This window comes from Kogia breviceps, chromosome 10 (assembly GCF_026419965.1).
Source record: "Kogia breviceps isolate mKogBre1 chromosome 10, mKogBre1 haplotype 1, whole genome shotgun sequence".
Lineage (NCBI taxonomy): Eukaryota > Metazoa > Chordata > Mammalia > Artiodactyla > Physeteridae > Kogia > Kogia breviceps.
The window spans coordinates 84,893,091-85,163,462 of NC_081319.1; the positions used below are offsets into that span (position 1 = coordinate 84,893,091).

Here is a 270,372-nt window from a genome sequence, read left to right on the forward strand (position 1 = left end):
AGGAAGAAAGGGTTTCTGGGGCAAACTTGCACGGGCACCTCAGGAGACCGTCTGGCCAAGAGGGGAGCCCAGTGTGTCTGGTGCCAGGGAAGCCTGCCCGTGTCTGCTCCTCAGCCCCACTGGGCCTGATCACAGGCCGAGCCTTTGGAAAGGGAGCTGGGGCCTCTGGGTGGGGCAGAGGCTGCTTCTCCCTGCCCCTGAATTCATAGCCAAGAGGGCCCTCAAGGCAGAGATCTGGTTCTGTTTATATTGCAAAAGAGGCACCACTTTGTATGCAGCTCCATGTTTAGATCACTGTACCCATGGCACTGAGAAATATCCTGGTGCAGCAGGAGAGGCGGCAGGAGCTGGGGCCATGTATTTGCCCTGCCTGCAGGCAGGGGTGTGTGTGGAGTGTTGGACAAATTACTCATGGGGCCCTAAGGATACGGTGCATAATGCCCCAGATGCATCCTGGTTGCCATATACACCATTATGTTCTGCAGAGATCCTAGCACAGCTGAAACTTCTGGTTGTCCATCTAGGGACCATGTCAAGCCACCAATGTTTGCTCTCATATACTCCCTGGTACTGGATCTACCCTGGCTTGAGACCCCTGATGACATGTTGGCATGGAGCTCTCAAAGAGAAACCTTCCTCCTGTCCCAGAGCAGTTACCCCAGGGCTCCTCTGGTGCGTCCTCACATTGGGTGGGGGACAGTAGCACTTCCTCCACTCTCATCCCAGGTAACTGCTGTAGAGTCTCCTACCTGATCCAGCCTCGAGAAATCTACCAGGACATGACTGGAAGAACTTGTGAGAGTGGCTTCCTAAGGCATAGCAGAGGGCTACAATGAATGCTTGTCCATAAAGACACAGGCACACGAGTGAAACAGAATAGACAGCCCAAGGCTTCCCATAGAAAGCAATGGTGGATAAACTGTTAGAGAAAATACAAAATCCATATTCAACAAGTGGAGAATATCCCCATGGATATTCCCAGAAATTGAATATAAATGCAAAAGATGAACAGGGCTGATGCTGTGGCCTTTTGGAGTCTGGATACAGTCAAAGGCAGATGCTAATTCAAGTCCTGTTGAATGATGAGAAAGAATTTAATTGCTGGCTTGAGGTGGGGGAACAGAGTCATCCATTCAGGTGAAAAATCCAGGAGCTGTGATTGGCCTCTCCCCACCCTCTTCAAGAAAATAGATTGAAATAAGTTGCTACTGACTTTGGCTGGGACTACGGCCTATGGAGCAAATGGCGCAACACATGACCTTAACCCAGCCTCTTCTGTCATGGGACTGGACCTGAGTCATCCTCAGGGTCAGGCCAGGGCAGGGGCCCTGGCTGCCATATAAGACCTAACTCTGGACAGGGCTCTGTGGAGGGCAACTGCTCAGTCACTGGACGCGGAGGAGTGAGGCACTGGAGAAGAGAGATAGAAAACCTGGAAATGACCTGGAAACTAAAATTCCAAAATACACAAAAACTAACACTGAGGAAGGGAGTCAGCAGCATCAACTCTCCAGAGACAGATTCATGCCAGGTGAAGTGAAAAGAATATGAAAACCAGAAAGAGACTTCAGCATCCTCAAAGAGATGATTGAACATATAATGTTCATTTAAAAAGCAAGCAATTAGGAAATAAAGACCAGCAGAAAGGTACCATCACAAAACAATGGAACAAAAAATATAATTCAATAAATAGTTTGGGATAAATGATTATTTGGAAAAGACATACATATGTAAAACATCTAATACTTTAAAAATTTGTTTTTCTATTATCTGTAAAGGACAGGATGTTCTAGACTGGCTGAACGAAAAAAAAAAAAAAGTGCCGGGAATTCCCTGGCGATCCAGTGGTTAGGACTCTGTGCTTTCATTGCAAAGGTTGCAGTTTCAATTCCTGGTCAGGGAATCCCACAAGCCACGCGGCATGGCCAAAAAAAAAAAAAAAGTGCCAACAAAAGAAAGGAGTAGACTGATAAATTTTTATAGTTAATAGAAAAAAAAATCAAACAAATTGGTTAGGAAAATACTGGCCATTTTGTATTTAAGGGCACAGGCTCTGAATCCAGACTTCCTGGGTAGGACCTTGGATAAGTTCACTGACCTCTCCGTGTTTCTGTTTCCTCTATAAAATGAGACTAATCATTGCACCTGCCTCATGGTGGTGGGTCAGGATTAACTGAGTTACTACGTGTAAAACTCTTAGAACACTAGCTGGCACATAGAAAGCACTCAATAGTTATTTCTATTTTTATATTGTACCATGTAAGAAATTCATACACAATTCACAGCAGAGAAACTATAACTAATTAATAATTATAGTGAAAAGTTCAACTTCACTAATAATGAAAGAAAATTAAAATAAATTAAAATTTTTACATTTCTAGGTGGTAAAGACTGATAAAATGACTATACAGTATTCCTTCTCTAGCCATGGGGGGCCATTTCCTAATAATATTCATGAATGAAAACATTGTGATTAAGGAACTTAGGACTTTCTGAAAAGTTAAGGGTTTGGGAGATCAAAATCATTAGCAAACCTGTGTTTTAGAAAGGTTTTATGTCACCTCACCATTAGGATGGCTACTATCAAAACAGAAAATAAGTGTTGGTGAGATATGAAGCAATTAGAACGCTTGTGCGTTGGTGGGAATGTAAAGTAGTGGAGCAAAAGAGTGTGGTGGTTCCTTAAGAAATTAAAAACAGAATTACCATATGATCCAGCAATTCCACTTTTGGGGATATACCCAAAATAACTGAAAGCAGAATTTCAAAGAGATATTTATACACCCATGTTCATAGCAGCACAATTCACAATAGCTAAAAGGTGAAAGCAACCCAAATGTCCATCAATGAATGAATGAGTAGACAAAACATGGTCTACATATACAATGAAATATTATTCAGCCTTAAAAGAAAAGAAAATTCTAATACATGCTACAACATGGATGAACCTTGAGGATATTATGTTCCGTGAAATAAGCTGCCACAAAAAGACAAATACTGTAAGATTCCACTTCTAAGAAGTAGTCAAGGGACTTCCCTGGTAGCATAATGGTTAAGAATCCGCCTGCCAATGCAGGGGACACGAGTACGAGCCCTGGCCCAGGAAGATCCCACATGCCGTGGAGCAACTAAGCCTGGGCGCCACAACTACTGAGCCTGCGCTCTAGAGCCCGCGAGCCACAACTACTGAGCCCACATGCCACAACTACTGAAGCCACGTGCCTAGAGCCCATGCTCCGCAACAAGAGAAGCCACTGCAATGAGAAGACCGCGCACCACAAGGAAGAGTAGCCCCCACTCGCTGCAACTAGAGAAAGCCGGTGTGCAGCAACAAAGACCCAATGCAGCCAAAAATAAATAAATAACTTTATTTAAAAAAAAGAAGAAGTAGGCAAGTTTGTAGAGACAGAAAGTAGGATGGTGATTGCCAGGGGCTAGGGGAAGTGGGAATGGGGAGTTGTTTCATGGGTACAGAGCTTCAGTCATGCAAGATGAAAAGAGTTCTGGAGATGGGTGGTGGTGATGGTCACACAGCAATGTGAACGTCCTTAACACTACTGAACTTTACACTCAAAAATAGTAAAGGTGGTAAATTTCATGGTACGTGTATTTTACCACAATTTTTAAAAAATCTTAATATTTTGTTTTTTATGTTAAAAATATTCTTGGGACTTCCCTGGTGGCGCAGTGGTTGGGAATCTGCCTGCTAATGCAGGGAACACGGGTTCGAGCCCTGGTCCGGGAGGATCCCACGTGCCACAGAGCAACTGGGCCCATGTGCCACAACTGCTGAGCCTGCTCTCTGGAGCCCGCGAACCACAGCTACTGAAGCCTGTGCGCCTAGAGCCTGTGCTCTGCAACAAGAGAAAGCCCGTGCACAACAATGAAGACCCAATGCAGCCAAAAATAAATAAATAAATAAATTTATTAAAATATTCGTTATTTTTACTAAAATAAACTCATAAAGAGATGATCAGTTTTACAAAACTTAGATTGGTAACTGCTGACTGAACAATGATTGATTGTCCATTAACCCTTTTTTACTGGAGAGCAGCCTCCAAAATCTTCCCTCTCCTGCAGTTGCAATGAGATGTTTACAAATTAGTTCTAGTTTATTACCACTAATGGGCCTATGAAGAAGGATTTTGTTTGCATATAGTTCTCTATCCAGGAGCTCAGCACCTCTCCAATTATCGGTAGTAATACGTAATGTATTGCAATTATGTAATGCAGTTATGAATCAGAGAAAAAGTGTGGTCCAGGCAGAACTTGCTATCATGGTCACGGCAGGAAGAGAAGCTTGTGCACTGCCCTGGAATAGCTCATGGTCCCAGCCCTGGGATTCTGATTCACTGGAGGGGGTGTGGACTAGGCCCAGGTGTGTGGAAAGGGCCTGGCTGGCTCTAATGTGCACCTGTGGAAGGGGTAGGATCAGGAAAGGGAGACTTGGCTTCTACTTGGGCTCCTCCTCCAACTTTCAGTTCAGCCATAGATGAGGGTTTCCATTTCCTGGGTTTTTAAAAAATTAATTAATTAATTAATTTATTTATTTATTTTTGGCTGTGTTGAGTCTTCGTTGCTGTGCGTGGGTTTTCTCTAGTTGCCGCAAGAGGGCTTCTCGTCGAGGTGGCTTCTCTTTGCTGTGGAGCACGGGCTCTAGGCACTCGGGCTTCAGTAGTTGTGGCACGTGGGCTCAGTAGTTGTGGCACACGGGCTTAGTTGCTCTGCGGCATGTGGGATCTTCCCGGACCAGGGAACCCATGTCCCCTGCATCGGCAGGTGGATTGTTAACAACTGCGCCACCAGCAAAGTCCCCATTCCTGGGTTTTAAAGTCCTCCTTTTGTTATAAAGTGGAAGAGTTGGACTGAGGTGGGGTCCCCATTCCATGGGAAGGCAACATGGTATGTGAGGAAAGAACACAGGCCTTAGGTATTCTCTCCAGAGTGATCTTCCACTCCCTTACCCTTACATCAGTCCTTCCTGCCTGGAAATCTGTCTCCTATCTGTCCCCACCTGCCCTTGACAGCTGTCTTCATTCAAACGTTCATCACGCTCACTGAGACAGTTTCAATAGCCTCCCAGCTATTTTTCCAGACACCAATCTTGTAATAGGAAAGAACCTTTGTATTCTCTTACAAGTTAATCACTAAAGGGATGTTGCCTATGTGCTTAAATTATACACAATGGCCCATCTCTGGGAACTCTGCCTCCCAGGTAAGCTAAAATACCTTAAAATACCTTTGTTTAGCTCATAGGAAACATCCTGATCTGATCCACCTGTGAATGGCTGCAGGAAGGAAGAAGTTAACACATCCCCACCCTCCCTACCCCCCACTCTATCCCCAAGTCTGGCTGGAACCAGGACTTAACTCCCTCCCCTTTTAGTATAAAAGAAGCCTGAATTCTAATTCTGGTAATGTGGTTCTTTGGGACACCAGTCCACCATCTTCTCAGTGTGCTGGCTTTCTTCATAAAGTCGCTATTCCTTGCCCCAGCAACTCATCTCTCGATTTATTAGTCTGTTGTGCAGCAGGCAGTAGGAGCTTGGTCTCGGTAACAATCTTTTGTTGTTGTTGTTGTTGAAGTATGGTTGATTTACAATGTTGTGCCGGTCTCTGCTGTACAGTAAAGTGACTCAATTATGCACATAGAGACATTCTTTTTTTATTCTTTTCCATTATGGTTTATCACAGGATATTGAATATAGTTCCCTGTGTTATACAGTAGGACCTTGTTTATACACGGTAACAATCTTGATCCGCCCAACCCACACTGGCACTGCGTCTGGTAGCATCTTTCACTGTGGATGAAATTTCTGGCTTCATCACAAGGGTGTGTTTGCTCTGCCTTATACACCATTTTATCAGGTCATCAATATCTTAGCAATCGCCAGGGAGAAATTTACATTTTTGTGAGATTGTTCCCAATATGTTGCTTTCTCCTCCTTTCTTCAGCAAACTCTCCGTGTTTTCCTTCGTATAAGAAATGAGCCAGGGCTTCCCTGGTGGCGTACTGTTTGAGAGTCTGCCTGTCGATGCAGGGGTCACGGGTTCGTGACCCGGTCTGGGAAGATCCCACATGCCGCGGAGTGGCTGGGCCCGTGAGCCACGGCCGCTGAGCCTGCGCATCCGGAGCCTGTGCTCCGCAACGGGAGAGGCCACAACAGTGAGAGGCCTGCGTACCGCAAAAAAAAAAAAAAAGAAAAAAGAAATGAGCCAATGGGAGTTCCCTGGTGGTCTAGCAGTTAGGATCTGGTGCTTTCACTGCTATGGCCCAGGTTCAATCCCTGGTCAGGGATCTGAGATACCGCAAGCCGTGTGGTGCAGCTAAAATTAAAAAAAAAAAAAGAAAAGAAAGAAAAAGAAAGAAATGAGCCAGGATGTTATCCTGCAGGTTTGCCATTTTAACTTATTCCTCACAATCAGCAGAGGTCTAAAGGAATTCTGCTTTTGCTGGATGTTGTGTCTCTGTCCACACATCTGGGCATTGGGTGTTCTGGGGCCTCAGTCAAAACACCTTCCTGGGTTTTCCACCTTGTCCTTGTGAGGCTAAAAAACAAACTTAGAAAGCTCCTTTAAAGGGAATTCCCTGCAGTCTAGTGATTAGGACTCGGCGCTTTCACTGCTGGGGCCCAGGTTCGATCCCTGGTCGAATTAAGATCCCAAATGCTGCGCAGTGCGGCCAAATAAAAAAAAATTAAAAACAGAAACAAAAAAAATCCCTGAAGGCTGGAACTCTGTAGCATTTACTGTTTATTCCCAACCCCTACATAGTGCCTGGGATACTTATCAAATGAGTCCATCCATCTAAGATAAATATTAGAAAAAGTCCTTTAAAATTCCCCAGGGTCAAAAGTGTACAGAAGCACAAAACAAGCACTGGATGTTCTTACTTTTCTCAGTTCCCTCTTGCCATAACCACTCTCACGTCTCCTCCTCCCACCTCCTCAGCTTCAAAAACCCACAGCAGACTCTTGGGCACCCCTTACCTCGGACTCCATACCCCACAAGCGCCAAACTATATACAGATGCAACTAAAGGGACAGCCTAATAATCAGGGATCAAATCTAGTTGTCATCAGAATCCCACAGGACAGACACCCAGACCTTACTGAGGTTCCATTGCTGGGGGAGAGGAGGATAATGGAGTTTGAAGCGGCAATCAACTCTACCTCACAGAGTATGTCAAGATGGACGGCCAAATGATGAGATGGAGGCTGCTGAGAAAGGACGTTCTGAGTAGACTTAGACGAGGAGGAGGTATTTCTGAGTAATTCTGCATTGAGCTTCGGGCACCTGCATGACTTGTTCTGTTCCCGTGGGTCACATGAGGCTGACATGAGAGACTGGGCTGTTTCACTTGCCCTAGGCCACAAAGCAAGAACTCATACTATTTCCTAACTCCAAGCCTGGGTCCTTTCCACTACCTATACATTTGCAAATCATGCTCAACAGATCCTTGGAGAGCCACAGAGGCACCTGAGGGGCTCTGACCAGTATCTGGGCGGATGCACTATGGGGAGGGCTCATCTCCTTCACCCTCTTCACCCAGAGAAGCTCCACCTTCATGTTTTTGTCATACAGCGAGCTTCTCTATGAGACTTAATTTGATATACAGGTTAACCTGTCATTTTTTAAAAAAACAGTCTGCTCTATAACTATTCTGTACTTTCCTTATTTATTGAGCATTTTAGGATCAGATTATTTCATACATTCACAGGTTCTCCAAGTTGGAAGTTGTGGCCAGTACCCAGGGACTCCAGAAACAGCTCATCCCAGTTTGGTGTTAGCATCAGAAGATGCCACTCTCTAAAATAGAACTAAGATGAGGGAGGCTGAGGTCAGACACCTGCAGAGGCGATTTGGAAATGAGTGTGAACTAGGCTGAGATATTCCTCACCACTCAATGGAGCACAGCATAGGCTGTACCCCACGTGAGCTCGGCTGGATCTCACTCATGGCAGCACACAGGGAGATGTTTTTTTAACAGAAGGTGGTGGTCTGAAGAGAAGAATAGAATGTGTCTGTCTTCAGATTACTTTAATTCAGTAGTCCGACATTGACTGGATGGAGGAAAGAAGGAAGGCGGGGACGGCAGTGGTCACAGATCTCTGGCTTTCAGAATAAGCAGGGGCGAAATCTACTGACCTCCATAGAAGAGAGGATGCTGAAGCCAGACCACAGGGAGCCTTTGGGTGCATTTTAAAGACTCCTCCTCTGAGTGAATTAAATAGGAAAAGGCACTTCCTCTGGGCACAAGCAGATGATAAGCATACACGCTTGGCAACGAAGAGCACATTTTTCATAAACTAGGAAAAAAAGCCCCCTTCCTCTGGGCAAACTGCCCTCGCACTATGCCGTGGTGAGAGGCCGAGGGAGCTGAGCGCAACCTGGAATTCAGCGCTCCTCATCACCTTTGTGAGCTCATAGGCAGGGCCCTAGGTGCCAGCTCTCCCTGCTCCTCCAGTTACCCGTTGGGGTGCATAAGCCTGCATTCTACACATGAAAGCATTTTCAGTTCCAGACATCAGCAGCCTTGGAAGGGAGGAGGAAGGGGTGTGGAGAGGCTGCCACCCTCTTCTTTTTTGTGATGTGTGGACACAGGTTCATGTACACGCACATGCACAATGCACACTTGGGTGCACATATGCAGTCAGGGACCTGTAGGGTAGAGCTTAAGCCACTGAATGTTTCAGTAAGAATAATGGTGCCTAAAAAATAGAATAGTTGACAGATTTGGGGGAGGGGGTTCTTACTACTCACAGTTCCTGGAATTATATGTAATTACGTCTTAGAAACCCAACAAATAATCAGTAAGTATAGAATTAAGGAATCACAGTGTGGTGAAGTTCAAGGAAGCTGATGTTACTCATAAGAGTAAATAAAGTAGAAAGTCCGGGGCCTAGGGTCACAGTGAAGAGCCCCGTGGATGATCTCTGGAGCTCCAGGCATTCAGAGAGGGCAGCTTGCAGAGACCTGATATGCATTCTCCCATTCCTCCTTCTAAAAGAACCCCAGTTTTATTTCGCTTATCCATATTCCTCTGCTTTAAACAAATTTTTTTTCTCAACGGCCCGTCCAGGTAGGAGTGACAGCATGACCCAGTTCTGGCCAAGGGGGTGTCAGCCTAAGGCACTAAATGGACTTGCAGAAGAGTTCTTTTCTGAAGCCAACTCTCTGGGCTTGGGTCCCCTTTTGCCCTTCACTATCCCACTTCTTCCTGCCAGAAACATACACGTGGTAATCCAAGTTCTAGCAGTCACCCTGAGAGCATTGATTCATTTACTCAACAAATACGTGCTATTTTCCATGCTGGGGATTCAGGGTGAAGAAAACAGACAATGATCCCTATGCTCAAGGAGCTTACAGATCATAAACAAATAGATACATAGTATGTCAGAATGTGGTTAAGTGTCAAGGAGGAAAATAAATTAAGCAATGAGGTACTAGATGCAGGACCGAGTCAGCCCCATAGATGATGGCTCAGGAGGCTAGAGGGAGCCAAGTTCCCATTAGGAGCCCTGTTCTCACCTTGAGAGTTATTTTAAATGCAGAAAAATTGAACCCTTAATTTGTTTATGTCACTGTTTTTCAGGTTTCTAATACTATCCTCTGAATGCCATCCCCCAGCCAATAATGACCCTAAAAGAAAGCTGTGTTTGGCCAGGCTCTGAGAGTTTCTCAGATTTCATCCATATGAATAGGTTGTTAGCTGATGACACAAACAGCAAGACAAGTGATAGATTCTTTTTTTTTTTTAAATTGAAGTATACTTGATTTACAATGTTGTGCCAGCTAGATTCTTGATAAAGTAACTTCTCTCATCTTCTACGTACACACACGAAATACTATTGCAAAAATGCGATGACTTTCCACAGACCGTTTCTGAAGACTGAGGATTGGAACAGTTTCAGTAGTGGTCCTGAAGTTATTTAACCTTACAGCAGTGCATTAAATACTAATCTTCATATGAACAAAAGGTGGGAGGAGGGAGAAAGAAGGGGTGAGAGGGAGAGAAAGCGGGAGGGAGACCTGAGCCTTTGTCTCTAGCAAAGGTTGTAAATTCAGCCCCCATAGGGTCAGAGCAGGTAATCTGAATGACATCATAGCACGCTGGGGGTGAGAAAAACAAGGCTCTTGCTGTTTCTTTGTTTTCCAACTTTGGAGTAAACATGTGGGTAGGGACTAAACTTTTTCTGCTAGAGGAAAAACAGCTGCTCAAGCTAAATGATAAATGCCAGTTGACATTTTCCCTCAGTGTTAGGGAAGCCAGGGGACACCGACCGAGTAGACTCTAGTGACCTGAGAGGGGCAGCTACCATCCAGCTCCATTGTTACCAGCAATGACTGTGGACCCCTTGATACCAGATAGTCTGAATTTTTAAAATCTAGAAATCTGGATTTTTATGTGCAATCTCCCATTTTAAAACGTTTGGAATGCATTCAATAGTTTTTATAAACATTCTGTTAGCAAATTACATGTTTCTGCAGATATTCAGACAGCAGTCCATCAGTTTACACCCTCTTGTATGCTGAATGGTTGGGATACGAGGCTGTTGCAAAGAAAAGTAGGGGGAAGGCAAGGAGCTGTCTGAAAGTAGGTAAGGAAGCGAGGGAGATGGAAAAGAAAAGACCAAAGATGGTGGAAACAAGAAACATGGATCATCAACAAAAACTGAGCTACCACGTGCTTCACACCTGCGAGCACCCCTCCACCCACCCCCCACTCCATGAAGCCATTTTCTATCCCACCCCCAAGCAGAGGAGGCCCTCCTGGGTGTCTGCACAACCCGCTCCAGCTTGAATCACTCTCTGGACAGGTCTTTAGTCCACTCTTCCTGAAGCCCGAAAGGTCATAACTTCCTTGAATTGCTGGAAAAACACTGTGCAGAAATCACAGAGTCCAGGAAAGAAAAACAGACAGCAAAATGAAAACAAATGCAGGGAGTTGAAAAGACATTTATTTTGATCCATGTCCAGTTTTGGAAAACCTCGAAAAGAATAAAATGTCCAGGAAAAGACAAGCTGAAGGGAGGCTGGGGGAAGGAGCTAGTCATATCAGATTTGAAACTCTATTTGAAAAAAAAAAATTGTGTTCATTTATCATACAAAAGGATAAATTCCATATAGAATTTTTTTAAGTATGGGGGGGTGGGGCAGAATGAGTGAATTTCTCTATTACTTGGGAGTGGAGAATACTTTCATTACTATGACTAAAAATCCAGCTGCCATTGAGGGAAAAGATTGATACATTTGACCACATAAAAATTTAAAAGCAAAAACTTTTACAAGAAAAAACATCATAAGCAAAGTAAAATGACAAACATATCACATACGAATGGCTAACATCCTTAATATATACAGAGCTTCTAAAAGTAGAGGGAAAAGAACTAACAACTTGAAGGGGAGCAAAATAGGCCACCCCAAAATGTGCCACTTCGGCATATGGACCATTGAGCTGAAGGCAATCAAGATCCAGCAGGCTCAGGAACAGCTTTTTACCCCTCCCTTAACTGCCTAAATAATTTAGGTAGGGGGCCGGGCCCAGAGAGAGAGCTATAACCAGAGATAGCTGTTTCATCTGAAAGACTTACCTGCTTGGCAGGCAAACATCTAATCACTAGACATCTGCTCTTCTCATCCTCCTGTGAATTACACACCTCCCCTTCAAGCCCCAGGCCCCTATCTCGTTCCTTAGCTCCAGATGGTATATAAACCTCAATTGCATGACTGCCTTTGAGTTTCTTATTTTTATGGGGCTCTTATATGTCCAAAAATTTTTTTCCGTTGTTACTCTGTCTTATGTCAATTTAACTATTAGACCAGCCAAAGAACCTAGAAGGGAAATTTTTTTCCACTCCCACAAACTCAACTTAAAAACTGCAAGATGGGCTTCCCTGGTGGCTCAGTGGTTGAGAGTCCACCTGCCGATGCAGGGGACACGGGTTCATGCCCCAGTCCGGGAAGATCCCACATGCCGTGGAGCAACTAAGCCCGTGTGCCACAACTACTGAGCCTGCACTCTAGAGCCCATGAGCCACAACTACTGAAGCCCGCGCACCTAAGAGCCTGTGCTCCGCAACAAGAGAAGCCACCACAGTAAGAAGCCTGTGCACCACAATGAAGAGTAGGCCCCACTCGCCACAACTAGAGAAAAGCCCGCATGCAGCAACAAAGACCCAACGCAGCCAAAAATAAATAATAATTAAAAAAAGAAAAATACAAAAAAAAAAAAACAAATCAAAACTGTACTAAGGTAGTAACTTTTTACCTCTCAGATTGGCAAAAATCCAAAAGCTTGTCAACACACTTTGTTGGCAAAACTGTGGGGAAACAGGCATTCAAGTACACTGTTGGTGGGAATGCAAAACGAGACCACCACTATGGAAGGGAATTTGGTTGGCAATAACTAGCAAAGTTACATATACATTTCCTTTTTGATCCAGCAATGCCACTTCTTGGAAGCTATCCCCAAAAATCACTGACAAAAATATGGAAAAGTGTTTGCATAAGATTATTTATTGCAGCCCTGTTTGTAATGGCAAAAGACTAGAAACAACCCAAATGTCCAACAATAACGGGCTGGTTAAATTAAATATGAAGTACTGTGGAGCATAAAAAAAAATGAATGAAAAAATATCTCTATGTACTGCCATGGAGTGATGACCAGCATACATTTTGAAGTAGAAAAAGCAAAGTGAAACTGTATGTAAATATCTCAACTTTAAAAATACGTTTAAAAATGAAAAATGGGGGGCTTCCCTGGTGGCGCAGTGGTTGAGAATCTGCCTGCCAATGCAGGGTACACGGGTTCGAGCCCTGGTCTGGGAAGATCCCACATGCCGCGGAGCAACTGGGCCCATGAGCCACAACTACTGAGCCTACGCGTCTGGAGCCTGTGCTCCGCAAGAAGAGAGGCCACGACAGTGAGAGGCCCGCGCACCGCGATGAAGAGTGGCCTCTGCTTGCCGCAACTAGAGAAAGCCCTCGCACAGAAACGAAGACCCAACACAGCCATAAATAAATAAATAAATAAATAAAATAAATAAATAATCTTTAAAAAAAAAGAAAAATGGGAGGAACCACATAGTATGCTACTATGTATCTAAGAACAAATAAATACATATATATTTTTTAACAATGGAAGGATAAGCCAAAAAAAATTTTAAATAGCTACTCATGGGAAAAGGAGGAAATAGGGTGGAGGAGATAGGGATAGAAACTAGGTTTCTCTGATACACCTTGTTTTGTAGATCTGAATTTAGAACTATGTAAATATTTTACAGAAGTACAAACAAAATTAACTTGGAAAAGCATTTCCTAAAAATCAAAAGCAAGATAAAACAAAAGAATCTATCTGCACAGTGGTTTAGTGGTATAATCACAGAGAGAACTATTTCAAACAACTTTAAACCACGGTAATTTGACTGTATATCCATAGTGAGATATACGTAATCAATTAATGGTGACAATACTGAGAGATAAAGCAAATGTTGGTGTGTTTGGGGACTGAGATATTTGGTTGGGAGAAAGTACAGATGTAAGATATATGAAGTTACATAAAACAGTGAGAGTCTTTATTTGGAATTGAAAGTATTAGTATAAACAAAGGATGATATCTTTAAATATATGTGTATATATTCCTTTCCATTAGAAGGCTGTAGAAACAAGGACCAACCCAGTAGCAATGAACATCTCTAGCACCCTGACTATAGTCTCTAACTGGCATTCTGATCAACAGAAGCCTTGAAGAAATATTTGGTTCTCAGCCTGGAAAAGGAAATGTACAAGGTGTGCTTGGATATCTTGTCATATCAGAAATTAAGAGACTATCAAAATCTCTTAAGACTACATCAGAAGGAGGTGATGTTGCCAAAGATGGGACAATTTAAGCATTCATAAGAATAATAACTACAATACAGTGAAGTAAAATACATCAAATATGTTTAAACCCGTGACTTTATGATTTTTTTTTTTTTTTTTTTACAGTACGCGGGCCTCTCCCGTTGCGGAGCACAGGCTCCGGACGTGCAGGCTCAGCGGACATGGCTCATGGGCCTAGCCACTCCGTGGCATGTGGGATCTTCCCGGACCGGGGCACGAACCCGCGTCCCCTGCATCGGCAGGTGGACTCTCAACCACTGCGCCACCAGGGAAGCCCTATAATGATTTTTTTTAATTGGTCACTTTTGGAGAGCTCTAGGTAGCAAACTCAATAATTTGAAGACTGCTAATAAAGAGAAATCAACATTTATCCTGCCTTTCCTGTAGGAACCATACCTGACCGTGTGGTTGATGAGGGAATTTCTCTTACAGAAGTAATCCAGTAGTAAATGAGCAGAATGATAGAATTTCAGTATCCCCATTTTGCAACCTCTAATGAAATCATGGATTAGTCAATAATGATTAAGGACTGATAACATCACCAAAAGAGAGACAAGCAGACGTTATGCACATTTTGTTGGAAGTTCACAGCACTCTCTGAGAAGGAGTCCTGCAAATATAAACACTGAACCAGGAAATTACCAATGAAATTACCAATTTACAGGGAATTCGTTGGACAGAGGAGCGTGTTACATAGTATCTCAAGCATATAATCAACCAAAACCAGACTGTGGGAAACTCTACAGGAAACCACGCCCTACACACATGTGCACACACAGTTTCCTCAACAAATACATTTCAAGGGGAAAAAAAAAAGTGGAATGGGAAAGAGAACCTACACGTTAAAAGAAACATAAGAAAAAAATATCGACCAATATAATGTATGGACTTTATTTTAATCCTGATTCAGAAAAAGCAAACTCATAAAAAGGATATGAGACATTTGAGGGAATCTGAAAAAAAAATCTGAGGCTCCCACATTCCAGGCTATTTTCCCACTGGCCTGAGCCTGGGCATTGCTTTTATTATAAGTAAAAACCACTTCAGAGCCCAGAACCACGGGGTTGGGACAACTCCTCCAATCGGCTCTTTATGTGTCAGAAGAAGAGTCTAACGGACAAGGCCACCTCTCCCATTCTCTCCCAGCCCCGCAGACTCCCCTGCTCCCAGGCTCTTGCCCATCCGGAGCACAGCTTTTGGCATCATTCAGGATGTGCCAAATGAACGAGTTCTGCTTGTGTGCAGTGAGTTGATGTCCCTGATCTCTACTGGGCCTGCGATTTGGAAAGGGAGGTGTTTGTGATGCTCCATCAAATACCACCACCAGCCACACCACGGACAGGAATAACTGGAAACTATGCAATATGGGATTCCATTTCGAAAAAGGTAAACCCTGTCCCCAGGGCCTGAATGTTCTTAAGTCAAAAGACCTGGGAATTAGCCACTATCCCTATCTATTACTACACCTACACTTGAGGTCCTTCAGCTCCGAGCTCTTTAACCCTAGAGGTGATGTGGAGAGGACACTCAGTATTTCAGGGGAGAGAAGAACTTTTAAGATAAACAAAAGGACCCCAAGAAGGGCAAGAAATGAACAAGTCAGGAAGTGTTGCTGACACATGAAGCCAACAGAGCTACAATTGCTAAGTAGATAATAATAATTTAATATTTATTGAGTTCTTAATACCTGTCATGTGCTGGGCTAGGTCCTTTTCTCTTTTTTAAAAATTTTTATTGAAGTATAGTTGATTTATAATGTGTTAATTTCTTCTGTACAGCAACGTGATTCAGTGATATATATACAACTGAATATATATATATTCTTTTTCATATTCTTTTCCATTATGGTTTATCACAGGATATTGAATATAGTTCCTTGTGCTATACAGTAGGACCTTGTTGTTTATCCATCCTATATATAATAGTTTGCATCTGCTAATCCCAAACTCCCAATCCTTCCCTCTCCTTCCCCCCAACCCCTGGCAACCACAAGTCTGTTCTCTATATCTGTGAGTCTGTTTCTGTCTCGTAGATATGTTCATTTGTGTCATATTTTAGATTCCAAATGTAAGTGATATCATATGGTATTTGTCTTTCTCTTTCTGACTTACTTTGCTTAGTATGATAATCTCTAGGTTCATCCATGTTGCTGCAAATGGCATTATTTCATTCTGTCTTACAGCTGAGTAATATCCCATTGTGTACATATACCACATCGTCTTTATCCATTCCTCTGTCGATGGACATTTAGGTTGTTTCCGTGTCTTGGCTATTGTAAGTAGTGCCACTATGAACACTAGGGTGCATGTATCTTTTCAAATTATAGTTTTGTCTGGATATATAGCCAGCAGTGGGATTGCTGGATCATATGGCAACTCTGGGCTAGGTCCTTTTCATGCATCATCCCTTTTCATATGCTCAAAAACCTAATAGGTAATGCTCTCAACCTCATGCTCTCAAGGGCGACCTCACTCCCTCTTCTCAGGAACACATACATCTCTTGCCTATTTCGTATTTCAACAACTGGCAGTTATATGGAATAGCTGCGGTTTCATACGTGTAGCAAAGATGCTTGAGGGGCAGTCTCAGTTCAGCTTGGGGGGGTCTGAGGTCACTGGAGGGCAAAAGACCTCCATGACACAATCAACAAAGCTTCTTCCATGCAATGTTTAAACAGAGACCCATCTAAAGAAATTTGTCATCTTGGCAAAAAATGTCCAAAAAATGCCAAGCTCTTCCAGTCAGGGCTTTGTCTTTGACGTGAGCAATGGAAAGCCATTGCTTCCTTCACAGCGAGTCATCTGGCCATCCACTATTTTGGATCCTTTTCCAGGAAATCCAGCTGAACAAAGGCTGTTGGACCTCTCACAGTTTTATCATAAGTAAATGAGACTGAAAGTTGGGTGCATTTACATGCAAGAAGTCACAATGTAATTGGTGATTATAGAGCCATTGCATTTTTTCCCATCATTTCCTAACTAGGGTCATGCCCTGAAGATTCAATAATGACATAATGATAATGACAGAAAAGGGACAGGACTTTACACAAGGGGCAGAGATGCACACTATGTTACATGGGTTTTGTCTGTCCTCAGTGAAGGAGCAACATTTGAATTGTGTTCCTATTAATTTGTCCCCCCCAAACCACCAAAACATAATTAACAATAGGGTTTAACTCTGTAGCTATAATACAACTAATCATATCTAGAATTATTTCAGTGAATCAATGAAGCAATAATGGAGCGCTTGGCTTTATTACTTGTTTGTGTTTCCTCGATATGGATATTCGGCACCAGTAAACATGTGGCATCTGCAAATTTGACATTCCGGCTGCTTCAGTTGTCGGTGAAGACCCCTGATGTGTGGGAACACACAGTTTTGCTGAGGCACGGGCAAGGATGGTACTGCCCAGCTGGGGGTGGGAGATGAGAACTGACCACCCAGCCAAAGCAGCTTTGTGTTTCTCAGCAAGCGGTCGAGTAGGCAGAAACCTACCAGAAAAAAAACTATTCTAAAAATTCGGTTTCTGGGAATTCCCTGGCAGTCCAGTGGTTAGGACTTGGCGCTCTCACTGCCAGGGACCCGGGTTCAATCCCTGGTTGGGGAACTAAGATCCCACATGCTGCAAGGTGTGGCCCAAAACCAAACAAACAAAATAGAAAAACAAAACAAAAAACTTTGTTTCTTTGCATAAATTGCCTCCCCCACCCCCACCCCCGCAAGAAAAATCCAGTCATTAACACTGGTGATGGCCGTAAAGAAAATGTGAAGAGTTGTGAAAAAGTAATGGTTTTTAGGAATTGTAATTTGTGGTAAATTAAAGATGGGTATTTTGATCTTGATGGCAGTTCAGCTTTCTTACTTAATCCACAATAAATACAGCTTTTTGAAAAGAGACTTGAGAAACCATATCAGGAAATGTTTTCAGGCAGCTCAAAAATTTCTCACAGAGTAAGATACAAAGTGAAAGTAAGAACAGTGGTTAACTTGTGGTAAGAGAATATAACAGGAAGCAGCAGCCTCTCCACGTAAATATGATCAAGAAACTGCCAGAAAATCTGGATAAGTACTTATGGATCATCTAATTTGGAGATACACAAAGATCTCTGTAAAGGCCAAAAGGGTCTGCTCTCCTTTCTGTAAGCATGGCCAATGGATGAATACACATCAATCTCCCTTTCATTTCAGTATCCCTCACCCAAAACTTGCTACAAATGTGCCTTGGAGGTTGAAAAATTCTGAACTTCCTGAAACAAGATTGTCTTGTGGGGAGGGAGGTTGGTGAAGCAGCCAGCATGCCTAGCGTAGCAGCCCCTCCCCAGTAGGAAAGGCTTCTGATTTATCTTCCAAGGACTCATCCTCTTTCTACACAGATACTATCTAGCACTGCATACCCATCCTCCCTTCCCTTCCTACTTGATTTATTATTTTACTTTTGTTTAACGATATCCAGATTTATCATGTTTATGTCTCATAACTATCAAAGTCCTTTTGGATATGAGCTTGGTATATATAAATAATAACAGTGACTACCACGTATTATAGTTATTAATTATATTAATAGTTGTCACTATACCATACTATATATAAAATATATACTATACTATAAAATATATAATATACTATATATGATCTATAGTATAATATCTATAATAGTTATGCTATAGTAACAGTTATATAGTATTAATGTTATAATATACTATAACATTCCAATTCATATACATTGTCTTTTATCCTCACAATGCTGGAAGATAGAACTTACATAAAACAAGGCACCAGAGTGGCGGGCAACTAGCTCATGTTGTCAGAGCTAGTAAGTGGTAGATTCAGGGTTCAAACTCAAGTGGCAAGGAATCTATGTCAGGGCTTGTTCTATTACTAAGTTGCCTCTAATGGTGCACATCTCATTAGTATCCCTCTCTGACCTATCATTAATCAGACAGAGCATCAGAAGTTTTATAAAAGCTGTTTACTAAGCTGAGCTAAAGCAGGGTTAACTACACACATACACACACACACACACACACACACACACACACACTCCCTTTGTTCAGTTAGATTCCTTCATCCTCTCAACCAAAGGTATCCATGCCTATTCCATGCCAGACACGGGCACTTGTACACAAGCCAGGCATGGTCCCTGCCCTCATGGAGCTTCCATTTTCAGTCCTACTAATTCCTCAGGTATATCTTAAATGATATCCTCTTCAGTAGGCATCCCTTGTCACCCCAGACTTAATTAGGTACCTCATTATACTTTTCCTGGACTTTTCTTTCGTAACACCTGTCTCCCTTTAATTACTTGTTCACTGTCTTTCATCCTTCTGTCCTGTGACCTCCATGGGGGCGAGATGGCTGTCCCGTTCCTGCTCTACCCAGTAGCACTGGGCACCTATGAGAAACTTAGTAAATATTTGTTGAATGAATGGATTTGAGCAAGCAGTGAGAGCAGGCTCTCTCAGAGGTTAGGGGAGGTGGTGCACCAGCCAGTGGCGGGCTGACCATCAGTTTCCATGGGTGCCAACCTCTCCTTAACAGAAACTAGTAGTCTTCCTCCCAATGCACACCCTTTCTGGTGTCCACCTTGCCAGTGAGGTCTTCCCAGGCCCGCCTTGCCTGGGAGCTATACCAGCATGTGGAAGCTTGTCCTGCAGAAAGGACTAATTAATCCTACCTGTCACATCAGTCTCACAGCTCTTGCCCTGTGCACACCGATCCAATCTGGGTGTCCCTTTGATCACAATCTCTAGTCCTGGGTTGAACCTCAAGAGAGTCAACAACACCTGGAATGAATGACTACACCCTTACTCCACCCCTGGCTATGTGGAGATTAGCTGGAGACTGTGCTTTCTGTGCCCTGTAGGATCAGGTCACACACCTGGCAGTAACGTGATCTCTAAAAGAGATAGACATTCTGGCATCAGGCAGGCATAGGTGAGGGGGGCCTCGGGGTGGAACTTGGAACGCAGAAAGGGAGACTTGAGCAGGCAGGGGTGGGAACTTCCGTGTTTCTCTCAAGACTCAGGGAATGTCTTTGAGAGGGAGGCAGCAAGTCAGGAGCCAGGAAGGAACAATCGCTGCCATTGGCTGTGGGCTGAAGATAAATCAGCTGCATCTGTCTTGTCAACCAGATTGTCAGGTTACCTTCTGCTCGATTCTTTGCTTTCCCTTCTCTTACTTCACTCTAAGCCTTTAGGGGAGTCCTATTTAATTGTTCCAGGTCTCTGCAGTGCTGATGACTTCAGCTGTGGTTGTTCATAAGCATATAAAGGGACAGGGACAGGGGGACCTCTGGGATGTGGCATGGCTGGGAAGTCCCTTCCTCTCCCCGTGGAGATTCTCCCTTCCGCTGCCTCCCCTCAGAGGATGTACCTCATCTTATTACGGGAGGTGGCTGTTTCTTTGCAGCATCTGAACCAGATGAGGAAGTCCCCTGACTCCAGCCCTCACATGGAGAGAGTCCTCAAATAGAAGCCCAAAGCACACAGAGCGGGTACTGGAGATACAGTTCCCTGGTGCTTAGTGATATTCTGCTCATCACAGATCTCTGTAACCCTGGGTAATCTGGGGGGCCTGTCAGAGGAAGGTCACTGCTGGGCAGGCAAAATGATCCCACTGTAGTCTCATGGTCAGGAATATAGTCCATCAATTTCATCCTACCCAAGGCCTCATCTCAAGGCTCAAAGTCATCTTTCCTTCCACAGAAGAGATCTCCCCTCCTCTGTGTTGTGTAGAGCTCCACACTCTCAATCCAGGGCACTTTTCTAATTTCTGGATGAAATGGATCTCCTCTTCCACTGCTCTGAAAGAATCTTAATGACAAGCTACAACCCGTTTCCGCAAATCCATGTGACTATAAACAGTGGTACTTTGTGGTGATCATTTTGTAATGTGTAAAAATATTGAATCCCTATGTTGGTTCACTTGAAATTAATATAATGTTGTAAGTCAATTATACTTCATTTTTTTAAAGTATAATGAATAAAAAATAAATAAATAAAAGTAAAGTTACAGTTTCAGTTAAAAAAAAAAGTAGTACTTTGCCCACATGTGAATAACCAATATTTTACAGCCTCATTTCTCTCTCCCATGTGCCCACACTTCCTCATTTTCCAACCCATCGTCAATCCTTCCTCAGTCTGCCGCTGAAATTTGTGACCACTGAGGGCAGACCCTGTTGTCCTCAGCCCCCAGCCTGGGCCTCAAAGTTAATGCTCTGTTAGGGAAGAGTTAGGTTACAGCGGTGTGCTGGTAAATCCATATGGTGGGCTTGGAGTGGGGGGAAAATCCCTGATTTGTAGGGGTTACCAGTTTCCACAGTGTAAACGCTCCCTCCTACCATGACTAATTTCCAACTACCAACAGTTTCACGACCAGCTTGGAAAATTCCTAAATATTTAACAATTACTCTCACTAGCCAGTCTGAGCTGGCTCCAGCATACCACCAAATCAGGAGGATTCCCAGAGCGTCTCTGGGCCCCTAAGATGTCTTGACAAAGTGAAGTGAAGGGAGAGAGGGGCCCTCATGTGCTATTTCTACCCACTGGCTCCCTTGGCTCAGAGCCCTGGAAAGAGTATGACTTTAGGGAGTCAGGAGACCTCTGGGTTCGAATCCTTGTGTGACTTTGGGCAAATTGCAGCTTCCAACTCTGCAAATCAGGATTGATAAAACCTACCTGTAGGATTGCTTTGAGGGTGAAATGAAATGCCTAAATAAAATGCTTAATATATAGCAAGTCTCGATAAATGTTCTTTCTTTTGCCCCCCAATCTTTGTTTTAATTTTTCCTGTACTACTTCAAATAATTATTTTTCAAAGGGCCCAACAGGTGGAGCTCAAACTCAACCCTGTCAGGGTGGGGGCTGGTAATGCAACCCAACTCTCATCCCAGTTTAGAGCTAAACTTCGGAAACTTTTAAGGGCACAGCTCTTTCTCTCTCTTTAGGGCTCTCCCTTGTCCCCATCCCAAAAGATGTGAGTCCATCTAAATGTTCCATAACTGGTGCTTATGCCGCCTGGCTTAATTCTCCTCTAAGATGGAAAGCTACATCCAGAATCAGAAACCACATTCCACAAAGGCGGCACCATGTCAGGACCAGAACAAGGACACTGGGCTTCCCTAAGGCTGTGCTTCACACAGTCCAGAGCACTCAAAGCTTCCCGTGCACCCAACATGCCTCCCACATCAAAGCAGGTCCCATAATATACAGTTAACCAATCACTCATGAGGATTTATGTCAACGTTGTGCAGCAGGAGGCTGTAGTTAGATATCTAGAAAAACGACTGTAGAAGGAAGTGGAGTCTTTGGTTCTGTGGCTGAGGGAAGGGAGGCAGAGGCAGAAGGGACATGAGGCTTGCTAGATTTGAGAAGTTTGGCTGCTCACAAACAGTGGAATTATTGGAATGCTACGGAGAGAGGCAGCAAAGGAAACTTTGAGAAAATCTGGTTTCTTGTGATAAAGAGCTTTTGGTAACCTGAGAAAGTTTCAGAAACTTAGACACACGAAATAGCTTCATTTGAAATGAATGAAAAACCTTGGGTTTGAACAATGTGTGGCCACTTTCCAGATGACTGACCTATACAAGTTATTTAACCTCTCTGAGATTCAATCACTCATATATTTATTCACTCAGCCTATTATTTATTGAGCATCTTGTATGTATCAGATATGGGGTTAAGTGAATCCTGAGGAGACAATGGTGGCCAAAACCAGGCACTGTCCTTTTTCTCACGGAGCTTGCAATTTATTCATCTGTAAAAAGGCATACTGGGAATTCCCTGGTTGTCCAGTGGTTAGGACTCTGTGCTCTCACTGCCGAGGGCCCAGATTCAATCCCTGGTCAGGGAATTAAGATCCCACAAGCCACGCAGCTCGGCCAAACAAAACAAAACAAAACAAAACACAAAAGGCATACTAATGCTGGGACAACTGGATATCCACATGCAAAAGAATGAAGTTGGATCCTTATCTCACACCATATAAGAAAATTAACTCAGAATGGATGAAAGACCTAAATGTGAAACCAAATCTATTAAGTTCCTGGAAGAAAACAGGCTCAAATCTTTGTGACTGTGGATTAGGTAATGGTTTCTTGGCTATGAAACCAAATGCACAAGTAACAAAAGAAAAAATAGATAAATTGGACTTCATCAAAATTTAAAACTTTTGTGCTTTGAAGGACACCATCAAGAAAGTGAAAAGAGGGACCTCCCTGGTGGTCCAGTGGTTGAGACTCCATGGGGCCCAGGTTCAATCCCTGGTCAGGGACCTAGATCCTGCATGCCACAACGAAAGATCCCACATGCCACAACTAAAGATCCCACATGCTGTAATGAAGATCTCTCACATGGCAGCAAAGATACCGTGTGCTGCAACACAGCCAAATAAATAAATAAAGTAAATATTTATTTATTTATTTATTTATTTTGCGGTATGCGGGCCTCTCACTGTTGTGGCCTCTCCCGTTGCGGAGCACAGGCTCCGGACGCACAGGCTCAGCAGCCATAGCTCACGGGCCCAGCCGCTCCACGGCATGTGGGATCTTCCCAGACTGGGGCGTGAACCCGTGTCCCCTGCATCGGCAGGCAGATTTTCAACCGCTGCACCACCAGGGAAGCCCACAAGTAAATATTTAAAAAAAGAAAGAAAGAAAGTGAAAAGCTGCCAAGATATGGAAGCAACCTAAGTGTCCATCAACAGATGAATGGATAAAGAAGATATGGTATATACATGCAATGGAATATTACTCAGCCATAAAGAGAGTGAAATTTTGCCATTTACAGCAACATGGATGGACTTGGAGGGCATCAGAGAAAGACAAATACTGTACAATATCACATGTGAAATCTAAAAAATACAACAAACTAGTGACTATAACAAAAAAAAAGCAGACTCACAGATATAGAGAACAAACTAGTGGTTACACTTTGGGAGAGGAAGTGGGGAGAGGCAATAGAGGGGTAGGGGATTAAGAGGTACACACTATTATGTATAAAATAAGCTACAAAGATATATTGTACAGCACAGGGCATATAGCCAATATTTTATAATAAATATAAATGGAGTATAACCTTTAAAAAAAGTGAAAAGATGATCCACAGAATGGGATGAAATACTGGTAAGTCATTAACCTGTTAAGGGGCTTGTATCTAGTAGAATATACAAAGAATTCTTACAACTCAGTAATAAAAAGACAAACCAATTTAAAAATAGGCAAAGGATCTGTATTAACATTCTCCAAAGATATACAAATGGCCAATAAGCACATAAAAAGATTCTCAATATCATTAGCCATCAGAGAAATGCATATATAAACCACAATGAAATACCACTTCATACCCACTAAAATGGTTAGAATCAAAAAACAGGGCTTCCCTGGTGGCGCAGTGGTTGAGAATCCGCCTGCCGATGCAGGGCACACGGGTTTGTGCCCCAGTCTAGGAAGATCCCACATGCCACGGAGCGGCTAGGCCCATGAGCCATGGCCGCTGAGCCTGTGCGTCCAGAGCCTGTGCTCCGCAACGGGAGAGGCCACAACAGTGAGAGGCCCACATACTACAAAAAAAAAAGAAAAGAAAAAAAAAACACAGATCGGAGAAATTGGAACCCTCATACACTGCTGGTGGGAATGTCAATGGGGTAGTCACTTTAAAAAACAGCCTTGGCAGTTCCTCAAAAGTTTAAACAGAGTTTCCATATGATGAGAAATTCCAGTCCTAGATACATATCCAAGAGAAATGAAAACATATATCCACACACATCCTTGTTCATAAATATTCTTACCAGCATTATTCATAATAACCAAAACAGAAACAACGCAAATGTCCATCAACTGATGAATGAATAAATAAATTGTTCTACATATATCCACACAATGGAATAGCATTAGGCAATAAAGAAAAACAGACTACTGATACTTGCTACAATGTAGATGAACCTTGAAAACATTATGGTAAGTGAAAGAAGCCAGATACAAAAGGCCACATATTGTATGATTTCACTTACATGAAGTGTCCAGATTAGACCAATCTATAGAGATAAAAAGTTGATTAGTGGTTGTCTAGGACTGAAGAGGGCAGGAATTGAGGGGAAATTGGGAGTGACTATTAGTGGCTTTGGGATTTCTTTTGGCGGTGATGAAAATGTTCTAAAATCCATTGTAGTGTTGGTTACACAACTCCGTGAACATGCTAAAAACCATTCAGTTGTTTACTTTAAAATGGTGAATTGTATGATATATGAATTCTATCTCAATACAGCTATTATTAAAAATAAAGGCATGGGGCTTCCCTGGTGGCGCAGTGGTTGAGAGTCCACCTGCCGATGCAGGGGATGCGGGTTTGTGCCCCGGTCCGGGAAGATCCCACGTGCCGTGGAGCGGCTGGGCCCGTGAGCCATGGCTGCTGATCCTGCACGTCCGGAGCCTGTGCTCCGCAGCGGGAGAGGCCACAACAGTGAGAGGCCCGCGTACCGCAAAAAATAAATAAATTAATTAATTAATTTTAAAAAATAAAAATAAAGGCATAACTTGAACAGATAGGTATACAAACACATTCATAGCAACATTATTCGCAATAGCCAAAAGGTAAAAGCAACCCAAGTGTCCATTGATGGATGAATGGATAAACAAAGTGTGGTATATACATACAATGGAATAGTATTCAGCCTTAAAAAGGAAGAAAATTCTGACACCTGCTTACAACATGAATGAACTTCAAAGACATTATGCTAAGGCCAGTCACAAGATGATAAATACTAAATGATTCTACTTATATGAGGTACCTAGAGTAGTTAAATTCATAGAACCGAAGCAGAATGGTGGTTGCCAGGGGGTGGTGGGAGGGGTGAATGGGAAGATACTGCTTACTGCATACACAGTTTCAGTTGGGGAAGATGTAAAAGCTCTGGAGATGGATGGTGGTGGCGGCTGTACGACAGTATGGATGTACTTGATGCCACTGAACTGGATACTTAAAATGGTAAAATTTCCCCTTATCTAGTTATTTTCATGGGACCACGTGTATGTATGTTCTGTAACTTATTTCCTTGCAAGTGCGAATGGTAAGGGATCTTCCTCTGTCTTTCTCTACATGGGCTGCTCCCGGTGTCTGGTCACAATATGCCACCACAGTGGGGGCAAGTCACCCTCCTTTCAGGCAGGGAGCAAAGCTTCAGTCTAAGGACCACCAAGTGGGTGTCCCCCTGTAGCCACTTAACCTCTCACTCCCAGCTTTCCCTCTGCAGTTTCTTCCAACTGCTCTCTCTCGGCAAAGAAATTGGGATACATTGCCTTCTCAAAAGGATGCCAGTCATCTAAGCACCATGCAGGAACCCTGTAACACTCATATCTCTCCTAAGAGGTGTCCCCACTAGAGTCAGGGAAGATCAACAGCCATGGACACTGATTGTGGCAGAATTCTTCCTCTACCTCCTTCAGCAGCTGGGCAACCTTTACCAAATCCTTTCATTCTTATGTTCTTCAAATGGGGCTTTTATCAAACAAGTACAGGACCAATGTTTGTCCCTGTGATGCACCCTAACTCAAGGTAGCACAGCACCTGCTTATAAAGCTGCAACACCTCCTGCTGGTGGGTCAGGTGGGCCAGAGCTCCATGGTGGCCCACTCACCTCTGGCGGCCACCAGGGCTCCCTAAAATGGTAAATCCTATGTTATGTATATTATAATTACAATTAAAAAAAAATAAAAGCGTAATAGCTCTTACCTCATAGGGTCATTGTGAAGGTTACATGAGATGAATTTTGGCTAATGGAATAGCTAAAGTAAACAACATCTTTTATGAACCAGGCCTGGAGAGTGGGGTGAGGGATGGGTGAGGGACACAAACTTTCTACTTTATTTATCTATTGTTTAGATTTTTAAATTGGTATATTTTTATAATTCAAAAAGTAAAGCAGTAAAGAGCTACGTATTCCTGTGTTACTGATTTATTGAGACTTAGTGTCCACAGAAAAGTGCATGAGGATTGAGAACCACATTCTCTTCTTGGCTTATGTTTGACCTTCTGTGTTTGTGTTTTTATGTGTAACTTTTTCCAGATTTCCTCAGCTTTGCTTACCTTTCTCCCCCACGGCCCCTCAATTTACTTAAGTCTGTTAGTCACAAAATTTTAAACCTCCCAGTCGTAGCCCTGGATCCTCCCCATCTTGCTCCAAGAAAGACCCCAGACCCCACACAGAGGGGCTCCTGCTCATTCCTAGCCAGTGTCCTCTGAACTCCTCTTCCCCATTTTTACCTCCTTCCCTATAGCAAAACCCTCCCTGAGATCTAATTTAAAGTCTCTCACCTTGCAAACTGAAAGGTCTGCCTTTCAAGGAGGCCAGAGATGGCTGGGAGCCTGGCCGGAAGTCAGTTTCCTGGGTGGGAGAACACTGGCGGAAATCCAGACGGCTGACGTCACCTGGTCCAGATGGCGGAAGCCATTGCCCAATCAGAGGAAATTGATGCCAGCAACACACTTCTCTATGACTCTCTTACTCAGTTCAGAAAAGCATTTTCCTCGACAGGAGGCAGTTGGGTAGGAGTGGAGAATGCCCTGGCCTTTGAACCACATGGCATGTTGACCAGGAGGCTGACCGTGAGGCTGTCCGTGGTGCAACTGATAAATGAACGTGAGACCCGACGCTAGACCCGGGGTCAGAAGACACAAGTCTGGGTCTCTGCCACCTAAATCCTAACTTTTAACAAATCACTTTGGTTGGTTTTTCTTAGCTATGAGTAATAATACCTACTCACAGAAGCTACTGTTGCATGCTGGAATGAGGTCATTCATGTGAAAGATTTCATAAACTTGAAGCAGGATGCCAGTACAATATTCTGCCTCTGTGAGAGCCTTCCAGAGGGCAGTGGACCCGGAGGAGGCAAGATGGAGAGTGATTACAGGCTGATCCTGGAGCCAGGCAGTCTGCACTGGAATGTGCAGGGGGGACACATAACTTAACCTCTCTGTGCCCAGTCACCTCATGGTCATAGTGGGGGATGATAAGAATACCATCCTCATCACAGGGTTCTCGGGAGGGTGAAGTAGTTACTCCACTTGGAGCACATAGAACACTGCCCCGCTCGTGGCAGCACTCACTAAGACTTGTCTGGGATGATTATTCCCAAAGCCATCTTGTACACCTGCAGGCCCTGGGCTGGGCATTCAGCCCAATCCCAAGAGATCTGGTGAAAAGAGATTCTGGGAATTCCCTGGTGGTCCAGTGGTTAGGACTCCATGTTTTCACTGCCAAGGGCCCAGTTCGGGGAACTAAGATCCTGCAAGCCACGCGGCACAACCCCCCAAAAATAAATACATAAAAGACAGATTCTGCCCCCACCCACTGTCCACACAGCAGGCAGAGCTATTTAGCTAAAATCTGACCATGTCACTTCTCTGCTTAACCACCCAAATCTGCCCCAGTCTCACTCCCACCCCCAGGTAAAGACATCAAACCCCTGTGACAGGCCATTGAGTCCCTCTCCAGCCTCTCCTGATGCCCACAGCCTCTCATCAAGGCTCCAGCAACACCACACTGCCTGTCGCTTCTCACCTCCACCAGCTGGCTCCTGCTGCCCCTTTGCCCAGCATGCCCTCACCAACCCTGCCTTTGCTAACTCCTAGTTACCCTTCAGGACCCTTAGACTCATGTCTCCCAGAAAGCGCTTTCTGACTCCGCCTGAGCAGAACCTGGTTCCCCCTTTCCTATATCCCTTGTGGGCACCGCCATCATTGCACAGGCCAAACTGTATCCTAACTGTTCAGGTGACTGCTTCACACCAGACTGGGGGATCCTTGAAGGGAAAGGCCAGCACTGGGCCTTGCGCATCTCGGTAAACTCAGCACGGACACAGTGCCAGGCACACAGAAGGTGATCAGTAATGGTTGAGTGGAAAGACTGATGAGTGGATGACCAGGAACTAATAGAGCCCTAGCTTGTTTTGGCCACGCCGCGCGGCTTGTGGGATCTTAGTTCCCTGACGAGGGATTAAACTCGGGCCCTTGGCAGTGAGAGCATGGAGTCCTAAACCCTGGACCTCCAGGGAATTCCCTGTTCAGCTACTTCAACAGATGATGTTGTTTGCCTGGGATTGGGATGAACATCTCAAAACAGATACAGTTTCCATTTGCCTCAGCCATTGTTTTCCTCAGAATCACCTCTGTCTGTGTCTCAGGCATCCTCTGTACCTCTCTCTTTTCCCTGCTCTTCCACTTTTTTCTCTCCTTCCTTAACACTTTGTTTCTCTTCCTTGCTCTGTGTCATATTTCTATACCCTTTGTTGCTTTGTATCCTTTTCCTTTCATCCTTCTTTTGTGCTTGAGTGGTGGTGGTCTGTTCTCTTGCCTCTTATCAAGGGTTTTAGGTGGTTAGAGTACCCCTGGGTTCAGAAAAAAAGAAGGAGATTTTGAAAGGCAGGAAATCAATCCATATTATGTGTCCAGAAGTTCCATACGTTTTAGTACATATAGTCTTAGTAATAAACTTATAGTATGGTATATCATCCAAGCAAGCTAGGTTATGCTTCTGTAACAAACAACCTCAAAATCTCCGGGGCTTTATGCAGCAAAGATTTATTTATTACTCCTGCCACTTATCAATGGTGGGTTGACTGAGGCTCTGCTCTGAGCCATCATTGTCCTAACCTCAGGACCTAGGTTGACAGAGCAGTCACTACCTAGAACGTCGCCATTTGCCATAGTAGGAGAGAGAATGTGAAAAAGCACAGTACACACTGGATTTTAACACTTCCATGTAGAAGAGACATGTTTTAATTGGTCAAATTAAGTCACATAGCCATTCCTGGGTTAATTGGTAGGAGTTAAATGAGGTGGCAAGGTACAATCTTCCTAGGTATCTGGAAGGAAAGAGAGACTCAAATATTGGTGAACAGGCCTGATAACCATGGTAGATATTACTGTTCCCATTTTACAGATGAGGTGGCTGAGGCACAGGAAGCTTATGTAGTTTGTTCAAGGACATGCAGTAAATGTCAGGGGTAGGGGGAGCTGAACCCATGCCTTTTGATTCCTGGTACAGTGCCCTTGCCACTTCACTGGAGTTTTAGGATGCCTAAGCCTTGTCTACCCTTTTCTACCAGATTTGTGGACTCTGCTGTGAAGACTGGTTTGCTGGTATGCCAGAGGCAAGATGGTAAGAAGCCCAGCTTTGCTCACCAACTTCTGCATCACATCTGGTGAGGGGCGTTAGAGTCTCTCCCCAAGGTGGGGTTTGGGAGGCTTCTAATTTCCAAGACAAAACCAGGTAGGTCACAAAACTTGGAGCACAGTCATTAGAAACCTTCTAGACAAAATTAACTGTGGTGATAGAAGTCAGAATACCAGTTAGTTCAGAGGCGGGCAAGAAAGGGGTTTTGCATATTGACTAGATAGATGTTTAAAGGAACCTTCTGGGGTGATACTGTCAATCTGGATGGTGGTTAAATGGGTGAATACAAGTGCAAAAACTTATCAAGTTGTACACTTATGATTTGTACACTTTTGCTATATGTCATTTATATCTCAATAAAAATGAGTAATAAAAGAAATATTCTTCATCGAAATAAAAATATTTACTGTGCCAAAGATCCTATTAAGAGAATGAAAAGACAAGGTACCAAGTGGGAGAAAATATTTGCGAGTTATGTATTCAACAATGGATATGTATCCAGAATATATAAAGAACTCTCAAAACTCAACAGCAAGTAAACAGACAACCCAATTTAAAAAGTAGGCAAAAGACTTGAAGGGACACCTCACCAAAGAGGATAAAAGGAAAGCAAATAAGCATATAAAAAGTTGTTCAACGTTATTGGCCATTAGGGAAATGCAAATTAAAACCAGGATAAGGGACTTCCTTGGTGGCGCAGTGGTTAAGAATCCGCCTGCCAACGCAGGGCACACGGGTTCGAGCCCTGGTCCGGGAAGATCACACATGCCGCGGAGCAACTAAGCCAACGCGCCACAGCTACTGAGACTGCACTCTAGAGCCCACGAGCCACAACTACTGAGCCCAAGTGCCACAACTACTGAAGCCCAAGTGCCTAGAGACCGTGCTCCATAGCAAAGAGAAGCCACCGCAATGAGAAGCCTGCGCACCGCAACAAAGAGTAGCCCCCACTTGCCGCAACTAGAGAAAGTCCAGCGAGCAGCAACGAATACCCAACGCAGCCATAAATAAATATTTTTTTAAAGTAAATGTAATTTTTAAAAAAAGGACGAATTACCACTACAAATCTGTTAAAGTAGCAAAAAGTTTTTTTAAATGTTGACAGTTCTACCAAGTGTTGGCAAAAAGGCAGCAACAGGAACTCTCATTCATTACTGGTGGAATGCAAAATCATCCTCTGGAACATAGTTTGGCAATTTCTTATAAAGTTAATACATTTACTGTACAAGTCAATAATCCCCTAGGTATTTACCTGAGAGAAATAAAAACATGTTCACACAAAAACCTATACACTGTATGCTCATAGCAGCCTGCATTTGTAATTACCAAAAACTAGTTAAAATGGGTAAATGCATTACTTGGCTTATCCGTGCCATGGCACACAATCCAAAAACAAAAAGAAACAAATTATTCATGCAACAGCTTGGATGAATCTCAAAGGCATTATGCTGAGTGAAAAAATCTGGTCTCAAAAAGGTTACATGCTATATGATTCCATTTGTGTGATATTTTAAAAAGACAAGGCTCAAGTGACAGCAAATAGATCAAAATAGCAAGAGGTTTGGTGGGGTTGCAGGAGGGAAGATGTGACTAGAGGAATAGCACAGGGGAGTCTTGGGGACAGTAGACCTGTTCTATATCTTGATTGTAGTTGTGATTAGACTCCAAATCCGGGGGCCAAGGAGCCCCATCTGCTTTGTCCACTACTACACTCTCAGTGCCTGGAACTTAGGTATGAGGTGCGTGCTCATGGACTCAGTGAAGGAGTGTTCTAGCTCCAGCCCTGATTCATCTTGGCACACTTCTCTGGCTAGTCTATATTTAGCTATCTCTCCGGCTGCCTAATGGACACGCCACAGCTGGAAGGCATCACTAGTCCCCCTTCACAACCCAGGCCTGGGTCACAAGATCTCCCTCCTGGAAAGCAGAGTCTCCAGCTGTCCTGTAGTTTGAAATTTGTAGATATTAGCAATCTGATGAGTCATTTTAATTTTTGAAGTACATTTTTATTGTAAAAATAACATTTGTTCAATGTTTAAAAAAAACTGTCTCAGAAAAAAAAAAGTAGACCCCACCCTATTTCCCAGAAGCCATAATTGTTACTAGTTCCTTCTCTGTCTATCTAGAAACATTTATGTGTAAATAAGCATGTATGTCCCTATATATGTAATAGATATGAATTAATTGATCCACAGCTCTTGGGGCACATGTAATGTCCTATTTCTGTATGGACTCACTCGTATCAAATCTGGCTTCCACCCTGCCCATAACTGATGGTATTCTAGTGTCTGACAATTTTCAGAGTCCCTCCCTTGGATCAAACAAGGAAGTCGAGGCTTCTGCAGTCCTGAGGAAACAGATGAGAGTTTGCTCCTCTGATCACCTGGTCAGCATTGCCTTGCTCCTCATCCAGGCCTCGGGGGTCCAACAGAAACAGACCACTGGGCTGGCCTGGGCAATTCCTAATTGCCCAAGCATAGCATCAGCAAAGCTAGGAGAGAGGAAAAAAAACATCAACTTTGGAAATTTGATGTTCAAGAAGAAGAACAAAGAGGAGGAGGAGATGGAGAGAGCAAGAGGGAATCAGAGTAGTCAGGCATCTAGGAAAAATCACAAATCTATACTACATCCTTAAAGCTGTTTTTGGTTTTATGTAGTTCTTTTATTTTTAATTACACTGGGGGGTGGCAACATAACATTTTCTGTTTTTCTCTATAGTCTTGATCTGGCCTTACCTGGGGGCAGTTGTTGAAGTTCTGAAAATACCCAGTACAGAGCACCTGGGCGCAGTTCTCATGGATGCTGGCAGCCAATACCATCCGAGAGGCTGCTCTTGAGAAGGCCCAGCTCTCCACATGTCCTGGAGAAACTGGATCCCCTCTGTTTTCTCTGAGTCCCCAGAGGTACAAGCGCCATCCAAGAGGTAGGTTACTGCCTGCCTCTTCATCCTTCCCTAGCAGACCAGACATCCAGCACCTTCCAAAACCAAGGCCTACGTTGGTGTGGGCTTCCTATAAACCGCCACCCAGTCTGATTCTTACCTTTCTTTCTAAAACACACAAAAAAGCCAAACTGCTCAAGGGTCAGGAAGCCCACAATTTCAAGGACACAAAGTCCTGACTATGCAGAAGAGGAAGAGAAGAATTCCTTTATTCCTTGTTAATTCTCAATAGATTATTGTTACAATAAATTTATAATAAATGGTTCTGCTATATAACATATTGTTTAAATTTTCTTATTTCTTCAAATATGATGCCTGTTGGGAAAGTTATTGTAGGGAGATCAATTAATAATCATTGTTGAAATGTTTCTTGGATGAAGAAACCCATAATGGTCATAGTGTGGGAGATTTAAAGAAAGGAAAAGAGGATTCTTCCGAGAAATTTTAGTCCACTTTAGAAAACAAAATGCATACACTATCTGAGGACAATGCAGGCCAATGGATTTGAGGACGATGCAGGCCAATGGATACTTATGGAGCATCTACTAATACAAGCTAATATTTGCTGATAACCTACTAGGTGTCAGGCACCGTACTAGCCCTCGGGATACCACAACCAACCAGATGGAGATGCTTCCTGCCCTACAGAGCTCAGAAGGACAGACATGAAACATATAGAAACGAGGTGGTAACTCTTAAAAAAGGGAGAGTACAGGCTGCCATAGGAATGCAGAGCCAGAGAACTAAACACAGGATGGGGTATCAGGGAAGACCTCCCTTAGAGACAGACCTTTAAACTGAGACTTGCAAGTGACAAACCAAAATAGAAAGACATCAGGGCTGGGGGAGGGGAAGATGAGTTTATTGCTTAACAGGCAAGGGAGAGCCATGTCCCTCAAGAAATGAGTCCAGTGGGTCTCCCTAAGAAGAAACTGAAAGGCCAAAATACAGATCCAAAAGGAGGAAGCTCACCAATAAAGCAGGAATTGAGTTCTGGTCTCTAGCTCACAAAGGGGGTTGTACACTCTACCATCTTCAGTTCTCAGTTCTCAAAAGAGTAGGTGATTCTCAAAGAGGTCCAAGACAGGTCCTGGATGGCTCGATGGACTCGGGTCAAAAGGGGGCAAAACCATATCTGCTTATTCTAAAGCTAGATAGATTTCTTCTTACAAAGACCCAATAGCAGTGGGGTAGGCAGAGGACGAAAGGAAGGTGATGGAGTGGTTAGATTTGCAAGAGATCTGGACAAGTTTGAGGAACCAAGAGAAATTCAAGTTACAGAAGCATGGGGGCAGAGAGAAGAGAGGGGCTTAGAGGATGCTGGTAAGATGGGCTAATCAAGAAAGACCTCGTAGGCCATATGCCATGGACTGAATTGTGCTCCTCAAAATTCATATGTTGAAGCCCTAAACCCCAATGTGACTATATTTGAAGATAGGGTCTCTAGGAGGTAATTAAGGTTAAATGAGGTCCTGAGGGTGGGGCCCTAGTCTGATGGGATGGGTGTCCTTATAAAAGATACAAGAGAGATCTCTCTGCCCATGTGTGCACAGAGAAGAAAGAGGCCATATGAGCATACAGGGAGATGGTGGCCCCCCACAAGGCAAGAGAATATGCTTCAGAATTAGACCTACCTTGCTGGCACCTTGAGCTTGGGCTTCCAGCCTCCAGGACTATGAGAAATAAATTTTTGTTGTTTAAGCCACCTAGTCTGTGGTATGTTGTTATGTTGCCTGAGCAGATTAATACACCATATTAAGAATTTTGAACTCAACATCAAAAAAAATTTTTTTTTAATGGACAGAGAATGAAGAGACATTTTTCCAAAGAAGATATACAGATGGCCAAGAGGCATGTGAAAGGATGTTCAACATTGCTGATCAGGGAAATGCATATCAAAACCACAATCACCTCATACCTGTCAGAATAACTATTATCAGAAAGACCACAAATAGCAAGTGTTGGCCAAGATGTAAAGAAAAGGGAACCCTAGTACTCTTTTGATGGGAATATAAATTGGTGCAGCCACTATGGAGAACAGTGTGGATTCCTCAGAAAGTTAAAAGTAGAACCATTAAAAAAAAAAAAAAGTAGAACCATTATATGATCCAGCAATCCTACTTCTGGGAATTTATCCAAAGAAAACAAAAACGTTAATTTGAAAAGATATATGCACCCATATATTCATTGCAGAAATTATTGACAATAGCCAAGATATGGAAGTAACCTAAGTGCCCATCAATGGATGAATGGATAAAGAAGATGTGTCATACACACACACACACACACACACACACACACACACACACACACACACACACTCTGGAATATTACTCAGCCATAAAAAAGAATGAAATCTTGCCATTTGCAACAGCATGGATGGACCTAGAGTATGTTATGCTAAGCGAAATAAGTCAGACAGAGAAAAACAAATACTGTATGATTTTACTTATATGTGGAATCTGAAAAACAAAACAAATGAACAAACAGAACTGAACAGAAACAGAGTCATAGATGCAGAGAACAAGCAGGTGCCAGAGGGGAGGTGGGTGGGAGAACAAGAGGAATAGGTGACAGAGACTAAGAGGTATGAAAAGTACAAACTTTCAGTTATAAAATAAATGAGTCACAGGTATAAATGTGCAGCGTGAAGATTATAGTTAATAATTACGTAATATCTTTGTATGGTGACAGATGACAACTAGACTTATCATGGTGATCATTTTGAAATGTGTAGAAATATCAAATCACTATACTTCGCATCAGGAATTAACATAGTGTTATAGGTCAGTTATAGGTCAAAAACAAACAAACAAACTCATAGAAAAAAAAGATCGGATTTGCAGTTACCAGAGGCAGGGAGTGGGAGGGAGGGGCAATCAGATGAAGGCAGTCAAAAGGTATAAACTTCCAGTTATAAGTTCTAGGGATGTAATGTACAGCATGATAAATACAGTTAACACTATGGTCCATTATATATGAAAGTTGTTAGAGAGTAAGTCCTAAGAGTTCTCATCACAAGGAAAAAATTTTTTTCTCCATTTCTTTAACGTATCTATATGAGATGATGGATATTCACTAAACCTATTGTAATCATTTCATGTCATACATACGTCAGATCATTATGTTGTACACCTTAAACTTATACAGTGCTGTATGTCAATTATATTTCAGTAAAATGGAAGAGAAAAACAGAAGACTTTTGAACATACTCCTAAAAGCTTGGTGGCAAGCCTCTGGGGCTTTAAGCCAGGGATAGACATGCTCACACTCAGATCTGGGAAGGCTCACTCTGGCTGCAACTCGGAGAAGGGATCTGAGCAGGGCAAGACTGGAGGCAGTGAGATAAGGTAGGAGGTGGGGTAGGCCCGCAGGCTGGAGGTGATGGAGACTTGGAGTGTGGTGACAGGGAGGTGAGGGAAAGTGGACAGACTGGAGAGATCTTTACAAGGGAAAATCAATGGGACTTGGGGGCTGATGAAGGAAGCGGGTGCTCCAGAGGCCCCCAAGGCACAATGGAAAAGAGCACGGGGCTGGGAATCTCAAGATCGAGGTCTAATTCCCGATCAACCACCAATCAACTACCCAATGGCTTTGGCCAAGTCACTTTACTGCCCTTCACTGCTTTCGTTTCCTCATCTTGTAGGACGAGATAAGGCCTGTTGATCTTATGGTACCACTCAATTCTACTATCCTCTGATTCTACAAAGTAAATGCATTACCAAGGACAAAATAAAACAATGATGTCACCTCCCCCCAAGGTTTAGGGACCCTTCCTCTATGTGTTACTCAATACCGTTGATCATCATATACTTAAAGATGTACTCAAATGTTGCATTTACTGGTCTGTCTCCTTCAGAAGGCTAAGTGCTCCTTGAGGGCAAGAACTGGGTATCCTGTACCTGGAACCAGGTCAGGCATATGGTAATTGATTCACTGTATTTGTGAAACTGACTATTTAAAGTGCTGAGAGGACAGACACACAGTTATTCAAGAAGGCATCTTGGTGCCATGTATTGTGTTTTTTCTGTATCCAGGGCACTGTGGTGGATGCTAGGGTCATCTGAATAAACAAGAAAGCCAGTCATGGACCTTACGTCAAGTCAAGTGGCCAAGACAGACGTTAAACACACGAGGACAAAAATGATGGTTTATTTCTAGTTGTGGCAAGTGCTACAAGGAAAAGTACTGGGTATGGTGAATATGTAATAGGGAGACCTAACTGAGAGAGTGACCTTTATGTTAATAAGGATGAGTTGATTGACTCACAGAACTAGGAAGGGAAGAGAGAAAGAGGGAGACAGAGGGAGAGACTTTTAGGAATAATAAGGAATAATAAAAAGGAATAATAAGCATTCATGAAGGCCTGAAGCAGGAAGGAGTTCTGATGAGAATACTGGAAGGAAATCCGCCGGAATGGTAACATTAGCTACATTAGGATTGTGGAATTTTGGGTACTTTTAATTTTCTTTTGTTTGTATACATTTTGCATTTCACAGATTTTCCACAACAAACACACATTATTTTAATCACTGGAGGGGGAAAAAACATTGTTAGTTTAAACAAAATAATAAAGGATGTGGGGAGAATGGGTGTCATGGAGGAGGGGGCACATTCCAGAGGGACTGGTGACTTAAGCGGTGAGTAATCCCTACGTGGGGGAGAGCAACAGGCATGTTGATGGGGCTAGAACAAAGGAGCAGGGGTGACTCACGAATGATACAGTTGAAGCTGGGCCACCAAGGTCCATGAAGTTTAGGCTGAAGAGTTGGAGGTGATATGAAAAGTCATAGTGAGCTACTTTCAAAGGGCCTGAGCAGGGAAAGTAAGCATTTTAGCAAAGGGGAGAAGGATGGGGAGAAACCAGAGAGAGAAGGACTCTAAGAGGTCCCTTCAGGGCTGGTGGGGGAGAGCGGGGACCTGGTAAGGCCGGTTGTCCTACAACATGGAGGAGTTGGTCCTTTGTTACTTCCCAGGCATCAAGGGGTTAGGCTACCCTATGCTTTCTGCCCCACAGTGGAAGTGGACATTGTGGTTTCTGAAGGTCCTTCCTGATCTGCAATCTCTGAGAAATAAACTGCTAGCCTGGGGACGTTTCTAAAGAGATAAAGTCAAAAATTGGTTTGCGGGGGCAGAGGTGGCAGGGCACAGGCAGGATTTGGAAAATTGGGGCCTGATATAAGTTCTAAGATGTCCTCCCACCCACTAGTGATCTAGATAAGCACCCCTGCCATCCACACTGGATACTTGGCCAGGATTTCCTCCTGAGGCTGTGAAGCATTTTTAGGGCTGGGATGTGAGTTGGGGAGAGGGCGGAAATTGGCTCCCCTCTCCCCTCTGAGCTGAACCTAGAGTAACTACCTCAGCCACTTCCCTTCTAGGCTTTCCCCCCCTCTTCCCACGTGGTTCCCTCAGATCACCATCTGATTGCCCCAACAGAACTCTTCTTGGCATCTCCTCTCACCCCACACTCCTGACATGGGTGCTGCCCACTCAGAGAGATGAGGACCAACTTCCTCTTGGCCTTCTACCCAGCCCGGAAGCTGAGCGCAGCACGAGAGTCTGTGCCCTAGCCCTCTCCTGCTCTCTTGAGAAAAGAGATGCAAAATCATATTAAATCACCATGTTAAATCAGTGTATCAAGTGCAGGATTGGTCAGTCGGCAACTGAGGGATCACTGTCCATCGCCCCGTAATTGGCCCTGGGCTACTGTGAGGATGGAGGAGACAGGGGCACTGAAGGAACAGTCCCGCTGTTTGGAGGCATCAAGTTCTTAATAAAAGTAACTTCAACCCAGAAGACCTGGGTTCGTGTCACAGCTGAGCTCTTGCTAGCTAAGTCATCTGAAGGGTAGCCCACTTACCTCTCTAAGCCCCTTAGTTTCTTCAACTGTGAAATGGTCATGATAGCTAGTTTAGGATCAAACGATGCAGTGTCTGAGAAAAATAGACTTAAAAGGAGTTCTTCCTTCCACAGGAATCTATGGTGAGCCTATCACTGCTCAAAATGTTCAGGATATAAAGATAAAGAAGACAATCATAACAGGCCAGACCCCTGTCCTCAGGAAGTTCCTCCAGTTGCTGTTATTACTGATGACTGTTGAATAAATGGGGCCACTCATAAGAAGCAAATGGAGAGTTCTGACAGAGGATGAAAGGCTATATTTTCCAAAGATGGGTATCCTCCTCCGATACTCTTCTTACCCCGTGACTGACATGCCAGGGTGGGATCTTGTTCCTTCCCCTTGAATCTGGGTGGGGCTGTGACTGCCATGACCAATGGATTAGGGGGAAAGCAATGTCGATCATAAAAAAGTGAGGTCATAAAAAGTATATAGTTCATGCCTGGTTCTCTTTCTCAGTAACCCAGACACCATGCAAGAGAGGCCCAATCTAGACCAAGGGAGAGGAACTGAGGCCCCCAGCCAATAGCCAGCATCCACTGCCAGACGTGTGAATGAAGGATCCTGCAGACGGATGGTTCCAGTCTCCAGCTTTCGAGTCTTCCAGCTTCGACCCCAGACATCATGGAGCAGAGGCAGGCCATTTCCATCCCCACTGCACTCCATCCAAACTCCTGATCCACAGAACCCATAAAGGTAACAAAGAGTGTCATGCCTGCTAAGTCTTGGGGTAATCTTTTAGGCAACATTAGATAACCAGAACATAGAGTGACCTTAGGAGGAGCAAGAATGAGCAGCATAGAAACTGAAGGAGAAAGTACCCTAGACGAGTTGAGTTAGTCAGATGGAATGACATTAAATGTGGAAAGCGTTACTAGCCTCGACCACGTGGTTTCTAACCTTGTCCTGCTGTGAAATTGTTCCCTCAAAGACCACCAACAACCTCCCAACTGACTAAAGTCAAAAACACCTCACCTTTTCCTCCATACTCATTCTCCTTCAACTTCTTTCCTTGACTTCCAGTCTTAATATAAGGTCAACTACCACACGGACATGCTTCTATAACGGTCTCTGCTTTGCTTTACTCATTGGTTCCTCTTCTCCTTCCCACCTTCCCACTAGGCTGTAACCAACTTACTTTCCAAAGGCTTGCTCCCCTCTCTCTATCCATGGCCCTCAAAGAGCTCACTTCTTCTTCTTTTTTTAAAAATATTTATTTATTTGGCTGCGCCTGGTCCTAGTTGCAGCACACAGGATCTTCGTTGCTGCCATGCGGGATCTTCCTTGTGGCATGCAGGCTCTTTAGTTGCGGCATGCGGGCTCTAGCTCCCTGACCAGGGATTGAACCCAGGGCCCCTGCATTGGGAGCACAGAGTCTTAACCACTGGACCACCAGGGAAGTCCTGGGCTCACTCCTTCTTGATGAAACTATCACCTGTGTGCAGAGTCTCCCACTCCAATACCTCCATAACCAGTCCTGTTCATCGACATGAACCCTTATCTTGTATTGCCAGTTTCCCTCTAGTCATGTGCCAATACCTTATTTCTTTGCCACCTCAAGTCCAACACATCCAAAATGGACCCACTGTAATGGATGCTATCTGGGCCTCACCCAGATCCTCTTTACCAGCTGGTCTACTCATCCCCCAGGTACCAGGCATGTTGTCTGATAACCACACACAGCTGTCTCCTTTTCTGGAGAATTGGCCTGGACCGAATGGGAGACAAGCCATCCCCACAGCACACACTTTGGACAGATCTCAGCCATTGACTGCCTGATGCGCGACTGTAAAACACCAGCCCCCTTCCCTCAAGGTGGAGCCGACTCTGGTGTGATTTGCACTGAAAGTCTCCCCGTGGACTCGGATTACAGCTTAGCCCACATCCTTGCTTAGCTTCTTGGCTTTGCCCTCTTGTTCCCCTCGTTCTTCTTCTCCTCCCCGCATCAGTCCCTTGGACAAAAGTTCTGTGCCAGGCTCTGCCTCTAGGTGACCCAACCTAAAACACCTATCAAGGCAGGTTCACTTATTTACTTGTTTCTTGGCCGCCCCAACCTGAAACTCCCTATCGGGCCAGCCACCAATCCTAACATATTTTCTAGCAAATGCCTCTCAGATTTATTTCTTCCTCCTTGTTCCCATTGCCCCCACATAATCACCTCACACCTGGATTGTTAAATCGGTCTCCTCTCCAACCTCCCTGCCCTTTCCTGTTTTTCCTTCCCCCCACCCAACATGACTCGGACGTAAACGCCAGATTAAAATCTCTTTAATGCCTTTGATCATACAGCTCCCCTACCCAAAAGTTTAATGCCTCCTGTTTCTAATGGCACTAGATAAAGACTCTTTTGTCTGCTTTCCTGGACCCTCACTGAGATCTGGCTTTCACCTTGTTTACTTAACCTCATTTTCCAGTATTTCTAATTTTCTATTCCAGCCAGCTCCTTCAAAATTCCACAAAGCACACTTATCCCCACCACACCAGCCCCACTTTCCCCTCTCTCCTACACTTTCCTAAACCCTGCCCAGCTGTCTCCCAGTATCCACCCTTTCCATCTGGGCACAGAGGTGCCTGGAGTAAATAACACATATCCCAGCCTCCCTTGCAGCTGGATATGGTTAAATGACTTCACTTCAGCCTATTTCATATAAGCAGAAATGCTGTGCATTACTTCTGTCAATGGATTAAGAGGAAAGGATGTGTTTCTTTGCCCTTGTTCTACTGGCTGGAATGTGCAGCTTGGACAGCCATCTTAGATCATGAAGTAAAAACTACGTACTGAGGATGTGAGGCAACAAAGTGAGCTTCTAGCCAAGCCTGAACTGCCAGCCTTGATCTAGACTTTCTTTCTATCAGAGAGAATGAATTTATATCTAGTAAACCACTATTCTAATTTTTTGTCTCTCACAGCTGAATCTAATCCTAACTGACACACATACTCAACTTTTCTGTTTTTTAGCCATAATGAGCTTCTGTGGCTCAAAACCAAAGGAAACCAAATGCTAAGGAAGGAAGGTAAACGCTTTAGAAAAATTAAAGGAAGCTGAGGCAAAGTGCACAGGACTTTAGAAAGACATTTCTAAATTATTACTGGCAGGAAAGTGACTATGATTATGTAAGGAGAAACTAGGCAAGCCCAGGCAAAATGCAGGGCTGGATTTTCATGCATGGTACACTGCAGAAATTATGGGCAGAGCAGATCTAATATAACTCTGAGTGTTAATAAGGTGGTTGAGCTGTACTTTGGTTCTGCTCACATCTTGTGAAGGGAGGAAAGAAGTAGATGCAGGGCTGAGCTGAGAAATATTTAACAGCTGCCTGGAGGTTGGGGGGAGTCTAATTAGCTGCATTTCCAGTTTCCGTGGTGTAAATATTCCCAACAAGGTCAACTTCAAGCTACCAATGTTATGTCAGCTGGCTCATAAAATTCCTGAAAATATCACAATCTGCTCTCATGAGCTGGCTCCAGCACAGAAGGGGGCGGTGAGGAGGGCTGAAATAGCAATGCATGTAATGAACCTCACTAGGCGCCAGGCACTGTGAGAGCCATTTTGCATATATTATCTTCCTTAATCCTTCCACGCAACACTGAGACGTAAGGCCAAACTTCCCCAACCATTAATCCTTTGGGGGAAAATTCCAGTACAAGTGGATTTATATTTATATATCTTCTCCACAACCCTGGAAGATGTGTTGGTCATTCCTATTATGGATAATTAGAAAAAGTAGGAAATGGAGGTTAGGAAGGAAAACTAGGGTATAGTGGATAGTATCTGGGTTTTGACAATGCAGCAATGACTCTCTCCTCCTCTTCTGACAATAGTCATTGGATTCTTTGGGGAATTACCTGTGCACAGTCCTATTGAGCTTTCAGTTAAGATGTCCTTTCTTCCCCAGGCCCCTACCTAAACCAGACTAACCAGACTCTCTCTGCTGGAGCTTTGAATGATGAACATGAATGTGAGGGATGGAAGAAAACTAGCTGTCATTCATTCATTTCATCAGGCAGTGAGGGCAAGACTTGATTCCTGCTATGGAGTCCCCGGAGCTGCCCTGGTTCCTGTGTTCCCTGAGCCTAGCTCTCTAGCCTTCCTTTGAGGCTCTGAGCTCTCCAACATCCTCCCAATGCTCAGCTTTTCTAAGTTAGCCATAATGAGTTTCTGTGGCTTGAAACCAAAGAAATCCAAATGCTAAGAAAGGAAGGTAAAAGTTTTAGAAAAATTAAAGGAAGCTGAGGTAAATGCAGAGGGCTTTAGAGAGGCATTTCTAAATCACTACTGGCAGAGAAATGGCTGCAATTATGTAAGGAGAACCTAGGAAAGCCCAGTCAAAATGCAGGGCTGGATTTTCATGCATTTCACTGCAGAAATTATGGGCAGAGCTGACCTTATATAACTCCGGGTGTTAATAAGGTGTTTGAGCTGTACCATCAAATGCTCATCACAGGGTTATTATTTTTTTTAAGCTTTTTTTTTTGTAAATTTATTTATTTATTTATTTATTTAGGCTGAGCTGGGTCTTCGTTCCTGCGTGCGGGCTCTTTGTTGTGACGTGTGGGCTTCTCTAGTTGCAGCTCTTGGGCTCAGTAGTTGCAGCATGAGGGCTTAGTTCCCCAACCAGGGATTGAACCCAGGCCCCCTGCATTGGGAGTGCAGCGTCTTAACCACTGGACCACCAGGGAAGTGCCCTGGGTTAATAATCACAGGGTTATTAAGTAAAGGCAACTCAAACCATTTCACATCTAAAGTATCCAGGTTACCTGTGTTTTTAGAATCTCTATGAAACAGATGGGAGTATTTTTTTTAAAAAAGTATTTTGATCATTTGGGTGGAGGACCAGAGAGGAAACACAGACCACTAAGCACTCTTAGTTAGCATTTTATCTTCTAGAAAGTGAGATGAACTTACAATTATCTCCTTTAAAACTATTAGCAGTAGAGATCCTGGCAGGTTTCTAGTAGGGAAGCCAGGAGTTGTATTCGGGTTTGTGTGACTGCCCAGCATTTCTGCTAGTTCTATGCCTCAACCAAAATTTTCCCCATCACCCCTTCCTGCAGTGATCTCACCCTGCTCTGAATTCCTAAAATGCTCGCTTTCTGTCTCAACATTACATTCATTTGACATTCAACACGGTGATTTGCTGGGTCTTCATATGAGGAAAAGTACTTGCTAAGCTCTAATATACCAAACAAATGTTAGTTATTATGTTATTGTGTATGTGCATATATTAGTGTGTACATGTATAAAATATATACATATAATTGTACATATATGTGTATATGTATGTACAGTTAGTTATATATTATTATTACATATATGTGTATATGTATGTACAGTTAGTTATATATTATTATATGTCTCTTACTTTCCCTTAACTAGGTTAGAAACTTATTGAGGCCCATTTTTCCATCTTTCTACCTTCCACTGCTCATAGTTGGAACACATTTGACAGTCAATCTACTGATGATTTGAGTGCAGGGACTAGCCTCCATCATTTCTATGCCTTTCAGCCACTTATCTCCACTGCCCTCCTGTGTCCTACAGGGCTGCTAGGAGGACTGAATGAGATAATGGGTGCAGAGCACCCTGGATTAGTTGGTTCCGTGTGGCCTATGACAGAAAAAACTCTCTTAGTTCCCCTTTCAACCTCTTGTCTTCCTTTTCACAGAAGTTTGGGTCATGGCTATGATCAGAAACACGTTTCCCTTATTCAGTAATAGATTTCTGAAGAAGTTGTTTCTAGACCTCTGAAAGGGTGGTAGGAGACCTCATCCAACTAGAGCAGACTGATCTTGACTGCTTTAAAAGTATTGAAAGCAAATGAAAGCCATCAGCTCACAATGAATATTTTCACAATGCAGCAGTTTTCCTTCTCTCACCCCACTCATCATTCTAGCCCGGTGCTGTCCAATAGAACTTTCTATGATGATGGAAATGCACTATACCTGCGCTTTCCAATATAGTAACCACCGGCTACATGAGGTTTTTGTACACTGAGTGTTTTTGTACACTGATGCGAATGAGGAACTGAATTTTTTTAAATTATTATTTCTTTTTTTAAATAAATTTATTCATTTGTTTATTTTTAGCTGCGTTGGGTCTTCGGTGCTGTATGCGGGCTTTCTCTAGTTGTGGCAAGCAGGCGCTACTCTTCATTGCTGTGCGCGGGCTTCTGATTGCAGTGGCTTCTCTTGTTGCAGAGCACGGGCTCTAGGGCGCGCGGGCTCAGTAGCTGTGGCTCGCCAGCTCTAGAGTGCAGGCTCAGTAGTTGTGGTGCACGGGCTTAGTTGCTCCGCGGCATGTGGGATCTTCCCGGACCAGGGCTCGAACCCGTGTCCCTTGCATTGGCAGGCGGATTCTTAACCACTGTGCCACCAGGGAAGTCCCGAGGAATTGAATTTTAAATTGTATTTAATTTTAATCAATTAAAATTTAAATAGCCACATGCTACCATATGCGACAGCACAGAGCTAACTTAAGAGAATCTGGGTCTTTTTGTTCATTCATTCATTTATCATTCAATCAAAATCTACTGAGTACCTAATATAAGTTAGGCACAGTACTCAGCCCTGACAGGGGTTTCAATGGTTAGTCTCTCATCTGAAAGAACTCAAAATTTCTTTGAGGAAGGGACTTCCCTGGTGGTCCAGTGGTTAAGTCTCTGTGCTCCAAGTGCAGGGGGCATGGGTTTGATCCCTGGTCAGGGAACTAAGATCCCACATGTGGCGTGGCCAAAAAAAAAAAAAAAAAAAAAAAAATTGTTTGAGGAAACAAATGCTCTTTTTAGATGACCTCAAGACCTTCTCTTGTCTTCTGACTATACCATGTCCTCTTGAAAAAAGTAGCTGGAGATTTCTTAGGCATGGGTCACCCTGCAGATGTCCTTACCTCCCCGACTTCCCCTGCTGGATTAGGATCCTTGCCTGAGCTAGAGGCAGCTCCCAAGGGCTGGCAAGAGTCCAGCGATATGACCAGAGGAGAGAATGCCCAACAGGGCTGCCCAGCAAGGTTATTCTACCCTGGGGCATGTGTGCATAACCCATTCAGAGTTTGAAAGTGAGACACAAGCAGGACACAAATATCAGAGCAGCGTAAAACCCCAAAGACAACGAGCTAGGGCAGTGAGCCAAATCATAATGTTAATAATGAGGATTGTTAAGAGGCAGGGAAGCATAGAGGTTGGTTGATTTGTCTCTGGAGCCAAACTTCCTGGAATTCAATCTCAGCTCTAGCCCTTGCTGTGGTGCAGAGTTGCTGTGCTGTATCCTCACCCGTGAAAGGGATGTTGTAAAGGCCTTCTTCTCAGAGACTTACCACGAAAATTAGATGAATAGAACATGGAGTTGAACCAGAGTAAGCTGGTTCCAGCATCCACTCTCTGACCGATGTGGTACACTGCTGGATTGGGGACGAGGTAGACTAGGGTTCGAATCTAACTCCCACTATGTAATCTTGAGAAGAAAGTGAGCTGCCTCATGGAACTTCTCATCTTCCTCTCTGGTAAAATGAGGATACAGACAATGATGACAGTGGAGGTTTGTGAAGGTTTAATGGATTGATTCCTGGGTAGTGCTCAGGATAGTGCCTACAGGGCACTGTGTGTGCCCAAGCAGCGTGGGCCTGTGTTACTTCACACTCAGGTCAGTGGTCACTAGGGGCTAGGAGCGAAGAGAGGGTATTGATTCCAAAGGGGCATAAGGAACTTTCTGGGGCAATGGAAATATTCTACATCATGATTGCAGTGGCATTTACACAACTATATGAATTTGTCAAAACTTATCAAACTGTACTCCTAAAAAGGATGGATTTTACTGTATATAAGCTATACTTCAATATACCTGGCTTTTTTTGGCTGTGTCGTGAGGCTTGTAGGATCTTAGTTCCCTGACCAGGGATCGAACCTGGGCCCTCGGCAGTGAAAGCGCAGAGTCCTAAACACTGGACTGCCAGGGAATTGCCCAATATACCTGGCTTGAAAAAAAAAAAGTAATATCACCAAGCACGACCAAATTCTATGTGAAAGGGTGGGAGTCAGAGAGAGACAGGATGAGCACGACCCACAGGGATGGGCTGAGAGTATCTGGTTTGTACATTTCTCTCTTTTTTTGTTTTTGTTTCTTTGGCTCCTCCGTGCGGCATGCAGGATCTTCATTTCCCAACCAGGGATCAAACCCGTGCCCACAAAGTCCATTAACCACTGGACTGGCAGAGAAGTCCCTAAATGCTGACAAGTTAATAACTTTAGGGGGCCTTGTCAAAAGGTCCCTGGCATCAAAATGGCTGCATCACAATGCCATGTGCACTTCTAAGCAATCAGAAAGATCAACAGACAAATATCTATAATATACTGTGTTTGGTGCCTCAAGAGATTTACGAACAAAGTAGATGGACTAATTCTACATGGAGGTGTCACAGGCACGGTTTCCCCAGGACGGTGGAGAGAAAAGAGCATGTGAAGAGTCCAGTGGGTAAGAGTTTGGCATGAATGAGAAAAAGTACAAAATCATATATGGTGCCCTAGCTCAGGGAGCAGGGAAAGCAGTCAGGGGAGTTGAGAGAGAAGCCTGTAAAGTTGCCTGGTTCGGGTTGGGAGGCCAGTGTCAGCCCCACTAGACTTTAGAGGCACTGAAGTTACCAACCCAGACACTGACTTGGTCAAGTCCATCTTTTAACAAGAAAGCTCTGGGGAGGGAATTCCCTGGTGGTCCAGTGGTTAGGACTCTGCGCTTTCACTGCAGGGGGCACGGGCTCAGGGGAACAAGATCCGGCATGCCATGCGGCGCGGCCAGAAAAAAGAAAAAAAGAAAAAAGAAAAAAAAAAGAAAGCTCTGGGGAAGGCATAGAAGATAGAAGATGGAATGGAGGGAGAAGAGTTAGGAAGGTTCTCTGTGTCCCATCCTTGTCATTGTTTCCATTGAAATCAAATGTGCCTTTCTGGTAGTGTATTGTTCTGAATACCAAAAGTATTAGGTAAGTAGGTCTCAACTAGGATACATCAACCCTGAAGGTGGCTCAGGTGCCCAGTACTTTGGGACCCTCTGTCTCTTTCCTGAACTGGGGAACCCTAGCTCTCAAGCAACCTCTTCATTTGGGCTCCCAGGGTTACCACCAGTTGGTCTGTGTGGGAGATGCAGCAGTCACAGGAGCAAACCCAAATGGTCATGGTTGGCAGTGGAGAAGATCATCAGAGCCAAGGGACACATGATATTTTCAGCCTCCCCTTGTGAGCAATCCCCTTCAGTGTCGGGTGGTATTTCCAACCTGGGGAAACAACTGACCAATGGTCTGGGAAGAGAGAGTGTCATGAAAGGGCCCGGGCCGCCCGATCCAGGATGACGGTAGCATGGGGCCCAGACACTCTAGGGAATCTGTGAGTGATGGAGAGAGAACGTGAGGGAAAGCAGGGCTACTGGCCAGCCCAGCCCAGCTTCCTCTTTCATGAGCTCATAGTCAAAGCCAGGCCAGACCGGGAGGGTGCCAGCAATTGACTTAGCTTGTTTTTTCCCTAACTTGGTTCTGAGTCACACAGGGCACCTACCCTTCCCAGAAGACCGCCTTAGGTTTCACCCTGGGGCAGCCGATCAAGCTCCAGTCCTAACACGCGATCCCCACTCTCGCTGGAGGCGGGCCAGCCGGGAGCACCCGCCCCTTCCCCCGAGGCCTCTCTGGGTAGAGGCTGGGCCCCTCCCAACCTTCAAAGAAAAGGGCTTATGCAGGCAGCTGCTTTGGAGGTAGGAGGGAGGCACTGGCTAACTTTTTTTTTTTTTTTTTAACATCTTTATTTGAGTATAACTGTTTTACAATAGTGTGTTAGTTTCTCCTTTACAACAAAGTGAATCAGTTATACATATACATATGTTCCCATAACTCTTCCCTCTTTTGTCACCCTCCCTCCCACCCTCCCTATCCCACCCCTCTAGGTGGTCACAAAGCACAGAGGTGAACCCCTGTGCTATGCTGCAGCTTCCCACTAGCTATCTAATTTACATTTGGTAGTGTGTACATGTCCCTGCCACTCTAACTTTTGAACACACAGGGGAGACGCTGCTGAATCAAGGAGCTGCCGCCGGGGAGGGAGGCCCATTCCAGAGCTTTTAATCTAAGTAAACCCTTGACTTTACAGATCAACTCATTCAGTAAATACAGGGTGTCTGAAAAGGCAGAACAAAAGGGGAAATGCTTTATTTGTTGCCCTTCCTGCCCACCCCCCCACATTACGCTTTGAATTAAATCTCAGTCATTTTCTCCAATGTTGACATTGGAGTAATCTACAGAGAGACTCCCACATGAACACCTCTAATATTAATGAATTAAAGAGCCTTATGTTTCTAGCCTTTTCAGGCAGTCTGTACGCTCTAGACACTGAAAATAGAACGATGAACAAGATGGATAAAGTCCTGCTTTCAAGGAGGTATAATCTGGTGAGAAGGAAACTGAGGCCAGAGGGAGGAGCCACAACCATGGGGTCCTAGGAAGCCAGTGTTGGACCAGAACAGGGATGCTGGATTCTTTTCCCAGCTCCCCACTCTCAGCAGCCTCTGGGGAACTTTGGTTGAGTTGGACTGGGCTGGGCTGGGCCAGGCTGGGCTGAATCCAAGGCAGGGGATATCATGTTCTTTTGTGACCTTGCCTTGGGCCTCCAGGCACCCTTGCCATCCTTTTGCGTCAGGGAAAACTTCCAGGGCCTGATCTTGGCCCTCCTAAGGCCCAGATGAAAGTCTTTGGGGGTCATTTATTAACTTGCTGCCTAGAACTCACCACTGCCACCCCCCAATGCCTCTGGCAAGAATTGTTCTGGCTAGAATGTGTGTGTATATGGGGGCCAGGGGAAAGTTGTTTACAGTCATTCTCATTGGCTGAACAAGAACTAGGAATGTAGAAGTCTCTGCTTCTCTGGAGAAAAGAAAAAGCCACAAAACCTACCTGAAATGGAGAGGGAGAGAAGAGAGGACGAAAAGAGAAAGAGAAATTGTATCCCCCCAATGATCTTAGCACTTGGAGGCTATTTTATCATTCTGGTCTCCTACTCCTGGATTAGTTCACTACTGTCCACATCTGCTCCAAAGCAGCCCCTCTTCCCATAATTATAATAATGGCCACTATGGAAAAAACACCCACTTTGTGCCTATTCATATTCTTAATCCTTACAACAACCTTAAGGCCAGTTGGCCCATATTTCAATTAAGGAAACATTTTCAGAGAAGTTAAGTAGCTGGCCCAATACCTCGTGGTTGATAAGTACCAGAGCTGGAATTTAAACCCACTTTCCTCTAATGCCACTAAATGATAATATACTCTTTTTGCTACCCATGTTTCCCTTCTATCTCAAACCCACCTCAAGTCAATAGTTATTGAGCATCTACTAAATGCCAGGTGCAGCTGAGAGTTTTCAATTTTCATTCCCTGACCCCAAGGCCCTGGCTCCATCCCTCTATCCCTGCTTCCCTTTCTCAGAAGCACCCACTTCCAAATATCTGTCTCCCTCTCCTCTGCCCATTCTGCCTCCTTCCCATTACCTCTGTTCCCCATTCTAGCCTGTGGTTAGCAATGCAGCAGTATTCCAGGTGGGGCAGTAGGCATGACTCACTCTTATGTTACTTATAAAGGGTAAGAGCCAGGGCTTTGCCATCCATCAACTGCACAGTTATTCCTGACTCAATGGCAGGTCACCCTGAGCCACAGTTGAGTATCCCCCAGCTTCCTCTTTGAAGAGGAAATGTAGAGGGCTCTGAAGAGGCACAGCTGTATAAACAGACACCTCTGGGGGTGAGGGGTAGCTCCTCAGAGGAGCCAAATTTAAGAATATTTATTAAGGGAACTTTTGTACACTGTTGGTGGGAATGTAAATTGGTGCAGCCACTATGGAAAACAGTATGCAGATTCCTCAAAAAACTGAAACTAGAACTACCATATAATCCAGCAATTCCACCCCTGGGTATATATCTCAAGAAAACAAAAACACTAATTTGAAAAGATACATGCATCTCCATGTTCAGAGCAGCATTATTTACAATAGTCAAGATGTGGAAGCAACCTAAATGTCCATCAATAGATGAAAGGATAAAGATGTGGTGTATATATATATATATATATATATATATATATATATATACACACACACACACACACACACACACACACACACACACACACACACAATGGAATGTTACTCGGCCATAAAAAAGAATGAAATTTTGCAATTTGCAACAACGTGGATGGACCTAGAGAGTATCATGCTTAGTGAAATAAGTCAGACAGAGAAAGGCAAATACTCTGTTATCATTTATATGTGGAATCTAAAAAGTAAAACTAATGTATATAACAAAACAGAAACCAACTCATAGATGTTGAGAACAAACTAGTGGTTACCAATAGGGAGAGGGAAAGGGGGAGGGGCAAGATAGGGGTATGGGATTAAGAGATAAAAACTACTAGGTATAAAAAAGATAAGCGACAAGGGCTTCGCTTCCCTGGTGGCACAGTGGTTGAGAGTCTGCCTGCCGATGCAGGGGACACGGGTTCGTGCCCCAGTCCGGGAAGATCCCACATGCCGCGGAGCGGCTGGGCCCGTGAGCCATGGCCGCTGAGCCTGCGCGTCCGGAGACTGTGCTCCGCAACGGGAGAGGCCACAACAGTGAGAGACCCGCGAACCGCAAAAAAAAAAAAAGATAAGCGACAAGAATGTATTGTATAGCACAGGGAAATACAGCCATTAGTTTGTAATGACTTTTTTTTTTTTTGCGGTACGCGGGCCTCTCACTGTTGTGGCCTCTCCCGTTGCGGAGCACAGTCTCCGGACGCGCAGGCTCAGCGGCCATGGCTCACGGGCCCAGCCGCTCCGCGGCATGTGGGATCTTCCCGGACTGGGGCACGAACCCGTGTCCCCTGCATCGGCAGGCGGACTCTCAACCACTGTGCCACCAGGGAAGCCCTGTAATAACTTTAAATGGGTACAATCTATAAAATATTGAATCACTATGTTGTACACCTGAAACTAATATAATATTGTAAATAAACTATACTTCAGTTAAAAATATATATCTATTAAGCCCCTACTGGGTGAAAGGCCAAGTACTAGAGAAAGCACAGAGATACCATGAGGAAAAAGGGAGGATGTGGTCCTGTATACTCAAGGAGTATTCCAGCGGGGGAGAGATACAACAACAAAAAGTAAACAAATACGTAAAATGATTCCCTACTGTGGTGAGCATTAACAAGAAAACAAACAAGGGGCTAAGAAAGAGGTTAGTGGGAGGTCAAGAATACAGGTCAAAGGAGGGGAATGAAGGAACTTGGTGATCTTGGGCAGATAGGGATGATATGAGGAGAGCTGGAAATGGAAAGGCGCAAAGGCCTTTCCCTAGGATTAGAGCAGTGAGAACCCGTGCAGCTGCTGGTCTCAGCCCCTGGCTCTTTCTGGCCTTAACTCATCCCCGAGCTGTCAGCCCTGCACCCTGTCATTGACTTAATGATTCACTCTCAACCTTTCCCAGCTTCCTGTGTGGCAGGGAGGGGGTGGGGTAGAGCCCTGGCTCTCTGAGAGTCCCAGAATGGGGATGCGATTGGTTGAGAAGGAATAGTGAACCGTCTGGGTTCTCTGGTTCTTCTCTTGGTCCCATTCTGCCTTTGCCACAAAGAAAGGTCTCTCTGTGCCAGGAGGACAGTGAGGATAACTTGGTCCAGCTGGAGGCCCAGATTCCAGATATAGGAGGTAGTGTGAAACAGGATCCTGACATCCCCTTCATTTCCCCTCCCCTGCCTAATGCCCTGGAGAAATTTTCCATCATAAACAAGTCATGCATTCCTAACCTTGGGTGACTCTCCCCTTCTCCCACCAAGCAGTTTTCTTCCATCATCACTATCTCTCCCATCCCCAGTTTATGTCTGTGTGAGCATGTGAGCCTGTCCACACATGTAAATTGTCATGTATTTATGTTGATCGTTGTGTAGTGTGCAGGTTGCCTTGGAATGAGGGTGTAGGTGGGTGGGTAGGCTCACTGTGCTTGGGTGTAAATGTAACGATGATGGCAGATGTGAAAGGCACCACGTGTGGGAAAGCGATGTGTCTTTGTTTGTAGAGGAGGTGTGTTTTATGCCTCATCAGGAAGAAGTGTGTAATGCTGAAAGTTTCTAGTGTGCTTAAACAGGAGTGGTGGGTGTAAAATAAAGCAACATATAAGCCCAGGAAGCAATAATATATACAGCAATAATGTCTCTATTTATAGCCCAATTGTGGGCCATCCCCTTATTTGCAACCCCACACATCCTTGGCTGAGAAATGCCCTTAGGTATTCTTTGTTTGGTGTCTGTGTAAGACTTGTCCCAACTTTTCTTAAGAGGTTATAAATTCATATGTGGATTTGAAGGAGTGTATGCCTGTCTCACAATCTTGGGGTGATCCAGCCAGTGTATGTATACTATATGTGCACTTTTTAGTTCTGCATTTTCATCTTTCATTTATCAAGATTATTGAACAACTAATACATGCAAGGCACCCTGCTAGGCTCTATGGAAGACACAAAGACATGTGTGACACAGCCTTTAATGGAAGAGGTCATACATGTTCTCATCCTGTGCACCAGGCATAATATGATCTGGTACAAAGCTCTGTGGCAGATGCATTTCAAATCCATGGAGACAGCTTTGTTCTCTTCATGCTCCCTGACTCTAATGCTACCAGTCTTACCACTAAATTCTGGTAATCTTATGCTAGGAATGTCTCTTAAAGCCACCCTCCTCGTGTTCCCTGTGTCATAGCCCATTTCAGGCCCTTTCCTCCTACCCAAACCTCTCCAATAGTATCCTGTCTCTGCCTCAGTGTTTCCCCATCCAGAGCATACTCCTTGTCCCACTCAGTTCCCAGCTTTGAACATGCCCTCCTTTGATGTCATTCCATTACCCACAAGCTCCACAGTCTAGAGTCAAACCCAGTCCCCTGACCTGACAGCTAAGCTCTCCTCACTGCCTAATTCCTTTCCAGCCATCATCACTTCCCACTGTTGTCGAACCCAGATTTGCATGCCTGATGCACAGTGAGGCCAAACAAACCGAAACATTGGGTTTGGGGCAGAGAAAGGTTTATTGCAAGTGCCAAGCAAAAAGAACAGGTGGCTCTTGCTCAAAAACCCCAAACTCCCTGATGGTTTTCAGGGAAGAGTTTTTAAAGGCAAAATTTGGATCCTCAAGGGCTATGTCATTCTTTTAAAGGTTGTGCCCTGCCCCCTTCCCTCCTGTTTATGATGAGGATGAGAAGTTGCCAAAAACTGTAAGTGCCAGGGCAGAGCAATTTAAGCAGAGGACCTCAGGTGAGAAAGAACTTGGCAAGTCCTGGGAACTGAAAGGAGGAGGCCCTGGGTGGCTGGAGCACAGCACAAGAGAAGAAGAGGGGTAAAAATGAGTTTGGAGAGGAAGAAATGAGATTTTGAAGATAATGTTATGGAACAAGTTCATGTGCCCAATGCACAGTGAGGCCAAATAAACTGAAATGTCGGAGTTTGGAGCAGAGAAAGGTTTGTTTCAGGGCCAAGCAAGGAGAATGGGTGGCTTGTGCTCAAAAACCCCCAAACTCCCTGACAGTTTTTTGGGGAAAAGATTTTATAGGTAAAATTTGGGGTGTGTTACTTTCTTCTGATTGGTTGGTGGTGAGGTAACAGGGTGGTGCTCCAGGAATCTTGTACTCGGCCTGAAGTTACCATCCTCCAATTGAGTGAGGGCCTTAGTTCCTGTAGAACTCAAAGATATATTGTTATGTATATCCCTTGAGGAGGAACCAGGCCTCTGCTTTATCTGCACCATTCTTTTTTTTTTAAGTTTTTGGCCGTGGACTAGAGATCAAACCCACGCCCCCTGCAGTAGAAGCTCAGTCTTAACCACTGGACCACCAAGGAAGTCCTGCACTATTGTTTCTTGACTACTCCTCCTGTTTCTGCATTCCCTTCCTTCCCTAATCAGCAACTGTTTGAATCTGTCCTTTGGAACCCAGGGAAGGTCTAGGAGGGACACGGAAAGGCTTTGGTACCCAGGAGGGCCCCACAGGGTCCTGCTGGGTTTCACCACTACTCCATTACGGGAAACTTGTCCTGAGATTGTTTTTCTTGTGATTCCCCAAACACATCCTGTACTTTTCTAGCTCAAGGCCTTTGCTGATTCCATTCTCTTTCTCAGTTATCTTCCACATCTGACTCTGTGGTATCCCACCCACCATTTAAAGTCATCTCAAATGCCATTCTTCCCTGATGCCTCATGTGATTGATTAGACAGACAGGAACAGCAGCTCTATTGGGTTCCCCTTATACTTAGTCTTCCATTTTCTTAGAACCTGATGTGTTTGCTTTAGATAAAGCACTTGGCTCGCTCAGCAGCATACATGCTGAAACCTACCTCAGTACTCAACAGTACCTTTTAACAGGGTGTCTGGCCCTGTTGAGTGCTCAAAAGATGTTAAATTCTGGGTCCATGAGCAGCTTTCTCTAAGGCAGTTATGAAAATGTGTCAATTCCCTCTTGTGTTATTATCATTACCACAACATTTGCATAATGTCTCACAGTTTAAATGTTCTTCCCATAAACTTAAATCCAGATGGCTGCTAACTTCTCACCTTTGTATTTTGTGGTCCTCTGCTCCAGCCATGTATGAACATTTCTGCACATTGCTGGGTTCCCTCTGTGCAGTTTCTGCACCTTTGTTCTGTGTGTGTGTGATGTGCATATTGAGGGACAGCAGAATATGCTACCCCAAAATGTGCCACTTTGGCATGCGAATTATTTGGAGCTGAAGGAAATCAAGACCCCGCAGACAACTGCCTAAATAATTTAGGTAGGGGGACTGGCCCAGAGATAGCTTTCATCTGAAAGACTTACCTGCTTAGCAGGGCAAACATCTAATTGGCAAACATCTGCTCTTCTCACCTTCCTGTGAATTACCCACCTCCCCTTCAAGCCCCAGGCCTCTTTCCCATTCCTTAGCTCAAAACAGCATGTAAGCCTCAATTGCCCGACTGACTGCCTTTGAGTCCCCAGTCTTCATGGGCTCCTGTAAGTATGCAATTAAATTTGTTTTCTCCTGTTAATCTGTCCTATGTCTAATTACTAGACCAGCCAAAGAAACTAGAAGGAAAGGAGAAATTTTTCCACCTCTATAATGTGGTGTGTGTGTGTGTGTGTGTGTGTGTGTGTGTGTGTGTGTGCGTGCTTGTATGTGTTTGTGTGTACGTGTGTGTGCGCTAAAGCAGGCAGGGTTGTGTCTGTCTGTGTGTGCTAGGGTTTTCATTTCTCTTAGGCATCTTGTCTATTTCTGTAGTGACTTCCCTCCTAGGCTGTGTGTTTTCTGTGTCCCTACAAACTTGTTAATGTGCACCCGTAACTGTGGTTCCTTGACTTTGCTGGGTCAGTATTGTAGTAGGATGGGCAGACTTCCTTATGTAAGCCTTCCTGCCTCTCCAGAGATGGGGCTTGTGGCTGAAACTTCTCAAACTGTCTGTGAGCCCCTCTCCAGCTGCCACATGTCCCGACATGTGCCCGCAGTCCGGAATTTTACCCGCCTCCACTCACAACTCACACACTCACGACACACACTTAGGTGCCTGCGGTTGCACTGGCCAAGTCTCCACCCCCTTCCTTTGCTTAAACTTCGGAATTTCCAGCCGACTGGCCAACCGCTCCCAGCAGCGGGTGGAGTTGAGAAGGGCCCGCCCAGTTCTCGGGGTACAAAACTAGCTCTGCAGGGACTGCGCGGCCACTTGTCCTTCAGCTCAGCGCACAATGTGTCACTCTCGAAGCTCCCTCCCCACCATGACCGTCCTGCGGGCTCCGGCCCCGGTCCCCTCCACCAGCCCGGGACCCCGACGAGGCTCCGGCCCCAAGATCTTCACCTTCGACCCTCTCCCGGAGACCAAGGTGGCCCCCGCTGCACGCCCCAGCGCCTCCCGCGGGCACCGAAAGCGCAGCCGTAGGGTCCTCTACCCACGAGTGGTGAGCGTCGCCGAAGTGGACAGCCCGGGGGAAGAGCAGGGTGAACCTCCGGACGTCGGGGCCCCGACCTGACCTGTTGCCTTTGTTATCTCCCCACAGGTCCGGCGTCAGCTGCCAGTCGAGGATCCGAACCCTGCCAAAAGGCTGCTCTTTCTCCTGCTCACCATCATCTTCTGCCAGATCCTGATGGCTGAAGAGGGTATGTCGACAGCACTGGTCCCGGAGGACACCCCCAGCGCGCAGACCCCCGCGCCCACCGTTGCGCCCCCGGTCCTCGAGCCCCTTAATCTGACCTCGGAGCCCTCGGACTACGCTTTGGACCTCAGCACTTTTCTCCAGCAACACCCGGCCGCCTTCTAACCGGACTCCCCACACCCACAGAAGAATCTGAAAAACCAAGAAACACTGGGTGTACCTGGTGCGAGAGAGAGCGTATCCCAAACTGGGACTCCCAAGGCAACTCGCACTCAGAACACTACAGCGGAGATGCCAGCCCGAGCCTGGGAGAGACAGGCATCGACACGCCGGGGCTAGGCCCGGTGGCAGGAGACTTACCCGGCTAGGCCGGGTGGCAGGAGAGCACCGTTATTTCTCATTGCTCCTAATAATATTTATATGTATTTATGTATGTCCCCCTAGGTGATGGAGGGGTGTATGTAATATTTATTTTAACTTATGCAGGAGTGCGAGATGTGCTCCTTGCTGCAAATGCAGATCTCTGGGTATTTATTGGGCTCTGGGGGATTGGTCAAGGCCGGCGCCCAGAACTGAGTAAGGCTGGGAAGAGGGATGGAGGAAACCCGGGTCCGAGAAGGCGCCCGGGCTGGGAGTCACGGACGGTGGTGGGTCGTAATAGGTTTAGCGGGTGACATAGTCAGCCCTCCAGCATCTCAACTAACGGGTCTACTGTGTGAGGCTTCGGCGGGCCGTTGAGAATAAGGTCCTTGGCCTTCGATCTCCTCGAAGTTGCCCCCAAGGGGTGGCTGCGGGGTCGGTGGGCTGTCAGGGGGCGACTGTGGGGTCGCCCGGTATGTTCTGTGAACACAAATAAACTTGATTTACCGTCAGCAGTCATGTGAGTGTCTCTTTGCAAGCTATGGTCCCTCATTCCTCATGGCCTTCAAGCGCCTGGGCCGGAGGAGCCGCGGCCAAGTCACCAGCGGGCGCTCCTCCCCGGGCTCCTGAGCCCCTTTTTCCCGAGTCACGGAACCCAGCATCCGATAATCGGATGCTCTCGTATGTTGCCCAGTCTGTGGTTTTCCCAGTTAGTTCTCGCGGGGCAAATCCCAGTCTGCGGTTTTCCCAGTTAGTTCTCGCGGGGCAAATCCGAGGTGAGTCAATCTCCCTTGCCCTGGGGTGCCATACCCACTGAGGTCACGTCCCGTGGGGCGGGGCGTGGAGCGGCCTGGGCGGGGCTCCGGACCCCGGAAGGGCGGCAAATTGGGGGCCGCCCCACCCGACCCCGGGCTGCCTGTGCAGCCCGGGTGAGCCGGGGCCCGGGCGGGCTGCGAAACGGAGCGCGGCCTGCTGGGAAAGGGGCGGGCCGAGGTGGTGGGCGGTTGGTCCGCCGCGGGGGCGGGGTCGCGTCTGCCGCAGCGACAGGGTGCGGCCTGGTGGGGGGCAAGGGCGCCAGCGCGGGCCCAGCTACCAGGCAGGCTGTGCGCGAGCGGCCTCTGCTCGGCGGCTCACAGGTCGCCTGCGCGTCCCCGCCCTGCCCCGGACCCCGGCCAGGCCGCTGCTCGCGCCCTGGAAGGTAGGTGGGGGGGTGGGGTGGGGAGATGGAGTCGGGCTGTGGAGGAGCAGGGACGGTGGCGCAAGGGTCTGGGGGTCTCCAAGGGCCGGGAGAGCTTTATCAGATAAGGAAGAAACCGTCGTCACTGAAGGTGGGGTGCGGCAAGGGGCTGGGAGTCGCTGGGTGACTGCGAAATTTCACAGGGTAAAGCCTTAGCTGATCCGTTGGCGCGGAAGGGACTGGGCCGCGTTGTCTGCAGGCGGGGCGGGACTGACAGGAAAGCGAAAGGGTTCACTCCTGTGCACTCCACAGTGCCCCTTGCTATCAGCAAAGGCTTTCTCTCCCCCTCCTCCAGCTCCAGCCTGAGCCATGTTTTTCACCTGTGGCCCAAACGAGGCCATGGTGGTCTCCGGTAAGTATTGTTCTCTGCTCAGCCAGTGACCCCCAAGTCCCCGCAGAGGTCCGTTCCCCCTCTCCCCACAAGCTCCCCAGTGCCAGACCTTCTGCCCACCCCATCCCCATGGCTGCAAGCCACCCACTTGTGGTGACTCCCTGCCGCTATCCTTCCAAGGCCTACACTGCCTGCCGCTCCTGCCAGCGCCCAGATTTCTTCGTGGGGATTGCTCCCCCCTCCCTTCCCCAGTTCACATTCCAGCTCCACCGTGGCCACCGGCCACCACAGCTCATTGCCTCCTCACCTTGAAGGTTTCTGCCGGAGCCCCCCAGTCATGGTGGCTGGAGGACGTGTCTTTGTCCTGCCCTGCATCCAGCAAATCCAGAGGTAGGTGACAAGAGAACTAGGGAAAGGGAACCCCCGTTTTCTCTCTTTTCTCCTTTTCACACTGTCCACCCCTTCTTTTTCCCCTAGGATCTCTCTCAACACACTGACCCTCAATGTCAAGAGTGAAAAGGTTTACACTCGCCATGGGGTCCCCATCTCAGTCACTGGCATTGCCCAGGTGAGGCTTTCAGAGCCTTTCCTCCAGAGTCCACTCCCCTATCACCTTCTGTGTCCCCAGACATTAAGAATCTTCTGACCATGGCCTTCCCTACCTCTGCCTATGGAGAAATTTCTCTGCTAGTTTCAGCTTCTCCAAGGATCCCCAAGGCACTTGACTCTCCCTCCTTCCTCCCTGTCTTCATGAGACCTTCACCACACCCTCCCTAACCCTATTCTGGCTACAGGTGAAAATTCAGGGCCAGAATATGGAAATGTTGGCAGCTGCTTGCCAGATGTTCCTGGGCAAGACGGAGGCTGAGATTGCCCACATCGCACTGGAGACGCTGGAGGGCCACCAGAGGGCTATCATGGCCCACATGACTGTGGAGGTGGGCCTGAGGGCAGGGAAAGATCTGGAAGGGGTGCCAGAGTGAGAGGGGCCTAAGGACCGAGTTAGTCTGTAGGAGACAGTGGTCAGAAGATCTGAGCGCTTACGTTCCTTCTTCACTCCATCATGTTATCCTAGGAAATCTATAAGGACAGGCAGAAATTCTCAGAGCAAGTTTTCAAAGTGGCCTCCTCAGACCTGGTCAACATGGGCATCAGCGTGGTCAGCTACACGCTGAAGGACATTCACGATGATCAGGTAAACCTAGGCAGTTGCTTCTCCTCGCTTTCCTGCTCCCATCTGTTAAACCTTCCCGAGGACTGTGATATCTGCAACTCTCCCACAGGACTATTTGCACTCCTTGGGGAAGGCTCGAACAGCTCAAGTCCAAAAAGATGCTCGGATTGGGGAAGCAGAGGCCAAGAGAGACGCTGGGATCCGGGTGAGAGATCTGGTGGTTGCTTGGTCACCATGGGCTTATTGTGCACCTGGTGGAAGAGGGGATGGCGTGGGGGCTGGTGGAGCAGGGTTGGCAGAGGATATAAATGAGGCCGGGCCTGGGGTGAAGACAGAGGAGCTTGGTGGAGAGCAGGCTCTCTCCCTGGGGCCTTCCTCTCCCTACTCTGACTCCCTGCCTGATCTCTGCATGGACAGGAGGCCAAAGCCAAGCAGGAAAAGGTGTCTGCTCAGTACCTGAGTGAGATCGAGATGGCCAAGGCGCAGAGGGACTACGAGCTCAAGAAGGCTGCATATGACGTTGAGGTCAACACCCGCCGAGCACAGGCTGACCTGGCCTATCAGCTTCAGGTCAGAGCCCCTATGCTGGCCCGGTGGCCAGGCTGGACTTCACTCCCTCCCCGTTCTTCTCAGGCCACCACTCTCATATTCTAACTCTGATCCTCCATTTCTGACCCAACTCCTCCTTATAAAGAAGATTTAATAGACCTAAACATTTCAGCTGAAAAGCAGAGAAAAGGCCTAGAAAGGATGTGCTCGATAGGGCTGATCACGGGCTTGGGGCAGGTTGTGCCCTGTGCCAGGGCACCTGGATGAGGGGGTGAACCAGAGCTAAGATTAAACCATGCTCCACATTTGGCCTGGGTGAATGGGTCTGCATCCACCCAGAAGAAGGGGTGCCTTTTTCTAATTTGCACAGGGGTACTCCATGGGCCCACAGCAGCCCTGGTGATCACAGAAGTGTGTGAGAAAGGAAAACGTAAACTTGGACTTTGAATCCCACAAATGAGACATGGGGGCCCTTGAAAATGCAGGGAGGTGTAGTCGATCCTCATCATTTGTGGATCCCATGTTTGAGAATTTTCCTCATCACTAAAATTTATTGGTTACCTCAGAATCAGTATTTTTTTGTACTGTTTTGTACCGAGGACCATTTGCAAACATGCGCAGAGTGGAGAAAAATTTGAGTTGCCTGATACGTGCTTCCCAGTTGAGGTTGAACAAGAAGATGTTCTGCCTTCTTGTTTCGGCTCATACTGTAAACAGTGTCATTTTCATAGTATATTCACTGCCACATTTTTTGCACTTTTGTGCTTTTTTTTTTGGTGATTTCACAGTTTAAAATGTCCCCAAATGTAGTGCTGAAGTGCCGTCTAGTGTTCCTAAGTGCAAGAAGGCTGTGATGTGCCTGATGGAGAAGATATGTGTTAGATAAGCTTCTTTTAGGCATGAGTTACAGTGCTGCTGGCCATGAGTTCATTGTTAATGAATCAACAGATATGTTACATATGGTGTCTTTAAGCAGAAACACATAAAACAAGGATATATAGGACTTCCCTGGCGGTCCAGTGGTTAAGACTCCGTGCTTCCAGTGCAGGTGGTGTGGGTTCGATCCCTGGTCGGGGAACTAAGATCCCACATGCTGCACATCTCGGCCAAAAAAAAAGGGGGGGGGTATATATTGATCTGTTTATCTGTTATGACCAGAGGCTCACAGGAACCTAAACCTGTATTTCCCTTAGGAACAAAATAAGTGTTTTGTTAATATAGTGTTCATGGCTACTTTATAAAACAGAACTACCATAAATAACAAGCATCAACTATACTCTGAGACCTTTACCCAAAGGGTAGCAATGTTATGAAATTCATTTTTGCCAAGAGTTGGTACAGGGTGAAATTATGAAATGCAACACATCTTTAGTTATGATGTTAAATCCCTGGATGGCTTGACAGGTACCTGAGTGTGGCATAGTACTTTGCTACTCAAAGTGTGGTCTGCCTCCCAGCAACATCAGTATCCCTGGGGAGCTTGTTAGAAATACAAAATCTGAGGCTCCAGCCCAACTGACCAAGTCAGAATCTGTATTTTAACAAAATCCCTAGGTGATTCATTTATTGATACACATTGGAGTTGAGAAGCATTAACATAGTGGAAACCACCAGCTTGAGTGGGACTTAACCCACCCAAGGATAAGGTCCTTAATCTTCTCAACATGGCTCTCCTTGTCTGCACATCAAAGGGTTGGGCTGGTTTGGGTTCTGTTCAGCTTTTATTAGTTCCTCATTTTGTGCCAGCCAAGCTTTGTGCTAGGTGCTGGGAAATAAGGATTTACTCGACAGGTATCTGTTAAATGCCTGTTATGTGCCAGGCATTGTTTTGGAGGTGAGTATACAAGTATGAATGAGAAAGAATAAAATTCCTGCCCTCATGGAGCATTACATTATAATACACGAAACCACTAATAAGCAAATAACCTTCACTGGCTCTAATTACATGATGTGCTATGAAGGAAATACATGGGTGGTACTTTACTGGGGGGATACTCTATTAGGTCAGGGGTGATCAGAGAAAGCTTCGGTGAGGAAGTGATACATGATATAAACCCTGAAGATGAGAAAGAGCCAACTATGTAAAGAGTTGTGGGCCAAGAACATTCTAGTCCAGTGCTGTTCAAATAGAACTTTCTGAAATGATGGAAATGCTCTATATCTGTGCTGTGATGTTGAGCACTTGTAATGTGGCTTGTGTGACTGAGGAACTGAATTTTTTAATTTTTAATTTTGATTTAAATAGCTATATCTAGCAAGTGACTAGGCAGGGGACTGGCACATGCAAAGACCCTGATGTAGCAAAGAGCTCAGCGTGTCCCAGGAACAGAAAGGAGGTTTCTGATCCAGTATGGCTGGTGTGCTGTGAGTAGGGAGAGGCAGGCGGGACCAGGTCTCCTAGGGTTCGAGTAGCCGTGATGGAGACTTAGAAGAGTCAAAGCACAATGGGAAGCTATTGGAGAACTTTAAGCAGGGAGGTGCTCTGGTCTAATTTACAAGGATCAGTACAGCTGTTACGTGGAGAATTGATTGCCAAAAGAGAAGAGAAGAAAAAAAAAGAGAGAAGAGAAGGGGGCTTCCTTGGTGGCGCAGTGGTTAAGAATCCGCCTGCCAACACGGCACACGCGTTGGAGCTCTGGTCCAGGAAGATCCCACATGTCGTGCAGCAAATAAGCCCGTGCACCACAACTACTGAGCCTGCGCTCTAGAGCCCGCGAACCACAACTACTAAAGCCCGCGCTCCTAGAGCCCGTGCTCTGCAACAAGAGAAGCCACCGCAATGAGAAGCCCGCGCACCGCAACGAAGAATAGCCCCCGCTCGCTGCAACTAGAACAGCAACGAAGACCCAACGCAGCCAAAAATAAATAAATAAATTTTTTAAAAAAGAGGAAGCAGGGCGATGAGTTAGAAGGTTTTTCAAAGATGATGGATTGCATAAATGCAGCTAATTGCACTCCCTCTTAAAACCTCACTAAATCCACATAAGGTGATTAAAAAAAAAATAGATGGAGAGAATAGGAACAGAAGCAACAGGAACCATAGCATCATTTTGGATGCTGGAAAGCCGTGGTAATTGACTAAGGAGGTCTGAGACAGCTGAGCCCAAAGCTGCAGGGGAGAAAACAATGAAATGATCTGAGGCTCAGGAGTTGGCAGCACCAGGGACCTCTGGAGCTGTGATGAAGACTGTTGAAATAAGGAGAAACAGGTGAAAAGTGACTTCTCAGAGCACTCTGGCTCCCTGCCTCTGGGTAATGCTCCCTTCTCTGCCCCAGTAGACTTCTGGAGGTTTATTATCTGATGAGAGTAAACCAGAGGGCATGACCTGGGGCCAGCCAGACACAGGTGAGGACCTAAGTACTTAACCAGTAACAGGCCTGAAGAAACTGTCTGCCTATTGAATGCTGAATACTGACCACTTGCCCTAACCACTCACCCCACATGGCTCTCAGAACCCCCATCTTCCAAAGAAGAGATCAGAAGACTGCTCTAGGGAACATGACCCATCCAACATGAAAGACTTGAAGATCCTGAATCTGAGGTTCCTCAGCAGATGAACTGCCTACGTCAGCCTAGATTGAAGCTCAAAGCCAACGAGCCTCACCGACATACCCAGAGTTTCCCTTCAGTGTTTCAGACCTTCCTCCCTGTGAGCAGACAAGCAAGGAATCCCTGACATATGAGGGATCCTGCAACATGGAAGACAGGCCAAAACCACAAGCAGAGCAAAGCAATTTGAAGGATACATACTATGCAGGGAGAAGAAAGCTTAAAAAAATAATATCCTCAGTGATAAGAGAGTAATTCACATCTAGGAAATCAGGACATAGAAAACAAAAAAGAGCTTTTAGAAATTAATAAAATGGAAGAACTGAAAAAAAAATCACAGTGGAAGAGAAATTCTAATAAATTTCCCAGAAAATAGAAAAAGACAGATGGAAAAATTAGGAAAGAATATTAGAGGCCAGGCCAGGAGACCCAACAGAACAAAGACTACAGAAGGAAATCATCAGTGAAAAGATTCAAACATGTTTATCTGACTTTCTGGATTGAAATGGTCCACCAAATGCCCAAAACAGTGAATAAAAAACATCTACCTTGAAGAACATCACTGAGAATAAAGAAAAGAACTAAAAACTTCCAGAGAGAATGCACAGATCTCAAGCAAAGGGTCAGGCATCAGAATGACTTCAGATTTCTCAAGAAGCTAGAAGACCCTGGAACAATGCCTTAAAAATTCTGGTGGAAGATTAATAACAACCTAGTAACCTGTACTCAACCTAATCATCATTCAAATAGAAGAGTGGAGTGAAAATCTCAGAGAAGCAAGATCTGAAAAAACTTATTGCCCACATACTCTTTTTTAAAAAAAAAAAATTAATTAACTTTTGGTGCATTGGGTCTTTGTTGCTGCACGTGGGCTTTCTCTAGTTGTAGTGAGCGGGGACCACTCTTTGTTGCGGTGCATGGGCTTCTCATTGTGGTGGCTTCTCTTGTTGCGGAGCACGGGCTCTAGGTGCGTGGGCTTCAGTAGTTGTGGCTCGCGGGCTCTAGAGCGCAGGCTCAGGAGTTGTGACGCACGGGCTTAGTTGCTCTGCAGCATGTGGGATCTTCCCAGACCAGGGATCGAACCCGTGTCCCCTGCATTGGCAGGCGGATTCTTAACCACTGCACCACCAGGGAAGTCCCCTGCATACTCTTTCTGAGGGAGCTGCCGGAGGTTGAGTCTGAAGAAGAGAGAGAAGGAGGTGTGGGTAGGCTCCAACACAGGAACACCGTGATGCTGCATATGGGGGCCAAGAGCAACTAGTCCAGTTTGGAACAGGTTTGAACTTTTAGGGTCAAGGACAGTACAGAGTGCCACATCCAGAAGCACCCTTCCTCTGGAGTGAACAGATGGGTGTCCACTGTAAAGGCAGGGGCACCATCTCTTGTGTTGATGAGCCCCACAGGGAAGATGGTGCACATCTGAACCAGAGCAATGAATGAGGCAAGAAGTGTGTTCCTCCCCTGAACCTCTCCTCACCGACATCTTGGCAAGAGCCTTCTGACCCCTCTACTCTGCAAGGGATAAGAAAATGAAATCTGCCTAAGTAAGAGAAAGTCTATGTATACATGTTCTTATAGTTGCTTACAGTATCCTGGGAAGGATACACGACAAGCTGGTCACGGTGGTTGTTTCAGGGGAAGTGAACCAGCCAGGTGGCTTGAGAAATAGGTGGGAGGAAACCTTGCTTATTATCACTGTTTACTTTTTTAAAAAATTTGGACCACATACAAAAGATAAAAATGACACACACACAGCCCCCAAAAAGAAAGTTGGTGAGAGAAAGAAAAAAAGAAAGTTGGTGAGAGGACTTTTCAGGAGTTAGTGGACAGTGGCTTGCACTAAGGTAACCGCCACACAGATGGAGAGAAGTGCATGGATTTGAGCGTGACTGGAGGTGGAGGATGGCCACCATGCACTCAGTGCCCACCAGGTGTTCATGCTCTAGAGGGAGACTTGGTGGAGAAACAAGGTGATAGGAGTTCAGTGGAGGGATACTTCACCTGGCCTGAGGGAGAACAGCGGCTGGGTTCCAGCCCTATCCAGCCCTGAAGCTGAGACTATGTGGGGAACAGCCCTAACCATTGATATTGGCTCTGATAGGGAAGATCAGGCCACCCCCCCCGCCCCCCAGGCCATGCCTTGGATCTGTACGGGAAATGGACTCCCTTGGTCAGGCTGAGCCCACTGGGACCACCTTCATGTGCCTGCTCTATTTAAAAAAAAATTTTTTTTGAATTGACACAGTATCAAGTCTTTTTTTTTTAAGTAAGTAAGTAATTTTTTTTTGGCTGCATTGGGTCTTCATTGCTGCGGGCAGGCTTCCTCTAGTTGCGGCGAGTGGGGGCTACTCTTCATTGTGGTGCGCGGGCTTCTCATTGTGGTGGCTTCTCTTGTTGCGGAGCACGGGCTCTAGGTGCGTGGGCTACAGTAGTAGTGGCCAAGGCACGTGGGATCTTCCCAGACCAGGGCTCAAACCTGTGTCCCCTGCATTGGCAGGTGGATTCTTAACCACTGCGTCACCAGGGAAGTCCCCCTGCTCTATTTTTATATCCCACCCTGGAGCCCTGGCCCTAGCTTCCCTGCCTGCTTTTTGGCCGCTTGCTCTTCAGCTCTGACTCTGAGCATCCCTCCTTCCCAGGTGGCCAAGACGAAGCAGCAGATCGAGGAGCAGCGGGTCCAGGTGCAGGTGGTGGAGCGGGCCCAGCAGGTGGCAGTGCAGGAGCAGGAGATCGCCCGCCGGGAGAAGGAGCTGGAGGCCCGCGTGCGGAAGCCGGCGGAAGCCGAGCGCTACAAGCTGGAGCGCCTAGCAGCGGCAGAGAAGTAAACACCCCTTCCTGGCCCCCTGCAGCTCCTTCACCACCTGGGCGCCCCCAGACAAATTGCTGAGGCCTTCTTTACCTGTACTCCTCCTGTGGAATCTTTCTCCCAGAGCAAGGGCTCTTCCTCAGCTCCTCCCTCCACTCCCTTCTCTGCCCAGGTCCCAGCTGATCATGCAGGCAGAGGCAGAAGCCGAGTCTGTGCGGGTGAGTTAGCAGATGGCTCTTGCCGGCTTGTGGAGGGAGTGGGATTGTGCTGGGATTTCTTGTCCTTGGCTACCGCCATCAGTACCCCGGGCGTCCTGTACCCTCCTCAGATGCGTGGGGAAGCCGAGGCCTTTGCCATAGAGGCCCGAGCCCGGGCTGAGGCTGAGCAGATGGCCAAGAAGGCAGAGGCATTCCAGCTGTACCAGGAGGCTGCTCAGTTGGACATGCTGCTGGAGAAGCTGCCCCAGGTCTGGGGGTCATATGGACAAAAGCAGAGGAGGGACAGGATGAGGGAATGAGGGGTGGGGGAAATGAGGGGCTGGGGGAGAACCAGGCTAGGGTCCATAAATTCGGGGTGAGAATTACAAGCCAGTGACCAGGGTGAGGAAGGATGATCCTCACAAAAGTGAAGGACAGGGATCTTAAAACCCAGAGTAAGGAGTCTTAGGATGGGTGTGGTCAGACCCCAAGTGCTGAGTGGGCATCTTACCTACCAGGTGGCAGAGGAGATCAGTGGTCCCTTGACCTCGGCCAATAAGATCACACTAGTGTCCAGTGGAAGTGGGGCCATGGGGGCTGCCAAAGTGACCGGGGAAGTGCTGGACATCCTGAGCCGCCTGCCGGAGAGCGTGGAGAGACTCACAGGCGTCAGCATCTCCCAGGTGAGTGTTTCTAGGGCGGGGGCTGTGGAGCCGAATCGCCAGGTTCTTATGGCATGTGATGCAGCGGGCCTAGCGTGGGGCCAGCACCCAGGAGGCCTGGGGGCTGCTGACGTTTATTAATTGCTTTCTGTGTGCCAGACATAGTGCTAAGCTTCTACACAAATGGTTTAAAATTTTTTTAAATCAAACTTCCTTTGGGGTAGGTGGGGTTTTACAAAGTAAAGAAACTGAACTTCCAGTTTAGCCCATGTCATACAGCTGGTGAAGCTGGGCTTCAAACCCAGGCCAGATATCTCTGGAGCCTGTGCTCTTGGTCACCCCACTAGTAGAAGGAACCAGCTGCAGCCTGTTGACAATTAATTCCAAGGTATATCACTGCTTTTCTTGGTGCCTGTTTATTCACCTGTAGATTATGGTAGAGATCAGAGAGTAGGACCTAGAGCCAGACTGTTCTGGTGTGAATCGTGGCCCCAATGCATGCTGTGACCTTGGACAGGTTAATCTTCTCTGCACCTGTTTCTTCACCTTAAAACTGGGTTAATAAAAGTTAACTACCCTGTTGAATTGTTAAGGGGATTAAATGAGTAGATATTTGCAGTGTTTAGAACAGTGCCTAGCATGTAGTAAGTACTATATAAGTGTGTTAAAGGACTTCCCTGGCAGTCTGGTGGTTAATACTCCACGTTCCCAATGCAGGGGGTGTGGGTTCGATCCCTGGTCGGGGAACTAAGATCCCGCATTCTGCACAGCCAAAACAACAAAAACAAAACAAAGAGTGTGTTAAATTTGAAAATGCATATGTAAATAAAAGCACCAGACTGAATCAGTGACCTTTGAGCTGGGTTCCTTGGAGTCTCCTTGAGGTCTGCAGTGGATAATTGGGAGCTAAGGAGGGCCTGTACAAGCAGGGATCTGGCTCCCTTCACCCCTTTGCAGTAACTCATTATTTTACAAGAATCCAAATGACTGCTTGGCAAAGGGGGTGAGGTGGGGTACCAGAAAGAAATAGAATACTCATGGAAGTATGCATCCTCCCTGCAGCCTGTTCATCCAGATGGGAGCCTGGGAGGGCAGGGCACCTGGTTCCCATAGTCATCACTGTTGTCTTTTGCCAGGTGAACCACAAGCCTCTGAGAACAGCCTGAGCCCTCGACCTTCACGATGCCCAGCCTCATAACTCAAGTTGCCTGACTGGTTCCAATATTGCATGCACTTCAGCTGGCTCCCCAAGCACATCCTGACAGTGGAGTTCCACTGCTTGTCTCTCCTTGCCAAAGAGCCTGTCCCTTGCCTTGGAAGGGAAGGGTTGCTCCCTTTTCCAGCCCCATACTGCAGAGACTGCCAGTCCCGCAGGGGTCCCATGCCAGCCTGATGATCCCACCCCCAACTTACTTAACTTAATCTACTGTCTGAGCCTGTTGTCCAGAATTCTTCCTTGACCAAGCCTTGAGGGGTGGTCTGCAGGTTCTCAACTTTGTCAAATAAATTGCTGTTAATGAGTACTGATACTTATGAAGTTAATACAGCAGAATGCTAGAATGTAGCTTTAGCCTTTGCATTCAATAGGCTTTTTACAATGGGAGAGAGGCAGTAGTTACTTGTATGTTAAGATAGAATTAATCCCCCTCCCAACCCTGAAGTTGGTTAGTGAGCAAAGCGTGCTTAGGTGGAAGCAATAATTGCATTAGTCCCTAGAATTACTGAAAATACGGCCAAGGGAAATTGTTACACTTGTTAATTTCCAGGGCAGCTTTGAGACTATTACATTGTGCTTCCTGAAGCGTGAGGTATTAGATGGAACAGTTTAGAATGGGACCATGGTGTGACATCCCTCACTAGTGATTTTTTGCCTTAGGCTGAGAAAATCCACAGGATTACAGAAATCACTGTTACCTGTAACAGAAAGGAACCCTGGATGCACTGTGCATTCAAGACTTTTCTGGAGCACTGTTAAAAACAGACTGCTGGGGTCCAACCCATTCTGGTTCCTGGTTCAGTACATCTGGGCAGGATTGTTCAAGGGGATGCTGATCTTACAACCACTTGACATTCATCTCAGTTCCCTTTTCTGCCCCTAGATCCTGCATCTGGGCCTATACCTACCCCAGTTACTAAGACAGGTACAGGTGGTGGGTACCAGGGATTAAGGTGTAAGGATATTCTTCTCATTAGTTTATGGGAAGTAGAATATATTATATAACTGAACTTGAGCCCCATGCTTCCACCAGCAATCTTTCCCTGAATGAGCACACATCTCGCAACTGTTTTTTTCAATTCCCGTTTATTTTTGGCTCTTGGGGCAATGTCATCTTTTCAATATGAAAAAAAGCAGCAAGTTCAACACAATAGAAATCTGAAGTGTAGAATAGGACAAAACCAAGGGTGGGGGGAAGGCAGTAGCAAAAGTAAGAGATGAGGTGTTGCCAAAAGATGGAGGGTGTCCTGTTCCCTCTCTGGGGAATGACATTTAGGTGGTAGCACATAGCTTTCCTTATAGGTATAGAAGGGCTGATGGTCATTTTTTTCTCTAAGAAAAGATAGGGCTGGGGAGGGGCCTTCTGGAGGCTTAGAGACTAGTCTCTCTTGCTCCTCTTGATCCCCTTTTCTGACCAGGGGAAAGAAAGGAATCCAACATTATGAAGGAGGTAAAGTGGAAGAGGGAAGGATTCCCCCCCCGACAGGGTGGTAGCCAGACCCTAACAAAGGAAATAGCTCAGGACAGAGCTTGGAGGGAGACTGAAAATGGAGATAATACTGTTAACACCTCCCCAGAAGCTGAGAGGAGCAGAGAGATACCTGGAAACTAGGACTTCAATAGCCTGGATGCCCCTCTCCAAAACCCCACCCCTTCCCAGTAGGGACTTCTACCTGCTGCTTGGTTTCCTTTTCCCTGGGCTACCACATGGGCCTAGGATGGTGGTCATCTATCCGGGTTATCAGCACATGGTTCTGAATGGGATTTGATGAGACCCAGCTTCTTGAGAGCTTATCTTGAAAACAGAGAGGGAAATGTTAACTGGACAGATGGGAGAAGTGGGCACCAGAAGGAAATACAAGGTTACCCAGAATGGCAGAAATCTAGGTTTCCCAGAGTGGAAAGAGAGAGGAGACATTCAACAAACAACAGATATTTATTGAGCGCCTATTATGTGCCAGGCACTGTTCTAGACCCCCCCCCCCACAAAAAAGAAAAAAAAAAGACAGGCAGAAAACGCAAATTCTGAGGGAGAGGAAAGGGGCAGTTGAGGAAGAAGACGGAGGGGACTGAGAAGCCTGAGGTGCTGGGGACTCAGCCTTAGGCCTCCTCTTCGGCCTCCTCACCGAAATCCTCCTCCTCTTCTGCGGTGGCATCCTGGTACTGCTGGTACTCGGAGACGAGGTCATTCATGTTGCTCTCAGCCTCGGTGAACTCCATCTCGTCCATGCCCTCACCTGTGTACCAGTGGAGGAAGGCCTTCCGGCGGAACATGGCAGTGAACTGCTCTGAGATGCGCTTGAACAGCTCCTGGATGGCTGTGCTGTTTCCAATGAAGGTGACTGCCATCTTGAGGCCACGGGGTGGGATGTCGCAGACGGCCGTCTTGACATTGTTGGGGATCCATTCCACGAAGTAGCTGCTGTTCTTGTTCTGCACGTTGAGCATCTGCTCATCCACCTCCTTCATGGACATCCGCCCACGGAAGACAGCGGCCACGGTGAGGTACCGGCCATGGCGGGGGTCACAAGCAGCCATCATGTTCTTGGCATCGAAGACCTGCTGGGTGAGCTCCGGCACAGTGAGGGCCCGATACTGCTGGCTTCCACGGCTGGTTAGAGGGGCAAAGCCAGGCATGAAAAAATGGAGACGTGGGAAGGGCACCATGTTGACTGCCAGCTTGCGGAGGTCAGCATTGAGCTGGCCAGGGAAGCGGAGGCAGGTGGTGACACCACTCATGGTGGCCGAGACGAGGTGGTTCAGGTCCCCGTAGGTTGGCGTGGTCAGCTTGAGGGTGCGGAAGCAGATGTCGTAAAGGGCCTCGTTGTCAATGCAGTAGGTCTCATCAGTGTTCTCCACCAGCTGATGGACGGAGAGGGTGGCATTGTAGGGCTCAACCACAGTGTCGGACACTTTGGGTGAGGGCACCACACTGAAGGTGTTCATGATGCGGTCAGGATACTCTTCACGGATCTTGCTGATGAGCAAGGTGCCCATTCCAGACCCCGTGCCCCCGCCCAGCGAGTGGGTCAGCTGGAAGCCCTGCAGGCAGTCACAGCTCTCGGCCTCCTTCCGAACCACATCCAGGACCGAGTCGACCAGCTCAGCCCCCTCTGTATAGTGGCCCTTGGCCCAGTTGTTGCCTGCCCCAGACTGACCTGCAATGGGGTCAGAAGGCAAGCTTGGTTAGTAAAGTGTGGAAGATACATGGCCACATTTCTACCTTTCAACTTTTGGAGTAATGCCAGTGGATGTATCTTCTCTCCCTCCCCTGTGGTACACCTGTCGCCCCCCCACAATTTACTATTTAAAGCAGTCACTACCTCCATCCTCCATTATATTTCAAAACACAGCCCTGTATAAGTTCTTCAGTACAATCATTTCCTAACTCTTGCTGCACCCAAGTAACTTGAATAAATGTCTACTATTGTCTGTGTAACTCACCAAAAACAAAGTTGTCTGGTCTGAAGATCTGACCAAAAGGCCCTGAGCGAACAGAGTCCATGGTCCCGGGTTCTAGATCCACCAAGATAGCACGAGGAACATATTTGCCACCTACAGGGAATAAAGTAGCGTTGTAAAAACTGACCGACATAAAGGTAAATATTTGGGGTCTGGGAGGCAGCCGGGGACCCAAACTTGTGATTCCAGGCACTGCCACCAGGTGGCAGCAGAGCCACTTTTGAGCCCCGATGGGGGAAATGAAGAAAGGCCTCCAAAGGAAGAGAATGGATTCATTCAAAGGGGATAAAGGGCTTCCCAGGGAGGCAGAGAGCCCAGATAAGCGGGAGTGATGGGACCCGTGATTCACGGCCTCCTGCCCTCACCTGTGGCTTCATTGTAGTACACGGAGATGCGGTCCAGCTGCAGGTCGCTATCCCCATGATACGTGCCGGTGGGGTCGATGCCATGTTCATCACTGATCACCTCCCAGAACTGCCGGGGGAGAGCAACGAGTCCTCAACAGCTCAGTTTCCAGCCAATTATACGTCCCCTACCGCCATTTTAACTCCAGATACGCCTGTGGCGGGCCCTCCCCTAGGGCCTGGCATTCCTTCTGCCTGCCACACCCTTCCCCTAAACACCTGCACACGCGGGAAAACTGCAGCTTTCACTGCTTGGGATGTGAGATGCTGTGGAAGGTCCCGGCGATCGCAGGCAGCGAGGTGGGTAGATGGAGGCGGCCGACTTGCACGGAGAAGCGCACCTCCCCGCCCGCCCTTCGCAGGGCACAAAGAGCTGGGGGCCGGAGAAAGGAGCCACTGCCGCAGGAGCCCACCCCGCCCAGCACGTGACCGCGGCGCAGGCGCGCGCCGAGCAGCCGACAAAGGGAGGCGCCGCGCGTGGGCGGGGCCGAAGCGCGAATTCCGCGCGGTAAGGGCGGGACTTGGCTCGGACTCGCGCGCCCCCAGCCGGCTGGCCCGGCCGCATTGTCCCAGCGCGCCAGGGCGCCCGGGTCCCGCCCTACTGCTCAAACGTAGCTGCCGCGCTTCCTCCCCGCCCCTCCCCCGCTACACTGTAACCGCGCGCAAAGGAAAAAAAAACCTCCCCCTTGGCCTCGGAATTTTATTTCTTCTCTAGCTTTTAATTTTAACCCCCTTGCTTTAAATGAGGTTTTTCTTCCTTTGTCCTACTCTTTGGCCCTGAGGACCCCTTTTAAAGAAAGCACTCCCCCTTTCCCCTCGCTTTCTCCATATCTGTTCACGCCCTAAAAGGGTCTCGGTTAAGGGCAAATGAAAGAAACTGAAATTAGTCCAGCACATATTAGCCTTCCATGCACGAAAAACTGGGGGACCGCCTCTTGGGGATCGCGGGTGCCCGGAGACACCTGATCTTTTGTAAAGGATATCGCGTAGTGCAGCCCACCCTGGCGCATAGCGTCCCCCACATATGGATCTGACCTCTGCAGCTGCCCGCCAGCCTCGCCCCTTCCCCCTCCGGCTTAGCCCTCCGAAGCCCCGCCAAACGGGATGCACATGGGGAAAACCTCATCTCGCTTTGTCTCGGGCCGTTTCCGCATCTGCCTCGCTCCCCGGTCCTCGGACCGTTAGCAGATGCCCTTTTTAAGAAAAATTTTACAGAAACTCGGTTTTCCCGCCCCCTAAACCTGAAGGGTGCTTTTAACAGCTTCCCCAAAATGAGCCTGCCAAGAAAAATTCCCCATTTTTCAAAAGCAAATCCCAGCTTTGCATAATACAAACGTGTATTGTATACACATACAACTTTTAAGGGGCAAAGCCTGCCTAAGAATGGAGGATGCGAATGTCCCAAAGCCATTCGTCCTAACTTACCTGGATTTTTTTCTTCTCAAAAATAAATATAGTCAAAAGAGGTTAAAAATCCTTACCTTGGCACCGATCTGATTGCCACACTGACCGGCCTGGATGTGCACGATTTCCCTCATTTTTAAAATTTATTGTAATCTTTTTGCTCGCCTCACAAGTGTGTACGGGGCAAGAAAATGATATGTAATTAGTTTTTTTCTGCTGCGGTCGCAGGCTGGAAGGATGGGACGGGGCCCGGAGGCTGGAGCAGCGAGGTCCGAACTCGGCGGCAGGAAGGTTCTGAGAGGGAGAAAGGAGAGGGGAGGGCGCGGGAGGAAAGGCGGGCAGGGCGGGGCGCGCGTGCGCGGGGGCCGGGAGGCGGGAGAACGCGCCCCGCGAGGTGGTGGGGAGACAAAGCCTCACCGAGGCTGGTCCTGATTAGTCTGTGCTGGTCATGTATCAGACGTCCATTGGTCCCTGCTCGGCAGGACTAGCGCAGTCCTCCCTGGGAGTTGTAGTCCTCTATTGTTGTCCACGCTGCAAAATGAAAGGACAAATGGGTGGGTACTGGGTATGGGGGTTTTGGTTTGGGAGTTTTTAATGAAAAATGACCTTGCACAAGGGTTCCTTCCTCTATGCCTGACTTTTCTGGTATAAAAAGAGAGAAATACAGAAATTGGGAACCCGGGGGTACCAAGGCGTTGGAGGGTGGACTGGGGGCACGCCCTGAAAGCTCCCCGCTGCGGTAGCTCTTGGGAAGACAGGATTGCTTAGCTCAGCGAAAACTGGGGAGAAATGCGGCACCCTGATCTGCTATCTAACAGATGGTTCTTTGGTGACCCAAGGCATGAACTTCAGTAAGCTGTCTTCCCCCAGATACCTCAGGAAGAAGGAGGGGATTGCCCTCCTGCTAATGCCGTGGGAGTTTTCTAATGATAATGTTTAGAAACAAAATTGCAGCAAGGGCTTTTCAAAATAGAGAATTGTGTGAAGGGTATGTTCAAGAACAAGTTGAATGGTTTAGAGAATTTGATATGCCAGAAGTGTCTGTCCATGTGGGGGGTCTGGGCCTTAGAGCAGCTTTTAACACACTGTATTTTCCAGCTGAGAACTATGGGGTGAGATACCTGATAGAATTTTAGTGTCTTCCAGCCTGCCTCTCTAGACACTTTGATGAAGTCAGTGTTTTTTCAGTTCACTGATTTCACTGACTAGGTGTCTGACCATTGCAACATTCCAGGAGCCTCAGGATTGAAATAAAAGGGGTAGGGAGGTGATGGGGAAAAAACTAGATCAGCTGAAGTCTGAGTGGCATGTTTCATCTCAGGGATTAATTCAACTTGAGAGATACCAAGTGTCCACGAAACCAGGAGCTAGGGATACAAAGTGATTAAGAAGTAGCTCAGTGTTCTCCAGGATCTTGCAATTTCGTGAGAAGTGTATAAACAATAATTGAGCGTGGTAAGCACTGTGATAAAGGACATGTGATATCAAGGTCATCATTGTTAATTCACATTGGATTCAACACACATTTCTCAGTCATTTTATAAATAAAAGAACATTAAGTTGTGTAAGAGTCGTCTACCCACTTAAAATAGAATGTTCATGTTTTAGGGCATGATCACAATGAAAGTAATTACGTATTTTGTGGTAGTGAAGAGAGTTCAGGATTTACAATTAGGGAACTGGTTTCAATTTGTCTCTACCTTACACTAGTTGTAGGCAAGTTATCGGCAGAGCTCCGATTCTTTCTATAAAACCTATTTCTGCCTATTGTAGTCAGAATGAAGTGAGATAATGCAAAAGGTCTTCCTAAATTATTCATGTCAAATTATTATTCTTGTCTTAGTATGACATTTAATGAAATAAATGATATTTATCATCCTTGAACCCTTCAAAGACCTCGGTCAGCCTTCAAGATGGTTAACGAAACAGTTCTGTTTGCCTAGGGATCTTTACTCTTGGAGAATGACCTCAAAATGTCGATCAGGAATGTATTCTCAGAGAGGAAATGACATGACTTCAGGACGAGCTAACTCATAAGAAAATGAACTTCCATTGCAATGAGTCCTCAAGCGCCACGCCTACGGGATATTTTCCAAACTGCAGCCTTCAGCCACGACTGCAACCCGCAACCCATTTTCATTTCTCATGAGTCAGCGGACACCATGTCTGGGGAGGACCGGGGAAGGACGCTCTGGCCGCACTAGATGCTTGGGGCGACGACTATGGTAAGCCCCTCTATCCGTCGCTGGCGGCCAGACTCTGTGGTCGCGATTTAGAAATCTGCGCGGGAAGTGGGCGGTGCGGTGAAGCGGCAATGGGTTGTCCTTTGGAGCTGCCCAATCGAGGTGCGCTACTCTGTGCGCCTTCTACAGCCTCAGCCAACTGATCTCAGCCTCCCCGGAGAAGCCGCCCCTTTGAGCTGTAAGGGGGCGGGGACGGGGCGGGGCTCTGGCTGTGCCTCCGAGTTGGCGGCTTGCTCTGTTGACGTGCAGCCGGGCTGTGAAAGACAGCGGCAGGAGCCAATCAGCGAATCGGCCCCCGCCCCGCTCAGGCACTCGCCCCACCCCGGTCGCGGCCGTTACTGGTGGCGCGCGCGGGGACTCAAAGTAGGTGAGTTCTGGGGGGCCTCGCCCAGGCTCCCCGGGTGCCATCTTGGTTTTCCCCGGTGGGCGGGAGGGGCGTGCCTTGGGTACGACCGGGCGGAAGATACTTGGAAATTTGCTTCTCGGATTATAATACTCATCCTTACCTGACGCCCCTCCCTGACTTTAGGTATGAAGACACAGGGAGACGTTGGGCTAGGAGGGAACCCATGGGATGGAGGGAGATCAAAGGTGGTGGCCCATGGATTGGAGCCGAGGGTCATGGGCACCAGCTGAGTTCGTTCGCCAGTCATAAGAACGGAGTTAACACTATCTCCATGGAGGTGTCCTACTTTACCAACGTGTCAACAGTTTCCCTTTAGAGTAGCATCTTTCATACTGTTTTGAGTTTTCATCTTATTTGTTCTTTAATCAGGAGAGCAGAGTTAATTTTACTTTTCGTTCAGGAATGTATCCCGAATACTTACAGCGGTACCAGGTGCGCAATAACTTGAATGAATATGATGGACCCTTGGGGAAAAGACACAGTTCTTCTGCTTGGTCCAGTTCTCGAGGGGGGGGGGGTGTGAGGCAGAAATGGAATGTAATAGTTACACTATGGTGAGAACTATCAGGATAAGTACAAGTCCACCAACCACCGTGAAACACTTAGGAACATGGGGAACACCAGAAAGCAGAGAAGACTCCAGGCAAGGCTTTGCTGAGGAAGTGACATTTGAACTGAATTGTAAAGGATGGGTAGGATTTGGACCAGAAAACTATGAGCAAAGGGCTTAAGAGCTGGCTAAGGCCTGCAGATGAGAGGGAGCAGTGTGTTCAGAGACTGGGGAGAAGGTCCATGTGGCTGAATCATAGGCTTGGGTGAGGTGCAGGTGGGACATACATTTGAGGATATGAGGTTCTGATTGTGGAGGGTCTTGCTAAGGAGTTTAGATTTTATTTTATCCTATGGGCATGGAAATCCATCAAAGAATATTAAACAGAGGAGAGACATTTTCTGGGTGGTCCTGGACAAATTCCTTAATCCATCTGTATTGCAGTTTCTTTATCTGAGAAATAGAAAGTAATAATAAGGAATTCCCTGGCGGTCCAGTGGTTAGGACTCCGTGCTTCCACTGCAGGGGCCAGGGGTTCGATCCCTGGTCGGGGAACTAAGATCCCATATGCCATGCTGCATGTCCAAAAGGAAAACAACCAAAAAAAAGTAATAATAATATTTTACAGGGTTCTTGTGATAATTAAATAAGTCAGTGAATGTAAAGTAATTAGAGCAGTGCTTGACACCTACCAAGCCTCTCTTTTGGCTGTTATGATTTTTTGCAGTTTAGTCTGATCACACTTAGATGATCTGATAAAGTGTAAAAAGCATGGGCTTTGCAGCCAGAAGCACATTTATTCCTACCCTTTTCATTTACCTGCTATGTTATTCTGATTGAATATTTTTAGCCTTCGTGTCCTAAACAACTGCCTCATGGCTACTATGCCTGATATATAGTTGATGTTTGGCAAAAGTTATACCAATGGTGGATAGTGAAATCAATTTAGTGGATTGCAAATCGGCATTTAAAAAATTGAGAAGAGGAAAGAACAGAATGACAACTAAAAGTGTGTTGTATAAAGGCTTAACATTGTTTCTCAAAACATTTGTCTATAAATAAGCATGTGGGTTTTTTTTTAAGATTTATTTATTTATTATTATTTATTTATTACTATTTATTTATTTTAGGCTGTGTCGGGTCTTATTCACAGCACGCGGGATCTTTCATTGCGGTGCGGGGCCTTCTCTCTAGTTGTAGTGTGTGGGTTTTCTCTTCTCTAGTTGTGGTGCGGAGGCTCCAGGGCACGTGGGCTCTGTAGTTTGTGGCACGCAGGCTCTCTAGTTGAGGCGCCCGAGCTTAGTAGTTGTGGCACATGGGTTTAGTTGCCCCGGGACATGTGGGATCTTAGTTCCCTGATCAGGGATCGAACCTGAGTCCCCTGCATTGGGAGGCAGATTCTTTACCACTGGACCACCAGGGAAGTCCCAAGCATGTGTTTTTATATATATTTCTGTACTGGGGACTCTATAATATTTATTTCTTATTCCGTATCATGATCAAAGATATATCTTAAATGCTTTAGAAGAATGACAACAGAATGATTGGCAGAAAGGGAAGCATCAGCCTCCATAGCTTTCCAGGTTTACAGCAGTTAGCAGTCTCCTCTCTGAGGCTGTGTGTGTGACCCACTGAAAGAGGTGATAATAATGCGTTTTTTTTCTCAGATCATGGAAGACACCCAGGTTATTAACTGGGAAGTTGAAGAAGAGGAGGAGGTTGAAGAGAGACCCAGTGAATCTTTGAGGTGTAGCTTGCAGCCCCTTGGGCAACTGCATATCTTCAGTAGTTCCTATGGACCAGAAAAAGGTCAGGGGTTATTGGGTGCTGAAGTACTGGTATAGGCCTCTTATTTCTGTGGGGAGGTAATTGGAGGGTTGCAAGCTTAGATATGCATCTGGGAGATCTGAAAAAAGGTTATACTGGGAATGGAGAAGAGGGGACTGATTGATCTGATTGCTCCAGGCAAGTGCCCTGGACTCAATGGGGGTGATTTTACTTTGGTAGGAGAAGATGAAGGGATTCAGATAAAAATCCAGTGAGGTCTGGAAATGGGTGGTGGTGATGTTTTGCACAACAATGAATGTACTTAATGTCACTGAACTGTACACTGAAAAGTTGGGTGAGTGGTAAATTTTATGTATATTTTACCACAATAGAAAATAATCCAGTGTGGATGGATGGGGTATTGATTATGAATAATGCATTGCATATATACTTTATTAGCTAGTTATCCTGGGACCTTTTATTTTTCTAATGCATGGCGGGACCTTGAGTGAGTAGTGAGGTACTTAACAGGAATGTTTTCCTAATAGCAGGTCAGGACTCTGGCCTTGGAACCCATCTACCTCTCTAATTCTTAGATTTCCCACTATACCTCGGGAAGAATGTGGTAGGCCGAATGCCTGATTGCTCTGTGGCCCTGCCCTATTCATCTATCTCCAAACAACATGCCGTGATTGAAATCTTGGCCTGGGACAAGGCGCCTGTCCTCTGGGATTGTGGGAGCCTCAATGGTACTCAAATCCTGAGGCCTCCTAAGGTCCTGGGCCCTGGGGTGAGTCATCGTTTGAGGGACCGGGAGTTGATTCTCTTTGCTGACTTGCCCTGCCAGTACCATCGCTTGGATGTCCCCCTGCCCTTTGTCTCCCGGGGCCCTCTAACTGTAGAGGAGACACCCAGGGTACAGAGAGGAACTCAACCCCACAGGCTTCTGTTGGCTGAGGACTCAGAGGAAGAAGTAGGTAAGTTTGTGTATTGGGAGGGCGGGTGAGGAGATGGGGATTGTGAGTGTGAAACTGTCAACTTACTCCTTTCTACAACTGACAGATTCTCTTTCTGAAAAGTGTGTGGTGAAAGGACCAAGGACCTCCTTTTTGGCAACAGTAGTTCCAGAGAGGTGAGTGCCAAAGGACCAGATACCTGAGTTTTCAAAAGGAGGACAAATCAGGGGCTGGAGGATCCATCTCTACAAGAACTTATTACCATGAAAGTCCGGGCTGGGGAACTACACATACTCATTCAATCAACTGAATTTTTATTGAGCACCTCTGATGTGCCAAGCAGAAAACTAATTGCTGGAGATAGAAAAGAAGATACTACCTCATGTCTGCCCTCAAGGAGCTCCTAGTTGAGTGGGGTATCCCTTCTGGGGAAATAGATTCTATAGACTCTCTCTTCTCTTCCCTTCACAGTGATGAAGAGGGACCTTCCTCTGCCGTTGATGGCCCTGGGCCACCTTTTGCCTTCAACTTGAACAGTGACACAGTTGAGGAAGAAAGTCAGCAACCAGGAGCAGGGGAGGGCTCCTCAGCCGCCAGAAGAGTCACCGCTGCAGAGACAGAACAGCCTAAACCTGTCACAACTGAAATCCAGCTTGAAAAGGATCAGTGTTCAGTGAAGGAAAAGAACAATGACACGAAAGTTGAGAGGAATGCGAGGAGTGGGGTGGTTCCAGTTGGAGTGATTCTGGAGAGGAGCCAGCCTGCTGGGGAGGACAGTGACACAGACGTGGATGATGAGAGCGGGCCTCTGAGAAGGCTCACTGGGGTCCATCTGGAAAGGGCCCAGCCTTGTGGCTTCATAGACAGTGATACTGATGTGGAAGAAGAGGGGATCCCTGCAACCCCAGCTGTAGTTCCTGTGAGGAAGAGGCACATCTTCCATGAAGTTGGTACAGAGAGTCCTCGGGCACCTGGCGTGGCACATCGGCAGGAGAGCCCGGCTGGTAGTGATACAGATATAGAGGAGGGGGAGGCCCCCCTGACCGTCCCTCTGGACAGAAGTCGAGCCTCCATCATGATCGATAGCAATACAGATGATAAGGAAGAAGTCTCAGCAGCGCTCACGCTGGCACATCTAAGCGAGAGCCAGGTCATTGTGCGGAACAGAGATCCAGATGCAGAAGAGGATAGGGCCCAACCGGTGGCCCTTCTGGAGCGAAGCCAAGCCTCTGCTGGGAGAGACAGTGACACAGACATGAAGGAAAAGGGGCTCCCAGTGGAGAAGACAGGAACTGTTCCCAGGGGTCACACTGGCAAGGCATATTCAGAAAAGAGTCAACCTCCTTTCAGGGACAGTGATAAAGAGGTGACAGAAGAGAAGAGCTCACCGGGATTCCACCTGGAGAGAAGCCAAGCCTCTGCCACAGTGCATGTCAACACACAAGTGGTGGAGGAAGTCCCACCAGGGCCAGCTGTTATACTTCTGGAGAAGCATCAAGTACCTGTAGCATGGACACATCAAACAGATGTGGAAGCTGAAGGAGGCCCAGCAAAGCTGCCTGTGGTGTATCTAGAAGAAGCTCGGCCTCCTCTAGCTGGGGACTGTGACCCAGATGCAGAGCAGAACACATCCTTAGCAGCCTCAGCAGTGGCAGATGTAAGAAAGAGCCAGCTTCAGGCAGAAGATACTGGGACAGAGTGGGCTGCAGCCGTTCTTGAACGGGGCAGAGCTTTTATGGCCGGGGCCCAGGGTGGGTCACCCGTGGCCCAAGTGGAGCAGGACCTTCTCCCTGTCTCAGTGAATAACATAGCAGATCTGGTGGTGGACACAGGCACTCCAGGGGAACCCACCCAGCTACAGAGAGGGGGGGCCCAGACCCCCACAGAAAGGGAGAGAGAACCACATGTGGATAGGACCATGGACTCTGGAGACAACCACGATGGTTAGTGCTGGCCTTCTTTCCTCCCTTAACCCCTGCAATAAAGAATGCTTCTAGGGCTTCCCTGGTGGTGCAGTGGTTGCGAGTCCACCTGCCGATGCAGGGGATGCGGGTTCGTGCCCTGGTCCAGGAAGATCTCACATGCTGCAGAGCGGCTGGGCCTGTGAGCCATGGCCGCTAAGCCTGCACGTCCGTAGCAATGGGAGAGGCCACAGCAGTGAGAGGCCCCCGTACTGCCAAAAAAAAAAAAAAAACAATGCTTGTAGGGTATCTTAGTTCATTTGAGCTGCTATAACAAAATACCATAGACTGGGTAGCTTATAAATAACAGAAGTTTATTTTTCACAGTTCTAAAGCCTGGGAAGTCCAAGATACCAGCAGATTCAGTGTCTGGTGAGTCCCCGCTTACTTCTTCATAGGCAGCCATCTTCTCACTATGTCCTCACATGGCAAAAGGGCCCAAGGAAGCTCTCTGGAGTCTCTTTTATAAGGGCACTGATCCCATTCCCATGGGCTCCACCCTCATGACCTAATTACCTCCCAGAAGCCCCACCTCCTAATAGCCTCACATTGGAAATTACGTTTCAATGTAACTATTTTGGGGGAGTCACAGAGATTCAGTCTATTGCATGGGGTTGGGGCTGAGGAGAGAATAGTAGAGAAAAAGGAAGGAGTTAAGGATCAGCTGTGATTTTTTAATTATCCTATATTCCTCCCCCACCAGATTCTGAAGATCTGGACCTACAAGCTACTCAGTGCTTTGTGGAGAGAGAGAATCAGAGCCTGGAAGGTGAGGACATTTGTGTCATGTGGATACTGGTACAAACAGGAGCTTGGAGATCAGACTGGTAGTCCTTGAAGGGTGTGAAAGCTGGGACTGGCAGGGTGGGAAACTAAGAATGGGACCCCGGAGTTCTTTGGAGCAGTGCTCAGGCTATGCTTTCTTGTGCAACAGTCCCCAGCATGGAGGATGAACCCACTCAGGCCTTCCTGTTTCCTCTGCCCCAAGAGCCTGGCCCTTCCCATTGCAGCTTCCAGGCCACAGGTATAAGAAACTCTCCCCTCCTCTGTGTCCCTAACTTGGCATCCTTATTTTCCCTCTCTACACGTTTCTTTTATATTCCTCGACATTTTGCTGATGTTCCTCCATCTCATCAGAAAAAAATGCCATATTAAGTCAGACCCATAGAGCAACTAGTCTAGCATAAGTTTTTAAGAGGCTACTGAGAGAGCTTTTATATGAAGGTTTGGGCTTACTTTTTGAGACAAATGTTAAATGTTATGACTATCTTCCTTATTCCCAGCTTTCCTTTAATAACCCATTTAAATTTATTATGCATGAATTTGTCTTCATCTTTTCTCAAGCTATTACCTTTTCAACCTACATTCCTGTCTCTCTCTCACTCACTCTGCTTTCAGGTTCCCTGGATGAGCCATGGGAGGTCTTGGCTACACAGCCATTCTGTCCGAGAGAGTCTGAAGCCTCTGAGACCCAGCCCATTGCCACCCACATTGAAGCCCATGGATCTTGCCCCTCTCCACCTACGGCAGCACCACAAGAGCAACATCCCGAGAGTCCAGTTCATGCAGAGCCACTGGGGATTCAAGGCAGAGGGATGCAGACTGTGGAGGAAGACATGGGTACACCAAGAGGAACAGCAGGGAGGGTGACCCCTGAGAGAGGGCCATTGGAGAGGGAAACTGAGAAACTGCCCTCAGAAGGAGAAAGGGAAGATGTGATGGGAGAGGAAGAATCAACCAGGGGGATACAGGACAGAGAACAAAAACATGTGTTAGCTAGAGATACTGAGAAACAAGAGTCTGACAAAAAAGTAAAAAGTGCAAGTACTGAAAGGGATATGGAGAGTTTGAAGGTAGAAATTGAGACACCCGAGGAAATGCAAGAGAAAGAGAGAGAAAAGCAGACTCTTACAACAGAAATATTTGACAGAGAAGCAGAGAAACCAGTAGCAGAGAGACAGTGTGAGGCAGGTGGGTTAGAAGGGAAGGTACCCAAAGTGATGATGGACAGAGGCCCACAGACAGGGGAGACAGAGGCGGGGGGCCAGGACCAGAAAGGCCAGGCCTCCGGTTCAACACCAGAGCCTGGGGCGGGGGTGGGAGACCTTCAGGGACTTGCTTCAGACCCCATAGCTTCTGGGAGCCAGTCAGGTGGAGGAAGGGGCACCCCAGTGAGCCCCAGGAGGCAGCAGAGAGGTAAGTGAAGGTAGAGGGGAGCCTAAGGTGGTGCACAGCCCTCATGATAATCAACCCCCAAGTGACTGACTGCTTAGACCTCAGCTACTTGTCTTTCCCTTCTGTCTAGGCTACTTGAATTGCAAGATGCCACCTGCTGAGAAGGCTTCCAGGGTGAGAGCTGCTTTCTGTACCCACCTCCCCAGTCCACAGGTCATCTCTACGTCTCCTCCACAGCCCCTTCCCCTGACCTTGCTTTCATCTACTCCTTTCCCCATATGTTTAACTTTTCTTCCATTTTCACTGCTCCTTAGTTGGCTTCTTAGTTGGCTCCTTAGTTGGCTTCTATCCGTTTACTTTGACACCTGTTGTTTTCCGTATCTGTTCCCCAAGTTCTGTCTCCCTCTCCCTGACTCAGAAAGCTCCTTTTTTCAAGTCCCTTCCCTCTTTCTCCTAACCGTCCTCTTTATTAGCATCCTCCATATATGGAGAATACTATACTGGCATTTTGGGGAGAGGTCTTTGGGTAAGAGGAAATTCCCAGTCTAATGGAACAGACAGAAAGAGAAATGCCACGAGTACACTCTATAAACAAGGATCAAGAACAGTATCCAAGTCCTGTCTCTCTTCTCTCTGTCTCTTCCTCCCTCACTGGCTTCCATTTCTCCCCAGGGTGATCAGGAATCCCCAGATGCTTGTCGGCCTCCTGCAGTGCAGGAGGCTTCAGCGCCTCTCCAAAACCTCCTCATCTCTCAGAGCCAAAAACATCCTGCCCCTCAGCCCCTCCTTTCACCCTCTCCACCTCCTTTAGAACCGCCCATTCCCAGGACCAGACAAAATGAGAGTCAGGAAGCTCTGGAGACTCCCTTTTCCTCAGAGCTGGACTCTCTCCACCCAAAACCCAACGTCAAGCCCCAAGGGTCCTCTCCAGTTTCTTCTGTACCCCTTGAGCCCCACCCTACTGCCTCCACAGACCAGCCTGTCACCCCCAAACCCACATCTCGGGCCACTCGGGGCAGGACACAGAGGGCTTCTGTCAAGACTCCCGAACCAGTTATCTCGACAGCCCCTGCGCCCCAGCCTTCCACTTCCACAGACCAGCCTGTCACCCCCAAACCCACATCTCGGGGCAGGACACAGAGGGCTTCTGTCAAGACTCCCGAACCAGTTATCTCCACAGCCCCTGCGCCCCAGCCTTCCACTTCCACAGACCAGCCTGTCACCCCCAAACCCACATCTCGGGCCACTCGGGGCAGGACACAGAGGGCTTCTGTCAAGACTCCCGAACCAGTTATCTCGACAGCCCCTGCGCCCCAGCCTTCCACTTCCACAGACCAGCCTGTCACCCCCAAACCCACATCTCGGGCCACTCGGGGCAGGACACAGAGGGCTTCTGTCAAGACTCCCGAACCAGTTATCTCGACAGCCCCTGCACCCCAGCCTTCCACTTCCACAGACCAGCCTGTCACCCCCAAACCCACATCTCGGGCCACTCGGGGCAGGACACAGAGGGCTACTGTCAAGACTCCCGAACCAGTTATCTCGACAGCCCCTGCGCCCCAGCCTTCCACTTCCACAGACCAGCCTGTCACCCCCAAACCCACATCTCGGGCCACTCGGGGCAGGACACAGAGGGCTTCTGTCAAGACTCCCGAACCAGTTATCTCCACAGCCCCTGCGCCCCAGCCTTCCACTTCCACAGACCAGCCTGTCACCCCCAAACCCACATCTCGGGCCACTCAGGGCAGGACACTTAGGTCTTCTGCTAAGAGCCCTGAACCAGTTGTCCCCATAACTCCTGAGCCCCAGCCTTCCACCTCTAAAGACCAGTCTCTCACCCCTGAGCCCACACCTCAGGCCACTCGGGGCAGGACACATAGGTCCTCTGTCAAGACATCCCAGCCAACTGAACCCACAGCTCCTGACCTTGAACCTTCGTCCCCCACAGACCAGCCTGTCACCCCCAAAGTCATAGCTCAGGGTGGTCAGAGCAGGACACTAAGGTCTTCTACAGTAAGTGCCATGCTGGTTCCTACCACCCCTGAATTCCACTCTCCAGTCCCCACAGGACAGCCTATTCCCCCTGAAGCCAATTGCAGCAGGAGGCCAAGGGCCACAAGGAATCATGGGTCTCTCACAGCTCACGTTCAGGAACCCTACTCTGCACCTTCTGAACCTAACTCCTGGTCCTCAAAGAACCAGAGACGAGGGGCAGTGAGAGCAGCCAAGTCCCTTAGCACCATTCCTGAGCCGGCCTTTGCCCAGCTTCCCGAGGCATCCACTCATGCAACCCAGATCCCAAAGGAGGAGGCAGCAGATAGATCTGGCTTCACCCCAGAGCCCCAGCCTGAGGCCTCTCAAAATCGCAAGAGGTCTTTAGGTACTGCGGACTCACCTCCACTTCAAAAACGGCTCCAAAGAGGAGAAGTTCCCCAGAAGACAGCATTCCTTAAGGAAGAAGAAGAAAATCCTGCAGCGAAGCTGAGGAAGAAAGAGGTGAGGAGAGGGCTGGAGTCACCTAGTTTGGAAAGAGCTTGGGGGCTTGGAAACTCCCGCCAAGTTCTCTCTCAATCCCAGGATGTAGTGATTCCAGGACCAGGCAAGAGAAAGAGAGAGCAGACAGACGGGGAGCCCCGGGAAATACCAAGCCGCAGCCTGCGACGGACCAAACCTATCCAAGAGTCTACGGCCCCCAAAGTAGGAGAGAAGGGCCCTGGGGCTTTGTGGGAGATGGAGATGTGGTAGGGCGGGAGGAGACCCAGGGGATTTGGGAGACGGGTGCCGATGGCGCTGGTTGCTGTGACCAGCTTAGGCTAACCCCCCTCACAGGTGCTATTCACAGGCGTGGTGGATGCTCATGGAGAGCAGGCAGTGCTGGCCCTGGGGGGCAGTCTGGCCAGCTCAGTGGCTGAGGCTTCCCACCTGGTGACGGATAGGATCCGCCGGACAGTCAAGTTCCTGTGTGCCCTGGGGCGGGGCATCCCCATCCTCTCCCTGGACTGGCTGCACCAGGTGAGAGGCCAGGAGATGATGACAGACCCGTAGAGATAGTGACGGGAGAAGGCTGCTCACATGGGGCTCTAGAAAGCGGTGGGAGGAATGTGGGTACAGGAAGACGAGGTTAGTGAAGCAGAAGGCTTAATTCTGAAAACATTTCATGAGCTCCCTGTAAACACTAGACAGAAGAGCTGGGTGAAGGGCTGGGCTGAGCTTTGATACTGTTACCGTCCTTAGTCCCGCAAGGCAGGTTGCTTCTTGCCCCCGGCTGAATATGTGGTGACTGATCCTGAGCAGGAGAAGAACTTTGGCTTCAGCCTTCAGGAGGCCCTGAGCCGGGCTCGGGAGCGAAGGCTGCTGGAGGTGAGAGGCCATCTTCTGCCCCACACTTCAGCTGTTTCCCAGCGGTCCACGGCCTCTCAGTGCATCATCTACTGTCTCCACCATTCTCTTCCTCCTAGGGCTATGAGATTCACGTGACCCCAGGAGTCCAGCCACCACCACCTCAGATGGGAGAGATCATCAGCTGCTGTGGAGGCACCGTCCTACCCAGCATGCCCCGGTCCTATAAGGTAGGGGTGGTGTGTTCAGGATCTGGTGAGGTGGCAGTTAGAGAGGTGGCTGGAATGGGAACAGGTTAGAGGGAAAATGGAGGTACAGATGGGAACACAGAGTAGTGAGAGGCTGGGGGAAGACCTCTGGTATAGAGAGGGATAGAGAAGGAAGAGGTCTGCTGATACCAAATGGACTTATTTTTATTTTTGTATTTACAATTTTTTTAAATATACACAAAGGGAGAGGGAATAATGCAGCGAACCTCCATATACCAATCATCGGATTCAATAGGTTAATTTAGATTTTGCTGCATTTGCTCTATCCCTTTTCTTTTCTTTTTCTTTCATTTTCTTTGCTGAAATTTTTAAGGAAAACTGCAAAGGTCATTATTATTTTTTCCTACATACTTAAAATATACATCTCTAAGAAATATGTACATTTCTTACGTAACCACATGCCATTATTGGTCGATAACAAAATTAACAATTGTTTCCTGGTCACTGTGTCTTACTCCATTAATCAAATTTCTCGAGTCATCTGAAAATGTCTTTTTACAGTTCAAATCAGGACTCAAACAAGGTCCATGTATCCCCACAATTGCACTGTATCTCTTAATTTGCTTTTACTCTAGAGCATACCCTCCCAACCCACCTAGCCTTTTTCCTGCCATTGACTTCCTGCAGAAACTAGGTCACTTGTCCTTTAGAATGTTCCACAGTCTGGATTTTTCTGTTTGCTCCCTTGTTGTGTCACTTATCTTGTTTTTTCTATCTTTTATATTTCCTGTAAATCGTAGTTAACTTTAAAAGGTTGAACAAATTCAGGTTCAACTTTTGTGGCAAGAGTTCTTCATAGACAGTGTGTGTCATATGGCTTCCCATCAGGGGGTACTGTTTTTGTGCTGCTAAGACTGATTAGTGGGTCCCGAACCTATTTCTAGGATTCTTTTTCACCCCTGACTTTCTGTTCTCTCTGTCTTTCTTCCAGCCTCAGAGAGTTGTGATCACATGTTCCCAGGACTTCCCTCGATGTGCCATTCCATTTCGGGTTGGGCTGCCCATCCTCTCACCTGAGTTCCTGCTCACAGGAGTACTGAAGCAGGAAGCCAAGCCAGAGGCCTTTGTCCTCTCCACTTTGGAAATGTCATCCACCTGAAAACCCCACCCCAGTATGTTTTTCCTCCCAGACCAATATATAAAGTGTTAGAAATATCTGGAGGAAAGAACTTAGGACTTTAGACAGGATTGGGGTGTACTGATCTGATTTGTCTTGGAACATGGGTGGGGCCAAAAAGGCTTGTTGGTAAACAAAGACAGGGAGATTGGGAGCCACAGATTTTCTTAAATGGCCATTTAAAGTTGGCCAATCCCATGCTCAGATATCTTAAGTTGCTGCTTATATTTAGCTGGACTGATGTGCTTATTGCTCTACGGCACACACAGTGTCCTGCTTCCTGTTTGGAAACCATTTGTTTCTCTTCTTTTCTTACTGGGATTCTTACTCATCCTGAAAAAGATAGTGGAAACAATTTTAGTGTCCAGAAGTTGAAAGAATGCTTGGAGTGAGTAAATTTGAGGGTGGAGTTAATGGAATGCTACTAAAATATTTTCCTCTCTCCTTGCCCAGTCTCGTTAGAAGCATCCTTTAGCTTTGACGTTGAGCAAATCTCTGCCCTTTTTTTTTTCTGGCTTGCTTTTCCAGTATTTATAAAATTACCTTAGGCTTAACCTCTGTGATAAATAAATATTCACTATGTGCCTTATGGTGTAGTACAGTTTTATTTTGTAAATTTTAGAAGTTGGTTGATTACAAGGATGTAGAGAAATTGGAACCCATCTACATTGCTCATGGGAATGTAAAATGATTCATCCACTGTGATAAGCAGTTTGCAGTTTCTCAAAAAGTTAATTATACAATTACCATACGACCCAGCAATTCTACTCATAGGTATATACCCAAAAGGATTAAAACATGTTCAAATACTTGTATACAAATGTTCATATCAACACTTTCACAAGAGCCAAAAAATGAAAACACCACAAATGTTCATCAGCAGATGAATGGATAAACAAGTTGTGGCATATCCATACAATGGAATATTATTCAGCCATAAAAGAGGATGAGGTACTAATTGTGCTGTGGTGTTTTGAGGATGAATCTCAAAAGCATTATGCTAAGTAAAAGAAGCCAGACTCAAAAGGTCATATTGTATGACTCCACCTGTAGGAAATACGCAGAATAGGTAAATCCATAGAGACAGTAGATGGTGGTTGCCAGGGCTGGCAGGGAGAGAAAATGGGGAATGACCACTTAATGAGTACAGGGTTTTATTTGTGGGTGAAGAGAAAATGCTTTGGAACTAGACAGAGGTGGTGGTTGCACACATTATGAATGTACTAAATGCCACTGGACTGTTCTCTTTAAAGTGGTTAATTTCATGTTATGTGAATTTCACTTCAATTTTAAAAAATACTGATTAGTTTTGGGCACTTTTCTGCAGGTAAGTTATACTTAAGTTTGGAAAACTTTGGTGTAGTAGAAACAGCATGATCTTTGCCAGACACTGTGCTGGCTTTTAAACATACCTAATCTCACAATATATATTAAGCATAGCCATAGTGGGTGTGGCACACAGTAGGACCCACATAAATATTAGTCCCCTTGCACTGCTCAAAGCTTTGTACTGTGTGAAGCTGCCTGTGTCCTTGAGGTCCACTGGATTCCTTACAGCACCTGCTGTTTCTATCGCCCCACTAAGCACTCATGTGCACACCCACTTCATGACTGGTACAATTTAAGTGCCCCAATTTAAATTTCTAGAGAAGAGAGATCTTTTCTTACACTTCCAATGAATCCTACAGCTCATAGCACATTGTGTAATGAATGTCTCTGTCAGTCAGGATCCTAAGAGGAAACTATGGCACTGTCAAATTAGGATAATTTGGAGAGAGTTTAATGAAGTGAAAATTAGAAGTAGGCAGAGTATAGAGAAATCACAAAGAATATTGCCAGTACCCACAGCTCTGTTGTGGCCACCTGTAAACCCAAAAGGTTGAGAGGAGGGAACAGTTACATAAGAACGGCTTCCCTCAAATGCTGTGATTTTCTTTGATGTAGTCCACTCAGGACAACTTCCTGAGGCAGAAAGGAGGATGGAGAGTGAATCAGGAGGGAAAACATAATGATGTCTGGTACAGTGTAAAATAGCACTGATTCAGAGAATGGGAATACTAAGCCTCCAGGAGGGAGAAAAAATGTAGAGCCTGTGGGATGCTGTTTGGCAATTTTGTCATCCCTGAGCCCACAGGACTAGCAGCTCCTCAATTCTTGGGAAATTTTATTGATCTCGTTAGGCCTATGTTTCTTCTATCTATTAGCTGAGGGAATTAGCTTCATGATCTCTAAGTTCCTTACTATGGTCATAGCTTCTGTGACCAGGTCCTTAGCTACATGATCTTTAACTCTAATGGAGAAAAACCTTACTTTACTTTGATTTTTAGATATGAATGTTAGTCTGTAGGTATTACAAACAGGTCTGTAGGAAAAATTTTGGACAAAAGATCTTAGTGCTTTCTGACTAGTAAGTGGAGTCACACTAATGAGGTTGTATAGGTAGTTAATTATCACAAGCTTGGATAAAATTAACATACTACAAAGTTTACAACGGTAATAAAGTTTTCTATCACAAATATTTTAACATATTGTTACTCTCATGGTTACAAAGTAATAGCCTTTGGCATTAATAGAACAAATCTTTCAGTGTTACAGACAAGTTCTCTCCCCTTAGCAAGTGGAGAGGCAACAACTCAACTTTATAATAAATTACAGACTAAGCGTTAATTTGTGGTAAAATAGTCACTATTTTTCATCTAACAAAGCTGTAATGGGTGATTCAGAGCTTTGGGTTCTCAGCCTGGGTCAACAGTCTTCCGTTCTCTCACCGTTCATTATTAAAGTGTTAGCTGAGGCTTTGTAACCTCTGACTCTGGCTATTTTCTAGTCAGAGCTGTTAAAGGAAAGTGGGATCATAATGCCGTTTCTGCAAGAAGCCTGCAAGAGAGGAACTGTCTTCATTTTAGATGCGAAAACTAGCCCAGCTGCGATTCAAACCACGTGACTGACTGAACAGCCGCTGCCCTTCTCACCTCTCACTTGGGATTCTAACATTCCCTTCTGTGACGCGGGGTTCGCAGACCGGGAAAAAGCACTCAGGGATCGTCCCTGCAGCTCAGTGTGAGAGAGCCGCGCGCGCCGGCCGGAAGCCTGGGCGTCGGCGCGCGGGAGCCCCGCCCTCCTGGGGAGGGTCCCAGGCGAGAGGCGGGGTCAGGGCGGAGCCTGCGGCCGCGGGAACCCCAAACCCGCCCCTTTCCCCACCCCTCCATTTCTCGCCATGGCCCCTGCACTGCTCCTCGTCCCTGCTGCCCTCGCCTCTTTCATCTTGGCCTTTGGCACTGGAGTGGAGTTCGTGCGCTTTACCTCCCTTCGGCCACTTCTTGGAGGAATCTCGGAGTCTGGTGGTCCGGGTGAGCCGGAGGGACCGAGGATGAGCTCTGGGGTAGGGAGGTGGAGCCGGAGCAGAGGGAGCGGGGGCGGGGCTTGGAGACAAATGACAGGGGAAGTCCAGGAGAGGGAACTAGAACCGTGAAAGCCGCCGAGACGCTGCAGGGGAGACCAGAGGGCTAAATTAGGAACTAAGGGATTAGCGGTTTGGAGAGGCGGGAGAGTGAGAAATGAGGGGTAGAGAAAGGGCGATGAGCAGCGTATTCTAAGGAAAGGCTTCGTAAAGAGGACTATGGAGAGTGTTATAAAGAGGGAGCATTTGGAGAACCGAAACAAAAAGGGCACTCCAGCCATGCCTTTCGTGACTGATCTGCATGAATCCTCCTCCCCAGCTCTGAAGGAGGCCTGAGGAAGAGGGAAGAAACAGGGAATAGAGCAGTGAAGTGGGCAAAGCCTAGAGAGGAAGCATTAAGGCTCTTGAAAGCATTAAGGGACATGGCCTGGGGTCCCAAGAGGAGATAAGGGTAGGGAGTTTTTCCCACAGTCTTCCTGATCTTTTGTCCGTTTCTCCAACTCCCGCTAGATGCCCGCCAGGGATGGCTGGCTGCCCTGCAGGACCAAAGCATTCTTGTCCCGCTGGCTTGGGATCTGGGGCTCCTGCTACTATTTGTGGGACAGCACAGCCTCATGGCAACTGAGACAGTGAAGTCATGGATGTCCCGGTACTTTGGGGTCCTTCAGAGGTCACTGTACGTGGCATGCACTGCCCTGGCCTTGCAGGTATGAAGCCCTGGCAGCTGAGTCCTCAAGGGAAACAGCCTGTGGGAAGGATTCCGTCGATTGGAGAGGCAAGGACCTTAGGCTTCTGATAAAACATGGGTTTAGGAGGAGAACTAAGGGTGTTCAGGACTGTAATCTCAGCTCCCATTCCTCCACAGCACATATCCTACTTTTTATCAAGAATGGTGTACTGCTTGTCATTCCCAGAGCATGATATGTGCATTCTCACCGTTGCAACTTTGTTCATGTTGTCCTGCTTGAGATTCCCTTGTTAACTCCTCTTCAGTCCTATCCTTTCTTCAAAAGCACTTTCCTAGGTCGCAAGATAAAGCTTCCCAGTTAGTACTCATCTGTTTCTCAGTGGGTGCTTGGCCTAGGCTACTTTGTGTACCTATCTGGTGACTTGGGACCCCACCCAGCACCCTCCACATGTTGAACATGCTCATGGTAGAGACGGGGAGAGCAGCAGGCCAGCCTGGGGTGGGGGCAGCCTCTAGGTCTAAGTCTTTCAAGGGTAGGCTGCTGGGATACCCAGTCCCTCATCCTCCTTCAGCTGGTGATGCGGTACTGGGAGCCCGTGCCCAGGGGCCCCGTGTTGTGGGAGGCTCGGGCCGAGCCATGGGCCACTTGGGTGCCCCTCCTCTGCTTTGTGCTCCACGTCATTTCCTGGCTCCTTATCTTCAGCATCCTTCTCGTCTTTGACTACGCAGAGCTCATGGGCCTCAAACAGGTGAGGCTCCCAGATCCCTACCCAAGACCTCTGATCCTTTCTAGAATACCTCTTTCCCCTCCAAGGATGTCCCTCCTCCTCCCCTACTCTTCCACCTGCCTCTTGCTTTTGACTCCCTCACCTCCCTTTCTTGTAAGATAGTCTCCCCTCAGCCCTCCCTCAAAGGCCAGAAACCATGAGCTTCCTGGGCCTGGGAAAGTTTCATGGACCAGAGATGAGGGTCAGGGACCCCAGTCTCAGAAGGGTGGTTCCTGGGCCTGTGTTATAGAAGGAGGGTACCTGGAAGGGGAGGAAAGAGGCAGCTAAGTTGCAACAAGGGCTTGACTCCATTTCTAAGCCATTCTCCCTCCCCTAGGTGTACTACCATGTGCTGGGGCTGGGTGAGCCTCTAGCCCTGAAGTCTCCCCGGGCTCTGAGACTCTTCTCCCACCTGCGCCACCCAGTGTGTGTGGAGCTGCTGACTGTGCTATGGGTGGTGCCCACCCTGGGCACTGACCGCCTCCTCCTTGCTCTCCTCCTTACCCTCTACCTGGGCCTGGCTCACGGACTTGACCAGCAAGATCTCCGCTACCTCCGGGCCCAGCTGCAAAGAAAACTCCACCTGCTCTCCCGGCCCCAGGACGGGGAGGCCGAGTGAGGGGCTAACCCTGGTTACAAGCCCTGTACTTCCTTTTCCCCTCCAATTCTAAATCCCCTTAACATCCAGGCCTTGGCTGCTTCAGACCAGAGGCCCAAATCCATGGACTGAAGGAGCTGTCCCTTCCCTTGCTTGAGCCTCCACTCCTTGCGTCCAGCTCCATATCTTAAATTCTGAGTTTCAGCCATTGGACTCCAAGGGCCGCTTCTCACCAGGCAGGAAGAGGGAGTGGGGAACTTATCTATCTCCTCAGAGTTTAGGGCTTGACCCTCCATTAACAACCTTCTCACAAGGAGAAGGGTCTGGCCTGACCACTCCCCTGGTCCTATTTCTGGCCTCTGCGCCTCAAGGATCCTCTTCTCCACATCTAGCTCCCCTCCTGGGAGCTGGACCAAGGTCTGCAAGTTTGACGACAGTGGCTGCCCCATCAGGCACCTTGCAGCTGCAGCCCAGCCCCACTGTCTGGCCTTTCCAGCTCCCTAGGCCCTGCCCCTGGGCTCCAGACTCATGAACCTAGTTGAGCGGATTCTCCTGCTCTTAATTCGGGTGACTAAGGGCTCCCTGCTCTCCCGAGTAACTCGCGCTACAGGAAAATAAAATTCAGCCTGGTTTTTCTACGTGTAGCATGCAGTCTGTCAGTGTCTCTCAAGCTGCAGGGCTGACTCTGGGAAGGACAGGCGAGCCAGACTCGAGTCTGGGCATCGGCCGCGCCCTCCGGTGACCGCTGGGTGGCGGCCACTCCCCGCGGACACCCCCACCCCACCTTCCCGGAGCACCCGGTCCCCCTTCCTCCAAATCCCCCAATTTCCTTGCTGCAGACCTGGGGACCCTCGGCAGACAGGTTGAAGCTGAAGAGTGGGGCAGCGGCTCGGGTAAGGGAGCTAGCTTCCAAAACCGTTGGCTTCCGAGCGCCGCTCCTGCTGCCGCCCCCTCCCTACGGGCTCCCCGCAGCCCGGCGGCCGCCCCGGCCCCCACGGTAACAAAGGCTGGCCCGAGAAGGCAAACGCGTGGGGAGGAGCGGCAGGAGATGGGAAGGGCGGGCCCGGCTCGGAGCAGCTGCCGCTTCCTCCCCAAGTCCCTCGAGGGGCCTGAGTCACGGGCCGCCGCCCTGGGTTCGCGAGCTGGGGGCGGAGGTCTGGACACCTGGGTTATCCGGGAGCCGGGTGAGAGGCCCTGCGGACAGACGGCGGAGGGCCAGGGCTGGCGGCGGGAAGAGAGGAGACCCGGAGCCGAGTCCCACGCGGGGTCGGAGGGAGTGAGGCTCCGCCCCCTCGCCCGGCTCCGCCCCGCGCCCCCTTCCCTCTCCCCATTGTCCTCAGACAAAGCAGCCGTCTCCCCCCGCCCGGCCCCCTGGTCTCTGTCTCCGTCCCTCCTCCTTGGCTCCCTCTTTCCCTCCTCCTCTCCCTCCCTCCTCCCCTCCCTCCTGTCTCCGGATCTCCCTCGATCCCTCTCTCCTCCTCTTCCTCTCTCCTCCTCTCTCCGGACGTCAGGCTCCTTCGCACCCCCTCCCCTGGGAGCCCCGCGGCGTGTGAGTTGACTGAGGGGCTTCAGACTTGGGGAGGGGGTGTCTCCTCTCCCGTCCCCGCTCCCGTCCCCGGCCCGGACCTTGGGCTGTCTCCTCTTTGTGCCGAGATTGCCTGTCTGTGCGGTCAGAGCTGGGTGGGGATGGCCGGCCGTGTCGGGGTTCCGTGAGAGCCAAGACCCGGGCACGGGACTGGCAGGCCCCGGAAAAAAGAGGTGTGGGGCCGGTGCTCCGCACGCCTGGGTCCCGGGGCGCCGCCGGTGGGGGAGGCAGGCGGTGGGGCCGGGACCGCGTTAGGGTGGGGGTGGACGCCAGGGTTCTGGGAACGTGCTGGCAGCTCCGACACCCGGGTTCCGAAAGTCCCCGGGGGAGGGTATTTCTCCTGACCCGCCTCGGGGCGGAGTGCGGGGCAGAGGGGTGGGGGCTGGGGGGCCGGAGAGGCGTGGCCCGAGCAGAGCTGGAAGGGGAGCCCGGACCTCCGGGGCACACGCTGAGACGCGCCGGGCTGCAGCCGCGGCCCCCCTCGCCCCTCTGCCCCCTGACTTGCCCTTGTCCCTTAGACCTCTCCACTCTCCGCCCTCCCACCTCCCCGACACCCCCTCAGACCCCACTGCCCCAGGCGGGATTCCCTGACCTCTCTTCCCACTCTCACCGCTCCTGGGGTAGCGGTGAGGCAACCTCTCCTGGACCCTGTCCCCCTCACGCTCAGCCTCTCTTTTCTCTCTTCGCCCTCGCGCCACCTTCTCTCGTTTTTCTCTCTTCTCACATCCTGGGGACTGTCTCTGTTACCCAATAACCTGTACTGACAAATCTGACTCCTGCCTCTTTGCCCTGAATCTCCACTCCTCCTCTCAACCCATCCCCCGACCGCCATCAACTTGGCTCTTAGTTTCCTCTTCACTTTCTCAGTTTTTCCCCTTTCTCTGCTCCCCCCTCTTTCCCTCTGTCCTCACCCTCAGCTCCTCTGCCCTCCTCTGTGTCCCACCTCTCCGCTCCACTTCCTCCCCTCCCACCCCCATTCTCACCCCCTGGGCCTCTCTGGAGCCTCTCCTTCCTGTTCTCTGCCCCCAGCGTTCCCCACCCTCCCCAAGGGGACCATGGCCACCATCCCGGACTGGAAGCTACAGCTGCTAGCCCGGCGCCGGCAGGAGGAGGCAGCCGTTCGTGGCCGGGAGAAGGCAGAACAGGAGCGGCTGTCCCAGATGCCAGCCTGGAAGCGGGGGCTTCTGGAGCGCCGCCGGGCCAAGCTTGGTCTGTCTCCCGGGGAGCCTAGCCCTGTGCCTGGGACTACGGAGGCTGGACCTCCAGACCCAGACGAGTCTGCTGTCCTCCTGGAGGCCATTGGGCCAGTGCACCAGAACCGATTTATTCGGCAAGAGCGCCAGCAGCAGCAACAGCAGCGGAGTGAAGAGCTACTTGCAGAGAGACGGCCTGGGTCTTTAGAGGCCTGGGAACGGAGACCCAGCCCTGGGGAGATGCGGGATCAGAGCCCCAAGGGAAGAGAGTCAAGAGAAGAGCGGCTCAGTCCCAGGGAAGCCAGAGAGAGGAGGCTGGGGATAGGGGGAGCTCGAGAGTCGAGCCCCAGGCCTTTGGAGGCTAGAGACTGGAGGCAGAGCCCAGGAGAGGCTGGAGACAGGAGCTCCAGACTGTCAGAGGTGAGGAAATGGAGGCTGAGCCCTGGAGAAACTCCAGAGCGGAGTCTGAGACTGGCAGAGCCTCAAGAACAAAGCCCCAGGAGAAAAGAGGTGGTGGAAAATAGACTGAGCCCAGTGGAGTCTGACAACCAGAAGTTGGGCCTGACAGAGGCCCATAAATGGAGGCCTGACTCCAGAGAGTCTCAGGAACAGAGTTGGGTACAACCGGAGGCATCAGAGTGGAGGCTGAGCTCAGGAGAAGAAAGAAAAGACGGCTCAGAGGAATGTGGGAGACAAGAAGAGAGGCCAAGTCCAAGGATGGTCCCAGGAGAGATTACAGCGTCGTCAGAGACCCTGACAAGGGAGGCTCCAGATGGCAGTTCTGGAGGAGTGGAGGCAGCAGAACAGAGGCCTACCCCTGTGGAGGATGGCGAGAGGGGCTTGAGGCTGACAGAAGGGTGGAAATGGAGCCTGAACTCTGGGAAGGTTCGAGATTGGACACCCAGGGACACAGAGACTCAAACTCAGAAACCAGACCCTCCAGAGTCTGCCGAGAAGCACCTGAGTCCTCTCGCTGCAGAGGCTAGAGAAGGGGAAGCTGAGAAGGAGGAGGCAGGGGCTCAGGGCAGGCCTCTGAGCGCCCTGCAGAACCGCTGCTCTGTGCCCTCCCCCCTCCCACCAGAGGACGCTGGGACTGGAGGCTCTAGACAGCAGGAAGAGGAAGCAGGGGAACTCCGGCCCCCACCAGCAGCCCCTCTGTCTCCCCCACCCCCAGCCCCACCTGCCCCCCAGTCCCCTGGGGATCCCCTCATGAGCCGGCTGTTCTATGGGGTGAAGGCAGGGCCAGGGGTGGGGGCCCCCCGCCGCAGCGGACACACCTTCACAGTCAACCCCCGGCGGTCCGTGCCCCCTGCAGCCCCTGCCACTCCGGCCAGCCCAGCCACAGCTGACGCTGCAGTCCCTGGGGCTGGGAAGAAGCGGTACCCAACTGCCGAGGAGATCTTGGTTCTGGGGGGCTACCTCCGCCTCGGCCGCAGCTGCCTTGTCAAGGGGTCCCCTGAAAGGCACCACAAACAGGTAGGGAGCAGCCAAGTCAGGCTCCTTAGAAGCCCACTTGTCAGCTGTCTGTGGGCTCCTGTCTCTGTCTCATACGCCTGTATTCTTGTCTTGGTCTATGCGTTCTTGTTGATTCCTGCCGCCACTCTTCCTCCCCTGCACACACACCCTTCCTTCTCATAGCCCTTCTTTTCCATTCACTTCCCAGCCCAGGGAGCCTGCCCCGCCAGCAAGCGCTGTCCTGGATGTGTCCCTCTCAGGGTGCGCCCAGGCTGCTCACCCTCCTTTCCCTCAGGCTCTGAGCCCCCAGCCCCCCAGTTCTTTCCATTGCTGAGTGTGTGACCCAACCCAGGCCGTCTGGTGGGAGACCTGAGCTGAGGCCACAGCCTGGAGCCTGTGAGGGCAGGGTCCGCAGGGCAAAAGCATTTCCAGCCTTCCAGGGGGGTGGATGTCGGGGCGGGAAGCCTGGGGAGGTGGAGGGGTGGGTGGCTTTGGGCTTGTAGGGAGAAGCGAGCGGAGGAGGGTCTCACAGACCTGAGGACGAGGGGTGCAGAGCGGAGGAGGGACACCGTAGGACAGCAGGGGGAGGGGAGTGGAACAGGGCTGGCCGAGGAGCAGAGAAGGCTTTCGAACCCGAGTCCACCCCATGGGAGAGACACACACAGAGGCCATTTGAAGTGGGTGACCTCGAGGTTGCACACCCCCAGCTGGGCCGCTGCTTCAGACAGTACTCCCTTCTCTCTTGGGACAAGAAAAGCCTTCTCCTCTTCCAAAATACCCCCTCGCCACTCCCTCCCTGTCCTTCCTCCCTGGGCTTCCCCTCCCTCCCCAGAACTGGCTCAGCAGTTGGTTTTCCCCTCTCTTCCTGCCATCCCGGCCTCTCCCTCCTCTTGGGGTAGAAAGAAAGAGAAGTGAATTTGGAGGCACTGTGCTGAGAGCAGGGAGTACAATGGGAGTTAAGGACGGGGTGGGGTGGGGGCGGGGTGGGGACCGAGGCCAGAAGAAGAAGGCAGTGCAGAGAAGTTGGGAACAGCCAAGCTGACTTCTTCCCCTGGCCTTGGCCCAAGTCCTTCCCCATACACCAGTTTCCAGCTTGAAAAACTAAGGAAAGAGAGGTCTCTGCATCTAACACATCTCTCCAGAGACTGGGAAAACCTTCCTAGTCTCCAGTCCTCATCTCATGTGTGACATCCTCAGACTTGTTTTTTGTGTCCTCAGTATCGGTGGGAAGGCACAGGGACCAAAGCTCGGGGTCACTTGAGACCCCAGTTCATCTTCACATGAAACTTAAGCTCCCATCCCCGAGCTATGGTCCCTGAGTCTGTCCTGAGGTCTCTGACTGCTACCAGCCCCTTCCCCTTCAGGCGGGGCAGATGCAAGGAAGTAGGTGAGGAATGACCAGGGCGAGGTGTTCAGAGAAGTCACTTCCTACTGTAGAGGCTGGCTTGTGCCTCTGGGGAGGAACAAAGAGGAGAAGGCATGAATTTGGGGGCCCAAAGCCCAGGGACTGTCTGAGCGCAGGGCAGGACCTGTGAGGGTGACCATACCTAGGTCAGGGAGCAGGGGAGCCGGAAGCAGATCGCCCAAACAGGAAGCCTGGCGGGGGGGGGGGGGGTTGCCCGGAAGGCTGGTGGGGCTGAGTGGCAAATGCAGGGCCATGGGCCTGCCAGAACTGTGCTCAGGATGTGGTGAGAGAATAAGGAAGCAGCCGCTCGGGGTGGGGGTGGGGAAGAGGCAGCACAGAGTTCTCTAGGCCCAGACACCTTCCCCTCAGCCCTCCCTCAGGCCTTCTCCATTCGCCCAGCACCCTGCTCATCAGGGACAGGTATGTCCTGTCCCCAGCTGCCAGATCAGGAATATGAGGACCCTGCCACCCAACACTCCCCCCCTTCCCTAAATAACTCCTGTTTTGCAGGGTAATTCTATCAAATGTATCCCTGCCACTGGGAGAGAAATCCCAGCCCTGCCACTGGAGCCCAGGGGTTGGGCTGTGGCTGGTGCCCTTCCCCAGAGGCCCCTCTGGCGGGGAGACCAGCCTCTCCCCTCTCTAGCCCCCTTGTGACCTTATATAGCTGATGAGAGGAGTGAGTCACCCCCTCTGTACCCCCCACCCCACGCGCGCCGCATGCAGGCTGTGCATTCCTGAGAAGCCCAGTCAGAAGCTGGGGCGGGTGGTGAGGAGGGAAGCAGGGTTGGGGGAGAGAGACAAACGTGGAGGGAGAGCAAATAAAATGGATCCTTTTCCAGAGCAGATAATAAACTACACAGCTTGTTATCTCAAAAGGTGATATGAAAAGAAAACCGAAATGGGTTCCCAGAAGTTTGGGTAAATCTGTCAGCAATAGAAGTAGTTCCTTTTGAGAAACTGGTATATAAGGGGTCTGGTTCCTGTCACTTGATTCTACCAGCCAGCTGTTCCACAGACACAGACTGGGGGTTGACTGTGTACAGACTGGACTGCCCCTGCCCCCAGTATTCCCCCAGTGTTGGTCCTCTGTTGGGACCACATCTGAGGTCTGGATGACGCCTTCCTTACCCATTGTGGCAACTTCCACATTTCTATTGACATCAGACACAAATAAGTAAACAAATAAGTAAATTCTCTGGTAGGTTAGGTTAGAAGGTGGTAAGTGATTATGGGAAAGCATTAGAACAGGGACAAGTGGAACCTAGAGGGCCAGGAGGTAGGAGGAGCAAATATGACAACTTTATAATAGCATGATGCAGAGAGAGGGAGCCATGGCGATATTTGGGGGAAGAGTGTTCCAGGTGGAGGAAACAGCCAGTGCAAAGGCCCTGAGGTAAGAGTGCCCCTGGTGGGGCTGGAGGAAATCACAGTCAGTGTGGCTGGAGTGGAGGAGGATGCTGGAGAGGAGTGGGGAGAGGCACACTGGGAGCCCCCTGTAGGCCTTGGCCAGTCTCTGGCTTTTGCTCCCAGTGAGGTGGGGGCCAATGCCAGGTTTGGACCCAGGGAGTGACACACACAGTCTCTGAGTTCTAGCTTCCCTCAGGGACCCAGGTGTTAGCAACCACCTGTCCAGCCACCGTCCTGGTTTCTCTCCTCATACCCCAGTCCCTGCAGAGACTCAGGGGTGCAGGGCTCCAGCCCCAAGTTTCCCAAACAGACGCCAGAGGAGGCCTGGGGAGATCATCTGGACCTTTCTGAGCAGTACATATGGAATCCTCCTGTTTGTCTCCTTAATCGCTTTGGCTCCCAGAGTTAATCCCACCCTGCCCCTTCCCCCTGAGCTTCTTAGGAGGGCAAAGGGGAAGGGTAAAAAGGTAGTGAGAGCAGCTGGGGCTCGCCTGCTCTTGAGACAGTATGTTTAGGAAGGATTTTCTGCCCCGTCCAGATCCCTTCTGGTCATTTGCCTCTGTCTCTGCACGTCCCTTCCGGTGCACTCTCCACCCCCATGTCACGTTTGCCCGAACTTTCCTCTCTGCCCCTGTCACCTCCCCCAGCTGCACCTTTCAGGCACTTGGGCTCATCTTCTCCCTGTGTTTTGGGTAGAGTCTCATTTCCTCTGGGCTTTTCTGTTGGTCTCCGCTCCCCTCTCAGACCCAAGACTTTCCTGTGGGTCCACTCCAGCTGGAGGAGGGGAGTGAGGGGGGTGGGAGGGGCTGGTGACCAGGGTCCTGGGTTTCCCCCAACAGCAAGGGGCCGAGGCTATGGAAACCATTGTGCCTGTCTGCTTTTGGGTGGGATCCCTCCCAGCCAGCTCTTTCCAGCTCTTTTCAAATCTCACCTCCTCTGGGTAGCCGTCCTGATTGCTCCCAGGGTACCCAAAGACTCAGTTCTGATCACAGGACTTATCTCCATGTTTTTAATTTGTTTTTACCCTTCTGCCTCCCACACTCTAAAAGCAGAACCTTGGTCCTGTGTTACTAACTTCTGCCACCTGGGCCCCTGCCAAAGCTCAGGTCAAAGTCAATGTTTTTGAAATGATATGATTGAAGAGAGAAAATCTGGGACTGGAGAGAGAGTACTGAAAGGAAAACTGGCTTCCAGAGTGGCTGGGGAGGACAAAGTCAGCGAGTGCCCAAATCCAGTCCCCCCTCTCCATCCTGCACCTGTTACCCTGCGGTCTTCCCCCTGCTGACCCCGCCTCCTCCCCACTTTCTCTCCCACCCTCAGCTCAAGATCTCCTTCAGCGAGACAGCCCTGGAGACCACGTACCAATACCCCTCCGAGAGTTCGGTGCTGGAGGAGCTGGGCCCGGAGCCTGAGGCCCCCAGTGCCTCCAGTCCCCCTGCGGCCCAAACCGACGACGAAGAGGATGAGGAGGAACTGCTACTGCTGCAGCCAGAGCTCCAGGGCGGGCTGCGCACCAAGGCCCTGATAGTGGGTAAGCTTAGGCTCCGTCGGCCCGACTGCGCCCCCTGGTGTTCAGAGTGGGCACTGCGGTCCAGGAGGGAGGGGGAGGATTTAATGTTGGCGCTTGGAAGGGTCTTGGCAGGGCCTCTAGCCCAACTGCTCCTTTAACAGATTGGAAAACGGAGGTCCTGGGAAGCGAAGTGCACGTGAGGTCTCCATATTTCAAAACCAGGCCTCTTAATGAGCGCTCTAGTGTGGTTAAAAACACAGCGTTTGGGGCTTCCCTGGTGGTGCAGTGGTTGAGAGTCCGCCTGGTGATGCTGGGTACATGGGTTCGTGCCCCGGTCCCGGAAGATCCCACATGCCGCGGAGCGGCTGGGCCCGTGAGCCGTGGCCGCTGAGCCTGCGCGTCCGGAGCCTGTGCTCCGCAACGGGAGAGGCCACAACAGTGAGAGGCCAGCGTACAGCAAAAAAAAACCCCACAAAACCCCCCACAGCGTTTGGATCAGGCCTGAGTTTGAATTCCATCTTGTCTCTTAATTGTGGTGTGACCTCAGGGAAATCACCTGACCTCTGACCTCAGTTTACTATTGTGAAATGGGGTTAATAATAACTACCTTTTGGAATTGTTGGGAGGGTTAAGTAATTTTTGTAGAACACCTAGGAACTATGGCTGGACATCAAATTACTTAACCTCTCCTGGGGTTATTGTGAGATTAAATGAGTTATGAGAATGGCTGGCACAGAATCCAGGCTAAATGAGTGATGGCTGCTGTTACTAGTAGTAACATGTGGAAGATATTATAAGATATTATAATAAGATATTATTATAAGATTTCCTACATGCCAACTGGCCTTCAGTGTGGGCAGTGGGTAGGGAAGGTGGGAAGCAGAGACCCTCACTCATTCTCTATCCTTATGGCCTCCTCTCCCACAGATGAGTCTTGCCGGAGGTGACCCTCTTCCAACACTGGGATATACCTCCCTCCTTCCTGGAGCCCAGAAGATTCAGAGCAGACAGACCCTGAACATGAGCCTGGCAGGGAAGGGCAACCAACATCTTCCAGCTTGCTTTCCTCATCCTGTTTCTGGGGGCGGAGGCAACCGCACAGTTTCTACCCTCATCAGACATGCTGGTGCATCCTAGGTGATCCAAGATCCCCATCAAGTCCTGGGGAGGAGCACAGAGCTCACGGGGCGCGGTGGGGGCAGGGGTACGGATGGAGCACCCTCTCCATCTCCATGGGCAGGGTAACTCTCCCCACAGCCTTCCTTGACTCCCCACCACCCCCTGGGGCTCTTGGGATTTAAGTACCCATGTCCCTGGGAGACCTGGCCCCCACTGCATTTACAGGCACCTCTCCCTCCTGTTCCTTAGGTCACTGCCCCTTTGTTTACAGTGCCTGCCTCCTCTCTTGACCACAGCCTGGTTTACAAAACCCCCCAGTTCCCAGCCCCACCTGCCAAAGTCCCGGGTTTACAAGCCACGTCTACTTGTGTGTCCACATAGAATCCTCTCCCCTGTCCCCTGAAGTCACCTTATTGGGGTGACCTGGGGGTATGGCTTCCTCCACCTTTGCTCAGTATTACTGTCTCAGTTTTCCCCAAGAGGGAAGGCTGGGAACCTTAACTCTGTATCTCCCTCTAGTTATTTAATTCTGTTCCTCCTAGTGGTTCACAATTGAACTGACTTACGAGGGGGTGGGGTGAGTAATGAGGCGCCTCAACTTTCTTCCCCCAATTCTCCTTCCTTCTCAATTGCCTGGTTTTTTGGTTTTGTTTGTCTTTTTTTAACTTTCCATAATAAAGTGGAGCTCTCTCCAACTCTCCTGCTGCTTCTTCTCTAGAAAAAGTGCATGTTGGGGGTGGGGTGGGCTCTGGGCTTCTCATTCCAGGCCTCTCCCTCCCATCTTCTTCTTAGCTGTGAAGAGGAAGCAGCCACCAGCCACGGCTGTGGGAGGGGAAAATGACGAAGGTGAACCAGGAACTCAGCAATGACTTGTAGAAAGGGCTCTGGGAGAGCCTGGCACTGGTTTCTCAAAGGACTAGCAGGTGAAGGACTGGATTTTTGTTGTTGTTGTTTGTTTGTTTGCTTGCTTTTGGCTGCGCCTCACAGTTTGCAGCATCTCAGTGCCTTGACCAGGTATTGAACCTGGGCCTCCGCGGTGAAATCGCTAAATCCAAACCGCTAGTGGAAACCACCAGGGAACTCCCTGAGTTTTTTTTAATACTCTTTTTTTTTTAAATTAAATTAATTTTTTTTTTTAGTCTAGGGCTGGTTTGAGAAAGTGCGGTTGAAGCATCCACTAGACTGGAAGTACCAGGAGGACAAACTGTGTTGGTTGGGTTTACTGCAGCATCACCACGCCTGGCACCTAGTAGACACAAAAATTTATTTTTAAAATGAATGACTGAACAAATGCATGAAAAGATGAAAAGAGCTAAAAACTTGGAAGCAAAGGACACTCTGAATTGAAGGATTCTGATATTCAGAAGCCTAGTGCAATGCAAGCAGCCAGATAGTTTGTGATTAGTAGTGGCTAATCCAGGGGATTTTACTCCGACTCAGGACCATAAATAATAAGTCTCCTGAAATTGCTGCAAGTATAGTGTATGTAGAGAAGTGCAGATTCCTCAAAAGGGTCTCCTCTGATAGACAATGGGATAATTCATGGCTTTGTGGCCCAAGTGTAGTTGGTACTGGGAGGTTTCCCCATTTCAATGAATTTTTATTTTCTACAAATGTAGAATATCTGTATTTTACTTATCAGGTCTTTTTTTTTTTTTTTTTTTTTTTTTTTTTTTTTAAGTTCTCCAGGCTAATAAAGACATGGTTAAGTAGTTGTAGTCCTTCTATCACTAGAGGATGCTCCTCTCAGACTAGTTAGAGGAGATTCCTCCTTCATTAAAAACAAAGTGTATTAGACAAATTGATCTTAAACATATGCCAAACGTCTTTAATTTACCAGCAAGGGAACAAGCAAGGTGTCAAAAGAATGAGCCACTTCAGACAGGATGTGGGTAGGATGGAAACAGGATACTTACATTAGTAGCTAATTAGATAAAGATCCTAATCAGTTGTGACCCAGGAAAGCAGAAGCAAGAGGCTCTGAGGTGCCAGGGGTGTCTACAGTCCATTTCAGAAATAGAAAGTAGTGCATTAAAAAAGTCAATGAAGGCTTCCCTGGTGGTGCAGTGGTTAAGAATTCGCCTGCCAATGCATGGGACGCGGGTTCGAGGCGTGCCTCAGGAAGATCCCACATGCTGTCAAGCAACTGAGGGCATGCACCACACTACTGACCCTGCGGTCTAGAGCCCACGTGCCACAACTACTGAGCCCGCGGCCTAGAGCCGGTGCTGCTCAATAAAAGAAGCCACTGCAATGACAAGCCCGCGCCTTCGCTCGCCGCAACCAGAGAAAGCCCGCGCGCAGCAACGAAGACCCAATGCAGCCAAAAATAAAAATAAATAAATTTTTAAAAAAGGAAAGAAGTCAATGATGTGGAGCTACCTGTGGCTATTAACTAGAATAACAAATGTTTCTTTTCCCAGTGTAGTGTTGATAAATCCAAGTAATTGTTGTAAAAGTATGAAGCAGGATCAAACAGGATGGCAGAGTCAAGGAACAAACTCTGCTTATTTAAAATTAAGCAGCCCCAGTGAGTTTCTCAAGCAGTTAGCAAAAAAAAAAAAAAAAAAAAAAAAAATGGCTGAATACAGTTTGCACATTCCTTAGTTTGGAGATCTTTTAAAATAACTTTCAGAGACAGCGCCAGGAAAAGAGGGCACCTTTATTTCTTCTCCACATCCCAAGTTTTCTCCTGCCTGGAGTCCTCTTTCAAGCCTAACCTGTGCGCGCACAGATACACACACACACACACACACACACACACACACACACACACACCCCTTGCATTATTTTTGGCTCTATAGAACTTACATGTTTTATTTTTTATGTATCTTGTCTCCGCCCACCTTAAGCCACTGTAAATTCTGTGAGGGATTTGTTTCTTATTTGTTCTTTGGTATATCCCCGGGAACTAAAACTGCCTAGCCCACATTAGGCTCTCAGCATTTGTTGAATGAAATGAGTGAGTGTAACACACAGGAATGACCAACAGAGGGCGAAAGAGAGATTCGGTGGGGGAGCAAATGAAAATGTTTTACCCCAAGCTTTGAGTACAATTCCGCAAGATTTGACTTCGCTCGGCCACCGTAGGCTTGGGCCGGAAAAGTGCAGCCACTTCCGGCCTCCGAGCTCCGGGAAGATTGCTTTGGGCTGTCGGAAACCGAACCCCCAGGTCCTGAGGCAGCTTCTTTGTGGAACAGAGGCTCCGACCCGCGGCTTCAGACCTCCGGGTGACCCGCCCGGCCGCTAGCGAGGCTGCTCGAGACACTTTCAGGGCCGGAAATAGGGAGCGTGAGTCGCCATGGCGACGCCGGCAGGGCTGGAGCGCTGGGTGCAAGACGAGCTGCACTCGGTGCTGGGACTGAGCGAGCGGCATGTGGCCCAGTTCCTCATCGGTACCGCTCAGCGCTGCGCCTCGGCAGAGGAGTTCGTGCAGCGTTTGCGAGACACCGATACCCTGGACCTCAGTGGGCCGGCCCGGGACTTCGCCTTGAGACTCTGGAACAAGGTGCGGGGAGGGGGTGGAGCAGAGCCGGCGCCCCCAGGTTATTTGTCCTGGTGAGGTCGGGCTAACTGTCCAACCGAGAATTAAGTAAGCTCAGTTCACCAGCATTTATTCTTTGTCCGTTGTCGCCTACTGGCTGGACGTCTACTTCCGTGGAGAAGATTGAGGATGGTTTAAGTGTGTTGGTTTAAGCGCTATAGAGCAGTGTTTCTCAAACTTTAACAGGTACAGGATTCATCCAGGGCTTTTGTTAAAATGCGGGTTCCGATTCGGTAGGTCTGGGATGGATTCTTCATTTCTAACAAATCTAACAAGTTTGTCATCACCACAGGTGATGGCTGGTGGTCCACAGACCACCCTTTGAATAGTGAGGCTATAGAATAGATGTGTAGGCCCGTGCTGTGGGAGGGCAGAAAGGGTGGGAGTTGGGATCGGGAAAAGCAGACCCAGAGATTCTCTGGAATTTGTCAGGTAGAGAAGGGAGAAGAGTAAAGGTGTAAAGGTTAGCTCTTGGAAGACAAGACTGTATTTCTTTTTTTAATGAAATATTTTTAAAAATAAATTTATTTTATTTTTGGCTTCGTTGGGTCTTATATTTGGGTCTTCATTGCTGCACCCGGGCTTTCTCTAGTTGCGGAAAGCAGGGGCTACTCTGCGTTGCGGTGTGCGGGATTCTCATTGCAGTGGCTTCTCGTTGCAGAGCATGGGCTCTAGGCGCGCAGGCTTCAGTAGTTGTGGCTTGTGGGCTCTATAGAGTGCCAGCTCAGTAGTTGTGGTGCAGGGGCTTAGTTGCTCCGCGGCATGTAGGATCTTCCCAGACCAGGGCTCAAACTCAGGTCCCCTACATTGGCAGGTGGATTCTTAACCACTGCACCACCAGAGAAGCCTGACAAGACTGTATTTCTTGTCTTTGTATTCCTACCACCTAACTGCACCTTGCAGAATTAGAGCTTGGAAAGTATCCAGTAATACTCAAAGTGTTGAGCTTGTTCAGAGAATGGTGGATAACCTGGTGTGGATATCCCATAAGGTGCTTGGTGAGAAATGAGGTTAGAACGTAAGGGATGGGAGGGTAGGAATTTTATGTTAATCTGTTCACCACTGTATCCCTGGAGTCTGGTACAGTGCCAGGCCTGTGACAGGCCTCTGCACAACAATCCTGGCCAGTTCTTGGGTAGGAATGACTTAGTCATTGGGAAGAACAGAGGCTGAACAGTTGAGAATTGGATATGAGAACGTAAACTCCGTGAGGGCAGGAGTTTTTGTCTCTTTGTTTATCCCTGTATCCCTAGTACCTAGCAGTGGGTGCATGGGACAGGCTTCGGTAAATGTTTGTTAAATGAACGACTGAAAAGAAGTTTGGAAGCTGAGAGGCCCCATTCAGGCTGATGGACATGGTGTGAAGCCTTGGGGAAGAGAGAGAATGAAGGCCGGTTTAAGATCAAGTTACTCCTTAAATTAGGAACAGGGCAGAGGAGGTGGGCAGGCATCAGGAGTTGCTCACATCCCCTTATCCTCTCCTCTTCTGACAGGTCCCACGGAAGGCTGTGGTGGAAAAGCCAGCTCGGGCAGCTGAGCGAGAGGCCAGAGCCCTGCTGGAAAAGAACCGATCCTACAGGTTGCTGGAGGACAGTGAGGAGAGCAGCGAGGAGACTGTAGGCAGGGCCGGGAGCAGTCTCCGGAAGAAGCGGAAAAAACGGAAACACCTCAGGAAGAAACGTCAAGAGGAAGAGGAAGAAGAGGAGGAAGAGTTTTCGGAGAAGGGAAAGAGGAAGACACAGTAAGTCAGAAGTAGGGTGAGAGAGGATGGGGCAGGTGGATGATGGGACAGTAAGCCCCTGGATGCCCTTAGTTAATGTTCCGGGCTGGGCTGCAGGGGGAGTAAACAGCAGACAGAGAAGCCAGAGTCAGAGGATGAGTGGGAGCGGACAGAGCGAGAGCGCCTTCAGGACCTGGAGGAGCGTGATGCGTTCGCCCAGCGGGTTCGGCAGCGGGACAAGGATCGGACTCGCAACGTCCTGGAGCGGTCAGACAAGAAGGTGCGTAGGAGCAGCACGTTCCGTCAGTCCCCAGAAGATCCCTGGGTCCAGTCTGAGGTTGGGTATGATTGCAGATAGTGATCTCTGGGAAGACAAGGGGCTGCCTCCAGTGATCTGGTAATGTCTTTGGGCTAAGGTGGCTCTCTGCTGAACCTGCAGCCTCAGTGAAGGGGGAACATTTCTTTGTGCTGGGGAACATTTTTTTTTGCTAGGGAACATCAGAATGATACCTGTGATTCTAGAAGGGCAATGGCTGTGGGTGTGGGGACTTTTGGCCACTCTTGCCTTCTTCTCCTAGGCTTATGAAGAGGCTCAGAAGCGCCTCAAGATGGCTGAGGAAGACCGGAAAGCCATGGTGAGTCCCAGTGCCCAGGAAGACAAAAGGAAAGACTTACTGAAGGAGTGTGGTTAAGGATAGGAAGAAAGGGTGCACAGGAAGTGCAGTGGGGCTGCTGGTGGGGTGTTGGGTCTCTGGAGGAGGGGTCTTGGTTGACAGGAGCCTGCTGCGGGTGGACTTAAGTTGTAGAGGGAAGAAAATGGCCCAGAAACCCTCTTTGACTCCTAGGATCAGATCACACCGTGTGTCAGTGAGGGGAGTGTGAGGTTTCCCTGTTCCTGAGACTTAAAGAGGTGTACTCCAAAGGCAGCTGGGTGGTCAAGGAGCAGCTGGAGGACAGGGGCAGAGCAGAGTCCTGCTGCCCACGGACGTGCTGACCCCTGAGCTTGGGTACAGCATCTCCACATACCTTCTTACCACCTGATCCCGCCGTGCCCCACGGGGCCTTGTGATCTTCCACTGGTTTCCTGATTTGGTCTTCTCACCGCACAGGGACAGATCCCTTGTAATTCATGTACTGGACTTGTTAAGGGGTTAGCCTAGGTAGGGTTGCAGTTTTCCAAAGGCCTGATCTTCCCATGTAAGTCACACTTAGATTTCCCCAAAGAATTTTGAGACTCTTGGTGTCCTGAAAATGGCCTAGTGGCCATCAGGTCTCTCCTGACATATCCATCTCAGCTCACACCCCACAAAGTGACTGTGGCCAGACTTCTGAGACATCTTTCGATGCTGGTATAGTGTTTTTACTTTCCTGAATTTTTGTTTTCTTTTTCAATTATGAAAATTTTCAAACAAATAGGAAAATTGAAAGAATAGTATAAGGGAATTTTTTTTTTTAATTATTTATTTATTTAATTATGATTTGGCCGAGTTGGGTCTTTGTTGCTGCGTGTGGGCTTTCTCTAGTTGCAGCGATGGGGGGGCTATTCTTTGTTGCGGTGCGTGGCCTTCTCATTGCAGTGGCTTCTCTTGTTGCGGATCACGGGCTCTAGGCACACGGGCTTCAGTAGTTGTGGCATGTGGGCTCTAGAGCACAGGCTCAGTAGTTGTGGCACATGGGCTTAGTTGCTCCGTAGTATGTGGGATCTTCCCAGACCAGGGCTCAAACCTGTGTCCCCTGCATTGGCAGGCGGATTCTTACCCTTGTGCCACCAGGGAAGTCCCTGCAATGCCTGTGTAAATGGCGGCTTTTTTTTTTCCTCTCTTTTTGAACCATTTAAAAGTTTAGACATCATGGCATTTTGTCCCATTAGCATGTACCTGATAAGATATTTCTCTAAAACCACAGTGCCATTTGTCACACCCAGGCAGATGTTTCTCATATATCAACGAAGAACCTGCCTACAATAAGATTTCCCCAGTTACCCCAAAATGTCTTTAATAGCTGCTTTTTCCAAACTGGAATCCAGTCAGGGTTCACGCATTGCATTTGGTTGTTAGGTTTCTTCAGTTTGTTTCATTTCCCCCTTCTCTTTCTTTCTGTCTCACCTTGTACCATGTCCTACGTTCTGGAATTATCTGATCCTTATCTTGCGGTATTAAGTTCTGTGCCAGTGCTTACTTTAAAGTGGAAATTGGGTCCACAGCTTGCTTAGACTCAGATTAAACAGCTGTGGCAGCAACACCTCTTGGGTGGTGACGGGCACATCATATCAGGGGGACACACTGTCCAGCTGTGTGCGTGTTAGTGCTGGTATCCTTCCTACCAACAGCCTCTCAGCTAATGGTTTAGCAACCACTGCTAATCCTTTCCTGAATCACTTATGTCATGGGGGATTGCAAAGTGGTGATTTTTGGATTCTGACATTCCTTCTACATTTATCGGCTAGCCTTTTTATATAAAGAAGAACTTTTCCTTAACAACAAGGAATGGGCTACAGTACCTTCCTTAGAGTGAGGGCAAATGCTTAATTGTTTCCTTTTAATTACTAATTTTCAGAGTAAAGAGTCTGCTGTAATAGTCAGCTCACTGGTGACAGAAGTTTTTTTCCCGTTGTTTGTACGCAAGTCATGTTGGACTCGTGAATTTTTATTTCTCAATATTTTATAATTTCATATCATTATTCTTTTTGATGCTCAAATTGCCTTGATTTCTTGCCCATATTTTAAAAAGACATCCATCTGCCTCACCCATGAGACCGAAGGAGTATTTGATTGTGGTACTCAGATCAGGTCATGAGCATAAACTCCATTTTAAGATGTGATAGAACAAACAAGAAAAACCAAGCAATTAAATCAAATCAGGGCCCCCAAGGGGAGGGCAGCAGTGGGTTTTGTCACTGCAGTAGAGGAGCTTGTTGTGAACACAGGGAAGATTGTGTTGCCACAGTGGGAGGGCTTAGGGTTAGGGTCCAGAAAGGCCTTCAGCACGTGGCCAGTCTTCTGTCATCCACCATGTGTCCTGAAAAGCCTGTATTGAAAGGAAACACATAGAAGCCAAATGACCCGTTGTCTGAGGGGGTAGAAGTTAGTCCCCGAGCTAAACTACCTCATTACATTTTGCCTCACAGAACCACTCTCTGATGCTTCCAACCTTTTTGTGTGTAATGTATTTTTCCCTTTTCCTCAAACTGCGGTCATTTGGTTCAAGACCGGGGAGCCTATCATTGGGGAGGAAGAATACCTATTTTGGGCTCACCCAGTGGTTTCCAGTTGTCTCAGTTGTTTTCAGTTTGAGACCTGTGCTTCCGAATGCTGGTATCAGCTGTTATGGTTTTCCCGTTTCCACTAAGTCAAATAAAATAGCAAGCTACAATATAAAATATGCACATAATCACCTTAGCTCTAGTGAATTTATATTGGCGAAGATGGTCAGGCTGCCTGGAAGGACGTCCAGCTGGGTCCTCCTGCTGGAAGGCAGTGTGTGGGCCCAGCGTGGGGCGTGTCGTCAGTCGCGTTGTCCAGTGCAGAGGGAAGGAAGGTAGAGGACACATCTTTAGGTTCTCTTGCCGGCCTGTCAGAGGTTGTCATTCTTAGGGGTAGGTGAGGAAAAGGGTCACTCTTCCAGCGAGAAGAGGCTCTGACTGCCCTGGGCCGACCCAGGTCCCTGAGCTGCGGAAGAAATCCCGCCGAGAATACCTGGCCAAGCGGGAGCGCGAGAAGCTTGAGGACCTGGAGGCCGAGCTGGTGGACGAAGAGTTCCTCTTTGGGGACGTGGAGCTGAGCCAGCACGAGCGGCATGAGCTCAGATACAAGCGGCGAGTGCGGGATCTGGCCCGGGAGTACCGGGCGGCGGGGGAGCAAGAGAAGCTGGAGGCCACCAATCGCTACCACATGCCCGAGGAGACGCGAGGACAGGTGAGGCGAGGGGCTCACCGCTGCAGCCCCGGTCCCCAAGCAGAGGGGAGGGAAAGCTTCCGGGGCTTGGGCAGTGGCCTAGCTGGCCCCTTCCTTGTCTTGCCTTTCTCCGTGGGCAGGGGTAGCGGCTGCGGAGGGAGTGCTGGGCAGAGAGGGCAGCTCTGACTCCACGTGCCCTGCTCTCTTTAGCCAGCACGAGCAGTGGATCTAGTGGAGGAGGAGTCCGGTGCCCCTGGGGAAGAGCAGCGGCGCTGGGAGGAGGCCCGGCTCGGGGCAGCATCCCTGAAGTTTGGGGCCCGAGATGCTGCCTCCCAGGAGCCCAAGTATCAGCTGGTGCTGGAGGAAGAGGAAACCATCGAGTTCGTGCGGGCCACTCAGCTCCAGGGTGACACGGTGAGAGGGAGGGCGCTGGGATGTCCCAAGGAGCGTGGGGAGCCGGCCCTGAAGCTCACAGCCCTTTTCCTGCTTCTCAGGAGCCGTCAGCCCCACCCGCTCCAACCCAGGCTCAGCAGAAGGAGTCCATCCAGGTCGTCCGCCGCAGCCTCCCGGTGTTCCCATTCCGCGAGGAGCTCCTGGCCGCCATTGCTAATCATCAGGTCCTCATCATCGAAGGCGAGACAGGCTCGGGCAAGACCACCCAAATCCCACAGTACCTCTTTGAGGAGGTATGGCAGCTTCAGCCCCAGCTGGCACTGACCAGCACAGTCCTGTCAGCTCCTTTACGTGGGATTTTGAGTAGTCACTTTCCTTCTCTATTTCAGTCCTTTAGTCTTTTCTGCTAAGTGGTAAGGTTCTCGAGAATAAGGACCACGCCCTTTTCATGCTTCTGTTCTCACTTCCTGCCACTGTGTCCATGCCTGATAGGTGTTCTGTAGGTTAGCGTTGGAAGGAGGTATAGACGGTTAGATGGTGGCATGTGGGTGTGAACATGGGCCCTGCTCCACCAGCCCGGCCTCTGCTCCTGCAGGGCCAAGGAATGAGGAGTGAAAGGACTTTTCCTGCTTTTTTACCTTCCCTTGTTCCCCTTGCTTTTGGGTCTGCCCAGCCGGTCAGTCCTTTTCCAGCTTGAATCTCACAGAGCCCTGAACTTGATGACCCAAAGGGCTGGGACTGCCTAGGGCTGGGTGAGGACCCTCTGTGGGCCCTGGGTCTGCCATCCTGTCCGTTTGCCCTTCTTGTCTGGTTTTCTGCTTCTGTCTGTTTCTCTGTTCCCCCTGCCCTGCATTTCCAACTTCTCTGAATTGCTGGGCTCCAGCTGCATATTTATCAAAGGGAAAACCTCCTCTTTCTTCTTGTCATGCAGGGTTACACAAAGAAAGGTGCAAAGATTGCCTGCACCCAGCCCCGGAGAGTGGCAGCCATGAGTGTGGCTGCCCGAGTGGCCCGGGAGATGGGTGTGAAGCTTGGGAATGAGGTGAGATCTGTGGGGACTGAGGGACGAGGGGAGCCTCTAGGGTCTGGGACTCAGCCCCCGCTGCCTGCAGGTCCCCTGAGCCCCCACCGGTCCAGGTGCTCACCCTTGTCCCTTTGCCCTCCCTTCTGGGGACACTGGCCCAACTGTCGATCACTAATGGCCCACATGACAGGTCGGCTACAGCATCCGCTTTGAGGACTGCACATCAGAGCGAACTGTCCTGCGCTACATGACGGATGGGATGCTTCTCCGGGAGTTCCTCTCTGAGCCTGACCTTGCGAGTTACAGGTATGCACAGGCCCCCCAGCTCCCACGAGAGGGGGCGCTGCCCGTCTTTGCCTCCCTCCGGTCTGCTGCCCTCCTGTTCTTTAGTACCTTCCTTTATCTCCCTTAATCTCTGGCTTTTCCCTCCTTTCTTCCCACCCGGCCAGTTTGGCCATTGTCTTCTTTTCTGATTTATCCACCAGTTCTTTTTTCTTAAATTATTTATTTATCTATTTTTGGTTGCGTTGGGTCTTTGTTGCTGCACGCAGGCTTTCTCTAGCTGTGGCGAGCGGGGGCTACTCTTCGTTGCGGTGCACGGGCTTCTCATTGCGGTGGCTTCTCTTGGTGTGGAGCACAGGCTCTAGGTGCACGGGCTTCAGTAGTTGTAGCACGTGGGCTCAGTAGTTGAGGCTCCTGTGCTCTAGAGCTCAGGCTCAGTAGTTGTGGCGCATGGGCTTAGTTGCTCCGTGGCATGTGAGATCTCCCTAGACCAGGGCCTGAACCTGTGTCCCCTGCCTTGGCAGGCAGATTCTTATCCACTGTGCCACCAGAGAAGTCCTGTCCACCAGTTTTTGAATCTTTATGGTTCGAACAGTCTTAGAACTGAGATGGGCCCGGAGGGTAGAAGAGGCTACAGAGAAAGCCTTTCTGTCTCTCCCCAATTGTTCCCAGAGTTCAGAAAACAACCAGGATGGTAGAATGGTGCTGTGGGGACTTGAGAAGCCACGTGAAGACCACTTGCAAAAACTTAGAATGTTCAGCTTAGAGGGGAAAACTCACACATCCTGGTTCCCTCTAAATATGTGAAGGGCTATTATTACATGAGAAAGGGACCAGACTTGTTTTATGTGACCCCAGAGAGCACAGCTAGGAGCCATGGGGGAGGTTGCAGGGAGGCGGATTTCAGATCAATACCGAGAAGATAGAGTGGCAGAGATTGCGGGGGCTGTCGGAGTGCTTGCGCCCTGACTCTTAAGCCTCTGCCCCTTGTCTTGGAGTGGCTTGATCTGTGAGTAATGTGTTCTCAGTGCCGGCATTGGCCAAGCAGGGGTTGGATGAGCATGTCTTGTGGGGAAGAAGTGATTCATGGATGGGATGAGGGTGAAGCCAGGCCAGCTGAGCAGTACTTGCCTTTTCAGCTCTTAGGAGACTGTGGATTTCCGGTCCTAGAAGATTACAGTGGAGCAATGGGACAGATATGATTTGGTCCTTCACATCCCTTGCAAAAACCTCTGAGAACCCATGGAAGGCCAGCTAATGTGAGAGTGTTCAGGGTGTGGGGTTTTCCCATCACGCCAGCCTGCTTTGTGAAATGGCTGAGGACTTCACCATCATGGTCACAGTTAGGCGCAAAGGGTTGAAGTGGGGGATGAGCTCCTGCGGGCTTGGCAGGAAATCCAAAGACTAGAGCAAGGAGAAAGAAGGTGGCACACATATAGTTAAGTTACGAGGAGACCAAGAAGCCTGCAGAGTCCTCTCAGGTTGGGGTGGGAGGGCTCACCCGGCCCCTCTCCAGAAAGAGGCATCAGGGTCAATCAGGGATGCGCGGCAGCTGCCCCAGAGGACCCCGGAGGCTTCGGGGCTGCTCACATCACGGTGCTTCAGGTCTGTCTGTTCCTTCCTAGCCAGGCTGGGGGCCTGTCCTCTCATCCGGCGGCCCCAGTGTCCCCTCCTGCATTACCCACCTCCCCTCGCTCACTGGTGCCCCCGTTCCTTCCTCAGCGTGGTGATGGTGGATGAGGCCCATGAACGGACCCTGCACACAGACATTCTCTTCGGGTTGATCAAAGATGTTGCTCGATTCCGACCTGAGCTCAAGGTCCTGGTGGCTTCAGCCACATTGGACACTGCCCGCTTTTCCACCTTCTTTGATGACGCCCCCGTCTTCCGGATCCCTGGACGCAGGTTTCCAGTTGACATCTTCTATACCAAGGTGCCCCCTCAGGGAGGATGGGCTTAAGTGTAAAGGCATTGGAGCCTTTGAAGGAGATTCCCAAGGAGGGAAGGACGGGATGGAGAGTCCAAAGGAAAACTGGGATAAAGTGTATGTCGAGCTGGGAGGAGAGGAAGAGATTTGCCTGAGCAGGTGGCTTTCCTGTGACCCTGCCTCCCCCTCTACCCAGGCTCCAGAGGCGGACTACCTGGAGGCCTGTGTGGTGTCTGTGCTGCAGATTCATGTGACCCAGCCCCCTGGGGATATCCTGGTGTTCCTGACAGGACAGGTGCGTGATGTGGGGGAGGGGGTGTGATATGTGTATCCCAGGGGAAGACAGGGCTGGCAGGTCAGCCTCGTGTGACTCTGGGTCCCACGCAGCTCTCCCCACCCAAATCCAGGAGGAGATTGAGACTGCCTGTGAGATGCTCCAGGATCGCTGCCGCCGCCTGGGCTCCAAAATCCGGGAGCTCCTGGTACTGCCCATTTATGCCAACCTGCCTTCTGATATGCAGGCGCGGATCTTCCAGCCCACGCCCCCTGGGGCACGGAAGGTCAGTTGGAGAGACCCACATTCTTCACCCCTGTGGTTCACACAGCTAGTAGTGAAAAGGAAAGTGTGTGCCTGCCCTGTGCAAGGTGTGTCCTGGGCACTGCTGTAGCTGCGAGGCTGGGTGGCAGTCCCTCGCCTCTGGAGCTGGAGAGAGAGGGTGACGACAGTGAGAATGGTGAGATAGCCAAATGCGTGATCCAGAAAGTGAGCATGGTAGAGGTGCAGAGGAGAAGGGAGGCCCTTGGTGTGCCAGGAGGTGGGATTTGGTCTGGAGGACCTTTAGGGAAGATGGTGGGGGAATATCAGAGGAAGGCTTAAGGGGTGTCTGAGGTCAGAGTGCTCCAGCAGGCTTAGGGGAAGGCTCACATGGTGAAGTAGTGGGCTAAAAACAACTTTGAATAGAGATTAGAGAGGGCTTTTTTTTTTTTTTTTTTTTTTTTTTTGGGTGTGGTACGCGGGCCTGTCACCGTTGTGGCCTCTCCCGTTGAGGAGCACAGACTCCGGACGCGCAGGCTCAGCGGCCATGGCTCACGGGCCCAGCCGCTCCGGGGCATGTGGGATCTTCCCGGACCGGGGCACGAACCCGTGTCCCCTGCATCGGCAGGCGGATTCTCAACCACTGCGCCACCAGGGAAGCCCAGAGAGGGCCTCTGATGGCAGGTGGAAGAGTGTGGACTTTAGACCAGTGAGTGGCCATCAAAGGATTTTGAGCAAAGATGTAACTTTTCATTCAACAAATATTTAAAGAGTTCCTCCACGTTCCAGGTACTGTTCTAGGGGATGAGGATACAGCAGTGAACAAAACAAGTCAAACAAGTCGCTAGCCTCATGGAGTTTAGTCTAATATAAGTTAGGAGACAATGAACACATAAATACCTAATATCAATTTGTGGCAGATGCCACAAGAGGTACAGTGCGGCATGGGAAGACGGAGGCTGACTCCAAGGGGTGTCGGGAAAGGAATGGCAGGAAGGGATTTTCCTTAGGGTGTAGGGTGATAAGGTGAGAGTGAAGCTGGGGCCTCAACCAGGCGAGCGAAGGAGCCAGGCTGACATCTGGAAGAAGAGCGTGCCAGGTAGAAGGAATAGTGCACGTGGAGGGCGGGCGTGAGGATGGGCGTGAGGCGTGCTCAGCAGTTGGCAGGGGTGGAGCGAGGAGCCCGGGTGCTAGGAGATGAGATCAGAAAAGTAGCCAGGGCCTGGAGGACTCAGGGCCTGAAGGGGCTTGGATGTGATTCTCAGGTAAGGTGGGAAGCCACTGATGGATGGCGGGGAGTGATGTGACAGGCTCACATTTTAAAAGGACCATTCTGGATGCCGTGTAACCAGGGCTAGGAGTAGAGCAGGGAGACTCATCAGGGGGCTATTTTAGGAAGTAATGTGTAAAGGTGAATATGAAAGTGACAGTGGGGCTTCCCTTGAGGTCCAGTGGTTAGGACTGCACGCTTCCACTGCAGGGGTGCGGGTTTGATCCCTGGTTGGGGGAACTAAGATCCCACATGCTGTGCGGCGTGGCCAAAAACTAAAAAACAAATTAAAAAAAAAAAAGTGACAGTGGGGAAGATGGGGCTGGAACCTGACCACCCCCAGCTCCCACCTCTGAAAAAACCCCTGAACCCCCTTCATTTCCTTTGCTTTCCGCCTTATGCCCTGCTAATCCCCACATCTCCCCCACCCTTCTACTGGCCTGTCCCCCTCTCCTGACCTTGGCTGCAAATCCCCTCAGCTCCTGCTCCTTTACACCTGTTTGTCTACTCCGTGTCTTCCAGAATTACTTCTTCTGGGTAACTAGGTGGGTGGGATTTACGGGCGATCCCACATCCCCTCATTCAGGTAGTTGTGGCAACGAACATCGCCGAGACCTCACTCACCATCGAGGGCATCATTTACGTGCTGGACCCGGGGTTCTGTAAGCTGAAGAGCTACAACCCGCGCACGGGCATGGAATCGCTCACCGTCACACCCTGCAGCAAGGTTGGCCTGGGCTTGAGCAGGGTCTCCACGGGGTGAGGGGGAGAACAGGCCAGCTCAGAAGCGATGGAGGCTGCTTAGAGCAAGGGGGATTAGTGGTCCACACCCTCCCAGATTTCTTGCAGAAATACTGCCCTTTCTCTTTTCCATCACCAGATTGTCCGTGGGCCTGACAAATTGTCCGTCCTTTCCAGGCCTCAGCCAGTCAGCGAGCTGGTCGGGCGGGTCGGGTGGCTGCAGGGAAGTGCTTCCGCCTGTATACCGCCTGGGCCTATCAGCACGAGCTGGAAGAAACCACAGTGCCCGAGATTCAGAGGACCAGCCTGGGCAACGTCGTGTTGCTGCTCAAGAGTTTAGGTGACTGGGGTCCCCCAGTCCTCCTGAGACAGAAGGGGTGGGGCTAGCTGGTCCTTGTGAAGGGACTCTGGTCTACCCCCTCACATCTTTCTCCAGGGATCCACGACCTAATGCACTTTGATTTCCTGGACCCTCCACCATATGAGACCCTGCTGCTGGCTTTGGAGCAGCTGTACGCACTGGGGGCCCTCAACCACCTTGGGGAGCTCACCACGGTGAGGTGGGAGGGCGGCAGGCTGGGGCAGGAGGAAGGCTGGGGTGGCCCCTCGGGAGTTGGAGGGACACCTGAGGGAGGAGTGGCCTCAACTCTCTCTTTCCTCTCCTTAGTCTGGTCGAAAGATGGCAGAGCTGCCGGTGGACCCCATGCTGTCTAAAATGATCCTGGCCTCTGAGAAGTAAGCCCCTGATTTGGCCGGGCCCCCAGCACACACACTGGCGCTGCCTCTTTCTGTCTCTGGGTCCATCTTTGTGATCTTGCTTTTTCTCTCCACCACATTATTCTTTAACAAATAACAAGTTATTAGGTAATTTTTATTGCCCCTTTTGAGGCCCACAGGGATCAGTAAGACACTTTCCTGTCTTTGGTTATGATTATCAAATGCGAGAGATTGACAAGCGCGTAAAAAATTGGGGGGCGTGAATGAAAGTGGAAGATTTTCCATCGTGAGGAGTGCTGAGTGAGGGCTGGTTTGGGGACTTACTCATTCCTAAGGTTTCAGACTAGAGCATTTAGAAACAGCTGTGGAGGGACCACCTTTAAATACCATTTCTCTGCTATGGTTGAGGTTAAAGGTCATTACATGAACTTAAAGGGATTGCTATAAACATGCACCTTCTTACTGCAGAACCCTCAGAGGGCCCCAATGCCTTCCTGCCCCTGCCTCCCTGGATATCTCTCCTGTTACCGTTTTATCTATAACCTGACCCTCACCTCCTTGACCCCCATACCGCTGCCCCTGCCACCAAAATCAATCTACTTTCTGATTTGTAGCCGTTAGCCCTACTTGCTGTCCCCACGTGAGGACATCCACCACACAGCGATCGCTTTCCTCCTCACTGCGCCTGTTCCTGTTCCTGTTGCTGTGTCTCGCTTTGAACTCCCATGGCTTTCCCTTCCTGCCCCAGGTACAGCTGTTCGGAGGAGATCCTGACAGTGGCTGCCATGCTGTCTGTCAACAACTCCATCTTCTACCGACCCAAGGACAAGGTCGTCCATGCCGACAATGCTCGTGTCAACTTCTTCCTCCCTGGTGGGGACCACCTGGTTCTGCTGAACGTTTATACACAGGTCACTGGGCTTGGATGAGTGGGAGTGAGGGGGACGTGGGGGACTCTGGTCCCGCTGTGTACTTAGCACCCCCTCTTTCCCCCCTCTTTTTCAACCCTTTTCACAGTGGGCTGAGAGTGGTTACTCTTCCCAGTGGTGCTATGAGAACTTTGTACAGTTCAGATCGATGCGCCGAGCCAGGGATGTGCGGGAACAGCTGGAGGGGCTCCTGGAACGCGTGGAAGTCGGTCTCAGTTCCTGCCAGGGGGACTATATCCGTGTCCGAAAGGTCAGCGTTTCTTTAGTCTGCTGCTGTCCACCCAGTATCTCCCGAGGAGCAGGCTTCTCCCCTGGGGCCAGTGGGCTGAGAATGTGTCCCTTCCCCTGTGGAAGGTGTGCTCTCTCTGTGCTTTCTTCCCAGACCACTGAAAGGCCCTTACCTTTCTAGTTCTCCCAAAGCCTGAACTAAAAAGGCAGTGAGTGCTGAGGGTCCCTGGACGGCTGCCTTTCCCACTGACTTCCTTTCCCGCCTGCTCCATAGGCCATCACTGCTGGTTACTTTTACCACACAGCACGGTTGACTCGCAGCGGCTACCGCACAGTGAAACAGCAGCAGACAGTGTTCATTCATCCCAACTCTTCCCTCTTTGAGGAACAGCCACGCTGGTTGCTCTACCACGAACTTGTCTTGACCACCAAAGAGTTCATGAGACAGGTGAGGGGACCTTGCCCTGCCCAGGCAGGTGGATTGTGTGGGAGATGGTATCTTGGCAAGCTAAAAACCCAGGTTCAGGTTGCTGGGATTGGCAGAGAAACAGGAAAGCACCTTGGTTTAAGGTAGGATAAGATAGAAATGCATCCTTTCTAACAGCTGTCTCAGCATCTACTAAGATGTGAGAACTGTTTATTCATTCACTAAGCATTTGAATGCCCGTTGTCTCAGGGTTTCAGGTGCCGGGGTGATAATGAACAAAGCAGATAGGAGCCCCGTCCTGAGTGTATTTCAGTTTTCACGTTCAGGCTTTTGTTTAGTGTTAGCTTACTTGTGCTCTTGAACAGCGTGTAGAGATGTGTGTCTACCCCTGGGATCCAGAGTATTAGAGCCAGGTACCCTTTCCCCTAGCCCTGCAGTCAAAGGGGAAAGAAGAGAACCTTCTTTTAAATCACACACACACATATCAGAAACTACGTTGGACAGAACAGAAGGGAACCCTGCTGATTATTTTCTCTTCCCTTCCAGGTATTGGAGATTGAGAGCAGTTGGCTTCTGGAGGTGGCTCCCCACTATTACAAGGCCAAGGAGCTAGAAGATCCCCATGCTAAGAAAATGCCCAGAAAAGTAGGCAAGACACGAGAAGAGCTAGGGTAAAGAGCAGAGAACATAAGAGAACAAATAGAACGTTAACACCAGCTCCTTTTCCTTCTGTACATTATTTAATATCTATTAATAAAAATATTTTTAGAGTAAAGCTATGGGGAACCTTAGAGATTCAGAGAAAGTGACATGGAAATTCTACCTCATATATTCACTTAGATTTTATTATTTACAAGTTAAATTACACAGCAGCTTTACACAGCATGAGATGGAAAGTAAAGGAGGAGAGAGAAGAGGGGAGGAAGCTGGCTCCTGAGGTCTTTGGCCACCTCCACCTCGTCCTCTTGTGCGTAGCAAGTCTTCCCTGCTGCCTCTGCCCCAGTTCCTGATCAGCCCTTGGAACACAGGTGTAAGTTGGGTTCTGGCTCCGACAGCCCCAGAGCCACCAGGGCTCCCACTAGCAGCTTCTTCACGGGCGTTGGGGGTGAGTGTGAAGGCATCAGCTGCAGGGAGAAAGGTTAATGCCAGCTGGTGGGATGTTCTACCCCGTCACCCCACCCCTACCCAGCCCTAGGACTCACTTTGTCTAGGCGATGGCGACAAATGAGCCCATTGGAATTCAGGTAGAAGGTGGAATAGGCATCATAGGTCCTGGTGAAGGGAGAAAGGCTCACTGAGGGACAAGGGGACTGGTCCCAAAGTTTAATTCAAGCATTTGTTTTAACTAGTAGTTCCTAAACTTTACTACATATTATATCACCTGGGGATCTTTTAAAAATCCTGAGGTTGTTCCCTGGCCCAATTAAATCAGAATGTCTGGCACCGATATTTTTAAAAGATTCCTGGATGATTCCACTGTCCAGCAAAGTTTGGGAACCACTGGTTTGGGCTGAGCCTAAGAATTTCTTGGGATTCTACTCTGTGCCAGAAATTTACCAGGTACTTTACCTAAGGTTGTGAGGCACCACCTATGAGACGGGAATTTTCATCTGTTCAATAAGTATTTGAGCACACCTACTATGTGCCAGGTAATGTACATGACGAAACTGAGTTCAGAAGCTTCCTAATATATCCAGAGTCCCTATTTTTTGTTAGATTAAAGTAGACAAAAACAAGATCCTGCCCTCAAGTCAGGGTAGATCCAGGACTGTCTAGAAGACTAGATCATAGGTTCCCAAAAGGGTAAGATGAGGAAATTGTAGTGTGTTTCTTTTCTCACTTCTCTTACCGGTAAAGCTCTTCCTTGTCACGTTTATAGAAACGCAGAAAGAGTAGGTGGATGGGCAGCCCCACAAGCCGCCAGCGGGCTTGCAGGGTCCAATTCTCAGAGTGGCGGGTCAGCTGTAGAACCTCCAGCCGAAGCTGTGCAAAATAGTTCCAGGCCAGGAAGCGGCAGAGGGTCAGTGACAGAATGTACCATGTCCGGCCTCTGGGAGGAAGGAATGGGAAAGAAATCTCATGATGGCAGAATCAGAAAACCAAACTGGTATCTGACAGTGGGATGGGGAGCAGTAGTGAGAAGCAGCCTAGAACATTCTCTAATAAGTGAAAATAGCGTTGGGTCCTTTTCCTCCCCAAGGCCCTACCCATTCGTGAATTCTCACTTGGTACGCATGTTCAGGATCTCATTGATGAATTCCACATCCGATGAGTAGAGAGTGTAGTCATGGGAGTGAAGGAAGAGACTGGGAAGCTAGGTAGAAGAAGGCATCAGACCAGGAGGAAAGACAAGATGATCCTATTTCTCAGTTTTCTATATTTAGTGTCTCCTGATTCATGAGTGAAAGGTCATCTCATCCCATGTTTAACTTCCCTAATCCAAACTGAGGAGCATCTTTTCCTTGGGAAATGTTTATAACATTTCTATGCCCGTCTCATGGTTCCCAGAAAGAATCCAGTTGACCGACTCCCTATTTTTAAGAATTACCTACATCCCTTCCCATTTCGGACAAAGGCCACTTCTGAACTGACTTACCTCTTGTCTCAGTCTCTCATACATGACAGCCAGGTGCTCCTCCATACTCGGGTCTCCTGATGGAGTGGCAGGGGAAGAGTGGGCAGTCCCAGAGGCTTGGAAAGGTATCAAAGCCCCAGGACAGGGGCAGGGAGGTCCCTCAAATAGGCTCCTAAGCCCATCCAGGCAGCCGCTGTGTAACTCAGGTCCTGGTCCCTCCTCCCCCTTTCCTGGGGGGAGAACCACCCATGGTGAGGTGAGGGCTTGGACCTGAGGGAGAGGTAGTGGGGGAGCTCGGGGAAGCAGCCGGGTGGGAGGGCTTGGGGGTGGGGGAGACCAGAAAAGAGGCAGAGATGGAGAAGTGGTTGTCATGGAGTGAGGCCAAAGAGGTGGGAGTGGTAGGGCCCGTGGAGAAAGCTGGTCCTAAGGAGGAAGAACAAAAGGGAAAAAGATAAGAATCCAGCTGCTAAATGCCCTGCCATCCAAACTGCCCATTAACACACTTCCGGTCCCACCTGCTCCTGACAGGAGAGATGGAACTACTAGAGGGAAAATTCATCTCCATCTCTACTTAAAACAGGAGGAAACACTTTCCTGTGACAAAAGTACAAATACCTCCCCCAAACATTAGCAAATACTTTTAGATTTGTTTTAAGATTCCAAACCTGTTTGGGGGCAGGTCTGCCTCTCTTACAGCAAGAATCATGAGTGCATATTTGAAGAATGAACAAATGAATGAATAAGTTACAGGTCTTCTTGTACTGCGGCCTCTAACACAACTCCACGAGTGTGTGAAGCAGAGGATATATAGAGAAAAGAACATCCAACTGGAACTAGGAGACTTTTGAGTTCCAATTCTATCATGTAACCTTAGGCACTCTCATTCCCTCAGCCTGAGGGAATGTCCTTCTATAAACGAGGGCGATGAAACCACACTGAGTTATTATGAGGACTATATGAGATAATAATTGTAAATAAAACTTCGCGACCTGTTAAGCAGTAAGCTCATCACCCCAGGAGACTGTTAAAGGCTGGACCTCATGCCCCTGGTTTACTTATGTCGAAACTGCGATGAGGGAGAGGTCACCCAAAGTCAGGCCTGACCCGAGTCCCTGCGTTTCCAACGAACCCCCCCGAGGGGTCTCATTATCGGGAGAGCTGGAGGGCCGCGCGGGTACCTCTGTCCCCGACGGTGTCCCGGAGGCGCCGTCTCCGCCGGGGGCGTGGCCATCTTGCCCGCCCGGGCACAGGGGCCCGAACAGGGTCCACCCGGGCCGGCCTTCCCGCCGGGACCGCTATCCGGGTGCAAGATGCGCGGGCTGCACAGCGCGGCCCGCAGGTCTGTCTGGTCGGCTCCCGGGAGGCGCCGCGAACTTCTCCGCCCCCTGCCCTTCAAATCACCTCCAGGCACAGGTAACCGCGGAAACGCGGGCGAAATGCGGACGCGCACCACCGCCCCAGCTTCCAGCCCGCCTGCCCCCGCTGGCCCGGGAGACCGACGTCCCGTGATCTACACGGCTGGCGGCGCCGCCCTCCGATCCCCACGACCCCTAACCCCTAAACGCACCGCCCCGCACAGGTGGGAAGGAGCGGTGGGACGTCACTGCGCCTGCGCGAAACGGGGCGCGCGCTCCGCCCCACACGCCGACTCTGGGGAGGGTCTCTCCCCGCCCCCTCTCCTCCCCTCCCGCTTCCCCTCTGCTCTCACCTGGGGACGAGCCTGGTAGGCACGGAGGCAGGGGCCGAGGCGCCGGGCTGCTCCCCGGCTGGGCTGGTACATGATCTTCAGGGAATGGAGAAAGCACCTCCCGTGTCCGGCCTCCTCACAGGGGTGAGCGTGCCCCGGAGCCGGCTTCTTGAAGGGGAAAACGGGGAGGGGGGGTGAAGGGCTGAGGGGAGGGAAACGGAGATGTTGCACGCTTGCGCACTGCGGCGGGTTCCAGGGGGGCGCTGGGTCTGCAGTAAGTGCGCCTGCGCTCACTGGATCGGAGGCTGCCTTAGAGCGCTTGCGCAGTAAATTAGCGGCGTCGAGCACTGCTCTCAGCTGTGGCGCTTGCGCAAAAGTGGGCGATGATGGGGCTGAACGGGGCGCGCGAAGAGTGACGGGTGGGATTGAAATAATGACAATCACAGTTTTCAGTAACTCTCGTGATAAAAATAAATACTTTATTGCTGTGGTTAAAAATAAGATACAAATGACTTGGCACTGATAAGAAAGCTTGTCGAATGAATGAATGAATGAATGAATGAATGAATACATTCATTGTGAGGGCGGGCTTTGGCTAGGTCCTGTGTGAGAGAAATAATACTGACTTTGAAGGTGTGAGAGGGGGCTGCGGTCACCAAGGCCTGGTGCTGCGACGTTCCTGCAAGTTTCGAATGAACCTGGCGTTGAACATATCCCCACCCATTGTCCAGGACTGGGCTGGTGGAGCTTGGGCCTGTGGAGGAACTGTGTGCATGGGCTCCTCCCCAGACCCATGCTGTGACAAGACCTGCTCCTCACTGGCAGACCTAGTAGGTGGGAGATGGAGAGTGGGTTACAGGGGTACTAAAGGGAGAATTAAGATCACAGCTTCTTAAAGGGCTGACTGGCTCTTGTGTAGAGGACGTATGATGGGGTATGAGGCTGGAACCATTAGTGCTATGTCCAAACCTGAAACCCCTCAGATACTGCCAAAGGGAAGCACTCGAGTTGAACCTATGGGGAAAGAGGCTTGTAGGGTGTTAGGTGGAAGGCTTTGTGGGAGGAGCTGGTGTCCAGTTCAGAGAGTGAGATTTAGGAGGAGGAAGTAGCTGAGAGTGATGTTAGGGAAAGGAGTCAGAGGTGGTGCCAGGCTGGTAGGGGAGGGGTCAGACCTCACCTATTCTCTGTCTCCTGCTCCCCCTGTTTCAGTTCTTGGTTGCCTGTGGAAATACCAGGCATGTGCATGGGAAGGCTGGAGTAGGTAGTGAATATGGCCTACTTGATTTGAAGATAAGGAGATGAATAACTTACCTGTATTGGGGGATGAGGAATTCAACCGCCCATGGCGGCTATAGCTGCAGCTTTGGGCTACCAGCCCTGGGGGAGTCCTGCTGTAGAAGAAATGTGAGATGATGGGGAAAAGGCTACAGGATGAAGGATGAGTGGGTATGGAGGAATCAGAGGAGAAAATAAAAGGAACAGCACAGGAACAGAGAGAGGAGTAGTTATCATTCCTATGGGATTTAAATCTAAGTTGTGCCCCAGAAAAGGGAAGGGAGCTCATTTTATACCCCAAGATTTTCTGAAGCAGTCCTGACTTGCTGCTTTATTAACTCCTAGTTGAGGTAATGTGTTAAAAGGCCAAATGTGCTCCAAATCATGTCATTAAAACAAATTCAGGGGAATTCCCTGGCAGTCCAGTGGTTAGGACTCCATGCTTCCACTGCAGGGGGCACAGGTTCGATCCCTGGTTGGGGCCTGGTCGGGGAACTAAGATCCCACAAGCCGCGTGGTTCGGCCAAAAACAAACACACACACACAGCCAGATTCACATATATGCAAAAAAATATTTTTTTGTTGGACCAGGTGCCCTGATGTTTGGTTTGGAAAACATGATTACCTTAATTTTAGGATACCTCAGCCAGAGGGAAATAGGGAGTGGTAAGGCTGAATTTAGGAAAAGGACTGTCTTGAGAAAGAGATCCAAGGGTTTAGTGAGGGAGAGGCCAGGAAATCAGCGGGAAGAGGAATTCAGGAAACAATTAGGGGACTGTTATCAGGAGGCAATTAGTGGATCCCAGAGATGTTAGTAAATCTTAACATCTCAGCAAGGGCTGGCCTGGGGTAAAGGGTAGAAGTGACTAGGGAGAGCTAGAGATTTCTGGAGAGAATGGAGGAGTCGATATAGAAGGCTACACAGAAGGATCCAGCGACTACATGAGAGGAGACAATCCGCAGAAGATCCCACAATGAAGATGGGGACAGGCAGACACCAGATCCTGCAAGGGGAGCTCTAAGACTCCTTGCTGGAAGATCTGCAGATCTCAGAGGTGAGGGAGAGAGAGGGACAGAGGTCCTGAGATCCCAGGAAAATAAGGGGTGACGCACAAACGAGGCTGAGACCTTAAGGTTTGTTTTGTGTTTTTTTTTTTTCTTTTGTAGTTTTTATCATTGAAAATGTCCATTTAAAAAACACAAAAGAATTCACACTTTATTCAGACAACACTGAGAGGGAGAAGAAAAAGGAATGAGTCAGAAGAGAGGGAGATCCTGCTCCCAAGGATTTCGGGGAATACAGTAGGGGTATCTGAACTAGCACACATCCAGAGGGTAGGGAGGGGGAAGGATGTTCTATACCCTGGGTATGGAGCAAGGAAGAAGGTTCTTGCTATGGAGGAAAGAAGAAAGGAAGGCCAGAGAAGGAGTTCCCCCATCATCTCAAGACAATCTCACAAGACAGGAATCTATCAGCATCTAGCGACTGGGGAGGGATGGCTGCGAGAGGGTATTCCAGGAGCTAATAGAGCCTTGAGACTCAGGCTTAGTTTCTGAAACTTGGCTAAGAGTGATCCTAGGGTGCTTGCTGGGATCTACTGCCAAGAAACAAACTGCCTCACAGAACCTGGACCCAGGGGAAGTGGTGGTGACTGTAGAAGTGTGGCGAGTCTAGAGCCTCAAAGCAGACATCAGCTCGGGGGTCCCCTGACAGATACACATACACGCAACATGTGGAAATTAAGAGTTTGGCAATGTTGAGTGGGTCCCTTGGGGAGCTGGTAAGTCCCCGGCCTACCTGACTGGACTGCTCTGAAGCAGAGCTCACTTGCTGGCATCAGCAGGCTGATAGGGTAGCTGTGGTCGGTAGCACGAAGCAGTATTAGAGCTACCAGGAGACAGTGTAGTGGGACTATAGGATTCATTCCATGGACAAGACTCTTTAAAAGGTTTCCCTGGTAGAGGAGGCCCTTGGACCTTCCATGGTGTTCTAGAATCTGACTGCAAGAAAGACTATGCTTCTCTGGATAATTAGTAGGAGCCACCCAACCAAGAAGTCTGGCAGCAAATGGGCTGTCTGTGGGAGAGTGTTCAGAGCCCGAGTTAGGTGAGGGGGGTGCTTTCTATGCTAAGAAAAGCTACAAAGCATTAGGCCATCTGGGACCCTGACAACCCAGTTGTCCAAGGAAGGGGAAGAGGGAATCTTATGGGCTCTGTCAGGTTCCCCTGGATGGTGGGGGATACAATGGAAGATCCGGTCTGGGGTTCTCAGGGAGGGGGTCTCTGCCCTCACCAGGTCTCCCAGGGAGGGGAGGGGCTTAGCTGTCTGTCAGTATCGACTCTCATCAGAGCGGGGAAGGGAGCTGTGGAAGGATGTTATGGACAGGAGGAGGGGAGAGGGGAAATGGGGGAGAGAGAAAAACAGAAAGAGAAGTCAGAGGTGAAGAGAAAGCTGGGGAGAGAAAAAAAGGAGAGGCCCACTCTCTGCCTGCCGGGATGGGCTCCTGCCACACAAGGCACTGACCCAGGACTGGTGGCTCCCCAAACTGTGTCAGAGATCCTGCCCCTTCCCAGCAAATGTTAAACCATGATTTCCCCAATCTTAGAGGCTCAGTCACCCACCCAACGGATCTGTGTTCTTCCTGCACTTCCTCCCGGCTCTCACACTTAAACTAGAGTCCCTAGACTCTACATAAAGTCCTATTCTGCTCCTTCACTGTAATTTATTTCCAGACCACTTCCATAACTATTTTCCAATATATTCTTCTTGAAAGGTTTCAGGACTCTCCAGTCCTCCTGTCCTATTGCTTCATGTCTCTGATGGATTTACACTGCCCTCTGCCATTTCTAACACCCTGTCTGACAGTCGTGACATTCCCTAACCCTCCAGCTCCTATTACCTGGTGCGGCGACGCTGGGCTGGGCTGCCGCCTGGGTCAGTAGCAAGCAGAAGGCGGGCGGTGGGGTGCGGGGGGCAGAGGCGCAGGGAACGCAGCAGCTCCTGCTCTGGCACGAAGGGGCGGAGGGGACCCCGTTCTGGCGAGTTTCCCAGGCTGCTGGAGCGCGGGGGTGGGTGGGCTGGAGGTGTAGTACGGCGAGGGGCCCTGTTCAAGGGCCAGGGAGGCTCCACAGCTACCTTCAGAACTGGGGAGAGGGAGAAAAAAGAGCAAGACAGAGAAGAAAAAGGAAAGGGAAGAGAGTCATGACAGCAAAGATTAGAGTAGAAAAAAGAGAAATCAGAGCCTTTAGAACAAATCTTTCCCCTGGGTTAAGGCCGCCCAGGCCCAGATCCCCTACCCCAGTCTTACATTCTCGGTCACTAGAGGAGTATGGCTTTATGTCTCCCTCTGCTCTCTTGGGTGGCAGCTTCCTTGCTGGAGCTGGCAGTGGAGAGGACACAGGCAAGGTAAGCATTAGGAGGCATACTGTGCACCCCTTCACTACCCCCATGACCCCAAACCTCTGATCCCTGACACCACAGTTCCTCCGGGGAAAGACTCCAGCTCCACCGCAGAAGCAGCTCTGTGGCACTGCCATCACACCAAAAGGGAATTCGGGGGGAAGGCTGGAGCATTTTGAGGAGAGCCAGAAGGAGTAGGCTGAATGCACAGTTGGGGGAAAAGATCTGGGGGAGACTGTGGGGCCTGGGAGACGCAAGAGAAGGGCAACCAAGGGAGGAGAGCTCTTACTGTCAGTGGGCGCTGTCAGGCCCCCCTGGGATTCTGGGGCAGTGGAATGGTCCCAGCTGGGCCACCGAGGACCCCAGGTCCCTCTAGACGAGACGGACAAAGCCCTTAGTTAATCAGGAATTGCTTTGGAGAGGTCAGGGGAGGCTGGGGTGGGGCAGAACCTCCCCTTCCGGAGCAAAGATAGAAAGAGATTTACGTTTTATAAGGGGGAAAAAAGGATGAGGTAAAAACACAGACACCTGGAAAGGAGTTACCAGGTCAGAGTAAATGGGAGGCTAACGGACTGTCCCAGCCCTGCCTCCAGCCTCCTCACTTCTCCACTTTCCCCTCCCTTTCCCTCTCAAGAGGTTCTTTCTCCATCACACGTGGCAAATGAGAGACTGCCCAGCGGATCCACTTAAACTTTAGGGTCCCCTCCCGTGTGGACCTGGTCCTCACCGTCCTTGTTGGCTCTCTCTCCCTCTCACAGCTTTGGTCAGCAGGAGCTAGATGGGGGAAGCCTTGGAAATCAGAGCAGGTCACAGATATGAACTGCCTCTCTGTGCCTGATACTGGTAGATGCTAATCACTGGTGACAGATTGCTGTCTGGGTGGTGGTTACTCTGTTTCCTGGCCACAGAGGAGGTGAGAGAGCTAGCCACAGAGCCAGCTCCTTCAGGAAAGGGCCCTTCTGTGCAAGTGTGCACAGCAAGGCCAGAAGGCTGTGCCCCTCGGCCTTGAGGAGGAGGAAGGGGTGGGGCTCAGCCCGGCAGGGAGCATGTGTGTGGATGAGGATGGAATGTGGAACCTGGGCAGCATTTCAGTACCTCCTAGGTATGGTTTCTCCAGATCAATTTCATTATTTGGTTGGAAATGTTATAAATTCTGAGTGTTATCTTCTAAAACTAGTATTTAAGCTTTGGACCATTCATGTCACTATTCTACGACTGGAAATGGAAGGGCTGACTGCACTTGCCTGTCCCTCACTGGCTGACAGAAGCCTGAGGAGTTTATAAAGGAACATGACTCTGGCCTATTTTGATGGGCCTGAAGCAGCAAGAGGCTCCATCAATGTCAACTGTCAAACAGGCTCCCAGTGAGCTTGCTTAGTTTAAAGTCTTGCCAAGTATAAATACACTGAGCTCCCATGAGGGTAGAGGACATGGGTAATGTCTGCTGGGGACTTGGGTTGCTTTAGAATTCTCCCAAACTGCCCACAGATTGCACTGAGTTCCCAGTGGCCTCCAGAGTGACTAGCCATCACAGCACTACAGATCCACCCATTCAATGCAGCTTTACCAGTGGGCATAGGATCAACCGCAGCAGCACAAGAGTGTCGAGTTGCCCTCAGAGAGGTAGCAGGGGGCCCTGTGAGGAAGGAAGCGGTGGTGCCCCTCAGTGAGGGGTCCAGTGGGACCAAGAATCCACCTCCTTCCTTCCCTTCACCCCAACTGCTTGACCAACACACACAAGGTGAGAAAACTTACGATGCTGATGGGCAAAGAATCCTTCGAAGATCACGAAGTTGTTCACCTGTAAGATGAAACAAGCAAAATATATTTGTCCATTCAGCCACTCAGCACATACTTGCGTATAGAACCCTGTGCTAGAAAAACCACAGTGGGAGGAACAAAAGCCAGCCTTCCTGTCCTTGTTGACAGACTCAGTCAAAATCTGAGACCCTGACAAGCCGATCCTAAAGTTGAATTGCAAAGGACCTTGAAGAGTCAAAATAATCTTCAAGATTAACAAAGGAATAACAAATCTGGGGAGGATTCACACTTCCTGATTTCAAGACTTACTACAAAGCTACAGTAATCAAAATAGTGTGGTAGAGGCACAGGATAGACATATAGACCAATGGAATGAACAGAGTTCAGAAATAAACCCATGTGTCTATGGTCACCTGATTTTCAATAAAGGTGCCAAGACCATTCAATAGGGAAAGTATAACTTCTTCAACAACTGGTGTTTGGATAACTGAGTATCTACATGCAAGATAATTAATTTGGACCAAAAAACAGCTAAAAATGGATCAAACAGCTAAATGTAAGAGCTAACACTATGAAACTCTTAGAAGGAAACATTGAGGAAAATCTTGATGACTTTGGACATGGTTTCTTAAATATGACACCAAAAGCATAAGCAACAAAAGGAAAAAATAAATTACACTTCATCAAAAGTAAAAACTTTTGTGCGTCAAAAGACACTATCAAGAAAACCCACAGAATAGGAGGAAATATTTGCAAATCATATATCTAATAAGGGTATTGTATCCAGAACATAAAGAACTCTTCCAGAACAAACAGACAAAAAACATAATTTTAAAAATGGGCATAGGGCTTCCCTGGTGGCACAGTGGTTAAGAATCCACTTGCCAATGCAGCAGACATGGGTTCGAGTCCTGGTCCAGGAAGATCCCACATGCCACAGAGCAACTAAGCCCGTGCGCCGCAACTACTGGGCCTGCGCTCTAGAGCCTGCAAACCACAACTACCGAGCCCGTGTGCCACAACTACTGAAGCTCACACGCCTAGAGCCCATGCTCCACAATAAGAGAAGCCACCGCAATGACCTGCGCACCACAACGAAGAGTGGTGCTCACTGCAACTAGAGAAAGCCGCATGCAGCAACAAAGACCCAGTGCAGCCAAAAATAAAATAATAATTAATTATTTTTTTTAAAAAAGGGCACAGACTTGAATAAACATTTCTCCAAAGAAGATATACAAATGGCCAATAAGCACTTGAAAAGATGCTCAACACCATTAGTCATTAGGGAAATGCAAATCAAAACACAAAGAGATACAACTTCACAACCATTATTATGGCTATTATAAAAAGAAAAAAGAAAAATAAATTTTGGTGAGGATGTCAAGATACCAGAGCTACCATACATTGCTGATGGAGATGTAAAATGTTACAGTCATTGTGGAAAAACTGTTTCTCAGTTCCTCAAAAAGTTAAACACAGGATTACCATATGACCCAGCAATTCTACTCTTAGGTATATACCCAGGAAAACTGGAAATATATGTACTTGGAGACATGGCTTGCCCAAAGTCTAGCAGCTACAAGTGGCAGGACTGGGTCTCAAATCCCAGACTCCTGATTCTAGTTGAGGCATTTCAGCCAGGAATACAGTGTAGTCATTAGAGGGGGCTATGGGTTCAAATTCAAGCTCTATCATTTATTAGCTGTGCAAACTTGGTCAAGTCACTAATCTGTATAAACCCAAAATGGGGTCAATAATGGCAACTAGGGCTTCCCTGGTGGCGCAGTGGTTGAGAGTCCGCCTGCCGATGCAGGGGACATGGGTTCGTGCCCGAGTCTGGGAGGATCCCACATGCCGCGGAGCAGCTGGGCCCGTGAGCCATGGCCGCTGAGCCTGTGCATCTGGAGCCTGTGCTCCGCAATGGGAGAGGCCACAACAGTGAGAGGCCCACGTACCACAAAAAAAAAAATAATAATAATAATAATGGCAACTACCTCAAAGAAAGAGATAATGCATGTAGATACCACACAGAGCTCATGAAACATCAGTTGTTACTGGGTTGGCCAAAAAGTTCGTTCGGGTTTTCCAGACGGCTGTTACAGAAAACTGGAACGAACTTTTTGGCCAACCCAATATTATTTACACTCTATTCTACCCTGCTCTTACATGTTACCTGGGTAATGCATCTGATGCTGGATACTGTGTTTCTTCCGTTGCTCTCTGCTGCCTCTTAATGGAAAAATGATGTCCTACTCTGGGAGCACATTCTGAGGAGACCCTGTCTATCTCCTGCCTTCACCCTGCTGTAATGTCTACCAACCCTCCCACCCTCATCCTCCCTCAACAAGCATATGCCCAGCACTCCAGCCAAACAAAACTGCTTGCAGTGCCCTGAAAGGTAGATTAATATCTCTCTGACTTTGCTCGTGCTGGTTCCTACATGAAAAGCACCTTAGCCTGCCCACTTCTGTCCACCTGATGAACACCCTTCAAGATTAAGTCAAGCCTAACTCACTTATGCCCCCTCTGTAAGCACACCAGTTAATCATGTTACAAGGGATTAACTTGTCCGTACTCCTACCCAAGGCTCGCTTGTCAACCCAATCCCAAGCCCACTCAACGACACTGCTTCAGCAATTCTTCCCACTTTCTCTGACATCATCAGATTTTCTCTCTACTGAGTCATTCTTATGCTGTTCATTTTTATGCAACTGAAAAGAATCAACCCTCTCTTGATCCATATCCCCCTCTAGCTCTTGCTCTATTTCTGTTCACATTAAAGCAGCATTTAAAAGAGTGGCCTATTCTTGCTGCCTCCAGTTCTGAGCTTCTCAATCTCCTAAAGCCACTCCATCCAGGCTTCCACCAACCAGGGTGCGGAAACCGCTTGTCAGGAACACCAGTGGCTTCAGGCAGCTAAATCCAACGGTCACTTCTCAGACCTCTTCTTACCTCACTGATCAGGAGCATTTGACTCAGTAAGCCATTCCTTCCTTTTGCAAACACTTTCTTCACTGGCCTTGCAGGTCACTTTACTTCTAAGTTTGCATCTACTTCACTAGTCACTCCTCAGCTGCATTTGCTGCTTCTTCTCCTTCCTGACTTTCCAAGAGTGCCCAAGGGCTCAAGTCCTTGGACCACTTCTTTATAGATATCACTCCATGGCGGTTTCATCCTATCTCACTGCTTTCAGTACCCTACGTGTGGTGAAAACTCTCCATCCCGAACCTCTTCTCTGAACTCCAGGGAAGTAACCAACCTGGACTCATCATGGACATCTCCAATTAACATATTCAAAATGGACTCCTACTATTTTCCCCCAAAGCTGCTCCACCTTCCATCAGTTAATGCAATGACATCCTTCCAAGTGCTCAGGCCAACAACTTTGGGATCACCCTTAACTCCCTCTTTTTTCTTCACAAACAAACTATCAAGAAAAATTATTTGCTTTAACTTCAAAATACCTAAAATTTGACCACTCCTTATCATCTCTACTGCTACCATTTCAGACTGAGCCACCACCATTTTTCAGCAGGATTGTTGCTTCCTACCTTGCTTGTACCCTTACCCCTCTACTACCTATTCTTAACAGGCAAAGTACTCTGGTTTAAAGTAAGTCACATCATATTCTCCCTCTGCTCAAACCCCTCTGATGGCTCTCCTTTTCTCACTTAAAGGCCAAAGTCTTTGCAATAGCCTATAGAGTCCTAAATGTCTTTCCTCCCCCATTACTGCTCTGATCTCATCTACCACACTCCCCCCTCACTCATGCTGCTCTAGGCACACCAGCCAATTTTCCAGGTGCACTCCCACCTCATGGCCTTTGCACTAGCCATTCCCTTTCCCTGGGATGCTCCCCCTCCAGATATTACTTAGCTCATAGTCTCACCTCTTTTTAAGTTATTGCTCAAGTGACACTTTCTCAGTGAGGCGTTTCCTGCTTATCCCATTTAAACCTGCAATCCCACACACTCCCATCCTCACATGGTACTTTCCCAAGCCTTCTTACTTGCTCTCATTTTCCTAGAGCACTTATCATCAATCATAGTATATACTTGTTTATTATGTTTGTCTGTCTCCCCAAGTAGAATATAAGCTCCGTGAGAACAGAGACTTTTATCTGTTTCATTGAATAAAGTCTTTCTAGAGCCCAGAACAGTGCCAGGTACTCTAATAAATATATGTTGAATGAATGGACAGCATTAGCACCATTATATTGCATCTACTTATAAACAAACCACCTTCCCCAAAATAGACCAAATCTCCCTGAGGACAGGGAATGTATATTATTCTGAGCCCTTACTAAATCTTGATAGACTAGGTAATGGTCTATGTGAAAACAAGGAAATGAAAATGAGCTATATTTGGGGCAAAAACAGATTTTTGGGTGTACACAACAGCCCATGATGAAGAATAAAAATAGATGAGAGTGAAATAGCTGCAGGATGAGAGATGGTACCCTGCCCCCCCAGAACTTAGCTGTATAAAATAAGTCCTATATAATGGGGAATAAGGAGTGCTCGGAAGGTACCAGTTGTTTGCCGGCAAAAAATAAATAAATTCAGTGGGAATGCTCAGTGGGGTCTACTCTCTGAAACCTCTAACCTGTGGGACTGTGGTCTCCAGGTTGTAGTGTTTATTCAGGAACTTCAGCAGCTTCTGTGAGGGTCTGTCAATAGCCAGTTGGTGTGGTTCAACTCGCTCCTTCTGCAGGGAACAGGAGACTCAGGGTAGGAGCAGGCATGGGGAAAGCAGGCCAACAGGAACCCAGTCACCTGGGAAGGATATGGGAACATGGGGTGGGGGGTGGGAGGCAGGGCCTCTGGAAGGACTCAGGACAAGGGGCCTTTGATCTCCATTTTGGATGAACTGGTGAAGAGATAAGTAATACCTGCAACATATACTGGAAGAGTTCTCGTCCATGGCCATGGCGTTGAAGTGACTCATGGATGTAAAAGTCCAAGATGCAAAGTGGTTCTACCTCATTGTGAGCCTCACGGTCATCCTAAGAGGTAAAAGAACAACAAAGATCTTCTAGGACCCAGACATCATTGCCACCTTCCAACCTCCAGCACTTCTGTTCTCAGGAGACAAGGCATATGAACTTTCAGTTTCCAATGACACTCACCAGTACAAAGAGTTTCTTATATCCAACTTTAAGGAAGCCAACAATGGCTCCTTTTCCAGCCCTGTAGGATGGGGAAAATAACAATAATGAGCAGCTATCTGGAAGAGGTAGAGTCAAAAAAGGGAGAGGGGCTGGGAGAGGGAGGAATTAAGTATAGGGTAGAACGGTATTTGGCACTCACAGTCGAGCTGAAGTATCTTTGAGTATATACATAACATGGCGGTTACTCTGCATCCTTGATGCACTGGTGATGGGAGCAGGAAGATGCTGGGCCTGCCAGGAATTTGAAGAGACTTTCTACAAGTCCCTTCCACAGGACCCAGGCCTCCCTTACCAACTGTCCCCAGAGAGGCCTCCCTTTACTCCATGTAGACTCCCCATTACCTTAGCAGAAGCCTTGCCCAGTTCATCTACAATGGTCATAATTTGCTGCTGCAGATCAACACTACAGAAATAGAGGAGATCAAGAGTCAGATACTCACTGAATTAGAGGGTCCTGGGCACTCACTCCCTGGGAATCTGGGTGATAACCACAACCCCAGTTTAGTACTTCAGGCCCTCTGCCTTTACCTTGGAATCTTCCAACCTGATTTCCCACCCCACTCTTCTGGAACTCAAACTTTTGCCACACCTCCTTTCAGTGTGGTACACTCCCTCCTCCCTTGAAGTTATTGTGGGGAAGCAGGAAGGGCAGGTCAACTACATCCTTTGGTTGGGACCACCATGGGGCCAAGGGATGAAAGGTGACAGATTCAAGCCCCAATCAACCCCACTAGTTCTAGGATAAAAGGTCACCAAAAAGGCGAGCCAGGACATCAAAAGGGGCAGACACTAGTCAGTGAGAAGGGGGCGTGGTGCCTGGACCAGGTTTCAAGAGGAAGCGGGAGAGAAGGGCCGTGGGGCAGGTTTGAGATGTCACCGGGCCGGCGCTGTGGTTCCGGGTCGGCGGGCCGGTGGCCGTAGGTGCTGGTCTAGCACCGTGATCCGCTCCGGGAGCAGCGCGTCCACATCGAACGGGAACTCCATGGCCCATTGTGCGCGGCCGGATCCGCCCCACGCTATGTCACTTCCGCCGCTCCGCCACCGCCCCGCCCACCGCAATCTTTACTTCCTCTGCCGCTCCCCCGGGTCCCTAGGGGGTCGCCCCGCCCCCTTCCACCACCACCGCCCCCTCCCCACCACCTGCCAACATCCCGGCAGCCGGCCGGGAGACCCCGTTCTTTTTGCCAGACCAGCTGTCACTTAGCAACGCCACTCATCCCATCCGCGCCTCCCACGGCAGCCGGTGCCATAGCAACGCATTTTTCTTAGGCCTAGTGTCTCATTCTCTAAGCCTTTAGCCCCTCAGTGAACAGCTGGGTATGGTGGGAACACTGTGCATCGGGCACAGGGGTCACAAGTGATCATCACATAATGGCACAACTGCTCATCCCAGGTGGCTTCTGGTCCCAAGAGTGCACTGGTCAGACTGGCTCAAGCCTGACCACTCCTCTCCCCACAGCAGCACCCATTGCCCCCCAATCCTCCATAGCATTCATCTGAAATGCAGCCCAGAGACAGGATACAGCTTTATTGTGGAAAAACCCAGTTGGCACAGGTCTGAAACAATAGCAGAATGTATAGCCCATCTATTGACAATACATAGGGGCTGGGGCTTCTGATACACATCTGTACTGCCCTCCCTCAGCCTCGGATGTATTTATCCCTTTCACCAACAATCATTTCCTTTCTCTGGCCCTGGGCCTGCCACTGGCCACAATGTAGACAGCTCTTCGGGGTGAGATACTGTGTAAGGGACCCTCTGGCTCCCTTCCTAGTCTACAGCTCCTACAGAGCAGTCTGGGTGCCCGCCTGCTCAGTGGAGGAGGCTTCAGCTGGGGCTGTGAGGGGCACCTTGGGCATTGACTCAGGCGGAGGGCCACTTTCTTCTCGGAGATGGCCCTGGTACAGCCGACGAAGGCGGGACAGCTCTCTCTCTGGTGGCTGTTTCCAGCTGTACCATGGGTACCAGGGGTCACCTGAAACCAGAGTAGGGGCTGGCGGAGTGGCACTCACAGCTCCATGAGAGGTACTGAAGTCAGGATCCCGGGGTTCAACCTGGGGAATGTGGTAACTGAGGAGACCTGGGGGATTAAAAAAAAAGAGAATGCGAGGGAAGAGAGGACAAGTACTTCAGATTCAGACAGATAATAAGAAAAATGACCTATAAAGGGAGGGGGGGACCAGTCAGAGCCACTGGGTACAGTTATGCATGTGGTATGCTGCACAGAAGCAACTGGCCAAGGGGGCACTTGTGGGCTGACATGCTGCCCAGGCTCTTGCCTGCCAAGCTGTGCAGGCCTGTGCCAGGGCTATGAAGCTGCATCTGCCCTAACAGAGGGGTACCTTTTCCTAATTTGTGCAGAAGTGTCATGGAGCCCAGGGTCAGAAATTTATACAAAGCTCCTCCTATGATTTAGACATGGCACTGGGACAACATTTATGAATTAAGAAGGCAGAGAAAGAGGAAGAAAAAGGGGACAGGGCAATGACAAGAGACTCAGGAGAGGAAACAAGAGACAGTGGAGTGATGAAAGAAGAAATTCTTTGGAAGAACATGGGTGTTATCTTCTTAGGTAAGTGGGAGCATTTATATCCACCCTCCAGCCCTAAGTCACCTTCCTTATGCCTAACAAAACTGCCCTGTGCCCCTTCTCATGCTTACCATGATCCCTGGCTTTCTGGATGGCCTGGGTCAACTTCTTGTGTTGCTTCATACAGACCCCTGTGAAAAAAGGTAACTCAGAGATCATTTTTATAAGTCACAGTAAATAAAGAACACAAGTGCTTCTACATGGTGATAGAGGCTTAGATTTGGAAGACCTAGCTCTACCTAATGACCCCATTCCCTTGACCCCTCCACAAGGCTCGGTTTCCCCTTCTGCCCAGTGGGAAGAACCTTCTCTCTTTCTCTGAGAACCAAGATGAAGACTTAGAAGGGTCTAGCCACTATAGAGAAGCCACTTAACGGTAAAGGTTTCAAGACAGGGAGCAGAACACAATCCAAAGGGCAAGTGTCGTTAGTTAAAGCGCTGAGTTGGACAATCCACAGAGAAAGATTCAATAAAGGAAGAATGGATTTTAGATCTGGGCAAGACGATCTGAGAAAGTAGCAAAATAGTCCCTTCAGGCTTTTACTGCCTGACTATAGAACTCTTCTTAAAACTCCTTGGGAATTCCCTGGCAGTCCAGTGGTTAGGGGCTCTGTGCTCTCACTGCCGCGAGCCCAAGTTCAATCCCGGTTGGGAAACTAAAATCCCACAAGCCGTGTGGTGTGGCCAAAAAAACCCACAAAAAAACAAACTAAGCCAAAACAAAAACAAACTCCTTGACAAACCAAACTCCACGGGTCATGCTACCATGCCACAAAAGGGTGGATTCCGATTATTTGCAAATTTATCTTGCTTTGGAGCAGGGGTTGGCAAAATGTTCTCTTTACAGGGCCATATACGGGAGGCAATGTGGCATATGTTTTAGGCATATATTATAGTCTGTCTCAGCTCCTCAATTCTGCCATTGTAGCCTGGAAGGAGTTGTAGACAATATGAAAATAAATGAACATGACAGTGAGCCAGATTTGGCCTGTGACTGTAGTTAGGGAATAGATGTAATCTTGAATTGGTGAGCTTACACCAAATTTGGGAAATCTAACTGAATTATCAATGGAATAAAAAAGTAAGGTCAATTTATGAGAAAGCCTTTCCGTAAAAGTGAAGAGAACCTATAGAAAGGAAACAATCAGGACCATTTACCTTTTAACAGTTCCATTTAGATAGTTTGCTTATACTAGTACTCGCCTGTATCTTTTGTCCACATGTAACTGTTTTAGCGTGTGAGTATCCCCATTAGGCCGAGATTTCCAAAAGGTTCCATCACATTTTTTAGGCCATTAGTAGGAACCACCAAATAAATACCTGTTGTCTGTCTTAATAAATGTAAGAAGTGCTGTAAGGAAAAGCTATTCTGGCAGTGACAGGGATGATGGGCTGACCTGTATATGGAGCATGGAAGATGATACCCGTGTGGGTGCAGACAAACTGTTCCAAGAGCTTCACATTCTGTAGGAAAAAGTGGTGGAGAAACAAGAGAGAGGGAAGGGAAGGTAGCAAGATGATTAAAGACTAAAAGTGCACAATCCCTGCACACCCACACAAATGACCTTGACCCTTCTACATCTCTCCAGGTGCTACTTTCCTTCAGGTCCTGGTTTTAGCCCCATCCCTTTACTGAACACATTCTTGCAAACTTTTTCCCTTTCCTGGCCTTCCAACCATTTCACATACACATCCTATGTTTTGTCACTGAGACTCACATAGAATTCTCTTCTGCAGGGGTTAGGTTCTAAAGTCAGCCCTTCATGCAACAAATTAGGGACAGTCTGTTGGAAAATCCCTGAAATCACCCAGAAAATGTAGTATTTTTTTTTTTTTTTTTTTTTTTGCGGTATGCGGGCCTCTCACTGTTGTGGCCTCTCCCGTTGCGGAGCACAGGCTCCGGACGCGCAGGCCTAGCGGCCATGGCTCACGGGCTTAGTTGCTCCGGGGCATGTGGGATCTTCCCGGACCAGGGCACGAACCCGTGTCTCCTGCATCGGCAGGCGGATTCTCAACCACTGCGCCACCAGGGAAGCCCCAGTATGTGTTATAATGTACATTTACAAATGATTAACTTACATAAAATCATGGTATTTGTAATGTATATGTTTACTAAAATCAATTTTAGAGATTTAATTATTAGAAGGACTCCCAACCAGTAATTAATCACAGGTGGTGAGACTCCCAGAGAAAAAGCAGGTATATCTGTGCAGTGGAATGGCGGGCAGAATCATCTGCACTCTTCAATCTGTAATCTTTCTCTCTCAGTCATGCAATTTGTTATAAACTGTATACAAATGATTATAGCCTTTTTTTGGCAAGCAATTATAGACAGCTGAAATTGAGAAGTATCTTCTGAACTCCTCTACAACCTGTATCAGAAGGAGCCTGAGAGCAGTCAGACACCCCCATCTGCTGATTGACTGACACTTGAATGCCCTCTGACTTCCCTGATGACCAGCCATTCAGCTTCTGCCCCCATACCTTGTAATACTGCAAGCTCGGAAGGGCACTTTTCCACTATCATCTTTATAAGGTTTTTGAATCCTTTAAGGAACAAGTTCTGTCCTTCTCACAATGAAGGTTTTTTGAAAAACTAACTAGATTATACCTTGCTTCATGTATCTGCCCTCCAGCCCCAAGTCTCAGCATGCCACCAAACATCAACATGACAATGAAATAAAGAAAATCTCAGGAAAAAACTAGTCCAATCTACTTGCTAACAACTGTGATTGATATAAATAAACCTTTTGGCATTGCCCTCACATTAGAAAAACATTTCTCTTGCCAATTTAGACTGTAAATTTCATAGACAAGGGATGAAACTTTTTAGTAAAACCCAGAGTAGAGCACAAAAGGCTGGAAGGAGGAATATTTTTATATTACCAGAAAGTCAATACAAATTGGACATTAAGGGAACCAGGATATGAAGAGCGGGGCACCTAAGGTAATCTCTTTAGCATTGCAAAAAAGGCTCCAAGTCTTTAACTTGGAGAAAAGATTCTCCTTACCCTAAAGTCAACGTGCAACTTCTGATCCCGGCAGATGGGGCAGGGATTCCCAGCAATTTTATTTCCACGCTGTAGAGAGAAGAAACTGGCAGGTGAAGCTGTTCAAAGCCCTGTCAGAAAGAGTGCTGCTGGGGACTTCCCTGGTGGCGCCGTGGTTAAGAATCTGCCCGCCAATGCAGGGGGACACGGGTTCGAGCCCTGGTCTGGAACGATCCCACATGATGCCGAGGAACTAAGCTCGTGCACCACAACTACTGAGCCTGCGCTCTAGAGCCCGTGCTCCACAACAAGAGAAGCCACTGCAATGAGAAGTCCATGCACTTCAACAAAGAGTAGCCCCTGCTCCCTGCAACTAGGGAAAGCCCGCATGCAGCAACGAAGACCCAACGCAGACAAAAATTAAAATAAATAATAAATTAAAAAAAAAAAAAAGAAAGTGCTGCTGCCGCTGTCACTATGGCCTCCAACCCCACTCCACATCCACGTGCCACACTCAGAAACTCACAATACATGTCTTTCGAGTCCGCTGTGGGGGTATTCCACCTTTGTGGTTGCGACGGTAGTCAGCCCAGACAGGGCGAGAACCATAGCGGTTCTGGTATTCTGAAATGAAAGACGATACAAGTTATTCCTGGGTGGTGGTGATGAGCAGGTCTCTGTCCAGTTATTTCACACCTCACTTGACCCTCCCCTTCCCCATTTACAAGTACCTTCTGAGTCCAGATATTTCCAGGGTTCATCCTTATAAGGGGAAACCGGAAGTTGGGGCAAAGAATCGTCCTCAGGGGGGGCTTTGGTGCAAAGAGTCTGGAGGGGAACCTATAAAAGGAGGGGCAGAGGCGAAATGAGACAATGAGTTCAAGGACAAGACCTGATTGGTTTGCTGCCCACATTTCAGGGAGAAAGGGGAAGGCGCACGTCCACTGTGTAAATGAAATACAGCAGGAATATGCTGTATATGGGAGGTAGCATTTTGTGGGAGATTAAGTTTACATCAACAATGACTATCCCTACCTCCAACTGGATCTTGAAAGAAAAGGTAACATTAGAAGATAAACTAGCACAGATGACTGGGAAGCAAATTTATTTGAAAAGACAACTCAAAAACCTGGCACGTATAAAGCATTCATGCTTTCCGTAATGAACTCAGTCTACTGGAGGAAAAGGGAGAATGTCCATCTTCTTGGAATTAAGATGTGTGGCAGGAAGGGGATGCAAAGGACATGCGAGTCTCCAACTCTATCCAATCCAATCACTGTTGAAGGTCAACATTCCATATGGCAGAACAAACTTTGAGTCCTAACACTACCTCTAAAGCTACCGGGCCTGTAGTTATAACTCTGTGGTGACCCCTGTCACCACTTTTCAGTCCCACTTTAGGGAGTGGCAGTTGGGCAAGCCTTCCCATCTCACCCTGCCCCACCAAGAATCTGCCCTGCCCATAACCTCCAGGGTGGTTGAGTACGTGAGGCTGGAGGGAAAACTCAATCCAAAGTTAAGCTCTCATGTATGCTTTGATAAGAAACTGATTTAGTGAGATAAAGAGCCAAGTAACTGGTCCCAGGTCATGAGAATGTATCCTGGCTTTATTGGAAGATAGTAGGGCTGGTAGAAGTTAGTGTCCCTCAACCCAAGAACACTTCCTGGCATCGAAGATTTAGACACCACCTGTACAGTTAACAGTTGGTTTGTGTACGGCCAAGAGATCCATTCCACCGCCTAATTATTCAGCCGAGATGGAAACCTGGGAAGAGGAGGACATCCAACCCTTGCTCTTTACCCTCGACTCGAGATTAGAAAACGTGCGCTGTTTTGAGGAATGAGAAGGGAAGGAGGAGGGTGGTGGAAGCAAAGCGTTGCCTTGACAGCCAAGGCAGAAGCACTTGGGAAGGCCTCCGCTCCTGGATTCCCAGCAGTGGAGAAACGACCTCGAAAAGTTACAACCAAATGTGGGGTTGTACAAAATGTGCCCCAAGGAGTTACCTGAACTCCGTAGGCACCTCTGAAGGGCGAAATGCTAGGAAGGCGCCTCAGCAACACGTTCAATATGGAGGCAGCCATCTTGACATACGCACAAAGCAGGAAAAGCGACTGCGCATGCTCTAGGAAATAGATTAGGGTAGGGCCAAGGACGACCCCGCAGTGCGGAAGGCGGCAGCGCATCTGCGTCAGGACGGAAGCGTGAAAGGGAAGCCGTAGGGAGAGGCCAATTTCAACTGCGTCATTATCGAATTCGGCCTCAAAATTGCGTTTTTGCTGAACCAGCCACTACGACTCTTAGATCGCATTCTTACAGTTTGTATTTTAAGCAATTTTGAAGTCGATTTTGACCAAGATCCTCTCACTGCGCATGCGCCGGTCCGATTCTACCAACCCTTGGTGAGAAATGATCTGGAAGGCGGAAGTGGTGGAAGCAGAGGAAAGGGAGGTGCTAGGCCGCTAGGTCAAGCGCACGCGTTCGGGGGCCAGGAAGGAGGCGGAAGAGGGTGCCCGGGGGAAGGGGCTGAGCGAAGGTTAAGGCAGAATAGCCAATTAGCTGGCGAGTTGTCTTACTGGTTGACCAATGAATTCACGCCCCGCGCACAGTCTCTCGCCGCAAGGGCGTTTCACTAGCACGTTTGGGCGCGTTGGGCGGTGTCCGGATATAAAAGACTCAGCCCGAGCAGGCAGCCGCCATTCTGGGGTTCGTTTAGAGGTAAGTCTTGGCATTTTGTCGGTTGGAGGGTAAAATTTTGTTGGGACAGTTGGCCTAGGAAATGGGTTAGGCGAGGGCTCGGTTGAGAGCCGTGACTCTTTTTAAGCGGCTGTGTTCGGGATGGGACATGGAGGTGTTTGGGGACAACAAAGATTGTACTTTTGGGTGTTTAAGAGCAACCCATACTGATTATATCTTTCTCCCTTGTGTTCCTTTTATCCCAGGTTTGAATTTTCTCGGAGAAAGACGGGCCGGCCACGAGGAGAAAAGAAACAAGCCGCAGCAACATCTAAGCCCTTGAAAGGATCCTGAGAGAGGGGGGAAAGGGAAAACCGCAGCCACCAGCCCAACCACTTGTGTCTTCTGCCCCTTCCCACCTATCTTGCCCACCCCACCAGCCCATGCTGCCTGGGACTTGAAATCTGTGGCCGAAGGACCGTCACTACATAACTTCAAAAATAATCAACCACCCTCCCTTCCCAAACCCACCCAAATTCACTCATCCAGCGTTTACTTTTTTTAATCCACTCAGAACTTTTTTTCTACGACCCCCCTCCCTACATGGAGTTGGGTGGGGGGGAAATGAATACTGAGTTGGCCTTTATTTTTTTTAAGGAGACTTTTTGATCCAATGAGGCCCCCCAAATAATTGAGTTTTGGGTCCTGGTTGGTTGTTTTATTTTTTTTCTCCAAAATTTTAACCCCCTCCCCCCCTGAGCCCGAGGTGCTGACGTCGCAAAAAAATTGGATAGTAAGTGTCGAATTTTCAAAAACCAGCCTTGCAACAAGAAATCAACGTTTCCCTTTGTGAAACCAAAAATAATGAGAGGAAGAAAAGAGACCGTAGAACAAATAGAGAACTGGAGAAGGACCGATCCGGTCACTTAATCTCCATTAAAAAGGGCCTTTGGGTCTAAACAGTGTTCTCTCTCCCCTACCACCTGCTTCTTCCCTGCTCTGCTGCAGGCTAGGAGGGTGGAGGGAGGGCCCGCAAGTTAAGATTTTGATGGTTAACCCTTGGTAATCCAGCCAATTTCCAGACTGCCAAAGCCATAAGTGTTTGCTTTTTATAAGGAGGTATGGTTACCTTCCTCTCGTTAGCAGCAGTCTTCAAAAGGGTTAATGAGCTCACATACAAAAGATGGTGGATTTTGTGGCCCAGAAGTCCCACTTCTTTGTGTGTGAGACAAGCAGGGCGCCTTTCAATTTGCCAGATTAATAAGCAATCTGTACATAAAGATTGCAGGGTAAGGAGATGGGCAGAGAGAAATAGGTGGCTATGACTTTTTAAATGATTGTTAACTCTCAATTTTAATGTAATTTGTTTGGGGTATATTTGTGTGGTTAATATAGGTGGCAATCTAGGAATAAAGATTGCAAGACACTTAATTCAGGGCAAAATATAATCTTAGTGCCAATACATAACAAGATAATAGTTGGGGAGGTAAAGAATGTCTTGTAATTGTTGCAGATTGCGTAGGTTATTTAAAAGCAAAAAAAAGTGATTAACATTTTAATTTGATACTTTTTGGTGGGGGGAATACAGTTAAGTAGAGGGTGGAAAGGTTGGGGAAATGTGGAATTCAGGAGTATAATTTTAAAAGCCATTTAGTGCAATTGAATGCTAGCTTTCTAAAAGATTTGTGTCGTTAAAAGGAATTTTTTTCTTCCCTGCTTCAATATGGCGACTTTCTTTGTCCTTTTGTCTTCCAAGCGGCGTTGCAGGTTGTGTCTTGACCCATTTTTCTCCTGTCCTCCCACCTCAACCCTATTTGTTGAGAGGGGTCCAAGTCCTCCCCCCTTTCCCTTTATAGAGAGGATGGGGGGGTGTTCGACAGTAGCAAGTTGAACCTCAATTGCAAATTCAGTTCTTCCCCGCAGAAAATTGTTCTTTTTAATATTTTAATTGCTTTTATTTTCACACTGCTCTTATTCAAAGTAGGTCAAAGACTATTCAGGATGGGGGCTGCTTTTTGTTTTTTGGATTTTTTTACTAAAAGGTTTTTTAATGTAAAAAGCTACCGGCAGAGCCGGGATAGCTTTTTAAGTTTGAGTCCTCTCCTCCCTAACAAGATGGCGTCCCTGCTTTGTTGTTTTTCTCCCCCTTTTGCCATCCAGAGCTTAGGGCCGCCCTAGAAACTTGGTCAAGGGGGAGGAGCAGCATTGAAAGGTGATGTAATCAGCTTTCTTCCTCCTTTCTCCACCCTCTTCAAACTCCACCCCGAGCAGATGCCTTCTGGACTCTTGTGCGCGCTGCTGCTAGACAGGAAAAGCCATTTTCCTTATTTTCTTTATAACCTTTTATAGCCATTACCTTAAAAGGAAAAAAGCTTATAGGAATTAGGTCTTGAAGCTGTCCGTGTCCTTGGGCAGCTCTAGTTTTTGTATTTAACGATCCCGAGTCTGTTGCTTTTATTTTCACCCTCTTTCATCACTACTGCTTGGAATTTTTCCCCGCTTCAGTTGCCAGGGGTGGAAACCAGTCAAACAGCTATACTTTAGGACTGGAAGCTTTTGAGGCAGTGTGTATGAGCGTGCGTGTGTCTTATCTGTGTGTTGGGGGATACTGGAGGAAGACACAAGGGCTTGTGAATGAGTAACTGGAATAGACAACTGGGGCCTAATGACACTGAAATGTGCCGTTTCTGCTCAGGAATCAGTCCTTGGGCTTCTTGCATTTGGTCGCTTTGTATGATGAGAATCTGGGGGAGAGTGGGTACTTGAGGACTTTCTTCTAAATCGCCCTTATTCCCGCCTCTGGGTTTGGGGGTAAGCTCATTGTGTTCAGTGCTGTATCACGTTCTCCAGTTGCTTAGCTCCTGTACATTGGTACTAGGATGAGAAGTGAATCTTTAGGAAAGGAGGCGGCAGTTGTAAACTCGAGGCAGGGGGATTCAAGCTACGGTTTCTGGTAAGCAAAACCTTTCTGGTATTACATTTCACAACCTTCATTTCTTTTTTCCAAAGAGCCACCCTTTTTGAATTTCTTTTTCCTTCCCTTCTGAAAGAAATTCCTTAAAAACAATGGGGAAATGTCCTCTTCGTTTTTCAACTTGTGCAGTGCTGTAGCAGTTGGTGCATGTTCGAAAGCCATGCTCTACCTGAGGGTGGTATTGGGTGTCCTGTCCCTTTCTTACCTTTCTTCTTCCAACTTTTTCAGTCAAATCTTTATCAGACTCTCCATATACTTTTCATTTTTTAAAGTCCTGCCCTGAAGCGTGAAGGTTCTAGGCAGAATTGGAAAGCCATTTTCTACAGCTGTTCTGTGGTGACTTGGTGAGACTTTAGGGCTAATTTTCTACTGGGTATGGATTCTCAAACTATTACTTCTGGATTGGATGGGAGGGCCTCTTCCACATGTCCTACTGACCACAAGTTTTTTATCTTTTAAGCAGTTTGCCATGTGCCTCTGCAGCATACCTTCCTTGGGAGCTGAACATTCTACCCACTGGGGTTCCTGAGCTCTAGTGAGCAGGGGATTATAATAAAGAAGATCTGCATTAACATGGGAGATGGGGAAAAAGGTCTTCTAGGGAAACCACATCCATCAGAGAACGTCGGAGAACCTGATCCTTGTAGTTTGTGGCCACAGTTCTATCCTGGGATCCTGTCCTATGAGGGCAGGGGTGGGGGGTAACTTTACACCCTTATTGAAAGGCGAATAAGCGTTTGGGAAGGGCATGTGCTACCAGGTTTTGGAATGATTTTGAGGGGGAGCGGCTTACTACTTGAGAGGTGCGACCTTGTGAATCACCTGAGACATAATTCAGTCCACTCTGGAGTCAGACTAGGAAATACCTCAATTACCGTGGAAAGGAAGGGGGGAATGTAAGCTACAAAGCACTTCATTTCCAGAAGTGCTAAGACCTCTAAGTGAAGGTAAACTTGGACACCTTCCTCCTTTGTTAGAAGATTGTGATTGTTTTTAAACTCGCCTAGAATTTTTGTCATGAACCAATTCAGTTCTGTTTCATTGGTGATGGGTATGGAATAACTTTAGCCAAGCTAGATATTTTTCACCTTATTTATTTTGGAGGCTGGAGTTGGTGTCACTTCTGGACTTAATTTTATCTCTGGTAAGAAAATTTCCCAGTGCCTTTTGTCTGCACGTGTCTGCTGGCAACATCCTCCATAAGGAGAGCCCAGCTTTAGTACAAGGTGGAGATGATGCCAGGGGTTGCTTCCCCATCGCCACCCCGTATGTTCTGCCTTCAAGGAAATTAAAACATATCATGCCCTGGATTATTTTTGGTTTCAGAAAGCTTCCTTAAGCTTTCGTTCCAGGCTCCAGATATGTTAATGACAATTGGTCACTGCCCCTCTTTCCCTGGTAAAGTCGTTTGCCTTTTCTCCTGTAGGGCTGTGCTGAGAATTTAGGCTCTTCATTCCTTTCCACTTGAGTGCCTTGGAACTTCTTTCTAAACGTAATGACTTCAAAATAAGGAAATAGGTTGTAAAACACTTGGGGTCCTTAATTTTAAATGAGTGAAAACTAATCTGCCTGGAGGAAGCCGTCATGAGAAAACCCCCTTACATTTTAAAACCACGTGATTGGTTCTTGTGAGACAAAATTTATAGTTTTGTTAATTATATTTCCAGAATGTAAATAATAGGAAAACTGCAGTGGAAAATGAATATTTAACATTTCTTCTGCTTTGTCTGCTAGTTTTCCTTGACTGTTAATGTCTTTTATTCGTGCTTGTTGTGAATGGGAATTAAAAAGTCCCTGGGTCCCATTCCCAGCAGAAGGCACTGGACAGAATTTAGCTGTGTACTCACTGGTTTCTTTTTTCTCTAAAGATGGTTATTCTCTCTTGTCTGCTACCCTCTTAAGCAAAGGAACATTTGAGCTCAGGTGACAGTTTTTGTTTCTGAAGGAAGTAGGGGGAGCAGGCCTGTCGACCTAACTGGTGGGTGGGTGTGCAAAAGGGACTTTTCCAAGGTGCTGTGTATTCAACTGGGTTTGAATCTGAGGGGCCAGCTGTATTTAGGGGGCATTGGTTGGAAGTGAAGTTAGTTTAATTGAAAGCTTTTTGTCAAATTGCATATAGTTTTTTCACTGATGATATATTTTATTACTTTGGATTCGCTCATTGCTTTTCCAGTCTCAGTGGGAAATCTATTTTATGTATCCCTTTATTGTATTTCTGTCCTTATAGTGTCTATATTTCACTTTATAGTGTCTTAACTACATGGGGAAAATTCCTTTATCCCCATGTCTGTCTCTCTGTGTATAAGAATCACCACACTTAAGTGGATTTGGTCTGTGGACTTCTAATGTATCTGGTATTAGACTTGAATGTTTTTTCCTCTGACCTTAGGTTCTACCCGTCCTCGTGGAGATTCCAGGGCAGCAGCAAAGCACAGTTAACCCAGACTTGCTCACCTCTCAGTATTTCTTACCTTACCTCCTCTCCCTATATTCAGCCCACAGGTTATGATCTCAGGAACCAAGTTCCCCCCATGCCTCTGCCTCTTCTTGGCCTAGGTTGTTATGACTGTAAATGTAGAAATGTATTGACTTTTTTATTGTGAGAATTAAAAGGTTGAAAGCGTTATGCTTGTTTTTCTCTTTTGGCTTGAGAACAAATAGAACTAATTAACATGATCTTATAAGGAACCTGTTTTCTGCAGAAAATATAATCATCTTTGTAAAACACTGATTTTTCCCACCCTTCTGCCTGGCTCATGTGTTTCATCTCTGTACTAGATGCGGGATTCAGGAGGCTTTCTTCTTGCCTCCTTCCTACCCAGTGTTCGTCTTATTTCCCAAATGTCGATATTACTAAGGTGGCTTTCTTTTCTGCTTCTCAGAAGCCAATGTTTAGAGGCATTGTGGATAAAAATCCTAATCAAAACCATATTGATTCTAAATTACCTCTCTCAAACTTTAGTTCTGGCCTAGAAATTGTTTCACATGTCTCTGTCCCGTAACAGCTGTGTTCAGCTTTTAATTAACATCTTTTCTAACCTAGTCTAAAGCAGCTACTTAAAATTTAATGGCATTTTGCCAGCTTCTAGTTTTATTTGTTCCATTCTTTTTGGCTCCATGGTTTCTAACTTCAGGCCCTCCTTGGGGATCTTGGGTGGTGTTATGATTTAGGTGGGGAGTAGGAGTCAGGTTCGCATCTTTGCTTTTGAAACCACAAACCAATCTTGTCCTTAACTTTGGAAAAATAAAAACTCGTGCAGTGTTAGGTTAATGAGTGACATTTTTTCAAGGCTTAGGAGGACCTGCTTGATTTTCTTTGCTCCATTTGTCTCTTTCTGGGAGCCACCCCTAACTCCCGTAGGGGAGAGGTTGTTTTCAAGTTTTGTTTCCTTCTCTTTTCACCTACAACTTTAGACGATTGTCTACTGGTGCAAGCAGAACATACCCTGCTACCTGTGGTGGTTGACTTTTTTTTTTAATACAGCAGGTTCTTATTTATCCATTTTATACATATTAGTGTATATTTGTCAATCCTAATCTCCCAAGCGGTTGACTCTTCATGGGCTAAGATAGAAAGGAGTTGACTCTTGGAAGACAGCCCAACATCCATGACTGGCCCAGTTCTTATCAAGCTATAGGTTTGGTGTTTTTTTTTTTAAAGCTAGATTCATTAGCAACTAAGGAGAAATAGGACCTAATAAGCAAAAATGACTTGGAAAGTTGAGTGTCTGTTTTGGGAATGTGAATCTTAGCTCTGATACAATCTGTTGAAGTTCAGCTGTCCTAGGAAGGATGTAACTGGGAGCGAGAGGAGAGGTGCTGCCTCAGTCCTCCAGTCTGATTGTCGTCCCCTTCAGTCATGTATTAACACAGTGCTTCACTTGCCAGGGCTGTTTTCTCAGTAGGGACAATGGTCTGTGTTGATTTTTCTTATCTAGATAATGGTGAGTGCAGTTGAATGTAGATTAAATAATCACTAATAATTTGTCAAACACAGAGATGGAATTTATTAGAGGGCAACTGGGGCTGTCCTTGCCACCCATTTATTCTGTGGGTTTGTTTTATCCTCTTAGAAAACCTCGATCATGGGTTCGGGTCCCATAGACCCCAAAGAGCTTCTCAAGGGCCTGGACAGCTTCCTTAACCGAGATGGGGAAGTCAGGAGTGTGGATGGGATTTCGAAGATCTTCAGGTGAGTCTGTACCCTTTGAATTCATTGTGAGTGGAGAATATTTTGTGTTGTAATATGACTATAGTTAAGGCAGATAGCAAAAAGTGTTCCCTAAGAGGAATGGGAGTCAGTGGAATAGGATTCAAATCCAGTTATGTTAGAAGTAGTGATAGGAAAAGATGACCCCTTGGTCCCCGATCATGGCATCTGGATATTTGGAGATCCACAGTCCCAAGGGAAGGAGGGAAGCAAGCAGGGGAGTCAGGTGACAGAATTCTTAGTTCTGTTTTGGGTTGCATTCTGCATGCCCCAAATGTCATTTTCCTTCAGGGATCCTCAAGTTTTCCAAGAGAAAGCGAGTGACTAAGCCAGTCTGAAGAGATGGTAGTTGAAGGCTAGGGCTCTTCACCTGGAAGCAGAATCAAATGTGTCCCGTGGGTTAGAGAAGCAGTGACACTTACCTCCTCAGATCGAAGACTTCAGTGCGTCTCCTCCGTTGTGTTCCATCCCTCTGGGTGTTTCCACATCAATCCTGATCCACCCCATCCTCCTAGGGGCCTGTGTGATTCCCCCCACCCAGTAGCGAAGTCCCAAGTCATCAGGGATCTCGAGGTACTCCCGCAGATTAGAGACTTCTGCTCATAGAAGAGGTGCTTTCGGGCTGCTTCATTTCTAACCTTGACTTATGTCTTACAGTCTGATGAAGGAAGCACGAAAGATGGTGAGTCGATGCACTTACTTGAACATTCTCCTGCAGACCCGTTCACCAGAAATATTGGTCAAGTAAGTGGGGACCTGGGTGACTGGGTACCTAGAAGGAGGGGGGAGGTGAGGCATGGGGTTCCTGGGTTATTGATGGGGGACTAGGAGGGTGGGGTATACTCCCAAGACCCAGGAAGGGCATCACAGAGCCTCCTCCCTGCCTGCAGGTTTATTGATGTTGGTGGTTACAAGCTTCTTAACAATTGGCTGACGTATTCAAAGACAACCAACAACATTCCCCTCTTGCAGCAAATTCTACTGACCCTGCAGCACCTACCACTCACTGTTGACCATCTCAAGCAGGTACCTTCAGTCTTTACAGTCCTGGTTCTTCCTTTTTGGTTTAGGCTAACAGATGAAAAACTAGTATCGACTCTGATGTGGCTACAGTCTTGGGCTTGTGATGTAGAATGGTAGAAAAAAATAGGAGTTTGGAATCAAGATTTGGTTCAAATTTATGTCCTTTAATAGGTGTGTGACATGGGGCACTTTATATGTCTGAGCCTCAGATTTTTCGTTTGTAAAATGGGAATGGTTGAACCGACCTAACTGGGTTGTTTAAGGAGTAAGAGTATGTCTCCAAGGGCTTTGTAAGAGAGAAGGTCTATCTCAGTGTTAGCGGCTGTTAAGAGATTGTGCGTTTGTGGGCGTGGTTAGCTCTGAGTGGGCTGCTTTTCCTTCTGGCACTTACCATCCTGCTGCTCCATTCCTCTCGTAGAACAACACAGCCAAACTGGTGAAGCAGCTGAGCAAGTCAAGTGAGGATGAAGGTAGGGGCCAGTCCTTTCCTCTGTGTCCTGGGCCTTCTTCCGTTACTTCCACTCAGTTACCTTCATTTCTTAAGATCTCTTGGTGTAAAAGCCATACACTTAAACTTCTTTGGGGGAAATAGTGTCATCCTAGAATGTCTCGTCATCATTTACTTCTGTTTCTCTAAATATCAATAAATAGAGCATATTCTGGGACCCTCAGTGTCTATTTTCCTAACAGCAGGTATGCTCGTTCTACCAGTAAACACCCTGCTCTAGGGCATGGGCAGAATCCTGACTGCTGGAGTATATCATAGCTTTGATAGCAACAGATTCTTTCCTTTGCTAAGACAAAGGGTTTTGGAGCTCCTGGCAAGGGCCATACAGTTCTGGCTTGAAGACAAAGCCTGGCTCCAGAAAGTCACAGGCTTTTCTTTAGAGAGGAAAAGGGTTTATATCCAAAAGTTAATCCAAAAATTTTACACCCAAGGCATAAACCAGGGAGCACAAGACGCTGGTTTCCTGCAAGTGAGCAGCATTGTAGCAGAGCTGATCCCTGCTCTTTGTCTATGGGGAATGGTATGCTAGGTCCCTTTGCAAAGTTTAGCTAGAGGAGAAAACACTGGGAACGTCTTCCAGGATAAAGGATCACGATTTTGTTTTAACTCACAGTATTGTTTAAGCGAAAAACATTCCCTAGCTTTCTGTTCTTTTAGTTGTATTAATTGTTTTTAGGTCCTTTTATATAATGAGCACTTCACTGTTTTTCTGACATCTCAGAGTAGCTTTGTAGGATAAACTGTAACACAGAAGATCCCTTTAAATCATTGCCTATCTTTTGTTTCTTCACTGAGGTATATTGGTCCTTATTCCAGCTGGCTTAATTGTGTTGCCATCTTTGAGTATAGGTTTAATTATTATTCTGTGCTTCCTTTAGATACTGAAATTTGTACATTCCTTATTGTCTGCAGTTAAGTGTTACTGGACCGTAGTATCGATTGCTCCAAAGAGGTTTCAGGATATTCACCCACTGGGCATTTGGGGTTCATATTGCATTAGGTATAGGAGTTGGCAGTTGTGTGACTGTTTTAAAAAGTTAAGTTTTAATATTCTACAACAATTTCATTATTAAATCAGCCCATAGTGGAAATGTTGGCAAGAAGAGAGGTCCCGTAGATAGGAGATATTATTTGCCAAGTACAGAAGGGAAGAGCTACAAATGCATTTTTCCATATATTTAGAAATAAATTGTTTTTTATCTTTAAATTCTCTGACCATCTTTTTTCTCAGATGAACTCTGCTTCCTTCATCCTAAATCGGTTTTTAAGTTCTTTTTTCACTCTTGCAACTTAATTGATTCTTTTAAGAGCTGTCATCACTAGTTACATTCTAGGAAAAAAGGTTCCCTAGAAAATCTTTTTTTATGAGGGTCTAAATCTGCCTCCTTGAAATTTTTAAAATCTGGTAGCACTTTGGACATTTGAACCCCTCTGCCTTTCTTCTATTTTATTGTAATAAGTAGTTATGGGAAGAGCATAGACACTAGGTTCATTCTGCCATCTTCTAGTTTTGTGACTTTAATCTCCATGCTTCTGTGTCTATAAAGGGAGATTAAAAATGTTCAGGTTGTAATAACAATTACATGAGATGTATGCAAATCAACTAGTGTAGTTTTTACAACATACTTTAATAAATGTTTCTTCTTTTTGCCCCCCCCCCCCCCCCCGGTGTTATAATGGCATCAGGGTTGAAAGTTATCTGAATAGAGGAAAATTCCATGATTCAGTGTATCTTACATTATTTAGGCATTTCCCCTCTCTCACCTGCAGAGCTCCGGAAATTGGCCTCAGTCCTTGTCAGCGACTGGATGGCTGTGATCCGCTCCCAGAGCAGTACCCAGCCTGCTGGTAAGCTCCTTGGCCCTTTATCCCTTGTATTTATTTCTTTCCCACTGGGATGTGGCCTTCCGTGCCTCTAACCTGCTTTTTACCTCTGACTGACAGGCTTTATATAAATAAAATCCTTTTCTGCTCTGTTTTTCCACAACAGAGAAAGATAAGAAGAAACGGAAAGAAGAGGGAAAGAGTCGAACCACCCCTCCTGAGCGACCGTTGACTGAGGTGAAGGCTGAGACTCGGGCTGAGGAGGTCCCGGAAAAGAAGAGGGAGAAGCCCAAGTCCCTCCGAACCACGGCACCCAGTCACGCCAAGTTCCGCTCTACCGGTAAGGCTGCTGTCTGGCCTCTGGAGGGTCTGTGGGTAGGTGCACAGCTGGGCCTTATGGTGGAAGAGTTGGAGTTAATGGTACGGTAAATCTGGAGAGAGGGAAGACTAGTGGGTGGAGCATTGTGGGAGTTTATAGGGCTTGATGAAGGTTAAGGGAGGAAGAGTCAGAAGAGTGTGGAGTGAGTCCAGTCCCAACACCATGTCTTCTACCCCAGGACTAGAGCTGGAGACCCCATCTTTGGTGCCTGTGAAGAAGAATGCCAGTGCAGTGGTGGTTTCTGACAAGTACAACCTTAAACCCATCCCCCTCAAGCGTCAGAGGTATGGACCATGTTCTTGGCTTTTGAATGGGTTGGGTCTGTGGACGTGAGGGGAAAAGAGGGGGCGCTGAACTGTATGGCCCTTGCCAGGTGTTGTTGACCAGTCCCTTTCTAACAGTTCCACAGCTGCACCAGGAGATGCTGCGCCCCCTGCAGAGAAGAAATACAAGCCACTCAACACAACACCCAATGCCACCAAAGAGATCAAAGTGAAGATCATCCCGCCACAGCGTGAGTCTAAAGTGGGGGGATGTGCTTTGAATTGAGAGCAAACTCTTTTCATGGAAATGAAGCGTTTTCCTCCATTTTCATCTGGTTTCTTGGTGTCCTTTAATGTTCACGCCCCTGGAACTCCCTTCATAGGAGTCCTTCATAGGATTGCTTAGGAGTGATTTTAGAGATGAAGTAGGGAGGCGTGCTGTTCAGTGAATGGTGGGTGCACTCCCAGCCGTCACGTTCATGGGGGCTGGCTTTGTCAATTACCTGAGCTCTGATTCCTATCCAAAGCCACGCTTGCCTGCCTTTAAAAGAAAGATAGAATAATGACAAGAATTTCTTGTGTGAATCCTCCTACATATGCTTCCTGGTCACCTTGAGCTTATTGTGTCCAAAGTTGAGACAGGGTCTCTATTGGCCAATTTTCTGCCCAGATTTTGTCTATAGGAATAGGATTATTAAGGAGGTCTGGTGATTCCATTTTATGCTCTTTTCTTCTGTAGCTATGGAGGGCCTGGGCTTTCTGGATGCGCTCAATTCAGCCCCTGTTCCAGGCATCAAAATTAAGAAGAAGAAGAAGGTGCTGTCACCCACAGCTGCCAAGGTATGGGTGCTGTGCAGTAGGTGCCAGTGACAAGGTAGAAAAGGTACAGGTGAAGGAAGGGCCCAGCAGCTAGGATGCTTGGGGAGGACAAGAGGAGTTGTGTCTCAGATGTAGACTGGTGTTGGCAGAGCACTGTTAGAGACAGAATCTTCCTTTATAGGAACTGTTAGGGGATCCTGCCAAGGACCCTGGACTAATTAATTGCCTTGCCTTGACCTTGCCTTTCCTGTCAGCTCATTAACTTCTTTTTCTTTCACAATAGCCAAGCCCATTTGAAGGGAAAACGAGCACAGAACCGAGCACAGCCAAACCTTCTTCCCCAGAGCCAGCACCTCCTTCTGAGGCTATGGACACAGAACGTCCAGGGACCCCAGTTCCCCCTGTTGAAGTCCCAGAGCTCATGGATACTGGTAAATCTAGAAAGTGGTTCAGGTTTGGGGGTTTTCTGAAAGGAAGGATCTGCTCTGAAACTGCTTCTGTTTACAGCCTCTTTGGAGCCAGGAGCTCTGGATGCAAAGCCAGTGGAGAGTCCCGGAGATCCTAGCCAGCTGACCCGGAAGGGCAGGAAGAGGAAAACTGTGACCTGGCCTGAGGAGGGCAAACTAAGAGAGTATTTCTATTTTGAACTGGATGAAACTGAACGAGGTTAGAGATCCAGTTTCCTCTATAGTAGGTGAGGTATAGAGAGTTTAAAAAGGACTTGGTTGGGCTTACTTTCCCTCTTGCTTTCTTTCTCCTTGGCAATAGTAAATGTGAATAAGATCAAGGACTTTGGCGAGGCAGCTAAGCGAGAGATACTGTCAGACCGACATGCGTTTGAGACGGCCCGGCGTCTGAGCCACGACAACATGGAGGAGAAGGTGCCCTGGGTGTGCCCCCGGCCCCTGGTGCTGCCCTCGCCTCTTGTCACCCCTGGAAGCAACAGCCAGGAGCGGTACATCCAGGCTGAGCGGGAGAAGGGGATCCTTCAGGAGCTCTTCCTGAACAAGGAAAGGTGAGCAGAATGGGGTTCACTTCCTGAGGTATTGAGCCCTTGAGGGGAACGTGCCCTGGGGTAATTAGAAAGGGGGTGGGGTTAGGAAGAAAATCAAGGGCTTGAATAAATAATTTGACTGTCTTTTTTTTTTTTCTATCGCCTGCTGCATTCCTGACAGTCCTCACGAGCCTGATCCTGAGCCCTATGAGCCTATCCCCCCAAAACTCATCCCCCTAGATGAGGTGAGTTATGTGGTGATGGAGGTTGTGATTGACATTAATGCATCTTTCATGTGAGACTGTCTCTTTATTCTTTGTTGGTCCTGATTGTTCTCTCCTGTCCTTTCAGGAATGTTCCATGGATGAGACCCCATATGTTGAGACCCTGGAGCCTGGGGGAACCGCTGGCTCACCCGATGGGGCAGGCGGTTCCAAGTTGCCTCCTGTTCTGGCCAATCTTATGGGAAGCATGGGTGCTGGGAAGAGCCCCCAGGGTCCTGGAGGAGGAGGCATCAATGTGCAGGAGATCCTCACCTCCATCATGGTATGAGCCTCCCTTTTCTTCCCCACCGTCTCCATTTCTCCTTACTCCCATTCTGTTCACCTTCCCGCTTGCTTTCTCCTTGGGCTCTCCCTTCTCTGCCGGGTGTTACCCTTATTCTCTGTTGACCTTGTCCCTTAATGACCTTGCCTCACAGGGTAGCCCTAACAGTCATCCCTCAGAGGAACTGCTGAAGCAACCAGACTATTCAGACAAGATCAAGCAGATGCTGGGTAATCCTCAGGGCCAGCCCTGGGGCCTGGGCGAGGAGGCCTGCAGTGGAATTGGGGGAGCCAGGGGTATTGCCACTAGGCGGTAAGATATGGGAGGGGAAGACTGGACAGAGAGAGCAGTGCTCTACCACGTTGGTCTGAGGGGGTCAGCTGGGCACACCTAAGCGGGAAGATGTCACGCCGCTCTTCTAGAATCGTCTTGCTGACTGCTTCACTCCTTTTTCATTAACAGTGCCTCATGGACTCTTAGGCCCTGGTCCCATAGCCAATGGTTTCCCACCAGGAGGCCCTGGGGGCCCCAAGGGGATGCAGCACTTCCCCCCTGGACCTGGCGGACCTATGCCAGGTAGGTGGTGAGTGAGAGGTCGGAATGGGCTTGTCTGCTTGATTTCGGCCTGGTAACAGTACAGGGTTGACCAAAGCCGGGGGTTGGTTTGGGTTGGGAGATGGCGGTCCCTGGGGGCAACAGGTAGTTGATACTCTCTCCCTTTTTTTTCCCCCAACAGGTCCCCATGGAGGCCCTGGGGGCCCTGGTGGGCCAGTGGGTCCACGTCTCCTGGGTCCCCCACCCCCTCCCCGGGGGGGTGATCCCTTCTGGGATGGCCCAGGGGACCCCATGCGGGGTGGCCCGATGCGTGGGGGACCAGGTCCGGGGCCATACCATAGAGGCCGTGGTGGCCGAGGTGGGAGTGAACCACCACCACCTCCTCCTCCATTCCGAGGGGCCAGAGGAGGTCGCTCTGGAGGAGGACCTCCAAATGGACGAGGGGGCCCTGGTGGGGGCATGGTTGGAGGTGGTGGTCATCGTCCCCATGAAGGCCCTGGTGGGGGCATGAGCAGTGGCAGCGGACATCGTCCCCATGAAGGCCCTGGCAGTGGCATGGGCGGTGGGCATCGCCCCCATGAAGGCCCTGGCGGTGGCATGGGTGGTGGCAGCGGCCATCGTCCTCATGAAGGCCCTGGTGGAGGAATGGGTGCTGGTGGTGGACATCGGCCCCATGAAGGCCCTGGACATGGGGGGCCCCATGGCCACCGGCCTCATGATGGCCCCGGTCACCGAGGCCACGACCATCGAGGGCCACCCCCTCATGAGCACCGTGGCCATGATGGCCCTGGCCATGGCGGAGGGGGCCACCGAGGGCATGATGGAGGCCATAGCCATGGAGGAGGTGAGGATGCTCCCTGTCCCCCATGTGGTTCTTGGTGTCCCATTATGATTTTCTGGGGAACGTCACTACCCCGGGTCTGCCAGGCAGAACATGAGGTCACCCCGTTCCCAGCATGCATGGCAGTTCCTTCCTTTAGCCCTTCCCCCAGGTCTCCAAGACTAGGTCTCTCTGAAAGACAGTTCTCTGGATGCCTTGGATGGGTGGGATGAGGGTGGCATTGACCTCTTGGCCGTTTCCTATCTAACTATTCCACCATCATTCCCACAGACATGTCAAATCGCCCTGTTTGTCGACATTTCATGATGAAGGGTAACTGCCGCTATGAGAACAACTGTGCCTTCTACCACCCGGGTGTCAATGGGCCCCCCCTGCCCTAGGGACCACCTGCCCACCCCACCCACCCCCCTGTGGACTGCAGCCTTGCTCCTTCCACCCTTTTATGGCTTCTGTGAGGCCCATTTTCCCCTTTCCCCAGCTGATGAGGAGCCGGCCCCCTCAGTGCCCACCTGCCTGGGTTCCTGGGGGTTTTCTGATCACTGGTGCGCATTGATGTACATATTTTCCTCCAGTCTGGGGAGGAGAGAGACTGGACACATTCTGTACCCTGGACTGCTGAAGAGGAGACCCAGTTGGCTTCACTTTTTGAGATTTGCCCTTTATGCCAAGCGCCTCTCCGGTATTACCCTTTATGCCTGAGAACCTAAAGCTGGTTATCCTGGAGAACACCTCTGCTCTCCTCTTGTGGGTCCTCCACATGCACACAGAACTCTTGACACGGGATCAGCTGCACTTATGAAATCATCCCAGCCAAGTTCATGCTTCCTCGTGGGGTGGGGAGATGGTAAAAGGGGTATTGTGTATCCCACTGCACTGAGAGGACTCAATCAGGCTGGATTTGAGTTCTGGAACACATCATCCCCACTCCTCCCGACAGGCTTTACATTGAGTCCTTTCTCAAGACGTTGCAATCTTCCGTGAACACCCAAGTTTGCATCATGGGTCTGCTAGGTTCAATGATGGCAAATTCACATCGGCATCAGGTGAAAAGTTTTAGCTGGCATAGGTGAGGCCATTGGTGGTGGTCCACCCTTGCCTGCAGCTCATTCTGGAAATTAAAACACTTCAGTGAGACCAGCTTTTTCATCAACTGAAGCCCGGCATGCTGGGCATGCCAGTCACACTACACGCACTGCCTCTGGGAGTTAGCGCGCTCCTGGCCCCCACCTGGAACCTTGTGGGTGTGAGGCCTCCAGCTCCCTTGCCCTGTCAGCCACCTCTGAATCCCCACCAGGTGCCTTCCTGGGTGGATTCGATAAGATGACCTGCCCCCTCCCAGCCCTCTCCTTCACCTGTCTCAGCATCAGTTGTTTTCTATGAAAACAGTGGATTAGTTGGGTTTTGTGCGGGGTCTTGGGTTAGAGCCACAATGGATTTGAGGATGAGTATTTTCTTTTTTCTTTTGGTTTTGTATATTTTGTACATTAATAATAAACAGTGGAAAGAGAAGTATTTAACCCCTGGTGTGCCTGGACTGTTTAAAAAGAAAAAAGCCACTATCAGCTGTTGTTGAAAGTTCATTAATACAAACCTTTGTGGAATGTGGTTTTCAATCCTTTGCTGGTGTTAAGTGAAATACTGGTGAAGGAGTACTTTGAATATAAAACGCCATAGCTGGGGAAGGCAGAGCTCACAGATCACTGGAACTGCAGAAGGTGCAGGCACATCTATTCTAGCTGATCCTAACAGCCTTGTGGAGTAGCTCGGGGAAAGGATTTACGTGAGAGTGGGCCGAAGGGAGGAGTAGGGAAGAGTGGCTGAAAAAGGAAAAATCCAAGAGCAGTTTCTGGAGAAGGAAGGAAAAAGAGGTGGATCCTGCTTGTCCCCCAAAAAAGGGGCTCTGCAGAGAAGAGAGAAATAGGCCTGCTGCTAGAAGATGCAGGATCAAGATAATTTTTAGACCTTAAGGACAGGTATTGAGGGCCTAGCTGATGGAACAAGATTCCCAGGGGTGGGAATTCCCTGGTGATCCAGTGGTTAGGACTCAGCACTTTCACCGCTGGGGCCTGGGTTTGATCCTTAGTTGGGGAACTAAGATCCTGCAAGCTGTGCGGCATGGCCAAAAAAAGTATATTTAAAAAAAAGATTCTTGGGAAGACAGGAGGTTTTGGAGTTCAGAACATGGAGGGAGAGGATTAACTTTAAATAGGAAGCTCTGCTATTCTTGTAATCAGAAATTAGGAGATTACATTTTGAGGGGCGAGGGAAAGGGAGGGTAGGGATATTGGGGTATAGGTTGAGAATGGTGGTTTCCAAACTTTCAGCGTTCATCAGAATCATCTGAAGGGCTTTTAAAAGAGATTGGGGGTGGGGTTCAGCAAATTTTCTGATTCAGCAGGTCTGGGATGAACTCCAAGATTTTGCATATCTAACAAGTTCCCAGGTGTTGCTGACTGCTGATCTGGAAAACACTGAAAAGACAGGGCCCTAGAACACGTTTCTTGGCTGTTGTTTCCAGGATTGGCCACAAGAGGGGGGCAACTTCCTAAACCTCACAGGCCCCACCTACACTTAGGCCAGTGGTGCTAATTTTATCTTCCCTTTTGCCCCTTCTCTGGAAAGAGGGTGTTCAGTCAGCCTACTGTTGCTCTTCACACTCGGAGAGGTCCTGAAAAGATGTAATCTAAGGGCCAAGCTAAGAGGTGAAATACCAACGAAGTACACAACTCAAGTGAAAAAAAGTTAAAAATTCTTTAACTTGGGCTTCCCTGGTGGCTCAGTGGTTAAGAAACCACCTGCAAATGCAGGGGACACGGGTTTGAGCCCTGGTCTGGGAAGATCCCACATGCCGTGGAGCAACTAATAAGCCCGTGCACCACAACTATGGAGCCTGTGCTCTAGAGCCCGCGAGCCTAGAGCCCAGGATCTGCAGTGAGAAGCCACCACAATGAGAAGCCTGCGCACTGCAACGAAGAGTAGCCCCTGCTCGCCGCAACTAGAGAAAGCCCGTGCGCAGCAACAAAGACCCAACGCAGCCAAAAATCATTAAAAAAAAAAAATTCTTGGGCCCTCAGGGGTTGAGAGTCTGCCTGCCGGTGCAGGGGACACGGGTTCGTGCCTCGGTCAGGGAAGATCCCACATGCCGCGGAGCAGCTGGGCCCGTGAGCCATGGCCGCTGAGCCTGCGCATCCAGAGCCTATGCTCCGCAACAGGAGAGGCCACAACAGTGAGAGGCCCATGTACCGCAAAAAAAAAAAAAAAAAAAAAAAAAAAAAATTTTAACTTGTGTTTCTTTCTGGTTCCATCTACTGCCTGCTTCTCACCTTCTTCCCTCCACCTCCTGCAACAGGCCACAGGAACCTTTACAGAGAGCTTAATTTTTTCTATTTTAATTTAAAAATGAGTTCAGCCATTTTCTTTCAAATTCTCCAGGAAAATCCGAATTACCTGTTACTTAGATTTTCCTTTTTTTTTTTTTTTTTTAATTTAAGGCAGGGAGACAGTTTGAGCATCTCATCCATTTCACTGTACCCACTGACCCATTTCTGTTTCTTCACCAAGCCTTGCAGGCACACCTCTCCCGACTGCTTCAGTTGGTCTGTTCTTCCTTTCTTATTCCATTTCCACCCCCACCCCTAAATAACCTATTAACTTTTGACTTCTCTGTCAACCATTCCCCAAGCACACCAGTGCAATCTCCAATTCTGAATCACCATTACTCTATTCCTCCCATTCCTGCTCCCAGGCAGTAAACATAATGTTGAAAAACCACGAAATCCTACCATCTTGGCCCAGTACAAATTACTAGCACTGACTCAACATTCACTGCTGCCTGGCAACTCCTAACTCCTCTCCCTTCTCTGACACCAAATTTCCTGAGGAAGTGAGCCCCATCCTATGTGAGCACCATTTCTCCTTCTCTTCACCTGAAAATATCTGAGTCTACATTATCTCCTTTCCTTTCTTAGAGGAAGGAGGATACCTCCTCCAGCTCGCCTCTCCTAGCATCTCCTCTCCATCTCCCTCCCACCCACTACTCTTCACCCAGCAGTCAGAACAATTTTGTGAAAATGAAAACCAGGTCAATTCACACTCTTGCATACACACTGCCTTCTATTACTCCTAGAACCATATCCCAACTCCCTATCAACGTTTATAAGACCCCATGTGTCCTGGGCGCTGCTCAAGCTCTAAGCTCAAGCCATGTTCCTGACCAAGTCAAGCTCTTTCCAGTTTCTGAGCCTCTGCACATTCTGGTGCCTTCCTGAAGGCTCTTTCTCACCCATCTAGCTGGTTCCTTCTCCACCTACAGGCCTTGGTTTTAATTAATGTCACTTCCTCTGAGAAGTCCTCCCTAATCACTCAAGCTAAAGGTGACCCCTACCCTTTCTCTCCTAACACCATGTTTCCTGTGACATGCTCCAAAGGCACCACTGAGTTCCTACCTTTGCACTTCTAACACACTCCAGGTGATGCTGCTGCCACTGGTCTAGGACACGCTGAGAACCACTGCCCTAGAGCAGCCACCAGTTCAAGTGTCTCAGCTGCTGCACCAGCACCGGCAGCACAAGGGCAACTTCTCACATTCCCAGGCCTCCTCTGAGTTGTGAACAGCCACAGGGCTCCTTCCTGACTTTCATCTTTCCCATTGTAGTGCTGACAGTCTTCCTAAAACGTCTCTCACGTGTTCCTAAAACACAGTCCTGCCTTGGCTCTCATGCCCCTCAAGGACTCATCCTTTGGTCATTCTGTCCATATTCTACAGATGAGGGAGAACGCCCAAGGCACTGACATCAGAAAATTAGGGCCCCCATCCCAGGAACTCTCCTTTCCAGGCTGGGTGACCATGGGCACGTCAGCATCTCTGAGTCTGTTTCCTCATTAGGAAGGTGTGGAGAAGAGTAAGTAATTTTTTAAAACACTTCTACGGTGCTCATTATGATCCACATTAGTGCATGATTTGTAGGTGACAAAGACTGTCATGAATAAAAATATTTAATTAACTAAATTCCATTTTTCAGGCTTTGGGTTACCCACATACTGTACTACTGTGTAAATGTGTAATTTTTTCCTTTCGAGTTCCACTTCTATGCTGCTCTTTTTGAAGAAGTGGCATTCTTTTGCCCATATTTAAAGCGCATTATTATACTATGTATATTGAGGAAAGAAATAAAACTTGTGCCCACGGATGGAAGTTATTTTGGAACATCTGAAGTATGTGTAGTGAAATCACAGATCAAATACTTAAAATGCAAAATGTTGGTGTTCATTTTATAAACAACATTCCCAGCTATTTTGTGTAACATCTCATCTAGACTACTAAACTGAAAATTATAAGTGCAAAGTGTAGAGTGTACATGAAATACATGCAACAAAAGTAAAAAAACAAAAAATTAAAGCACTTCACAAATAATTACTTAATCCCTTAATAACCTTGTGAGGTAGGTGCTTTTTATCACCTTCATGTTACAAATGAGGAAACAGGTACCAAGAGGCTAAGTCCAAGGTCACCCCGTTAGTAGTGGACTTGAAGCCTGCTCCCGCTGTTCTACGACAGACCTACTTCGTGGAATTGTGGAGAATACTTTCACGTGTAACATCTTACTTGGCACAAGACCCTGATGCTTTTCCCTCAAATTTCATGAGGGGTGTTCCTTTACATCTAACTTGGAGATGTACCCAACGGCACCTCTTCAATCACCTTCACACCAAACCTTCACTTTTAGCGTAAAACTCATAATTGAGGTCCAGTATTATTTGGCCAGAAAATACTTTCCCAAAATTAGACATCCCAACTTAGTAAATCTTAAATGGTTCTTCATATTTCCCCTGGAACTGCACACATCTAACATCCTCTCTCCAACTCCCATACCTGGCTCTTTCCATCTGTCCTTGCCTTCTATCCCTCTCTCTCATATCCTAATTCAGGATTTATTACCTCATCCCCACAGCGAAAGTTCTGGGGCCCGTCCCATAAGTCTCTAAAGTCCACCTCACCCATCACTACCTGAAATCACCACCAACCAACCACTTGCCACTTGGGTTTTACTTTCCAAACCCATCTCTCCAATCTAACTCTAATAAGAAAAGTGGCCACACCAGCCATGTTCTCTCATTAACTCTCAAATAGTTCTTTCTTCTTAGATCTGCCTTAGACCTGCTCTTTTCCTACGTTCCAAAAATGGCTCCCTGTTCCTCATTACTAAAATCCTGGGACTTCCCTAGTGGTGCAGTTGTTAAGAATCTACCTGCCAATGCAGGGGACACCGGTTCAAGCCCTGGTCCGGGAAGATCCCACATGCTGCGGAGCACCTAAGCCCGTGTGCTACAACTACTGAGCCTGCGCTCTAGAGCCCACGAGCCACAACTACTGAAGCCAGTGCACCTAGAGCCTGTGCTCCGCAACAAGAGAAGCCACCGCAATGAGAAGCCCGCGCACCACAAGGAAGAGTAGCCCCCACTCGTTGCAACTAGTGAAAGCCTGCATGCAGTGACAAAGACCCAATGCAGCCAACAATAAATAAATAAATTTTTTTAAAAGTCCTTACTATTTTTCAAGGTTCACCCTCAAGTGATACTGCCAAATAACCAAGTTCTGGATAATACTTCTCTTCTATGAGCTCAAGGCAACTTCAAATCTAGAGCACCACACATTAGGCAATTAATTGTATCACACTATACACTCACGTCTTACTTTCTAAGTCTTCTCTATCTAGACTATTCATGAAGGCAGACCTTGTCTCTTCCCTTCTTGCATACTGCATGGTGCGGTACATGTTCGCTGATTTAGTAACTTTTGGGAGGATCAGCTCTCTGGTCCCTGATACCAGGGTGGAGCTTGGATAGGGAGAAACCCGAGTGTCCTAGTTGGAAGGGATGACTCACTTTCCCTTGTCCTCGTCGGAAGGGCTGTGGGAAGGGAGGGAGGCTCCTCAAACAGTGAGTACCATCTAAAGGGCAGTAAGACTGCAAGTTAGACCCACCTGTACTGGTGGGGAAGAGAGGATACTAACCGCTGCTAGTAAACTGAACAAAGCAAATCAAGAGTAAGAACAGTTCTAGCTCCCATGAAATCTCCAAACAGTGACAGGGCGGCGCAACTCCTTTCCTTTATTTCTTCCCCTTGTAAAAGGTGATTCGAGTTCAGCAGCATTCCTTTCCTGCCCCCAAGTCCCCAACCAGACTAGAGACTGCAGGCACCAAATCCTGGGTGACAGCACAGGCCTCAGAACTCTCCTCCAGCTCTGATCTGCATCAGCCGTATCAGTTAGGTCAGCATTAAATCCACCAGAAAAAAGCAGCACCACTCACAGAACAGGGCAGCAGCTGGGCCTGAAGCTTTGAGGCGGACCAGACGTAGGCTTCTGAGTGAGGACAGTCTCAGACAACTGGCCACATGAGCTTGACTGGATGGAACCCCATAACAAAGATCACCTCCGCTTGTACAGAGGGATTTCAAGGACAAGGCCACCTCAGTTATCTGAAGAGAGCAATCAGACAAGTCTTTCAGAGAAGAGGAAGCAATCAAAGCGGTATGCTGGTCTCATCAAGACCACGCTCCGCCTTCATGTACCCAAGTAGCTACTGCACCAGCTGCAGAAGACCAGAGCAGACTTCCGAGTGGAGAGGAGACGAGGGGATGTTCAGGAAAGAAAGCTCACTCTCGGGGCCGGTTGACCATGACTTCACCCAGGGCCTCCAACACCTCCCGCTTGTAGTCTTCGAAGTCACCATCAATCTGGCTGACGCTCTGCTCCTCCACCACCCACAGCTGGCAGTTGGTTTCTGTGATAAGTCGGGCATCATGGCTGACGACGATCACAGCTTTGAAGAAAGATGGCAAGAATGGAGGGCAGGGAGGAAGAGGGGAATCAGAACCTGAGAGGAGGGGGCCCAGCCGAAAGACACCACAGCCCAGTCCCCAAGGTGGGGAGGAGGAGGGTGTGCCCTGAGCTGACTCACCACCCTTGTATTCGTTGATGGCCTCCCCAAGAGCGTCAATAGACTCAATGTCCAGGTTATTTGTGGGCTCGTCCTATGGGGGAGGAGGCATCCCGTGACTGAGAGTTACAACTCCTACCTTTCCTTTCTGTCACCCTTGCCCCAGCCCTGCAGTCCCACTCACTCACCAAGATGAGGACATCGGGCTCCCGACAGGCCAACTCTGCAAACACAACTCGGGCTTTCTGCCCACCTGTAGCAAAGGGAAAGGAGATCCACTGCACCTTTCACCACCTGACATTTCTGCAGGTAAACCCTGAATGTGTGTGTGTGTGCGCGTGCGCACGCGGTGAGGTCCCCCAAGTCCCAGTTCCTCTTTCCTCCTGCCTCTAGGGACAGTCTGCAGGTATGAAGGCTAAGGACGGGGACACCTGCCCCGGCCCCTGGTACCAGAGAGTTTGCAGATCTGGATGGTGTGGGCGTGACTCTCCAGGCCGAAGCGGCCCAGGCACTTGCGGGCATCCTGGTAGGGCAGGTTGAAGCCCCGCTGCAAGTACTCGGTGGGCGTCTCCTCCATGCGCAGCTGCTCTGCATACTGCTGGTTGAAGAAGCCAATTTTCTGCCCGAGAGAAGAGGGAGGTGGTCGGTCAAAGTCATACTTCCTCTGTTGGCCGGCCTCTTACTCCCAGATTCCCAAAGCCACTTACCAGCCGGTGGTTCTTCCTCATTTCCCCACGAGTCTGCAAGGAAAAAGCAAGGGGGGAGCTAAGGGGAAGGGGAAAGGAGCTGCAGCTCCACACCCCAACTTTTCTGAAGGGGAGCTGAACACCAGAACCGGGCTGGGAACAAGCCAGTGTGAGAAAGGGAACACGGGCGTGCTCCTGAACATGACCAAGGCAGGCCCAGGAAATCAGAAGCAAGAGAAGAATCAAGGAGGGGGAGACAAAAAGCAGAGATTCAGAATCAGGCAGCAGACTGACCACAAGTAAAAGACCCCCGTCCCCACCCCACCTTCCAGCAAGATGTTTTCAGGGGTCCACCTCAGATGGGGATTAACAGTTTGTGGGAGGATCTAGAACACCTTTCTGAAGATCTACTCTCTGTGGGTGTGAGGCAACGGGCCCTCTCAACGCTTTCTTGGAGGGCGGACAGATGGCTACAACCCACCTAAGCACTACATAATGCCGCAAAAGTCCCCAAAGCAATTCTAGGGAATTTATCCTAAGGAAAACTAAATTCATGAACAGGCATAATAAGACTATTTACTATAGTTTTGGCCTTTAGGGAAAAATCAGAAATAACCTAAACGACTGACATCAAATAAACTATGGTAGATCTATACGAAATGAATGCACATGTAGGATTACTGGCATGGAAAAACGCTTGATGTACATTATCTGGAAAAAGCTTGTTACAGAACAATTCACATGATAGGCCACTTTTGTTAAAAAAAATTATATGCACACTTGTAAAGGAAAAAAGGAGAAAGCAATCCATCAAAATTAATACAGGTTACCTCTAGATTTTTCTCTGGTTTACGCGATTTCTCTTTCTTTTTTTTTTTTCAGCTGCGCCGCGCAGCTTGAGGGATCTTAGTACACCGACCAGAGATTGAACCCGGGTCCATGGCAATGAAAGCTCCTAGTCCTAACCACTGGACCGCCAGGGAATTCCCTGGCTTGTGCAATTTCTAACTACTCTACAATGGGCATGTATTTCTTGCATAACCGAAACACACGGCCGGGGGGTGGGGGGACAGGGGCGGCATGCCCCTAGCCTGGCCCCACTTCTCCTGGCTCTTCTCCTGGCCTGATCTAAACTGTCCTCCTCTACAGCACCTCTCGAGGAAGTGCACCATCCGTGACAAGTTCTGTATTTAACTCTCCACGGCACAGAGGGGCCCCCGACTGCAGCCTCTGTGGAACAGCTTTGCGCTCACGCTTCCGCTCGCTCGTTGTCGTCCCCCACTTCCTGGCTCCAGGACTCACCGGCGTCAGCTTGCCTGTCAGCAGCAGCAGCAGGGTGCTCTTCCCCACACCGTTAGGGCCCACGATGCAGACTGCCAGAAGGAAGACAGAGGTCAAAGAGGCGAGGTCCCCAGAAACTCTCCCCGGGGCTCCTGAGCCTCCCCTGCCAACTCACTCCTTGAGTCCATGTCAATGCCAAAATCCAGATTCTTAAAGAGTGGTTTCTGCCCCTCATAGCCAAACGTCACACCTGAGAGGCCAGGAAAAGAAGCACTTTATTTTCTCTTCAGAGTCCCCCGAGGGTGCCCCGAATGTCCTGGTTGTGGAGGGAAGGCACGGCCGCGGCCAGCTCACCATGCAGGCCCAGCACCGGAGGGCTGAGCGGCGGCGGGTCAGGGAATGTGAAGCGCACGGTGTACTCCCTGGGGCGCTTCAGGAGCTCAGGGGCCTCCTGTGACTCCTCATCCTGGTTTTTTCTCCGGCACTTCTGCTGCTTTCGAGTCAGGGCTTCCTTTGTTTGCTTTTCCTGGGGAAGAAGGGGAAAGGGAGACACCCGCACCCTTCACAGAAGGCCTCAAAAGGCAGGCAGGGCCTGAGCCCTGCTCCTTCTCTGGAGAAGACGCCCTCCCAGGAAGAGCCAAGTGCTCACCGCCTGCTTGGTGGACTTGCCGCCCGCCTTTAGCTCCTTCAGCTTTTTCTCCTGCTTCTCATATTGCTTCAGCAGCTCCTTCTGCTTCTGCTGGTACATCTTCTTGAAGGTCACTGGGCAAGAAAGGGGAATGGGCATCGATGGTTGTCCCTCTCCCCAGCAGGACGGGGGAGGATGGGGGCAGGAGTCGTTGTCTAGAATTCTGAAAGACTCAGAATTATCACAACAACCTTATAGACCCTCCCTCCCAGGCCTTTCTCCAGGAACCACCCCTTTCCTTGCCCCCAAACAATCCTCCTTACTGTAATTGCCCCTATAGTAATGGAGCCGCTGGGCATCAAGATGGATAATATCGGTACAGACGTCATCCAGGAAGCCCTGGTCATGGGAGACGATGAGCAGCGTCTTCCGCCAGCCTTGGAGGTAGCTGGGTTTTAGAGAAGAGTGTGGAAACGTCACAATGGCCAGGTTAGGGTGGAGTCAGGTGAAGCAGACAGAGCATGGGGGCAGGGAGTGAAAGAGGGGGGGCTGCAGTGAGAGGTGTCAAGGGCAGAGTGGAGACCAGCTAGAGGAAACGAGGGCAGAGTGAGAACCAACGATGCAAAGGCTGTAATCAAGGGCTACTCACTTATTGAGCCAGATGACAGCATTGAGGTCCAGGTGGTTGGTGGGCTCATCCAACATCAGCAGCGTGGGCTCCATGAATAGTGCCCTAGAGGGCAGGGCAGCAGAATGCAGTCAGGGGGAAGAAGACCCTTGCTCAGAGAACCCAGAGAAGCCTCTGGTAAGTGGAGCCTGAGACCATGAACACTCCTTCCCAACCTCTCCTTAGACAGTTCCCAGGCAGGAGACACAGACAGAATACACCCCCAGATAGGGAGAAAAGACCTTGAGTCTGACAACGCAGACAGGAAGGGAGGGAGAAGACGGCTTTGGAAGAATGGGAAGAAGGGAAAGAGCCCTGGTGGACGGAGGCTGGAAGGGGGGGGGGGGCCCACCTGGCCAGGGAGACACGCATGCGCCAGCCCCCAGAGAACTTCTGTGTGGGTCGATTCTGCATCTCAGGGTCAAAGCCCAGACCGGCCAGGATCCGGCGGGCTTTGGCCTCTGCTGCTGCCGCCCCAGTAGCCCGCAATTCCTCATACACCTGGGAGAAGGGAGAAGAGGACACATGCTGCGAGGTCCCAGGAGCCCCCAGTCTTAGCCCGTGTCCCCTGCGCCATCTCCTCTACCTTCTCAAGCCTCTCGGCAGCCGCGTCATCGCCCTGCTCCAGCTGTCCCTGAAGCTGCCGCTCCTCTTCCAACAGCTTCAAGCGCTTGGTGTCGGCTCGGAGAACAGCCTGCACGGCCGGCGTCTCATCGGCTACCACCTCTGGGGACAGGGGAGAAGTCAGGGTGCCCCAAAGGCCAAGCCTCCTATTCCCTCTTCCCTGCAGCTCTGTTTCTGGTTTGCCTGACCCTGCCCAGCTCTTTGTACTTGTTCCAAATAAAATATTCTCCAGCCTCTCATCTCTTCTCCCCCTTCTTTAGCACCATTTCCCAGTCCCCAGTCTCCTCACATAACCCTTCCAGCTGTACAACCACGGTTTCTTCTATTCTTGGTTGGCTCCTGTACCCCAGTGGCGGCCCCCCTCAGGCCCCTCGGTTTCACCTCCCCACCAAGCCCCTCTCCCACCAGCAGCCTCACCCTGCTCACAGAGCAGCACGTCGATGTTGGGAGGGATGCTCAGGGCTCGGTTGGCGATGTGCTTGAGGAGAGTGGTCTTGCCCTTGCTGGGGGATGAGAGCTTTTAGGACCAGGCCGCCTCAGAGAAGTCTCTTCTCCTTCCAGCTCCACCCCTCTCACAGCTCCAGCCCCTCCTCTCCTCACCCATTGGGTCCCACCAGCCCATAGCGGCGGCTGGCAACAATGTACAGGTCTGCGTTGACAAACAGCTCCTTGCCGTGGGCGGAGATGCTGAACTTCTCCAGCTGCAGTTGTCAGGGAAGGAGCGAGCACATGAGAACTCTCCCTTCCAGACAGCAGCTGCAGCTTTCTCTCTGCAGGGAAGCCCCCTCTTCTCACCACACCGGCCCCTTCCCCAACCACTGCCTCTAATCAGAGTCTCCAAATCCTAAGCGCGGCCAGCCTGTCCCGCCTTGCTTCCCTCCAAGGGTGGACCCTTATGCTGGTTCTTCTATCTTCTCACTCAAGTTGGCAGAACTCAAGGTGTAGAGAATGGCTCGAGGCTTTCTTCCCAATGGACTTCCCATTCATACCCACTTCCTCGGTTGCCGTGGCCACTCAGGGGAAGGTGAGAAGTGGCATGTCCCTGGGTGAGCTGGTAGAGGGGCCCCCTCAGACCTTACCTTGATGTCAGATGCATTTTCTAACATGGCCTGGCGGGAAGACACCTCTGCTTGCGACACGGAGAAGTCATTTTCAGCAGCATTGGCTGCTTTTAATGAAGCCACCTGGCGCTCATACTCCATCTGAGAAGGCAGGAAAAATCACATCTGAGGCTATTGCCTGCCACCTTCCCATCACCACAATACAGCCCCACGTCACCAGACACCAAGACAAGGCTCACAGAGCGCAGTTATTTCCTTACTCCAACTGTTCTACTTGACAGAGCACCCAAAGCGCTCCTTCTTTTCCCCTAATTCACATGTCCCCTACTTGAAGCGTTAAGGAAAAAAAAAAAAATCAGATTCTCCCACCTTTGACCACCAAGAACCCAAGGTTTTACCTGTTTCTTCAGTTTCTTCTTCTCCTTCTTGCTAAGGCGGGCATAGGGATCATCAGCCTTGGACTCCCCTTCTTCCTCCTCCTCCTCTCCTTCTTCCTCTGAGCCCTGTGAGAACCAGGGGATGGTAAAAACAAGGGACCCCCTTCTAGAACTCAGACTTCACATCACGTACCCACAGTCAGCTCTGTCTCTCCACCAGGGTCCTGAAATACAATGGTGGATCTGCTCCCATTCTCATACCCGCCCTGCTCTCCTTGCAGCCCTGTATCCATTTTTGCCACCAGGAATAGTATGAGTATTTATGTATGAAATGTAATAAAGTATGTGTACCTGTAACTATGTACTGTAACTGCCAATACAGTGTAATTGAAGGTTACGTGAGCTTCTTTTTCTCATGTATCAGTGGCCTACACATTAACATGCAAGGAAAAGGTCTAGAAGCCCTAGCACACAGTCACTGAGAAATCCAGCAAAATCAGAGCTAGCAAGTGCTAACGATACGAGGGAGCTGAGAGATCACTAGATCACACACATGAAAAAACTGACCCAAGGAGATGGAAAAATGTACTCAAGGTCACAGCTGAGTGGCAAGAACCAGAACTCAGACTGACTGAGGCTAACGCCCGCATCATTTCCTCTCTGGATCAGGAGTTGCCAATGATGGCCCTTGAGCTAAGAACGGTTTTTACATTTTTAAGGAATTTTTCCAAAAATAGAAAAGAAGAAGAATATGCATCGGAGATTGTATATGGCCTGCAAAGCCAAAAATATTTACTATGTGTCCCTTTACAGAAGTTTGCCTGGGACTTCCCTGGTGGTCCAGTGGTTAGGACTCCACGGTTTCAGTTCCATGGGCCCAGGTTCAATCCCTGGTTGGGGAACTAAGATAACGCAAGCCGCGTGGCAGGGACAAAAAAAAAAAAGTTTGCCAACTCCTGTTCTGGAGAGTAAGAGCACCCCCAGATCCTGCCCCCTGCCCAGGGCCATAGCGTCCTAGTCCCTCAGCCCACCTTCCCCCAACACCAAAATACAAACCTGCTCTGCCTTCTTGGCCTTCTCCTTCCCTTGCTTGGGTGGTTCCTCTTCTTTTGTTACTTCCTCTTCATCCTCCTCCTCTTCACTGTGCAGAGCAGCAAATTTATTTTGAGGCTACCAGGGAAAAGACAGCAAGTTTGATGCAATGCTCTAATTCTTGAGACCCAGCCCCTCCTCCTGCCTATACTCCCTCACCTTGGCCTTCCCCTTTGACTTCTCCTCCTTTCCCTTTTTGCCCTTGAGCCCTGGCTGTTGTTCCTGAGATACAGCCTGGAGAAGACACACACAGACACACACAAATTAATTTGCTATATTGTAGCTTAACGAGCCTTTCTAGGGAGTCTAGGAGTAGCAGTTAACTATACTGAGTCCGCCAAGGAGAAAATGAGACCCAGAAAAACCTAGTCTCCGGCTGGATAAAGATAGTGAAGAGACGACTAGAGAATATCGGCAAAGCTAAGATACTGTGAGTCAGGCAAGTGAGCCACGTGGGTGAGATGGCTCTAGCACTGGAGGGCTTCCTCAAGAGGACAAATCTCGAGATGAGGTAATGGATGTGGGCTTAGTGAAGGTGTTCTAGGAAGAGGGAAGAGAAGGCATAAAGAACAAAGGTTTCAACACACAGTCAAGCTGGATGCCAAGATGTGATCAGGCTAATCTGAAAGATATACATGGAGAAGTCCCAAGTAACCCTGCAGAGGGGTCCAAGTGGAAGGGCAAAGACCCAAAGGCCTTTGTTTTATATTTTGAGCTTGAAAGCAACAGGATCACTGTAAATTTCCTAGTGATGAAGAGTATTTTAAAAAGCTGACTTTGACAGTGTAAGCAAGACTGGCCTAGAAGAGCTAGCTGAAAAACAGGAAAAGAAGCTGGGAAATTACCACACTGTGGCCAGAGGTGCTACACGGGGTGGGAGTGACTGGCAGAGCCCCAACTATCACCTTATTGATCCGATTTTTCTCTGGCTTGGCTGGCTTAGGAGGATGTTTTTCTTCCTCCTCCTCTTCTTCCTCACTCTGATCCTGAATCAGGGCTGCAAAAACATTACCACCCTGGAGAATGAAAGGCCCAGAGAAGTCAGAGGGATGGTCAAGGCTGCACCCCTGGGGTCTCTGTCTACCACACAGATGGCTTACCTTGGTTTTCTTCCCTCCTCGGGGTACTAGGGCAGGTACTGAAATGACAAGGGGAGAAGGTGAGACAGGAAAGGAGAATTACAAGGTACTGCTCCTTAATCTAATCCAACTCCAAAAGCAAGGAATGAGGCTCTTGACTCTTCATGACTAATGGGTTCCAGGTACCCATTTCCCCTCGGGACATTTACCCTCATCCTCCTCATCACTGGCCGGCACTGAGAGCTTCTTAAGACGCTCCATGAGCTCCTTCTCCTCTCCGTCATCATCCACATCCTTTTTCCGACGGCTTTTTCGAGTGTCTCGCTTTTTTTTTTGCTGCTGAAAGCCAAACAGTAAGAGAATGAAGCCCAGGCCGCTGCTGTATCTCTGCTCCAGAGCGAGCTCCCCATCAGCTGAGTGAACCAGTGTGGGCTGCAGAGGGGCTGGTGGATCCATGGGCGCCTCCATGCAGTGGTGGGTCCCCTGACACCTGTACCTGCTGCTGCTGCTGCTGCTGCTGCTGCTTCTCCTTGAGCACTTTATTTTCTTCCCCAGTCTGTCTGTCTTCTACTGCCAGCTCTTCGAAGAACTGTAACGGGAGTTAAGATCTAGGTAAACATGGCTCAGAAACCAACCAAGCCCTTCACCGCCACACACGAGCCCAGGGACCTTCTACTCCATCCCACCTTGCTCCCTCTCCTGACAAGACCGCTTCCCCTCCCTCGGGCCCCCACCGCCTTCAAAGGGCCACCTTCTGCTCGGAAATACCCACAGTCCTCTCTCCTCACCGTCTTTTTGGTCTTCCTGTCCTTCTTCCCCTTCTTCACCACTTTGTCTAGAAGGTTAAGCAGACATTGTGAATGATGATTTGCAAATTCCAAAGCACTCTGATCTCTCCTGCCAAGCTCTCAGTGGTCCCCACCCTATTTACTGTTTTTCTAGCTCAACTACCGCTCCCTAGACATTGGCACTGTCCCACAAGACAGACAATGGTGGCTGGTCTAGGGTAGCAGTGGGAGGCAGAGAAGGAGAATCCACAGGGTGATGGCAGAGGTGAGAAGTAAGAGTATTCAGAGATGACCTCCAATGTTTTTAGCTAGCAGAATTAGCCGGGCTAGTGGTACCATTGATTAACGCAGGATATACTGGAAGAGAAGGACCCCTCTCCCCACCCCTACCACCCATGGGGGAGAAAGGTAGGACAAAAGTATGAATTCAGTTGGGGATATGTCATTTTTGGAACCTGCAGGCCATGGAAACAGCCATCTGGTAAGTCAACAAACACCTGGGTCTATGCCACACCTGCTCCACTCGCATTTCTAGCACAAATCACGCTGTGTTGTACTTAATTGGGCATCAGTCCTTCATCCTAGAGAGCGACCTGAGAGACTGCTTAGCTCGTGTTCCCAGGGAGCAAAGTGGGAAGTCGATAAAAGTTTACTGACTGAACAAATTCCGGCTTCTCCTTTCTGTCCATCCCCATTTCCCTGAAGGCAGGGGACTAGGTCTAACTCCCTCCCACATCAGACTGGGAGGGGCAGCCAGCAGCCTCGAGACTTCTCTCCACGCCCAGGCCTGTCCACTATCACATTCGTCTCCCAACCATCCCATCCACCCACTGCTACCCAGTTCTATCCAAAAGCACTCCTGCCATCACTTGGGGTTTTTTTCCCCCAAAAAAACCCCAAAACAAAGGCTTTCTGCTATCTACCACATTGAGTATTCTCAGACCAGATTTCCACCTAGTCCATAGTAATCATTTATTCAGATACTGAGTATCTACAGTGTCAAAAACTGGAGATAATAAAGGACAACCCCTATAACCTAGGGCCTCACAGACTAAAAGGGTGCATCCTATCTTGTCTGCTATCTCTGTTTCTCTATCCATACCCGTGTTCTGGACACTGGCTTCTCCCCGCTCCTTGGTTAACTCCCAGGCATGCTTACGCCTGTCTTTGCTTAATCTGTGACCTCCATCCTGAACACATTTCAAAATCTGATCCCCATATTGGGTGACTAGCGTGATGGAACTGAAAAGATGCGCAGGAGAAAATAGTGATAGGTTTTATAAGCTATTCCAAGGAGTCTAATCCTAAAGCCATTAAGGAGGACCCACTGCAGTACACGAGAAGGAATGACATGATCAGCTCACCCTGACAACACTGAGATGTGACTCAGACACTAATGTATCTCCAAGGACTAACACAACCACACCTCCCGACCGTAGGGAGAGAAGCCTGTGCACAGGTTCAAGCGTGAGAAAGTATTATCAGCAAGGAACAGGAAAAGGCTAAGTGTGGCTAAAGCTATGCTGTATCCTCCACATCTCCCCCTCTAATGGCTCCTCGCCTTAGTAAGTACATCACTGAAGTGGCTCCTAATTTCAAAGCCAAGAAAAGCACTTTCCGTAATCTTACAATCTCCTCCCCCAATTACTGTTTCTATCCTTGTCTTCACTGAGTCTCAAAAGTGCAGTTCACACTAGCTTCACCTCCTCATCTCCCATTCCTTTTTGAATATGATGCAACCTGATTCAGCTGTCATCTACTAATGAATACTACTTTTCTCAAAGTTGTCACTGTCCCCTTAGTTGTTCAACCTGAAAGGTTTCTTTGTAGTCCTTATTTTGCTTGATTACTTGGCAACATTCCATGCTACCTATCTTCTCATCCTTTTAAGTCTCCTTTCCTGGTGTAACTTAGCATCAGGAATCCTGCTGCTGCTGGTCTGCCTCTAGTTTCTCTGGCTGCTCGCCTTTCTCGGTCTCATCTCCTCAGCCTCCTTCTCTACCTTACTTCCCCCTTAATTGCTGAGGTTCTTTAGGGTTCCCACCTTCTACGTCTTTTCGCTTCAATCTGCATACACTCTCTAGGGGATGCCCTGTACAACTACACTCACCTGTGTTTTTACTCCTAGTCCAGCGCTCCCTCCACAGCCACCGAACAACCTCTCTCCTTGCCATATCCTCTTAAAATTCCCCAGAAATCTCCAACTCAGCATTCAAAAGCTGACCTTACCTCTTCCCGCTCCCCACTCTACATACAGCCCACTACTGCTTTCAATGAATAGCCTACTAACCGCTGCATTACTCAAGTGAGTGTCAGCCTTAATTCTTCTCCCTTGATTTAGCTGGTTCCCAGTTCTAGTCAATGCCCTGGCTTACTCTCTTACCACTTCGCACCTGGATCATTACCAGAGCCTCCTAAATGGTCTCCCTCCCTCCAACCATTCCTTATGCACTTCAATGGGTCCTCCTTCTTAATGTTTTTAGGACTAAGTTCCTTGGAGTAGGGTATAAAGCCTTTCATTATCTGTCTCCTGCACGTCTTTCCAACCCCATCACACTAGTCACACAATACTGGGAACCAGCCAGGCTCCACTACATCTCTATCTCTGCACTAACTGCACCCTCTGCTTACTTAGGATGTTCTCCCCCTTGCTAACTCACACTGATCCTTCAAGAATGAACTCGGCTATCACATATTCCTGGGAGGCTTTGCTGACACTCCCGCCCTATGTGACAGATGTTGCCCCTCTCTTTTCTAGTCCCATAGCATTCTCAACACATTCATCACACTCTGTCAGCCTCTGTCTGATTAATGCTGTCCCCTCCACTAGACTTGCCCCTTCTCGATAGGCAAGGCTTATCTTTCATCCCTACACCTCCAGTTCTTCTACACAGCACCAGGTACAAAGTAAGCATCCAATAAATGCCTGTAAAATTAGTCGTTGTATACATACTATAATTATTTGTGTCCATTTTAACTCCCTCTTGAAATAGCTTCAAGCCTGGTAAGATGTCTTCGTATTTTTTTCTCCCCTCCCCAAAGCACAGCATCTACATTGCATAATTAAAAACAGGTGCTCGCGCTTCCCTGGTGGCGCAGTGGTTGAAAGTCCGCCTGCCGATGCAAGGGACACGGGTTCGTGCACCGGTCCGGGAGCTTCCCACATGCCGCGGAGCGGCTGGGACCGTGAGCCATGGCCGCTGAGCCTGCGCGTCCGGAGCCTGTGCTCCGCAACGGGAGAGGCCACGACAGTGAGAGGCCAGCGTACCGCAAAAAAAAACAAAACAAAACGAAAAGAAAAAAAACAGTTGCTCAATAAACATCAGCTGCTTTTAAGTAAACCTTAATCCTCCATTCCAACACCCAGTATCTATGCTCTTGCTCCAGCTGAGTCAGAAAGATTTCTTACGGAAGAGAGCAAGGAGTCATCCTCTTAAGAAGCAGGTGGGATGATGGGTTCCGAGAGAGAGAGAGAGACAGACAGACAGACAGACAGAAGGTCGAGGCACAGCTTTTATCAATATGTAAGTGCCGGATGTGGAATACCGTGTGGTGGGGAAGATGTCCAAAAGAGAAGAAAACAGGACTTTCTCAGTTCTCCCCACCTCTCGCTCGGTACCATACGCTCTTCCTCGTCTCTTTCCCAGTCTTACTGAAGTTCCTGCGTGACACGCCCGGGACCTTTTCTTTCGCCGGCACCCCAAAAGCCCTCCTGCCAGGGCAAACGCTTCCCTGCCCCACTGAACGCATGCGCAGTAGCCCTCGCGCGGCCCGGTCAGTCTCGCGCCCCGTGACCCTCTCCTAAGACACGTACACACTTCTCTCTCTTCTCTTTCCTACCTCCTTCCCGCCCTGCCTACCAGCCTCACCTGTGGGGCTCGTGGTCTCTCCGTCCCCGATCCATTCGGGCTCCGGCGGCTGCTGCTTGGGCCCCTTCGGCATCGCGGTGGCAGTTACTGCAATCTTGGCGGCGCCGGGTGCTATTTCCGGTTCCGGCAGCTTGGGGCCCGGAACCAGGAGGGCTCTCTACGCCTGCGCTGTCGACCCCGCCCCCGGACGGACCACGAGCGCGCCGCGCTATCATCTCCGGGGAGTGTTTGCGGCGGGGCTCAGCCCACTCGGGTCGCGACAACAAGTTTATGACGGTTGGGGAATCCCAACCCAGTGACTTCCGCGACGCCGCGTGACTAACGACTGAACATAATAATTTCCGACTAGTATGAAAGAGTGAAGTCATCTTTTTTCTTTTTTTAAGAAACTGAATGCTACCTTTTACTAGCCCCTTACGTCTCTTTAGGAGCAGAAAGGCGCAGGCCACCGACTCAGGAAGAGGCCCTGTCGGTCAAGTGTTGAGATGTGTCACAAAATCCCGCGGTGTAGAGGTGTAAACGAGGAGGAACTCTAGCCTAACAAACAGAAATCACCGTGCGGTGGAGCTTCAGTTCACTTTTTTTTTTCTTTTTTGGTAACCGCTTTTCTGAGTTGTAATTGAGTTACCATAAACTGCATATACAATAGACAGCCAGTAAACTGCAAAGTGTACACTTTGATAAATTTTGACATGTACACATCTTTTAAATCACCACCACAATCAATATTTGGGTCACTTTTTTGTGTGTGTGACTCTTGGATTCATTGGAACTTCCTGACTTTTTAAAAAAATAAATTTTTTTCTTTTGGCTGTGTTGGGTCGTTGTTTCGGTATGCAGGCTTCTCATTGCACTGGCTTCTCTTGTTGCAGAGCATGTGGGCTCTAGGCGCACAGGCTCAGGAGTTGTGGTGCATGGGCTTAGTGGCTCCGCAGCATGTGGGAGCTTCCACGGACCAGGAATCGAACCCATGTCCCCTGGCATTGGCAGGTGGCTTCTTAACCGCTGTACCACCAGGGAAGTCCGGCCTTGGTGTTTTTAAGAGCTGGGTTGGCCCTCACATCTAGGCCATAGTGCTCTCACATTGAACATAACCTTAGAACACCCATGCCAGACAAGGCCAGTCTGTGACTGTGATGAAGTAAGACAGAGTCTATAATCTTGCGTAAGTGCAGACAGAAACGAGGTTACTATGCAAACCATAAATTCTAAACAGGTCCCTCTCAGCTAAAATGAGTAGTGGCTGCTTTTTTGCCAGTTACAGCTTCAGCCATGTTTCACTTCTCCCCCCAGAGGAGACTCTGTTCCACATATTTGTGGGTTCCACATATTCGGATTCAACCAACCTAGGATCAAAATATGAGGGGAAAAAAGAAATTCCAGGAAATTCCAAAAAGCAAATCTAAATTTGCTGCATACCAGCTACTACTTACATAGCATTTACGTTGTATTTATAACTATTTACATGGCATTTACATTGTATTAAGTATTATAAGTCATCTAGAGATGACAGAGTATAGGAGAGGATGTGTGCAGGTTATACGCAGATATTATGCCATCTTATACAAGGGACTTGAGCATCCTTGGATTTGGCACATGAGGGGGTCCTAGAATCAATTCCCCATAGATACCGAGGGATGACTGTATTAAAATGTGAAATCATAGAATTGCTCCCACTTCCTGGGAGCACTCAATCTAGATTCCCCACTTCCTTGAATCTTCCCCCAAATCACCTAACACAAACCCTAATCCTGTCACTCCTAACCCTCTGTTAGTGAGATCTCTGCAGGTGATAAACCCAGCTTTGTTTAACTAGAGGTGGTTCCTGTGTGGTCTTTGGCTGGAGGGCACTAACACTTTTACTATTTTATTCTCTATTTCATGTCCAAATTCTAGCAGGGAGGCACTGGTAGAGGATGTTCATCCCCCTCTAATGTTTTTACCTGCTGAAGGGCCAAGAGTTTGCTTAGTACATGGCCGCGTGAATAAAGAGTACTTTTCAAGCCTCACTGGGGCCAAGGATTGGCTACAGGACTAACTTATGGCCAGTGATGTGTAAGTTAAAGAGGGTATGTTAGCTTGGAGGTAATTTCCTCGGCCCTTCCTCCATCCTGAGGCTTGGAGCATGGATAAGTGAGCTAGAATTTTCACTGCAGACTGTGAATAGGAGGGTCTGACCCCAAGAATCATGGAGCTGAGAGCTGGGGGGAACAGGGGTTCTGAATACCTGAGGACCTTGTGGTGGCATGATTGTCACACATGCCTTGTACTATACTTCTTGACTTGTGAGAGAAATAAACTTCTATCTTGCTTTAAGACTAATTTTGGTTTGTTACAACTGAACTTAAAACTCATAACTGGGCCATAATAGGTGCTTAATATTTAGAGTGAATGAATGTATCCACGCTCATAGCTTCAACCACTACCTATATGCAGGTAACTCAGGTTTATGTCTCTAGTTTTAATCTGAGTAGCAAATCTATATATCCAACTACTTACTTTCTCTCCTTGGATGTCTTAAAAGGCAGCTCAGATGCAACCATTCCAAAAGCAAACTGGTGGCATCCTGCCTGTTTTCTTCTAATACCTTTTCAAACAGCACTTGGTTATGCGAGCCAGAACGACCCGACCCTGGGAAACCTAAAATACTTTCATTCTGGTCTCTTTATTTCCAAATGTTCACGTTTCTCCCACTCCGCTACCCAAGTCTATACCACCACCAACTCCCTCGGACTGCTCACGTAACTTGCTAATGCCACTTCCAAGCCTGGCCAGCTCCATAGAGGTCACCTTTCTGAAAAACCAATCTAATCTATGATACTCACCTGCCTAAACTCTTCAAAGGCTTCTGTCTTAAGAGCCAAATCCTCATGTTCTGCCAGGTCCTGAGTGGTCTAGCTCCATTTCCTTCTCACTTTTCACTCTTCCCATCTCCTCTTAGCAACGCCTTTGCCTGGACTCTGCTCTCCCGCCTCACCTCCTGCTTGTGCTCAGAGCTGGTCTCACCTGCCATCTCCCCAGACTCCGTTTATTACATGCTCCCCCACCACGCCTCACTTTTTAAAAAAAAAAATAAATGTATTTATTTTTAATTTATCTTTGGCTGCATTGGGTCTTTGTTGCTGTGCGCGGGCTTTCTCTAGTTGCCGCGAGCTGGGGCTTCTCACTGTGGTGGCTTCTCTAGTTTCAGAGCACAGGCTCTAGGTGTGCAGGCTCAGTAGTTGTGGCACACAGGCTCAGTAGTTGTGGCTCACGGGCTCTAGAGTGCAGGCTCAATATTTGTGGTGCACAGGCTTAGTTGCTCTGCAGCATGTGGGATCTTCATGGACCAGAGCTCGAACCCATGTCCCCTGCATTGGCAGGTGGATTCTTAACCACTGTGCCACCAGGAAAGTCCCCGTCTCGCTTCTTAATAGCACTTCTGACAGGTACTTCACGCATACTGGTGACTTTTTCACTAATGTGTCTCCTCTGGTAGATTTAAAATTCATTGATTTTGGCTCTCCATTTTCTCTAGCGTCTAGTACATTGCCTGACCCACACGCATACTACAGATATTTGTTGAAAGATTGCTTCGTCATTACCACTCCATAAACCTCAAACCATAAATGCAGGTAAAATGTTTAAAAATTACTCCATGGATATCCGGCCTTTCCTTTCTCTCAACAGAACTTTACCCTTGAACAAAATGCAACCTGGTCGTGTTGATTCCCATAGGTTAATGGGACGCCACTGGTTTCCTCAGACTGGAAGAAACTTCTAGCAACACTGCATATGAACTAAATGAAGAATAAACTGACTCCAAGAAGAACAGCCTCACCTGCACCTCCGGAGATGACTGGAACACAGGGATTAAAGAAAATGCTTGTTTCCGCTGCATTTATTACTAATATAAAAACATGTTAGAAAGAAAAAAAAAATTCATTCTCAGTTCTCCAACGGCTCTCATCCCTCCCTCTTGCCCACACAACTCCTGACCCATTTCCCCAGGGCCAGTTCAAAACTGAACCTGTTCACTGCCGTTTTCACAGAAAACAACCAGTGCCAGGGATGCAAGGGAAGAAGGCTGGAAGAGGGCGACAGTACTGTCCAAGTTCCACCCACAGGTAGACCAGGTGGAGATTCACAGAATTCAAACGAAAGGGCTGGTGGCCTCACAATGACATAGTCTAACTAAAACGGGCTGGAGAGGAGATAGGGTAGAGGACATCTCTCGGGCCTGTGTCAAACCCAGAGAAACCGATACCGGGAGAATGGGGAGGACCAGGCAGGCAGCCCTGTGGAAGTTTCAGTTCTCCCACGTTGGGAGGTGGGGAAAGTCTAGAGGGCACCGACGGCCCCACGCATTTTGGCAGAAAAACTCACTCTAGCGTTGGGAAGTCACAAAAATGCCATGGACGCTGAGAAAGGCTATGAGGGGATGCACAGTCTCACAAAGCACAGTGATCACAGACCATAGCGGTGGAGATCATGCTACTGACGCAGAAACTACAAAATCCAAAAGCAGGGAACGTGGCCTCTCAGGAGTGACTCTGCCCCAGTCATCCCAACTTGACCCCAGGTCAGACAAGCTGGTGAGTGTCACAGAGCAGCTGACAACACTGGGGGAAGGGGGTGTCACATAAAAAGGACTTAAAACAAGCAGCGAGAAGGGAATGGTAGGAAACTGCTCCAGGGCTCTCAGGAATCCAGGGCGCTACCCAGGGCGGGGTGGACAGATGCGCAAGAAACAGCACCAAAGAGGTTTCCTGTTCTGCAGTCAGCTGGCGAGGGGGAAGAGGATCCAGGAGGCAGTTGAATGGAGCAAAGATGGGGTCCCGGAGACGAGTCTCTGGAGGCTGCATCAGAAGGAAGAGTGCACACCGTGCACCAGTCACGGAACACAGCTCTGGACCCCGAGTGGGGGAGGTGGCGATGGAGCTGGGCATCACTGACTGAGGGCGGCAGGTGAACAGCCTCGTGGTAGCTATCACAGGGCCACAGGGAAGTATATGGCCGCCAAGTCAGAGGGCTCCTTCCAGTCTGGATGGGAAGGCACAGTCTCACAGAGGAGGTCCATTTACGCCAGGGTGGTAGAAGGCACAGAGGTCCTCATATCGACAGTGGCCCTTTTTGGCAAAGTGTCGGCAGACGGGGCGGTCAGATTTGTCTGTGAACAAGCGAAAACCGGGCAGTTTAAAATGCGAGTAAGAAAGAAAACAAATGTAACAAAACGCAGAGATAGAGAAGGCAGTCAGATTTCCTACTCACTACCATTTCCAGATATGATGGAATGGTAGTCTTTCTCCTGGGAGAAAAAACATTCAGGGCTACTCCTATTTTAAAAGGACAAAGGACAGCCCAAAGAAGAAGAGCCATGGGCATTCTGGACATGAGGTCCCTTTGGGAGTGATGGGTGTTCAATGTGTGCAGGCATAAAAAAATGGACCTCACCTTCCATAACCTGGGGTCCATCCTTGGGTGGGCAGGTATTCTTGATAAGAGACCAGCTTTTGAGCCTTCGAGGATTTCTCTGCTCTTTGTGAAAGCCTCCCCTGGAGGGACCCCCATGGCCTGGTCCAGGAAAAGGAGGCTCAGCATTGACCCCCCACCAACCACGACCATATGGGCCAGACCTGGGGCCTAGGCCTCCCCGAATTGGGCTTCTGCCCCGGGGAGGAGGTGGGAGACTCAGCAGTGGTGGGATCATTGGTCCCCTTGATCCCGGAGGACCTCTGTGAAGAGCTGAGAGAGAGAGAGAGAGAGAGAGAGAGAGAGAGAGAGAGAGAGAGAGAGAGGGAGGGAGGGAGAGGGAGAGAGGGAGAGGGAGAGAGAGAGCAAGAGAGAGAGAAACATGGAAAGGTGATCAATGGCCAGCTTAATACAGATAATGAAGCCCTGATTTTTTAAAAACTTTTTATTGAAGTACAATATACATACCAAAAAATACACAATTTTAAGTGCACAACTCAATCATCACCAAAGTAAACACACCTGTGCTTCCACTAACACAGGCTAGAAAAGGGATAGAGCCTTATTAGCACTTCAGAAGCCCCACCCCCTTGTGCCCCTCCTCCTCCACTATCCCACCCTACTCCCCCAAAGTAACAACTATCCTGACTTCTAGCATTATAGGTTAGTTTTTGCCTGTTTTTGAACTTGGCATAAATGAAATCATACAGTCTGCATTCTTTTGTGTCTGGATCCTTTCGCTCAACATCATGTTTATGAGATTCATCCAGGTTGCCTGTAGCAGGAGTTCCTTCATTTTCATTGCAGTGTAGTATCCCATCGCATGCACATACAACAACTTATTTAGCCATTCTACTGTGGTGGATTCCAGTGTGGGGCTATAACGAAAAATGCTGCTATGAACATTTTTATACACGTCTTCGGTACACACACAGATTCATTTCTGTTGAGTGTATACGTAGTAGACGTATTACTGGGTCCTCAAATATATGTATGCTCAAGTTTAAGGAAGTCAAACTTTTTTTTTCCAAAGTGGTTGTACCAACTCCCACTCCCACCAGCAGTTGTTCCATAGACAACCTGTTGTTCCTTGACAACACTTGGTAATGTTGATCTTTTTCATTTTTGCCATTCTGGTGAGTGTGAAAAGCGGTGTTTTGTTTTGAAATTGTGGTTAAAACATGCAACATAAAATTTGCCATCTTAACTACTTCTAAGTGTACATCTCTGTAGTGTTAAGTAAATTCATCTTGTTGGAAACAGATCTCCAGAAATTTTTCATCTTGCAAAACTGAAAGTTTATAGCTACTAAACAACTCTCTTTCCCCCTCCTCCACCCAGCCCCTGGCAACAACCATTCTACTTTCTGTTTCTATGAATTTAACTACTTTAGATACCTCAGATCAGTGGAAACATAGAGCAGTTTTTTTTGTGACTGGCTCATTTCATTTAGCATGGCATCAAGGTTCATCCGTGCTGTAGCATGTTACAGGATTTTCTTCCTTTTGGGGGCTGGATCATATTCCATTATATGATTATACCACATTTTGTTTATCCATTCATCCATCAACAGACATTTGGGCGGCTTCCATCTCTTGTCTACTGTGGATAGTGCTGCTATGAACATGGGTGTGCAAATCCCTCTTCAAGATCCTGCTTTCCATTCTTTTGGGTAAATACCCAGAAGTGGAATTCCTGGATCATACAGTAGTTCTATTTTTAAATTTTTGAGGAATCTCCATAATGTTTTCCATAGTGGTTGCACCACTTTATAATCCCACCAACAGTACACAAGGGGCTCAGTTTCAAACTTATGTGTTTTTATCTTGCATTTATTTGATGACTAATGATGTTGAGTTTTTATTCATGTTTTTGGCTATTTAGAGATCAGTTTTTATCAGGTGGCTGTTCTGGTCTTTTGCCCATTTTTCTAACAGGTTGTCAGAGAGTTTTTATATATTCAAGATATGAGCTCTTTATTGGTTATATTTGTTACAAGTATCTTCTAATCTGTGGCTTCCTATTAACTTCTTAATGGTGTGATTTGATTAATAGAAGTTCATATTTTCTAACATAATTCAGTTTATCTTTCCTTTATGGTTAGTGTGTGTGTTGTCTGTTTAAAAGCTCTCATCTACTTTAAGCCCATGAAATATATTTGTTTTCTAGAATTATTTCTTTACCCATGAATATCCAATTAATTCAGCATCATTTACTGAAAAGACCACTATTTCAGTTCCATCTTCATCATCAATGAAATGGCCAATGTGTGAGCCTGTTACTGGACTCTTTACGCCGTTCTATTGATTTATATGTCTATTGTTGGGCCAATACCACACTGTTACAACTACTACAGGTTTACAATAAGTCTTGATACTCACAGTAAGCCCTTCCACTTCAAGATTATCTTTGCAATCTCTCACCCTGATCCTCTGCATTTCCATACAATAATGTAGAATGTCTACTTCTACAAAAACACCGTAGGGATTATAATTGGGAATGCACTGAATCTACAGGTCAGTTTGGGAAGAAATGACATTTTTACAACATTGAGTTTTTCCAGGCTGTCAATACACAACATCTCTCCATTCATTTAAGTACAAAATTCCTGATCTTTTAATTTTAAGTCCTTTCTGAGTTTTAGTCCCTCCCTTGCTCCCTTCTCAGGACCTAATCAAAGGATCAGGGCCCCTTCCTCCTCACCTGACTTGGGGTCACCAGGCTTTCCATTGGCCATGGGGGGAGGGCCCAGAAGGCTGGGTGGTCCTAAGAGCAGACATGAAAATATGGTCATCAGAATGCACTAAAAAACTGATGATCCTGTTCTTACATGTTTTTCTTCTATTACTCATTTCTTAATCTAACCAGCAAAGCCAGGTATGTTCTCAGCAGTGTTATGAGTTCTCACCCCATCTATTTCCAAAGCGTTTTCAGGATTTGCAAAGTGGAGACTCAGCCAAGTCAAGGGGGATAATGAGGGAAGGATACCTACAAACTTTCTCTTTCCCTTACATTGTTGCTATCCAAAAGATCCCAAGTGATTCCAGAGGTAATCCAATTCCTCTTTCACTGCTGGCCAATCAGATAGCTCTCCCCCCTACTCCACCTCCGAGTAGTTTACAGAAGGCTGCACTTCCACATTCCCCTTGAACGTCTGGTCACAAATTGTCATCCCAGTCATCGCAACCTACAACCTCTCTAGGGCCCCTCTCCCCTGTCGTTTTGCGGCTGCGCACACGAGTTCTTTATCTTCTCCCCTGCCTTCTTTAGAAAGGTTTAGTGGCTGGTTTGAAGTTGAGGGCTCAAGTAAAAGAACTCATTTAGTGTTCCATCCCAGCCAGGCCTCCCCCAACCCCAACCCCTGCCCCAGCCCCAGCCCCAGCCCCAGCGCGTGAGCCCTTCCTCCTTCCGTTGGAGCCCCCTCCCCCGCACCTTTTCAGCCCCCAACCCCTCGCCTCGGCCGGCTGACAGGCATGTGCACACAACTCCCGGACTCCTCACCGATGGGACTCCCATCCTCCTCATCTCCAGTCTCTTCCCGCTCTGGCAGTGGGGGCTGCTGCTGCGGCTGCTGCTGATGATGATTCTGCTTCTTTCGTTTCGGCATCGTGGTTGCGGCAATGGCTGCAGCTGGATTTGGAGGGCAGTGAGGAAGGGGCACGCTGAGATTCTGTTTCCGCTTCCGGGGGGGCAGTGGACAGTGAAGGTGAGGCTCCCGCCATTTCACTTCCGGAAGGCTGCGGGGAAACTTTGTGCGGGTGTTCTCACATCAGCCGCCTCCCTCAGTCTCTGCCAGGCATGGCAGCAATCTCAAACCTTTCTTTTGCTGCGTTTCTATAAACGCTTTGGAAAAAGTTGCTTGCTCCTCCCCTCGCTGAAAAACCCCTACAGCCGGCTCCTCATAGTGTGCCATAGAGTCGATAGGCTCTCGGGCCAGAAGGCCTGAGAAAAGACGGCTGTCGCACCCTAAGATCGCCACATCCGGTCCCCGGTTTCTATGGTAACAGCTGCAGGCACAACTTCGTGCCCTATGACCTCCCTCCAAAAATCCTTGTTCCACCTGGGTTTCCCTCCTCGGCCGCGCGCTTGCACTTAGGATCTATAAACCTGCTGCTTACCATCGTTCCCACGAGGAATTTGGGTCCCAGCAGGGCGGCGCCCAGGGCTCTCCAGACCACCACTCGCCCCTCAAGACCTCTCACCCTGTTCCCAGTGTAACCCATCAACTTGGCTTCCTTCCCGGGACGCGCAGTCACGGCTTTCCTCTGAGGTCCAGCCGGAGGATTGGTAAAGTAGCTTCTGCGCGTCCACGCCCCTTTATCCCGCAGGTGGTAGGACCCGCCCTCCGCTCCACTGCCCCCTCCAGGTGAGTGGTAGCTTCTCCCCGGCTCGCAAGGTAGTGATGACACGCGTCCCCCCTCCTCCAAACGCGATTTGGTAGCGTCCGTGACGAAGTTAGCCCGACCCTCCCACGCGCGCCTCCTTCATAGCAGCTGCTGCGCCCTCTCAGCTCCATTGGCTCTCACGTGCAGGTAGCCCACCCCGAATCATCCTCTCGTCTCGCTCCCAGTGGGAAGTGACTGTATTTCCCCCTGGTTGCCTTCCACCCGCGCCGCCTGGGCGCATCGGCCTGGCCCGCCCGCTGACGTCACCTTCCAGTCCCGCCCCCTCCAGTGTCCCGGGCCCTTGCGGCGGGGCTGGCCCAGGGGGAGTCAGTTGAGGCGGCGGGAGCTCGGGGAAGGGCGGGCCAGGTGACTGGTCCGGGCCATGCCGAGGAAGAAGCCTTTTAGCGTGAAGCAGAAGAAGAAGCAGTTGCAGGACAAGCGGGAGCGGAAGCGAGGTCAGTGCGGGAGCCAGAGGAGGGGGCGGGGCTCGGACTCCCGCACATCTGGGAGGAGGGGTGTGCCCGCCTCACCTCTGGGAGGCGTGAGAGGGGGTGGTGGCCGCGCGCCGACGCGCGTGGGCGACCGCGGAGGGGATTCCCTCACCCCAGCCCCCTACATCTGGAAGGGGTGGGGAAGGATGGAGAGTTGGGGGAGGGGAATCCCTCCAGCTCCAACGGGCCGTCATCCCAGTAGATCCCTGGAGGAGGAGTGCCTCCCCCCACGCACATCCGGGAGGGTCCTAAGCAGAGTAGGTGGGAGGGCCCGGCCTCAAAAGACTGGGGTGGTGTGGGGAGGAGCCAGGCCGACCGGGTGGGGGTCTTCTGGCCCGGGAGAGCTGGCCAGCCCTGGCGTCACCGGCTCCTCCCCGCAGGGCTTCAAGATGGGCTGCGATCCAGTTCCAACAGCCGCAGCGGGAGCCGGGAGCGGCGGGAGGAGCAGACCGACACCTCGGACGGGGAGTCTGTGACCCATCACATCCGCAGGCTCAACCAGCAGCCTTCCCAGGGGCTGGGCCCACGAGGCTATGACCCAAATCGGTGAGAGTGGACAGGGGGCTCTGGCCCGGGCTTCCCCGCCTACCCGGAAGTCAGAGCATTGGGGGAAAGCCTGCTGCCGCTGGGGGAGGCTTGAAACTGGTGGGGCTGGGTTGCCACGGTCCTCCGCGGGCCCCTGGGTCACCGGAGCGGTCCACAATCTTCCCTTCTAGACGGGCTGGAGAAAGTTTGGCTTTCAGAAGGGCGAGACTTAGGGGAAGGCCTGCTGTTGCGTGAAAGAGGTTTGGGAGGGGGCCGACTCAGAGGGGAGACTTGAACTCTGTAGTGAAAGCTTTGCGAAGTTGCCTGCCCAAGAGGGGAATTCGTGGCCAAGGTTTGTGATGGATGGTGTGGTCCCTATCCTGTAGATACCGGCTGCATTTTGAACGGGACAGCCGGGAGGAGGTGGAGAGGAGAAAGAGAGCAGCCCGGGAGCAAGTGCTACAGCCCGTCAGTGCTGAGCTGCTGGTGCTGGACATCTGGGAGGTCTATCAGCCCGGCTCCGGTGAGTGAGAGCTAAACGCCTGGATGCTTGGGACAGGCTGTGGGCTGGGGAAAGGAGTTTGGAAGAGTAAGAGCTGACCGGGAGGAAGAGGGGTCTGGGATGGATGCACCCTTCAGTCCTGAAACTATCCTCAGACTTATTTGGATTTTTTCTTGATTTCTCAGTCCTGGACTTTCCCCGACGTCCTCCTTGGAGCTATGAGATGTCCAAGGAGCAACTGATGAGCCAGGAGGAACGGAGCTTCCAGGAGTATCTTGGGAAGGTTCATGGGGCTTACACCTCTGAGAAACTCAGCTACTTTGAGCACAATCTGGAGGTGAGACTAGAGTGGGGACAGGAGTGGGACATAGTCACCCGTGGTCAAATTGGTCTGGGGTCATGCAGGAGAGCAACTCTGGGCTCAGGTTCTCTTCCACTGACCTTGTCTTTCAGACGTGGAGGCAGCTGTGGCGAGTATTAGAGATGTCTGACATTGTTCTGCTAATTACTGATATCCGACATCCAGTGAGTCCTGGGGATGAGGGTGGTTAAGGGGCAGGAGGGGGGATGATTCTTGCCGGGTAAAGGGCAGAGGCAGGAGTTGGGAGTCAGAGAGGTAATCTCTTCTTTTCCAGTTTCCTCTACCCCATCCTGATGTCTGCAGTCAGGAACTCAGTCTTTATTCATCAGCGTCAGAGCCTGTCACTCCTCCCCTGGCCAACTGCCTCTCCTCTCCTTTATTTCTCTGATGGAAAACTGCATGCACATCCTGTTTCCTAGCCCACTAGGGCTAAATAGAAAGTCCCAGTGTGGAGCTCCAGGGGATTCTATGAAGGGGACTTCCCTGTCATATCGGTCACTACAGAACTCGTCCTCGCCTGGAATGCTAGGGTAGTGGTTAAGGCTCTAGACTCTGCTGCTAGGCAGCCCTTGTGTGACCTGGCTGTGCCACTTCACTGTTGTCCTCCAGTGGGAGAAAGGGAGGTCTGGAGTCTGTGTGGACCTTTAGGTTGGAGGTCCTTAACATGTACACACGCACTCCTACATACTCACAGATGTACATGTGCATTCACATGCTCACTTATGCAGATACACATGCTCAACACAAACATGCACACGTGTGCGTGCACACACAGGTTTGTGTACACATGTAAACAGTTGTGTACATGTGAAAATAGATATTAATTTCTATCCCAACCCCTGGCCCTGTGAGTGATCCCAGCCTTTAGCCCAGTGTGTTGGGGGTCTCTGTGTCCTTGTCTTCTTTTTAGCTCATTTCCATTCCTAATCAGTCCTTACAGGAAGCCCCCCAGAGATAAACACATAGGTGTTACTTACGCCTGCTTTGTCTTCCTAGTTCGGTTTGGCTGATTTATCCTTGTTGCCCCAGAATCTGCTTTCACCAGGGTCTTGTCTCCAAGCTGTGCCTGCTGTGTGGGGAGCTGGAGGCAGAGAACTCTGGGTTGACCTCGCATCACTCCCTCCTCTTACCATCCCTGTTCCAGGTTGTGAATTTCCCACCAGCACTTTATGAGTACGTGACTGGAGAGCTAGGGCTGGCCCTGGTGCTGGTCCTGAACAAGGTAGATCTGGCCCCGCCGGCTCTCGTGGTTGCCTGGAAGCATTATTTCCATCAACACTATCCCCAGCTCCACATTGTTCTTTTCACCTCTTTTCCTCGGGATCCCCGCACCCCACAGGACCCTAGCAGTGGTGAGTGGGCAATGAGGAGGGCAGCGTGGGAGAGGTGGGGTGGCAAGGGACAAAGGGGGACCTGATCTAGGGCCTGAGGGTCGTTGGAGAGAGGGGGTACATAAGCCACATGGGGTGTGCTCACGCTTTTGTGCCCTCTGATCTCAGTTTTGAAGAAGAGTCGGAGGCGGGGGAGAGGATGGACTCGGGCTCTGGGGCCGGAGCAGCTGCTGAGAGCCTGTGAAGCTATCACTGCGGGGAAAGGTATGTGCCCCTTAGAAGGGACCTGTGGGAGGCCATGGGGGAGACCCAAAGCCCCAAGTCATTTTGATCGCCTTTCCCAAAGTCAGTCCCTCTATTATGGACTCAGGTGAGAGGCCATGGGGTGGGGTGGGAGAGGGAGCAGCCTGACTTGGTGGGACAAGAAAGGCAGCAGGGAGGCAGGAGCCCCAGTGGTTTGCTGCTTTCAGTGTTGCCAGTGCTTTTCAGAAACTCAGAAATGCACCCGATTCCGGGGTGGAGTCAAGTGAAGACTGGGGAGAGTCGCTGTTGCGCAGCTTGGCCCTACCCAATCCAGAGGGCGCCACTTACATCAGCTGTGCAGTGCATGGGCCGTGCCATCGTATACAGTGGCCCTGGGAAGAACCTTCTTCTTCTTTCCTTCCCTGCGCAGTGGACCTGAGCAGCTGGCGGGAGAAGATTGCCCGGGATGTGGCCGGAGCCACCTGGGGTAATGGCTCCGGGGAGGAGGAGGAAGAGGAGGACGGGCCGGCCGTCCTGGTGGAGCAGCAGACTGACTCAGCGATGGAGCCAACAGGCCCCACACGGGAGCGCTACAAGGACGGGGTGGTGACCATCGGCTGTGTGGGTAAGGAAGTGGCGGCCCACGCATGGCGGCCTCCTAGGAGGCACAGGGTTTCAATATTTGGAAAAGAGGTCCCATTAGGCTCCAGGGTCTCTGAGGGCAGAGGAGGCTGTCTGCTATCGTGGAAGGATCACGGCACAGCTGAGTTAAATTCTACTTCTCAGCGTATTGATCTCAAGCAAGTTATTTACCCACTGTCAGTCTTAGTGACTTTGATTTGAAAAATGAGGACGATGGTGCTCAATTAAAATAATGGATGAGGACTTCTCTGGTGGCGCAGTGGTTGAGAATCTGCCTGCCAATTCAGGAGACACAGGTTCGAGCCCTGGTCTGGGAAGATCCCACATGCCGTGGAGCAACTAAGCCAGTGTGCCACAACTACTGAGCCTGTGCTCTAGAGCCCACGAGCCTCAACTACTGAGCCCACGTGCCACAACTACTGAAGCCTGCAGCACCTAGAGCCTATGCTCCGCAACAAGAGAAGCCACCTCAATGAGAAGCCCACGCACTGCAACAAAGAGTAGCCCCCACTCTCCACAACTAGAGAAAGCCCGCACATAGCAATGAAGACCCAACGCAGCCAAAAATAAAAATAAATTTATATTTTTAAAAAAAGAATGGATGAGAGGAATGGAGGAAATAGTGTAGAGAGAGCCTAACAAAGCCTGACAGATAGTGATAATAGTAATAATAATAATTGTTAAAAATTAACATCTATGTGACGCTTGCTGTGAACCAGGCACTGTTATATGATTTACATATTAGCTTTTTTAGTTGTGGTAATTAGTCCATCATAGAATGACCATTAAATTATAGTAGTAGCTTAGAAGTGTCAGTTTCTTTCTGGGTCTTAACTCTTTGAGTCTAAGGAGAATCTTCCCTATTTTAAAAAATATTTATTATTAAATTTTTTTTTTTATTTTTCACTGCGTTGGGTCTTAGGTGCGGCATGCGGGATCTCTTATTGCGGTGCACGGGCTTCTCTCTAGTTGTGGTACGCAGGCTTCTCTCTAGTTGTGGCGTGCGGGTTTTCTCTCTCTAGTTGTGGCACTTTACAGTAAAACTTTTAAAGAGGAGAGAGGAATGAGGCTGGTGGGGGTTGTCAAAGGAGAGTCTTATCCCCCCAACCCCCCCAACCCCCCCCCTTTTTTTTTTTTTCCGGTACGCGGGCCTCTCACTGCCGTGGCCTCTCCCATTGCGGAGTACAGGCTCCGGACACGCAGGCTCAGCGGCCATGACTTCACGGGCCCAGCTGCTCTGCAGCATGCGGGCTCCTCCCGGACAGGGGCACGAACCCGCGTCCCCTGCATCGGCAAGCAGATTCTCAACCACTGCGCCACCAGGGAAGCCCCCCCACCCCCTTTTGAAAGGAGATACAATCGAGGAACCCGTGGATACGGAGGGCCAACTGTACTACACCATTTTGTTTATTTATTTATTTATATTTTAAATTATTTATTTATTTATGTTTGGCTGCACTGGGTCTTCGTTGCTGTGCGTGGGCTTTCTCTAGTCACAGTGAGCAGGCGCTACTCTTCATTGCAGTGCGTGGGCGTCTTGTTGTGGTGGCTTGTCTTGTTGCAGGGCACTGGTTCTAGGTGCACGGGCTTCAGTAGTTGAGGTGCACAGGCTCAGCAGTTGTGGCTCACAGGCTCTAGAGCGCAGGCTCAGTAGTTGTGGCGCACGGGCTTAGTTGCTCCACCGCATGTGGGATCTTCCTGGACCAGGGCTCGAACCCGTGTCCCCTGCATTGGCAGGTGGATTCTTAACCACTGCGCCATCAGGGAAGCCCTACGCCATTTGATATAAGGGACTTGCACCTCCAGGGAGTTTGGTATCTACAAGGGCTCCTGGAACCTATCCTCTGTGGATACCAAGGGCCAACTGTACTTGAGTGGGTTGTAAACAGAGTGCAGTCAGCACCATGGTGCGTCTTTGCCCAGCCCTAGTTAGCTGCTGAATGGCCAGAGTTGCATTTTACAGGGTTGGAGTTTTGTCAGGTGACTAAGAAGAAGGGGAGAGGCGGGACCAGGGAGTGGACTGTCTATGAGGGGGACTGGCTGTAGAGCTGGATCACGGAATCTAAGTTGCATAAGAAGGGAAGTGAGAACATGAGTCGGGTATTGATTACTGTTCCCAAGCTAGTCAGTGTCAGAGGCTTATTGGAATGGAGGGACCAGAATAAGTGAGCTGGAAAGACGAGATGTCAGGGCAGAGAGAGGGGTGCTTGCAGGTGAGATTTGGAAGGCGTGAAGAGACAGGTCCAGGGTAAGGCCACAGAGGTGGGATGGAAGAAACCTTTGGGAGGGAGATTCTGGCACTGGGAGGCCAGAGTGCTGTAGAGGAGATGTGTCGTGGAAGGTGGTGGTCATGAAGAGAGTGGCAGTGAGCCCCTTGGCTCTCAGTCTTCTCCTTGGAAAAGTTTGATAATCATGAGATGCATGTCTCACTTAGACTACTGCAGACACAGTGCCACGCGATTTTATTTGTTTCTCATTTCATCCTGACCACTCTGAGATTGGAGGTATCTGCTCTGTAAAATGCGGAAACAGAGACTCAGAAAATTAAGTAAATTGGCATGAGGTCACAAAGCTTAGGTAAATGGGGAGGCCAGGATTCAGCCCTGGCAGCCCAGAGTCTGATTTGTAACTTGCAATGTTATACCGCTTCCTTTCTTTCTTTCTGCACCTTAGTTCTCTGTTCATCTATAGCTATAGCACGGCGTCCTGCCTGCCACAGAGTAAGGATCTGTCAGGTGTTAATTTTCCTTGTCTTCCTCAGGTTTCCCCAATGTGGGCAAGTCCTCACTGATCAACGGGCTGGTGGGGCGGAAGGTCGTGAGTGTCTCCAGAACCCCAGGCCACACCCGATACTTTCAAACCTACTTTCTCACTCCCTCCGTGAAGCTCTGTGACTGTCCAGGCCTCATATTCCCCTCGCTTCTGCCCAGGCAGTTGCAGGTATAAGGGCAGAGGGGCCAGAGGCGGGGAGAAGGCAGGAGATGGAGGAAGGTGCTGAGTGCTCTTGTTTACCCTCAGGTCCTGGCAGGGGTCTACCCCATCGCCCAAATCCAGGAGCCGTACACCGCCGTGGGCTACCTGGCCTCCCGGATCCCTGTGCAGGCCCTGCTCCACCTGCGCCACCCAGAGGCCGAGGACCCCTCCGCAGAACACCCGTGGTGTGCCTGGGACATCTGTGAAGGTGGGCTCCACACGCCTGGCTTTCCTCCCCTTGCCCTATCTCCTTTCCTCTCCTTCCTCAGAGGTCCTGCCATCGATGGAGCAGCTGGCCAGTCACCCCTAGGCTTCTGTCTCAGGGCCAGCAAGATCTTGGGCCTGGAATATTCTGGGGGAAACAGGAAGGACTGTGTTAGAGGGGTGGGATGATGGTGACTGGGCCTGGTTGATGGTCTTCCCTCCCCATTCTTTTCTCCTTCCAGCCTGGGCAGAGAAACGTGGTTACAAGACAGCCAAGGCGGCCCGAAATGATGTGTACAGAGCGGCCAATAGCCTCCTGCGGCTGGCACTGGATGGCCGCCTCAGCCTGTGTTTTCAGCCCCCAGGCTACAGCGAGCAGAAAGGTCAGTCAGCCAGTGTTCTTCCCTATCCCCTGCTGTGATGGAGGCAAAAAGGTGTGGGCTTTGTAGGTGTGAGGACTCGGATTCTGTACCCATAGGCCAGCTCTGTGTTACTAAGCAGCTCTGAGATGACTTCCTGCTCTACAGAACCAGGGTGGTTAGTTGCCTCCTGGCAAGGTGGTGGTCACGATTGGAGTTAATGTGTGCATAGCTTCTGTTCTGTGCCCAGTACATGAGAGGTTGAATGAATGCGTGAACAAATGAATGCCAGCAGCTATAAAAGTTATTGTTATTCTTAGTCTTTGCCTCTTCCCCATCTTTGCCTGGCATTAGTTTCTTGCTCAAAACTCTCCATTCTTTTTCTTGTTTTGGTTCCCCAGGCACCTGGGAGTCCCACCCAGAGACCATGGAGCTGGTGGTTTTGCAGGGCAGGGTGGGGCCAGCAGGTGACGAGGAGGAGGAGGAGGAGGAGGAGGAGGAAGAGCTGAGCAGCTCCTGTGAGGAGGAGGGAGAGGAGGACCGGGATGCGGATGAGGAGGGGGAAGGGGATGAGGACACCCCAACCTCAGCTCCAGGGTCCAGCCTGGCCGCCCGGAACCCTTACGCCCTGCTGGGCGAGGACGAGTGCTGAGTCCCTGCCCTGCGCCATCTCCCCCATTCCCCGCCCATATCTTTGCTTTTGGACTGACCTGGGGGTCTCTCCCGTCTGCCACCCCAATTGTGAATAAAGATTGTCTGCTTTGTAGCACCTTCCCCAGATGGACTGAGGTGAGAGCAGCTGTCTCAGGCTGACAGCTGTGGGAGGCTCCGCTGCTTTTCTCCCTTCTTTTTTCGTGCATTCTCTCTGCAAAGGAAGAGTTCTCTTAGGAGTTCATCCAGTGGGTTCTAAGGCCTGAAACCCGCTTCCTCTGCTCACTCCCCCACTTGCACCTTAGGAACCCCATCATCAGCATGGGGAGGGGAGGCCACTTCAGGCTTTTGAGGCCTGGTCTAAATTCAGCCCCCTTTGGGAATTTGTGTCAGTCCCTCTGGGATTGGAGCAGCCCCCTGTACCCCCGCTGCTGTCAGACCTGGGTTATACGAGGAGCTTCTGGGAGAAGAAGCAGTAAGAGAAGATGTCACAGCTGACGTCTCCAAGTGAGATATTTACAGGATTTATTCAAATTCAACAAATATTTATTGAGGTCTGACTGTGTGTCTGGACTTACGCTAAGCACTGAACATATAAAGCTGCACAAACAGGCCTGACCTAAATATACTGCCTGGCTGTGATCAAGACCCCATTAATCAGGCACCTAGCTTTTTGGATTAAGATGGGAGTATAATGTCCTCCAAATCCTTAGCATATAGTATAACTCTAGAACTTCCTGTTGATGGAGGTATTCAGTTAAGACTCGATGCTTGTGAAAATGTTACTTAAACGTGTATGAGTAGTCTTAATTACTGGCAAAAAAGTAGCATGCACATTTATGATTTGAGCAGAAGAGCCCTTTGAGTGCAGTGTCAAGTTTAACTAGTTAAAAGCCTGTAACACTAGGGGGTACTAGATTCATAGGGGAGGGCACAGAGCCAGCTTCCTGAATCCCACTTACCCGGGTTTGAGATGGAGCCAAGGAGACCCAGTGCAGGTTCTTAGCTGGCTTACAGTGTCAGGCACATTTCAGCAGGGGTCAGGTCTCTTGTGAGTCAGGGCACTTTAGGCCTTGCTGTACTTCTCCCTTGTCAAGCAAGCAGCTGGACTCCTAGATTTAATTCTTGGAGAAAAGGAAGAATAGGCTTTGGTTTATTGGCTGCCACAATGTTGTCTGGGTCTGGTGGTAGCAAAAAGTGTTGTTTGATAGGTTAGCCGTTAGGTGTAGGGGTGAGGAGAAGAGGGCGTACCAGATTCCTCTCTTCATTCTAAAGCATTCTGTTCAGGTTCTGGGTCTTGGGCCAGTTTCTGTAATTCCAGCAGAGACCCTGTCACCCCAGGAGCAAAAGAGGCTGAGGTGTTTGGGCCACACATTTCCTCCAGTTCCCCCCTCCGCTGGTCCCAGTGAGGGCGTAAATCCTGGAATTTGCACTCCAATGCAAAGTTTAAATACTACCAGCATGTGAATATGCATGAAGGTTGCCCAAAATGTGCCGTAAAAGAGAAAAAGTTTCAGTGGAGAGAAAAACCCACCTGTCTCCCATCTTGGGCTATTTACCCTCAGGGATGGGTCTTTTGATGGAAGAAAGAGGACCCCAACTCAGCATCCTTTGAAGGTTCATGATGATCAGGGAAGCTCAGGGGACTTCTCTGCTGCTAGAGGTGGGTTGGGGACGTTGGAATCATCTCAAAAAGTGGAGAAAAGAAAAATCAGAATTCTGTTTGTACCCCTGCCTCTGTGCTGCTTCTCTTCACTGTTTTTATCTTTTGCTCTCATGAGTTTCACCAGGGGCATTTGGGAGATCTGGGGGTGGGGGTGAAAGTTGAGACCTGGTGCTGGAAGGGAAGCTGAGAAGGGGGATTTTCATGCTGAAGACCTGGAAGGAGGCAACTCTAACATCCCCAAGGGGCCGACTGTAAATGATTCTGCCCAGGCTCCTGTCAATACTCACTCTGTAGGAAAGTAACATTGGGAGAACTATCTTAGCAACAAATAGGTTTGGGAGGAGAAGGGTAAATAATAACCGAAGACCACTGCCTGAGGCTGAGCTTGAAACTGACTAAAAGGGACAAAGGAAACCAGGGGTCCAGTCTCCCCTCCATGATGAAATACCCAGGACCCCTGTCCTCACACCCCTCCTGGGTCACATCCACTATGGAGATACTTGACCATGGAGGTCTCAGGCTGTGGGAGTTCCCACAGCTTCTGGCCAGTCTCTTGATGGTGAGAAACTAGTGCTTCTCATTCATGCTGGAATTGCTTTTAGATGCTGGACAACTTCTTCCGAGCTTCCATTTTTCTAGACTGAGTTCCGGTCCTGGTTCTGGGACGAGGTAGCTGTGTGTGGTCCAGAGTATTTCAATTATCTGGGCCTCTGTTTCTTTATTTCTCATATCATTGATATGGTCAACAAAATTGGTTGAAAACAATGTGTGTCAGGCATGCTGAGTTCTGGGACAAAAAAAATTGAGTAAGGCATAGACCTTCCCCTCCAAGAATAGAACAGCCAGACACTAATACAGTAATTCCATAGCATATGTAAGTTATAAAGGAATTGCTGTAAATGAGCCTATTGAGTTATAACTAAGTAAGGTGGGTAGAACTATAATCACCCCAAGGATTCATTCACCAATCGAACATTTGTCCATTTGTCAAGTAATTACTCTTTGCCAGTCACTGCTAAGTGGTAAGTGACATAGAAATGGTCCTTTGTGGAGCTCACAATTTATTGGACTATGGAAACAATTAAATAGATAATTACAAAAAAAGGTGAAAAGGGTGGAACAGGATCCTGTGGGATAGTGGTTGCTCCATATAGAAGGGTCTTGTGATGCTGGTCAGAAAGGAGTGGAGGACAGGGTTGGGAGCTGTGATTGTATAGCAAGTTATATAAGACAGAAAAAATCAGTGGTCTGTGGTAAAGAATTGCTATGGGAACATCCAGCAGGGGCCAGTCTTGGTGAGTCAGAGGAAGCCTCCTAGAGGAACAGAGGTCCAAGCTGAGGCCTGAAAACTGAGCAGGAGTCAGCCAGGCATTGAGAGGGAAAGAGCATTCCTGAGGGGACAGCAAAGGACAAGGAACAACACGTAACAATTTTGGAAGACTAACTTGTTCAGCATGGCAGGGGCAGAGGGTCCAAGGGAAAAGTGGCGAAAGGTGAAGCTGGAGAGGTAGGCTTGGGTCAGCTCTCACTGGGCCTTGTCAACATGCTAAAGATTAAGGCTTTATCCAGAGGAGCATTGAGACCAAGAAGGAGAGATCTGTGCCTTAGGTCACTTTGATTGGAGTGTGGAGACTGGTTTGGAAAGGGGAGAGAGATCAGAGGCTTTTGCAGAGATCCCAGAGAAAGAATGGAAACCAGAATTAAGGGGTTTGGGGGAAGAGAGGTGCAGCTGCACACAGATATTTGGGCGTCAATAACATATAGGTGGGAGGAGGGTAACTGAGATCATCCACAGAAAGTGTGTAGCGTGAGAAGAGAAGTGGGCTGAGGAAGGACATGGAGAATATAAAAGGGAGGGCAGGGAAAGAGGAACCAGCAGACAGGATAAAACCTAGGAAATGTGGTGCATTGAAAGCTAAAGGAAGGAGGAAGGAAGGGCACAGTGCAGAATGCTGCTGAGGATTGATGATAAGAATGAAGAGTGTCCACTGGGTTTAGTAAAAAGCCTTGCTGATCTTGGTGGGAACAGTTCCATTGGACAGGCGAGGTCAGAATTCCCAGATGTCAGGGGATTGAGGAATAATTTGGAGGGAGGAAGTGGAAGCAGTGGAGAAAAGGATATAATTTTCAAGGAGTTTGGTTGTGTTTGCAATGAGAGAAAAACGGAGAGAGCAGAGTATCCAAAATCGAGGAAAACAGTTTTTTAAAGTTTTGAACATTTTCACAGGCTGTTTAGAAGGGTCAAGTGGAGGAGGAAAGGTTGAAAATGCAGGAAAGTGGGGATTAGTGATGGAACAAGCCCTGGAGAGCAGGCGGGGGTGGCACTGACAGTCCCGGTGCAGGGATTACCCTCCCGCAGGAGCCTGGTGGCTTCTGTCGTAATAGGAGGAAACAGCGCTGACATTCAGCCGGTTTGCACTGGTACTGCTCAACCCGTTGTTAAAACACTTCTGTACCAGTTAGTAAGTAGTATAAGAGTAACTGCAATAAGCAGTAAAAATAATTAATAAAACAAATTATAATATGAACTCATCAGTTCAAGTAATTGAGATTGCGACAGCCATTGGTAAATGGGCTTCCCGCTGCACCTGAGACGCTTTGCAGCGCCATCTGCCGGTGGAGCAGCATCACTGCAGGCTGAGCGGCTGCTTTGAGCCTTATTAAACAAACTCTTTAAAATTACCTGTCTAAATTATCTTTGAATTATGGAGTTGCTATTGCTTCTAAGTAGTTTAGCTTCTACTTTGATTTTATTGTTAGTTCATTGTCACTCTTGTGTCCATAGTAAACTGCAGTGTTTTAATATTTACAAATTCAAGAATTTTTAATAAAATATTAAAGCCAAACTTGAATAGAGATATCAAAGTTTGAACATGTTTCTTAATGTGTCTTCAGAAATATCATAAATGAGAATCTTTTGGCTCCACTGGAGAACAAAGAAGAAATAATTTAATGAGCTGCTGCCTGGAATGTCTTCTGTTACTACCTTAAAAAAAAAAAAAAGAATATGAAAATTCTTTCCAACGTTTTGTTTTGAAAATTGTCTAACGCACAAACTGAAAAAAAGGACAGTAAACACCCAAACATTCATACAAGGTTTCAACAAATCCTATCATTTTGCCACATTTGCTTTACTAGCCTCTATCTTGTTATCCATCTATTTGTCTGTCTACTTATCCTTTTTTTTTCCTGAACTAGCTGGAAGCAAGTTGCAGACATCATGCTCATTCATCCCTAAGTCATCAGTATATATCTTTTTTTTGTTTGTTTGTTTTTTGTTTTTTTTTTGCGGTATGCGGGCCTCTCACTGTTGTGGCCTCTCCCGTTGCGGAGCACAGGCTCCGGACGCACAGGCTCAGCGGCCATGGCTCACGGGCTTAGTTGCTCCGCGGCATGTGGGATCCTCCCGGACCAGGGCACGAACCCGTGTCTCCTGCATCGGCAGGCGGATTCTCAACCACTGCACCACCAGGGAAGCCCCATCAGTATATATCTTACACAACCACAATAGAATTATCATGTCTAATGAGTTAATTCCTAATATAATCTAATATCATATTCAAGCTTTCCCAATTTAAATGTCTTTTATAGCATTAAAGAAACAAACCAGGAATCAAGTTCCACACATTGCCTTTTGTTGTGATTACGTCCTCCTCTTTGCCCTTTTCTTTTTAAAAAATATTTATTTATTTATTTGGCTGTGCTGGGTCTTAGTTGCCGCTTGTGGGATCTTTGTTGCGGCATGCAGGATCTTAGTTGTGGCATGTGGGATCTAGTTCCCTGACCAGGGATCGAACCCGGGTCCCCTGCATTGGGTGCGTGGAGTCTTAGCCGCTGGACCACCAGGGAAGTTCCTCCCCTTTTCTTTCTAATCCAGAAGAATCCAGTCTTTTTCTTCATATAATTGACTCTCTGAAGAGACTAGGCCAGTCTCTTCTATAGAATGTCCTACATTCTGGATTTGTTTTATTGTTTCTATGTTGTCATTTAACTTGTTCCTCCAGCTCATATTTTTTTAATTAAAAAAATTCGATTCTAGTTACCCAATTTGGGGACTAATTCTTCAAAAGTGCTGCGTTCTTCACATTGCCTCACATTAGAATGCATGTAATAGAGGTCATGCCACAGCTAATGATGCTAAGTGTAATCACTTGGTTAAGGTGGATACTGTCCCATCTGTCCTATGAAGGTAAAGTGTTCCCCTTTGCAATTAGCAAGTCATCTGCATGGTTCTTTGACACTGTGATTTTTGTTTGTTTGTTTTTGGCTGCACCACATACGTTGCTGGACCTTAGTTCCCCAACCAGGGATCAAACCCAGGCCCCTGGCAGTGAGAGCATGGAGTCCTAACCACTGGACCACCAGGGAATTCCTGACACTGAATATTCTAAACAAGCTTTCACCCAATAATTGGCATCCATAGTGGTGATCCTTGCCTGAATGAGTTATTTCATCAGGAATTACAAAATGGTGCTTTTCGACTTCTCCCACTCCCCTATTTATAAGGGGATATTAATCTAGAGAGGAGCTTTCCCTAATCAACTGGAAAAGTAGGGTTCCTTCTAAAAAGCCACGACAAATGCTTAATTATTTCCATTTAATTACCAATTTTCAGAGTAAGGTGGTGGTATATTAATCTACAAGGGTAGAAAGTTATAGTCTTTTTTTAAAAACTATAGATCCAGGGTTTTTAATCCATTTAGTATTTTATAATCAGTTACAGTCATTATTTCTTTTGTGCTCAAACTGTATCAAATGTGTCCAGTAGAAGCCCTTTTAAGCTGACTCCTGTGTCCTTTTGACATGCCCCAAAGTTGTCTTGACCACTTTCTTGCTTCTGGCATGATGAAGTCCCAGGCTCAGTTTTTACTTTCCCAAGCTTCAGACATGGACTCGGCCATTTCTCCAAGGAGCACTGGTTCTTTTAACGAAGAGTGGTATATAAAAACCACTGTTTAGGTTCTGGGAGAGCTCATTGCTACAGAGGTATCACTGCTTTAAGACACTTTTAGTGTTTAGAAAAATCATGAATTCATATTGATATTTCCAATTCAAATTTTACATTGTAGTTTTCTCTCAACTTCTTTAATTTTGTATTTTATAACTTTATCAGGATAATTGAAAATCTTAATAACTTTAATGTATTTATCTATTCACTTTATCCTACAATATACATAAAATAATTTCAAAATTGCAATATTTAATACTACTAACAATAAAATTACTGAGTGAAATTTAATATTTACTAGCTGTTCTTTTAGTCTTTAGAATATTTACCATGAAGGATGTACAGAGTACTATATTCAAAAGTCACCTGAAATAATTATTTTCTCTTAATGGTTACCTCAAAATATGCAAATAAATAGGTTCATATGTTTTAGTTTTCAATTTCAGACTGATTTTTTATATTAAGTTCATTTAAAATATGTAAACTACTTTCAAAGTTCAAAAGTAGAAATAAGATTTTTAAAATGTACTCATGGGACTTCCTGTTGGCGCAGTGGTTAAGAATTCTCCTGACAGTTCAGGGGACATGGGTTCGATCCCTGGTCGGGGAAGATCCCATATGCCGCGGAGCAACTAAGCCCGTGCGCCACAACTACTGAGCCCACGAGCCACAACTACTGAAGCTTGCACACCTAGACCCCATGCTCTGCAGTAAGGGAGGCCACTGCAATGAGAAGCCCAGACATGGCAATGAAGAGTAGCCCCCTGCTCACCACAACTAGAGAAAGCCCACGGGCGCAGCAGCAAAGACCCAACACAGCCCCAAAATAAATTAATTAATTTAAAAAAATGTACCGAGACAAGTATGTTTATCGTATACTCCCCATCAGTTTCTTCCTTCTCCCTTCAAGTACCATTTTTATTAGTTTCTGTTTTATTCTTACAGAGTTTCTTTTCACAAAAATAAACACACATGTTGGGCTTCCCTGGTGGCGCTGTGGTTGAGAGTCCGCCTGCCAATGCAGGGGACGTGGGTTCGTGCCCCAGTCCGGGAGGATCCCACATGCCGCGGAGCGGCTGGGCCCGTGAGCCATGGCCGCTGAGCCTGCGCGTCCGGAGCCTGTGTTCTGCAATGGGATAGGTCACAACAGTGAGAGGCCCGCATACTACACACACACAAAAAAACAAAAAACACCCACACATGTTATAAATATTTTTTAGTCTTTCTTATACAAAGAGTAGCATTATACAGACTTAAAAGTTTTTATTGGGCTTCCCTGGTGGCGCAGTGGTTAAGAATCCGCCTGCCAATGCAGGGAACACGGGTTTGAGCCCTGGTCCAGGAACATCCCACATGCCTCGGAGCAACTAAGCCCGTGCGCCACAACTACTGAGACTGCGCTCTAGAGCCCGCGAGCCACAACTACTGAGCCCGCATGCCACAACTACTGAAGCCCGCGCGCCTAGAGCCTGTGCTCTGCACGCAACAAGAGAAGCCACTGCAATGAGAAGCCCGCACAACGCAACGAAGAGTAGCCCCCGCTCGCCGCAACTAGAGAAAGCCCCGCACACAGCAACGAAGACCCAATGCAGCCAAAATAAATAAATAAATTTTTAAAAGTTTTTATATTCTTAACTTTTTTTTTACTTTATACAGATTTTAAAGGTTACTTTCTATTTACAACTATTACTATATTCCTCACATTGTACAATGCATCCTTTAGCCTATCTTACACTCAATAGTTTGTACTTCCCACTCCCCCAGCCCTAAGTTGCACCCCCCCCCACTGGTAACCACTAGCGCGTTCTCTATATCTATGAGTCTGCTTCTTTTACATTATATTCACTAGTCTGTTGTATTTTTTCGATTCCACATATAAGCCATAGCATACAGTATTTATCCTGGTTTGGAGTTTGCTAAGCACTTGAACTTGTGAAAAACTTCCGCTTTGTGAAAGACATTGTTAAAAAGAATGAAAACCAAGCCACAAACTAGGAGAAAATATTTGCAAAGCACATATCTGATAAAATACTGGTGCTCAAAATATACAAAGAACTCTTAAAACTCAACCGTAAGAAAACAAACAACCCAATAAAATATGGGCAAAAAATCTGAACAGACACTTTACACCTTACCAAAGAAGATATCTATACAGATGGAAAATAAGTATATGAAAATACGTTCCACATGATATATCATTAGGTAATTGCAAATTGAAACAACAATGAAATACCACTACACATCCATTAGAATGGCTAAAATCCAAAACGCTAATAACACCAAATGATGGTGAGGACATGGAACAACAGGAAGTTTCATTCGTTGCTGGTGGGAATGCAAAAAGGTATAGCCTCTCTGCCAGTGTTTTATAAAACCACACATACCCATTTATTTATTTATTATTTTAAATATTTATTTATTTATCGTTTTGGCCACGCCACGCGGCTATCCTATTTCCCTGACCAGGGATCAAACCCGTGCCCTCTCCATGAAAGCTCGGAGTCCCCGCTCTTTCTAAGAGAACTGGTAACTGCTCACACCCTTTTCACACACACATCTATTAAAATAATTGCCTCATTAAATTGTACTTTATTATCCTGCACCATTTTATATTCCCACCAGCAGTTTGCAAGCTTCTGCTTTCTCTACTGGTTTGCCAATACTTGTTATTTTCTTTTTTCTTTCTTTCTTTTTAAAAAAAATTTGGTTTTTTTCATATAACAGGTTCTTTTTAGTTATCTGTTTTATACATAGTGTATATATGTCAATCCTTATGTCCCTATTCATCCCACCACCACCACTGCCCCCAGCTTCCCCCTCCTTTCTTTCTATTTTTAAAAAAGTTTTATTTATTTATTTTTGGCGGTGTTGGGTCTTCGTTGCTGCACGCCGGCTTTCTCTAGTTGCCGCGAGCGGGGGCTACTCCTCCTTGAGGTGCACAGGCTTCTCACTGCGGTGGCTTCTCTTGTTGCAGAGCTCGCGGGCTTCAATAGTTGTGGCATGTGGGCTCAGTAGTTGTGGCTTGCAGGCTCTAGAGCGCAGGCTCAGTAGTTGTGGTGCACGGGCTTAGTTGCTCCGCGGCATGAGGGATCTTCCCTGATCAGGGCTCAAACCCATGTCCCCTGCATTGGCAGGCAGACTCTCAACCACTGCACCACCAGGGAAGTCCTCTATTTTTATTTTTTTTTTAGCAGCCATCCTAATGAGTGTGAAGTGGTATCTCACTGTGGTTTTGACTTGCATTTCCCTAATCATTAGTGATGTTAATCATCGTTTTATGTGCTTATTGGCCATGTGTATATCTTCTTTGAAGAAATGTCTATTCAAATCATTTGCCCATTTTTGAATTGGGTTGTCTGCTTTTATGTTGTTGAGTTTTTGGAGTCCTCTATATGTTCGGGTTATTAATCCCTTATCATATATATGATATCTGATATTTGCAAATATTTTCTCCTATTCTATGAGTTCCACTTTTGCTCCATTGATAGTGTCCTTTGATGCACAAAAAGTTTTTAATATTTATGAAGTCCAATTTGTCTATTTTTCCTTTAGTTGCCTCTGCCTTTGATGTCATATCCAAGAAATCATTGACAAATCAATGTTGTGAAGCTTTCCCCCTATGTTTCCTTCTAAGAATTTTATAGTTTTAGCTGTTATGTTTAGGCCTTTGATCCATTTTGAGTTTATTTTTGTATATCATGTTAGATAAAGGTCCAACTTCATTTTCTTTTTTTTTCATGAAACTATCCAGTTTTCCCAGCACCACTCATTGAAAGGACTGTCCTTTCCCCATTGGCTGGTCTTGGCACCCTTGTCAAAAGTGATTTGGCCATATATATGAGGGTTTATATCTGGGCTTTTTCATTTTGTTGACGGTTTCCTTAGCTGAGCAGAAGCTTTTCAGTTTGTTATAGTCCCACTTATTTATTTTTGCTTTTGTTGCCTTTGCTTTTGGTGTCAAATCCAAAATATCATCTCCAAGACAGATGTCAAGGAGTTTACCACCTTTTTTTTTCTAGAAGTTTTATGGTTTCAGGCCTTATGTTTAAGTCTTTAATCCATTTTTTAGTTAATTTTTGTGTATGGTGTAAGATAATGATCCAGTTTCAGTCTTTTGCATGTGGTGGTCCAGTTTTCCCAACACCATTTGTTGAAGAGACTGTCCTTCCCCCATTGCATATTCGTGGCTCCTTTGTCAGAAGTTAATTGACCATATATGTGTGGGTTTATTTCTGGGCTCTCTATCTCTTCCATTGATCTACATGTCTATTTTTATGACAGTACCACCACTGTTTTTATTACTATAGCTTTGTAATATAGTTTGAAATCAGGGCGTGTGATACCTCCAGCTTTGTTCTTCTTTCTCAAGTTTGCTTTGGCTATTTGAGGTCTTTTGTGGTTCCATACAAATATTAGGATTTATTCCAGTTCTGTAAAAAATGCCACTGGAATTTTAATTGGGATTCCATTGAATCTATAGATTACATTTGGGTAGTATGGACATTTTAACAATATTAATTCTTCCAATTCATGAGCATGGAATATCTTTCCATTTATTTGTGACTTCAATTTCTTTCATTAATGTTTTATAGTTTTCAGTGTAAAGATCTTTCACCTCCTTGGTTAAATTTATTCCCAGGTATTTTATTCTTTGGATGCAATTTTAAGTGAGATTAGATTGTATATTGATTTTTTTATCCTACAACTTTACTGATTTATTGATTAGTTTTGACAGGTTTTTTGTTTTGTTTTGTTTTTTTGTGGAGACTTTAGGATTTTCCATATATAATATGGTGTCATCTGCTAATAGTGACAGTTTTACTTCTTCCTTTATGATCTGGATTCCTTTTATTTCCTTTTCTTGTCTAATTGGTCTGGCAATTATTTCCAATACTGTGTTGAATAAAAGTGGTGAGAGTGGGCGTCCTTGTTTCCTTCCTGATCTTAGAGAAAAAGCTTTTAGCTTTTCACTGTTGAGTATGATGTTAGCTGTGGGCTTGTCATATATGGCCCTTATTATGTTGAGGTACATTCCCCCTATACTCACTTTGTTGAGAGTTTTTTTCAAATGGATGTTGAATTTTGTCAAATGATTTTTCTGCATGTATTGAATGATCATATGATTTTTACAGACAATGATTATTTAAATATATGAAAACATCTGCAGTCATTTTGACATAGCATTAAGAAAACATACAAACAACACGATTTAAAGCAGATTTGCCCCCTTTGAAAGGCATTCTTATTTGTGGGAACATTTCTGTGTAACCCCAACTACTTATTTTAAATGGAAGTTCTATTTCTTTTTCAAAAATGGGTATATAATTAACATACAGCATTATATTAGTTTCAGGTATACAACATAATAATTTGATATTTGTATACATTGGAAAATGATTACCACTAGTCTAGTAACATCTGTGACCTTACATAGTTATAAAATTTTCTTTCTTGTGATGAGAACTTTTAAGATCTACTCTCTTAGCAACTTTCAAGTATGTAATACAGTATTATCAACTATAGTCAACATGCTGTACATCACATCCCCATGACTTATTTATTTTATAACTGGAAGTTTGTACTTTTTGACCCCCTTTATCTATTAGAAGTTCTATTTCTAAAATATTTTCTGGGCACTCTTTGGAGTAACACAGTATCATTCCATTTCTTATTAAAATATAAAAAAGAAGATGCCTAAATTGTCCTTTATGGTACATATAGTTCAAGTTTCTTTGGACACGCATGGCATAATGCTAATGGAACAAAAGTATAGTTTCTTAAAAAAAAATTTTTTTAGAGTGTCAAATACGGCTCTAAAGTGTTCGATGTGAACTGCAGCTGGCTTAGCATGTCCATCAAGTGGAAATGTAGTTTGCAGTCTTCTAGCATATTTACCAAACAGGAACCTTACCCAGTTTGCACAACTGATTCCCCATCTATTCATTGCCCCCCTCCCCCTCCCCACAGAATCAAAACTTAGAATCAACTGTGTTTCATGATATTTAAAATCATTTGTAAGGCTAACAGTGTAAGAGCCAAATAAATATTAATTCATCTTCTCTTCATAACCCCCCTCTGTGGTGGGTACTACTCTTACTGGTCCTCACTAATGATACTAAGGCACAGTGTGTTGTCAACAGCAATACTTTAAGAGAGGAAGACAACTGAATTAGTTTTTGCCACAGCTCTGCAAACAAACAAAACTAAAAATCAGCAACAGGGACTTCCCTGGTGCCTGCAGTGGTTAAGAATCTGCCTGCCAATGCAGGGTACACGGGTTCAAGCCCTGGTCGGGGAAGATCCCACATGCCGCGGAGCAACTAAGCCCGTGCGCCACAACTACTGAGCCTGCGCTCTAGAGCTTGCGAGCCACAACTACTGAAGCCCGCACGCCTAGAGCCCGCGCTCAGCAACCAGAGAAGCCACCGCAACGAGAAGCCCGCGCACCGCATCGAAGAGTAGCCCCCACTCGCCGCAACTAGAGAAAGCCCGAGCACAACTAGAGAAAGCCCGCGCAGCAATGAAGACCCAATGCAGCCATAAATAAATAAATTTGTATATATTTTAAAAAATCAGCAGCAAAGAAAGAGTAGCACAATCTCAAAAAAAAAAAAAATTCGCTGTGCAAATTCCCCACCTCCCAGAGTGTTATTCCCCCAGCCTCACCTCAAAGTTATTTATTAGCAGACTATGTTTCTACGTGAACAGAATGCTCTTTCGTCTATGGGAAAATCTAGAGGTCGGACGTCCTCCTCTGCGGAATGTCCAGGGGTTTTTGTAGGGGCACTGCTCCAAGCCTGGACTCTGAGAGGACAAGCAGGGTCTGGAGTACCAACCACCAGCAGAGGGCGCGATCAGTGCTCCCCAGAATATAAAGGTCTGATTCTCTAGAGCGCCTAGATACAATGCCTAGGAGGACCCTTAGTCACTTGCCTCGGAGCCATCCGGGCCTGGGACGCCTCCGGAAGAGCCCACAGTTGACAACTGGCTGGCGTCACTGGGGGTGCCTACGGTTCGAAATCCCCTCTCGAGCTTTTTTTTTTTCTTCACTCCCTTGCTTTGCTTGTCTAGACTGCCAAAGCCTTGAGTTGCAAACGCACCCGTTCCCTTACCCCACCGTGGTCTAGGTTTCCTTGCCAGGGTCACTGTTCCTCACCTCTCACCTTCCTGCCCTGTTATACAGCAAAGTCCAGGCGACCTCAAACTCGCTTTTGCCCTCTCCTGTCCTCCTAAGGCGGTCCTTTCTGCTCCGGAATAGGCCCCATGAGGAGCTGCAGGGCAGTCTGCGTCAGGCAACTGCGTCCCGGGTGCCAAACAGTTGCCTGTACCCTTCTGCGCTCACCGCCTCCCGCAACGCAGTTCAGGGATGTTTAAACTACCATCCCCGCCGGGTGTGATTCTCCATTCATGGGCGGTGCGGGGCGTGCGGGCCACGCCACTGGGATTCCCGTGTGGGGGGTTGGGGGGTGCGGTCACTTTTTTCCCAGAGGAAGAGGGGAGACCCGGCTTTATGGGGGAGGCGCTGGATGGAAACCAAGAAGATCAGTTTTAGTCCGGGCACTGTCTCCCTTGGGACCAGTTAAGAGGTAAGCTGTACTCAGTAAGGCAAAGCAAAAATGAATTTGATTTTTTTTCTTCGTGTAACTATTTTCAAAGGCTTCCTTGCCTGGACACAGAGCGGTCTGCCTCGAGCGTTGTTCTTCCGGAGAAATAAAGTATCTCGGGCTCAGTTCTCCCCAGAAGGAGCCAGAACTCGCAGCGGACAGAAGTGCCGACCCTCGGACGGTCGGATACGGAATAAAACTGCACCGCTAAGGCTCCAACTGGGCGCCGGCGTTTCTGTGCTCGTGACGCCCATAGCCTAGTCACTCTCGGTGGAGTCGGGGGAGGCTTCCCATCCCTTCCAGGAGCCCAAACCTGCGGCCCCAAGTCTCCCCATTCTTCACGTATAATCTCACTCGCCCTCAGACTTTTTTGGACTACCGTTCAAAGGACTCATTCCAGGTCCCCCGGCCAGCCAGACCCCTATTTGAAAGCCAGCCAGGAGGTGGAGGAAGGGTGGAAAGGGGGCTCTTGCTGGTGAACTAAACCTTTTTTTTTTCGAACCAAGCTTTGAGGAATCGAAATTTAGCTTATGCAGTCCAAATTGACTACAATGGTCGCGGGTACTTATTTTCTGTCTCTGGGGACAATCCCCAGCTCCGAGCTTCCGCCCACACCCTGAACTCCCCGCCCTGCCTCGCCCCAAGTGATGCCCTCACGCTCAGGTAAAGCGGAAAGGGGCCTGGACAGAAGCGGGAGAACCCCAGTCCTTTCAATTTCACTATTTTGAAACGCCGGGAGACCAGAAAGAGAGAGGCCGGGACACGCGGCCAGAGGCCACCCGTTTCCCGACCCCCCCCCCCCCCCCATCACAGCACTGACTCTCCCGGGGCCCTACAAGAGATTTCTCCTCTGGAGATGAAAAATCTCACTGTGCACCTCAAGCAGGGCTCCTCGGAGCTGCCTCCCTCTGGTTGTGCTGGGTGGACTTCCCTTCTATCCTTTCTCCAGCAGGCAAAAACAAATCAATGAACAACGTGCAGAACAAGCCTTCTAGGAAATGGTGGTGGTGAGGGGTATAGGAAGTGGGGGGAGGAATTCCATCCAAGTGGATGAATTTAGAGGCAATTTGTCATATTAACTCCAGGAATGGAGACACCAGGGAGACTAGAGTATGCCCACCCACTCAGGTCAAAAGGCTGGAGTCTCCTCTTGCCTCTCTCCATATTACAGCAGCTTCAGTGCCCTTGCTAGCCCTGGGTGCTGGTGGCCTCAGCCCCAAGGGCAGTCCTGCTCGGGCTCAGGAGAAGAGGTTTCAGGAACCCACAGACCCGTCACCACTCCTTGGAACCCTATTCTCTGAGTGACGCTGGCTGCCTGCCCTGTCCACTTCCCCCTTCATTAAGTTACACAATGCTTCAGGAATTCCCTGGTGGTCCAGTGGTTAGGACTCCACGCTTTCACTGCCCAGTGCCCGGTTCCATCCCTGGTCAGGGAGATCCCACAAATGGCTCGGCAAAAAAAGAAAAAAAAGAAAAAGTTACACAGTGCCTTGCCAGTAGCAAAATACCATCTCTCCTCCACTTTATCCCAACCATTCCCTTCTACCCCTTTTCTGGAAAACAACATTTTCAAGCCTTTTGACTTATGTTTTTGTTTGTTATCTCCATGTCTCTTGATAGCATACATTAGTGCTTCGTTTGATTTTTCAGTTTTATTGATAGAAATTATCTTTGACATGCCAACATCCCTTACTTCCAACTCCCCCATCCCCCAATAAATGTAATTTCACCCTCTTAGGGTAGGTAGTCCAGTTGACTGGACTGAGAGTCTGAGAGTTGGGAATTCTACTCATGCCTGAGCCACATGTAAAACTCTCTTAATTGTCGTTTCCATACACACTGGTGTTTGTCAGGGATTTAATAATTGCCTGATGTTTTCATTTTCTTACTTTCTATGATGTTTTAATTTTATAAATGTATCCCCCTAACTCTCCCCCAGTTAAGTGAATCCCTTCTCAATCCCTTCAAAACCATGATGGTTGCTGCCTAGGTAATTTTCTTGGTTAAGGCTCCCCTCTGCCTTCCTGTTGACTCCTTTTCCCTTCTCATAGGTTGATGCCCTGGTTTCCCAGATCCCACATCTTCCTCTTTTTTGGTATATGCCCTCCTTTTCCTGGAGCACATCCCTCTACTTCCCAAAAAGGGGTTCACAGGAAAATTTTAGATGCTCTCATGTCTGATTTTTTAAAAACTATTTTACAGGGATGGAATTGGGAGTCATGGTCACCCCCAGCAGGAACAAATGGGTCACAGGAAGATCCCCATCAAGGAGCACAGGTGGCCCCTCTCCTGATGCATAGAGTCTGAATTTTTCCTATACTGATTTCCCAAGCAGGCAGCAGAATAATACCACAGCCTAAGTTTTAACCACAGGTGTTCTCTCTTATGGATTTACAACCCAAGTTCACATTACATGGATGTTCTGAATATTAGCATGCCATGAATTCAGGATTAAGAAGGCCATACTCTAAGGAATCTGGTGAAAGGAAACACAAGAGAGGTCTGGAGGAATCTACTATCATCCATGCTTTGAAAATTCCAAAAATCATTTCATAAGCAAAATGAATACTTAACACTAAAAAAGAAAATATACGTTCACAAGAAACAAGATACCTTGAAAGAAGAAACAGAAAAAACAAACAACAGAATCCTATAACTTTGAAATTAGAGTAATAAAACTAGGTTATAAAATAGCTTATTCTTACTGTGAATAACAGACAAATTTTTAAATATTTCCAGTTGATATTCTTTCACTGTAAAGAATAGCCAAGAAAATTTGAAAAGAATTATATACAGCATTTTATAAATGAAAATACAGGGACTTCCCTGGTGGCGCAGTGGTTAAGAATCCACGTGCTAATGCAGGGGACACGGGTTTGAGCCCTGGTCCAGGAAGATCCCACATGCCACAGAGCAACTAAGCCCACGAGCCACAACTACTGAAGCCCGCATGCCTAGAGACTGTGCTCCTCAACGAAGAGCAGCCCCTGCTCTCTGCAACTAGAGAAAGCCTGCACGCAGCAACGAAGATCCAATGCAGACAAAATTAATTAATTAATTAATTAATTAATGATTTTAAAAAACATAATAATTAAAACTAAAATTTCAATGGGATTTTCCAAAGGCAGACAGTTTGACACAAACAGACCATTACTAAAGGAACTCTGAAGAATGTACTTCAGGCAAAAGGAGAGGTCTCAGGAGGAGGGTATGAGTTTAAATTAAAAATAAACAAGAAATAAGGGTAAGTGTGTGCATAACACTGAATGAAGATAAACTATAGAAAAAATGGAAATGTCTTGTGAGGTTAAAAAGGATAATAAATTGGGAGGGGATAATCAAAGTTAATTGAAATCTGAATTCTTTCTCTTTCCTCCACAATAATACTGAATTTATTTATATCCTGATAAAAAACTTAAAGATAAACTTCTCACTCATTATGTGGTCTCTTTTTGTTTTGTTCTATACATTTCAGTATAGGGCATAAGAGAATATTTTGTGGATCTTTCTGTATGTTATCTTCCCAAATTATTGCTGGATTGTTCAGTAACTCAGATGCTCTAAACTTATAAATAACGAATGTACAAATTCAATTGTAGAGCAATTTTCCACAATAAGAAGGCCATTCATGGAGTTGGTGGAATCTGCCAATTTAAGACTTTCAGCACTGTGGACAGATCTACATGCGCTAGTGTACAGGGAGCTGGAGTTCTTTCTCAACTGGATACAATGGGATACCAGAGAGGAAAGTTTAAGGTAAACCCTAATGGTCATGAAATTGTGATTTTAAACACAGTCATTAATCACAATCTCAAATTCTGAATCTACCCCACTTTCAATACATCATTAACCGTGATGTCACTATAATAGAAGAGCCAGTTTGGGCAGAAGAGGAAGTGACTCGCAGAGGCAGTAAGTCACCTGAGCCTCTGTTCTGCCAGGCAGCCCATCTACAGTGAACCTACAGTGTAACAGCATTTAGACCAAAGTAAGCACTTCAAGAGAAATAAAAACACATGTCCACACAAAAACGTTGTACACAAGTGTTTATAACAACATTATTTATAATAGCAAAAAATGGAAACAACCCAAACGTTTGTCAAATAATAAATGAATAAGCAAATTGTAGTATGTCTATACATGGAATATTATTCAGCAAAGAAGAAGAAGGAGGAGGAGGAGGAGAGGAGAAGAAGAGGAAGAGGAAGAAGAAAGGGAAGAAAGGAAGTACTCATACTGCTACAAAAAGGATGAACCTCGAAAACATTATCCTAAGTGAAAGAAGCCAGACCCAAAAGGCCACATATTGTATGATTTAATTTATATGAAATACTCAGAATAGGAAATCTGTAGAAATGAAACATACGTTGGTAATTGCCTAAGACTGGGGTCTTGGGGGAAATGGAGAGTGACAGCTAATGAGTATGGTTTCTTTCGGGGGTGATAAGTGTTCTAGAATTGATTGTGCTGATGGTGGCACAACTCTGTGAATATAGTAAAACCACCGAATTGTACACTTTGCGTGAATTGTATGGTGATTTATATCTCAAGTTGTTAAAAATGACTGTGTCAAGTAAAATTAGTGCGTTTCTTTGCTTAAAAAAAGAAGCTATGAGAGAAAAACACCCAATATAGTTTTGTTGTTGTTGTTGCTTTCTGGTTTTTGTTTTTTTGGCCACGCCATGTGGCATGCGGATCTTAGTTCCCAGGCCAGGGATTGAACCTGTGACCCCTGCAGTGGAAGCACAGAATCTTAACCACTGGAACGCCAGGGAAGTCCCTCAATACAAGTGTTTATGAAAATGGAGAAATCGAAAATATAGGGAATAGACTGATAATATTAATTACCTCAATAAGGTGGGTGTGGGTTTAGTGATGGTGGAGATTTAAAATATATTTATACAAATTTGATTGTTTCATTTCCTGTGTGAGTATGCATTATTTTTATAGTCAATTTTTTAAAAATAATTAATTTTATTTATTTACTTTTGGCTGCATTGGGTCTTCGTTGCTGCGCACAGGCTTTCTCTAGCTGTGGCAAGCCAGGGGCTACTCTTCGTTACAGTGTGCAGGCTTTTCTTGTTGCAGAGCACAGGCTCTAGAGCACAGGCTCAGTAGTTGTGGCACTTGGGCTCAGCTGCTCCGCGGCATGTGGGATCTTCCCCGACTAGGGCTTGAACCCGTGTCCGCTGCATTGGCAGGCGGATTCTTAACCACTGTGCCATCAGGGAAGCCCTATAGTCAATTTTGTAAAATAGAAAGTTAAGAAACTTGAGAGCTTGCCCCATAAACTCTGCAGCCAATAAAAACAGTAACTAACAAATAATGAAGAGGTGTCTGGAATTTCTTCTTGGAGAATTGGCTTACTTGTGTGCAAGCCAGGAAGAGTACAATGATAAGAATCGAGGCAGGACTACAGTGTTGGAAGAGAAGAAAAACACAAACATGGAGATACATGAGAGGACAGAGAGAAGATGACAAATCCAGGAACTGAACACAAATCATGTTAAAAGCCCTTTCAGTCAGGAATTGGCTGGGGTCAATGTGAGAGGAAAATTGCAGCCCAGAGCCCAAGAGGACCAGACACCATGGACAAGGGACAGGGGCTTTCTGATGATTCCTTTTTTTCCTCCTTCCATTGCCCTGGCAAGATCATTGCCTAATTTATACCTATTGCATATTAAGAAATCAGCACCATTTGGAGACTTCGGGATAATAGGAGCACGATTTTTCAGCTCTTCTTGTATCAGTGTAGGCTTTTTCAGAAAAACAGCCCTACTCTGGTATTCCAGGAATAAAAAGAATAACACAGGAATAACAGTTTCTACCACAGTTGAAAATCTGGGGAGCAAACATCAGTGAAGTTATGTGGTAGGCGTGACAATGGTCTCCTAAAGAAGCCCATGTCTTAATCCGTGGAACATGTGAAAATGTCACCTGATATGACAAAAGGGACTTTTTGACTCTTGAGATGGGAGTATTATCCTGGATTATACAGGCAGGTCCAATGTAACACAGGGTTCTTTACAAGTGAAAAAGGAAGGCAGGAGAGTCAGAGTTAGAGAATGAGATTCAACGACAGAGTCAGAGGTCACAGTGATTTGACTGTTGACTCAGAAGACGGAGGAAGGGGCCACAAGCTGAGAAATGCAGGCAGCCTCTGGAGACTGGAGAAGGCAAGGAAACAGATTGTCTCCTAGAGGTTGCAGAAGGAACACAGCCTTGCCGACATATTGATTTTAGCCTCGTGAAACCTATTTCAGACTTTGACATCCAGAACTGTAAGATAACAAATTCATGTTGTTTTTAAGTTTTATTTTTATTTATTTATTTATTGAATTTGTTTATTATTTTTGGCTGCATTGGGTCTTCGTTGCAGCTCGCGGGCTTTCTCCAGTTGCAGCGAGCGGGGGCTACTCTTCATTGTGGTGCGTGGGCTTCTCACTGCAGTGGCTTCTCTTGTTGTGGAGCATGGGCTCTAGGCGCATGGGCTTCAGTAGCTGCGGCTCACGGGCTCAGTAGTTGTGGCTGCGGGCTCTAGAGTGCAGGCTCAGTAGCTGTGGCACACGGGCTTAGTTGCTCATGGCATGTGGGGTCTCCCCGGACCAGGGCTCGAACCCGTGTCCCCTGCACTGGCAGGCAGATTCCTAACCACTGTGCCACCAAGGAAGCCCCAAAGCTCAGGTTCTTGATGTCTGACCGCAGAAAGAATTCAGTGAGAGACAAAGTGATAGGTAAGAAGTGGATTTATTTAGAGAGAAACACATTCCACAGAGTGTGGGCCATCTCAGAAGGTGAGAAAGGCCTCATGTTGTTTTAAGCCACTAAGTTTGTGGTAATTTGCTATGGCAGATATAGGAAAATAATACCAGGCACCACCAAAATTCTGAGGAGCTGAAGTTGGAAGGTTAGGGAAGCAAATGCTGGAGACCTCATCTCAAAGCACTGGTGGGTGGTTCTCACAAGCTTTCTGGGAGATTGCTGTAATTCTCTAGAACCTGTGAGAAAACTCCCATCCTGTGTCTCAGTCTGCAAGGCAAAGCAGGTGGGTGTCAAACCTAGTACAGTAGCTGCTGAGAATTTCACATGTGCCTGCTCACTCATGTGCCTGATGGATAGCGAGATCTCCCTCTTCTGGGCCCCATATCTCATACAAGTCTCTCCCACTGGAAAACTTGAACTTGAGCTATGGGGATTCTGGGACATACATTCCCTGGGTTCTCTTCTGCAGACGTGCTAGAAGTGGGGCTGCTGATTTGGTAGGATACAATTCTGCACATTGGTGATAATGGCAAGTGCAGGAGGGTGGGCTGGCCCCTGGTGGACAAGCAAAGGTTCTGCAAGCTGATGTAAACCAGTGATGTATTTAAGAAATCCATTTAAATTCAGCAAACACTTCTTTTTCTTTTTTGCCGCACTGTGTAGCATGTGCGATCTTAGTTCCCTGACCAGGGATCCAGCCCGCGCCCCCTGTGGTGGAAGCGCAGAGTCTTAACCACTGGACTGCCAGGGAAGTCCCCATAAATTCAGTAAACATTTTTGGTGGCTATGATGTGTCAAGGTAACTCATGGTTTTCTTGATTTTGCCCAGTATGACTCAAGAATGATCCTGAAAGACCATTGCTCTAGCCAGATCAGAACCATATATTTGAATTGGAAAAGTTGTGTTGGATCCTCCAAGTCTTAGGGGCTCATCTGAGGGCTAAAAAATTTTATTCTCTTACAGGTCTTGAGGTCAGAAGTCCAAAATTAGTTTCAGTGGACTAAAGTCAGGGTGTCAGCTGGGCTGGTTCCTGCTGGAGGCTCTAAGGAAAAACTCATTCCCTTACACTTTCCAGATTCTAGAGTCTGCCTATGTTGCTTGGTTTGTAGCTCCTTCCTCCACCGTTAAAGTACATCACTTCAATCACTTCCTTCACCGCTAAAGTACATCACATGACCTTCTCTTCTGACTGACTCCTCCCTCCTTCTCTGATAAGGACCGTTGTGATTACATCTGGGCCCACCCTGCAAATTCAGGATAACTCCCCTTTTTCAAGATCTTCAGTTTCATCATATCTGCAAAGTCCCTTTTGCCATCTAAGGCAATATTCACAGTTTTCAGGCATTAGGATGTGATTAGGAGCCATTAGTCAGCCTACTGGCCAGTAGTAATTTGTAAGTAAAATGATTAAAGGGGAGCAAATTATTGACATCCTATAGTTTGTAGTGCAATGTTATTTACTGTGACTTTGGCATACATTTTCTGCAATTAAAATGCTTCACAGATGTATACTACATATTGATAGCTTTTGCTTTATATGTATTCAAGACTATATGCAATTTGGGGCTATGTTTTCTAGAAATGATTGTGTGGGCCACTGAAGATTTTTAAGTAGGGGAAGGATCAAATGACATTTTGCTCTTCAAATATCTCTCTGGTGGCTGGCAGAGTCTTTGGAGGAGAGTGAGACTGGAAGAAAAGAAATATGTTAGGAAGACTTGGCAGAAATCTCAGGGACAGATAATGACGATCTCAGCTAGGCCAGTGGCCACGCACTGCGACTGGCATCCCAGACAAGGGCAAATGCCTGAGATGAAGCAGCCACAAAGGGTGGAAGGGACGGCAGAACAGACCAGGGCAGCGGTCTCTGGTTCTGCTAGAGTAGAAGCCTGCGCTGTCAGAGGTCCCAGGCGAAAGGGACATGGATCTCCTGGGTTGGGGCACTGTTGAGTGCCCCAACCCAGGAGTTGAGTGCTATCTGTTTACTTGGAATGAGCTGGAGTAGCTGAGGGGCCCTGTGTGAGGGCAGGGACGCGCAATCAGCAGAGAACAAGAGCCGCAACTCAGGCCGGGTGGAGCTGCCACAAGGTGGCGCCAAAGGAGCGGACTCTGGGCGACGGAAACTGAGAGTCTGTGAACGCAACTGCAGAGGAACTTCTGCAACGCCACTTTTCCTCCGGGTTTTAGACTGCATTAGGTTTCTCGTGAACTATTTGCTAGCACCGGAGCCCATCATCTTCTCTTTTTCCTCTCGGCTCTTTCTCCAATTTGACTTTTTCCCATATATTGAGGAAAAATCCTCCTATTGAGATATTGCAAATTTCCAATAAGGGACAATAAGGACCGTGAACTCTGTCCCTTGAGTCTCCTCTGGTTTCTCACTAAACCACAGCGTCCCACGCTTCCCAGACACAACAAGAAGCCCAAAGGACAAAGTCGAATTGCTTCTTCCCTACGCCTCTGGGAAGCAAAAGGCATGTCCAAGCTTGGGGAACACATCTGAGCTGGGAGAACCGTGAAACTCGCAAGACAAGTCCCATATCTCTGTGTGTGTGGCGGGGGTGGAGCGGTGTCTGAGAAGCGTGACAACAGGGAGAGACCAGCGGAAGCTCTCAGGTGGGAGTCAGAGCAGGACCTCCCAGCGAAGTCGAGAAGCGGAAGTGAAAGGGAAAGGAAGAATCTCAGCAGCTGGAAAAGAGAGCCAGACCCAGAAGTGGCCCGGGAGTGTTTGCGGCTTCCCGGCTGTGCAGCTCAGACGCATCGCTGCGTCGCTCATTCCTTAAATCAACCAACGGTTATTTAACGTCCTCTATCCACCAGCCACGATGCTGGACTGTGCGGGTACAAAACTCCAGGAACTCGTGCAGAGACACCGATCTGGTGTCACGGAGTTGGCACCGCGGCCAGCCGCCGCTCCCAGCCCGTAGCTCTGTCCTGCTTTGGCAAGGCTCTGCCAAGCGGAAGACTCAACAACGCTGTGAAACCCCGAAGAAGACAGAAATTGACGAAAAAAACCTCTAAATGCCTAAATCATAGATAGCTCCCGGTGATTTTTAGTGGGAGAATGTTACAGATCAGGATTCCTGGAGTTGGTATCCACTTTGGCTATATACTTATCAGAACCCAAAACACTTCAGGATCATTCACTTCAGCAAAAACACAACTCTGGAATGGATGTTATGACATCATTGGCTCCCAGGGTAACTGCACACTGGAGGAAGATCAACAGTGTGGTTTAGATGACCTTGGAGAGCTTTCAAGTTTAAGAGGCTTGGTTGTACAACACCCACCTTCTCTAAATATAAATTCAGATGTTAATAGCAATTCATATTCAACCCCAAGATTGTGGAAAATTCTTTTGTTCAGGGAATGCTTCCTAATCCTTGTGTAATAAGACAGAGAAAAAGGGCAGAACCCAAATGCAGCAGCGGAGACAGAAACTCAAGGATCAGTCACATGCTTAATAATCTAGATGTAGTGAGATAAGTGCTGAAACACATCAGGAAAACAGCAATGATGCAAGAAATGACAAACAAAAATCAAGGCAGAATTTCAAGAAAATCTTGAGTGCTTATTACAAGAGCAATTGTTTTAAGAGGCCAGAACACTGATGGACTGTGAGGAACTGAAACCGTGCAACTGAGATCACACACCTGGTCTCAGGACTTAATGAAGCTCAGGTTCTTGATGTCTCATTGCAGAAAGAATTCAGTGAGAGACAAAGTGATAGATAAGAAGTGGATTCATTTAAAGAGAAACACACTCCACAGACAGAGTGTGGGCTGTCTCAGAAGGCAAGAGGCCTTGGGAGAAACAAGTGGAAATGAAACAGGAGGGAAGGGGGCAGGGCACAACCTTTAAAATAATAACATAGCCATAGGACATGACAAAAACTGGTTAGAACCAACTAGGTCCAAGATGGCAGACAAGTTGACTTCCAGTAGACCCTGAGCCTCAGTATATGCTCACTGTAATACATTAGCAGGCTAAATAACACACCCACCAGCGCTATGACAGATCCAGCAAGCCCAGAGTGACAAAAAAAAAAAATAGGGGGCAAAGGTCTTGAATACATATTTTTCCAAAGATACACAAATGGTCAACAAGTATAGGAAAAGATGCTCAACATCATTAGTCTTTGGGAAATGCAAATCAAAACCATAAGGAGATAGCACTTCACACCCACTAGGATGGCTATAATAAACAAACAAAATAAAAAGTGCAAGAATGGAGGGAAATTAGAATGCTTGTATATTGCTAGTGGGAATGTAAAATGGTGCAGCAGCTGTGGAAGAGAGTTTGGTGGTTGCCCAAAAAACAGAACTACCATATGATCCAGCAATTCCACTCCTAAGTATATACCCCAAAGAACTGAAAATAGGTGTTCAAATAGAAACTTGTAAATACATCTGGTCACAGCCTACAGATTCTGAGGACAGAATCCTCCTCTGGACTCCTATCTCCCCCATCCTAAGGCTCCTTCTCTGACTCTCCTACCTACATACTCAGTTTCAGGAAAAAAAAGTCCCAGTCTTTACCCCTTATGAGGAAAAAACATCCTGTGAGATGCCAGGGTGAACACTCTTAAGGAACTGCTAGTCTTAGGCTCCAGTGAAGTTTCCAGAACTATCCCAGTCCAGACTAGGGCAGGATCAGAAAGCAATACAGGAAAGGGAAGTGTTGGTGAAACCGTGTACCTCAGACTGGGACTTGAACCCACGTTCTGGGACACGAACCCAGCCTAAACCCAGATTGGGACTTGAACCTGACCAAAACCCAAGGTCTTTTTTAAAAATAAATTTCTTTCTTTATTTTTTTAATTTTTGGCTATGTTGGGTCTTTGTTGCTGTGCGTGGATTTTCTCTAGTTGCGGCGAGTGGGGGCTTACTCTTTATTGCGGTGCGCAAGCTTCTCATTGTGGTGGCTTCTCTTGTTGCAGAAGCACGGGCTCTAGGAGCGCGGGCTTCAGTGGTTGCCACATGCAGGCTCAGTGGTTGTGGCACACGGGCTTAGCTGCTCTGCAGCATGGGGGATCTTCCCAGACTAGGGCTCGAACCCATGTCCCCTGCATTGGCAGGCGGATTCTTCACCACTGCACCACCAGGGAAGTCCCCCACGGTCTTTTATCTGAGATCAGGTAAAAGGCCTGGTCTCAGGTTAACACCTGGTTTCAGAACTTAATGAAGTTCAGGTTTTGACGTCTCATGGCAGAAAGTATTCAGTGAGAGATAAAGTGATAGGTAATAAGTGGATTTATTTAGAGAGAAACACACTCCACAGACAGAGTGTGGGCCATCTCAGAAGGTGAGAGTGGCACCAGGGTATGGGGTTGTCAGATTTTACAGGAGTGGGTAATCTCATAGGCTAATGAGTGCGAGGAGTATTCTAGCTGTTGTGGGGATTTCCAGAAATCGGGCCACCACCATTTTGGCCTTTGATGGTCAGCGTTGGAAGTGCCATGGCGCCTGTGTGTCATTTAGCTTGCTGATGTGTCACAGTGAGCGTATACTGAGGCTCAAGGTCTAGTGGAAGTCAACTTGTCTGACATCTTGGACCTATTTGGCTCTAATCAGTTTATGTCACGTCCTCGGGCTGGATCATTCTTTCAAAGATTGTGCCCTGCCCCCTTCTCTGTTTCATTGGGACTAGTCAGTTGCTTTCCCTAAGCCTATCCTGCAGCAGAGATCCTAGGCCTCTGACCTGTAACTTCTGGGTGTGAGTATGTTAACCATATTTTCTAGTTTCTGAAGATTTTGACCTGTTGGGCCTTGCAGATTAGGGAGGGACCGCCCCTCCCGGGGTTAGCCTACTCTTAGAGATAGCAATCAAATCTCCCAGGAGCTCACCCTCTGACATGCAAACTAACCAATCTGGAGTCCGCACCCCCTCACCCAGCTGCTTTATTCCTTCTTAAGCTTGTGAGACATTAACCCTAGGCCCTAACCGCCCCAGCACCAGGCATCAGACAACTAGGTCTGCACCTTGGAGCTCGCTAAGATTATTCAAACTAGCAACGCCAAACCTGGTCGGCCCACTGTTGCCCTGCCTCACCAGTTCCTTCCCACAAAAACCACAATACAGGCTTTCCTGCTGTTGCGCCTGCTCTCTATCTGCAACTGACCTCGACCTCAGTGTTCTGCCTGTGGCCCTGCTCAGTGGGTGTGCAATGCCCCCTCCTCACTTCTTGGGAACCAGAGTACAACTATCTTTTCAATGGTAATCATCTCCTGATCTGTTGGCGTCACCATACATACCAGAGTAGAAGCAAAATCCCAGGTACCTTTTAAAACAGGGAGGACACCCAATTCTGGTGGCCTGAACTGTTCCTCCGTTCTCACCTGTGCTGGCTACAGTTAACCTGCCGTCCTCACCTAATGGTTAAGCTTGCGAGGCATCTATGTACACACGTTCACCAAATTTTCTCACTTATTCACATCTGTTATGCTAACATTTAACTTCATATAAAAAATTTATAAAAACCAAGGACAGAATTTATAGGAGGGTGAACTGTATTATGGAAATCTGATTTCCAGGCATCCTGGGTGCCTCTCAGGTACACCCCAGACCTACTGAGCAGAGACCTCAAGGGGATAGCATGGGAAATCTGGCTTCAAACAGATCTCTGTGGCCTGTAAATACTACGAAGTGGCCCGCTCTGCTGAAGCAGCAGTCTGACTCCAGAAAGTCCTGGGATGCAGGGACTATGGCTCAACAGGCAGCAGCCTCCCTGCTCTGCTTCTGGCCTAAACTTTCTCAGTCTGCCCACCTGACAATCAAGCTTCTAATGCAGAAAACTACCCCAAGTACCCAGTCCCAGCGAGCCTGGCTCCCTGCAGATTTTGGCCCCCCAGGCAGTGGTTGCTCAACTAGGCTAAGGCATTGCCCACCTGAGAGCCAGTCTCCTTCCCACAGCATGCTGCATATCTAGGTGTAGTCATTTCCAGCCCAGTGGTAATGGGGGCAGAAAATGGGGCAATTCCGCCACTTAGGGTGGGGAAGCCGTAAGGAAGTAGGGGCTCTCTTTCCTACCTGGACTCTTTCTCTTCCCTATAACAAGCATCAAGGTAACAGCAAGAAGATAAAGGCAAGTCCTGTAGGTGGGAGGATAATGACTCGCACAGGGAATATGATGATCTTGGATATGATAGGCCAGGAAAGCAGCTCTTAGAAGGGAAGGTGAAAGGTGCTAATCTTCAGGTTTAACCCTTGAAGATCTGTGGTCTTTGGGTTTCAATACTCCAGCCCTCCCTGCTCCACCCTGTGCTCAAGGCTCCATCCTCAGACTCTGTAGAAATACCTCCTGGGGGTAGGGAGGAGCTGATAACTTTCTCCTTCCTGGCGTCCAAGGTTGATGGGGCAGGGAAAGGGTAGGGGGTGAAGGGGCTCCTGAGACAGAAAAGGGGCAGCAAGATAGAGAAAGGCAGTGACTAGGAGATGGGTGAGAGGAAGGCTGAGGAGACCAGTGGATTGAAGTTACCTTTCTTTGCATATGGATAAGCAGTTGTTTCAGCATCATTTGTTGTAAAGAAATGTCATTTCTTTACCGAATTGTCTTTTTGCCTTTGCCCAAAATAAGTTATCCATATATGTGTTGATCTATTTCTGGACTTTATTCTGCTCCATTGATCTATTTGTCTATCTTTACACCAAGACTATATTGTCTACTATTGCTTTATAAGTCTTGAACTCAAGTCTTTAATTCCTCCAATTTGTTATTCTTTTTCAGAGTTGTTTTGGCTATTAATATATGACTTTCAGAGTAAAAAAAAAGGGGGGGTTGAGATTGCTTTAAATCTAGGGAGACATGTTTGGGGAGAATTGATATCTCAATAATATTGAGTCCTCCAATTCATGAACACGCTATTATATCTCTTCATTTATTTGGGTCTTGGAACAATATTTTGTAGTTTTCAGTATATAGGCCTTTCATAATTTTTGTCATATTTACCCCTAAGTATGTAATATCTGGATGCTATTGTAAATGTATTGGTTTTTAATATTAATTTCTAATTGTGTATAGAAATACAATTTCTAGTATATAGAAATACAATTTTTTTTAATATCCTGCACTCTTGCTAAACTCACTTATTAGGTGTAGGAGCATTTTTTATTTTATTTATTTTTTGGCTGCATTGCACAACGTTCAGGGATCAAACCCACATGGACCAGGGATCAAACCCATGCTCCCTGCAGTGGAAGTGCAGAGTCTTAACCACCAGATCACCAGGGAAGTCCCTGTAGGAGATTTTCAAGTGATGTCTTAAGACTTCCTACATAGATGATCATGTCTTCTGCAAACTAAAACAATTTTACTCCTTCCTTTCCAATCTGGATGCCTTTTGTTTCTGTTTCTTGCCTTGTTGCACTGGCTAGAGCCACTAGTTCAATGATGAGTAGAAGAGGTGACAGTAGCCAATTTTGTCTTTCTCCTGACTTTAGGGGGAAAGCATTTATTTTTTCACCATTAAATGTGATGCTAGTTGTAGCTTTTTCATAGATGTCCTTTAAAGGCTGAGGAACTTTTCATCTATTCCTCATTTGCTGAGAGATCTTATTAGGAATAAATGTTAGATTCTGTCAAATGCTTTTTCTACATTTACTAAAATTATTATTATTTTTTCTCTTTTAGTTCATTAACATAGTGAATTATTGTTCTGTCTCATTCTTCTTTGCAATCGGAAAATATTCCCCCTGATTTATACAACAGATCCTCAAAAGGCTCAATGGAAAGCATCAGGTACTTTGATTATCTTTATAATGAGAGGATATATGCTAAGAACCTTATAGCATTACCATTACAGAAAGAAAAGTTCATAGAGAGTTACAGAAGTGATGGCATGTCTCTCCGTTCTACATAAAGTATACTTTCCAGAAGCCCTGGGAATGATTAGATTGAATTCTAAACCCAACTTCCACCCTGCACTGAGATGAATAATGTCCCTCACCAAATTTTTGTCCACCTAGAACATGTGAATGTGACCTTATTTGGAGGTAGGGTCTTTGCAGATATAATCAAGTTAAGATGACATCATATTGGATTAGGGTGGGCCCTACTCCAATGACTGATGTCCTTGTAAGAGGGTAATGTGGACAGAGATGGAGACAAACAGGGAGAATGCCATACAGTGCTGGAGGCAGAGACTGGAGTGACGTATCTACAAGCCAAGGATCACCAAGGATTACTGATAAACATCAGAAGTTAGGAACAAGCAAGGAAGACTCCTTCTACAGAGCCTTTGGAGAAAGCATTGTCCTGTGGATGGCTTGACTCCTAGCCTCTAGCACTGTGAGAGAATAAACTTCTGTTGTTGTAAGCCACCCATTTTGTGGCACTTTGTTATGGCAGCCCTAGGAAACTAATTCACACATCAGGGCTGGAGATATACTGGACTCTGTACATTTGGATCAAATAGGAATTCATAAAATATCCTTTTCAGAGAATATTTTCAAAGTACAGACCAATATCTTGTTCTGAATATATTATAGCACATATCACGAGACCGTTTAAACTTTAGTTTTGTGGAATTGTTTGTCCTTTTTCTTACATCCCTCTGCTAGTCCATCAGGAAATCTATGGGTTCTACCTTCAAGCTAGATCTAAAATCTGAACAGTGCTCTCCCTCTGTTAAGACCCTGGTCCAAGCCACTATCACCTCTCACATGGGTGACCACAACAGCTTCCTGTTTTCCTTTCTTCCAATCTTGCTCTCCTAGTCTATTGTTAGATCAGAGTGATCCTTTTAAAATGTTAAGTCAGATCATGTCATTTCTTGCTAAAAACCTCCAATGGCCTCCCAATGAACAAGTCAATTTCCTTATGATGGCCTAGAGATCCTTGGCCTCCCATTATCTCCTGGCCACATTTACTACTCTCCACCTGGCTCACTCTGTTCACTCATACAGGCCTCCTGCGAACTATGAATACTCTGCACAGGCTCCCTCTTCAGGACACTTGCCCTAGCTGTTCCCTCTGCCTGCAAGTTTCTCCCAGATACCTGCATGACTGTTGAAGGAGGTAATCATGAGGACATGACTGCTGGCTGACCCTCGAACTGGACCTGGGCAATCGGGGGCTCCTCACCCACTCCCCTGTCCTTGGAGTGTGAGTTCTGCCCACTGTTCCCACAGTGGGAGCTGTTCCAAGGGCATAGCTTTGAGAGAGCAAGGTGTTGTTGAGACCATCTGGACTGAAGGCAGGACTAAACCTTATTAAGGCCTCTATACAAACTTTTTAAGATTCTGGTGGGTGAGCGTGGAGTCTACTCGTCTTGCTGCTGCACAAGACAAAGCTTCGTATGTAAGTTTCCTTGCTTATTTTAAACCTGCCACCTACCAATCTGGAGTGGTCTGCCTCTTTCTTTGATCTCTCCTTGCTCTCCATGTACAGGAGCTGGTTTCAGATTTTACCTAGGAAGCTCCTGAGGTTTTGAACCAACAATGACTAGATCCCTTACCTTCCTCAAATCTTTTTTTCTTCTTTTTTTTTTTTGGCGACACCATGCGGCCTGCCAGATCTTAGTTCCCCAACCAGAGATAGAACCCGAGCCCTCTGCAGTGGAAGTGCAGAGTCCTAACCACTGGACTGCCAGGGGATTCCCAGACCTTGTTTTTTTTTTTTTTTGGTCTCTCACCTTGTGGAGCACAGGCTCCAGACGTGCAGGCTCAGTGGCCATGGCTCACGGGCCCAGCAGCTCCGCGGCATGTGGGTCTTCCCGGATTGGGGCACGAACCCGTGTCCCCTGCATCGGCAGGTGGACTCTCAACCACTGCGCCACCAGGGAAGCCCAGACCTTGTTTTTTTGATTCAATTGGGATGACATAAGTTTCTTCTCTCTCCTCTATTTAATTTTATCTAATAGATCCTAAAAGAGCATGGATTTTGAATTACTGAATTGTTTAGAAACATTAAAGAAAACTGACTATTGAATAATAGGGCTTTGATTTTCTCTTTGTTATAGGAAATCCATTTTTGCACATACTGACAACTATTATATCATAATTAGTAAACATGAAAAAGGACAGAGCTTTGGGAGGAGGAAGAGGGCTATGATCTCTAGTTAGAGGAACCCCAGTGCTATCCCACTGTGGACATGTTCAGTCATGTGCAATCATAATCACACTCAAAACAACTTGGCCAAGAATCAGATTTAGTGTGTAAGAACCAACCAGCTCAGAAATGACACTCAAGGAGGGAACCAAGGAAGGTGAGCTGAGGACACAAAGGGTCCAGGCCTGCATGGGGTGCACCTTCAGGCTACACGTTTGTGTTGGCTGCTACAGTTGACCCATTGAGTACTATCTCCAGAAATAAACGTCAAAGAGTAACTCAGAAACATTTAGTTACTTGCACACTGGTAAGTATTTTCCATGCAAAAAGTGTACTGGCATGTGAAGGAATCAGTGAAGAGAATGAGTCAGGGACAAAGGCAAAACAAGGATGTGGTAGACTGCTACACTGGTGGTCCTCAAGGAACCAATGAACCTCCAAGTATCCACTCCCCAGTGTAGCCCCTTCCACACTGAACGTGGGCTTGGCCACATGACTTACTCTGGGGTCAAGGTGACATTAGCAAGCGTGACGAGGACAGAGGCTTGATAAGCACTTGCACCGTGGAGCTTGTCTTCTTGGAATACTCTCTGTGGAAGCCAGAAGCTTTGTAAGGAAGTCCAAACACCCAGAGACAGCCATGCTGTGAGGATGTCAAGGCCAGTTACAGAGCAAGGCTACATGGAGAAGCAATGAGGTGCATACATGCAAATGAAGCTTCTTGAGTCTTCCAGACCAGGTACCGGCCTCCAGCTAAATGCAGCTGAGTGATTCCAGCTGATGCCATACGGAACAGAAGAACCACCCAGACAGGCCCTCAATCAGTCTAGTTCACAGAATCAGGGGAAATAATACATCATTGTTGTTTTAAGCTACAACGTTATGCAGTGATTTTTATGCAGCAATGAATAAGTGCCACCAGGTTTTACAAGAGAAAGGGAAGAGAGTAAACTGCATTCTGGGAATAGCGAATTTTGTTTGTCGACTTTTGGGGTAAACTGACTAGCTGGCACCTAGCAAAGAGGTCAGTCTGAAATTCTGACTTCGAGTAAATTGTCCAGGGATATCAAATAAAACAATTTTTGTTGTTTACTGATTCTCAAGAAAACCTTGAAAGTTTACCTACAGAACTTACTTGTGTAATACCTGACAGTGTCTGTTTGTTAGTACCATTGGCTTTATTACTTCAGGTTGTACAACTTCTCTTATTATAATTTTATAGAAGAAAACACAGAGATTGGGAAAAGACCCAAAAGGAAGTGGGCCTGGAGAATCTAAACCCTCCCTCCACCAACCCCACCCAAACTTTTTTTCCCTCCTTTAAAAACAGCATTAGTGGCATCAGCAGTCTGTCTGTCCAGCCCTTTAGTCAACAGTCAGGGCTACCTAAAAATGGACTGCCTTAAGAAGGATCAGGGCCTCGCAGACAACCCCGGAGCCTGAGTTCCAATTGTGGCACTGCACTGAGGAAGCAGGGGTGGAGGGCACTGGAGGCAGGGTCCTGGAAATGCGAGGTGCTTCATGGGGCCAAGTGTAACTGGGATCTCCCTGAATGGTGGGAGTATGAGGATGATAACGACAAAGGACTAAAAGGAGAAAGAAGAGGTTAGCCGGTGACAGAGAAATACAGACAGAAACAGAGGAAAATGGAGTTAAGAGCTGAAATACAGAACAGAAGCATGCAAAGTTAAAGAGAATTAAAATTTATTTGGAAAACAGGGTGAATCCATCACTGGCGATTGGAACTCTGAGGCTGCACTTTCTCCTCAGGAAGGTGGGCTGGAATGCGGTGGGCTGTGTTTGGCAGGGGTTGTGGTGGTTTGGGATCTGAGTAGATGAGCAGAATTAGTTTTTTTAAGACTGTGGCACCTTTCACACCAACCCAGAACCCACCCATGTGTCCTCTGCAGCTCTATGTTACCCACTGTCCCTACCCCCCTGGGGTGCCCCGCATTTTCTCAACCACCTCTCACCTGCCTGGCTCCCCAGCTGGGCCTCAGGCCGGTCTCCCCACAGCAGATGCCTAGGATCATTGAGGAACCGTTGGCTGCGCTGGCATGTCAGGCAGGTCTGTACAGTCCAGCGCTGAGCCTTGCAGCCTGGGGTGCATGTGGAGAAAAGAGAGTGCCCAGGTTTAGGAGAAAAGAAGGTCTCCTGCACCCTTTTTGCCTCCACTGTTTTCCAGTAGGGATTCTACTCCCTCCCCACCTTGATTTGATGGTGTCAGGTCTCTGCATAAAGTCTGTCATTTTCTTGGTACCCTTTATTTATTTATTTGGTTGTGCCGGGTCTTAGTGGCAGCAGGTGAGATCTTTGTTGCCTCCTGCGGGATCTTCGTTGTTGCATGCGGGATCTTCTTGTTGCATGCGGGATCTTCTTGTTGCATGCGGGATCTTCTTGTTGCATGCGGGATCTAGCTCCCTGACTAGGGATTGAACCTGAGCCGCCTGCATTGGGAGTGCGGAGTCTTAACCACTAGACCACCGGGAAAGTCCCTCTTGGTACCCTTTAAGATAAAGTCCAAACACCTTAACAAGACTCTTCAAGATCTGCCCTGTTTCCCTCTCTGGCCTCCTGTCTTGCCCTTGCCCACCTCAAAGCCAGCCTCCTGGGCTCTCAGTTCCTTGACAGCACCACAAGCTCTCTTGTCTGAGGCCTCACAAATACCTAGGATTTCCATCTCCCACTCCCGTCCCTTATAATGAACCTCACCATCACTGGTTGAAGTAACTTAGTATTCTACTTCCCTAATTAAAGATTTTTCTATGCTGGTCTAATTGTTTCTGTCTTAGTCTGTCCCATCAGACTATAATTTGAATGAGAATAATGACTCTAGAGCAATACTTGACACATCTCAGAAAAAAATTGTTGAATGAATGAATGAATATGGGAATCATGTCCTCCATGATGTCCAATAACATCTATTATCATGAATGGGCGGGGTTGCTTCTCACGGCAACATCATTTCCCTACTGCCCAGACCTAGTTTGTCCAAGTGGAGTTAAGTTGTTAACTCAGAGCTGGAGAAAGCCGACGCCTCCAAATCCCACATCGGGCACCCATCTACATCGAGGAAGGGATCATTGCCCGTGCCCTCACCCAGCTCACAGGTGTTCCTCAAACATCCCACCTCAGCAGGAGGGAGCACTCACGTCTCTGGCGCTGGGTGCAGGTCAGGCCCGGGATGAGGAGGGAAGAGCAGCCACGACAGAGGGTCCTCTTCACCGAAGGGTCCCTGGGGGCGGAGGTGGGTGGTGGTCTGGGCGCCCGCTCTCCCTCTCCCCTCCTTCCCCCGTCCAGCCCGCCGCCGGGCTCCGCAACCCTCTCACCGCCGCAATACGAGCCGCTTCGCTATGGTCCTCTCCGTGTGGCAGTAAAACCTCGCCAGTGCCTGGTTCTCGGGGTCCTGCGCGAGGACGCAGTGGGCAGCCTGAGGGAAGGAGCCGTCACTGGGGGCCCTCCGCACTGGGCCGCCTCCCCGTGCGTGCGCCGCAACGCGGACTCACCTGGTACAGGAAGCTGAGCCTCTGGAAGGCCTCGCGGTCCTTCACCTGCCCGGCCATCCGACCCGCGCTAGCTCCCCACACGTCGCAGTCCACAGGCCCCACCCCGGAGTAGCCCCACTCCCGGGTGTCCGCGCAAGGCCTCCTGGGAACTGTAGTTCCTGGGGCCGTGCTCGCTCCTGTGCCGTCCTTACTCTGGCGACACCCTGCGGCCTCACAAACTCATCTATTTGCAAACCCACACCAGCCCCTGCAATCCAAGCCAGGGGCTCCTTTATGAGTTTTGGCTTCCTTTTAGTCTTCCTCAAGCCCATGATTATATTAGGTAGAGACTGGAGAGGTTAGTGGAGCAGGAGAGAATCTTAAACTGCTAAACATCTTCAGGACAGAAGACTGGTCTCTTTATGCAGATACGTTGGGGAGATGGTTATGTGCAATATATACCCAGCTAGACCTCCTGCCCTATGCTCCTGAAGCCAAAGGCAGATGCCTGGAAGACCTACAGACTGAAGGCGCAGTTTATACATTCAAAAAAACCACTAGTGCCAGTGACAGTGAAATTGGAAAGAATCTTGAGGGCAGTGGAGGGAGGGAAGAGGGCTCCTGGCCCTTAGAAAGCACAGCTTACTCTCAATCTTTTCCACTTACCAAAATGCAGTGCTGGACACACAGTAAGTAGGTGATCCTCAATAACTCCTGGTCTTAGGTACTGGAGGAAACCTGTCAACAGCATCCCCTGCCCCCCCCAAAATATCCCCTGTAGTGTTTCACATGCTTTCCTCACATCCCTCCCTTAGACCTCTGCCTCTCCTTTGCTGTTTGACATCCTGTGTTTACTTCTGCTTCATAGTTAATAACCACTCGTTCCTGAGGTTAAGTAGAGGGATAGAACATGAATAAATCCTGAAATGGGGAGAGGGCAGAATAAGTCAGGAGAGAATGAGGGTTCTTTCCTCTCTCAGACCCCCTCCTCCTCGGCCCCCCATCAGGCTGGACAGGGAACCAGGCCTCCAGCTTGAAGGAAATGGCTGAAATTTCCTCCCAGATTAGTTTCACAAGTATCTCCAGGATCAAATGAGGACTGTTTAAAAGGTAGATGCCCAGGCCCACTCCAGACCTTGATCAATCACTGAAGGTGAGCCCCAGGAATACACAATTTTTTTTTTTTTTTTTTTGGCCACGCCATACAACTTGTGGGATGTTAGTTCCCTGACCAGGGTCAAACCTGGGCCCCTGACAGTGAGAGCGTGGAGTCCTGACCACTGGACCGCCAGGGAATTCCAAGGAACACGCATTTTAAACACCCATTTCTTACACATCAACAGAGATTATCATCAAATTAACACAGGACACATAGATCACTTCAGTGGATCCTTTGTTCCATATTATGTTTTACCAACCAAAGCATCTTGCCACAAAGAACCACAGTCAAGGCACAAAGGTAAGAGGAGAGTCTGGACAAAGTCCTGTTGAGGTGGTAGGAGGAGCTGAAATGCCCTCAATAAACTGCAGTTTCTTGTCCTAATTTTCTGTGAACCCCTGATTACCCAAGTAGCAGATAATCCAGTCATTTTAGTTTGGTTTGGCATGCATTGCTTTACCTTTTTTGACAACATATGTACCCTACAGGTTGTTTATTTTGGCCTAACATTAAAATGATTTACATTCTCTGATATGAGAAATGGCAAAAGGTGAAGGATGGCAACAAACAAAATCCGGCTCTTGTGAACACTAGTTCCAGGCCAGATGCACACAGGCCAAAGGAAGTTGCCTATCTGGCCCTCCCCTAATACATACCACCCTCTTCTACCCTGTCCCCAGGGTGAGGAAGACTCCGTTTTCTTTTTCCCTGTCTGGCTTGGACACCTTAGCCAGGTAACAAGGCTGACAACTTGGGAGTAGCTACTTAGTAGCATTCTTTAAGGCCAGGGCTTTGGATAGGAATACTTTTCTCTTTCCTCTAATACCTCTCTCCTTTCCAAGTTCCCTTGGGAAAGCAGTGAAAGGGTAGATGTGTCTTGCCTCTCCAGATGAGCAAGGTAACAGCTCTTGGAGATGAGCAACTACAAGGAGGTAGGCGATGAGCCATCTCTGCTGAAGGCTAAGGCAGGGACCTGGGTTCTCTTTCTTCCTACCCCCTCCTCCCACATTCCTACCTCTGGCCAATCCTACTCATAATGGCAACCAAAAAAACCCTTCTCCCGTTCATTAGTCTTTAGGAATCTGTTCATTTAGCCCCCTTTCTTGACCTTCTTTCTAACCTTCTTGATGCCCAATCTCTGCCCTGAAAATAACTCCTCAACTTCTATACCCATGAGAGCAACTGTCATTCATCTTTATTTCAATTTAGAGGTACAAAGACCCCTGTGATCTTCCTAAAAAAACAAGACTATTTTGGGTCAAAGAACCCCCTAAAAGGATGTACAGGGGTTTCTGTTTCCTCCTCTGGTTTGAGCAAGTCAGACCCTCCCACAGACTTGTTGTTTCTGGAAAAGCCTCTCCTTCCTTCCAACCCATCCTTGTGCAATAGAAAACCTGATGGACTTCAGAGGAGACTACCCCCTGGGAACCAGCTCTCCACCCTAACTGTGAGGAGGGAGACACTGCAGTGCTCTCGTCCCAGTCCAGTCCTAACTACTCCTCCCCATAAACCATTCTAGAAACCAAGGTGTTCTCCCAGATGGTTCAGGACTGGAACCAGGCGGACACAAAGACGTTCCAGCAGGTCACAGGAAGGAAGGCCCATAGCTCTTGACCCTGCCTCACCCTGATTATTCCCATGTCCCTACCTGTCACTCCCAATCTGTTGGGGGCCTGATGGTAAGTGGTGCAGCATTCTTCCGACCAGCCCGGATGCCTGGGTAGAAGAGGGGCCAAAGTTTCTCAGTAAAAGTATCAGTGAAGGTGTAGATATGAGAGCGGTCTGTGACGTTGTAAAAAGACAGTGTACCGGCCTCATAGTCTAGGAATATGCCTACCCGCTTGGGTTTCACCTTGATGTGCAAAGGGGTAAAAGGTGTGGTGGTGGCTGCATACTTGTCCCCGTTCCACAGCCGCACCCGCCAGTAGCCAGTCTCAGGGAGTGGGGTCAGTTCGCCCTTTCGGCTCACAGAGTCCCGGCACACACCCACTGCCCAGTGGGTCTTGTCGCCCACCTCCACCTCCCAGTAGTGTCGACCTGAGGTAAAACCCTCAGTAGCCAGGACACAAGGGTAGAAGGTGAAACGCTGTGGTGTATCAGGGAGATCCCGGAGTCTTGTCTCCACGAACTTGACGCTCTTACGATCTTCTGACAGGACTAGGTTAGGATGAGCAGTCTCAGGGTCCAGGGTCACATCCGCTGGCGGGAGAAGCCAGAGTGGGGAGCTAGATGAGGACGGGAATAGCTAAACGCCCCTGCCTCACTCTTCCAGCCTGCCTTTGCAGAGCCTGCTCCCTGAAAGCCCCCAGAACCCCGTGGTTTGCTTCACTTTCTCAATCCTCGGTGTCACCTAAGGGAGGGGAGGGGAGGGAACAATGGCTTCACTTCTCATCCTGGCCCTAAAATAAATAGGTAATGATCTCTTGACTCTGCAAGGGCTGGTGGTTGAGGCTCCTGCCTGGTCCTCCCTCCATCCCCCCTGACATCATCATCCATCTCACTGTGTGGAGAAGCACAAGGCACAGTCCAACGGTCAGAAAAAATAAAAATGTTAAGAAGGGTACAGAGCAAGATAGCATTATAGTCTAGCGATAGGGTGACCATGTGTCTGTTTTCCTGGAACAGTCTGGCTTATGACTATTTTCCAAGTAAGTATTAATAAGACTCCCTTTCACTCTCAAGAGGGGACCAGTTTCAGCAAATTATTTAACCTCCCTGGGTCCCTATTTAGAAAAGTATGGGACTAAGAGTAGATGACACCTGAGGCTTCTCACTTTGAGTTCTGTGACTCAGAGTGAGATTGAAAACCAGGTAAAGGAGTGGGTGTGGATATGGACATGAAAAGTGACAGAGGGGATAGTTGAAGTCCAGATAAAGTAGGACCTAAAGACTTCTTCTCTCTGTCGATTCCCTCTGCTACTTTCCTTTTGGGAACAACTCACCAATTAGCTGTTTAAGGATTTTCCTTAGTGCAAAGTACTGTCGGGGGAAATTGCTGAAGTTCTTTTCCAGCTCTATGGATACTGAAGTCACCTCCATGGTCTTCACCTTCTCACATCTAGGAGGGATGGGAACATAGGGGAAGAAAGGGCAGGGTCAGGGGAAACTCCAGCTTAGTGAGTATTCAGATGTTGTCATCTCTAGGGAGAAACTAAAATTCTCCATCCTCACACTTTCTCCTCCCTCAAGACAAGTACTTGCTTATTGTTTTCTTTTGCCTATCTATGGAAAGCCATATGGTCCCCTAGACAAACCCTTATCTTAATAATCAGTCTTAGAACTTTCTGGAGGTACTGTTATATTTCATGCAAATAGATAACCACCTCCCCCCCCCCCCCCCGCCCCCAACCAGTTTCTCCTTCCATCTTGTGTGGACACAATTCCACCCATAGGCCCAGGTAGAATCTGCTCCTACTTCATTATCTTTGTATCTAGGAAGTCCTGATGCTCAAAGGGGAAAAGGTAAGGGACTAGTACTCCCAGTGATTTGCTCTCTAACTGGCTTCATGGATGCAATAAACCTTCTCCCTTTTTCTACCCAGACACTGCATGACTTTCCCATCCTTATTCCCCCAACTCCTTATTGTAGCCCTACTCTTTAAGCCAAGACCTAACTCACTCAAAGAGATACAAGAATCACTTACTTTTCCAGGGTACTTTTGACATCCTAGAGGAAGGAGAAAAGAAAGCAATATTGGTCCTGGTAGTCAAGGGTCCTAAAGGCAAAAGGTTTCCCTCCTCCCAAAAGTTCAAGATCTACTAAGTAGGCATAAGGCAAACTATGGGTCACAGTGCAAGGGGACGAGCTCCAGAGGGATCTGAGTACATCTCTCCCAACCTAACCCCCACTTTCAACTCTCAATCATCATGAAGCTTGGTAATTGATATCACTTCCAAATAGTTTCTTGTGTGCTTGTCTTTGTTCCTCAAGAACACTGGGACTCAATGCCAGGGACAGGGATTGTGTCTGCTCTTTACTCTGTCCCCCAAGTACCAACCACACACCTGTCTCCTTGAGGATCAGTACAGATAGTTTCAGACTGCTGGCATAGGAACGAATCACACTCTCCTGTTGTGGTTTGGTATCCCTTGTCTAGTATTGGTTAGTAAATATTAGTAACTGTGTGCCAATCCTGATTTGTGAATACTTGGGGTCCAGAAGACAAAGAAGACAAATCTCTGCCCCCCAAGGATTTCCCAGTTTAATGTGGAAGGCAGAACACACATACATGAAAGGACACGAGAGTAAATACCAAGCAATATATAACATGCAGATAAATGTACAATGAAGCCTCACTGATTCAAATGCTGGTAATGTGATCTCTAAGATAAGAAATATGTTTCCTACAGCCTTGCTAACACCATTCATTTGCTTAAGAAACAGATTATTTCAAACATTTTAGAGGCACCATTTACATATCAAAAGCAATATATTACTTATACATTATTTCAAGTGTCCTTCAAACTATGCTTCTATTCTTTCTGTGCACTAGGTAAATCAAGTTCCAGGACTTAAGAGTAACGGTTACTGCATTTACACAATTTTTAATGCATAGTTTTTTCACTAATTCAGGCTAGACTGCCCTCCTCTCAAAAGAGTGAATTTTTTCTTTGGTACAAGTTAAGCACATAATTGTTGACAAGACATAAGAACACAGAAATGATCAGAAGGGGATGGGAGAAATCAGAGAAGGTTTTCTGTAGAGAAAGATCCTTTGAGCATGTCTGGAAGAAAGAATTGGATTTAGAGAGGCAGAGCGGAGGAGTGAGCATTGCAGGCTGACAGAATGGCCTGTGCAAAGCTAGACTGCGCTTGGCCTGAGGGGCTATGCAGGGGCAAAGGTCGAACCTTAAGCATCTCGAAGCCCGACTGTAAGCACTTGCCCTCCACCTCAGCAGCCAAGTGGGCCAGGTCCCGGCGCTTGTCTCCAAGGTGAGCAGCATTTTCTCGGAGGCGCTGTAGAATGTCCTGTTCCTCCTCCTCTAGTCGTGAAAGTAACACCTGCTGCTCTTCATCCAGCCGCCGATGAAGCTCTTCAAATTCCTTTAGGATCTGCTGTCGACGACTCTCCACTAGTCTCTGAGAACAGAGGGTGGGTATTATGTTTAACAGGGCTAGTGGGGCATAAAGTGCCTTTCCCCACCCACCATGTGTATGAATTCACACAGACTTCCAGTGTCATTGGAAAGAGCTTAACAGGACACTCATGTTTCTCTCCATTGGAATTTCCTTTTGTAAAGAATGGCTCTATCCCTAACTAATAAGAACCTACTGTATAGCACAGGGAATTCTACTCAGTGCTCTGTAGTGACCTAAATGGGAAGGAAATCCAAAGAAGAGAGGATATGTATATATATATATATATATATATAGCTGATTCACTTTGCTGCACAGCAGAAATGAACAAAATATTCTCCACTATACTCCAATAAAAATTAAAAGAAAAGAATGGCTCCATCCTCATTGTCACCCCTACTGATGATGGGATGAAGACCATTGGGGAGATAAAAAAATAAACCAATGTTAAAAAAATTTATCTTCTTTATTAAATTAGCTTCTAAAAAAGCTACACTTTTATGTTTTAGTAAAAATATTCAAGACATAAGAACCCAATAATATGACATGTACTATTTCAGATATTAGAGATACCTCTTCTATGCCTACTCTAAAGTTCTAGTTAATGCAATCTGTCAAGAAAAGGAAAGTACAAATACTGGAAAGTCAGAGATTGTTATCATTTGTACATTGCAAGACATTTACTTGATAAAAACCAGAGAAGCAACTGGAAAAATATCAGAATCAACAAGATTTTAGTAATGGGTTGTTATAAAACATAAATGTAGATTTCAGGGCTGAACCTGTTAAACAGTTTCAAGTCACTTCAGAAACTGACAGTTTACACCCCAGGAACAGGTTATAGAAGTTTGTGAGTAAATTATTTGCTTGAAATTTGAAACATGCTTTCTTTCACTTAAACCTCTAACATTTCTGAAATTGGATAACATAGGACTCAAACTCCAGCTATAACCCATTCTGAGAGTTATCAGCAGGCATATCCTCCCTCTTGCACCTCAACTGCAACAAGGAGTGATCTCCCCAAAGGATTCCCTAAGCATCATGTGTCTGATGGGGAGGAATCAGCCAAGAGGAAAGCAAAGTTAGAAGCAGAGACTGGGACTCTGGAAGGAGGAAGTGGATAGGGCCTGGAAGGCAGGGTTGAGGGTGAATAGAGAGCGGGGCTGCAAAGCTAGGTGGGCCTTACAAGCCTTGTGTTTCTGGATTTCAAGCTAGTTCCCAGCAGAGGCTGACTAGCTCCAGTTCTAGAGTTGCTTGCTGCTTCCCATTTCACTGCTGCCTCCTCAGGAGCATACTGGAACAAAATCTATTCTCACAACATTTACCATTAAGTAAAACACAGCCTTTTTTTTCCTGTGTGTCCGTGTGTTTAGGGGTGATGTATGGGTAGAATTTAGGTTCGTAACTGTGGTAAAAAGAAAGCAAAGGGCTCTTGTATAATCTCATAAACCCTTCTCTTTTTTTCCCTCTGTTTTGTAGGGCAGTGGTTCTTATTCAGGGTGTTACCTCCCTCTAGGGATGTTTTGGAAACAGGGGGCATTTTTGCTTGCCATGATTGGGGGAGCTCCTGGGAAGGATGCTAACACTCCTCCAATGTGTGAAGATAACCCAGTAAGATGAACTGCACCATTTTCTAAATTAAAAAAATGGAGTCCTGGACTTGAATGCCACTTTATATACAAACACAGAGTAATTCTTATATGGTTTTAATATACCTGAATTTTTCAGGAATGGCTGAAAACTCATTAAGACTGCATTTTGTTTTTCTTAGAACTTTACTGTAAGTTATTTATCATTCTGAAAAATTATGGCACCAACAGCTAAACTGCTAGTGGCATTTGAGTCAACATTACTACACAATTCCGTCAGTCTGAATTTGTATTTTTTGCATTGTTGATATAGGTGCAAGGTTCAGGGTAGTCATGCCTAAATGTTTACATACCAGATTTTATTATAAATTACTTTTATGTTGTATTATATTATACTATATTTGGGCATGATAGTCTCTTTTGTAAATTATGTGGATAGATCATTTTATCCATAATTTTCATTTCAGCATGATTAATTACAAATTATTTATTTCTAAAAGAGGCATTGGGTCTGGAGGTGGGGATGAGGGAGAGAATTCAAAAGGTCACTGAAGGAATGCTGGTGGTTGGTGACAGTTTCCGAGACCATTAAAATGATAATATACTTTAAAAAAAAACCACACACACCACAGTTCTGTTCACGCATTTAGCAGGTTTTTAAAAATTTTATTCCCCTCTCCATCCTTTACCTTTAAGAAGGTGATCAACAGGAAGAGGAAAGCTAATGACTGGGAATAAGCTTCATTTTCACATATTTTAAGTTCTTCAGGAGCCCTCCAAAAGGACAAATAACTTATTTTTTTTTAACGTTCACCTTTGCAATCAAAATTAGTTCAAATTTAAAAAAATTAAAATGTTTGTTTGTTAAAATGTATAAAGGACTAAGGTAATAATACTTGCTTCCTGTTGAAATGTCATTGTTAAAAAAAAAATTAGTGCTTCTACTGATTTCAAACCTGTGTTTAATTTCTGGTAATCCCTAAATCTCAACTCCAAAAACTCATTATTTCTTCTGGAAGCCTTTAATGACATCAAGTTTCTCTGCTGTCTCCTTAGGAATTTGCAACTGTGCTTTTTGTGCCATGTCATGTATATTTTCTCTACTTGACTGTAAGCTCAAGGAGGGCAGGGACTGTGCTTTTGCTCATCATTGTTCCCCAGTGTCAAAGACAGGGTTTGGCCTATACTGGAAGCTTAGTAAATATTTACTGATTTCTGCACAGTTAGTATCTCTGATTTTGCACATACTGGCTATATGATCTTGGACTAGACACTTATCCAAGTTCTATTTCCTACTGTGTAAACTGGGGATAATACTTAACCTTACAGGGTATCTAAGTTCACTCTTGTCAGATATGACTTCCTGGACTCCCTTCTCCTTGTCTTGTACCTCCTCTTTGTCCCACTTGGGCCAAGTATAGCCTGAACTCTTAGAACTTAAAACTGGGCAGAACCCTAAGACCTAATACAATCGTCTAAGTTTGGAATGTCATGGACACCTAATGAATTAATGCACAGGATTCAATAAATACTAGATATTATTACCACTATAATTAATACATGTTTCACTGTCCAACAGAAGAAATAAGGCAGATACCAAACTACCATGCTACAAATATGGTAATGCTATTGAAGAGATGTGAAACTGTATGAAAATTAAGAAAGCTAATTTCTATTGGGTCAGGAAAGGCTACATAGGAAGTGGTTTTCATCTTAGGATGGACAGGATCCTATAGGTAGAGGATGAGGAGGGTAAGAACATTCTAGGAACCATTATCATCTAGCATACTTGAGCTTACTTGAATTAAGAGAATGTGGTCCTAATGTCGCTGGGGGGTTCTTCTGGGTGCTGTTGGGCAGCTCCTTCATCCTTCCTCCCCAGTGCACCTTCCACATTCTCCTTTCCTTAATCCCCCTAAGGATCTCTCAGCAGAGAGCCTCCTTCCCTGCTTTACATGCCAAGGGGCATGAACACCCTCAACTCGCCAGATATAAGATGTTCTATCCTTCACCTCTTACATCCTTCTCCTCAATTCTTAATCCATGACAATTTAAGTACAATGTTTAATCACAGTCAAGCTTAATAAAATATTATTGTTTTTGAGAGAACAGCATTTTTCTAATAAACCAGAACTGGTGGATTAAATAATGTGTGGTTAATGTTCAGTTAATTGCCTGCAGAGCAGCCCAAATGGGATTGCCTGCCTTTACCTTGAGTTCCCCAGGCTTCTTCTCCTCAGAGGACTTGCAGCGGGTGATCTCCTGCAGCTTCCGCTCCAGGGGCTCCAGGCACTTCTGCAGTTTTTCCTGAGGGGTGAGAAGTGGGAGAATGGCATTTGGGGTTGGCTAGTACATCCTACGTTCAGTGGCTAACCCATTTGTTTTAAACCATTTGTTTGCTTCCTATCCATCTGTCTCTTGATCCAACTCCCTTCCTGGCCTGTCATTTGAGGTGTCAGCTTCCTACAGGTCCCTCCTCCTGCCACCAGCCTGTCTCCATCACCTTCCTTGCTCACCAAACCTTCCTTTCACTGAATCTCACTGTTCCACTGTCACCAACTCTGTCCTTCCCCAACCCTATTAATTTTCTAACTCAAGGAACTGCCTGTTACTGTCAAAGTGACCTCCTGTACCCTGATATCCTTCTTTAAACTTGTTTTCCTATCCAATTCTAACCACTTGCAAATATAATAAAATCCTGATTACTTATTCTGCAAACTACCATAAAGTCTTATTTCCAAGATTTTATTAACATTATTAACATTTATTAATTAGGCAAAGTACTTGATAAAGTGCTAAGACATTAAAATCTCTAGTCCCTATTACTCAAACATTTACCCTGTGTCCCAGCAGTAAATTAAACCAGATGCCATATTATCCTTTATTGGGGGAAGATGCAAACAGACTGGTTCAGCTTAGCCTGGTGGGGATCATTCTAAAGTGATGTTACCTGTTCCCAATACCAGTGGGTAAACGAGGGGTGTGCTGAGCAGGGGGACAGAATGAAGAAACCAGACCATTTTTCAGTTCTTAAGTTTCATCTTCTCCACATGGTTTCATTCATTTATGAAAAATATGATACATTCCAAGACCACACATACTCACATGTGTTACAAAAGTCAGACAGAAATTTTGGGGGTACCCCTTACTGCTCTTCTTCATGCCTGAGGATAACTGATCAGACATACTGCGTGCCCCCATGCACGTAGCTCTGAGGGGACTATAGCATGAGGATCAGATACCATCTTCCCCTCAGGAACTTACAATCCTCTATCCAGGGAGTCTCCCATCCTCTGTGCTCCTCCCTCTTGCCCTGCATTGGCATCATGTGTCTGGTTCCCTACCTTGTACTCCTGTGTGGCATCGTCCAGTGGCACGACGGTGTGGGCCCGGTGGGTGTGGGAAATTGCACATATCAAACACACAGCCTCCTGGTCCTCATAGCAGAAGAGGCTGAGGGCTTCATGGTGCTGGGGGCAGAGGCTCTCATCTCGGATCTTCCGTTTGACGGCCTGGAGCTGCTTGGCAATTTCCACCATGCTGCCCAGCTGTCGATTAGGTCGGAGACTGCGGTAGCGGGACGTCTTTCGACATACAGGACAAGGGAAGTCCCTCTCTAGGTCCTCCCACCAGCGAGTGATGCAAGCTTTGCAGAAGTTGTGCCCACACTCAATGATGACAGGCTCCTTCAGATACTCCAGGCACACAGAGCAACTTGCCTCCACCTGTAAGTTCTCCAGAGCTGCAGCTGTGGAGGCTGCAGAGGCCCCGGCCTCTAACAGGCTTGTCTCTGCCATTATTTAACTTGAGGTTAGGATGGGAGAAGAGGAAAAAAAAAAAAAAGTTATTTGGAGGTTTAATTTTTTTTCCATCCCTGGCCCGACAGTTACCCCCATGTTAAATCCTAACTCCAGATTTAGCCCCATCATAGTATTTTACATCTTCTCTTCCACTACATCAACCTCGTTTGTTTCTCCATTTCCAAAACTTGTGACTCCCAGCCATCAATTTTTTTTTCTCTTCAGTAAAATGACACACAACCCTCAATATCTTGTCTTTTACCACTGCTTTCTCTTGCTAGAAACAGAGCTTCCTTCAACTCTAGCTGAGTACTTCTCCTGATCAAGGTTCATTCCACTAGTATCTTAGAACCAATAGTTTCAGACCAATGTATTCCCAGTGTGACATCTTCTTCTAATAGATGAGAAAAGAGTATGGGAAAGTGAAGAGTGCCACAAAAGTCAAAGCATTAATTAAGATTTCTTAAATTAAGTATATTTTAAAGCTTAATATTACAGAAGAGTTTTACTACAATAGCCCATTGGAGCCTAAGCTTGATTCTCTGCCACTGTTCTCTCAGTCTTTCAAAGGGTAATAAATAGAAAGATTTAGGAAAGGGTGACAACCTCTTCCTTTCAGAGAGTTTGAAATTATTCTTCCTTTTATCAGGCTAGTTTAGAGGAAGTGTGCCCTTTTCTTGGAATGAAATGATTCATACAACAACTCATTTCTATTTGTGTGCATTTGGACATCTGGAACTGCTGAAAAGTGATAAATTCATGGCAACTAAAGAGTCTATTAGTGAGCCCAGGGCAATAATTTTTTGAAGAGAGAGCTGACAAGTCTATTTTAAGTATTCAGCAGTGACTACAGTCTTTTGAAATAGTTATCGATAACTAATTCCTTGGATGTATTGTACCTCCAATTAATAGGTTCTGGAGTGGTTGGGAATTAAGAGAGAGAAAAGTAAAGAGGCAATCAAAAATTTCTAATGAAGCCTCAAAAGAATTGGAAATGCATCTAAGAGATTTATAAAGCGGAAGGCTGGTCCTCTATTCCCTCCTTAAAACATCACCACTTTTATCCATGAAATAGTTGATTTCTCTATCCCCTTAACCCCCCTCCCTAAGGGACCTAACAGAAGGAAATTTAGTAAGTCTATGTGTTGAGAGAGAAGTGGCCATGTAATGAGTTGGGTTAACAATGATTATTCCTGTATATGTTGACGGCACACGTGAAAAGTGTTTAATTTGGAGTAGGAACTGATAACTTATTTGGACCTGAATTTCCTCTCTCAACCAGGAGAGAAGTTCAGTCAGATGATTTTTCTCTACCTACAGGAATCCAACTTTGACGAGTAACCCTTCCCTTTCCCTAATTTTCTAGAAATTAGGTGGTCTCCTCACCTGGGGTGAGTTGAACTGTATGCAGAGTTAGGGATGAGGATGGATCTAGACTAGCCAAGAAGTAGTGTGGAAGAGAGATGGGGAAAGGTTAGGGAGGTATGGGGAGAGGACTTGGAGCTACAGCACTAGTGAAGCCTTCGGTGTCTCTGGGTTGGTCATTTTTTCTCCTCTATTCCTCGTGTCTCAGTAGAAGGGCAAACTTCAAAGTCGTCCTCATTTTGTTTCTACCACTGTCGGGGGTCCCACCTTGCGACCCTTTCCTGAGCGTGGTCCACAACTCGGTCCCACCCCCGTCTCCATCTTCTCCCGCCACATCTGGCGCAGGGGGACTGGAGTTGGGGGAGAGGAAACGTCGTTGTTGGCAGGGAGGGAGGGATGCGTGTCCAGGTGAGGAGGAGGTGTGACGTGAAGGTGGGATGCCCGCCGCTATGACGCAGCCGAGAACCGCGGTGACGGCGTAAGAGTTTCACCCCGGGAGGCGAGCGGCAGCGGGACGGGGGAACGGCGGGGTAGCCAAGCAACGCCGGACGCGCTGACGTCGCCGGGGCGGCAAAACGTCCGCCCGGGCCCGAGGCGGGCGGAGGCAGCTGTGGTTACGTGCCGGGGGCCGGTGACGCAGTCGCGGGGCGCTAGGACGCGGCGTGCGGAGCCGGTCAGCGGGGGCAGGCCCCAAGGCCCCGGCGCGGCGGCGGGACAGCACCTACCTTCCCGGCTTCGGGTCCGGGAGTGCGCGGCGCAGAGCCGCCGGAGCGCTGCCTCCCTCCTTCCTCCTCCCCCCGCCCCCGCCCCGCAGCGCGACACACAATACTCGCCGGAAGCGGAAGCCGCGCCGAGAAGCTCGTGTCAGTGGAAGCCTGGGTGTCAGCGGGCGACCGCGGGAAGGCCTAACGACGCCTGCGGAACAAGGAGAAGGCGGGGGGCCGGAGGGGAGAACCAGCAGGAGGAGTGAAGGGCGAGAAGACACCCGGAAGGGCAGGTGGCTGAACTGCGGTCGTCCAGGTGACCCGAGGAATCCTCTGGAGAAAGAGGGCCGCGCATGCGCGTGGTGGAGCGCTGAAGCCCATTGCCCACACAGGGCGCCTATGGGCGCCGGGGCAGGCGGGACCGTCCCGCCCAGGGTGTGGGCCCGGGCTCCGACCCGGCTCGGGCTGGTCCTGGTTGGGGCTGGGAGCCTCCGGGGGCGGGGCAAGGGCGGGTTGTGGACTTTGAGCTACACTGCTCCTCCTGGCCAGTCCTGGGAGAAGGTGGCTTGCCGAGTCGGCGGCCAATTACGTGGTGGACCTGCGGGTCTCAGCTGGCGCGTCACTTCCGACAAGTTGAGTTTAAGCCTTTTAACATTTAAGGATTAGCTCAGTTTTCCCCTGCCGTGGGCTAAGGGTGCTTGGTCACCTTGTCCTTGCTAGGCGAGCTTTACGGAAATGATCTACCTCCTCCGATGGAGTGGGAGCCCCGAAAGAGCTGGTACTGTGACTCTGCTGCTCACCTTTGTGTCCTCAGCTCCTCGCTCGGTGCCCTACCGCAGCAGGCGCGCCGTGAGCACCCGTTCTGGGTGCGAGCCAATCCCGTCTTTTTCCAGTTTTGTGGCTTTGGCTTGAGTTTCTCCGCAAGAGCAGATGGTGGTTGTGCGGGAACTCCGGACTTCTGCGTTATAGCCTCCTTACTTTCCTCTCCTGTTGCTGGAAGCTTCGCAGCCCTGTGACTTTGGAGGACGAGGGCGAGATGATGAGGCGGGGGAAGAGTCGGCGGACAGAGGTGTGATGAGACTGGGAAGAGGTGCTGAGTTGAGTTGATGGAGCTGGGGAGGAGTGTATGCTGGGTAAAAGGGTGATGGGACTGGGGAGAAGTTGGGACTGGGGAAAGGTGTGCTGCGGCTGGGCAGGAGTTAGTGCTAAGACTGGACACTGCTGGTAGGAAACGCGGCTCGCTCCGCCTGCTCTCTGCCAACACTTGGCATACAGAATGCTAACCGAAAGAAATGAGCAAATTTTGGTGTACCCTTCGAGGTGAAATGGCCCTATGGCCCAACTTGTTCCTCTGTAAGTTGTGATGCTGTTTACAAACACTGTGCAGTATTTAACCTCTCATCCTGGGAGTCAGGAACTATTTATTTGCAGAAAATATCTCATGTGGGAGGTATAAAGATTTAGGGTCAGGCATGCTAAATACAGCTGGTATGCTTTTTCTTCACTGTTCTTTGGTTTTTGTTCACTTTTTTTCAGTAGCAGTGATTTGAAGAGGATTAACTTGATAAAATTACATTTATTAACTTTTTTCCTCATTGTTATTTGACCATTGGGAATTTTAGCAGCAGTACTTTTTCTAGTTCATGGACTGCCTCAGTTCTAAGGTAGGGTAGTTTGAAAGCCACGAACTGGGCGGTCAGCCTCTTTATCCTTACTTTATAGGGAGCGTGGTGAGGTTTGTTTCTGGTTATGATTTGTTACTTTTAAGGTGTTGGCTAGCACTTCATTCTGGCTTTCTGTTTGTAGGTGGCCAGGGGTGTGGTAATATTAAGCAAATTTCCAGGAGGAAGTGCATTTCTGAGGAGTATGAAGAATGTGGTGGCCTGGAGACTACTAGATTATTAAGATGACTTTACGCTCAATATGGAAGGAAAGGGGGGAGAATGTCTAGGTAAAATTATAAAATTATGAAGGGCATGTACTATGTCATACACAGGGTTTGGCAAACCTTTCCTGTAAGGAGCCAAATAGGACATATTTTTGGCTTTGTTGCCCATACTCAATTCTGTCTTTGTAGTATGAAAATAGCGTTAGGGCTTCCCTGGTGGCGCAGTGGTTGAGAATCCGCCTGACGATGCAGGGGATACGGGTTCGTGCCCCGGTCCGGGAGGGTCCCACGTGCCGCGGAGCGGCTGGGCCCGTGAGCCATGGCCGCTGAGCCTGCGCATCCGGAGCCTGTGCCCCGCAACGGGAGAGGCCACAACAGTGAGAGGCCCATATACCACAAAAACCACAAAAAAAAAAAAAAAAAAGAAAATAGCGTTAGACTATACTAAATGAGTGAGCGTTGCTGAAATTTGAATTTCATATAAATTCTTCACTTGCCTTGAAATTTTATTCTCCTTTTGATTTTACCCCCATTCATTAAAAAATGTAAACACATTTCTTAGCTTGTGAGCTGTACAAACACAGGTAGCAGACCATAGTTCGCTGACCTCTGACATAGAACAGTAATGAAGTACCCAGTATTTTTCAAGAGAGAATGCCGGGGAAAGTGGGTGAGCACAATGCTATGATCTCTTATTTCCATCTGTCTATATGATAACACACAAAATAATAATAAAGGAAATTTGAAATCTTAACACAAATTTGTTATGACCTGTGAAACATGGTCGGCTGAGATTTATGAATATACTAAGATACAAGTACATTCTTTAAACAAGGAAAGGTATTCGTTGTCTAAAATTAAAAGGGATTGTAGCTCAGGAGGGGTGGAATAACACTGAATTGTAACGTTGATTTATATCAACAAGGGATTTCCAACATAGGAATATACAAAAATGAGTAATAGTAATATGAAGGATAATTTTTAAAAAATTAAATATATACTTTAATATTTTTATATCTGTATAAGATATATCTGATATATCTTTTATATCAGAAGATATCTTGGAACCACTGAGTCATATAGAAGAAAAGGATATATTAGCAGTGCAGGTAGAAAACTGGTTGAGGTCAGATATGAGATATGGTAGGTTGGGGAGGGAGAGGGTTCAACTGTCCAGACTTCCGAAATCCTTCCTCAGAAAAAGGCAAAGCATCTAATTTTCCCCCACCATTTTTTTAAATTATAAAAAATGTAAACTGCAGAAAGATGGTCGTCAGTCTTTTTATACTTTACACTGCTTTTTATGCTTTACACACTGTGCTTTTTTTTTTTTTTTTTTTTTTTTTTTGCGGTACGCGGGCCTCTCACTGCTGTGGCCTCTCCCGTCGCAGAGCACAGGCTCCGGACGCGCAGGCTCAGTGGCCGTGGCTCATGGGCCCAGCCGCTCCGCGGCATGTGGGATCTTCCCGGACCGGGGCACGAACCCGTGTCCCCTGCATCGGCAGGGCGGACTCTCAACCACTGCGCCACCAGGGAAGCCCCACACTGTGCTTTTTAAACTTTATACTGGCTGTCTTTATCTTTCCAATTCAGTAACATTGGAACTACCTTGTTCTTTTTCAAGTCTATATCACTGCTTCATTGTGTAGACGTATAATTTATTCAGCCATTTTGTTTAGAGAAGACATTTAGGGTTTTTCCAAGTCTTATTAAATAAAGGCTGTAGTGAACATTCTTGTACATATATCTTTTCCCCTCAGTTTTATTGTGATATAACTGATGTATAACACTGTGTTAGTTCAGGATGTACAACATAATGATTTGATATATTTGCCCATATGTCTTTTTTTTTAACTTCTCAATAAGGAATGCATCTTTTTTTTTGAATTTTATTTAATTTATTTTTTTAAACAGCAGGTTCTTATTAGTTATCCATTTTATACATATTAGTGTATACATGTCAATCCCAATCTCCCAGTTCATCTCACCACCACCACCATCCCGGCCCCCGCCACTCTCCCTCCTCGGTGTCCATACCTTTGTTCTCTACATCTGTGTCTCTATTTCTGCCCTGCAAACTGGTTCATCTGTACCATTTTTCTAGGTTCCACATATATGCGTTAGTATATGGTATTTGTTTTTCTCTTTCTGACTTACTTCACTCTGTATAACAGTTTCTGCATCCATCTACTTCACTACAAATGACCCAATTTCGTTCCTTTCAATGGCTGAGTAATATTCCATTGTATATATGAACCACATCTTCTTTATCCATGCGACTGTAGATAGGCACTTAGGTTGCTTCCATGACCTGGCTATTGTAGATAGTGCTGCAATGAACATTGGGGTGCATGTGTCCTTTTGAGTTATGGTTTCCTCTGAGTATATGCCCAGTAGTGGGATTGCTGGGTCATATGGTAGTTCTATTTTTAGTTTTTTAAGGAACCTCCATACTGTTCTCCATAGTGGCTGTATCAATTTACATTCCCACCAACAGTGCAAGGGGGTTCAGCATTTGTTGTTTGTAGATTTTCTGATGATGCCCATTCTGACTGGTGTGAGGTGATACCTCATTGTAGTTTTGACTTGCATTTCTCTAATAATTAGTGATGTTGAGCAGCTTTTCATGTGCTTCTTGGCCATCTGTATGTCTTCTTTGGAGAAATGTCTATTTAGGTCTTCTGCCCATATTTTGATTGGGTTGTTTGGGTTTTTCTTACATTGAACTGCATGAGCTGTTTATATATTTTGGAGATTAATCCTTTGTCCGTTGATTTGTTTGCAAATATTTTCTCCCATTCTGAGGGTTGTCTTTTCGTCTTGTTTGTAGTTTCCTTTGCTTTGCAAAAGCTTTTAAGTTTCATTAGGTCCCATTTGTTTATTTTTGTTTTTATTTCCATTACTCTAGGAGGTGGATCAAAAAAGAACTTGCTGTGATTTATGTCAAAGAGTGTTCTTCCTATGTTTTCCTCTAAGAGTTTTACAGTGTCCGATCTTACATTTAGGTCTCTACTCCATTTTGAGTTTATTTTTGTGTATGGTGTTAGGGAGTATTCTAATTTCATTCTTTTACATGTAGCTGTCCCAGCACCACTTATTGAAGAGACTGTTTTTCCATTAATATATCCTTGCCTCCTTTGTCATAGGTTAATTGACCACAGGTGCATGGGTTTATCTCTGGGCTTTCTATCCTGTTCCATTGATCTATATTTCTGTTTTTGTGCCAGTACCATATTGTCTTTTTTTTCTTTTTCATTTTATTTTTATGTATTTATTATTTTTTGCTTCGTTGGGTCTTCATGCTGCATGCAGGCTTTCTCTAGTTATGGCGAGCGGGGGGCTACTTTTCGTTGTGGTGTGTGGGATTCTCATTGCAGTGGCTTCTCTTGTTGTGGAGCACGGGCTCTAGGTGTGCAGGCTTCAGTAGTTGTGCCTCACGGGCTCTAGAGCACAGGCTCAGTAGTTGTGGCACACGGGCTTAGTTGCTCTGCGGTATGTGGGGTCTTCCCAGACCAGACCTCGAACCTGTGTCCCCTGCATTGGCAGGCAGATTCTTAACCACTGTGTCACTAGGGAAGCCCTATCATATTATCTTGATTACTGTAGCTTTGTAGTATAGTCTGAAGTCAGGGAGTCTGATTCCTCCAGCTCCGTTTTTTTCCCTCAAGACTGCTTTGGTTATTCAGGGTCTTTTGTGTCTCCATACACATTTTAAGATTTTTTTGTTCTAGTTCTGTAAAAAATGCCACTGGTAATTTGATAGGGATTGCACTGAATCTGTAGATTGCTTTGGGTAGTATAGTCATTTTCACAATATTGATTCTTCCAATCCAAGAACATGGTATATCTCTCCATATGTTTGTATTATCTTTAATTTCTTTCATCAGTGTCTTATAGTTTTCTGCATACAGGTCTTTTGTCTCCCTAGGTAGGTTTATCCCTAGGTATTTTATTCTTTTTGTTGCAATGGTAAATGGGAGTGTTTCCTTAAATTCTCTTTCAGATTTTTGATCATTAGTGTATAGGAATGCAAGAGATTTCTGTGCATTAATTTTGTATCTTGCAACTTTACCACATTCATTGATTAGCTCTAATAATTTTCTGGTGGCATCATTAGGATTCTCTATGTATAGTATCATGTCATCTGCAAACAGTGACAGTTTTACTTTTTCTTTTCCAATTTGTTTTCCTTCTATTTCTTTTTCTTCACTGATTGCTGTTGCTAGGACTTCCAAAATATGTTGAATAATAGTGGCAAGAGTGGACATCCTCATCTTGTTCCTGGCCTTAGAGGAAATGCCTTCAGTTTTTCACCATTGAGAATGATGTTTGCTATGGGTTTATCGTATATGGCCTTTATTACGTTGAGGTAGGTTCCCTGTTTGCCCACTTTCTGGAGAGTTTTTATCATAAATGGGTGTTGTATTTTGTCAAAAGCTTTTTCTGCATCTATTGAGATGATCATATGTTTTTATTCTTCAATTTGTTAATATGGTGTATCACATTGATTAATTTGCGTATATTGAAGAATCCTTGCATCCCTGGGATAGATCCCACTTGATCATGGTGTATGATCCTTTTAATGTGTTGTTGGATTCTGTTTGCTAGTATTTTGTTGAGAATTTTTGCATCTATATTCATCATTGATATTGGTCTGTAATTTTCTTTTTTTGTAGTATCTTTGTCTGGTTTTGGTATCAGGGTGATGGTGGCCTCATAGAATGAGTTTGGGAGTCTTCCATCCTCTGTAATTTTTTGGAAGAGTTTGAGAAGGATGGGTGTTAGCTCATCTCTAAATGTTTTATAGAATTCACATATGAAGCCATCTGGTCCTGGACTTTTGTTTGTTGGAAGATTTTTAATCACAGTTTCAATTTCCTTACCTGTGATTGGTCTGTTCATATTTTCTATTTCTTCCTGGTTCAGTCTTGGAAGGTTATACCTTTCTAAGAATTTGTCCATTTCTTCCAGGTTGTCCATTTTATTGGCATAGAGTTGCTTGTAGTAGTCTCTTAGGATGCTTTCTATTTCTGTGGTGTCTGTTGCAACTTCTTTTTTCATTTCTAATTTTGTTGATTTGAGTCCTCTACCTCCTTTTTTTTCTTGATGAGTCTGGCTAAAGGTTTATCAATTTTGTTTATCTTCTCAAAAACCAGTTTTATTGATCTTTGCTATTGTTTTATTTGTTTCTATTTCATTTATTTGCTCTGATTTTTATGATTTCTTTCCTTTTGCTAACTTTGGGCTTTGTTTGTTCTTCTTTCTCTAGTTCTTTCAGGTGTAGGAACCTAAGATTGTTTATTTGAGATTTTTCTTTTTTCTTGAGGTAGGATTGTATTGCTATAAACTTCCCTCTTAAAACTGCTTTTGCTACATCCCATAGGTTTTGGATCATCATGTTTTCGTTGTCATTTGTCTTCAGGTATTTTTTGATTTCCTTTTTGATTTCTTCAGTGATCTCTTGGTTATTTAGTAACATATTGTTTAGCCTCCATGTGCTTGTGTTTTTTATGTTTTTTTCCCTGTAATTGATTTCTAATGTCATAGCATTGTCGTCAGAAAACATGCTTGATATGATTTCAGTTTTCTTAAATTTACTGAGGCTTGATTTGTGACCCAAGATGTGATCTGTCCTGGAGAAGGTTCCGTGTGCACTTGAGAAGACAGTGTAATCTGCTGTTGTTGGATGGAATGTCCCATAAATACCAATTAAATCTATCTGGTCTATTGTGTCATTTAAAGCTTGTGTTTCCTTATAATTTTCTGTTTGGATGATCTGTCCCTTGGTGTAAATGAGGTGTTAAAGTCCCCCACTATTATTGTGTTACTGTCGAGTCCCTCTTTTATAGCCGTTAGCAGTTGCCTTATGTGTTGAGGTGCTCCTATGTTGGGTATGTGTGTGTGTGCGTGTGTGTGTGTGTGTGTATGTAATTGTTATATTTTCTTTTTGGATTGATCCCTTGATCATTATGTAGTGTCCTTCCTTGTCTCTTGCAACATTCTTTACTTTAAACTCTATTTCATCTGATATGAGTATTGCTACTCCAGCTTTCTTTTGATTTCCATTAGCATGGAATATCTTTTTCCATCCCCTCACTTTCAGTCTGTATGTGTCCCTAGGTCTGAAGTGAGTCTCTTGTAGACGGCATATATATGGGTCTTGTTTTGTATCCATTCAGCAAGCCTGTGTCTTTTGGTTGGAGCATTTAATCCATTCACGTTTAAGGTAATTATCAATATGTATGTTCCTATAACCATTTTCTTAATTGTTTTGGGTTTGTTTTTGTAGGTCCTTTTCTTCTCTTGTGTTTCCCACTTAGAGAAGTTCCTTTAGCATTTGTTGTAGAGCTGTTTGGTGGTAATGAATTCTCTTAGGTTTTGCTTGTCTGTAAAGCTTTTGATTTCTCTATCGAATCTGAATGAGATCCTTGCTGGGTAGTAATCTTGGTTGTAGGTTCTTCCCTTTCATCATTTTACATATATCATGCCACTCCCTTCTGGCTTGTAGAGTTTCTGCTGAGAAATCAGCTGTTAACCTTATGGGAGTTCCCTTGTATGTTATTAGTCATTTTCCACTTGCTGCTCTCAATAATTTTTCTTTGTCTTTAATTTTTGCCAATTTGATTACTATGTGTCTTGGCGTGTTTCTCCTTGAGTTTATCCTGTATAGGACTCGCTGTGCTTCCTGGACTTGGGTGGCTATTTCCTTTACCATGTTAGGGAAGTTTTTGACTATAATCTCTTCAAATATTTTCTCAGGTCCTTTCTCTCTCTCTTCTCCTTCTGGGACCCCTATAAGGCGAATGTTGTTGCATTTAATGTTGTCCCAGAGGTCTCTTAGGCTGTCTTCATGTCTTTTCATTCTTTTTTCTTTATTCTGTTCTGCAGCAGTGAATTACACCATTCTGTCTTCCAGGTCACTTATCCGTTCTTCTGCCTCAGTTATTCTGCTATTGATTCCTTCTAGTGTAGTTTTCATTTCAGTTATTGTATTTTCATCTCTGTTTGTTTGTTCTTTAATTCTTCTATGTCTTTGTTAAATGTTTCTTGCGTCTTCACCATCTTTGCCTCCATTCTTTTTCCGAGGTCCTGGATCATCTTCACTATCATTATTCTGAATTCTTTTTCTAGAAGGTTGCCTATCTCGATGTCATTTAGTTGTTTTTCTGGGGTTTTATCATGTTCCTTCATCTGGTACATAAACCTCTGCCTTTTCATCTTGTCTATCTTTCTGTGAATGTGGTTTTTGTTCCACAGGCTGCAGGATTGTAGTTATTCCTGTTCCTGCTGTCTGCCCTCTGGTGGATGAGGCTATCTAAGAGGCTTGTGCAGGTTTCCTGATTGGAGGGACTGGTTGGTGGTGGGTAGAGCTGGGTGTTGCTCTGGTGGGCAGAGCTCAGTAAAACGTTAATCTGCTTGACTGCTGATGCGTTGGACTGGGTTCCCTCCCTTTTGGTTGTTTGGCCTGAGGCAACCCAACACTGGAGCCTACCTGGGCTCTTTGCTAGGGCTAATGGCAGACTCTGGGGGGGCTCATGCCAAGGAGTACTTCCCAGAACTTCTGCTGCCAGTGTTCTTGTCCCCACAGTGAGCCACAACCACCCCCCGCCTCTGCAGGAGACCCTCCAACACTAGCAGGTAGGTCTGGTTCAGTCTCCCCTGGGTTCACTGCTCCCTCCCCTCGGTCCCGATGTGCACACTACTTTGTGTGTGCCCTCCAAGAGTGGAGTCTCTGTTTCCCCCAGTCCTGTCAAGGTCCTGCAATCAAATCCAACTAGCCTTCAAAGTCTGATTCTCTAGGAATTCCTCCTCTCGTTGCCATACCCCCAGGTTAGGAAGCCTGACGTGGGGCTTAGAACCTTCACCCCAGTGTGTGGACTTCTGTGATATAAGTATTCTGTAGTCTGTGAGTCACCCACCCAGCAGTTATGAGATTTGATTTTGCTGTGATTGTGCCCCTCCTGTCATCTTTTTGTGGCTTCTCCTTTGTCTTTCGATGTGGGGTATCTTTTTTGGTGAGTTCCAGTGTCTTCCTGTCAACGACTGTCCAGCAGCTAGTTGTGATCCTGGTGTTCTCACAAGAGGGAGTGAGAGCACGTCCTTCTACTCCACCATCTTGGTTCAGGCTCTGTATGACTTCTAGTCTTCTAAACTTGTTAAGGTAGGAACTTCCCTGCTAGTGCAGTAGTTAAGAATCCGCCTGCCATTTCAGGGGACAGGGGTTCGATCACTGGTCTGGGACGAAACCACATGCCGTGGAGCAACAAAGCCCATGTGCCATAACTACTGAGCCTGCGCTCTAGAGCCTGTGAGCCACAACTACTGAAGCTCGTGTGACTAGAGCCCGTGCTCTGCAACAAGAGAAGCCACCACAAGGAGAAGCCCGCAGAACACAATGAAGAGTAGCCCCCGCTTGCTGCAACTAGAGAAAACCCGTGCACAGCAAGGAAAGCCCAACGCAGCCAGAAAGAAAATAAATAAATTTATATAAAAAATTTTGTTAAGGTGTGTTTTATGGCCCAGAATGTGGTCTATCTTTGTGAATGTTTAGTGTGAGCTTGAGAAGACTGTATTCTGCTGTTGTTGGGTGAAGTAGTCTATAGATATTGATTATATCCAGGTGATTGATAGTGTTTTGAGTTCAATTATGTCCTTACTGATTTTCTGCCTGCTTGCTCTGTCCGTTTCTGAGCAAGGGATGTTGAAGTCTCCAACTAAAAGAGTGGATTAATCTATTTCTCTTATCAATTCTAGCAGTTTTTACCTCACATAGTTTGACCCTCTGTTGTGAGGTGCATTCACATTAAAGATTGTTATGTCTTTTTGGAGAATTGACTCTTTTATCAGTATGTGACGCCTTTCTTGCTATTTCTGATAACCTTCCATGTGTTGAAGTCTGCTGTGTCTGAAATTAATATAGCTATTCTTGCTCTCATTAGACTAGTGTTAGCATGGTATATTTTTCTCTATCCAGAACCTCTGTGCCATGAGTTGGGTTCTCCCCATCATGCTGCCAGATCAGGGTTATTCCACAAGATAGAAGCCCAGGGCCCAGCATCTTAGGGTGACCTCACCGTCAGAGATAGAGTGATGGGTTGCATGTGTCTTTGGGGGAATCTGAGGGGATGAATCAGAAAATTCAGACATTTTGCATCCCTCATGGGACACTCCAGTAGCACTCATGTGACCATCTTGAGAACAGACAGGACAGTTGAGTTGGTGGGAGAAAGACACCAGCTTGGACTTGGGGTCTGGGATGATCTCCTGTTCCTTGGATAGCTGTAAGTTCAGGTTGAGACAACTCAGAGTAAGAGGCTCCAGGTTTCTGGGTTGGAGAACACCAGTTCTGGTCCTGCCCCCTGTGGGGGCTGAGTAACTCAGAAAAGCTGGAGTCAGACCTCCAGACAGATTGAGGGTGAGGCAGAGAACAAGGCCTGAGAGAGAGAAAGTCGCCCAGAGTACAGTGCCCATTGTTGCCGCCGGAGTCAAAGGGAACTTCTAATCAGTTACTTCGGGGATTGTCTTCCCCTCCATCCCTGGAGAGACTGGATGCCTTAGTTGTCCTGTGAGAAGGGCGGGCCCTCAGAGTCACTCTCTTGGCACAGAATCTGGAATCCCCAGAGGACTCTTCCCTGTGGTTCTAGTATCAGACATAATTTATTTTCTTAGCTTCTTTTTTCTGATTTTTTTCTATTTATCTGTCTAATAAGTATCTTATTAACATTAATCTTTGACTTAAGAAACATTCTAAAGAGGAATGGTTTCAACATTGTTTTGCTAAGTTCTGACTCTGTTCTTTAGTAATTACTCATATTTCATCTTATAATTTCTTCTAACAAAAATCACTGCAACATTCTCTATCTACATCCTTAACCCATAAAATCTGTTCCCTTCAGTCCTGTAAGTGAAACATGGACTGCGCCGTAATTGAATATAATAGTTAAAACCTTTGGCCACTCACCATATGGAAAAAATCTGGTTGCGCATTGCTTTGTCCCTGCTATAATGAGGATCGGAACGTACAAAGTCAGCAATCGACTTGTACTTGCTTGTTTTGACAGATACAGTTACAGGGTATAGGAATCTTGTGCTGTTTGGTTATATTTTTTTTGAGACAACATTGTTATACAACTGAGCTATCAGAGCAAATATACCCACATCTCTTGAACCCAGCAGTTTAAATAAGGGACGTTCTTCTAGGCAACTAGCATCTCCTCCCATGTCTTGAGAATGCTAAGCTACGTGAGTCTTGATGAGACCACCTCTCATTACAGAAGCCCAAAGCACACTTTCCTATCCTTTAATGTTGCTGGGGCACTGGCAGGCATCCTATTCTCTTGCAATGTGGTGCACTTATGCCAGATTTTGATTTAGGAGTTAGTTACATGCAGAACTTCGGCCTGTTCTATCCACTAATTTCCTGAGACCATTCCCTCCTCAACTCTTCATTCTCATCTCTATATCCAGGAGAACTATACCCATCAGTTGGGTCTATGAATCCACCAAGACAGCTACTGCCAAACACACCTCTGGCTCCACCCCTGTGTGTATTCATTACTTCTTCCTCCTCTGTTCCACACCAGGTCACATCCCCTCTCCACTAGCTTGTCATCATGCATGGTGTGTTCTGTTTAGGTACTGACGATCCCAACAATCCTAACAATCCTGTCACCCCTGCGGACTCCCCCAGCTGCTCCTCCCTGTCACTGCAGCTCCCACACTGACTCCCAGCTCTCTTGGGGCAGAATTTGCAAGCAGGGAGGCACACATATCCCTCCCTCTTTACACTCTACAAGCCCCAGTAACGTTTAATAAATTTCCCTTTTTCTGAAATTAGCCAAATTTGTTTTCTGCTGCTTATACTTAAGACTACTAATTTAATATTGAGCTAAGTATCTATTTCTACCATCTCAAAACACAGCTGACATAAGACTGAACTTCAGGACCAAGTGATCTCCCAAAACTCATAAACACCTGAACCTCACATGGCTTCCACTCCCCCCTCCTTATTGCAAAAATTATCAGAACATAGCAGAAAGAAATAAACCAATTCCACTCCAGATAGCTCAAGTCTCATAATGTATCAATGGTAAGCAAGTATGAGTTGCAAAACATTTACTGTTTTCTCAGGTGCTTAGAAGGATGGCAGGAGAAATTATGTGCATGAAAAGGTGCTCTAGAAATGGATATGGATGTTGTAATCAATTCCTATTCATGGCAGGGGCTGCACTCCTATGATACAGTCACTCGTTCTCATACCTTTGTCTCAGTGGCAGGTGAAGAACCAAATCAAAGGCATAAAATTAACAATTAATACACATTTTAATAAGTGCTTTAAAGATATTTCAACGATTCCCTTGTAGAGAAAGCAGATCAAGCGTTACTACTCCCATTTTAGAGACAAAGCAGTGAGGACAAGAGGCTCCTGTCTACCATAAGGCTCCAGTCATCTAAGTGCATTCAGAAACCCAGCAGGACCACCTAGCTGAGGCAGAGAGCTGGGAGTGATGTAAAGGAGCAGAGGATCAATGGAAACACCGAGGGCTGTGCCCAGGAGGTCTCCTCTCAGGTTCTCAGCATAAGTCTGGATCTCATGCAGTCAAGCCACAGGAAAGGGAAAATTCTCCCAGTGAAGGAAGATGACAATTCATAGAGAAACTCACGAGTTCTGGCATTGGTAAAGGTTACCTTCCCACCATCATAATCCAGAGCAGCTCCAGTCAGCCTTGGACAGTAGGACAGGATCTGGCAAGACTCAGGGCTGGTGCATATAGACCCCAGCTGAAGACAGCTGCAGAGTCCAGAACCCCTCCTCAGGGATGAAGCTGAGAAACCCTCTTCTCACCACTGACTCTCTTGCCACCCTCACCAGGCAGAATTCTGGCCACATTGCATTCTCCTGCGACCATTCCCTTCCGACTCCTCCTTCTCAACTCTATATCTAGGAGAACTAGACCCATCAGGGATGCCTAGAAATCCACCAAGATAGCTACTGCCAAACACACCTCTGCTTCCACCCCTGTATTTCTCGGCTTCTTCCTCCTCCTCTGCTCCCCACCAGATCCTGTACACCGTCACTTCCCAGTATGCTTTTCCCCACGTGAAGCCCTTACTGCCCAGCACACCAGGCTCCGGATCAAATCGCTGAGCATGCTGCTATGTGTTCATCCACAAGGCAGTGAATATCATGCTCTTCCCATTTGGAAACTCAGAGAGGCAGCCATTGGCTGTGTGGGAATTCAGGATGCTCCTCACTGTGGGGACGAGGAGATAAAGGTGTGGCATCACAAAAGACAGCAAATGAGATTTATCCCACAGGTTCTCGGGCCTTTATGACAATGGGGGGAGACTCCGCAGGGGCCCAGGCCAGAAACTGCTTATGACCTTGTGCTCATACTATTAGCAACCATATCTGGAAAATGAAGAGAACACAGAAAATTCAAGGGCACAGGCAGTGTGCTGAGACTTGAGAGGGAAAAACTGTAAGGACTGAGATCACTGCAGCTGCACAAATCTGGGGAAAGGTTTGTGGTTTTGAAATCTGAATTCTCAGGATAAAGAATTTGGATACATTAGTCACACGAAAACCTTCCTCTTTAAAACGAAAGAGCTGACCCATAAGTAATGGAGCTTCATAGGAAAGCTGCAATTAACAAACTTCAGCCACTATCCCCTCCAGATGCTCACTTGTTTTATATTCCAGATCCCTCATCAATTTTCCTAGAATAAAAGGACCAAAGGACAGTAAGCAATTTTGACACCACATCTTCTAGGTCAAATTCTCTAACTGTTGGCTAATATAACTTTAGAAGGTGACAAAGCACCATGAAAACTCAAGTGAAATAGAGAAATCAATTCAGGAGACACCCTGAGCTGTCCAGTCTAAAGTGGTTCATGTAAGTATCCCGGCCAACATCTGCTGAACCCACCTGGTGCTTCATTAAAGAGTACCTTTGGGATATTCCCTGTTTTTAAACTAAATCCTAAACTTCTAGTCCTAGACCATACTATTTCTCTCCACTCTCAAAGATACCTCTTTTAGATTCATTCTCTCAGTATTCTTTAAATTTAAAAAAAATTTTTTTTTTTTTTTTGGTGGTACGCAGGCCTCTCACTGTTGTGGCCTCTCCCATTGCGGAGCGCAGGCTCCGGACGCGCAGGCTCAGCGGCCATGGCTCACGGGCCCAGCCGCTCTGCGGCTTGTGGGATCTTCCCGGACTGGGGCATGAACCCGTGTCCCCTGCATCGGCAGGCGGATTCTCAACCACTGCGCCACCAGGGAAGCCCTAAAAAATTTTTAATTGTGGTAAAAACACATAACATTTACCATCTTTCCCATTTTTAAGTGTATAGTTCATTAATGTTAAGCATATTTAACTTGCTGTGCAACCAATTTCTAGAACTCTCCCATTCTTCAAAGCTGAAACTCTCTACCCATTTAACAACAGCTCCTCATTTCCCCCTCCTCCCAACCACTAATCTACTTTCTGTTCCTGTGGATTTGACTGCTTCTGAGACCTCCCATAAATGCTATCATACAGTACTTGTCCCTTCGTGACTGGCTCACTTCACTTACCATAATGTCCTCAAGGTTCATCCATGTTGTAGCATGTGTCAGAAGTTCCTTCCTTTTTTAGGCTGGATAATATTCCATTGTCTGCATATGCCACATTTTGTGTATCCATTCATCCACTGATGGACATTTGGGTTGTTTCCACCTCCTGGCTATAGCGAATAATGCTGCTATGAACAGGAGGGTGCAAATATCTCTTTGAGATCCTGCTTTTACTTCTTTGGAAAGTGGGAATGCTGGATCATATGGCAATTATATTTTTAATTGTTTGAGGAAATGCTACACTGTTTTCCATAGCCTCCCAATTTTCTTTTACCTCACTGTTAAATGTGAAATATCTTTTCACCAACTCTGAGACCTATTGACTATGAATCTGCTTTAGTCTAGGCAACATTCTTAGACTATCATGTGGAATGCTCTCTGGTTTGGACTTGCTTAGATTCCCTCCCCAACGTCCTTGTGTGGTGTGAGTGACGTGCACAAGAGCAGGAACTCTGAGAAGCCACGGCCACAATCAAAACCTAAGGAAACATTAGAGAGAAAGAAGTTTTTCTAGGCTCAGAACCCCTTCCTTTACCGTGGAATCTTTTGAGTCCTTTCTCTAAAGAAAGAAGTTTATCTGAAAATTCTTCCGTCCGCTTTTTGATTGGAGGACTGATAAGCTTTTCAATCCAGAACTTCTTCGGGGGACATCTAGAGAAAATGAAGTCACCGTTAGAACTCCTGAGACAAAGGCATGATTTCCCGTCGTCAGCACATGCACGCGCACAAACACCAACAACGGACCAAAGGGGCAGAGAGTAAAAGCTGCTTTTCCAAGTGGTCGGTTTCAACATCAGAGTCAACGAGTAGATATATAGAGTTCTGAAGAAAGGGCCATGATCCAAGGATTCTCTACCCACCAATATGTCATTTATAGACAATGCTAAAGAAGAGAGAAAGCCATTTTCTACCTTTGCAAGTCTTTGAAACATGCCAGTAATACTACAACCTCTAAAGAAATTACCTGAGGATATAAACTAGACAAATTAAAATTAAGCTTTAAATATACATTTTTTAAAGCTTTACATTTAAAATTAAGGAAGTGCTGGGCAGAGATATATAAGCAAAATACAAAATGAAAGAAATCTGAGGTCTTGATCTTATTATCAAACAGGATTGGATTCAAAGCAAAAAATTATTAAGTAAGACAACAGAGGGTGTTTTATGTTACTACGAAAATTGTAATCCACAATTAAGATATAACTCTCCTTAAAGGTCATACAGAAAAAAAGTATCAAAATATAAAAAGCAAAAACTATAAGAATGTAAGTAAAATGGGCAAACACTCATTGCTAATAGGAATCTTTGAGTGATTTCTCCTAGTCCATAACATATCAAGAAGTCAAAAAATAAGTGTCAATACAAAATACTAAATAACAAAACTACTAAGGAAAACTTCATGGAGAAATAGCAAATCCTATTCCAAGAACACAGAGAATGTACCTTCTTTTCAAATGTTTGGAACTGTCCAAAAGTTTACAACGTACAATACAGAAAGCCTCAATAAAGTGCAGAATGGCAGAAATGGCAACAAACTTGTCTGGTCACAAGATTTAAAAACTATGAAACATAAAACTATTAGAAAAAACCCTGCACACCACTGACAAGAAAAAAAACAAACAAAAAAAGACGGAGGGGCGTCCTTGAAGAGGATCTTATCCTGGAGAAGAATGTTGGACAGAGTTCTCACCTCCTTGTCCGGGACCTGGCTTGCCTAGTGCTTGTTCCCTTCACCTGCGGCCTATAGGACGGTCCCTGCCTTGTGCTGGTTGGCAGCCAAACCATCAGGAGTTACAGTGTCTTGATCTTTGGAGTCGATGCCTCTCAGCAAGCCCCTGCCTGAGCCCTCCCTGCTTTGTCTACCACAGAGCCTCCAGAGCACAAGTGACACACCATCCCAGCCCTGACGGAGAGGTCACCCCGAGATCTTGGGCCCTGGGCTTGTACCCTCAGAGGTCACCCTGACCTGGCAGCGTGATGAGGAGGACCAGACCCAGGCCATGGAGCTTGTAGAGACCAGGCCTTCAGAGGACAGAACGTTCCAGAAGTGGGCGGCCTTGGTGTTGCCTTCTGGAGATGAGCAGAGACACACGTGCCACGTGCAGCACCAGGGGCTGCCTGAACCCCTCTTCCTGAGGTCCAGTGTGGAGGGATCTGAGGGGGGAACTTCTTCTCGGGGAAGTAGGAGGCCTTCTGGGGACTTTCAGCAGGGTCAGGGCTCAGATGTGAGGTCAGGGCCCCTCACTCTCCTTTCCTCTTCAAAGCCGTCTTCCCAGCCCAACATCCCTCTCAAGGGAGCATTTGCTGGCCAGGTTCTCCTTGCACCTCCAGGAAAGTGCTGTCACTAAAGTCACCCACATTTTTCTTCCCTGTGTCATCCTGCCAGCAAAGCCGGGGCTCCCACTAGTCCTACCATCTTACTTTCATACAGGATCCCAGAGTCACTCCTTGTGATTCTAGTTTGTTGGTTTCCTCCCCTTCATCCAGATTATTTCTTAGTGATTTTCTCTCGTGTTGATTACTCAGTTTCATTAGGAAATTGTGTTCTCTAACTAACCCTTTCCACGAATTTTTGGACCAAATGGGCCAAGGTCATCTCTCCAATCCTCAGCTCACGTCCCACACAGGGACAGGATAAGAGTGGGGCTCCTGGGAAGTCATGGACCGGCACAGACCCTCATCGGGGTGAGACATTTAGGTCACCAAGGCATAGACCTGAGCTTTCTTTATGTCCCGGGCAGGGGGCACCACACCAGGCACACAGTACGCTCTCAATCAGCTCCCTCCCTCCTGGAAGCTGTTTCCCCAACAACTAATTATAGATTATGGTGCATTTACCAGGTCATTTCACTCTATCGTGAGCTCCTTGATGTGTCACTCCCTGAGGCCCAGCACAGAACTTGACGTCTAGTGACTGCCTAATAAATGATTACTAAATGAGTGTGGTGTTTTCTTTGGTCATTCAACATTTATTTCAACTTACTAATACATGCATAAAGTTAAAAAAATTCATATGACATAAAGGATATACAGTGAAAAGTAAATTTCCTCCTCCATCCCATCCAAAACCCTTCCAAATTCCCTCCCTGGACACAGTAACTGTTACCAGTTTCGACAGTGTTACAGAGAGCGATTTCATTTTATCAGGTGGTATTTATCACATATTCTATCTGCAATTTTGTTATCAATTAGCAATATATTCTAAGATTATTCTATTTTTAAAATACAAATCTGGCTCAGCTTAAGATATTGATAATAACAATTCTCCACTGCTGATTTAAAAAAATTTAAGTATAGCAAAAATCATCTCACTTCCATAGTAACAGAGTTTATTTCTGGACAAATTCACCCAGATTAAAAATACATTCGGGACTTCCCTGGTGGCACAGTGGTTAAGAATCCACCTGCCAATGCAGGGGACACGGGTTCAATCCCTGGTCGGCGAAGATCCCACATGCCGCGGAGCAAATAAGCCCATGCGCCACAACTACTGAAGCCCGTGTGCCACAACTACTGAAGCCTGTGCACCTAGAGCCTGTGCTCGCAACAAGAGAAGCCACCACAATGAGAAGCCCCTGTACTGCGACTAAGCGGAACTAGAGAAAGCCCAGCAAAGAAGACTCAATGCAGCCAAAATAAATAAATTAATTAATTAATTAAAGTAAAAAAAAAACCATTCAATCTCCACTACTTGTATCCTTTTGATTAAGTTCTGGCCAATATGATGAAGCAGATGTGAACTTTAAAATTTTGATCTTAAAGGGAAGAAACCTTTCTTCCTTCCCTGCTTTCCTTGGTTGCTCATGGACCATGAACATGGTCTTAGGTACCCTGGGTCATGCCAACAATGGCAACATCCCAGGCACAGCAGAGATGGAAGGTCAAGGAGACCTGGGCACCTGGACATCCTCGTGGTGCAGAGCCACCCTAGCAGCCCTGGAACTGCCTGCCTCACTGTCATGGGAGCCACACACAAGCTTCCATCCTGTGAGACCACTGTTTTTTGGGTTCTGCTGCACATACTGAATACATATTGGGAGAATAGGACTTCCCAGGAGTGTGGGGCTGTGGTGGTCTGCTCTAAGATGAGCAGAGATATATTTACAGTGTCACCACTTGGGCTCCTGCGACATCATTGTAAATGGAGAAAGGGAGAGCTGGGCCAGGGTTGGGGGCACAGTACAGGGAGGCTGGAGACTGTTACCCTCCTCATCTTTCTAGCCATGGGGTCTGATAGGGGAGCGTTTGGGTCACCAGGTGTTAGATTTGGGAGCCTTCATTTCTTCACTTCCCTTCTTGTCCTTTTCACAGACAGTTCTCTACATTCCAGCCAGGATGAGAATCACTGCTGGTGGTCTCTTCTTCCTCCTCCTCCTGTCTGATGGCAGTGACTGTGGAGGCTGAGATTTAGAGGAGAAACTCCTCAGGTAGGGAGAGAATGCAGCATCAGTTGTCATTGGGTTCCATCGGGAATCTCTGCTTCCCCAGCCAGGCTTGGACAGCCAGCCCTGAGACAGCTGACTCCAGGTCCCTCATATCTTTTTCCCTGGTGATCCCCAAATATACATTCATCACTTCCCCTATTCCATTTGTTACCAATGAGTCACTAGGTCCAGCTTATGTTCCAAAAGTATTAGACAGGGGCATAGATACCAGAGGAGGGAGCATCGGGGACCAACTTAGAGTCTGCCAACCACAGGGTGACTTTGGGACCATCTGACTACATGGCCTGTCACGCGGCTGAGGCTAGCAATGCAGAGACCAGAATAAATAAAGAGTTCAAGTCAAAGGTTTTGGAGCTCACTTCACAAGGATCCAGATCAAAATTATCTTCCCGAAAAACTGGCCCAATCTTCCAGGTAATTTGGGATTTTTAAAAGAGAGAACTTTGTAGGTAGAAACATAAACGTAGGAAATGAAAAGAAAGGTAGCAGCGCTGAGAGTTAGCGTTGTCTCACTGTCATTGACAATGATCCTTCCAGTTTCCGCAAGAACCACAGTGGTGAGTTAACTGGTATGTGATGTGACCACCAGCCCTGCGTCCCTTAAGTCTTTGAGGATGACGTTAACTTCTTTCATTATCCCAAGACACAATATTGTTTTTAACGTTCTGTCGTGGCTGAGCTTGGAAGGCCTTTTCAGGGCCTTCCGCTAAGCCTTTCTTACTAAAAGCTTTTACTTCACAGATTTAAAAAAAAAAAAACAATATGAGCTCTCTGGGTGACATTTCCAGTTACAGCTCATAAGCTTGAGAAAACCAAAAGTAAGATTTTTTCCAGATTTGGCTAATGCCCTAAGGATAAAAACAACTTTTCTCTCTGGGTTATTACCCACATTTGTATTTTGGCCTAAACAATTATTCTCTTCATACTGTACTTATGGAAGCTTTTTATACTTTATTATTTTTATTTGTTTTCACTGGAAGAGGCAGCCTTAAAACAAGTTCTATCATGTTACTGGGAATGGAGTCTCCATGACCTATTTTTTCACTCCTGCTATTTATCTGGCACCATGGTAGGTGCTAGGATACAAGTCCACCCAAACCAATGATACTTTATCTCTTCTGTGAGCCAGTGCTGGTTTGTGAAATGTTTGCTCTCAGCTCACAATAAGAAACATACAGACATGGAAAGTGCATGTAAGCAAGTAAACTACTTCTACCTTTATCTTGACCCAGACGGTAATTGCCAAGAAAAAGATGAGCATTTATATCATGTCATTGGATCTGCTAAGACAGTTGGATCATTAGTTCCTCATGGACCAGAGATTGAGTAACTTGGTGTCTGAACTAGCATTGATACTTTTTAAAGACTTTTGTGGGGATCACATGTAAACTGAAGTGATATGGATACTTTCCCCAGAAATATGTGCATGTACAAAGAAATATGAAACCTAGTATAAAATGTCAGTGTTTATGTATGGATCCCATGAAGACTTATAGATCTTGTTTTTTTAAGCTTAGAAAGAGACAAAGGTAGGGAGAGGACATTTTGAGTAATCATTTCATTATTGAAAAAGGCACTCTGCTTATCTGAGTATAAACTGAAGTAGACAGAAGCTGGACCCCATAACAGAACATCACAGAAGAAGTTGAAAGATGTCACTGATTACTTATTCATCCATCCAACCTGACTGCTTACAATGTACCAGGTCAAGTTCTCGTCTAGATCACTGCTGCAAAAGTTGAAATTTGTCATTCTTTTTCCTTTCCTCACCTTCAGCCTCCACCCCTAGAATCTGTACCCTCTTCCCAAGTTAGGGGAATTTCAAACTTGAAGATCTTGGTAGGAGGTAGAGACCATCTTCCTCCATAAGAGAGAAAAACCTGCTTCCAAACATTCTGGCAGGTTGATACAGCCTGAGGCTCCATCAGGCGGGTGACCCGATGCTGGACTCTGACTCAGGACACGGTGACACAGAGGGGCTGGAAGTGTGCTGAAT

The 270,372-nt window shown here is 47.4% G+C and overlaps 16 protein-coding genes, 1 long non-coding RNA gene and 1 pseudogene across 49 annotated transcripts; 9 read left to right on the forward strand and 9 right to left on the reverse strand.

The window, feature by feature from the left end:
* Nucleotides 1–25,971: 25,971 nt before the first annotated feature.
* LOC131764212 (NADH dehydrogenase [ubiquinone] 1 beta subcomplex subunit 9 pseudogene) lies at nucleotides 25,972–28,712 on the reverse strand (annotated as a pseudogene).
* A 1,337-nt stretch (nucleotides 28,713–30,049) lies between these two features.
* LOC136792019 (uncharacterized) lies at nucleotides 30,050–39,583 on the forward strand. Of its 2 annotated transcripts, none has more exons than XR_010835122.1 (4): nucleotides 30,050–30,146; nucleotides 32,769–32,973; nucleotides 36,166–36,341; nucleotides 39,353–39,583. It is a non-coding gene; the product is annotated as an uncharacterized lncRNA (long non-coding RNA). The 2 variants fall into 2 exon arrangements; XR_010835123.1 differs by lacking the exon at nucleotides 39,353–39,583 and adding an exon at nucleotides 37,029–37,122.
* A 17,028-nt stretch (nucleotides 39,584–56,611) lies between these two features.
* Nucleotides 56,612–57,928, forward strand: IER3 (immediate early response 3). Its single transcript, XM_059075392.2, has 2 exons — nucleotides 56,612–56,861; nucleotides 56,961–57,928. Exons 1-2 carry the CDS (start codon nucleotides 56,652–56,654, stop codon nucleotides 57,219–57,221), a joined length of 471 nt encoding a protein of 156 aa, XP_058931375.1. The 5' UTR covers nucleotides 56,612–56,651; the 3' UTR covers nucleotides 57,222–57,928.
* Nucleotides 57,929–58,282: 354 nt separating this feature from the next.
* On the forward strand, nucleotides 58,283–69,445 carry FLOT1 (flotillin 1). Of its 3 annotated transcripts, none has more exons than XM_059076052.2 (13): nucleotides 58,283–58,614; nucleotides 58,949–59,005; nucleotides 59,299–59,374; nucleotides 59,462–59,552; nucleotides 59,779–59,922; nucleotides 60,060–60,179; nucleotides 60,268–60,363; nucleotides 60,576–60,728; nucleotides 66,897–67,078; nucleotides 67,236–67,281; nucleotides 67,392–67,529; nucleotides 67,779–67,943; nucleotides 69,059–69,445. In XM_059076052.2, exons 2-13 carry the CDS (start codon nucleotides 58,963–58,965, stop codon nucleotides 69,086–69,088), a joined length of 1,284 nt encoding a protein of 427 aa, XP_058932035.1. In that variant the 5' UTR covers nucleotides 58,283–58,614; nucleotides 58,949–58,962; the 3' UTR covers nucleotides 69,089–69,445. The 3 variants fall into 3 exon arrangements, with proteins under 3 accessions (XP_058932035.1, XP_058932034.1, XP_066862622.1); XM_059076051.2 differs by having other exon boundaries at nucleotides 58,297–58,614; nucleotides 58,797–59,005; XM_067006521.1 differs by having other exon boundaries at nucleotides 58,388–58,614; nucleotides 58,906–59,005.
* Nucleotides 69,446–71,055: 1,610 nt separating this feature from the next.
* TUBB (tubulin beta class I) lies at nucleotides 71,056–74,842 on the reverse strand. The gene is made up of 4 exons (XM_059075921.2): nucleotides 74,486–74,842; nucleotides 72,966–73,074; nucleotides 72,583–72,693; nucleotides 71,056–72,296 (listed from the first exon to the last, which is right to left on the reverse strand). The coding sequence occupies exons 1-4, from the start codon at nucleotides 74,540–74,542 to the stop codon at nucleotides 71,239–71,241; spliced, it is 1,335 nt and encodes a 444-aa protein (XP_058931904.1). The 5' UTR covers nucleotides 74,543–74,842; the 3' UTR covers nucleotides 71,056–71,238.
* Nucleotides 74,843–74,918: 76 nt separating this feature from the next.
* MDC1 (mediator of DNA damage checkpoint 1) lies at nucleotides 74,919–89,780 on the forward strand. 10 transcript variants are annotated; one of them, XM_067006522.1, is made up of 17 exons: nucleotides 74,919–74,962; nucleotides 76,352–76,633; nucleotides 79,275–79,416; nucleotides 79,971–80,351; nucleotides 80,437–80,506; nucleotides 80,802–82,273; nucleotides 82,619–82,663; nucleotides 82,995–83,060; nucleotides 83,226–83,315; nucleotides 83,690–84,487; nucleotides 84,597–84,640; nucleotides 85,139–86,962; nucleotides 87,044–87,163; nucleotides 87,296–87,478; nucleotides 87,701–87,826; nucleotides 87,925–88,035; nucleotides 89,006–89,779. In XM_067006522.1, exons 2-17 carry the CDS (start codon nucleotides 76,613–76,615, stop codon nucleotides 89,171–89,173), a joined length of 5,661 nt encoding a protein of 1,886 aa, XP_066862623.1. In that variant the 5' UTR covers nucleotides 74,919–74,962; nucleotides 76,352–76,612; the 3' UTR covers nucleotides 89,174–89,779. The 10 variants fall into 10 exon arrangements, with proteins under 10 accessions (XP_066862623.1, XP_066862626.1, XP_066862629.1 ...); XM_067006525.1 differs by lacking the exon at nucleotides 83,226–83,315 and having other exon boundaries at nucleotides 74,933–74,962; XM_067006528.1 differs by lacking the exon at nucleotides 74,919–74,962 and having other exon boundaries at nucleotides 76,547–76,633; nucleotides 83,690–83,911; nucleotides 89,006–89,780.
* A 2,497-nt stretch (nucleotides 89,781–92,277) lies between these two features.
* NRM (nurim) lies at nucleotides 92,278–95,278 on the forward strand. 2 transcript variants are annotated; one of them, XM_059075615.2, is made up of 4 exons: nucleotides 92,278–92,541; nucleotides 93,102–93,298; nucleotides 93,852–94,028; nucleotides 94,384–95,278. In XM_059075615.2, the coding sequence occupies exons 1-4, from the start codon at nucleotides 92,409–92,411 to the stop codon at nucleotides 94,663–94,665; spliced, it is 789 nt and encodes a 262-aa protein (XP_058931598.1). In that variant the 5' UTR covers nucleotides 92,278–92,408; the 3' UTR covers nucleotides 94,666–95,278. The 2 variants fall into 2 exon arrangements, with proteins under 2 accessions (XP_058931598.1, XP_058931600.1); XM_059075617.2 differs by lacking the exon at nucleotides 93,852–94,028.
* A 524-nt stretch (nucleotides 95,279–95,802) lies between these two features.
* On the forward strand, nucleotides 95,803–105,016 carry PPP1R18 (protein phosphatase 1 regulatory subunit 18). 2 transcript variants are annotated; one of them, XM_059075614.2, is made up of 4 exons: nucleotides 95,803–96,193; nucleotides 97,259–98,898; nucleotides 103,013–103,223; nucleotides 104,130–105,016. In XM_059075614.2, exons 2-4 carry the CDS (start codon nucleotides 97,285–97,287, stop codon nucleotides 104,147–104,149), a joined length of 1,845 nt encoding a protein of 614 aa, XP_058931597.1. In that variant the 5' UTR covers nucleotides 95,803–96,193; nucleotides 97,259–97,284; the 3' UTR covers nucleotides 104,150–105,016. The 2 variants fall into 2 exon arrangements, with proteins under 2 accessions (XP_058931597.1, XP_066862635.1); XM_067006534.1 differs by lacking the exon at nucleotides 95,803–96,193 and having other exon boundaries at nucleotides 96,200–98,898.
* A 1,229-nt stretch (nucleotides 105,017–106,245) lies between these two features.
* Nucleotides 106,246–122,726, forward strand: DHX16 (DEAH-box helicase 16). The gene is made up of 20 exons (XM_059075724.2): nucleotides 106,246–107,829; nucleotides 109,359–109,606; nucleotides 109,703–109,865; nucleotides 110,164–110,220; nucleotides 113,245–113,499; nucleotides 113,689–113,892; nucleotides 113,973–114,164; nucleotides 114,803–114,913; nucleotides 115,086–115,201; nucleotides 116,900–117,110; nucleotides 117,301–117,399; nucleotides 117,512–117,664; nucleotides 119,496–119,636; nucleotides 119,828–119,990; nucleotides 120,087–120,205; nucleotides 120,318–120,385; nucleotides 121,116–121,278; nucleotides 121,385–121,546; nucleotides 121,799–121,972; nucleotides 122,498–122,726. Exons 1-20 carry the CDS (start codon nucleotides 107,623–107,625, stop codon nucleotides 122,624–122,626), a joined length of 3,135 nt encoding a protein of 1,044 aa, XP_058931707.1. The 5' UTR covers nucleotides 106,246–107,622; the 3' UTR covers nucleotides 122,627–122,726.
* A 52-nt stretch (nucleotides 122,727–122,778) lies between these two features.
* On the reverse strand, nucleotides 122,779–126,531 carry C10H6orf136 (chromosome 10 C6orf136 homolog). Of its 2 annotated transcripts, none has more exons than XM_059075725.2 (6): nucleotides 126,235–126,531; nucleotides 124,548–124,949; nucleotides 124,177–124,265; nucleotides 123,801–124,001; nucleotides 123,154–123,223; nucleotides 122,779–123,075 (listed from the first exon to the last, which is right to left on the reverse strand). In XM_059075725.2, exons 1-6 carry the CDS (start codon nucleotides 126,304–126,306, stop codon nucleotides 122,962–122,964), a joined length of 948 nt encoding a protein of 315 aa, XP_058931708.1. In that variant the 5' UTR covers nucleotides 126,307–126,531; the 3' UTR covers nucleotides 122,779–122,961. The 2 variants fall into 2 exon arrangements, with proteins under 2 accessions (XP_058931708.1, XP_058931709.1); XM_059075726.2 differs by having other exon boundaries at nucleotides 125,705–126,477.
* A 134-nt stretch (nucleotides 126,532–126,665) lies between these two features.
* ATAT1 (alpha tubulin acetyltransferase 1) lies at nucleotides 126,666–139,009 on the reverse strand. Of its 5 annotated transcripts, none has more exons than XM_067006531.1 (13): nucleotides 138,697–138,831; nucleotides 138,162–138,222; nucleotides 137,959–138,050; nucleotides 137,778–137,838; nucleotides 137,541–137,654; nucleotides 137,255–137,356; nucleotides 132,644–132,689; nucleotides 132,456–132,524; nucleotides 130,797–130,868; nucleotides 130,389–130,632; nucleotides 127,525–127,601; nucleotides 127,391–127,433; nucleotides 126,666–127,040 (listed from the first exon to the last, which is right to left on the reverse strand). In XM_067006531.1, exons 1-13 carry the CDS (start codon nucleotides 138,801–138,803, stop codon nucleotides 126,866–126,868), a joined length of 1,263 nt encoding a protein of 420 aa, XP_066862632.1. In that variant the 5' UTR covers nucleotides 138,804–138,831; the 3' UTR covers nucleotides 126,666–126,865. The 5 variants fall into 5 exon arrangements, with proteins under 5 accessions (XP_066862632.1, XP_058931716.1, XP_066862633.1 ...); XM_059075733.2 differs by having other exon boundaries at nucleotides 127,525–127,604; XM_067006532.1 differs by lacking the exon at nucleotides 132,456–132,524 and having other exon boundaries at nucleotides 127,525–127,604; nucleotides 138,697–138,833.
* A 318-nt stretch (nucleotides 139,010–139,327) lies between these two features.
* MRPS18B (mitochondrial ribosomal protein S18B) lies at nucleotides 139,328–145,537 on the reverse strand. 2 transcript variants are annotated; one of them, XM_059075622.2, is made up of 7 exons: nucleotides 145,405–145,537; nucleotides 144,132–144,240; nucleotides 143,927–144,024; nucleotides 143,422–143,490; nucleotides 141,808–141,874; nucleotides 140,482–140,541; nucleotides 139,328–139,900 (listed from the first exon to the last, which is right to left on the reverse strand). In XM_059075622.2, exons 1-7 carry the CDS (start codon nucleotides 145,480–145,482, stop codon nucleotides 139,605–139,607), a joined length of 777 nt encoding a protein of 258 aa, XP_058931605.2. In that variant the 5' UTR covers nucleotides 145,483–145,537; the 3' UTR covers nucleotides 139,328–139,604. The 2 variants fall into 2 exon arrangements, with proteins under 2 accessions (XP_058931605.2, XP_066862634.1); XM_067006533.1 differs by lacking the exon at nucleotides 143,422–143,490 and having other exon boundaries at nucleotides 145,405–145,510.
* Nucleotides 145,538–146,049: 512 nt separating this feature from the next.
* Nucleotides 146,050–162,527, forward strand: PPP1R10 (protein phosphatase 1 regulatory subunit 10). Its single transcript, XM_059075618.2, has 20 exons — nucleotides 146,050–146,116; nucleotides 146,341–146,867; nucleotides 153,122–153,240; nucleotides 153,916–154,002; nucleotides 154,149–154,284; nucleotides 154,700–154,751; nucleotides 156,560–156,637; nucleotides 156,780–156,953; nucleotides 157,171–157,276; nucleotides 157,394–157,506; nucleotides 157,995–158,095; nucleotides 158,358–158,505; nucleotides 158,582–158,740; nucleotides 158,843–159,089; nucleotides 159,250–159,313; nucleotides 159,420–159,614; nucleotides 159,769–159,844; nucleotides 160,077–160,190; nucleotides 160,351–161,013; nucleotides 161,281–162,527. Exons 3-20 carry the CDS (start codon nucleotides 153,134–153,136, stop codon nucleotides 161,388–161,390), a joined length of 2,730 nt encoding a protein of 909 aa, XP_058931601.1. The 5' UTR covers nucleotides 146,050–146,116; nucleotides 146,341–146,867; nucleotides 153,122–153,133; the 3' UTR covers nucleotides 161,391–162,527.
* Nucleotides 162,528–168,094: 5,567 nt separating this feature from the next.
* Nucleotides 168,095–181,343, reverse strand: ABCF1 (ATP binding cassette subfamily F member 1). Of its 6 annotated transcripts, none has more exons than XM_067006538.1 (25): nucleotides 181,104–181,343; nucleotides 177,235–177,281; nucleotides 176,943–177,035; nucleotides 176,656–176,782; nucleotides 176,468–176,505; nucleotides 176,273–176,383; nucleotides 175,527–175,601; nucleotides 175,332–175,445; nucleotides 174,297–174,401; nucleotides 173,917–174,039; nucleotides 173,438–173,538; nucleotides 173,255–173,340; nucleotides 172,800–172,939; nucleotides 172,566–172,714; nucleotides 172,196–172,279; nucleotides 171,870–171,994; nucleotides 171,568–171,680; nucleotides 171,273–171,444; nucleotides 171,094–171,168; nucleotides 170,940–171,010; nucleotides 169,659–169,691; nucleotides 169,402–169,570; nucleotides 169,140–169,204; nucleotides 168,973–169,045; nucleotides 168,095–168,834 (listed from the first exon to the last, which is right to left on the reverse strand). In XM_067006538.1, the coding sequence occupies exons 1-25, from the start codon at nucleotides 181,174–181,176 to the stop codon at nucleotides 168,668–168,670; spliced, it is 2,529 nt and encodes an 842-aa protein (XP_066862639.1). In that variant the 5' UTR covers nucleotides 181,177–181,343; the 3' UTR covers nucleotides 168,095–168,667. The 6 variants fall into 6 exon arrangements, with proteins under 6 accessions (XP_066862639.1, XP_058932072.1, XP_066862640.1 ...); XM_059076089.2 differs by having other exon boundaries at nucleotides 176,656–176,785; nucleotides 181,104–181,238; XM_067006539.1 differs by lacking the exon at nucleotides 175,527–175,601.
* A 3,625-nt stretch (nucleotides 181,344–184,968) lies between these two features.
* PRR3 (proline rich 3) lies at nucleotides 184,969–191,184 on the reverse strand. Of its 3 annotated transcripts, none has more exons than XM_059075810.2 (5): nucleotides 190,673–191,184; nucleotides 190,056–190,184; nucleotides 189,258–189,320; nucleotides 186,537–186,827; nucleotides 184,969–186,252 (listed from the first exon to the last, which is right to left on the reverse strand). In XM_059075810.2, exons 2-5 carry the CDS (start codon nucleotides 190,159–190,161, stop codon nucleotides 186,146–186,148), a joined length of 567 nt encoding a protein of 188 aa, XP_058931793.1. In that variant the 5' UTR covers nucleotides 190,162–190,184; nucleotides 190,673–191,184; the 3' UTR covers nucleotides 184,969–186,145. The 3 variants fall into 3 exon arrangements, with proteins under 3 accessions (XP_058931793.1, XP_058931791.1, XP_058931792.1); XM_059075808.2 differs by having other exon boundaries at nucleotides 190,056–190,302; nucleotides 190,673–190,916; XM_059075809.2 differs by lacking the exon at nucleotides 189,258–189,320 and having other exon boundaries at nucleotides 190,056–190,302; nucleotides 190,673–190,851.
* GNL1 (G protein nucleolar 1 (putative)) lies at nucleotides 190,823–199,336 on the forward strand. Its single transcript, XM_059075804.2, has 12 exons — nucleotides 190,823–191,394; nucleotides 191,811–191,976; nucleotides 192,342–192,478; nucleotides 192,643–192,794; nucleotides 192,911–192,982; nucleotides 193,963–194,170; nucleotides 194,318–194,413; nucleotides 194,823–195,017; nucleotides 197,796–197,974; nucleotides 198,053–198,215; nucleotides 198,454–198,594; nucleotides 198,972–199,336. The coding sequence occupies exons 1-12, from the start codon at nucleotides 191,322–191,324 to the stop codon at nucleotides 199,220–199,222; spliced, it is 1,833 nt and encodes a 610-aa protein (XP_058931787.1). The 5' UTR covers nucleotides 190,823–191,321; the 3' UTR covers nucleotides 199,223–199,336.
* A 31,996-nt stretch (nucleotides 199,337–231,332) lies between these two features.
* Nucleotides 231,333–234,965, reverse strand: RPP21 (ribonuclease P/MRP subunit p21). 3 transcript variants are annotated; one of them, XM_067006545.1, is made up of 5 exons: nucleotides 234,756–234,876; nucleotides 234,579–234,679; nucleotides 234,402–234,484; nucleotides 233,223–233,348; nucleotides 231,333–232,026 (listed from the first exon to the last, which is right to left on the reverse strand). In XM_067006545.1, the coding sequence occupies exons 1-5, from the start codon at nucleotides 234,810–234,812 to the stop codon at nucleotides 231,914–231,916; spliced, it is 480 nt and encodes a 159-aa protein (XP_066862646.1). In that variant the 5' UTR covers nucleotides 234,813–234,876; the 3' UTR covers nucleotides 231,333–231,913. The 3 variants fall into 3 exon arrangements, with proteins under 3 accessions (XP_066862646.1, XP_058931932.1, XP_058931933.1); XM_059075949.2 differs by lacking the exon at nucleotides 231,333–232,026 and adding an exon at nucleotides 232,937–233,076 and having other exon boundaries at nucleotides 234,756–234,965; XM_059075950.2 differs by lacking the exon at nucleotides 231,333–232,026 and adding an exon at nucleotides 232,937–233,076 and having other exon boundaries at nucleotides 233,216–233,348.
* A 1,145-nt stretch (nucleotides 234,966–236,110) lies between these two features.
* TRIM39 (tripartite motif containing 39) lies at nucleotides 236,111–248,873 on the reverse strand. 4 transcript variants are annotated; one of them, XM_067006543.1, is made up of 8 exons: nucleotides 248,558–248,873; nucleotides 247,992–248,074; nucleotides 245,904–246,363; nucleotides 244,771–244,866; nucleotides 240,743–240,973; nucleotides 239,538–239,560; nucleotides 238,836–238,951; nucleotides 236,111–238,092 (listed from the first exon to the last, which is right to left on the reverse strand). In XM_067006543.1, the coding sequence occupies exons 3-8, from the start codon at nucleotides 246,354–246,356 to the stop codon at nucleotides 237,545–237,547; spliced, it is 1,467 nt and encodes a 488-aa protein (XP_066862644.1). In that variant the 5' UTR covers nucleotides 246,357–246,363; nucleotides 247,992–248,074; nucleotides 248,558–248,873; the 3' UTR covers nucleotides 236,111–237,544. The 4 variants fall into 4 exon arrangements, with proteins under 4 accessions (XP_066862644.1, XP_058931931.1, XP_058931930.1 ...); XM_059075948.2 differs by having other exon boundaries at nucleotides 247,746–248,074; XM_059075947.2 differs by lacking the exon at nucleotides 247,992–248,074 and having other exon boundaries at nucleotides 248,450–248,873.
* Nucleotides 248,874–270,372: the final 21,499 nt, after the last annotated feature.

Excerpts from the sequence above, each read along its gene's own strand:
- IER3 (XM_059075392.2), top strand. The coding sequence starts at position 56,652 with ATGTGTCACTCTCGAAGCTCCCTCCCCACCATGACCGTCCTGCGGGCT. Across the intron at positions 56,862-56,960 it reads GGGTCCTCTACCCACGAGTG|GTCCGGCGTCAGCTGCCAGT; the intron begins GTGAGCGTCGCC and ends ATCTCCCCACAG.
- FLOT1 (XM_059076052.2), top strand. The coding sequence starts at position 58,963 with ATGTTTTTCACCTGTGGCCCAAACGAGGCCATGGTGGTCTCCG. Across the intron at positions 59,923-60,059 it reads TGGCCCACATGACTGTGGAG|GAAATCTATAAGGACAGGCA; the intron begins GTGGGCCTGAGG and ends ATGTTATCCTAG. Across the intron at positions 60,729-66,896 it reads ACCTGGCCTATCAGCTTCAG|GTGGCCAAGACGAAGCAGCA; the intron begins GTCAGAGCCCCT and ends CCTCCTTCCCAG.
- TUBB (XM_059075921.2), bottom strand. The coding sequence starts at position 74,542 with ATGAGGGAAATCGTGCACATCCAGGCCGGTCAGTGTGGCAATCAGATC. Across the intron at positions 73,075-74,485 it reads GCAATCAGATCGGTGCCAAG|TTCTGGGAGGTGATCAGTGA; the intron begins GTAAGGATTTTT and ends CTCCCCCGGCAG. Across the intron at positions 72,694-72,965 it reads GTACTACAATGAAGCCACAG|GTGGCAAATATGTTCCTCGT; the intron begins GTGAGGGCAGGA and ends TATTCCCTGTAG.
- MDC1 (XM_067006522.1), top strand. The coding sequence starts at position 76,613 with ATGCTTGGGGCGACGACTATG. Across the intron at positions 83,316-83,689 it reads TTGCAGCTTCCAGGCCACAG|GTTCCCTGGATGAGCCATGG; the intron begins GTATAAGAAACT and ends CTCTGCTTTCAG. Across the intron at positions 84,641-85,138 it reads CTGCTGAGAAGGCTTCCAGG|GGTGATCAGGAATCCCCAGA; the intron begins GTGAGAGCTGCT and ends ATTTCTCCCCAG.
- NRM (XM_059075615.2), top strand. The coding sequence starts at position 92,409 with ATGGCCCCTGCACTGCTCCTCGTCCCTGCTGCCCTCGCCTCTTTCATC. Across the intron at positions 93,299-93,851 it reads GCACTGCCCTGGCCTTGCAG|CTGGTGATGCGGTACTGGGA; the intron begins GTATGAAGCCCT and ends ATCCTCCTTCAG. Across the intron at positions 94,029-94,383 it reads AGCTCATGGGCCTCAAACAG|GTGTACTACCATGTGCTGGG; the intron begins GTGAGGCTCCCA and ends TCCCTCCCCTAG.
- PPP1R18 (XM_059075614.2), top strand. The coding sequence starts at position 97,285 with ATGGCCACCATCCCGGACTGGAAGCTACAGCTGCTAGCCCGGCGCCGG. Across the intron at positions 98,899-103,012 it reads CTGAAAGGCACCACAAACAG|CTCAAGATCTCCTTCAGCGA; the intron begins GTAGGGAGCAGC and ends TCCCACCCTCAG. Across the intron at positions 103,224-104,129 it reads CACCAAGGCCCTGATAGTGG|ATGAGTCTTGCCGGAGGTGA; the intron begins GTAAGCTTAGGC and ends CCTCTCCCACAG.
- DHX16 (XM_059075724.2), top strand. The coding sequence starts at position 107,623 with ATGGCGACGCCGGCAGGGCTGGAGCGCTGGGTGCAAGACGAGCTGCAC. Across the intron at positions 109,607-109,702 it reads AAGGGAAAGAGGAAGACACA|GGGGAGTAAACAGCAGACAG; the intron begins GTAAGTCAGAAG and ends GCTGGGCTGCAG. Across the intron at positions 117,111-117,300 it reads TTGACATCTTCTATACCAAG|GCTCCAGAGGCGGACTACCT; the intron begins GTGCCCCCTCAG and ends CCCTCTACCCAG.
- C10H6orf136 (XM_059075725.2), bottom strand. The coding sequence starts at position 126,306 with ATGTACCAGCCCAGCCGGGGAGCAGCCCGGCGCCTCGGCCCCTGCCTC. Across the intron at positions 124,266-124,547 it reads ATGAGAGACTGAGACAAGAG|CTTCCCAGTCTCTTCCTTCA; the intron begins GTAAGTCAGTTC and ends TCTTCTACCTAG. Across the intron at positions 123,076-123,153 it reads GTCGCCATCGCCTAGACAAA|CTGATGCCTTCACACTCACC; the intron begins GTGAGTCCTAGG and ends TTCTCCCTGCAG.
- ATAT1 (XM_059075733.2), bottom strand. The coding sequence starts at position 138,803 with ATGGAGTTCCCGTTCGATGTGGACGCGCTGCTCCCGGAGCGGATCACG. Across the intron at positions 137,839-137,958 it reads AAAGATACTTCAGCTCGACT|GGCTGGAAAAGGAGCCATTG; the intron begins GTGAGTGCCAAA and ends CCCATCCTACAG. Across the intron at positions 127,434-127,524 it reads TTCCTCATCCCCCAATACAG|GCAACCAAGAACTGAAACAG; the intron begins GTAAGTTATTCA and ends GTATTTCCACAG.
- MRPS18B (XM_059075622.2), bottom strand. The coding sequence starts at position 145,482 with ATGGCTGCCTCCATATTGAACGTGTTGCTGAGGCGCCTTCCTAGCATT. Across the intron at positions 140,542-141,807 it reads CTTCCATGCTCCATATACAG|GGGTCTGTATGAAGCAACAC; the intron begins GTCAGCCCATCA and ends CTTTTTTCACAG. Across the intron at positions 139,901-140,481 it reads CCAGAAAGCCAGGGATCATG|GTCTCCTCAGTTACCACATT; the intron begins GTAAGCATGAGA and ends TTAATCCCCCAG.
- PPP1R10 (XM_059075618.2), top strand. The coding sequence starts at position 153,134 with ATGGGTTCGGGTCCCATAGACCCCAAAGAGCTTCTCAAGGGCCTGGAC. Across the intron at positions 157,277-157,393 it reads ATCCCCCTCAAGCGTCAGAG|TTCCACAGCTGCACCAGGAG; the intron begins GTATGGACCATG and ends CCTTTCTAACAG. Across the intron at positions 159,615-159,768 it reads AGATCCTCACCTCCATCATG|GGTAGCCCTAACAGTCATCC; the intron begins GTATGAGCCTCC and ends CTTGCCTCACAG.
- ABCF1 (XM_059076087.2), bottom strand. The coding sequence starts at position 181,176 with ATGCCGAAGGGGCCCAAGCAGCAGCCGCCGGAGCCCGAATGGATCGGG. Across the intron at positions 177,036-177,234 it reads ACAGGAAGACCAAAAAGACG|TTCTTCGAAGAGCTGGCAGT; the intron begins GTGAGGAGAGAG and ends CTCCCGTTACAG. Across the intron at positions 172,940-173,254 it reads CGTGCTGCTCTGTGAGCAGG|AGGTGGTAGCCGATGAGACG; the intron begins GTGAGGCTGCTG and ends CCCTGTCCCCAG.
- PRR3 (XM_059075808.2), bottom strand. The coding sequence starts at position 190,777 with ATGGGTTACACTGGGAACAGGGTGAGAGGTCTTGAGGGGCGAGTGGTG. Across the intron at positions 190,303-190,672 it reads AATTCCTCGTGGGAACGATG|TTTCCCCGCAGCCTTCCGGA; the intron begins GTAAGCAGCAGG and ends ACCCGCACAAAG. Across the intron at positions 186,828-189,257 it reads GCCTGGTGACCCCAAGTCAG|CTCTTCACAGAGGTCCTCCG; the intron begins GTGAGGAGGAAG and ends TCTCTCTCTCAG.
- GNL1 (XM_059075804.2), top strand. The coding sequence starts at position 191,322 with ATGCCGAGGAAGAAGCCTTTTAGCGTGAAGCAGAAGAAGAAGCAGTTG. Across the intron at positions 191,395-191,810 it reads CAAGCGGGAGCGGAAGCGAG|GGCTTCAAGATGGGCTGCGA; the intron begins GTCAGTGCGGGA and ends TCCTCCCCGCAG. Across the intron at positions 194,171-194,317 it reads CCCACAGGACCCTAGCAGTG|TTTTGAAGAAGAGTCGGAGG; the intron begins GTGAGTGGGCAA and ends CTCTGATCTCAG.
- RPP21 (XM_067006545.1), bottom strand. The coding sequence starts at position 234,812 with ATGGCCGGGCAGGTGAAGGACCGCGAGGCCTTCCAGAGGCTCAGCTTC. Across the intron at positions 234,680-234,755 it reads GGCTCAGCTTCCTGTACCAG|GCTGCCCACTGCGTCCTCGC; the intron begins GTGAGTCCGCGT and ends TCCTTCCCTCAG. Across the intron at positions 232,027-233,222 it reads CCAGCTGGGGAGCCAGGCAG|CTGGAATCACTCAGCTGCAT; the intron begins GTGAGAGGTGGT and ends GTATGGCATCAG.
- TRIM39 (XM_067006543.1), bottom strand. The coding sequence starts at position 246,356 with ATGGCAGAGACAAGCCTGTTAGAGGCCGGGGCCTCTGCAGCCTCCACA. Across the intron at positions 240,974-244,770 it reads AGAAGCCTGGGGAACTCAAG|AGACTAGTGGAGAGTCGTCG; the intron begins GTAAAGGCAGGC and ends CTCTGTTCTCAG. Across the intron at positions 238,093-238,835 it reads AATCCTTAAACAGCTAATTG|CGGATGTGACCCTGGACCCT; the intron begins GTGAGTTGTTCC and ends TTCTCCCGCCAG.